The 209,637-nt window shown below is 43.4% G+C and overlaps 2 protein-coding genes across 2 annotated transcripts; both read right to left on the bottom strand.

The window, feature by feature from the left end:
* Positions 1 to 9,659: 9,659 nt before the first annotated feature.
* On the bottom strand, positions 9,660 to 152,612 carry LOC137432587 (diacylglycerol kinase zeta-like). Its single transcript, XM_078783388.1, has 32 exons — positions 152,464 to 152,612; positions 144,069 to 144,180; positions 141,659 to 141,754; positions 131,397 to 131,471; positions 124,324 to 124,377; positions 120,127 to 120,195; positions 116,512 to 116,583; positions 116,283 to 116,399; positions 115,054 to 115,128; positions 104,045 to 104,155; positions 103,837 to 103,919; positions 101,393 to 101,579; positions 101,146 to 101,259; positions 99,462 to 99,593; positions 99,087 to 99,165; positions 98,924 to 98,979; positions 94,575 to 94,637; positions 90,667 to 90,740; positions 88,087 to 88,198; positions 82,140 to 82,339; positions 74,795 to 74,895; positions 70,515 to 70,594; positions 62,289 to 62,333; positions 58,692 to 58,764; positions 58,534 to 58,574; positions 56,644 to 56,756; positions 56,346 to 56,426; positions 51,998 to 52,092; positions 46,868 to 46,895; positions 46,681 to 46,780; positions 14,256 to 15,164; positions 9,660 to 11,178 (listed from the first exon to the last, which is right to left on the bottom strand). Exons 1-32 carry the CDS (start codon positions 152,544 to 152,546, stop codon positions 10,513 to 10,515), a joined length of 4,296 nt encoding a protein of 1,431 aa, XP_078639514.1. The 5' UTR covers positions 152,547 to 152,612; the 3' UTR covers positions 9,660 to 10,512.
* Positions 152,613 to 184,350: 31,738 nt separating this feature from the next.
* Positions 184,351 to 199,700, bottom strand: TRAF6 (TNF receptor associated factor 6). The gene is made up of 7 exons (XM_068124633.2): positions 199,547 to 199,700; positions 192,777 to 193,044; positions 192,335 to 192,485; positions 189,695 to 189,853; positions 188,031 to 188,102; positions 187,798 to 187,875; positions 184,351 to 187,705 (listed from the first exon to the last, which is right to left on the bottom strand). The coding sequence occupies exons 2-7, from the start codon at positions 193,037 to 193,039 to the stop codon at positions 186,794 to 186,796; spliced, it is 1,635 nt and encodes a 544-aa protein (XP_067980734.2). The 5' UTR covers positions 193,040 to 193,044; positions 199,547 to 199,700; the 3' UTR covers positions 184,351 to 186,793.
* Positions 199,701 to 209,637: the final 9,937 nt, after the last annotated feature.

Below are 209,637 nucleotides of genomic sequence, written 5' to 3'. Positions count from 1 at the left end.
TCGGCTGCCCCCGAACGGATTCGGGGGCTGCAAACGAACACGGCAGTTTCGATCGCACTGCCGGAGTTTTGGACACGACGAGCGGCCATGTGGTTCGCACAACGCGCTCGGCTCCTCCTCTACGACCGGAGGGGCGAGCCCGCTCCAGGACCCTCCGAAGGAACGCAGTTACGGGATGTGGGTGGCACTGCTGCTCATCTCTTGCGCGCGCTCTGACGTGGCGGCATGGCTGCTTCGTTACCTTCGCGCGCGCTGCTGCTCATCTCTTGCGCGCGCACTGACGTTGGCGGCACGGCTGCTTCGTTACCTTCGCGCGCACTGCTGTTCGTCACCTTCGCACAACTTCACTCTACAACTACAGCTGCAACTCGCGCAACTACTTCTCCGACCCTGCACCCTCGGGAGGCCCGCGAGGAACCTCGGCAGCCTCCCCCGAGGCCTTGACCAGCCCCTCGGTCAACCGCTTTTCGCGTGCACCGAGGAGCCTTCTCGGCACTGCACCCGCGAACTGCAACCTCGGGAGGCCCGCGAGGAACCTCGGCAGCCTCCCCCGAGGACTTGACCAGCCCCTCAGTCGGCTCAACCCCACGGCTGCGTTTTTTCGCGCGTACCGAGGCCGGGCCCTGCTCGAGCCTTCTCGGCACTGCCGAGCATGCCTGCGAACTACGTACACGCCCGTGGAGTGCCTTCTGGGGGGGGGGGGGGGGGCGCATGTAGCGGTTACCTTATTCACATGTCGCGGTTAACTTATCCACATGTGACGGTTACCAATACCATATGTTTGGTCTAATTCACGTGCACGGGCTTTTGGTTTGTTGGACGTGACGCACGCGCGGTTGTGGGAGCCACGCCCTCCGAAGAGGGTTTTGGCTTTATAAAAGCTGTGACACTTCCGTTCGCGTTTAGAGTGTGTTGGGTTCTGTACGAATAAACAAGCTTTGAACTCAACCAAATGGCCTCGTTCTCTCGCCTTCCGCGACTCCTAAAAGTACTTTGTTAAAAACGGTATTTTTTGTTTTTGATTAATCAATCAATTACTAGATTATTATAGATTTATTAAGTACATATATATTTTCTTTCTCATCTGGACAATATCACCATATGTGATGCCTTCGTAAGATTCTTGTCATCACCTAGAACCGCCTTTAGAGGCCATTTTTCCCCACAGAGCGGGGATTGGCCTTTTTTGGGCACCGTGGTCCCCTTTTTGAAGCAATGTTTTTTTTTGGAATATACATCGAATATACATTTTTTTTGGAATGATTGAAGCCATCTAAGGGCCCCTTTTGGAAGCCAGATGCCCTTCCTGCCGCCAACCCTGTTAGCCGCCTCTTGCGACACACGGAATTACCAGGGAACTGGTACTCAATTTGCCGACCTCAGGAGGATGACAGGCTGAGTCAACCCCCCTGGCATTCATTCAGCAATCGACTGGGATTCGAACCCAGGATCCTATAATCCCAAGCTGGCACCCTAACCGCTCATCCAATACCAGGCTCTCTTGGCATCACCTGGCCAAACAGAATACTTTACACCTCAATCCTAGACTATTGTCACATCCAAGGAATTGAGTATTTCCTGATGCAAGCCGAACTTCGCTGGTCAGGACACCTCACACGCATGGAGGACCACAGAATCCCAAGAGCGCTTTTCTATGGACAACTTAAATTTGGCAAACGGTCACGTGGTGGACAGAGAAAGCGCGAAAAGGACATCCTCAAGTTTACACTTCAGTTTTGTGCCATCCCCGTTGTCACCTGGGAACATCAGGCCACAAACAGGTCAGCTTGGCGTAACATTTGCCACAAAGGCCTTGGCCACTTTGAATGTGGGAGACTTGCTATCGAGAGACAGCGGAGGCAAGAAAGGAAAACCTGCCAACATCCATCTCCACAATGACCAGTCTATACCTACAATGTTTCGGTAGACGCTGTGGGTGGGTAGAAGAAGAGACATTCTTGGGTAAAATGCCAGGGGCATAGAAAAGGCCCCTTTATACAAGGGTACGTGCCATATGGAAAAGTAGAGAAAAGAAGAGACATTCCATAGCTTATAGAAATTGGCAAACAATAGAAAAGAAGGGACATTCAAATAAATCTTGTGTGCATGTGTGCCCTGTTTGGGAGTCTGATGCCTTATCCATTAGGCCATTAAGCCAGCACATTAGATTTGGGTAATAACATTTTGAAGAGTTATAAAGTATGTATATATTTTTATATATTTATTTATGTATATATTTTTGATATTTATTTATGTATATATACTTAATATTGTTGCGGTTTTGAGTTTTGTACAATAAAGGTTCAATTTCCCCCTCATAGTTAGTCACACAACAACACGTAGCCTCGCGATAGTTCAGTTATTTCATAGTATGTGTGAGCATAGTCCTTTTCCTGTGTTAGTTTTGCGGCGTTGAGTAGAATAATGAGAGTAGGTCCTTTTCATACTTCCATTGCCTTATGCCTTACGCCTTTGTGCTGCCTTTGGCTTTTTGGCGCGAATTGACACGAGGCGGGCCTAACAGGTCGGGTCGGGACCAAATGAGGGCGGCGAAGGAGCTGACGGTAAGCGTGAGCCGCCAATCAGGGCTCAAAGGGGGTGGCTGCAGCAATGCGTCACAAGGCGTGGTTGGAACGTTCGAGAAGGCTGATGGCGTGGCAAATATAACCCGTCGCGCAAAGCCCCCAGGAGGAGTCGAGCAGTGAGCGTTGAGGAGTTGAAGGAGCGCGGTCAGTAAGAGGACTCTCGAGTTGTTGGCATTTGGAGAGCATTGAGCAGTTGGCATTGAAGAGCGCGGCAGAGTATAGAGTTACGAGATCGGAGAAAGACGCGCATGAACCAAGATACGCGCTCATATTAAAGTGGACGCTCGGTTGAGCTTAAGGCCAAGCCTATATTGCATTGGGTTATGCGAGTGATAGCGCGCTGGTTACTAAACGTGCTGTGGAACCGCCCAGCCGCGCTGAGAGACGCGTACATTTCTTTCCTGCCTCATCTGCTGCCTTTTGTTCGGGAGACGCGCTGTGAGGACCCTTTTCCACCGCCTGTTTGCCATCTTCGTGGGACGTGCTGGGACCATTTAGAGCATGCCGGGCCACCGTTCCTGGACGACCAAGGCAGCACGTGGACACCATTCTGCCTGCAATTTCCCTGTGTGAGTGTGATCGGGCCCGACTCTGGGATTTTTAAATAAGACTGATTAAGTTCTGCTCTGTGTCTGCTTTCTACCGACTTGTACATCGTGTAAATAATAATAATAAAATCCTGTTATTTCTTTATTCGACCGCCTCGTGTTTTCCCGCATTGACTAAGCGTGGTACGAATAGAACCGCTCTAATCGGGGTCCAATATTAACGGTGACTGCACGTACCACGTGGTACGCAATCCGCTCGGTGTACTCAAATTACACATGGCTCGTGTGAGGCCTGGTTCCCCGCTTCCGTGGCGGCGCAGGTATTTAGGTACGAGCGAGACTTGGTCCCGAAACCCTACCTTGCGTTTGCCCGGAAGAGGCGTTTCAAGTCTCTTGGTTACGCCAGGCCCAGAAGTAACAAGGGGCTTAATCCCCCCCTTGGTAAGGGTAGGAAGGAAGGGCGGCGGAAAACCGTAACAATATTAAAGCAAAAACTATAGCACTTCGGTGGAATTTGTTTCGAAAGCCATTATCTAGACATATTCGCCAATGTATAGTCCAGGTTTCAGCTAGTTTCATTGTATAGCCCTTGAGATATGAGTGCCAACACCTTTTTGGCAGATGGACGGACAGACAGACAGACAGACAGACGGATGGAAACGTGATTTCAAGGGTTTTCTAAATAAAACTCAAGAATGTGGAAACAGACGTTGCTGAAATTTTGGAACATGTTACCTCAACTTACAAAGCATTTACTTCTGAAAGTTGCAGCCGATTTCGTCCAGTAGAAGCCGAGAAATGTATTTTCAGTCCCCATGTTAAAGCTGCCTACAGAGAAACGATCCCTTATATAAAGGGAGGTGCGCTTTGTGCCTCCCTTTGATAACTTGTGTTCGGGTTCATGACCGCGTGTGAGAAGGAGCAAGTTTTGAAGACATAAGGACAAGATTTTTGCAGAGTTTTGATAAGCCAACTCCGACGCAGGACACGATGTGGGCATGGGAGAAGAAGGCTTTTTCAACAAGGAGTGTCCTTGATTTAAAGCGTTCTGGTCGTCCAGTATCACGTCAACACCATGTGGACATTATTGAAGCGTCCTGCTCGAGATCACCACTGAAATAATCTCGAAAAAGATCTTCTGAGTTAAGCATTCCATGCTCAACAGTCCAAAAATAATGAAAAAGGATCTGGGATTGAAGTCATTTAAGCCTCGATGTGTTAATGAGCTTTCCAATAGAGACTTGGCCACAAGTGAGGTCGCTTGCAAGGCTCATTTGCAGCGATTTCCCACCATTAATTCAAGACAAAGCGTATTTTTTTCGGATGAGTGTGCTATTTACCTCAGCAATCGATCCAGGAATGTTTCCTTTTGGTGCAAAGAAAATTCTCATTTTTATGAGGGAATTGAACAGCATCCTCCTGTCATGATGTGGGCAGCAATTTCAGAACATCACTTGATAGGGCCATATTTTTTCGATACAAGTGCCAATCACACTGCTTATTTGAACATGCTTCAGACGTGGTTTGTTCCACAACTGTGTGAGAGAGATCTCAAGGCAACAGCTATCCTGCAACAAAATGGTGCACCAGCACATTATGCTCTCGCAGTTTGAGAATATCTCGACGACAAATTCAGTGGAAGATGGATTGGACGTGGATCTGAGATAGTGTGGCCTCCTCGAAGTCCGGACTTAACAACATGTGACAACTCGCTTTGGGGCATTGTGAAAGAGGAAATTTCTCATCTTAGCCTAACAACAGTTGAAGACCTCACAGCTGTCAGGGGCTGCTTTTATGACCTCCAACCCTCAACATGGAAGATGTCCAGAAGAACATGGAGAAAAATTCAAATTTGTGCGGAGAATGGAGGGGAGCACACAGATAAATTCTAACTGCGTGCATAGGGACTTTGTGGCCATTCTGTACATAAGATTGAATGAATTCTGCAGTCAGTTACTGAAGACGCACATTGATGGGGCGGCATAATTATCAATTTTGATCAACTTCCCCGGATTTTCCAGGCCGGGCCTTTTCTAGAATGTGGGACTTATCAGTGCTTCTGAAAATACAAGAAATGACAAGCACGACAAGTACCAGTTTTGTCTAATATCGTGTTTTTAAGCTTAAAAGGTCTTGCACTATCAGTGGCGGAGGTAAAAAAAATCCTTTCAAACTTTGATTTTGATTTTAGGAACCAGTCATGTTATAATAGTAAGGTGTCTGTGGGTAAGGCCCATCGAGGAATATTCATATTAGTTTACAACTTGATGGATGTCACTAGCAAGTTGAAGCATTTGTAAAATTTCATTTCCTATTGCAATGGAAACGACCACAGTAAATAGTTTTAATAATCTCAAACCTTTATGTAAAAAAAATCTTGAAAATGGTAACAATTGTTGGGAAGTGAAAATCAAGCCATTAATAAGATGCTATTCCTGTGTGGAAAATCACCATTGACATGAATTAGTTAATTGATGTAGGAGGTTTGAAGGAGACTGATGGCATGACTAGGTAATGTGCAGCAATGCAGGTATATAAGGCACACCAAATGTTTGGATAGCCCTTATTCCCAAGGTAAGGATAAAAAGCTATACATGTTTGTTACATTGCATCGATTCATTTATTCATTCTCTTATTACACATGTGACTTGGGCTGACAGAATAGCCAAAAGCATGCACATTTGCCTCTGAGATGCATCACCTGGGTTTTTGTATTTTTTGTGTATACAAAGACGAGGCTCGTGTAAGAGCTAACACATAAAACACATAAAAACAAACAGAAACACACATGAAACATATAATAAAGGGAGCGGGCGACAAGAGGCGGAGAGAGAGAGGTAAGCACGACAGTGGAGAACAGGGACATCGGGAGATCTGTGGAAGGGAGAGGACTGGGGCGGGGTACACGCGATAAACAAGATGGACACTACAAGGATTTTCAGGAAAGAAAACGCAATTTTAAAAAGGTGCATTTGAGGTGTATTAACGGGGGTAGAAAAGATCAAGTGTTTGGATGGGGGAAGATAAGAGATGGTGATGAACAGCTGTTTTAAAGACCTGGAGGGAGGAGTGGGAATGAAGAGAGTGAGGGAGTTTGTTCCAGAGGCGGGAGAAAAGAGGAATGAAAGAGTGAAGGTGAGCAGAGAGTCTTGATTTTGGCAGTTTTACCATAAGAGGTTTGCATGTCGGCCCAGCTATAAACCGTCATCCTGGTGTTTCGCAGGCAGGGCGAGGCATTAAATGTGCGTGCCGTCGCTCGGATGGACGTTAAACTAGGTATCCTATCTGCTGGGATTGGTTGGTGAATCTTAAAGATCTCAGAATCCCTCATGAGTAGGCAAGCTATCACTGGCACCCTGAATAAATTCCTGTCCCCTCAGTCAATTATCCTGTATTGAAGTGGTGACCTGTCCACTGACCAGATCGTAACCACCAATAAATGAAGCTGTCTCGGCAGCCATTTGCACCCAACATTGCAAGGAGGATAAGCAAACAAAAAAACTATATACTGCCTTGTTTTGCAAAATAAATATTTTGTTACGTGAAAAAGTGGGGGGGGGGGGGGGGAGGGGGGTTGGGGAGGGCATCTCAATTTATGACTGTGGTAAGTGTAGTATGGTGCATGTGTTTTGAGTAGCGGTTAGATTGCTATGTGGCAGAGACCTGTCAGATGAAGTTGTTTGTTGCACGCAACGCCGAGGAGGCAGCATATGTAATTAATATACAGGCTAGACATCAATTTTGTGGGTGTGAACATCTCATAGGTGGGGAAAGGTGAGGATTTCCCATGAGGCACACGTGTCATGTGTGTGAAAGGCCATTACGATCTGTCTGGCCAGTGTGTGTCATCCATGGCCACGTAATGTGCCGTGGAGCCGGAAGTGCCATCGTGCACTTATTTGTATAGGCATGCTGTGTGGGTGGGACAGCCAGAAGAGAGCTCTGCCCAGGAGGAGAAACAGAATGTGATATACCTCACTTAGAGGAGGAAGGAGAAGAGAGATCTGCACACAAGGAAGAAGTAGGGCTGGTGTGGTGTGTTCAGAGAACGAGGTCAGGAGGCCTTGTGAGGGGATGAGCAGAGCAAGCTGATCATGTATGAGTTTTGAAGGAGACTTTAATTATGGCATTGTCTCTTGGGATTGACCCAAGCTGGGATCACCCTGTGTTTTTGGAGGGCCTGGAGGAAGAGGACAGAGTGCAGCACAGGAAGCCTCGATCGCTTGGAGGACAAAGGGGTGCACGAGGCCTGGTGGAGGCTGATCGTCACTGCCCTTCCTCATGATTGATCTTCCTCATGCTTGTTTTGCCTTTCGGAATCTTGGACGCCACTTGTCATTGACTTGTCTCACGCCTGGTTTTCAAAGAGGGCTGCTTTTAAGTCCAGCATCCATGCTGTGCATCTGAGAAAAGGGAAGTCTCGCCTACATTATTGGCTTGTTGCACGAGTGTGATCTGTGGCACCCAGTGGGTTAGGAATTGTTTTATTTCCAATCATTGTACATACTTTATGTTTGAATATTTCCATTTACCTCTGTATCCATTTGACTCGCTTGGTTCGTTCCGTTTTTTGTTTTGAACTTCTTGTTTACCCTCTTCCCTGTTTACTTTACAAAATAAATCCTTTAAAGCTGGGGTGGGGAACCTCCGGCCTCCGGGCCGTATACGGCCCGCGAGACCGTTTGATACGGCCCGCGAGGCAATTCATCTATCTATAACAAAAAAAAAATTTTTTTTTTTTTGTATACAAGATCGAGGCTCGTGAAAGAGCGAACATTAATCACACAGAAAGACAAACCGACACATAAAACATATAACATCGGGAGCAGTAGACAAGATGGGGAGAGAGGGGGAAGGACACAAACACAACATTTGAGAGCAGGGACCGAGAGACATGGAGACATCGAGAGATCTGTGAGAGGGAAAGGGCTTTGGGGGGGAGGGCATGGGAAGGGGGCGGTGGGAGAGGTATAAAACATATGGACACTGTCAGGACTTCCAGGAAAGAAGTTGGAATTTCAAACAAGGTGGATCTGGGGTGAATTAGCGGGGGTAGAAAAGATCAAGGTTTTGGATGGGGGAAGATAAGAGATGGTGGTGAACAGCTGTTTTAAAGACCTGGAGGGAGGAGTGGGATTGAAGGGAGTGAGGGAGTTTGTTCCAGAGGCGGGGGAAAAGAGGAATGAAAGAGTGAAGGTGAGCAGACAGCCGAGATTTCGGCAGTTTAACCATCAGAGGGTTGCTGGCAGATCTTGTGCGACCTGTAGGAATATTTGGGGGACAGAGCACAGAGAGAGCTGGGGGTGCAAGGCCGGAGAGGAGTCGGAAGAAGACAGAAAGACCACCTACCTGCCTGCGGTGAGTGAGTGAAAGGCCCTCAGAGATAGCTTCATTGCGGGAGATTCCAATAATTCTGAAAGCTTTGGTTTCAACAGCGTGAAGCCGAGCTAGGTGTGAGGCAGGAGCACCGGCCCATAGGGGAGAACAGTATTCCATTGAGCTGCGGATGAAAGCCTTGTATGTGGTGAGGAGCTCAGGTGTGCCGAGGAAGGACTTCGCACGACGGAGGATGCCCAGTCGGCGACTGGCTTTGGAGGCCAGCTTGGAAATGTGGTTTTCCCAAGAAAGATCATGGCAGATAGTGAGACCCAAAAGCTTGAGCGACAGAACTTCTTGGAGAGGATTGTTGAGAAAGTAGATGGGAGGGTTGTCCAGTCGATCTTTTCGGAGAGACATAGTAAGAGTGTGAGATTTGTCCTCCCTTTGCTCGAGTTCTACAAACTGTATGTACGTGCTGAGGATTTTCCCATTCTGAGGAGACATGCACTGAAGTTTGCATCACTGTTTGGGACGACCTACAGCTGTGAGCAGTTCTTTTCAAAACTGACTCTTGCAAAGACTCGGTTCCGCTCAAGACTGACTGACCCAAACCTGCAAAACCAGCTGCGAGTAGCATCATCATCACTACCACCTGACACCAAACGCCTCGCCAAAGAGAAACAGTTCCAGCCATCGCATTAGGTGAGTCCGATATATGTATTCAATAATTTAGCATGGCCCTCGAAGGATGTTCTAAAAATCGAAATGGCCCTCGACAGGAAAAAGGTTCCCCACCCCTGCTTTAAAGGGTAAGAAAACGTGTTTGAGATATCTTTTCCATGCGCGTTTGCCGTCAATTTCGGCCCCAATTGAACGATCTTTGGGGATTGGTAAAGGTGTGTGAATTGATTGAACGCAGTGCAATAAAATATCGTTAGGTCCATCTTCTGAGACTAAAGATCTCAACACTGAGGCTTCTGGCTTAATGGGAGCTTCAGACATGACAATATAACTTGCACTTAAAAATAAACTTGCGTTCAACATTAATGGCATAATTTCATGGGATGCATCACAGGTAAACGAGGATGATCTCCCATTTAACTCAAAGTCCATATTAACCCAAACTCCCTTCAAGTGAAGATTACAACAATCATATCAAGTGCCTTCATGAACTGAAGCCTTGACAAACCAAAATGTACGGTTGATACAATGACACATTGTTTTTCTTTTAATTGACTTGCTCTGTGTGTATCTCAGGAAACTTACCAACATTCATCAGGATAACAAAAATGGCAGAATCGGATTAGCACAAACTTTCTTTTCTGGCAACTGAAGCAGCTTTGGTTGAATCGATCCAATGATCGGCAAGGCCTGGATTACCTCATTCTCATATACCCCATTCATATTCTGGCACGTTGAAAATATCAAACCTTTCCCCAACTCGTTAAGACTAACAGATATTGTTTGGCAACACGACAACTTCAGATACCAGAAATTGAGCTTTTATACATTCATGTGTGTAAAGATTTTCATAAATTACAGAAATTGCAACCCCATCTCCTTCCTACAAAATGGTCAAGTTACATACAATCTGGCAACGCATCATACATCTGAGTTAATTGAATACCAGTCGAGATCTTCACAATATTTGTATGAGATCATGAAGCCAGGAAGTCAATCCCGATTTAACAGAAGATGCCATGGCACAGTTCATTGTACCAGGAAGATTATTGGTGTTTGCGTGTTTCTGTAGACTTTCCACATATTTTCACCATATTGTTCATTTTACTCTTCAACTTTAATATCTTCCTGGCCATTGTGGATTTCATGGTTACACTATGGATAGATCTTCTGGGAAAGCAGTTTTAGACTGCTCCATCCGAATTTTTATTTATTTGCCAAAATTGTATCACACTCTGACTGTGACCTTGTCTGCATTCGGTTTAGAGCAGAACCTGTTTTTCCAGTGAAGGTACAAAAGCTAATGCCTTTTACTCTAGAAAAGCAATACCAGTTCCAGATCTTCAGGAAGTAGTACCTGATCTGAGCTTTCCAGGAGTCTAAGCCTGATCCTTTACTGATGGCATCAACTCCACGTCTTCAGTAGTTTGAACATAATCTCTTTCTTTGAGTAGCACTTCCACGTCTCTGGCAACCTGTGCCTTATCAGCAGTGTGCATCAACGCCAGACTTTCCATCTCTCCTGCTTGCCCAACTTCCAGCATTCTCGTATCTCCAGCCCAATCCTTCGTTCTCGTCATGCCTTGCATTTCTCTGTAAGTGTCTGCCTCATTTCTTACAGTTTGTATCAGCTCTGAGCTAACGAAAGATTCTGCCCAATCTTCTGCTGCCTCCACAAGGTGCAGGTCCTCATCAGTTTGTACCTGACTATGTGTCACCTGCATAATCTCTAGGTTTTTGGCAAGCTCTACGAGAAGTACTCTTGCTTGCACTATTTCGACATTTCCAGCATCTTCTGTGCAATGTCCTGTGTGCACCACATTGTAGTCCTCACCCGCTCTAACCTGACCTGCTTTAATCACCTCCAGCATGTTTTCAACAACTTGTGTTCCATCTGCTGTTTGCAGTATCTCCACATCTTCGGTGGCATCAGTAAGATTATCTATTTCCTGCACTAGATCTCGGTCTCGAAGCTTATCTCCTGTAGTCTCGCAAAGAAGCTCCAAGTCCATGGAAGTTCTTGCTTGATCCAATGCTGTTGCATCCTGCAGACAACGTGGTTGCACTGGATCACATTAACAGTTTACACAACGTTTATTCTAGTTTCCAATTAACTTTGGATATTATACAACAAAGAATGGTGCAAAAGACAGGTCAGAGTATGAATTTAAAAAGTTTGTTTTTAAGGCAATTTGAGGGATGAAAGATCCATTTAATTAATTTGAACAGCACCTGGCTGCTGTTTTACGTCATTCCAAGGAGCATGGCTGTACAGCTGATGCAGTGCTATTTATAGGTTAGAGCAGGAATTTGTAATTTGTTTCTTCAAGATGTTGGCGATAACTCACCTACAAGACTGTTGGATCTTTATTGTCCACCAACTAATGTTAGCAGACAGGACACCTGGCTTAACATCCATCCAAGGGATGGTGCAATTTGTGAAACAGCGCCCTGCCTGTGAAGCACCAATCCAACAGTTTATAATTGTGTCAGGAATTGAGCCAAAGCCAGAATGCTCATGAGGAGGTATGACATTATTGGTCCATATTGTAAGACATACGGATGAAAGATAAATAAATATTTGCCTCAAAAGCTTCACCTCAAATCCACACCAGTAAGGGCAATGCAAGAGACTATAAACACCATGTCAACGAGCCAAAAATAAACATGTGAGCATAGCAAAATAGCAAATTCTCTTGAAAAGATAGGGAAATATAAAGATCTAATCAGGAAGTGCATGATAATCAGTGTTCAGGCCAGGCCGCCCCGGCAAGTTCAGCCCGAGAGCAGACCGCAAGATGCTGAAAGAAGTCTCCAAGAACCCCAAAATGTCATCACGGGACCAACAGGTAGCTCTTGCCACTGTTGATGTCAAAGTGCACGAGTCTACCATTAGAAAGAGGCTGCACAAATTTGATCTACATGGGAGGTGTGCCAGGAGGAAACCTTTGCTCTCCAGAAAGAACATCAGGGCAAGACTAAAGTTTGCCAATGAACACCTAGGCAAAGACCAGCACTTCTGGAACAATGTGCTCTGGACAGATGAGTCAAAGGTAGAGCTATTTGGCCGGAGTACCAGAAGACATGTTTGGCGAAAACCAAAGACAGCATTTGACCACGAGAACCTGATACCAACTGTAAAGCATGGTGATGGAAATATTATGGTATGGGGCAGCTTTGCTGAATCAGGGCCTGGGCAGCTCACCATCATAGAATCCACTATGAATTCTTCATTGTAACGGAGGGTGCTTGAGGATAATGTGAGGCCATCTGTCGGAAAGTTGAAGCTCAACCAAAGGTGGACCTTGCAACATGACAATGGCCCTAAACATACCAGTAAATCCACCAAGGAATGGCTGAAAAGAAAGAAATGGAGGGTTCTGGAATGGCCAAGTCAAAGCCCGGATCTAAATCCCATCAAGATGTTGTGGGGGGATTTGAAATGAGCTGTGCATGCAAGAAACCCCTCAAACATCGCACAGCTGAAAGAATTCTGCATGGAGGAGTGGGCAAAAATTTCTCCCAGTCGATGTCAGAGACTGGTAGATAGTTATAAGAAACACCTACTTGATGTGGTTTCTGCCGAAGGGGGCAATGCCACCTATTAGAGCCAAGGGTGTACTTACTTTTTCCACAGGAGGAAATGGCATCTCTGTTAATTTTTTGTTGAATAAATTATTGCAAAGTCAATCTTTCATTGTTTTTTGTTCAATTAGATCACCTTTATCTATAGGGCCTGCAACCCTCTTATGGTTAAACTGCCAAAATCAAGACTCTCTGCTCACCTTCACTCCTTCATTCCTCTTTTCTCTCGCCTCTGGAACAAACTCCCTCACTCTCTTCAATCCCACTCCACCCTCCAGGTCTTTAAAACAGCTGTTCACCACAATCTCTTATCTTCCCCCATCCAAAACCTTGATATTTTCTATCCCCGATAATTTCACCCCAATTCCACTTTTTGAAATACCAACTTCTGTCCTGGAAGTCCTTGGTGTCCTTGTGTTTTATACTTCTCCCACCCCCCCCCCCCCCTTCCCACGCCTCCTCCCCCCAAGCCCTCTCCCTCCCACACATCTCCCACACATCTCCCTGCTCTTAAATGTTGTGTGCTCTCAAGTGTTTGTGTGCTTCCTATTCTCTTGTCTTCCGCTCCCTCTTTTTATATATTTTGTTTGTCTGGTTGATTTGTTTGTGAAGTAAATGTCAGCTCTTTCACGAGCCTCGATTCAGTATACAAAAATGAAGATCAAATATTGATATGTCTACATATGTTAAAAAGATTTTTTTTTTAAATTCATGGGGTGTACTTACTTTTTCTACATGCGAAATTTGCATTTATGTTTATTTAAATTATACAATGGACTACAAAATGTAAATGTTTCATGATATTTGTTGTATGATATCACCTTTATCTATCAATATTGTTGAAATGAAGATCAAATAGCTGTATGTTGAAATATGTTGAAAAAGTCAAAACTTTACATGGGGTGTACTTACTTTTTCACGTGATTGTACATCCTAAGACGTCCACTACCATCCTTTCCTCACATTTGTGTCCTCTCTTCTTTTGTCTCCCCCCCCCCCCCCCACCCCCTCCCAACCCCACATTCCCCCTCGCTCCCCTCCCCACTTCCCCCTTCCTCCCAAACCTCCCTCTGTTTGTCTCCATTCAACCCCTCTACATGTTTGTAAATAAATTAATTTAAAACAGCCCTTGTTGTGCTTCTCTCTAAATATCCTCCTCCTGTGTGGTGCATTCAAGTACGAACATGTCATGTTGTGTTGTGGATGTGGCACAAGCTGGATGGAGGATAAAAATCACTCTTTCCTGTGACTGCCTTTCCATGTAGAATTTAGCATGAACAACAGGAATACGCAACGCAACGAACTAATTACTCATATTAGCATTTGGGATTCAAGCCTGGGGTCACCGCATCGTAACGCATATTGGAATACCACATATAGCAATGTGAATTTTCCCCAATGATTTCAAGCATTAATGGGAGATAAATTACACCATTCACGTGACGTATTTCTTTAAAAAAAAAAATATATATATATATAGGAAAGATAAGAAAAATTATTATTAAATGATGGTGTGAGCAGATGGCTTAATTCGTACCTGCATTGTCCATTCTCCTTTTTGTAGATGCTCCAGGTATCCAGCACTTTGAGTGTTACTTTCCGATGGCCATAAAACCTCCAGGTTTTCAAAAGTACTTTCTTTGGTGTGTGCTGCCTGCATCAGCTCCAAGTCACTGGAATATCGTGCACAAACACTTACTGTCTGCAACGACTCCACCTTTGCAGCAACCATTGCATCATCTGAAGCTGTCTGTGCCAGTTGATGTTCTGCAGCATTTAATTCCCAGTCTCCTGCGGCATCAACTATTTCGCGATCTGTTGTAGTTTTTGCTTGGTCTTGGGATAAATTCAACAGATCAATTTCTCTAGCAGCTGTATGCTTGTGATCTAATCTTTGTACTGGTAGCAGTTTTCCAAGGTCTTGTACTTGTGCGTCAACAATTTGCACCGGCTCCAATTCTTCGGCAGAGAGTTCTCCAGAAACCTCCAGTTGTTCTCTTGCAGTCTGCTCCAATTCTCCAGAAATATGAACCAGCTCTGATTCTCCAGGAGCTTTTGTTTGTTCTCCTGCAGTCTGTTTCAGTTCCAGTTCTCCAAATGCTACTTCTTCTTCTTCTTCAGCAATTTGAACCAGCTCCAACAATCCAGCAGTTTGTTCCTGATGAACTAGCCTTAACTCACTCACAGTCAGTTGCAAATATCCTGCAACCTGCTCGTGCAGATATCCTTCCATGTCTCCAGCATTTGATGTCTCATCTTTTGCTGTCTGTATGGGCTTCGGATCAATGTTACCTTGCACCTGATATTTTTCTGTTTGTACCATTTCCAGTTTTCCAGAAGTTTCATTCGTCACAACCAGACTTCCATGATTTTGAATCTCATCCTCTGCAGGCTTCACCAGCTCCAAGGCAGTGCACGAACATGCACTATCTCCTGACGGTTTGCCCTAGGCACATTGTGATTGCATAAAATTACATTGAAGTTTACATTACAGTCTCATTTTTTAAAATTCCATTTAAAAATAGAGCTTTGGCTCATGCAACAAATTAGTGAATAGGGGGAAGCCAATATGCTGATCATGGAAGGTGAAGAACACAGAGGCTTTATAGGGGGAAAATATACAGTATATCTATATTTTTGTGTGTGTGTGTGTGTGTGTGTGTGTGTGTGTGTGTGTGTGTCTCCATTTTTCTCAGAAATGGTCAAACGGATCTTCGGCAAACCTTCGGAGGTTCATCAGTGAGTGCTTGGGAGTGTTTCAGGCAAAAACATGTTTAAATTTTTTTTTTGAAAGGACGTTGCATTTTTGTGCGGAATTTTTGCTCTATTGTGCCTTAGTCTTTGTAGCTATCTGAAAGGTAATATTAAATGATCCCCAACCCAATTTCTTACTCGGTTTTTAAGAGGTGTTTAGGCCCCCTACAAAAAACAATTGACATCTTCAAAATGCCAACAGGATTACAACAGCACTGGGCAACGCCATGTAACCCTCCAAGTACCAAATAATTGTGATAATATAAGCATGGTTAATGAGAGTTTAAATAAGAAAATAATGCAAGTTCTCAAAGAGGACACATCCCTCGCCCCTTAAAATGACACGTGGAGATTTTACAAATGAATAACAAAGCAACCAAAGACATAAAACAAGTACAGATACATTCAAAGTACACCGCCCCATGCCAAATAATTAAATATGCTGCAGCGCGGCATTGCCGGGGCGCCTCCGGCGCCCGGCAATACCGCAGTGCAGCTCATTGAGGCTGCATTGGGAGGGAGAGGTGTACACTAATTGATTGATTAATTGTATAATTAAAATCAATAAAAGATTATCACAAAATATTTTCATAATCAATTGGCTAATCGCATAACTAAACCACTAGTGCTTCATCCGAAGATGTATCTTTTAGAAATTTAATTAAATAAGTCATTTATAAAAAATTAAATAATTAATTGATTACTCAATAAATAATTAATCGATTAATCAATAAATAATTAATAGATGAAATGATTAATCAATAAATCAAAAATATCCTTGATAGCCACATCACTTGGTCACTCATGTCCAAATATTAGCTTCCCAGCTCAAAAGGTGCCTGAGATATTGGCCAAATGAGAAAGAAAATAAATAAATGATTAATAATGAAAATAAATAAATAATAATCATTAAAAAATTAAATTATTAATCAATTTGGTCAGAGAACACATAAACTACCACTATTTCATCAGAATCTGTAACTTTAAAAAAAGGATTTTTTTTGTCATTAATCGAATAATTAAATAATTAATCGATTAATTGATTAATTAATAAATCAAAAATATCCTTTGCAGCCAAATCACCTGGTCATTGGCATGTCCAAATATCAGCTTCCTAACTCAAAAGGTGCCTGAGTTAATGGTCAGAAGAGAAAGGAAATTTGATTAATTAAATAAGTACTTAATTAATCGCTAATAATTAAATAACTCCTCAATTTAATGATTATATCAAAAAAAAAAAATACCGTTTTTGACAAAGGACTTGCTCACTATTGTGCCGAAATTTCAGCTTCCGAGCTCAAAGGATGGCTGAGATATCGCCCGGACAACCAAACAAACAAGAAAGAAAACAAGTACACATACATTCAAAGTACACCGCCCCATGCCAAATAATTAAATATGCTGCAGCGCGGCATTGCCGGGGCGCCTCCGGCGCCCGGCAATACCGCAGTGCAGCTCATTGAGGCTGCATTGGGAGGGAGAGGTGTACACTAATTGATTGATTAATTGTATAATTAAAATCAATAAAAGATTATCACAAAATATTTTCATAATCAATTGGCTAATCGCATAACTAAACCACTAGTGCTTCATCCGAAGATGTATCTTTTAGAAATTTAATTAAATAAGTCATTTATAAAAAATTAAATAATTAATTGATTACTCAATAAATAATTAATCGATTAATCAATAAATACTTAATAGATGAAATGATTAATCAATAAATCAAAAATATCCTTGATAGCCACATCACTTGGTCACTCATGTCCAAATATTAGCTTCCCAGCTCAAAAGGTGCCTGAGATATTGGCCAAATGAGAAAGAAAATAAATAAATGATTAATAATGAAAATAAATAAATAATAATCATAAAAAAATTAAATTATTAATCAATTTGGTCAGAGAACACATAAACTACCACTATTTCATCAGAATCTGTAACTTAAAAAAAAAAAATTTTTTTGTCATTAATCGAATAATTAAATAATTAATCGATTAATTGATTAATTAATAAATCAAAAATATCCTTTGCAGCCAAATCACCTGGTCATTGGCATGTCCAAATATCAGCTTCCTAACTCAAAAGGTGCCTGAGTTAATAATGGTCAGAAGATAAATGAAATTTAATTAATTAAATAAGTACTTAATTAAACGCTAATAATTAAATAACTCCTCAATTAATTGATTATTCAAAAAACAAAAAATACCGTATTTGACAAAGGACTTGCTCACTACTGTGCCGAAATTTCAGCTTCCTAGCTCAAAGGATGGCTGAGATATCGTCCGGACAACCAAGAAAACAAACAAGAAACCAGAGTGAAAACTGAGTACTCTCTTTCAGCGTGCGTCACTGCCGAGCCCCCTTCGGTGCCCGGCAATGACGATTTGCAATGCCTGGAGGTGGCATAGGAAAGGAGCGGTGTACAACAAGTACAAATACATTCAAAGTACACCGCCCCATGCCAAATAATTAAATATGCTGCAGCGCGGCATTGCCGGGGCGCCTCCGGCGCCCGGCAATACCGCAGTGCAGCTCATTGAGGCTGCATTGGGAGGGAGAGGTGTACACTAATTGATTGATTAATTGTATAATTAAAATCAATAAAAGATTATCACAAAGTATTTTCATAATCAATTGGCTAATCGCATAACTAAACCAGTAGTGCTTCATCCGAAGATGTATCTTTTAGAAATTTAATTAAATAAGTCATTTATAAAAAATTAAATAATTAATTGATTACTCAATAAATAATTAATCGATTAATCAATAAATACTTAATAGATGAAATGATTAATCAATAAATCAAAAATATCCTTGATAGCCACATCACTTGGTCACTCATGTCCAAATATTAGCTTCCCAGCTCAAAAGGTGCCTGAGATATTGGCCAAATGAGAAAGAAAATAAATAAATGATTAATAATGAAAATAAATAAATAATAATCATAAAAAAATTAAATTATTAATCAATTTGGTCAGAGAACACATAAACTACCACTATTTCATCAGAATCTGTAACTTAAAAAAAAAAAATTTTTTTGTCATTAATCGAATAATTAAATAATTAATCGATTAATTGATTAATTAATAAATCAAAAATATCCTTTGCAGCCAAATCACCTGGTCATTGGCATGTCCAAATATCAGCTTCCTAACTCAAAAGGTGCCTGAGTTAATAATGGTCAGAAGATAAATGAAATTTAATTAATTAAATAAGTACTTAATTAAACGCTAATAATTAAATAACTCCTCAATTAATTGATTATTCAAAAAACAAAAAATACCGTATTTGACAAAGGACTTGCTCACTACTGTGCCGAAATTTCAGCTTCCTAGCTCAAAGGATGGCTGAGATATCGTCCGGACAACCAAGAAAGAAAACAAACAAGTACACATACATTCAAAGTACACCGCCCCATGCCAAATAATTAAATATGCTGCAGCGCGGCATTGCCGGGGCGCCTCCGGCGCCCGGCAATACCGCAGTGCAGCTCATTGAGGCTGCATTGGGAGGGAGAGGTGTACACTAATTGATTGATTAATTGTATAATTAAAATCAATAAAAGATTATCACAAAATATTTTCATAATCAATTGGCTAATCGCATAACTAAACCAGTAGTGCTTCATCCGAAGATGTATCTTTTAGAAATTTAATTAAATAAGTCATTTATAAAAAATTAAATAATTAATTGATTACTCAATAAATAATTAATCGATTAATCAATAAATACTTAATAGATGAAATGATTAATCAATAAATCAAAAATATCCTTGATAGCCACATCACTTGGTCACTCATGTCCAAATATTAGCTTCCCAGCTCAAAAGGTGCCTGAGATATTGGCCAAATGAGAAAGAAAATAAATAAATGATTAATAATGAAAATAAATAAATAATAATCATAAAAAAATTAAATTATTAATCAATTTGGTCAGAGAACACATAAACTACCACTATTTCATCAGAATCTGTAACTTAAAAAAAAAAAAAATTTTTGTCATTAATCGAATAATTAAATAATTAATCGATTAATTGATTAATTAATAAATCAAAAATATCCTTTGCAGCCAAATCACCTGGTCATTGGCATGTCCAAATATCAGCTTCCTAACTCAAAAGGTGCCTGAGTTAATAATGGTCAGAAGATAAATGAAATTTAATTAATTAAATAAGTACTTAATTAAACGCTAATAATTAAATAACTCCTCAATTAATTGATTATTCAAAAAACAAAAAATACCGTATTTGACAAAGGACTTGCTCACTACTGTGCCGAAATTTCAGCTTCCTAGCTCAAAGGATGGCTGAGATATCGTCCGGACAACCAAGAAAACAAACAAGAAACCAGAGTGAAAACTGAGTACTCTCTTTCAGCGTGCGTCACTGCCGAGCCCCCTTCGGTGCCCGGCAATGACGATTTGCAATGCCTGGAGGTGGCATAGGAAAGGAGCGGTGTACAACAAGTACACATACATTCAAAGTACACCACCCCATGCCAAATAATTAAATATGCTGCAGCGCGGCATTGCCGGGGCGCCTCAGGCGCCCGGCAATACCGCAGTGCAGCTCATTGAGGCTGCATTGGGAGGGAGAGGTGTACACTAATTGATTGATTAATTGTATAATTAAAATCAATAAAAGATTATCACAAAATATTTTCATAATCAATTGGCTAATCGCATAACTAAACCACTAGTGCTTCATCCGAAGATGTATCTTTTAGAAATTTAATTAAATAAGTCATTATAAAAAATTAAATAATTAATTGATTACTCAATAAATAATTAATCGATTAATCAATAAATAATTAATAGATGAAATGATTAATCAATAAATCAAAAATATCCTTGATAGCCACATCACTTGGTCACTCATGTCCAAATATTAGCTTCCCAGCTCAAAAGGTGCCTGAGATATTGGCCAAATGAGAAAGAAAATAAATAAATGATTAATAATGAAAATAAATAAATAATAATAATCATAAAAAAATTAAATTATTAATCAATTTGGTCAGAGAACACATAAACTACCACTATTTCATCAGAATCTGTAACTTTAAAAAAAAAAAGTTTTTGTCATTAATGGAATAATTAATCGATTAATTGATTAATTAATAAATCAAAAATATCCTTTGCAGCCAAATCACCTGGTCATTGGCATGTCCAAATATCAGCTTCCTAACTCAAAAGGTGCCTGAGTTAATGGTCAGAAGAGAAATGAAATTTAATTAATTAAATAAGTACTTAATTAAACGCCAATAATTAAATAACTCCTCAATTAATTGATTATTCAAAAAACAAAAAATACCGTATTTGACAAAGGACTTGCTCACTACTGTGCCGAAATTTCAGCTTCCTAGCTCAAAGGATGGCTGAGATATCGCCCGGACAACCAAGAAAACAAGAAACCAGAGTGAAAACTGAGTACTCTCTTTCAGCGTGCGTCACTGCCGAGCCCCCTTTGGTGCCCGGCAATGACGATTTGCAATGCCTGGAGATGGCATAGGAAAGGAGCGGTGTACAACAAGTAAACAACCAAGAAAACAAACAAACAAGAAACCAGAGTGAAAACTGAGTACTCTCTTTCAGCGCGCGTCACTGCCGAGCCCCCTTTGGTGCCCGGCAATGACGATTTGCAATGCCTGGAGATGGCATAGGAAAGGAGCGGTGTACAACAAGTACACATACATTCAAAGTACACCGCCCCATGCCAAATAATTAAATATGCCGCAGCGCGGCATTGCCAGGGCGCCTCCGGCGCCCGGCAATACCGCAGTGCAGCTCATTGAGGCTGCATTGGGAGGGAGAGGTGTACACTAATTGATTGATTAATTGTATAATTAAAATCAATAAAAGATTATCACAAAATATTTTCATAATCAATTGGCTAATCGCATAACTAAACCACTAGTGCTTCATCCGAAGATGTATCTTTTAGAAATTTAATTAAATAAGTCATTTATAAAAAATTAAATAATTAATTGATTACTCAATAAATAATTAATCGATTAATCAATAGATAATTAATAGATGAAATGATTAATCAATAAATCAAAAATATCCTTGATAGCCACATCACTTGGTCACTCATGTCCAAATATTAGCTTCCCAGCTCAAAAGGTGCCTGAGATATTGGCCAAATGAGCAAGAAAATAAATAAATGATTAATAATGAAAATAAATAAATAATAATCATAAAAAAATTAAATTATTAATCAATTTGGTCAGAGAACACATAAACTACCACTATTTCATCAGAATCTGTAACTTTAAAAAAAGAATTTTTTTTGTCATTAATCGAATAATTAAATAATTAATCGATTAATTGATTAATTAATAAATCAAAAATATCCTTTGCAGCCAAATCACCTGGTCATTGGCATGTCCAAATATCAGCTTCCTAACTCAAAAGGTGCCTGAGTTAATGGTCAGAAGAGAAAGGAAATTTGATTAATTAAATAAGTACTTAATTAATCGCTAATAATTAAATAACTCCTCAATTTAATGATTAATCAAAAAAAAAAATACCGTTTTTGACAAAGGACTTGCTCACTATTGTGCCGAAATTTCAGCTTCCGAGCTCAAAGGATGGCTGAGATATCGCCCGGACAACCAAGAAAGAAAACAAGAAAGAAAACAAACAAGTACACATACATTCAAAGTACACCGCCCCATGCCAAATAATTAAATATGCTGCAGCGCGGCATTGCCGGGGCGCCTCAGGCGCCCGGCAATACCGCAGTGCAGCTCATTGAGGCTGCATTGGGAGGGAGAGGTGTACACTAATTGATTGATTAATTGTATAATTAAAATCAATAAAAGATTATCACAAAATATTTTCATAATCAATTGGCTAATCGCATAACTAAACCACTAGTGCTTCATCCGAAGATGTATCTTTTAGAAATGTAATTAAATAAGTCATTTATAAAAAATTAAATAATTAATTGATTACTCAATAAATAATTAATCGATTAATAAATAAATAATTAATAGATGAAATGATTAATCAATAAATCAAAAATATCCTTGATAGCCACATCACTTGGTCACTCATGTCCAAATATTAGCTTCCCAGCTCAAAAGGTGCCTGAGATATTGGCCAAATGAGAAAGAAAATAAATAAATGATTAATAATGAAAATAAATAAATAATAATCATAAAAAAATTAAATTATTAATCAATTTGGTCAGAGAACACATAAACTACCACTATTTCATCAGAATCTGTAACTTAAAAAAAAAAAAAATTTTTGTCATTAATCGAATAATTAAATAATTAATCGATTAATTGATTAATTAATAAATCAAAAATATCCTTTGCAGCCAAATCACCTGGTCATTGGCATGTCCAAATATCAGCTTCCTAACTCAAAAGGTGCCTGAGTTAATAATGGTCAGAAGATAAATGAAATTTAATTAATTAAATAAGTACTTAATTAAACGCTAATAATTAAATAACTCCTCAATTAATTGATTATTCAAAAAACAAAAAATACCGTATTTGACAAAGGACTTGCTCACTACTGTGCCGAAATTTCAGCTTCCTAGCTCAAAGGATGGCTGAGATATCGTCCGGACAACCAAGAAAACAAACAAGAAACCAGAGTGAAAACTGAGTACTCTCTTTCAGCGTGCGTCACTGCCGAGCCCCCTTCGGTGCCCGGCAATGACGATTTGCAATGCCTGGAGGTGGCATAGGAAAGGAGCGGTGTACAACAAGTACACATACATTCAAAGTACACCACCCCATGCCAAATAATTAAATATGCTGCAGCGCGGCATTGCCGGGGCGCCTCAGGCGCCCGGCAATACCGCAGTGCAGCTCATTGAGGCTGCATTGGGAGGGAGAGGTGTACACTAATTGATTGATTAATTGTATAATTAAAATCAATAAAAGATTATCACAAAATATTTTCATAATCAATTGGCTAATCGCATAACTAAACCACTAGTGCTTCATCCGAAGATGTATCTTTTAGAAATTTAATTAAATAAGTCATTATAAAAAATTAAATAATTAATTGATTACTCAATAAATAATTAATCGATTAATCAATAAATAATTAATAGATGAAATGATTAATCAATAAATCAAAAATATCCTTGATAGCCACATCACTTGGTCACTCATGTCCAAATATTAGCTTCCCAGCTCAAAAGGTGCCTGAGATATTGGCCAAATGAGAAAGAAAATAAATAAATGATTAATAATGAAAATAAATAAATAATAATAATCATAAAAAAATTAAATTATTAATCAATTTGGTCAGAGAACACATAAACTACCACTATTTCATCAGAATCTGTAACTTTAAAAAAAAAAAGTTTTTGTCATTAATGGAATAATTAATCGATTAATTGATTAATTAATAAATCAAAAATATCCTTTGCAGCCAAATCACCTGGTCATTGGCATGTCCAAATATCAGCTTCCTAACTCAAAAGGTGCCTGAGTTAATGGTCAGAAGAGAAATGAAATTTAATTAATTAAATAAGTACTTAATTAAACGCCAATAATTAAATAACTCCTCAATTAATTGATTATTCAAAAAACAAAAAATACCGTATTTGACAAAGGACTTGCTCACTACTGTGCCGAAATTTCAGCTTCCTAGCTCAAAGGATGGCTGAGATATCGCCCGGACAACCAAGAAAACAAGAAACCAGAGTGAAAACTGAGTACTCTCTTTCAGCGTGCGTCACTGCCGAGCCCCCTTTGGTGCCCGGCAATGACGATTTGCAATGCCTGGAGATGGCATAGGAAAGGAGCGGTGTACAACAAGTAAACAACCAAGAAAACAAACAAACAAGAAACCAGAGTGAAAACTGAGTACTCTCTTTCAGCGCGCGTCACTGCCGAGCCCCCTTTGGTGCCCGGCAATGACGATTTGCAATGCCTGGAGATGGCATAGGAAAGGAGCGGTGTACAACAAGTACACATACATTCAAAGTACACCGCCCCATGCCAAATAATTAAATATGCCGCAGCGCGGCATTGCCAGGGCGCCTCCGGCGCCCGGCAATACCGCAGTGCAGCTCATTGAGGCTGCATTGGGAGGGAGAGGTGTACACTAATTGATTGATTAATTGTATAATTAAAATCAATAAAAGATTATCACAAAATATTTTCATAATCAATTGGCTAATCGCATAACTAAACCACTAGTGCTTCATCCGAAGATGTATCTTTTAGAAATTTAATTAAATAAGTCATTTATAAAAAATTAAATAATTAATTGATTACTCAATAAATAATTAATCGATTAATCAATAGATAATTAATAGATGAAATGATTAATCAATAAATCAAAAATATCCTTGATAGCCACATCACTTGGTCACTCATGTCCAAATATTAGCTTCCCAGCTCAAAAGGTGCCTGAGATATTGGCCAAATGAGCAAGAAAATAAATAAATGATTAATAATGAAAATAAATAAATAATAATCATAAAAAAATTAAATTATTAATCAATTTGGTCAGAGAACACATAAACTACCACTATTTCATCAGAATCTGTAACTTTAAAAAAAGAATTTTTTTTGTCATTAATCGAATAATTAAATAATTAATCGATTAATTGATTAATTAATAAATCAAAAATATCCTTTGCAGCCAAATCACCTGGTCATTGGCATGTCCAAATATCAGCTTCCTAACTCAAAAGGTGCCTGAGTTAATGGTCAGAAGAGAAAGGAAATTTGATTAATTAAATAAGTACTTAATTAATCGCTAATAATTAAATAACTCCTCAATTTAATGATTAATCAAAAAAAAAAAATACCGTTTTTGACAAAGGACTTGCTCACTATTGTGCCGAAATTTCAGCTTCCGAGCTCAAAGGATGGCTGAGATATCGCCCGGACAACCAAGAAAGAAAACAAGAAAGAAAACAAGTACAAATACATTCAAAGTACACCGCCCCATGCCAAATAATTAAATATGCTGCAGCGCGGCATTGCCGGGGCGCCTCTGGCGCCCGGCAATACCGCAGTGCAGCTCATTGAGGCTGCATTGGGAGGGAGAGGTGTACACTAATTGATTGATTAATTGTATAATTAAAATCAATAAAAGATTATCACAAAATATTTTCATAATCAATTGGCTAATCGCATAACTAAACCACTAGTGCTTCATCCGAAGATGTATCTTTTAGAAATTTAATTAAATAAGTCATTTATAAAAAATTAAATAATTAATTGATTACTCAATAAATAATTAATCGATTAATCAATAAATAATTAATAGATGAAATGATTAATCAATAAATCAAAAATATCCTTGATAGCCACATCACTTGGTCACTCATGTCCAAATATTAGCTTCCCAGCTCAAAAGGTGCCTGAGATATTGGCCAAATGAGAAAGAAAATAAATAAATGATTAATAATGAAAATAAATAAATAATAATCATAAAAAAATTAAATTGGTAATCAATTTGGTCAGAGAACACATAAACTACCACTATTTCATCAGAATCTGTAACTTAAAAAAAAAATTTTTTTGGGTCATTAATCGAATAATTAAATAATTAATCGATTAATTGATTAATTAATAAATCAAAAATATCCTTTGCAGCCAAATCACCTGGTCATTGGCATGTCCAAATATCAGCTTCCTAACTCAAAAGGTGCCTGAGTTAATAATGGTCAGAAGAGAAATGAAATTTAATTAATTAAATAAGTACTTAATTAAACGCTAATAATTAAATAACTCCTCAATTAATTGATTATTCAAAAAACAAAAAATACCGTATTTGACAAAGGACTTGCTCACGACTGTGCCGAAATTTCAGCTTCCTAGCTCAAAGGATGGCTGAGATATCGTCCGGACAACCAAGAAAGCAAGAAAACAAACAAACAAGAAACCAGAGTGAAAACTGAGTACTCTCTTTCAGCGTGCGTCACTGCCGAGCCCCCTTTGGTGCCCGGCAATGACGATTTGCAATGCCTGGAGACGGCACAGGAAAGGAGCGGTGTACAACAAACAAGTACACATACATTCAAAGTACACCGCCCCATGCCAAATAATTAAATATGCTGCAGCGCGGCATTGCCGGGGCGCCTTAGGCGCCCGGCAATACCGCAGTGCAGCTCATTGAGGCTGCATTGGGAGGGAGAGGTGTACACTAATTGATTGATTAATTGTATAATTAAAATCAATAAAAGATTATCACAAAATATTTTCATAATCAATTGGCTAATCGCATAACTAAACCACTAGTGCTTCATCCGAAGATGTATCTTTTAGAAATGTAATTAAATAAGTCATTTATAAAAAATTAAATAATTAATTGATTACTCAATAAATAATTAATCGATTAATAAATAAATAATTAATAGATGAAATGATTAATCAATAAATCAAAAATATCCTTGATAGCCACATCACTTGGTCACTCATGTCCAAATATTAGCTTCCCAGCTCAAAAGGTGCCTGAGATATTGGCCAAATGAGAAAGAAAATAAATAAATGATTAATAATGAAAATAAATAAATAATAATCATAAAAAAATTAAATTATTAATCAATTTGGTCAGAGAACACATAAACTACCACTATTTCATCAGAATCTGTAACTTAAAAAAAAAAAAAATTTTTGTCATTAATCGAATAATTAAATAATTAATCGATTAATTGATTAATTAATAAATCAAAAATATCCTTTGCAGCCAAATCACCTGGTCATTGGCATGTCCAAATATCAGCTTCCTAACTCAAAAGGTGCCTGAGTTAATAATGGTCAGAAGATAAATGAAATTTAATTAATTAAATAAGTACTTAATTAAACGCTAATAATTAAATAACTCCTCAATTAATTGATTATTCAAAAAACAAAAAATACCGTATTTGACAAAGGACTTGCTCACTACTGTGCCGAAATTTCAGCTTCCTAGCTCAAAGGATGGCTGAGATATCGTCCGGACAACCAAGAAAACAAACAAGAAACCAGAGTGAAAACTGAGTACTCTCTTTCAGCGTGCGTCACTGCCGAGCCCCCTTCGGTGCCCGGCAATGACGATTTGCAATGCCTGGAGGTGGCATAGGAAAGGAGCGGTGTACAACAAGTACACATACATTCAAAGTACACCACCCCATGCCAAATAATTAAATATGCTGCAGCGCGGCATTGCCGGGGCGCCTCAGGCGCCCGGCAATACCGCAGTGCAGCTCATTGAGGCTGCATTGGGAGGGAGAGGTGTACACTAATTGATTGATTAATTGTATAATTAAAATCAATAAAAGATTATCACAAAATATTTTCATAATCAATTGGCTAATCGCATAACTAAACCACTAGTGCTTCATCCGAAGATGTATCTTTTAGAAATTTAATTAAATAAGTCATTATAAAAAATTAAATAATTAATTGATTACTCAATAAATAATTAATCGATTAATCAATAAATAATTAATAGATGAAATGATTAATCAATAAATCAAAAATATCCTTGATAGCCACATCACTTGGTCACTCATGTCCAAATATTAGCTTCCCAGCTCAAAAGGTGCCTGAGATATTGGCCAAATGAGAAAGAAAATAAATAAATGATTAATAATGAAAATAAATAAATAATAATAATCATAAAAAAATTAAATTATTAATCAATTTGGTCAGAGAACACATAAACTACCACTATTTCATCAGAATCTGTAACTTTAAAAAAAAAAAGTTTTTGTCATTAATGGAATAATTAATCGATTAATTGATTAATTAATAAATCAAAAATATCCTTTGCAGCCAAATCACCTGGTCATTGGCATGTCCAAATATCAGCTTCCTAACTCAAAAGGTGCCTGAGTTAATGGTCAGAAGAGAAATGAAATTTAATTAATTAAATAAGTACTTAATTAAACGCCAATAATTAAATAACTCCTCAATTAATTGATTATTCAAAAAACAAAAAATACCGTATTTGACAAAGGACTTGCTCACTACTGTGCCGAAATTTCAGCTTCCTAGCTCAAAGGATGGCTGAGATATCGCCCGGACAACCAAGAAAACAAGAAACCAGAGTGAAAACTGAGTACTCTCTTTCAGCGTGCGTCACTGCCGAGCCCCCTTTGGTGCCCGGCAATGACGATTTGCAATGCCTGGAGATGGCATAGGAAAGGAGCGGTGTACAACAAGTAAACAACCAAGAAAACAAACAAACAAGAAACCAGAGTGAAAACTGAGTACTCTCTTTCAGCGCGCGTCACTGCCGAGCCCCCTTTGGTGCCCGGCAATGACGATTTGCAATGCCTGGAGATGGCATAGGAAAGGAGCGGTGTACAACAAGTACACATACATTCAAAGTACACCGCCCCATGCCAAATAATTAAATATGCCGCAGCGCGGCATTGCCAGGGCGCCTCCGGCGCCCGGCAATACCGCAGTGCAGCTCATTGAGGCTGCATTGGGAGGGAGAGGTGTACACTAATTGATTGATTAATTGTATAATTAAAATCAATAAAAGATTATCACAAAATATTTTCATAATCAATTGGCTAATCGCATAACTAAACCACTAGTGCTTCATCCGAAGATGTATCTTTTAGAAATTTAATTAAATAAGTCATTTATAAAAAATTAAATAATTAATTGATTACTCAATAAATAATTAATCGATTAATCAATAGATAATTAATAGATGAAATGATTAATCAATAAATCAAAAATATCCTTGATAGCCACATCACTTGGTCACTCATGTCCAAATATTAGCTTCCCAGCTCAAAAGGTGCCTGAGATATTGGCCAAATGAGCAAGAAAATAAATAAATGATTAATAATGAAAATAAATAAATAATAATCATAAAAAAATTAAATTATTAATCAATTTGGTCAGAGAACACATAAACTACCACTATTTCATCAGAATCTGTAACTTTAAAAAAAGAATTTTTTTTGTCATTAATCGAATAATTAAATAATTAATCGATTAATTGATTAATTAATAAATCAAAAATATCCTTTGCAGCCAAATCACCTGGTCATTGGCATGTCCAAATATCAGCTTCCTAACTCAAAAGGTGCCTGAGTTAATGGTCAGAAGAGAAAGGAAATTTGATTAATTAAATAAGTACTTAATTAATCGCTAATAATTAAATAACTCCTCAATTTAATGATTAATCAAAAAAAAAAAATACCGTTTTTGACAAAGGACTTGCTCACTATTGTGCCGAAATTTCAGCTTCCGAGCTCAAAGGATGGCTGAGATATCGCCCGGACAACCAAGAAAGAAAACAAGAAAGAAAACAAACAAGTACACATACATTCAAAGTACACCGCCCCATGCCAAATAATTAAATATGCTGCAGCGCGGCATTGCCGGGGCACCTCAGGCGCCCGGCAATACCGCAGTGCAGCTCATTGAGGCTGCATTGGGAGGGAGAGGTGTACACTAATTGATTGATTAATTGTATAATTAAAATCAATAAAAGATTATCACAAAATATTTTCATAATCAATTGGCTAATCGCATAACTAAACCACTAGTGCTTCATCCGAAGATGTATCTTTTAGAAATGTAATTAAATAAGTCATTTATAAAAAATTAAATAATTAATTGATTACTCAATAAATAATTAATCGATTAATAAATAAATAATTAATAGATGAAATGATTAATCAATAAATCAAAAATATCCTTGATAGCCACATCACTTGGTCACTCATGTCCAAATATTAGCTTCCCAGCTCAAAAGGTGCCTGAGATATTGGCCAAATGAGAAAGAAAATAAATAAATGATTAATAATGAAAATAAATAAATAATAATCATAAAAAAATTAAATTATTAATCAATTTGGTCAGAGAACACATAAACTACCACTATTTCATCAGAATCTGTAACTTTAAAAAAAAAAATTTTTTTGTCATTAATCGAATAATTAAATAATTAATCGATTAATTGATTAATTAATAAATCAAAAATATCCTTTGCAGCCAAATCACCTGGTCATTGGCATGTCCAAATATCAGCTTCCTAACTCAAAAGGTGCCTGAGTTAATAATGGTCAGAAGAGAAATGAAATTTAATTAATTAAATAAGTACTTAATTAAACGCTAATAATTAAATAACTCCTCAATTAATTGATTAATCAAAAAACAAAAAATACCGTTTTTGAAAAAGGACTTGCTCACTATTGTGCCGAAATTTCAGCTTCCTAGCTCAAAGGATGGCTGAGATATCGTCCGGACAACCAAGGAAACAAGAAAACAAACAAGTACACATACATTCAAAGTACACCGCCCCATGCCAAATAATTAAATATGCTGCAGCGCGGCATTGCCGGGGCGCCTCCGGCGCCCGGCAATACCGCAGTGCAGCTCATTGAGGCTGCATTGGGAGGGAGAGGTGTACACTAATTGATTGATTAATTGTATAATTAAAATCAATAAAAGATTATCACAAAATATTTTCATAATCAATTGGCTAATCGCATAACTAAACCAGTAGTGCTTCATCCGAAGATGTATCTTTTAGAAATTTAATTAAATAAGTCATTTATAAAAAATTAAATAATTAATTGATTACTCAATAAATAATTAATCGATTAATCAATAAATACTTAATAGATGAAATGATTAATCAATAAATCAAAAATATCCTTGATAGCCACATCACTTGGTCACTCATGTCCAAATATTAGCTTCCCAGCTCAAAAGGTGCCTGAGATATTGGCCAAATGAGAAAGAAAATAAATAAATGATTAATAATGAAAATAAATAAATAATAATCATAAAAAAATTAAATTATTAATCAATTTGGTCAGAGAACACATAAACTACCACTATTTCATCAGAATCTGTAACTTAAAAAAAAAAAATTTTTTTGTCATTAATCGAATAATTAAATAATTAATCGATTAATTGATTAATTAATAAATCAAAAATATCCTTTGCAGCCAAATCACCTGGTCATTGGCATGTCCAAATATCAGCTTCCTAACTCAAAAGGTGCCTGAGTTAATAATGGTCAGAAGAGAAATGAAATTTAATTAATTAAATAAGTACTTAATTAAACGCTAATAATTAAATAACTCCTCAATTAATTGATTATTCAAAAAACAAAAAATACCGTATTTGACAAAGGACTTGCTCACTACTGTGCCGAAATTTAAGCTTCCTAGCTCAAAGGATGGCTGAGATATCGTCCGGACAACCAAGAAAGCAAGAAAACAAACAAGAAACCAGAGTGAAAACTGAGTACTCTCTTTCAGCGTGCGTCACTGCCGAGCCCCCTTTGGTGCCCGGCAATGACGATTTGCAATGCCTGGAGATGGCATAGGAAAGGAGCGGTGTACAACAAGAAACCAGAGTGAAAACTGAGTACTCTCTTTCAGCGTGCGTCACTGCCGAGCCCCCTTCGGTGCCCGGCAATGACGATTTGCAATGCCTGGAGGTGGCATAGGAAAGGAGCGGTGTACAACAAACAAGAAACCAGAGTGAAAACTGAGTACTCTCTTTCAGCGTGCGTCACTGCCAAGCCCCCTTCGGTGCCCGGCAATGACGATTTGCAATGCCTGGAGGTGGCATAGGAAAGGAGCGGTGTACAACAAGAAAGAAACCAGAGTGAAAACTGAGTACTCTCTTTCAGCGTGCGTCACTGCCGAGCCCCCTTCGGTGCCCGGCAATGACGATTTGCAATGCCTGGAGATGGCATAGGAAAGGAGCGGTGTACAACAAACAAACAACCAGAGTGAAAACTGAGTACTCTCTTTCAGCGTGCGTCACTGCCGAGCCCCCTTCGGTGCCCGGCAATGACGATTTGCAATGCCTGGAGATGGCATAGGAATGGAGCGGTGTACAACAAACAAACAAACAACCAGAGTGAAAACTGAGTACTCTCTTTCAGCGCGCGTCACTGCCGAGCCCCCTTCGGTGCCCAGCAATGACGATTTGCAATGCCTGGAGATGGCATAGGAAAGGAGCGGTGTACAATAAGCGGAGAAAGGTAGAAGGCATGTAAATAATAAATAATTCTAAGTAGCATGTTGGCAGCAGATGGTGACGACATGATGAATGCGTCGTGAAATTGTGTCTAAGTTCAAAGCCCAGGTGTCATGCTACTTTCGGCCGCTGCGCGTTCGTTATAAAGATCTTGGACATTAAGCGCAGTGACCACTCCTGTGACATATATTGTGTGCATGTCTAGATTGGTACGTATAATCGCTTTGCTCAGCGCTTGCTTGTGATTGGATGTTATACCCATTATTGATTCAGATGCATGCCGAGTACTGATGTTATACTTGTTGCTTTCTTCCACAGGTATTGCAAGGGATTGATTTCGATTAAACTCATGATCTGAGACATTGTTGTATCTTTGATTTCTACAACACTTAATCGAAATCATCTCTCGTCTGATCGAGATCACCATGGCTCACACGATGTTACAACTACCTACCTTCGGAGGAGACCCTCAGGCGACGGACTCGTCTGGCCAGCTCAAACACTGGTTGCGTCTGCTGACAAGCTACCTGCAATCTCATGCGGACCTCACGGAAGAGATCAGGCTAGCGGTTCTTCATTCCCACGTGACCCACACCGTTTATGAGTATATTTCTCATTGTGATACCTATGACACCGCCGTAGCCGAGCTACGTCGAATCTACATCAAGATCCGGAGTGTGATCTACACTCGATACCAGCTCGCTTCCCGACGACAGGACCCGTCGAAATTTATCAACCACTTCGTTCAGGAACTTCGTCGCTTAGCCAAAGACTGTACTACTTCAGTTCGAACGCCCGAGCAGGTGAGCGACGATCTCATGCGTGATTCTTTTGTCTCGGAGATCTACTCACCCATAATATGACAAAGATTGCTGGAGACGCCGGATCTAACGCTGCAGACGGCCCATGATTTGGCACTCGTACTTCACGAGGCACAGACCCAATCTGAGGCATACATCGGCCGTACGTCATGGCAGCCGTAACCATGGAGAGACACCTGGAGAGTGATTCTACTGTGGAGCGCACGGTTGCCGATTCTCCGCTGATGTCGGAGATAGCGGAAGCTCCCGAAGCTTCAAGCACGAGCCTGACAGCCGCTGCTACTGCGGCCCCTTCTGCCGGGAGTAGCGCCAAGTGCTTTTTCTGCGGCAATAGGAATCATTTGAGGTCAGTTTGCCCGTCGCGGGAAGCGACGTGTCATTTGTGTGCTCGGAAAGGCCATTTTGGAAAGGTATGCCGTGCGTCACGAGGCCGGCGTACTCGCTCGACACTATCCATGATCCTCTCATCGCCCGGGGCACAATCGGCTCCATGCGCGGCGTTGACTGGGATCATCTCAATGCATGGGGCTCGATCGGCTCCACGCGCGGCGTTGACTCGGATCATCTCACCGCGCGGGCCTCAATTGGCTCCATGTGCGACGCTGGCTGACATTGGGCCCACGCGAGTGGCTCGATCGCCCCCACTAGATGTCTCGACGTCCTCCGGGCCACCCGGACTGTCCAGCGCTGTTGTTCCGGTGCTGATTGAAGGGCAGATGGCAAACGCCTTGATCAACATGGGCTCGACGGAAAGCTATGTCGACATAAGACTCGTCCAGCAGCACGGCTGGCTGATTCTCGGGACATCGCGCCGTATTTTCATGGCTTCCCAAGCACTTTGGATGCGTACTAAAGGCGAATGCCGGGTGAAGTTATTGAATAACGGCTAAATGTATCCGGATGTTCGTTTAATGGTCTTACCAACGCTATGTGCAGAAATATTGCTGCGATACGATTTCCTCCATCGTCATGGTCGGTTAGAAATGTCATTTGGCAGGGATAATACTCTTTCTGTGTGTGCTCTGGCCGGGATGGAAATAGAACCACTGTCGTTGTTTCCCAATCTGACTCCTGACTGTACCCCGGTAGCCATTAAATCACGGCGATACTCCCGGGCTGATACGCAATTTATTGCTGAGGAGACTAGTCGCCTTCTAAAAGAGGGTATAATCGAACCTAGTCGGTCGCCCTGGAGAGCTCAAGTTTTGGTTGTCCAGACCGAAAATCATCGCAAACGCTTGGTAATTGACTACTCGCAGATGATTAATCGGTTTACGGAATTGGACGCCTACCCGCTCCCGGGATTGGATTCCCTGGTCCAACAGGTGGCACAGTACCAGGTGTACAGCACGTTAGATCTTCGTAGTGCGTATCAAATTCCGATTGTTGCCGCCGATCGCATTTACACTGGCTTTGAATCCGGTCAGCGGTTGTACCAGTTCACACAACTTGCCTTTCGGAGTGACAAACAGGGTCACATGTTTCCAGAGGGCCATAGATGACATAATTGATAAGGAACACTTAACAGATGTCTTTGTCTACTTGGACAACCTAACGGTTTGTGGGTACGATCAAGCTCATCATGATGCTAATCTGCAGCGCTTCCTCAAGGTTGTGCGCGAGTACCATCTGAAGCTGAACGAGGCTAAATGTTGCTATTCGGCGCGGACAATAGACCTCCCGGGGTACACCGTGACCCAGGGCACCATCACCTCCAGACAAAGAGCGGCTGCGACCCTTGCTCGACATGGCCCCTCCACATGATCATGCTTCTTTGAAGCGTGCCCTCGGGCTGTTTGCATATTATTCAAAGTGGGTCCAAAATTTCTCCGAAAAGCTTCGTCCCCTTGTGGATTGCAAAGTGTTCCCCATGTGTCACGCCGCCAAGGGCGCCTTCCATGGCCTGAAGTCAGACATATCTGGCGCCACTGTGTCGTCTATAGATGAAAACATTCCCTTTGTTTTGGAAAGCGACGCGTCGGACCACGCGATAGCTGCCACACTCTCTCAAGGAGGGCAACCTGTGGCCTTCTTTTCAAGGACTCTCTCCCCCACGGAGAGACATCACTCATCGGTCGAAAAAGAGGCGTTCGCCATTGTTGAGTCTATTAGGCGTTGGAGACCGTACTTGCTTGGCAAGTGTTTTGAGGTCATCACTGATCAGCAAAGTGTCACTTTCATGTACGATACTTGCCATGCCCAGTGCATTAAGAACGAGAAAATCACTTGGTGGTGCATAAAATTAGCAGATTATTGCTTTCGCATCAAGTATCGCCCAGGGTGGGATAACCTCGCAGCGGATGCATTATCACGACCAGCGGTGTGCGCGAGTCTCACCTCCTTTGAGGATCTGCGTGTTCTTCATGAAACGTTGTGCCATCCCGGTGTGACTCGTCTAGCTCATTATGTGCGCTGTCGCAATTTGCCCTACTCTGTTGAAGACATTCGTCGTCGATGTCGCACTTGCCCCATTTGCGTTGAATTAAAACCACGTTTCTATAATCCTCAGATGGGTACACTGATCCAGGCTACTGGGCCGTGGGAGAAATTGTCTATGGACTTCAAAGGGCCCCTACCGTCTTCGAGTCTACCTGCTTCTGCTAGTCTACTGGCTTCGGGTAGCTCTCGCTACCTTCTCACGATAGTGGATGAATTCAGCAGATTCCCTTTTGCTTTTCCGTGCAATGACATGACCACTGGGACGGTCATCCGGTGTCTGCAGATTTTCTTTTCCATGTTCGGGAATCCGGGCTATGTACATACCGATTGAGGTGCTGTGTTTTTGTCCCAAGATGTACGAACCTTTTTGCGCCAGCGAAATATCGCTTCTAGTTATACCACTCCGTACAGGCCCCAGGTGAACGGTCAGTTGGAACGACTTCATGGCATTATATGGAAAGCCATCACTCTCGGCCTTAAGACCCACAGACTAGGAATAGACCGATGGACTTGGATGGTACATGGGGCGTTAAACTCGAATCGGACTTTATTGGGTACCGCTACAAATCAAACTCCTCACGTTCGTCTGTTTCGTTACTCGCGCAGTACAGGTGCCATTCGGCCTTTGCCTGGCTGGCTTGCCGAGCCCGGACCGGCTTTTCTCAAACGCACGGTTCGCCCGAGTAAGTATGACCCGCTTGTTGACAAGGTTCATATTCTCCAAGCCAATCCCGACCACGCTCGAGTGCTGCTGCCCGATGGACGCGAGCCTACTGTTTTGGTGCGTCATCTTGCTCCGTGCGGGGATGCCGCTTGGCCGGAGCTCAGTCCGGGGAATCCGATGATGGGGAATTCGCCGTCAACCCCGCCCCCTCATGCGCCCGATCCGATCGACATTGAGGTTCCGCCGCCATCACCCGAGATAGGCAGTTATCCCGGCGAGGGTGAATTCGGACATGCGGCTGAAGCCCCTGACGTGTATCGAACGCGCATCGGGAGAGAAATCCGCCGTCCCGATTGGAGTCCCGATCTCTTCGGCTGGGATTAACATGGCTCGCTGCTTTACGTAATCATCTGCTCTCTAAAGTATTTACCACACTGCTATATAGCTTGCTAGCTTGATTCTAACCTCTGGGAGAAGTGTAGTTTTACCGCTGGGGAGAATGTCGTGAAATTGTGTCTAAGTTCAAAGCCCAGGTGTCATGCTACTTTCGGCCACTGCACGTTCGTTATAAAGATCTTGGACATTAAGCGCAGCGACCATTCCTGTGACATATATTGTATGGCACAGATGGCACAGAAAAGTTCATCAAAACCGATTTTGGGAGGAAATCTTTTCGAATTTTCTAAGGGATTTAAAAAGTGTTTTTAGGGTCATAAAGGGGACTAAAGTATTTAAAGAATCAATGCCCTTAAAAGGGCCAAATGGGGTCTAAATGTGTCTATGGATGAAAGACCAAAAGGGGACGAAAGTGTCCAAATGGTCTTAAATTGTCCAAAGGGTCTTAAAAAGTCAATCGGTCTTAAAAGTGTCGAAGAAGGCGTACAGTGCATTCAGAAAGTATTCAGACCCCTTCACTTTTTCACATTTTGTTATGTTGCAGCCTTATGCTGAAATCGTTTAAATTCATTTTTTCCCTCATCAATCTACACTCAATACCCCATAATGACAAAGAGAAAACAGGATTTAGAAAGTTTTGCAAATTTATTAAAAAGAAAAAACTGAAATATCACATTGACATAAGTATTCATACCCTTTGCTATGACACTTGAAATTTAGCTCAGGTGCCTCGCATTTCTCTTTATCATCTTTGAGATGTTTCTACACCTTGATTGGAGTCCACCTGTGGTAAATTCAAATGATTGGACATGATTGGGAAAGGCACACACTTGTCTATATAAGGTCTCACAGCTGACAATGCATATCAGAGCAAAAACCAAGCCAGGAGGTCGAAGGAACTGCCTGCAGAGCTCAGAGACAGGATTGTGTCGAGGCACAGATCTGGGGAAGCCTACAAAAAAAATTCTGCTGCATTGAAGGTTCCGAAGAGCACAGTGGCCTCCATAATTCTTAAATGGAAGAAGTTTGGAACAACCAGGACTCTTCCTAGAGCTGGCCGCCCGGCCAAACTGAGCAATCGGGAGAGAAGGGCCTTGGTAAGAGAGGTGACCAAGAACCCGATGGTCAATCTGGCTGAGCTCCAGAGATCCTGTGTGGAGATGGGAGAAACTTCCAGAAGGACAACCATCACTGCAACTCTCCACCGTTCTGGGCTTTATGGCAGAGTGGCCAGACGGAAGCCTCTCCTCAGTGAAAGACAAATGAAAGCCCGCTTGGAGTTTGCAAAAAAGCACCTAAAGGACTCTCAGACTGTGAGAAACAAGATTCTGTTGTCTGATGAAACCAAGATTGAACTGTTTGGCTTCTGCCTGAATTAAGAGTTGTTTTTCACATCTGATAACGTATTCGACGATCAGAGGTCACAATCTCACGAATTATATCGGTATCCATGTTGAAATCCGATTAAAATTGGGCTTTTTATAAAGCTTTGTATATGTGGATCAACCCTTGGAGATCACGGCAACAACAACCCTTGCAACAATCTCACGAATTATATCGGTATCCATGTTGAAATCCGATTAAAATTGCGCTTTTTATAAAGCTTTGTATATGTGGATCAACCCTTGGAGATCACGGCAACAGTTGGCAGCTCGGATGTCTACAAATTGTGAATTGTGAGAAAATAACTGTTTTAAACTCCTATTTAGGTGCAGGGTGGTAAAAGATGTTATCCTATAAAGTTTTGTGGCGATTAACCTTGGGAGCTCAGAGGAGCAGGTTCACAAACAAAGGGACATTTCGCTTTTATATATATATATATATACTAGTGGGGTCACCCATGGGAATCCCACGGGCATGGACGTGTGTGACATTTGGACATCTTCATTTAGATGCTGCACATTCAGTTTTACAAAATGGTTACTGGCAATTTATCAGATCCACTGGGTCAGACATGGGGGAGTGGTTCACACACGGGGGAGTGGTTCACACACGGGGGAGTGGTTCACACACGGGGGAGTGGTTCACACACGGGGGAGTGGTTCAGACACGGGGGAGAGGTTCACACACGTGGGGGGGTGGATCACACACACACGGGGGAGTGTGTCACACACACACGGGAAAGTGGGTCACACACACACGGGGAAGTGGGCCACACACACACGAGGAAGTGGGTCACACACACACGGGGAAGTGGGTCACAGACACGGGGAAGTACGTCACACACACAGGGGAGTACGTCACACACACAGGGGAGTGCATCACACACACAGGGGAGTGCATCACACACACAGGGGAGTGCATCACACACACAGGGGAGTGCATCACACACACAGGGGAGTGCATCACACACACAGGGGAGTGCATCACACACACACAGGTGAGTGCATCACACACACAGGGGAGTGCATCACACACACAGGGGAGTGCATCACACACACACACTGGGGAGTGGATCACACACACGGGGGAGTGGGTCACACACACGGGTGAGTGGGTCACACACACGGAGGACTGGGTCACACACACATGGGGGATTGGGTCTCACACACACATTTTGGGTGGGGGGCGGGGGGTCACACACACAAGGAGGAGTGGGTTACACACACACACACAGGGGAGTGGGGTCACACATACACACACACACACACGGGAGTGGGTCACACACACACACACACACACACACACGGGAGTGGGTCACACACACACGGGGGGGGGGGGGGAGTAGGTCACACACACACACACAGTGGAGTGGGTCACACACAGACACACACAGGGGGGGTGGGTCACACACACACACGTGGGTCACACACACACGGGGGAGTGGGTCACACACACACATGGGGGAATGACTACCCACATGCCCCACATTACGTAACCTTGAGCTAAAGACAGGCCGGATACATGCGACGCATATGGAGCATATTCTGACGTTGAGAGCAAGTCACACCAAGAACCTGACAAAACAACGTCCGCAACACATGACAGCACGGGATCACGACAAATGGCAGCGGCCACTTCTGCAGCGATTATAATCGTAATTACTGGACCAGATTATTTCCCATCTGTGTTTATTTATTTATTTCACATCTGTGAATTGCATGTCCATGCACACGTGAAATGGAGTTTCTTTATTAATCCTGGATGTGAACACGATTGATTCACCCTTGAAAACTCGTGCGAAAACCCCAAAAAATTATTAAAGATTTCACGATTTGATTTCCTCTAGAAATGAAATGCATCTTCTTTGGGTGGTGTATAATCGCTCCAAACGAAACGGGCATTGCCTGGTTTCCTTTGCTCTAGTTGTCATCAAAATGTAACTTTGCTTCTTCAAAAGGTACTGTCTTACTTTGCTGGTACTGTCTTTCCCTCACGGTCCCCCTGTGCTGTCTTTCCCTCGCGGTCCCCCTGTACTGTCTTTCCCTCGCGGTCCCCCTGTGCTGTCTTTCCCTCGCGGTCCCCCTGTACTGTCTTTCCCTCGCGGCCCCCCTGTACTGTGTTCCTGGATGTCTTTTTGTTGAATGTGTTTTAATGAATGTTTCCCCCTGTACTGTCTTTCCCTCGCGGCCCCCCTGTACTGTCTTTCCCTCGCGGTCCCCCTGTACTGTCTTTCCCTCACGGTCCCCCTGTACTGTCTTTCCCTCGTGGTCCCCCTGTACTGTCTTTCCCTCGCGGTCCCCCTGTACTGTGTTCCTGGATGTCTTTTTGTTGAATGTGTTTTAATGAATGTTTCCCCCTGTACTGTCTTTCCCTCGCGGCCCCCCTGTACTGTCTTTCCCTCGCGGTCCCCCTGTACTGTCTTTCCCTCACGGTCCCCCTGTACTGTCTTTCCCTCACGGTCCCCCTGTACTGTCTTTCCCTCGCGGTCCCCCTGTACTGTCTTTCCCTCGCGGTCCCCCTGTACTGTGTTCCTGGATGTCTTTTTGTTACCTTCGCAAAAGCGGAAGGTTATGTTTTGATCGCTGTGTATTTATTTGTATGTCTGTGTGTGTGTGTGTATGTTATTCGCATAACTCAAAAAGTATTCAACCGAATTGCATGAAATTTGGTGGGATGATTGGTTATTATACGGGACACATTTGATTAGATTTTGGGAGCAATCGGGTCAAAGGTCAAGGTCAAGGTCACGAAAAGGTCAAAATCGTATTTTTGTTGTTCTGTTCCCTACACTCCCATGCCAAGTACAGAACAGTAGCTGCGGCGAAGGTATGCGCTCTACCGAGTGCCCGTTCTAGTTGAATGTGTTTTAATGAATGTTTCCCCCTGTACTGTCTTTCCCTCACGGTCCCCCTGTGCTGTCTTTCCCTCGCGGTCCCCCTGTACTGTCTTTCCCTCGCGGTCCCCCTGTGCTGTCTTTCCCTCGCGGTCCCCCTGTACTGTCTTTCCCTCGCGGCCCCCCTGTACTGTGTTCCTGGATGTCTTTTTGTTGAATGTGTTTTAATGAATGTTTCCCCCTGTACTGTCTTTCCCTCGCGGCCCCCCTGTACTGTCTTTCCCTCGCGGTCCCCCTGTACTGTCTTTCCCTCACGGTCCCCCTGTACTGTCTTTCCCTCGTGGTCCCCCTGTACTGTCTTTCCCTCGCGGTCCCCCTGTACTGTGTTCCTGGATGTCTTTTTGTTGAATGTGTTTTAATGAATGTTTCCCCCTGTACTGTCTTTCCCTCGCGGCCCCCCTGTACTGTCTTTCCCTTGCGGTCCCCCTGTACTGTCTTTCCCTCACGGTCCCCCTGTACTGTCTTTCCCTCACGGTCCCCCTGTACTGTCTTTCCCTCGCGGTCCCCCTGTACTGTCTTTCCCTCGCGGTCCCCCTGTACTGTGTTCCTGGATGTCTTTTTGTTACCTTCGCAAAAGCGGAAGGTTATGTTTTGATCGCTGTGTATTTATTTGTATGTCTGTGTGTGTGTGTGTATGTTATTCGCATAACTCAAAAAGTATTCAACCGAATTGCATGAAATTTGGTGGGATGATTGGTTATTATACGGGACACATTTGATTAGATTTTGGGAGCAATCGGGTCAAAGGTCAAGGTCAAGGTCACGAAAAGGTCAAAATCGTATTTTTGTTGTTCTGTTCCCTACACTCCCATGCCAAGTACAGAACAGTAGCTGCGGCGAAGGTATGCGCTCTACCGAGTGCCCGTTCTAGTTGAATGTGTTTTAATGAATGTTTCCCCCTGTACTGTCTTTCCCTCGCGGCCCCCCTGTACTGTCTTTCTCTCACGGTCCCCCTGTACTGTCTTTCCCTCGTGGTCCCCCTGTACTGTCTTTCCCTCGCGGTCCCCCTGTGCTGTCTTTCCCTCGTGGTCCCCTGTACTGTGTTCCTGGATGTCTTTTTGTTGAATGTGTTTTAATGAATGTTTCCCCCTGTGCTTTCTTTCCCTCGCGGTTGTCAGCTCTTTCACGAGCCTCGATTCAGTATACAATAATAAAAATAATAAAAAATAAAGTCATTTATGATCGAAGAGGTGTTGATTCCATCTTAAAATGCACATCAGTCACGGGTGACTTCATTTCTAAACTTGAATGTATCGAAATCTTTTCGCTTTACAAAGTAAAAAATAGATTAAAACCAAACGTTATTAATAAATATTGTATTCCATAGTTAGTTTACATTATACAGGCCTTCTCATTTAAAATGCATTTTGTTCTATAAACGTTAACTTTCATTTAATATTTCTCGTCTATTATTTGGGCGGTGTGTGATATACCGTGCCGATCTCGGCTATTTCCTGCCTGTGCGTTAACTTTCAACAAATCTCCTTCCCGTTTTCTTTCAACCGAGTCTAAAACCATGTTAGCGACTGTGAAAAATGAAATGAGATATCGAATTAGAGTTGAAATAAAACTGAGAGAGCAAGATACCACAGTCCTAACAAAAGAGGCCTCAAAGCTATGTGAGGAAACAAAATGGTGGATTTTTGTTTTTGAAGCACCTCCCAGACTGGGTGTAGCCACACCGCCGGACAGACGTTTCACAGACAGACAGATCCTGAAGCTACGTGCACGTCTGATTTAATCTCCCGATTATTTATTTAATGCAAATGAGACACCCTGCTCGTACTGTAGAGTTTCTACTATTTCTCACAGTTATATATATATATATATATATATATATATATATATATATATATATATATATATACATACAAAGCCTCCTCCTCCCCTCCCCCCAAGCCCTCTCCCTCCCACACATCTCCCTGCTCTCAAATGTTGTGTTTGTGTGCTTCCCCTTCTCTCCCCATCTTGTCTTCCGCTCCCTCTTTTTATATATTTTGTTTGTCTGGTTGATTTGTTTGTGAAGTAAATGTTAGCTCTTTCACGAGCCTCGATTCAGTATACAAAAATATATATATATATATATATATATAGTTGTGGTTTTGTGAATAAAGGAGGCCCCCCCCTCATAGGTAGTTGCACCACAACATGTAGCCTCACTGTAGTTCAGTTATTTCTTCGTAAATGTAAGCGTAGTCTCCTTTCCTGTGTTAGTTTTGCATTGAGCAGGCCAGTGAGTAGGCCGTAATTGGGCTAGGATGCAATGTGCTCGGCCTGGAACAAGTCTGGCAAGACCGAAGGGAGGAGCTGCAGGCGGAGTGGCCGGTAAGCAGCGAGCCGCCAATCAAAGCTCGAGGGGAGTGGCTCACAACGACGGCGAGAGGAGGGGCTTGGAACATTCGGGTAGGACCGGGGAGGGGCTATATAAAACCCTGCCCCGAGCCCCCCGCGTCAGAATCGGAGAGAGTCAGACACAGTGAGAACCCCCAAGCAGACGAATCGGTCAGAGTCGCCAGCCCCTGAGAAAGAATCGAGCAGAATCGGTCAGAGAGTCTCCCGGTCCGAGCTGTTGTCCCACCACGAGTGGATTGAATTGCTTGTTATAGCCTCTCTGTACACGAATTCCCCGTGCCCTGTGCCCTGCGCTCTGTGGCTGTATTAATCGCGCTTGTGGAGACGATCCATCCCGGAGCCACCTACGCCGACGACCCTCCTACCTGGGCTCCCTGCACGCGTGCCGTGAACACCAGAGGGCCACGCCCGGCGAGCTGTCCGGGAGCGACCGACGGCAAGGCACGTTTGGCGCGCAAACTTGCTCTTCCTCCTTTTCCCTGCGTGAGTGAGTGGGCCCTTTGCCTGGGATTAAGTTAAAACTGCTTAAGTGCCTGCTCTGTGTCTCTTCGTCCTGTACATTATAAATAAACCCATGTTCTTCCTCTTATTTGATCGTTCCCGTCCTTTCACTATTGGCTTAGCATCGCACGAACAGAACCGCTCGAATCGGGTTCAATAAAAGTAATGGCACGAGTCACGTGATACGCAAACCGCTCGGCGTACTCGATTTGCATGGCTTGTGCGAGGTCCGGTCCTCGCTTTCGTGGCAACGTGGGTACCAAAGGTACATGTGGAATCGACCCGATACCCTTTTCCACACTCGCTTCGGGAGTGGCGACTCGGCCTCGTGGACACGAAGACCAGAGGGGGAAAAGGGATTTAACCCCCCCCCCCCCCCCCCCCTCTCTGTACGTCGACGGGCTTCGGGAGATCCACAACCATATATATATATATATATATATATGTATAGTGTATACACACACACATACAGTGCCTTCATAAAGTATTCAAACCGCTTGACTTTTTTCACATTTTGTTGTGTTACAGCCTGGATTGAAAATTGATTAAATTGAAATATTTTGTCACTGATCTACACAAAATACCCCATAATGTCAAAGTGGAATTTATTTTGAGAAATTTTTACAAAATAATTAAAAATTGAAAGCTTTAATGTCTTGAGTCAATAGGTATTCAACCCTCGACTCTAACTGGACCAAACAGCATCAACTCCCGTGCCTTAAAAATCAGTCCTGCTGCATTAACACTTCCTCTCTGCCCTTGTCACCCTATCATTTACCCGAGGTCATCTTCGAGCTTCTTGGAAATCAGCCAACATCACTGCATTACATAAAATGGTGTGGAAAAACGGATCCTCTCAACTACAGACCAATTAGATTACTTCCAATCAACAGCAAGGTCATGGTATCCATCATCCCAGTTGACATAATGTCGTACCTTTTCTCCAACAGCCTCATCTTCGATCATCAATTCAGATTCAGACCTGGTCACGCTGCTTACACTCTCCCAACAATGGAAGGATGCCCTCAATATCAGACATGAAATCAGGGCCATCTCCTTGGACATATCTCGAGCTTTCAATACAGTCTGGCATCCTGCTTTGCTCTCCCAACACTCTGCCTATCAAATCCAAGGCCAAATCCACTCTTGGATTACTGACTTCCTCCACGTTTATAGCCAACATGTGGCTCTCAATGGAACACTTTCTTCTCCTCTCGCTGTCAAGGCTGGAATAAGCCAAGGTATTGTTCTAGGCCCCATCCTATTCCTTAATTTTCATTTATGATCTATCTGACTAGAAAATCCTCTTTATCTCTTTGCTGATGACTCTACTCTCTGCCGTGTCATCCTTCTGACAGACAGGCAGCAGCCTCGTCCCTCTCCTCAGACCTTGACAAAATTACAAACTCGTCAAACACCTGGAACATGTCTTTCAATCCTGATAAATCCTACGCACCCACTCTCTCTCTCTCCGAAAGGACCGTTTCGCAAATCCTCCAATCTACTTTCTCAACAAACGTCTCGAAGAGGTTCAGGCTCTCACACTCTTTGGTCTCACTTTCAGCCATTATCTCACTTGGGCAAGCCACCCATCCAAAACCATGATCTTTTCTACACCCATTAATCCACCCCTGCAGATCCCAAAATGTTGCTATGTATCCATCTGTCAATCCTTTGAGTTCTCCCCTACCCCTTATCATTTACCTGCATCCCTTGTTTGTCTGTCTCCAACTGCTTTCTCTTTCTCCCTCTGCCCTGCTATTGGTGTTTCTCCTGTCTCCTGCTGTTTTATTTGTTATGTTGTGTCCTGATATGTTCTGTGTCCTAGCTCTTGCACTAGCCTTGACTATGTATACATAAAAAGTTGGTGCATATTGTCTGAAAGAAAATGGAGTGGTCACTGTTTGGAGAACAGTACAGTACAACACAGAGCCAAATAACAGGTGGGAGAGGAGGGGAAGTCGCAGCCATAGGTACTCCTGGGGTTGGGAGGTGTAAGATTAGCATATGGACAGTGAGTGAGGTATATCAAATTAGAGGGGACTATACCCAGGAAGAGACACTAAGGATCATCAGGAACATTCTGCGAGTGGAAAGATTCGGTTAAACAGATGATGTCTGCAGTCCGCTTTACCAGCAGTGGCCTGGATTGAGAGATCTCAGTTATGAGCTGAGGCCTCGGAAGTTTGAGAGTACACAGAAGGGGAGGAACGAGGGTATGCAGAGGGGAGAGAGAGGGGAGGAACGTTGGGAAGATGCGAGCCAGTGGAGAGGTTGGGAGTGTGCTGACTGGGGTGGGGGAGGGTGGAGGTGAGGCTGAGATGGTGTGGGATGGGGGAGGAAAGATGGGGGGGAGTGGGACATTTTGGAAAATGGGAGGGAGTTGGATGAGGTGGAGGATGGGAGGGAGTGGGACCGGGGGGAAGAGGGGTGGGTAGGGTGGGAGAGGGGACTTTTTTGTTTGTGAGAAAATATATAAAGTTTTGTTGTTCCTTTTTTTTTTTTAGAAAGAGAGGAGGTGGAATTGGATAAAGTTGAGGAGGTGGAGAGGACAATACTTGGGAGGAAAGAAGCGAAAGAAGGAACGATTTAAATAAATCCCAACTGGTCTTTCCCAATAAACTATCCCACTAATCTAACTAACCAACTAAAAACTAAAAGGTTGCCGTAAGCAACTGAGCTATCCCACTAAGCAATCAAATTGCATAAGAATTGTGTGTTGCAGGTCATGGTGGAGCTGGTGTGTCGTTCTTATCATACATTGTCTCATAAAAAAGTAATTTATCGATTGTTCATCATTCAAAAGTGAGAAAAAAATAACTTGCCTCAGCACTCGAGAACAGCACAGCAGGTGCATCCTTCACCATAGAGTCACATGTTGAAGAGCTCCATTGAATGGCTGCTTCATGTAATCGTTTTTCGCTCCTGCACAGTGCATGAGAGTGGAATGTTTTGCAGGAGCCAAGCAGGTCAAGAACTATCTGTGGAGGACAGCTTTGTAAATAAACTCACCTTTCTTCTGGTGGCACATTGGAGAGATCTGTGAAAAGCGAAAGGTGCAAGGTATAATAATTCCAATATCAAACAAATAGACTGCTCCAAAGGTAAGAGATCAGTAAATACAATGATACTTGATATGTTCAGCTAGCTAAGTGCACTGGAAATTAGCAACTTATTCCAGTCAGAAGCAAAGGTTACAATAGACGAAGCAATGAGATTAGGAATGCTATTAAAATAAGTATATTGGGTTTTTGCATATTTTTTTCTGAAATATGGCTGCATCGATAATCAAATGGAAACATTGTTTAAGCATTATTCTTTCGTGAAATAAAAGTATAAGTTTTCTGCTTTATCTTACTATAATTCACCAAATGTCCGTCCGTCTGTCGAAGGTACTGCAAAAACGGCTGAACAGATCGCAACGATATTTTGGGTGGGTAATCCTGGGATCTCCTGGAGTAAAATAGGGTATATTGTTTTTTCAATTTCAGCTTTGGCCTCCAGCATTTTCAGGTTTGGACTCCCGCATAACGTTATTTTCCCAGGTGCCGCACAAACGGCTGCACCAATCGCTGCACGGCTGCACCGATCAGACTCGGTGACCTCAGACAAAGACCTTTTATAAGGACATGGGTTGAATCCCTGCTTGAGAGAATGCCAACCCCCTCCCCACCATCACGGTCGTCTCTCCAACTCACAATCCCACGAGATATGCGGAAAGGACGACCCAAAACCAATTATCTTCTTTTTGATTCGTATATAAACATCATTAAAAGTAAATAATGACCTCGGCCAAAGTTCAAACGACGTGAGTTTAATCTCTACATGAGAGAATTCCACATAGCTATTTGGGCGACGTATAAGCCAACATATCGCTGTCTCCATTGATCTTGCCAAGGCTGTAACACCTATCGGCTCAAAATCCTTTTAACTGTTGACTTGGTAGTTTTTACAATGAAGGAAACATTAACAATGTTAAAAGTTTATTTTGTGATTGGAGTTATGTTGTTTGGAATGAAAAAACAGAGATATCGAGTTCAAGTAAATGACGACATGCCGTGATAGTTTCTACATTCTAAATGTGAACTTCGCGGATCGCCATATGCAGATTCGCCACGGACCCACGATAGATGTTTCTATACGTGAACGTACCCATTTGTTTGCGAACAGGTACGTTTTTCATGGAAGTCCTTCACGAACTTGCTGTCCATTTTCATGGAAGTCCTTCACGAACGTGCGACTGAGGGTGCTACAGGAATGTGGAATTTATTGGTTTCATGCTTTAGCATTCGCCGTATCTGCATTGCTTGTTTGTTTCTGGCCTCCCACCCGTGCGTAGCACGGGTATCTCACTAGTAAACAAAATGCGAAAATGCATCTTCACGATCCAGAAGTGACCTTTAGAATGGCTAGTTACATCATCTTAGCACTTCCTTCACTCAATGTTGCAAGTCAGGTGCAGCACAATTCAATGAATAAGTAGCCGAGTTTAATATTGTATTGCAATATGTGATTATATGTGCTGTCTTTCGCTGTCACAGCCAATTGAGAAAGGGTCAGGACAGAAGATTTTTGAATTCTCTAGGTGACATCAGTGTGTGTGACAATAATATGTCGACAATTTTTGAATGAAATTTTTGAAATTCACACAAAGCAGTAAAACAGTAAAAACAAGACGGAGAATTGCTTTGCAATACATGTCCCTTACAGGTCCCAATTAATGTTCTTGTTCTGAGCACTCAGCAATTGGGAGACATATACAGTAGGGCAAATTGTTTTAGGTATGCAAAGCTACAGAATAAGTTGCAGTTTTTGTAACTCGTCATAATAAAGCCATGTACCAAATTTCAGTTCAATATGTTGTAGGGTAAAAGGACAAAGCCTGGAAAACTGACCCATGTATACACAAAGAATTAAGTTAAGCACCCCCCCCCCGTTTTTTTACAACCTCGCACATTACAAGTTTGTTGTCGTCAAAACAGTGTAATATACCCATGATATTGCTATATTTTCTGGAGAAGTGATATTATGGTCACATAAAAACATAACAATCATGCCGTTTTCAATATTTTATTCTGAATAATTTAAGGTGAAATTTTTTGGGAATTTTAGGCATATTTTCACCTCAATTTAAGTATGGAGCTATAGGTCCATCACGGACAGTGTGGATGACGTTTATGTTTTCTAACGTACAGTCATTGTTCTGAGAAGACCTCTAGCGATCTTTGCGTCAATAACGTGTGTAGGACCCACGTGATCGGATCACTGACTCAACCCTACGTCTCATAGACCCTGTAAGCCGTCGTATGCGTTGCTGTGGCAGGTTGAACCCCCTCGAGCACGTTTGGGACATGTTGGGACGACAAATTGCGAAGATGGTCCCTCCAATAGCCAATCTGGATGAATTGGAACGTGCATTACATCGGGAATGGAACAACCTGCCACAGCAACGCATACGACGGCTTACAGGGTCTATGAGACGTAGGGTTGAGTCAGTGATCCGATCACGTGGGTCCTACACACGTTATTGACGCAAAGATCGCTAGAGGTCTTCTCAGAACAATGACTGTACGTTAGAAAACATAAACGTCATCCACACTGTCCGTGATGGACCTATAGCTCCATACTTAAATTGAGGTGAAAATATGCCTAAAATTCCCAAAAAATTTCACCTTAAATTATTCAGAATAAAATATTGAAAACGGCATGATTGTTATGTTTTTATGTGACCATAATATCACTTCTCCAGAAAATATAGCAATATCATGGGTATATTACACTGTTTTGACGACAACAAACTTGTAATGTGCGAGATTGTAAAAAAACGGGGGGGGGTGCTTAACTTAATTCTTTGTGTATATAATATGTGATATTTTCTAATTCCATAAAGGACACAACTCGGTGGAAAATTGGTGAAATGCCCCGAAACGCAAACTGTTCTGTAAGTTATCAGAATAAAGCCATATACAAAGTTTCAGTTACATACGTTAAAGGGTATGGAAAAAAAAACGCTGGTGAAACTGGTAGGGGACTAATAAAAAGTTATAATATGTGCAGTCAAAGACCAGTTCGGAAGCCCGGAATATTTCCAAATAATTAGGCCGAGGTCGGACGAAGTGAGGTCGAGGCTGTTTATTCCCGATGAATGAACCACTGCAACCAATGCCTACAGATATCAGACTTTTTGGAAAGCCAGCCACATTTTCCATCCAATCATCATGGAACTTGGTTTAAAAGTTATCCATGGGTAAGTAGGTGCTCCCATGTTGAAAGTTTGTGTCAATCGCTCAAGCCGTTGCAGAGAAAACAAAATTTAGAGTGAATAAAGATGAAAAAGCAAGGGCATAAAAGAAATAAAGTGAGGTCCTTGGCCCACGTTCCACAACATAGTCAAGGATGGTTGTGGATGCCTAATACTAGTTTAATACAAAATCACTTAAGTTGCTTGTTCACCCAGCACTGCGTTGTCATGTATGAAGCTGCAAATATTCACCGTTGTATCCCTACACCGTGACCGCGGGTTTATTTCCGTTTTTCCGGAAGTTACGGCCCAGCTCGGATGGCGCTGTGGTGAATCGGGCCTGTATCGGAAGAGTCAATAAACGTGTGCTGCAATCGATCGTAGTCTGTCGAGATACCTTACATGCGTGTTCTCATCCTTTGATGTATAATCACAAGTCTAAGAAATAATTGCACAAAGGTTTCCAAACAGAGAACAAAAAAAGATTGAATTTCAAAATTCCACTTTATCCCCCAGGTCTTGGATTGCAAAGGTGGATTTCAAATGTGGACCAAATGAGTCTTTCTGGTATACAACTATATTAGTGTTTCTGGTGTATATCTACATCAGTGTGTCTGGTGTACAACTACATCAGTGTTTCTGGTGTATAACTACATCAGTGGTTCTGGTGTATAACTACATCAGTGTTTCTGGTGTATACCGACATCAGTGTTTCTGGTGTATAAATACATCAGTGTTTCTGGTGTATAAATACATCAGTGTTTCTGGTGTATAAATACATCAGCGTTTCTGGTGTATAAATACATCAGTGTTTCTGGTGTATAAATACATCAGTGTTTCTGGTGTATAAATACATCAGTGTTTCTGGTGTACAACTACATCAGTGTTTCTGGTGTATAAATACATCAGTGTTTCTGGTGTATAAATACATCAGTGTTTCTGGTGTATAAATACATCAGTGTTTCTGGTGTACAACTACATCAGTGTTTCTGGTGTATAAATACATCAGTGTTTCTGGTGTATAAATACATCAGTGTTTCTGGTGTATAAATACATCAGTGTTTCTGGTGTATAAATACATCAGTGTTTCTGGTGTATAAATACATCAGTGTTTCTGGTGTATAAATACATCAGTGTTTCTGGTGTATAAATACATCAGTGTTTCTGGTGTATAAATACATCAGTGTTTCTGGTGTACAACTACATCAGTGTTTCTGGTGTATAAATACATCAGTGTTTCTGGTGTATAAATACATCAGTGTTTCTGGTGTATAAATACATCAGTGTTTCTGGTGTATAAATACATCAGTGTTTCTGGTGTATAAATACATCAGTGTTTCTGGTGTATAAATACATCAGTGTTTCTGGTGTATAAATACATCAGTGTTTCTGGTGTATAAATACATCAGTGTTTCTGGTGTATAAATACATCAGTGTTTCTGGTGTATAAATACATCAGTGTTTCTGGTGTATAAATACATCAGTGTTTCTGGTGTATAACTATATCAGTGTTTCTGGTGTATAACTACATCAGTGTTTCTGGTGTATACCTACATCAGTGTTTCTGGTGTATAACTACATCAGTGTTTCTGGTGTATAACTACAGTGTTTCTAGTGTATAACGACATCAGTGTGTCTGGTATATAACCATATCAGCATTTCTGGTGTACAACCACATCAGTATTTCTGATGTATAACTCTGTCAGTGTTTCTTCAGGTGTATAAATATGACAGTGTTTCTGGTGTATAACTTTGTTAGTGTATCTGGTGTGTACCTATGATGGTGTTTCAGTACCAAATACTTATGTAATATCTATGTTCACTTTTCTAGTGTGTAAAGGCATGGCATTGTGGTTATAAACAGTCGCCTCAAGCACAGAAGATTTTTTTTAAATCCATACCTTTGTCATGTGGCCACAACTCTTTGACATTGACCCCGCACTGCGATACATCATCATCATTTGTGTCCTCATTCACCCCATTAGCTTGAGAACATCTGTAAAGACCCACACATTAACAAAGGAAAGGTAATGACATCTGGTAATGACACCCCGTAATGACATCAGACGTAACGACGTAGCGTAACAGACGGACACAAAACTGCCGCTACTTTAACATATAGAAGATGATATATTTTAACCTCCAGTAACTTTGCAGTCACTACGAAGGGATTAGTGTTACGATTGTATTCACTATAATATTAACGTTACATATCATTATTTCGAAAATGATATTACTATAAAAAAAACCAAGGCTAATTCCTTACTTCCACGGTTATTAGTATCGTACACCACTTATCATTGATTCATGAACCTTACACCGCTTATCATTGATTCATGAACCATACACCGCTTCAATACATTGACTTTGCATTCACGACATTTGGATTAAAATGTTATGGTTATATTTACTATATTATTATTATTATTATTATTATTACGGAAACGATACTACTGAAATGATACTACTGTATTAAGAAATGTGGTCTTAATTTGTCCAAAGCGGCCTGAAAGTGAGGCATGATGCCTAAGGCCTATATGTACGGTGTTGTTGAAAGAGCCGTAATGCCGATGCTCTCGATCTTTGATGGATATTTTAACAATCAGTTTGTTTGTATTTCACACTGAATGAAAAACGTAAAGGTAAAGCATGGCGATTGTGATATATGACAGGTTCGACGATATGTTCGGCCTGAATGAAATTGGAATCAAAATGGCGGTGTGTGGAGTCAACCGCCATACCGCCGTAATGACATCAGACTTGATCACATCACCCTGTCATGTGACCAGATCCTCAGCTCTGATTGGTATACGTTTGAGGAGACATACATATGGACGGACGGACGGACAAACACTGTTAAAGGCAGCTTTGCCCTATGGGCTACGCCGTAAAAAATGGAGTTAAAACTGAATACTCCCTTTCAGCTCTCATCATCGCCGGGCCCCCTTCGGTGCCCGGTGATGACGTCATGCAGTGCCTGTAGATGGAATAGGAAAGGAGCGGTGTACAACAAACAAACCGAGTGAAAACTGAGTACTCCCTTTCAATGTGCGTCAATGCCGTGCTTCCTTCGGTGCCCGGTGATGACATCATGCAGCGCCTGGAATGGAATAGGAAAGGAGCGGTGTACAATAATACTAGAGTGGACTTGGGGTGCGATAACAAGGGTAGAAAAGATCATGGTTTTGGATGGGGGGTGGAGGGGTGGTCTGAGACGGTGGTGAACAGCTGTCTTGAAGACTTGAGGAAAGAATGAGATTGCAGAGAATGTGGAAGTTTGTTTCACGGGCGGGGAAAAAGAGGAACAAATGAGTGGAGGTGAGCAGTGATGCTGGATTTTGGGAGTTTCACCAAAAGGAGGTTGATGGTGGACCACGTGCGCCCTGCAGAAACTTTGGGGTGGGGGTGGGGGACGGACAAATAACGGAAATAGCAGAGGGTGCAAGACCACAATGGAGATGCTAGAAGACAAAGAGACCACTGACCTGTCTGCGATGGGAAAGTGATTGGCCCATGGGCTCAGCTTCAGTGTGTGGGATTCGGAATTTCACAACTGTTATGTGAGTATGTCCACTTGTGGTAAGCAAGATGTTTAACATAAAATCCACAAGGTTCTGGGAAACAAGCAACCATTCCAAAATGATAATAGTGCCTTCTGGTTAATTTATGGTTTCTCTGTGTACAACTCCAGTGAATTTATTCAGTATCGTATTTCTGGTTCAGCTTTTCCTTCTTCAACCTCTCAGCAGTCTCTGACTAATGCTTTCTTTTTTCTGGTCTCCAGACGACAATAACAATATTAATGTTCCTGGAGTATAACGATGCCAGTGTTTCTGGTATATGGCAAAATTATATTTGAGGTTTCTCGTGTATATTTACATCAGCATTTCCGTTGTATATCTACATCAGTGTTTCTGGTGTATACCTACATCAGTGTTTCTGGTGTATAACTACATCAGTGTTTGTGGTGTATATCTACATCAGTGTTTCTGGTGTATATCTACATCAGTGTTTCTGGTGTATATCTCCATCAGTGTTTCTGGTGTATATCTACATCAGTGTTTCTGGTGTATATCTACATCAGTGTTTCTGGTGTATATCTACATCAGTGTTTCTGGTGTATATCTACATCAGTGTTTCTGGTGTATATCTACATCAGTGTTTCTGGTGTATATCTACATCAGTGTTTCTGGTGTATATCTACATCAGTGTTTCTGGTGTATATCTACATCAGTGTTTCTGGTGTATGTCTACATCAGTGTTTCTGGTGTATATCTACATCAGTGTTTCTGGTGTATATCTACATCAGTGTTTCTGGTGTATATCTACATCAGTGTTTCTGGTGTATATCTACATCAGTGTTTCTGGTGTATATCTACATCAGTGTTTCTGGTGTATATCTACATCAGTGTTTCTGGTGTATATCTCCATCAGTGTTTCTGGTGTATATCTACATCAGTGTTTCTGGTGTATAAGCACATCCATGTTTGTGGTGTGTATCTACATCAGTGTTTCTCATGTATATCTACATCAGTGTTTCTGGTGTATATCTACATCAGTGTTTCTCATGTATATCTACATCAGTGTTTCTGGTGTATAAGCACATCCGTGTTTGTGGTGTATAAGATACTATTTCAGGGATTCTGGTGTATAATTACATTATATTTCTGGCATATAACTATATTTGTGTTTCTGGTGTATAACTATTTCAGTTTTTATGACATATAACGATATCAGTTATTAAACTGGTTGAAACTGCTTTATGTCTCTATAGCCGAAGGCGTTAGAGGCATTATGTTTTGAGGTTGTACGTGTGGCTGTGCTTCCATCCGTCCGCCCGTCCTTCCGTATGTACATCGCTGATTTTCGTGACCACAATAAGTTGTGAGGTACTGAAGGAATGAAATGAATGAATGATCGTTTTAAGGCCATTTTCCCCGCTAGAGCAGGGTTAGCCTTGCGGGCCCCATGACAATCATGGTTCCCTGTTTGAGGCAATGTTTTTATGGCCGGATGCCCTTCCTGACGCCAACCCTTGGTCGCCTCTTACGATGCGCAGGGATACGGTGTACCTATTCTAAATCAGGGTACACACCGTGATCATTCATCCCAGCAAGCTGGTACTCAATTTGCCGACCTCGGAAGGATGACAGGCTGAGTCAACCCCCCTGGTGTTAATTCAGCGATCGATTGGGATTCGAACCCAGGATCCTAGGATCCCAAGCCGGCACCCTAACCGCTAAGCCAACACCAGGGAACTGAAGGGATTCCAACTAAATGTGGCTGTAATAAAAAGATGAAATTACTAGATTTTGGGATCAAAAACTCAAAGGTCTATGGTCATGTGACCTTTAAATGAAAATCTTTGTTAGCTGACAAAAACTTGTGAACTGGAAAAGGTATTTTCACCAAACTTGGAACAAGTATGGACTGCAACACAAAGATTCCATTTTTGGTTCAACAGGCCAACAAAAGTCACATGCCCTTTGAAAACCATTTAGCAGATCATGACTTAAGTTCGAAGATCTAATACTTTCTCTCTGTGTTTTTTTTTTCTTTCTTTTTTTCTCTTTCTCTTTTTCTTTCTTTCTTTCTTTCTTTCTTTCTCTTTCTCTTCTCTCTCTCTCTCTCTCTCTCTCTCTCTCTCTCTCTCTCTCTCTCTCTCTCTCTACGACTTTTAATTTAGATCAAATGTAACAGTGGGTTGGCATCTAACATGGGCAGAGTCCATTTAAGCATTCACCTCAAATTATAATTTTTTTTGGAAAAAGGTTGAAGCTGGTTTGGATTTGTGAAAAGGTCTCGAATTACTAATTAATGGTAGATTAGGGTAATTATGTTGATTTTAGATTACTAAGTGAACAGAGAGAGCAAATTTGTCCAGCAACAAAATGATAGAGCAGTATGAAAATTATAGACTCAGTAGAGTAGTATAATTATGTTAATCAGACTCAGTAGCATAATTGTTAGAGCATCTGCTCTCAGTCTGGGAGGTCAGTGGTTCAAACTCCATCCGAGTCCTACAAAGACCAAAATGGTATGTGCCGTTTCCTTGCTTGGCACTCAGCATTTGAAAGGATAGAGCACAGTCAAACAACACTGGGAAGGCAATGGCAAACAGCAAACCACCAAGTATAACCCTTGCCAAGAAACTGCATCAGCAGCACCAACACTCTTTAAAGAGTATGGTATAATTAAATAATCAAAAAATAATTACGTTGGTTCTGGATTACCAACCGAGTGGATTACCTGTATGAGTGAGCGAAGAAGATGGAGCGAGCAAAGTCATGGGAGCGAACGATATGAGGAGATTCTACAAGGTTGCCAAGACTGCGCAAGCAAGGTTAATGAGGAGAACAACCGTCAGGGAGTCACCCAAATGAGCTTGTGCATGCCCAGTTGGGGGTAATGAAGCAAAACCAACACTACTCATGCAACAGTTTGTTCAAGGTATTCTATGAACTTGTGTTGTAGAACAAGGTAAATTGCAATTGCAGTGTGACATTGTGGTTCCATAATGAATAAACCAGGCTCGGAGAACAAGCACCTGCGAGAGGATTCCTGAGAACTTGAGGGTTGTGGAATGGACGTAATGGCAAACTGAATATCCAGGATAAAGAGTTCTTCAGAGCCCAAGTCACTCACGAAATGCAAGGATTCCTGTTTGTAGCAAAATGCACAAGTCAAATATACAGCCATGGGCATCAACTTTCGCAGTGCTTACGCACTTGCTTTGTCCCCTTAACACACGTTCTTATATTAAACATGAACATCAAAAAGGGCCACAAGTTGTTACTAATGCATGGGATTCACACACACCTGATTAATGGTCATGATGTTGAGCAAGCAAAATTGTAACCGAGGTTGTTCTGTTCGATTAGTGGTGGAGAATACCAGATGGCACTTCATTTCATTTTTCATGTTTGGCTTGACCAAGCACCCAATTTTACAAAGCATGAACAGTGCAGAAGGTGCAAGACCAGAAAGGAGACGGAAGAAGACAAAGAGACCACCGACCTGTCAGGGATAGCAAAGCGATAGGCCCATCGATTGAGCTTCATCGTGAGAGATTCCAATGATCTTGAAGACCTTGGTTTCCACGGAATCAAGCAGAACAAGGTGAGAGGGGGGGGAGGGGTACCGGCCTGGAGTGGAGAGCAGTACTCCATCAAGCTGTGGATGAAAATGTTGTGGGTGGATCGGAGCTCAGGTGTGCCAAGGAAGGACTTTGCACGATGGAGGATACCCAGGTGGCATCTGGCTTTGGAAGTCAACTATTAAATGTGCCTTGCACAAGAGAGATCACAGCTGAGGGTGAGACGCAATATTTTGAGTGACTGAACCTCTTCGAGAAGATTGTTGAGAAAGTAGATGTGGGTTTGCCTGATGGTTCTTTCGTAAAGAGATAGTGAGAGCGTGGGATTTCTCAGGCTTGAAAGACATGTTCCAAGTGTTTTTACCAGTTTGTGATTTTTTTTCAAGGTCTGAAGAGTGGGAAGAGGCTTTTGCTTGTCTGTCAGAAGGATGATGGATGTCATGGCAGAGAGTGGAGTCATCAGCAAGTATATAAACAGGACTTTTCATAGAGTTAGAAAGATCGTTGATGAAGATTAGGAAAATCCTCTGAACAGATGTTGGTGAGATACGCACATGGAAGATCCAGAAAAAGTTGTTTAGGTTCCAACTCCGGATGAAAAATGGGTTAATCATGTTGATGTTTCATCCAAATGATAAAAACATCTGAGGTCTAGGAAGATTGTGTTGAAAAATAACATTGCTTCTCATCTTCCATGGGCATTTTCTTGTTTCGGCTCAAAACTGTTACCAATGCTTGTGTGCATATGATGAGCAATAATATATTGGTACTGGAAGAGATAAGTCTACATTACAATCACCATTACACCATTACTCAATCACTGTCATTTCATAAGGTCCTTTTAACTATCCAACATGATTACGTTTAATATAGAATCTTCTTCTTCTTCTTTTACGGTCACCATTATCCCAACTGTCTTTTGGGGTTGGCCAGGGAAAGCTTGGCCAGAGTCTTCATGAACCGGCTGGCCAGGTCTGATTTTTAGATAGCTCACCTACTTTTCGCGAAGGACACCATGGGTTGTTTAACGTCCAACATTGGATGCCGGCAGTCTGGTCGCCCATTTAACGTCCATCCGAGGGATGGCACACACATTGATGAATCACCGTGCTTGTGAAATACCAGACTGACATTTTATAGCTGGGCCGGGAATCGAACCTAGGCTAGACAGCAGAGACGCGAGTGTGCGCAACTCGAGGTCGTCCTGTCAATCCCTTTTAATATAGAATGTCCACATTAAATGTGGGCCAACTAACCTTCAGAGGCAAGGCTAATGTAGCAATTTTGAAGGTCCTCATGACAGGAAAACCCTTAACAACTGTAGCGCAAAAACGCATTTACCTGTGCTCGATCAATTCGGTAGAATCTGTCAGCTGATGTTGCTGGTGGAGAGAGGGGAAGAAAAGAACACCGGTTTTTAGTTACTGCAATGGTTACTTCATAAAAGACAATTTTTTATGAAAGACAAAACACCCCCAGTATGCAGTAAGCTGCCTCACAGTCAAGGAAGCACCATCTTGGAGAAAGCTTTTGTGATGAAAGCAGTTGGGAGGGAGGTTGCTCACTTGCTTCCTGCAATGGAAAAAAGCGACTGTGATGTGAGGCGTGAGTGGTGTTACATTGGAGGCGGTACGAATTAGTTACTACATTAAGTTAGCCTGGTCCGTGTGTTCATGTAGGTTAGAACATCTTTTGTAACCAGAGACCCATTACAGTGAAGTTGTCCTGTTTTTATGTATACCATTAGGGGAGGTATACAGACAGTATAGTTAGACATCGAGATTTTTGGGGTTTGTAGCATCAACGTGCAGTGAGCTCGCCTTATTGGTTGTCAGATGGCTGATTGTTGCCTCCCTGCAGTCTTTCCCCATACTTCATTCTGGATACCAGCCCACCCATATCCTTCAAGACCTTGTCTGGATTCTCCCCTTTGTGTGTGAGTGGATGAGTGTGATATGGCACCATAGGTTTAAATATATCTCTATTAAGTGCAATTCAGATTTCTGCCTCAGTGCCGGAGAGTCTGCCAGTTCATTCTGACAAACTGGCAGGGATTGCAAGCAGCCATCACACTTCAGCCATCACACACACTGATCTCCTGCTCTCTATATCTACTGCCCCCGATATTGATTCAGCCTGGGAATTCTTCCAGAGAAACCTGCTCTCTCATGCTCTCTTCTTACCTGCATCCTCCTGCTCCTGGTACAATTGCTTTAAAACAACTTGCATTCTCCTCCTGACAGGCAAATCCTTCAGAAGGCAACCTCGCATCGTTCCACAAGCCCAAAACAAGTGTGCTTACTCTAAGGAGAGCCAGAGAACACCATCTGTCCAACCTCAACAATGAGCTTTCAAATTCGTCTCCCTCCTTTAAAACCTGGTGGTGCCTTGTCATGTCTGTCTCTGGTGTATGCTCCCCTGACATCCCTTCCCTCACTTCTATGCCACCACAGACGGCTCCGCTCTTGAGATGGTCGAATGCCTAAATTCTGTGCTTGCTTCAAATGATTGTGTCCCTAAGCCCTTTCTCTCTATCTCTGTTTTTTTTTTTTGTTTTTTTTTCTGTACCCAGCAATTTCTGGATTCTGTCATTTGCACTTGACAAGGTGGAAAAGTTTCTGGCAACTCTAGGCTCTGAATCTGCAACTGGACCAGAATGCATCAGCTCATGTCCTTAAAACCTGCTCTGCTGCTCTTGCACTTCCTCTCTGTGCCCTTTTCACCATGTAATTTACCACAAATCATCTTCCATCTGCTTGGAAATCAGCCAACATCACAGCATCACATAAAAAAGTGCAAAAACCGATCCACTTAACTACAGACCAATTAGCTTACTTCCAATCATCAGCATGGTCATGGAATCCATCATCACAGTTGATATAAAATCATTCCTTTTCTCCAAAAACCTCATCTCTCATAAACTCGGATTAAGACCTGGTCACTCTACCTTGGACATGCTGCTTCTACTCTCGCAACAATCAATGGATGCCCTCAAAATCAGACAGGGCTATCTCTCTGGACATATCTCGAGCTTTCGATACAGAATTTCAGAATTCATAATTCAGATTTCAGATTCAGATTCAGATTTCAGAATTCAGAATTTCAGAATCATTGGAATCTCCTGCGATGAAGCTAACTCCGAGGGCCTTTCACTCACTCACCGCAGGCAGGTTGGTGGTCTTTCTGTCTTCTACCGACTCCTCTCCGGCCTTGCCCCCCCAGCTCTCTCTGTGCTCTGTCCCCCTAATATTCCTACAGGTCGCACAAGATCTGCCTGCAACCCTCTTATGGTTAAACTACCAAAATCAACACTCTCTGCTCACATTCACTCTTTCATTCCTCTTTTCTCCCACCTCTGGAACAAACTCCCCCACTCCCTTCAATCCCACTCCTCCCTCCAGGTCTTAAAAACAGCTGTTCACCACCATCTCTTATCTTCCCCCATCCAAAACCTTGATCTTTTCTACCCCCGCTAATTCACCCCAGATACACTTTTTTTGAAATTCCAACTTCTTTCCTGGAAGTCCTTGCAGTGTTGATATGTTTTATACCTCTCCCACCTCCCCCCAAGCCCTCCCCCTCCCACATTTCTCTCGATGTCCTTGCTCTCAAATGTTGTGTTTGTGTCCTTCCCCCTCTCTCCCCATCTTGTGTTCCGCTCCCCTTATTTTGTGTTTTATGTGTCGGTTTGACTTTTTGTATGATTAATGTTAGCTCTTTCACGAGCCTCGATCTTGTATACAAAAAAAGAAAAGAAAAAAAAAAGACTGGTATCCCACCTAACTCTCCAAACTGTCTGCCTATGGCACCCAAGGCCGACTCCACACATGGTATACTGACTTCCTCCACTCCCGTAGCCAATGTATAGTTCTCAATGGACCCCTTTCTTCTCCTCTTCCCTCTCAAAGCTGGAGTGAGAGTGGAGGAAGTCAGTCTCAAGGCCAAGGCAGTGTTCTATGCCCCCATCCTATTCCTAATATTAATCAATGATCTAACTGACTCTTTGAAAAGTCCTCTTTATCTCTTTGCTAAATACCCACCCTCTGCCAGGACATCCTTCTGTCAGATAGGCTGCAACCTCCTCTCTCTCTTCAGACCTTGACAAAATCACAAACTGGTCAATCACTTTGAATATGTTTGTCAATCCTGAGAAATCCCACACTCACTCTCTATCTCCGAAATCACCGTTCTGCAAACCCGCCCATCTACATTATCAACAACCGTCTTGAAGAGGTCCAGTCATTCAAACTCTTGAGTCTCACCATAAACCATGGTCTCGCTTGGGCAAGCCACATTTCAAAGTTGGCCTCCAAAGCCAGACACCAACTGGGTGGTTCCGGCGATAGCGATAACCTCCATCATACAGAATCCTTCCTTGGTACACATGAGTTCCTATACACCCACACAAATTACATCTGCATCTTGATGGAGTACTGCTCTCCCCTCTGGGCTGGGGCCCTCCTCGCTCATTGTTCAGCTTCACTCCATGGAAACCAAGGGCTTCAATAGCCTATCACTTCACCATCGCCATGTGTGAGGGGAGAAACTGTGTTTCCACTCAAATGTGGTATAATTTGATTCGGCCATTCGTGAAGCATATTGCTTCAATGTGGTGGAACTATATATTAGAGAACCAAACGAGGCGACGAGACTACCAATAGGCAAACCTTGAGACATTTGTAAAAGTATTTTTTCACAGTGTTAACTTCTTCCAAAATGATGCAGCAGTTGTGAATGTCACCATTCAGTGCACACACCAGAGAGATACAGTAGATGCACATATTCATCACTCATTCAGCCGGGACTATTTCAAAGAAAAGGAAACACAACTTAAACATCATACATTAATAAATGTGTACATTTGTCGAGTTCCAATGGAGCAAACACATGGACTAAGCTAACTTATCGTGGTTTGACCAGGTAGGTAGGCTAATATCATATATGGAATAAACAGGTTTAGCCCCTCAAAGAGGGGACAGTTGTGTTTAGGCCATGGTTCTGTTTAGGCCATAGATAGGTTTTAGCCAGCACAAATCAAGGATGTAGCTTTTAACCTGAAGAAATGGGTGTGTTTGATAAGCCAATGGTCATCTTACCTGGTAAAGTAGCATGTGCAAGGTGACATGGGCAGGTGGTAAATCCTAAGGGTTATAGCTAAATCAATACATTTAGGTTTCCATGAGGCTTCCATTTTAAATAAATCACATGACTATATCAAAACAAATCCACCACATATTCCATAAACAGCTGTGCCTGCCCCACAGTTCCCCTCCTCCCTCTCACCACCTTCCCCCCATCCCAACCCCATCCCCAGTGCAATCATCATAATAATCATCTATCATGCTTCAAACAGAGCCATTGGTGCTGCCTAAGCAGTTTCTTGGGAAGGGTGAAAATCCTGGATGGGTCGCCATTCCGATGCAGGATACACAGTTAACTGAGGTTGCAGTAATCTGTAATTTGTTCAGGCTGCCGGCGATAGCTTGCCTACTCTTCGAGAAGGACACCGTGGAATCTTTAACGTCCACAAACTACAGACTTGGCATTTAATATGGAATATTTTTTTTTTCTTGACTTGGGTTTACTTTCTGAACTCGGTATATCAATCTGGGGAGTTTCCTTTACGCTTTGGTGATTTCTTTGTTAAAAGAACCATGTCACTGATTGTCTGTCACAGCAAGAAGTAAATAGCAGGATTATATCACAGGTGGCGTGACAAAATGTACGGACAGGTACATTTGACGATTGGCTTCACAATCGGGTATATAAGGGTTGTTGCGTTCTGTGTTAGTGGAAAACAACTGCTGCACGTCTAGAAAAGTTATTGCCGCTTCCCCTGGAGATGGTCCGTCAACTCGACAATGCTGTTTGTCATTTAGTGGTGGCTTTACGAAATTCCGGCATGAAACAGCGTGCTGTTGCTCGGCAGTATGGCATCACTCAAGGTCAGGTGTCAAAGATCCTGAAACGAAATGCTCAGAGGGGTGTCCCTACTCCAATACCGAGGTCAGGAAGTCCCCGCAGAACCACAAGGAGGGATGATCGCCAGCGGCACCGGTTAGTCCGCAATGGCCGTACCAAGTCAGCTAATTGGCTTAGGGCTGAGTGGCAGCAACTGACAAATGTGCCTGTATCCAGAAGGCTAGTCAACCAAAGACTGGTTCAAGCAGGCTATCGTGCCAGGCGTCCCCTGAGAAAGCCATGTCTGACCAGACAACACTGCCAGCGCCGATTGCAGTGGGTCAGAGAGCACCGTCAATGGCAGCCAGGACACTGGAATCACGCGATCTTTAGTGACAAGTCTAGATTTCTGGTCTATCGTCAATATGGCCGCGTCCGAGTGCGCAGACAAGTGCATGAAGCCTACAACGGAGATTGTATAGTGCCAAGAGTCCAAGCTGGAGGTGGTGGGGTGACCGTTTGGGCTGCTTTTCATGCAGGGGGAAAAACTGACCTGGTTGTTCTGAATGGAAACCTGAACCAGTTCAATCACAGCGCCATTCTGGAAGAAACATTGCTTCCATTTGTTCGTGCAGCCTTTCGAGGAAACTTTGTCTTCCAAGATGACAATGCACGGCCTCATCGTGCTCGCATGATCCAACACTTTCTTGCTGACCGTGGTGTAGAGCATATGGAGTGGCCTGGCATGTCCCCGGATGTGAATCCGATAGAGAACTTGTGGGCAGAATTAACGCGTCAAATCGACAACTTGGACCAGCAGCCGACCTCTGTGCGTGAATTGCAGCAGGCTGTTGTCACTGCATGGCAAGCGATTCCTATCCAAACCTTGGCAAATCTCGTGAACAGCATGCCTCAACGTGTACGTGCTCTCCTGAATGCTCGTGGGGGTTACACGAAGTACTGAACTGTAATTTTACTGTCCGTAATCCCAGTCGTAATTTAACTTTTGTTTTTGTTAAAAAAAAAATTTGGCTAATGTGCAAAATAAAGAGATACTTCTGGAAAACGTACAGAAGTTTAACACAGTACTGCAAGCATGATGGACGTGAATTGAGTTTGATATCAGTTTACATCACTTTCAAGGATCAATTTTTTTGCTTCGAAATGTCAAATGTGGTTTTTTTTTCTTTTAAAGGTCACATTAACAAAATCTAGAATAATTTCAACATAATTCCAATAAACTTTTGGTTCTAAGTCATCTTGAAAAGTAAGTTCACCCCCACAAAAAAAATATTCCATATTAAATGCCAAGTCTAATTCTGGCAGACGGGGCACCCAGTTAAACATCCAACTGAGCGAGACCCCTGCGTGCTAAATACCAGGATGACAGTTTACAGCTGGTTCGAAATTAAAACCCTTGGCTAGATAGCTGAGGCGAGTGTGGCAGTGACCGTAACATTAATAAACTGAATTAACATGGTGTTGATATAGTGCAAGCATGATGGACGTTTTTTTTTTAAGTAAAAATAGGAGAACATTTATGGACAAGTGGCAAAGTGACCATTACATCACACATGCAAGGATTCTGTTAGGAATTAGAGTTTGGGATATTAGAGGAATACTATTTGATGTCATGAAGGCAAACTTTGAGGGGATATGGAGAGAGTTAGGTGCGAAAGATTGACAAAGCTACAGGAGGGCAATCAGCACCAGAGAAATGGGCAACCTTCAAGGAGGAAGGAATATGCAAGGTACCAGGTATTGTCGCATTTACGGCCGCTTCCCACCACCACCAATTACACGACCAGGCGCGTGAGGTTGCAGATGACCGAGATCTACTTTACTAATTGCTGTCCGATATGCTCGATTGACTACAGGGCACCCGAGCAGTGTTGGATGCTCCACATTTTTACAAGCGTGTCTAAACACTCTCGTTATGAGGATTGCAATTAACGTGATTGAACTCCGATATAAAAGCCAACAGTGCCGCACCTTTTTTGATAGCGTAGCACGAGGACGAACTAAGCCGCCGCATCATCTTTAGAACTGCAAATAATTTATTAAAACATATGTGACGACACGAGCAGGATAGACCTGTTCAACCCAAACTACTCTTATAAAACCTGAACAGGTTCTTGAAGCATAAAGTTCTGGAAGGTCAGCAATGAGGAAGCCCTTGACATGCAGCCCAAGGTCTTTGCCGTGGCTCCGGCAGGGCTAGCATGCAGCAAAATAACGAGCGGGGATGATGCCGTCGGTCTCCATGCCAGAGGAATACAGCCACCAGCGTGAGAGGAAGCACAAGAAGATGGGATCAAGTGTCCTCACTTTTATAAGCTTGCCTCGGCCCCATTCAGCCTCCATGCTTCTCAGGAGGGGCCAGTGCTGCCCGTGGCTGCAAGCCAATGACGAGGTGCCACGACTGCAATATTGACTGTTCACCGAGTTGCTGGATTTCCAATGCTTGAGGACCCAGCCAAACACACTGGGTGCCCAGGAAGCCATCACAAAGCCAATGACTGGCCCCATTGTAGAGCCATGATAAAAGAAGGCTCCTTGCCGCCACCATGACACCAGTCACCTGGCCCGAACCTGATCCGGTCTTAGGGAGTGGGGGCATGGTGAAACACCAGACAAGCCAATGGTACTAACCGTTGACGACTCGCTAATAAGCAATGGAATCATCAGTGCCGGAGAGTGGAGAGTGGCTGAGTGGCTGCAATGGAATCATCCAGTGGCTGATGGGGGTGTGTAGTATTGGGATTCTCATGTATGTGCTACTTGTGAATGTCTGCAACTGTAGAGGATTCCAGGTCTGGTTTCAAACAGTAAAGGGCATACCTTACTAAGCTTTCTTGGTTGCTTTATGCAGCTTTCTTTGGCTGGAAGAGCAGGTGGTTAATTAAAGAAAACCCTAGCCGCAGCTGGGTAAAATTAATTTGGTAAGAGCTGATTGGTTCTGAAAATGTGTTGACTGCATTTGCCAAGAGACTTCAAAAGGTACCTGTGCGATGTCATACAAAATGGGCATCAGCCAAAGCAGCATTGTGTGGATCCTGCACCACCATAAGTGGAACCCGTACAAAATTCAACTCCAACAGCAGCTATGAGAGGCCGATCTGACTGCCAAGTGCATTTCTGTGAATTGGCGACTCAGAAGATTGCAGAAGACCACACATTTCCCTCACAAATCTGGCCTGTTCAGTAGCAAAGCCAACTTTTACGTGAATGGTGAAATGAACCGTCAGAACCACCACGATTAGCAACCGCACTGGATGGACACCAGCAAGATGCAAGGTACTGGGAGAGCCGTGGTGTGGATTATGGGGCCCATAATCATCTTTGTTTGTGAATTTCCCCAGTGTGCATGATGGTTGGCGAGTGGACAGATAAGTTAAACAGCTAAGCCGAATGGGTTATCGTGGGCAAAGGGTTAATCATAACTGTATCACTATGATCTGTATATGATTGTTATAGTACAGTACTGCACATCGATTTTGTAATTGCAGTTGATACGTGTTTTTCTCTCCTTAAATCCCCTCCACCCCCATTTATTAAATCTGATTACTTCAAATAACTTGTGTTGGCTGGTTCACAGTTTATCATTTGGCTATTAATCCTAGCGTGGTTGAAAAGCACAATTGTGGAAAATTTGTGCCATTACCTCACAGGAGGCTTTATAAACTACTGCTGGATTGTCACAGTCACCGCTCGGGCTTCCATCTTGTTTTGTGAGCGATCAGGACAGAGCGTCAGATTCTCGTTAGAGCTATCTGTACACTGAAAACTGAAGTCAAGATCAATTCAGCTTTCCCGGCGGACCGCATGTGGCATGACCCGTCGTTAAATTGATGATCATGAGAGTGGAGGATTTCACCTCGAGTCCACCGAGCGGTCTACCTAACATTGGTTCGTCAGGATTGGGACACTGGTCCAAATCCGGTGACCGTAACAATATATTTGATACAGAGGTCTAGCCGCAGTAGAGGTCAGTAGAGGTCAGTCTGTATATATGAACATGCAATCTCAAATAATTTCAAGTTTTTTTTGTGATTGTGCGTTTGTTTGTTACTCTTTCAGGCTGAACCGGAGCACTGATAGGCCCTAAAATTTAGATGTCGGTACTTCAGAATCTCCGAAAAGTTTTAAGCTGCCACACATTGGCATTGATGGCCGTTTTTAGACAACTATAAAGTGTATATTGGGATTTGGGAAAGATTTGGGGTCAGCAATGCTGCCGCAGACCTGCAGGAAAAAAGTAACCACCATGAGGCCGATAACGCCAGAGCTTTGTCCCAAAACCAACGCCGGGAAAGGCCACAGCCAAGCAGCACCGGATACTCACCCACTACCCTCACCCCTTCCCAAGTACTTCATATATGCACTGTAACACTTATGTTTCTTTTCGACTTCCTACCACTCACTGTACATTCTCCGTAAATGACAAAAACACACACATTTATCGAATCAAATTGCCATAAAATCGAGAAAGAAAGATAAAATCGAATCGCCATGAAAAATCTGATGCTCTTCATCTGCTCCAATCGGTTCTCCTGATCATGTGCTTGTTAAAGTGGACATCTCTCTGGCCATTCTCAGAGAGCCTCCTCAGCGTCAACGAGTCTGGCATTTCACTCCGGTCGACTGGCACGGTCTTCAAGCAGCCATCAATCATCTGGACTGGTCTCCCATCTCTAATGCCTCCGACATAAATTCTTCCTGGGAATTCTTCCAAAGTAAACTGCTCTCTCTCATGCACAGATTTATCCCATCTCGTCTTCAGTTGTCATACCCTTCCCCCCGTCCATGGTACACTGAATCTTGTGGTGAGGCAGTTGCCCTGAAACAACTTGCCTTTGCCTCTTGGAAGGCAAATCCAACTGAAGGCAATCTCAGTTCCTTCCACCAAGCTCTGAACAAGTGTGTGTCTACCCACAGGGGAGCCAGGAAGCACTATCTCTCTACTTTCAAGACTGAACTCTCAAACCTGTCTCCTTCCTCCAAATCCTGGTGGCATCTGATCAAATCCGTTTCTGGTGTTTGTTCCCCCTCCATCCCCTCCCTTACCTCAAATGACTACACAGTTGACACCGCACATGACAAAGCCGAATGCCTCAACTCTGTGGTTGCCTCAAAATTTTGTGTCCCAAACCAATCTCTCTCTGTACCCACCTTACCCAATCGAACCCAACTGCTCCTGGACTCTGTGTCTTTCTCTCCTGACAAGGTGGAGAAGTTTTTGTCAAACCTTGACTTTGATTCTGCAACTGGACCAGACGGCATCCGCCCACGGGTCCTAAAATCCTGCTGTACCACTCTATCTCACCCTCAATCTGTTCTCTTCACCCTCTCTTTTGCTCAAGGTCATCTGCCATCAGTTTCGAAATCAACATTACCATTTTACACAAAAAAAGTGCAAAAACAGATCCTTGAAACTACAGACCAATCCGCCTGCTCCCAATTATCAGCAAAGTCATGGAATCCATCATTGCTTCAGGTATCAAATCCTTCCTCTTCTCCAATGGCTTGATCTCTGATCATCAATTTGGATTCTAATCAAGCCACTCTACTCTGGACATGCTGCTTCTGCTGTCTCAACAATGGATGGAGGTCCTCAATGCCAAACAGGAAATCAGAGCCGTCTCCCTTGACATATCACGTGCCTTCGATATGGTCTAGCACCCCGCCCTGCTCACAAAACCCTCCTCCTATGGTATCCATGGAAATCTCCATGCAAGGCTTGTGGACTTCCTCTCTGGTCATAGTCAACGTGTGGCCCTTAATGGGTTTCTCTCATTTCCCCTTCCTGTTCAGGCTGGATTTCCAAGGCAGTGTTCTGGGCCTTGTGCTTTTTCTGGTCTTCATCAATGATCTCTCTGACTCTCTGGAAAATCCTCTCTATCTCTTTGCTGATGACTCCACTCTCTGCCGCTCCATTCCTCATCCCTCAGATCGGCAGTCTGCAGCCTCCTCACTCTCTGCAGACCTGGACAAAATCACAGACTGGTCAAATAAGTGGAACATGTCTTTCAATCCTGACAAATCTCACACTCTTACTATGTCTCTCCAAAAAGGCCAACTGGACAACCCTCCCATCAACTTTCTTAACAATCCTCTCCAAGAAGTTCTGTCACTTAAGCTTTTGGGTCTCACTATCTGCCATGATCTTTCCTGGGAAAACCACATTTCCAAGCTGGCCTCCAAAGCCAGTCGCTGACTGGGCATCCTCCATCGTGTGAAGTCCTTCCTTGGCATACCTGAGCTCATCACCACATACAAGGCTTTCATCCGCAGCTCAATGAAATACTGCTCTCCCGTCTGGGCTGGTGCTCCTGCCTCACACCTAGCTCGGCTTCACGCTGTTGAAACAAAAGCTTTCAGAATCATTGGAATCTCCCGCAATGAAGCTGATTCTGAGGGCCTTTCACTCACTCACCGCAGGCAGGTAGGTGGTCTTTTTTTCTTCTACCGACTCATCTCCGGCGTTGCTCTCCCAGCTCTATCTGTGCCCCCCCCCCCCCTTCCCATGCCTCCTCCACCCAAGCCCTCTCCCTCCCACAGATCTCCCGATGTCCCTGTTCTCTGCTGTTGTACTTATGTGCTTCCCTCTCTCTCCATCTTGTCTCCCGCTCCCTTTATTGTATGTTTTGTGTGTCCGTTTTATTTTACGTTTTGTGATTAATGTTAGCTCTTACACGAGCCTTAATATTGTATACAAAAAAAAACTTTACAAAACCAAAAAAAAAAAACCACCAGGTCCCCTGGGGAGCGATCTGCACGTGCCATTGTCCTCAGTCATGTGACCCTCCGTGAGCAGGAATGATGCAACACGGGCCGACTTTTGCTTGCAGATTTTATTGTTGCATCAAAATGCAAAATGTCAGCTTTTCCACCTGTAAATTACTAAACATTTAATAAGTGAGTTATTGAGTGAATCAGCAGTTAGAAACATGTATATATTATCCTGGTGATGTTCCTGGTCCTGTCCTTACCCCACTATTCTCCTCCCCTCTTCCTCCCCCTCCTCCCCACACCCTTTAGAGAAATGAAGTACATAAATTGTGATGTTGATAAAGCACAGGCATGATGGGCCAAATGGCCTACTCCTGTGTCAATGTTCCTTGCATGTCCTTGTATTGCAGCAAAATGAAATTTCAAATAATGCGTGCCGACTCAGGTGGTCACACTTGGCATGACGTACTATATTTTTAGATGCGCTGTCACACTATATACATGCAAATAAGTCTTTACCATGATGGATTTTAAATGATGGTTTCAAACCATTGATCCAGGAGGTTTGAAATTTGTGCACAGTTTTCCATCAGTGCCCTCGCAGATAAAACAAGCACTCATTCAACCATGAATCAAGCCCCCATTACTTTGTGAACATCCCACCTTCAACGTTGGCCGGTTGTCCTTACCTCCTGTAACTGATTAATGTGTGTCCGACAAACTTCAAGGTCACAAATTCCAGGCACCACGATGACACCCAACGGCACCGCTATTAAAAACAAGCAATACAGCAAGGTCACATAATTTACTTGTAAATTTTTTTTTTTAAAGCAAGGCAAGATAGTTATAAAGGAAAAGGGCCATTTAAACAATTAGACCTGTGCTACAGCCCAATGACAGCATTCAAGCACAAAGACAATCAAATAATTCCTCGTGATGATTCGGTCAGAAATACCAAAGGATGCATAATATAAGGACCTTTAATGCAGCAGGAAGCCATTTGGCCGATCAAGTCTGCGGTACCACAACACCACATTCGTTCAATTGATTAGTTTCTAAACTTAACCATTGGATGTGCTGAGTTAATAAATCACATTAACACATTCATGGGTCAATTTGACCTGGGACTAGTATGATTGTTTGTTTCACTCGAACAAAACGTCTTTATGCATGACCTTTCATATATGCTTCGAATAAAGAGTAATACATGTTTCTGTGATTTCTTTTTTTTGTTTTTGTTCAGGATCGCAGGAAAAATTATTTTAAAATCGAATACTCCCATGAATGCATTCATTTTGGCCCGGCAGGCCAACAGTGGGTAGATGTTAGAAGGGAGGCTGGCCCAACGCTGGCCCAACGCCCATCCTCTCCAAGATGTTCCGTCACTCAAGCTTTTGGGTCTCACTATCTGCCATGATCTTTCCTGGGAAAACCACATTTCAAATCTGGCCTCCAAGGCCAGTCGCCGACTGGGCATTCTCCATCGTGCGAAGTCCTTCCTTGGCACACCTGAGCTCCTCACCACATACAAGGCTTTCATCCGCAGCTCAATGGAATACTGCTCTCCCTTCTGGGCTGGTGCTCCTGCCTCACACCTAGCTCGTCTTCACGCTGTTGAAACCAAACCGTTCAGAATCATTGGAATCTCCCGCGATGAAGCTAACTCCAAGGGTCTCTCACTCACTCACCGCAGGCAGGTTGGTGGTCTTTCCGTCTTCTACCGACTCCTCTCTGGCCTTGCCCCCCCCCCCCCCCCCATCTCTCTCTCTGGGCTCTGTCCCCCAAATATTCCTACAGGTCGCACAAGATCTGCCTGCAAACCTTTTATGGTTAAACTGCCAAAATCAAGACTCTCTGCTCACCTTCACTCCTTCATTCCTCTTTTCTCCCGCCTCTGGAACAAACTCCCTCACTCTCTTCAATCCCACTACACCCTCCAGGTCTTTAAAACGGCTGTTCACCACCATCTCTTATCTTCCCCCATCCAAAACCTTGATCTTTTCTACCCCCGCTAATTTCACCCCAAATCCACTTTTTTGAAATACCAACTTCTGCCCTGGAAGTCCTTGGTGTCCTTGTGTTTTATACTTCTCCCACCCACCCCCCCCCCCCCCTTCCCACGCCTCCTCCCCCCAAGCCCTCTCCCTCCCACACATCTCCCTGCTCTCAAATGTTATGTTTGTGTGCTTCCCCTTCTCTCCCCATCTTGTCTTCCGCTCCCTCTTTTTATATATTTTGTTTGTGTGGTTGATTTGTTTGTGAAATAAATGTTAGCTCTTTCACGAGCCTCGATTCAATATACAAAAAAAAACAAAAAAAACCTTAGTATGACGTTGGTCAGACGTTGGTTTTTGACGTTTGCCCAACGTTGTTTTGTTAGCTGGGCTGAAAGGTCATGCATAAAAACGTTGTTATAACAATGTTGTAGTGAAACAAAAATCATGCCAGATCAATGACCCATGAATGCATTCATGGGAGTATTACATTTTAATATAATTTTTCCTGTGATCCTGAACATAAACAAACAAAAAAATCACAGAAACATGGATTACTCTTTATTCGAAGCATATATGAAAGGTCATGCATGAACACGTTTTGTTCGAGTGAAACAAACAATCATACTGGTCCCAGGTCAAATTGACCCATGAATGCATTAATGTGACTTTTTTTGGTGAACAAAATTACCAAAATCCGAAAGACAGAAAAAAATAAAAACACACAAGAACATTTATTTCATTTTATTTGAAAACTTCATGAAAGGATTTGCATACAAACCTTTGTATAATAAAGTTATCGCAAAACAAAAATCATCCCGGGTCAATATGACCAATGAATGCATCTAAGGGTTAAATTCACTGGGGATAAGGGAAGGGGGTTGCAGGTGTGTGGATGAGAGCAATGTGTTGAGGCACAAATATCTCCAGTGTGATTGACATATATATATATATATATATATATATATATACATACAACAACAACAACAACATGCATTTTAAAGGCCATTTTCCCTGCTAGAGCGGGGGTTAGCCTTGCTGTCCCCATGACAATCTTCTCCATTTTGCCCTATTTTCTGCATCTCCCCTTGTTAACCCCCTTGCCCGCATTTCTTCTTCCACCATCTTTAGCCAAGTCTTTCTCGGTCTTCCCCGTCCTCTACTTCCTTCTACATTCATTTCCATCACTCTTCTCAACCAGTCACTTTCATCCTTCCTCAACACATGACCAAACCATCTCAACCTGTTCCTCTTCACAGCATCAATCTCAGGCTCTATTCCCATCATTTTTCGCAATTCATCATTTGTCTTCCTCTCTCTCAACGATACTCCGCACATCCATCGAACCATTCGCATTTCCACCCTTTCCAACTTTCGTTGCTGCTCTACGTTCATTACCCATGTCTCGCTCATATATATATATATATATATATATATATATATATATATATATATATATATATATATATATATATATATATATATATATATATACGTATATATATATATATATATATATATATATATATATATATATATATATATATATATATATATATATATATATATATATATATATATATATATACACACATCTCTTTCTAACCACTGACTGACTTACTTACTGACGATAGTGTGCGGTACCGTCCGGGTGTCGTAGAAAGCTGAAATTTGGCGTGCCGGCGGACATCAAAGCCAGTACACTGGGAAAAATCACAGAACCGTAGAAAAGTGTCCGTAAATAAAAATTTACATGAAAAAATGTAAACGCATATGTAAAAAAGGAGATAAAACCCAATCAATGGGGAAATCAATGGCCCCACCTTCTAGCATTTGAAAAATTACCCCCCCCCCCTCCCTCCAGACCCTCTGCTCCCCTTCCTCATCCCACCCTCTCCCCTGCCTCCACCAACCCACTTTCCTGCATCTAGACTCCCACCCCACTTCCCCTCCCTCCTCCCACCTCCTCCCAACTCCGCTCTGGACTCCCAACTAAAACATCCACCAAGTCCCCAAAACACCCAAATCCCAGGCGGTGTTTAATTTGACTGGGCATATCTTAAATGCCATTTCAGTCACGCGATTACTTAAAGAGCAGAGATGATACACACACAGCACTTACCTCAATCTTCTCAGTAAACACTCTCCAACTGATGCAGACAAATGATCCCAGGTCCCTGTTAGTGGGTTAACAATCCAACGATTGGCAAATACACTTCGTCATAAGAATCGGTAATTTCTTTAAAATTTTCGGATTTCACTCCAGATTCCAGCACTTATTTAGTCCACGAGATCTGATCCTCAAACCCAAGCACAGATTTTGATTATAAACTTTAATTAATCCGTGAGAGTCGATAATGTTTCCAAGGCAAGTCACGTGTGAATAGGCTGAAACAAAATGGCGGCTAAGACCCCTGCGAGGTGAAGTTGGGCTGACCAAGGATAAAGCCTTTCATGAAGGTAAGCAGTTAATTGACATATTGCCACGACACATTGGAAGAAATGAAACCATTTTTGCTCGATTGATTTTGATTGAGAAAGCATATGCACATGAGGGAACTTAATGACTGAGGTAACGTGGCGTTACCTGGTTCACTGGCAGAATGGCTCGATGGTGCGTCCTACCCCTAACTAACAGGTCCTTACAAAAGCCATTTTCCCTATGTATGTTCTCTCCAGCAGCTATAGACATTTAGTAGTGTGAAAGGGAAGTATTCTGACTCTGACATAGCATTTTCTGTAATATAAGAATATGGACAAATGATCGGTCGCTCCTCATTTTAATGTCCTCAGGCTCAGACCTTGTCAGAGGGACGGGGGACATTGCAATAGATACTTTCTTTTCCTTGAAGAATGAAGTGTTAGAATGCAAATGTAATCTGATAAAGAGGATCCCGTGAGTGTGTGCAAGTGCTCCTTTTAACTCAAGGAATCACAAGTCAGTACGAAGGGTGGAAGCTTGCTCCGTTACTTACAGGCATCACACAGCTCATCTTTGTGATAGCGTAGAGTCTCGTAGTCATGCAAGCTGATCCAACTGATACGCAGACGTACATAGGATGGTGCAATCTGCGGACTGTTGGACACCACACACATAGAAACAACGACACATAGTCATGTTCTCGTGATATATAGAAATACATGAAATTCACCCCAGTCACACACAGTTTACCATGAGCGCGGTGGTACATGCACATACCCTGGGCCACTAAAAAGCTGTCGCTTAACAGGTGTATTTCACAAAAGGTATGCATGGCCTGAAGATGCTAACTTCTCAACTTATGCATGTTGCAGACATTTTACAATTTCTTTTTCTCAAGATTTATTGAGGTAGAACATTCATGATGAAAGCGGAATTTGCCAGTGCAGTTTGCATTGCTTCAAAACAAAACGTTACCACACAAATCATGTGTTAATGTAACCACGAACATTGCATACTGTCTGCTGGAAAGACATTCTCAACTACAGCTACACACATACAGCACTACCATGAAAGTGTCATATTGTTAGTAACTGTAAATCATTTAAAGAGCCGGGATTATCGTCAGGGACAACACAAAAGTATGTTCCGGCATACCTGCAGCAAAAGCAGAACAAAAAGCCCTGCAGCTTAACTCGCCAGTCATATAGCTCATGTTTGCAAGCCATGCACATATGGCAAGGCAAGGAGGGGGCAGGGTGTAGGATGCAGGTTGCGGATGCGGGTTGGAGGATGCAGGTACTTACACATAGGAAGCGACAGGGGGTGCAGAGGTACGACGAAGTTCCCCCTGCCGCAGGAAACTGACACTTTGTGCATCACGTTGTATAAGAAGCAGGGCAGGACAAAGATGAGCAGGTGTAAAGCAGGAAATATTCAGGAAAGACAGGATCAGAAGAATGCAGAGAAGGGAAAATTTGGGAATCAACAAAAGGATTAGTATTGCTTCGAACAAGGAATATTCAGGGTGTAAAGGATGAGCATTGTGTCGATGAAGACCACCAAATATGATGTTGTTATTTAGTGTGCCCTGTGGTCTACATATATTAGAGCTACAGTGTATAATACTTAGAAATCTCATTGCAATGGCTGCAGTTACCGGTGAAATGAAACTTACCTTCCCTGAGAATGCTCAACAAAGATGATAGAGAAACCTTGGGTATATTAATTAACATATCAAATGTTGGCAACAATTGTAATTGGCCAACCGGAATGACATTATTACTCTCGCCAGATGAGAGGGTGTTGCATTTGAGTCCGTTTGTTTCTTTGCCTGTCTGTTTGTTACTTGGCAAAAAAACAAAAAAATTTGCAAGTATGTTGCTCACTCCGGTTTGTGTGTGTGTTTGTGTGTTTGTCTGTCCGCACACTTATACTTGCCTAGAGGTCACAATTTTAAACTGATCTTCAGGAAACTTCACCAAATGGTAGAGTTCGTGGTCTGACGAAATTCTATATATTTTTGGGGTCAAAAGGTCAAAAGGTCAACATAGGCCAAATGTCAACCACTTTTTAGTAATTTCTAAGATCCTCAATTTTCATCCCTTTCACTTGAAATTTGAATGGAATTTACATATCGGCTAACTGAATTCAACCACCAACTATTTTTGAGATCAGCATTGGCCAAAAGGTCAACATGGGCCAAAGGTCAACTACATTTTTCGGATTTCTAAAATCCTCAATTTTCATCCCATTCACTTGAAATTTGAATGGGATTTACATATCGGCTAACTGAATTCAACCACCAACTATTTTTTAGATCACCATAGGCCAAAAGATCAACATAGGCCAATGGTCAACAACAATTTCAAATTTCTAAAATCTTCAATTTTCATCCCATTCACTTGAAATTTGAATGGGATTTACATATCAGCAAACTGATTTCAACCACCAACTATTTTTTAGATCACCATAGGCCAAAAGATCAACATAGGCCAATGGTCAACAACAATTCCAAATTTCTAAAATCTTCAATTTTCATCCCATTCACTTGAAATTTGAATGGGATTTACATATCAGCAAACTGATTTCAACCACCAACTATTTTTTAGATCACCATAGGCCAAAAGATCAACAACAATTTCAAATTTCTAAAATCCTCAATTTTCATCCGATTCACTTGAAATTTGAATGGGATTTACATATCATTTAACTGAATTCAACCAACAACTATATTTGAGATCAGCATAGGCCAAAAGCTCAACAGCCCAAGGTCAACCACTTTTTCAGGTTTCTAAAATCCTCAATTTTCATCCGATTAAGTTGAAATTTGAATATGACTTTTATATCAGCTAACTGAATTCAACCAACAACTATTTTTGAGATCAACATAGGTCATAAGGTCAACATAGGCCTAAGGTCAACAACCATTTCAAATTTCTAAAATCCTCAATTTTCATCCGAATAACTTTAACTTTGAAGACGATTTGCATATCATGTCACTGAATTCAACCACTTATTATTTTTAAGATCAAAATGATGCTCGACTGAGTGCCATTCTCCTTTGTTCTGTTTTGCCAAGTGTCACTCTATGAGTGATTTTTCATCTGTTTGTTTATTTGTCCGCACAGAAGAAATATGATTTTCTCTGCAACCGTTGGTCTGATTGACAAGAACTTTTCACCATAGGTGCACCTACTCCTGTATAATTTTTTTAATGAGAATAATGATGTCATAGGTCACGTGGTATGGGCGCCATCTTTGAAAAAACTAAAAACTTTGCACCTCTATATCGCCGAAAGTGCTGCATAGAAAAACTTGAAACATGGCTCATTGTAAACAACTCTCCAATCTCTCCATGCGGAATAACTAATATGTTAATGATGATGTCTTTGGTGCCTCCATTATGACGTCATAATTCGACAAGTACAAAACTTCATCAAGATGAAGATGAAATTTTTTGAGCGTCATCTAGGGATAAATTGGTGGATAAAAAATGATGACGTCATCGGTCACGTGGTTCAGCCGCCATATTTGTTTTAAAACAAAAGCCTTAAAAAACCACTAAAAACATGTCCTGGTCAGGGTCTGCAATCTCTGATTGCTCTTTCCTGTTATAACTGTCGAGAGCACAAGCAATCTACTCCAATAATGGAGAGGTTTTTTTTTTATTCTTCCCTATATTTAAAAAATTCGAACAATATCTCTTTTACATATCCGTGAACATCATTCTCCAAGTTCTCAATCTGCAGGAACCTCAGTAATTTATAACAGGGACAGCCAATTGTAAGTTGTATTCTAATGTCGTCAAGCTGAGAATGCAAACATCCACCTGCTACCAGTAACGTGTATCCGGTACTGCCTATTCATGGTCGGGTCGTTGGTGACTAAACCGGCAACCCACCTGAGTCAGTATCCTCTGCCTTGGCAAGGAGGGTAGCTCAACACCCAGTGAAAATAAAAGCAAAACCTACTAAAGGGCAGCTCCCGGGATGGGAGAACTGGCCATCTCGACCATAATCACCATAATCATTGACCCTTGTTCACTTTACCTCTATGAAATAATCCATAAATCATGTGAACAGCAAAATGCTACACGCTGATGCAAGTGGAAAATGGCGTCGCTTCTCTCTACTCAAGCCTGCCAGAAGTCCTACATCAAATTTGTATTTTACCAATATATATTTAGAATCAAGCAGCTTACACTGTGAGAACAACTGCGCAAAGCCAATAAATGGTTGATATCAACACTACACATGTATTATGTAAAAACATCACAGCAACATGCATGAAAAAAAACTTATATCACTTGACCGAGTCACGGCTGCAACAAGTGAGAATGGTATTTGATCATTACAGCCAAGCTCACATCTTAGACTCCATCTTGCAAGACCTGGTGGAAACCTGTCAAGTTACTCTCTTTAGTGTGCTCCACCTCTGTTCCTTTATTCAGCAAGACCAAGCCCATAATGGACACCTTGCTTTAAAAAAAAAAAAAGTCCAAACTCAGTAGTTTTGGCTCAAGATTCATTAACCCAATTCTATTTCTTGCAGATTCTTCACTACCTCCTTCCTCTTCTACCTTCCTTTGCTTTCCTTTTCTTAAAGCATGAACCTTTTACAACATGAACTTTTCCCTTGTCAAGATTGCCACAATGGAGAAGCCACAGTTTGGCCTCAATATCTCATCTACAACTGCACCTTAGAATACCAGACACTGAGAAACTAACACGGATACTTAAGCAATCCCAAAACATCTTCATTCTTCTGTGCACATACTCCACATGCACATCACAAAGAGGTTGCCCAACCTATAGAACTAAGGGCTTTGCTATGCCCCAACCATCTTGGCAAAAAGCAATTGGTCCAGCAATGGTGTCCAAATACAGCTTGCATGCAGATGAATCGTCAAAAATATCTGATAAAATTTTACCAAGCTTCTTCCAAAAGTTGTGTGTGGCACTGAAGTCAAAACGTTCTGAATTATTACACTGAAGGGATTTAGTTAAGGAATTAAGTGATCAATGTTGTACATTTCAACATAACCACAAAGGGAGCATGGCATATTATCATGGGAGTCATGCCTGATAGCACAGGGTGACGAAGGCTAAATACATGAAAACTAAATACGAATACTAAAGGTATGTTCTGTCTCTGAAAATACCAAACCAAATCACTAATTAGTGCTGATTTTAACAACACAGATATTACGTACATGTCGTGACTGAGCTTGTACTGGTGATGGCAGAACTAAAACATAGGGGCAGTACCCCTGGTGCTCACCTGGTACAATAAACAGTATACTGCTCTGACTAAGGGTATTTTAAACCAATTTCAATGGTTGCTAGAGGACAGGGCAGCATGTAGAATCATACTAACATAATCATAAGACTAAACAAAGAAACAAAAAAATACCTATTTTGGGGGGCAACCAAACTCCCTCTCCCCTCAATTCTCAGACCTCAAAATTCAATACCACCTCAGGCCCCAATTCTTCTAATGCCGTGAACAAACATTGGTACATCACGGGTGATGAAGGTTGTGGTGAAGTTTCATCGAAATTGCGTGTGTAGATCTGAGAAGACAGCAAATACCTATTTTGGGGGGCAACCCCATCGTAAACCCCCAAAGGAGCAGATTTTTTAATGCCGTGAACAAACTTTAGTACAGCATGGGTGGTGAAGGTTGTGGTCAAGTTTCATCAAAATCGTGTGTGTAGTTTCACAGAAGAAAGCAAATACCTATTTTGGGGAGGAGGGGGGGTCAAACCTGGACCCACTTTGATTCACCGTAAACCACCTTAGACTTCCGATTTTCTTAGTATCGTGAACAAACTTCAGTACATCACGAGTGATAAAGGTTGTGGTCAAGCTTCATCTAAATAGTGTGTGTAGTTTCAGAGGAAAAAGCAAATTCCTATTTTGGGGGGTTAAACCTGGATCCAGATTGAACCTAGTAAACCCACTTAGACCCCGATTTTTTAAATGTCAATGAACAAACTTTAGTTACAACACAACAAATATCATTTGTGCCAAGTTTGGTCACAATCCCTTCAGCGGTTTCAGAGAAAAGCTGCAAGTGTTTACGGATGGATGGACTGACGGACGGACGACGCGCCATCACATAAGCTCCCCTGAACTACATTCCAGGTGAGCTAAAACTGGAAATTTGGAAAGATGTCGGCTTAGAGTTCTTGCTCTATTTGCGATATTGGCTTTTAACAACTCTGCCATTATTCCATCTTGTCCTCCTGCTTTATTAATCTTCATCTTTTGAAAAGACCATTTAATTCATTCTTCCGTTAAGAATGATATGCCTATCGCTTTTGATGCTGTATCATTTATTTGCAATTCAAGTGGGTTGACAGGATCTTCGGGTCTATTCAGAATTTCCTCAAAATGTTCTGCCCATCGCCCGAGTTGTTCCTTTTTCAGTTTTGGAAGAGTCCTTCCATATTTGGCCTTTACAGCTGACGTTCCTCAATACTGTTTACCTCCCCGAGTCTTTGCAATGTGGTAAAGTTTCCTGGTTTCACCCTCTTGTGCTGCTTCTTCTGCTTTATCTTCAATCAACCTATTTTTTAAATCATTCTTTATACTTTTCTTAATGTCATTGTCTTTTTTATTGTACAGTTTCTGACATTGTTTCTTCTTGTCTTGATTTCATATCAAGTTTATATTTTTTTGTTTTATAAATTTTTGTTCATCAGTAATTTCCCAGGATTCATATGATATCCATTCTTTCATTTTATTTCTTTCCAATCCTAAGATTTATTCTGCTGTATCACAGATTGCATTTATAAACTTGGTGTTCTTCAATGTCCTCTTCCTCCTTCAGTATCTCAAATCTGTTATTCACCTTTCAAGTTCAACTAATTATCTAACTATTTCGTTTTCCTTAAGCTTTCTATTTGATAATTTTCCCATTTCACGGCCATATAGTTTCACTTATTCCGAGAATACTTGAGATATCTTTGTAGTTCATTCACATCATCGTCACGTTTCAGCTTCCTATAGCTATGGTCTTTTTGGGACCAGTCAGAGAAGTCTCCAGTCTTACGGCTTCCAAGTGGCTTTTACTACCAGGCATCATCCCAGACTCGATGGTGTAATGGTTGGAGCGTCTGCTCATTGTCTGTGAGGTCGGCAGTTTGAACCCCAACTGAGTCATGCCAAAGACTAACAAGAGTGCTTGCTGCTTCCTTGCTTGCTCAGCATTTAATAAGAATAGAGCATGAACAAAACAAACCCATAGGTTCGCCACCATAACACAAGCTTTGATAGGCTGAATGGCCTCCTCCTGCATTGAAGTTCCTTGCAAGGGAACTCATTTATGTGCTTCTTCAGACTAACCTCCACCTTCTGACCCCAGATGTCAATTTATTTTGGATATTTGTTGCAGTTTCTGGAAGAGCAGTGGCAAAATATATATATATTTAAATAGCTGCATGCCCTCGTCATCGCAAAGCCAGAGCTATAGGCAGTGGGCCTCGCATTTGATCGACAAAGACCATGCTTGCAAGTAGATATGGAGGCCAATGATCAAATAGATCAATCAATTTGCCTGCCTTCTGATGGCATTTCCTCCCTGGAGGGTTACACCGCCCTCCAAGGTGCTCATATGCCCAAAGCCATTGGCACCTCCTGGCGTTGCTGAGTTTTTAACTGCCGCTGAAAATTCAGCAATGTTCTGATAAGATAAATAAAAGCAGGGCCACCCCGAGCAGGTTTCAGATCACCAGCCTTTCGTTGCTCATGCTCAGCATTATTTATGTTAAAATTTATGGTGGTATCCAATCCTAGTCCTAGCATCCAATATTGGTAGTATTTTGGTATCAATAGTTGTGATCATGTCCAAAATCAATTGTGCTGCTTATGTGTGTTGTCTGCAGCATTACTCACTCTGGTAGCAGTGGCACAGAAGCACGGCGTTTGGCCTTCTTCACCACCCTGGCTTGGCTATGGAGGGAGATGTGTATGATGGAAGGTTCTAGACAGCAGGGTTCTCCATCGACCTGCATTGGAAGAGCTTTGTACGATGTCAAAATTGCCTCTCGGCATTGGTACAGTCGCTCCCCATGTCCACCAACTTGAAGTGCAGCCTGAAAAAGGCAATGTATGCTTGACATTAAAGTTAAAATATCATTCACAAATTTCAAAATCTTTAATGTGTTAATGTGTTTTACTCATTTTAGAGTCCTGACATGGTGGTGCAGCAGAGGTAGCGCATTTACCTTTGAGCTGTCTGGTCTGGATTCAATTCTCAACCAGTCAATAAACTGTGACATTGGTGTTTTGCAGGCACAGTATTACATCACTAAGTGTGCTGTACCTTGGCTGGACGTTAAGTTGGGTGTACCGTTTGTGAGCATTAGTTTGTTAACCCTATTGTATATTTTTACAAAGCGTAGGTCAGTTATCACCAGGGCCCTGAACACATTCCACATTTCTGCCCTAACCTCCAGGGGGCATCAGCCGATTGATTGCTCTCCCTTGAAAAGATGATACCTGTAGGCCCCAAACATTCTCATTATTCACATCAATATTTATAAATGCCAAAATTATGTGTATGCATTTTATAGATGAGTATGCAAAATGTAGGCGTCCACCAGGAATGCTGGTATAAGGCACCTCGGATGGCTGGGTGTATACTCTCCAGGCTTTAAGCATAGTCGTATGTATTAAACTTCAAACTTCGATGCAGGAGAAGGACATTTGGCCCATCAAACCTGTTAGTACTACATCAATTCCATTTCAATCAAATAGTTTATCAGCATAAATTCGCTGGGGGTGGATATGTGGGTGTGGAGGATTGGGGAAAAGACCAGTGAGGCAAGCACAGACATCACCAAAGTGTTTTATCAATATAATAAGATCTAGCATCTCCTCCCAACCTACTGGTTGCACCAAGTTTGAAAATGGTACCACATTAAATCGTCAAGGATCAAGAATAAAAATTTGACCAAGACAAAAACATTTTCATCCTAATATATAATACGAGATGCAGAAAGGTTAACACGGTTAACAAGTGGAGATGCAGAAAATATGGCAAAATGGAGAAGATTGTCATGGGGCCCGCAAGGCTAACCCCCGCTCTAGCAGGGAAAATGGCCTTAAAATGCCTGTTGTTGTGTTGTTGTATATTAAATACGAGCAGAGGTGTTACAAGTTTGTGTGGAAAGAATTTTGAGATAAGAAAAAGAGAGCCAGGTACGAGCCACGTACGATGTATAATTCCAATCAATTCATCCCATATAATTGAGCAGGCAATACTATAATAATAATAATAATAATAATAATAAAATGATTAATACAATATATACAATGTACTATCTTCTATATATACATAAAAGAAAGTTTTTGTTTGTTTGTCTGCACGCGCTAATCTTCTGAACGGTGAAAGATAGGAGGAAACCTCTAAAACAAAAAATGTTGGGACGGGCCCCGGGAAGGTTATAGGCTAGATGGTGAGGCTAAGCTGAATGGCGAGGTTAGATAGCGAGGCTGACATATATATATATATATATATATATATATATATATATATATATATATATATATATATATATATATATATATATATTTACAATTTTATAAACAGGAATAAAATAATTCCTGCGAGGGGCTAAGTGTGAAAAAATTCTGACAATGCGGGGCTCGAACCACGGACCTCCGTTGATAACGCGTCAGCAGCCCACTGCGCTATTGAGCCAGCCGCAATGATTGTGGTTTGCGGCTGAGATTCTGAGGAGATTAATCTTCAATGATTGATTCAATGATTAATCAATGATCAATGATCAATCAATTAATCAATGAGTAATTAATCAATGATTAATCTTCAATCTTCAGATTAATCTTCAATGCATTTCTACTTATTCACACATACATACGCATGCATATACTTACGCTAACATTCGGGGTCTGCCTAGCAGGCACGTAAGACATCTGCCATGATAACGCTCGCAGTGTTAAGTGTGGAAAAGTTCTGAGGAGATTGCGGCTGGCTCAATAGCGCAGTGGGCTGTTGACGCGTTATCAACTGAGGTCCGTGGTTCGAGCCCCGCATTGAGTCAGAATTTTTTCACACTTAGCCCCTCGCAGGAATTTGATTCCTGTTTATAAAATTGCAATATATATATATATATATATATATATATATATTGCTGCGGTTTTGAGATTTGTACATTTGACTTCAATAAATGCTTAAGGTTTGCCCCTCATAGTTAGTTCCACGACCAACACGTAGGCCTAGTTATGTCTTGGTATGTGTAAGTATAGGCCATTTCCCCTCTTAGTATCTGCGTTGTGTAAAGACATGAGATTAGGTCCCATTCATTTTGCGTCCACCCTCCAATTCCACCTTGATGGGCGGAATCCATCCCGCGCTCCATTTGGCTGTCCCTAGTCGAGTTAACACGAGGCAGGGCCTTGAAAGGTGAAGGAGGGTTGAGCTCGGGGCGGCAGCAGTGGGGGGCGGTAGGGGTCACCAACCAATCAGGGCTCGAGCGGCATGGCGTGAGAGGGCGTGGCAGAGAACGTCTGGTGAGTTCGGGAAGGTTCGCGGGGCGGGGCTATATAAGCCCACGCGAAAAGCCCTCGAAAGGACTTACAAGGAGGACTTGCTTGCACGATTGGCGCGATAAGGACTTACAAGCACTTCGTTGTACAAGGAGGACTTTGCAGGAGTGGCTTGACAAGCAGGACTTTGAGGATTTGAGGACTCGCTCGCTTTGAGGCTTTGAACTGTAACTCGCCATATTACGTACGTGCCAGAGGGAAAGAAGGAGAGGCGTTGGCGGTACGAGTACGCGGCTGCAGCCAGACGTGCCGGTGGCGAATAGCGCCTATTTCAGCCACGCGAGTAAACGCGGATAAACCTGCGAGTGATTAACTGCCAGCCGCACCAGAGCCCGCCCCCTACCGTTCGCCCCGTAATAACCCTGTGCATCCAAACAGCACGCTACGAGCTCCTGCCTTTCTCCTGGATCCATCTGCGCGGGACGGGCCGGGGACCGGAGGGAGCTGCACGAGAGTCATCCATGGACGTGCTGACCATCATCCTTCATCTGCAATCCCCGTATGAGTGTGAGTGAAACGGGCCCGTTGTCCTGGGATATTAAGTATAAGACTGTTTAAGGATTGCTCTGTGTCTCTGCTTCTGAATCATTGTGAATAGTGTAAATAAATCTTGTTCTTTCTTTTCCAATTCGATCGTCTTTGTGATTTCGCCATTGACTGAGCGTGGCACGAATAAAACTGCTGGAATTGGGTTCATCATCTAAACGGATCGTGTGTACGCACCGCTCGGCGTATCAACACACGTGGTTCGCGCAAGGCTTATCTCCTCGTTTCAGGGCTGCAAGAGTATTTAGGTAATAGCGAATTCTGTCCTAATACCCTATTTCGCGCTGTACGGAAGGGACGTCATAGGTCTCGGGTCGCGCCTGGTCAGTCAAAGACAAGGGGACTAATCCCCCCTTGGTAAGGGGAGAAGGCCGGCGACAGATCCGCAACAATATATATACTGTATATATCTTACTATAATTCACCAAATGTCCGTCCGTCCGTCCATTCGAAGGTACCGCAAAAACGGCTCAACCGTTCACATCAATATTTTGGGTGGGTATTCCTGGGACCCCTGGGAGTAAAATAGGCTATATTGTTTTTCCAAGTTTTCCAAGTTTTCCGATTTTCCAATTTTCCAGTTTTTCCAAACACGGTGAAATAATGTTTACCGATATGAACAGTGATGTGGCTTTTGTTGAAATTCTACAAATACTGTTTATTCTACTTAACAGGAGAGAGTAGATCGACTCCTGACAAACTCTTTCTACATAAACGTGTGGGTCCGAAGTAACATGGCAGCGTGTGCAATGCGACTGAGAAACAAGTGTAGCGGCCACTTCCGTGTTACAGATTCGGCGTGCACTCTTCACACATAAACGTGCGACTGAGAAAGACGTGTAGCGCCGCTTCCGTTTTGCAGAATTCAATCTTTTTTCAAAATGGGCGCCATGTACTATTTAGATTTTGATGATTTGCATGTGATATGATTCAACGGATGTTTATATGCATCATTTAAAATGAAATAAAAAAGCATTCAATTTCTGATATTTTGCCATTTCATTTGGGCCTCCCAATTTAAGCCCCGCCCATAGGGCGGGTACCGTTGCTAGTATATATGAAGTTGTTTTTCTTCTATACAACGCTATATGATACACATTTACATCGAGAGAATTAGGGTCTTCCCCACACCCTGAACCCCCTACCCTGTAGGTTTGAAAATGTTTTCTTGCATCTCCATTTGCCAAGAGATTCATGCAATATGATGGGGTTACTGGCAATGGGGCCGATTCTATGAATGGACAGACAGACAGACAGACAGACAGAAAATACAACTTTGATATACTGTCAGAACTTGACATTCATGGATTCGCTATTCACGGACCCCTCTTATTTGCGATTGACAAAATGCGACCTGCTTCAACATTTGCGGGCCTGTGCTTCACGCATTTGAGGTTTTTCGCGAGTGCACAACATTTTTTTGGCCACCCTATAGGCGAGCTGCATGGCCTGTCTCACCATTTGCGCCATAAACCTAGCTGTGTGGCATGTCCCACCATTCGCACAATAAAGACTCTCCCCCATATCTACCAGAAGCTGCCCAAGACGTCATCCCCTACGAGTTACACAATTAAAAAGCTTCACTGCATCTACCACCTGCTGCGAAAGACGTTATCACCTGCCAACATCCCCCACAAACAATGGACAGACTACTTAGTACTCACCCCTCCTGCAGCTACCCACAATTCCCACATGACTACTTATGTGCAGCATGTCTTGGGTCTCAATAACTCTTCTCGTCCCACTGCCTTGACCTGTGTTTTGCCTCTCGCTCCGCTCTTTGATCAAACATGGCTCCCAAGTGCAAGACCAGTGCTGGAGATGTGTCAACTACCAAGAGGCAGAATAAAGTGATGAGCCTGATCAGCAAAGTGGAGCTGCTGGAGTGGCTTTCGAGAGGAGAGAGTGCAGTCTCTGTGGGCAGACTGCATGGAGTAAACAAATCGACAGCTTGCTGCATACAGATGAGAAGAAGGTGATCTGAGAAAGCGTTTTGGCGAGTGCTGTACCGAGCACTGAAGAGTTCAACATAGCCCACTGCATCAGCGCTATCAAAGAGTCGCTGTTAGTCAGGTTGGCACAGCAAGTGGGAGGGGAAGGCTTTGATGACATGGAGGCCGAGGAGTTGGATGATCTTATCGGCTCGCTTGATGAGGAGTTCACCGAGGAGGAGTTGGACCTCATTATCAAGGTTTCCAAGGAGGAGGAGGCGGGCAGTGATGAGGAGGAAGAGCGGCCGAGGTCCAAACTCATGGTCAAGTTTCTGGGTGAGGGGCTGTGGGACATGCGGGCAATTGCTGGCAGGTTGCAAGACGCCAACCTGGTCATGGAGCATTACCTCAAGTTCAAGAGGGGCTTGGATGACGTGATGCTCCCATACAAGGAGCTATTTCAAAACCTATGGCAATCTACCAGATAACTCTCGATCACGCATTTGTCGTATTTTCACCAACTTGTAGAAATACACCACACATAAAATGATACCACAACTTCCAAAAATACACCAGAACTTCCAACAATACACCAGCTGTAAAAAATATTTCAAAAGCCTTAAAATAAAGATCACCTTGATGGAAACAAATGACAGCAATGTAAATCTTTGGCAACAACTTACACCATGCGGTAATGCTGTCATGACAATTTCACTCTTTCGACATATTTTTTTACTCGATCTTTGTCGGAAACTCTAAAAAAACATTGCCACAGTGATACTAAAATTTCTCACCAGTGTTGCCATGGTGAAACCAACAACTTCCATGTAGCCATCATCATGACGCTGTGGTTCAAAGTCCAGTTGATTGCCAGGGTTACCCCACGGCATGGTACCCGCACAGTACCTGCCAAGCACCATATATACACACTGTGCACAATTAAAAGGCATGTGAGGAGCAAATTTACAGTGAATAAATATAGGAAACGATTTGACCTTTCAAAATCAAGCAATCACTTCACGTCACTTAGGCCTAAGAAGGTACTTCTGCAATCATATGAGAAAACAATGTAGGTGACAATGATTAAAATAGTTGAACTTATAGACAACAAATTTTCTCATCCAAATGTTGAGAAAGGTACGCTAACCACTGTGGGGAATAAGGAGACAATGCTTTGGCCATGAGCCCTTCTAGGGTGATCTTTTGCTTTGAGATAAAGAAGGATAACGCCCAAAACATCATCTCACCTTCTTTCCCATGGTGGTCTTTTCCTAAACATAAGGTTGAGAAAATTAGTTGTCCTTTTACTCCGATGCTGACCAACTAAATCCATTATAAAGACTAGTTTATCCGTGTATGTAAAACTTATACATATTCAACTAGAGAGTTTATAGAATACGTTACCCCACTCAGTGTTCAACTATACTTCAACTCAAATAAAATAATGATTTTATAGATCGTTACAAACAATTCCGGAATTTTAGCACTATTGAAGCAGTGTTATACACCACCATTATACACCACCCTATTACCATGTCCAAGTACAGCTAAACTGGAGGCTCTTAGAAGTGACAAGAAGGCGATTTGTGTTCTACAGTGTTCAAGCACACAATTCAATTTAAATAAAATAAAGATTGGAAACGTCATGTAAGTGAGACAAAATCCAATCCGGCCAAATTAAGAGACAAAGTACTGCTAAACGATAGGTTTGTTTTCTGATTCGTGTTCAAAATATAACATTCAATTTAAATTAAGTTGATCCTCGATCATAAACTGATGTTTATGGACAGCCGGAGAGACGGACAGACATCAAGCAATTGCTTAACCCCGCTATTTGCTTTGTGAGTGTGGGGTAATGATCTAAAATAGACATCATCAGTTCCATTCTTTCCTCAAGGTTTTAAAAAGATAATGTACAAGTGCGGCATCCTCCCCCCCCCCCCCCCCCTTCCCACGCCTCCTCCCCCCAATCCCTCTCCCTCCCACACATCTCCCTGCTCTCAAATGTTGTGTTTGTGTGCTTCCCCTTCTCTCCCCATCTTGTCTTCCGCTCCCTCTTTTTATATATTTTGTTTGTCTGGTTGATTTGTTTGTGAAATAAATGTAAGCTCTTTCACGAGCCTCGATTCAGTATACAAAAAAAAAAAAAAAAATCTGTTCTCAATGTATTAGGGGAAGATTGCTCATTTGCATTATTACCTCTGCCACTGAAGGTGGATGGAGGTTATGCTTTCACCCCTGTCTGTTTGTCTGTGAACAAGATATCTCAAACATTTGTGGACGTATTCAGAAGAAATTTGGCAGAGAGGTAGCGTATGTGACAAGGACGAAAGGATTAGATTTTGGTGAAGATCCGGATCCGGCTAGTAGAATTTTTAAGGTGATTTTTCACCATTGGGAGATAGGGCAAAAACGATACATAGCAGGATATCTCAAAAAGTTGTGGACGGATTTGGACTAAACTTGGTGGACCGGTTGGTTGTGTGACAATACCGAATTGATTCAATTTTGGTGAACATCCGGATTCGCATCCGGCTAGTATAATTTTTTAAGTGATTCTTCACCATCGAGAAATAGGGCCAAAAATGATACATAGCAGGATATCTCAAAATGTAATGGACGGATTTGGACGAAACTTGGTGGATAGGTTGGGTATGTGACTAGGACAAATCGATTCGATTTTGGTGAAGATCTGAATATGGATTCGGATACAAGCTTTATTTAATTTTCAAGTGATTCTTCACCATTGAGAGATCGGGTGAAAAGCGGTATATAATATGATATTTTAAAAGGTTATGGACAAGTTATGACTAAACTAGGTGGACGAGTTGGTTAGTTGACAAGAACGAGCCGATTAGATTTTGGTTCAGGTCCGAATCCAGATCCGGCCTATCAGTGGGACACAAAACAAACTGTTCAGCCTGGCAGAGGTATGTGCTCTACAGAGTGCCGTTCTAGTTAGAAGTTAAATTCTTACACCAGATGCTCAATTGATCAAAGGAGCCAACATACTGCAAGAACTTGAAAAAATATTTAACTACTGCAGCTGGTGCTATTTTTACAGCAATACTACCGTACGTCGGTATACTGAGTTTGCAATACAGACAAGAAGGCCAAGAAAGTACAAGTACAAATCCCTTCGTCTCAAATTTGTTCCGTCCGATGCAAAAGAATGCCCATGAAAGGACAGAGACACCCCTTTGTATCATAGAGAGTAAATCCAGGATATATGTAGCATCTAGAAAGTTCAGAGCTAGACTTTCTACAGTGAAATCATCCTCATGAAAACACATACAAAACCACTGCGTAAATGCACATCACAAAACATCTCACACCTGACACACATGCACATAAATCCATTCACCAAGACCCACCGAGGAATGTTGAGGAACACAATGCACTGCAGTTTTAGTTCCTGGATCTTGGCTGTGAGGTCTTTACCATCACACTATGGGAAGAGAATCACATCATACCTCGTCAACAACACGATCCATCCTTTTCATGACAACAGCACAAATTGCAAGCAACTAAGGAATCTAGAACAATGCTGCACAGGAATTGTACCAATACATCCCGGGCCTTACGAGGCAAGGTCATAATGTTTGGGCACTCCGTATCATGCCAACTTCCTAACACGATGATATGTTAACCCCAGCGCATCCCACTGACAGGAAATTAATGAATGATCCCTGATATATTGGTGGTTGTTCAAACCAAAGTAAGCCACACAATATGTTGAGCTGTATTCTGAGATCATCCCCAATCCAAAACCATGATAATTTCTACCCTCATAAACCCACTCCTTCCCGACACCCTGCATATCTCCATCCCCTCCTCCTTCCAAATTTCCAGTTTTTCCTTCCTGAGGGTTTCCTTCTCTATCCATCTTGTCCACCCCATGCATCCTTTCCTGCCCACCCCCGTTCCTCCTCACACGATTGCTTGTTAAAGTCTCCCTCTATTTTGTCCTTCAACTGTGCTGTTGGTATACCCCATCTCTCTAATATTCCTTTCATTCTCTTGCGTCCTGATATGTTCAGTGTTCTAGCTCTTCCATGAGCATTGACTCGATATACAAAAAAGGGCTGACAGATCAAATGGTCGACAGGTTCCTGGAAAAGAAGCTCATACCGTGAACTCGACCAACCCAGGCTCGACCAACCCAGAACCTCATCCCAAACTCATCAGTTCGGTTTGCTGACCTCCCTTACCTACATTGTTCCACCAAACCAGAAGATGGTCACCTTGTCCTCGAAGTCCTGTTACTCAACTACAGTGAGCACCACTGGAATTGCAAAATTATAGAACACTGATTGAGCTTTATTAAGATATTGTCGTGTCCCCAGGGTTAACACCCCAAGAGGACAAATGACCAGAACGAGGTTCAACTCAGAGGTGTATTTCGAACTTGGCAGGATTATTTCTGGCACGTGCGAGAAAGTTTGAAGTCTTAACTGGGATGGATGGCTGACACTGGGTTGATCCAAACCCACAAACAATGAAACGAACCAGGACAAGTAAAGTAAAATTCGACAAATAATGATTTAATGAAAATAAATGCAAAGACAATAAAAATGTTGAGGTCAAAAACGATTTCCTAAATCGAGACGTCTCCATTCAGACACGTATACAAACAAGGGGGAAACGAAAGTGGAAGAAAATAAATAATGGCATTTTGTATGGTGCCGGCACTTAGCTTTGCGTCCTCAAATGGCTGTTAAGGCTTACTGGTCGTTCGTCGCCTCAAAACCACCGCACGGGAGGCGCACAAAATGGAGCGGAGTCACGCTACTCGACGTCCCAACGTGAGGTCCGTCTTGCCTCTAACCTCTCTTGTTCAGTCTCTTTCCAGAAGCGCACATGAGCCAAAGAAGTGCCACCGCCCGTGACAAAGCCAGACAAAGAGGGAAATGCGACTGCCTCCAACAAGCGCCAGGACAAAGAGACCAAAAAATGGTGAGACAGTTTCTCTTTCCTTCAGCTCTGGAATGTTCCACACCAACGTCACACTATGTCCAATCATCGAGCGCTACTCAATCATCCCATCGCACCTCCACCAATCACAAAGGCCAGGGTGTGGCCTCCTCGTTATGAGTCGTCGTAACGTCGTCATTCGGGAATGTTCAGATGAAGTCAGGGTTTCCTTGCCGATTAGCAAATGCTGTCCCTCTCAGCCCTGATGGCGCCGTGAGCACATGAGTCTATTTGTTATAGTTGTTGTTGTTGTTTTACTGAGCCCTCAAATTCCTGGCTGGCCGAATGTAATAAGAACATTAGGGAAGAATCACAGGGAGGCAATCACGTACAGGGGAATTTAACCTTACAGACCCTATGATTAATTAGCACAAAACCACCCTCCTTATGGTGACATACAAATGCTCTTACCCGGACAGATAACCTACTTATGTACATCGAGATGGGTTTTTCTTCTTCGTGACACTCAGAGCATGCTAATCTATACGATTCTGACTTTCCTATGAGGTATTTCATACCTGCCCCCACAAACGTAACAATATGTTTCATTAAGAAGTGCATTTGTGTATTTAACTGGTTAATAACCAGCATACAACTGTTGAAATTCCTTTAATATTGTCAATAGTTTAGGATACAAAGAGGATCTGGCATCAAATTCTGATGCTGCTTCATGCTCAGACAATTTATATGGTTCAGAATACAAAGGAAGCAGCTTTTGTTTGAACTTTTCCTCATTGCTGATAATTTCCTCATCCACTCAGTGCCGAGTTTACTTTCAGAAGGAATGAAACTTCTAATAATGCAGATTACTAGGATCTATGTAAGGAATTTAAACATTAAGCATGGTCTGTAAAGGTATATGCAGTAGATGTTGGATGGTCCCAGAGTCCCAATCAACATTCCCAAAGGAATGATGCACCACAGTCCCGATGGTCCCAAATCCTTGCTGTGATCAACTCACAAGAAACAGCCGAGTGATAATCTCTTGCAATTGGAACTGAAAATTTAGTTACCATAAGCTCAACCATTTACCATTGACACATGCAGAAAAAGGCACAGAACCAGTTCATTTACAAAAAGAAACCAATTAATTTAAATCTTCCTCTAATCTCTTAGCCAATGCATGGCTCTCAACAGAATCCTCTCCCTGTCAAGGCTGGAGTGTCCCAAGGCAGTGTTCTGGGCCCAGTCTGATTCCTGATCTTCAACAATAATCTCTGGCTCTCTGGAAAATCCTCTTTATCTATTTGCTGACCACTCCACCCTCTGCCGTAACATCCCTTATTCTTCAACAATCAACACAATATTCAACACAATATTGTTCAATAATATTCAACACATCTTTCAATCTCCGATTTCATTCCTGAAATTCCTTGTAGTGTCAATTTGTTGAAGATATTATTGAAGATATTAAGTAATATTTGAAGATATTACACAATTAATGTCCAAGGGTCTTCACAATTTGTTCATGGGAGGTCCAATAGTTTATACATGACATTATTGACAATAATCCATCAGCAGCTAAAATATCAAACAGCAAATAACAGCTTTTGTCAAAAACTTGTGTTTGCTAAATGCTCAAAAAAATACAACAACCAAGCAAAAACCCAACAACCACGCAGCCCACACATAATACACTCCTTTTTATCTCTTGCTTTAACTGATGTCAGCACATGTTTACTGAGGCCACAAACAAGGTGCGTGGGAGGTTCAAAAATACCTGGAATTTTGTTTATAATGAATATTTACATAACCTCGATGGGCAATCATCACCATATTGTGCAGTCAGTCATCTGAATTGTTTAAGCCTCAATGTTTTGGTCAACCAGAAATTTCAGCATTGTTCGCCATTCCAACCTCGGCTTCATTACCTCACTCGCCAACACTTTAATTTTCAGTTTGTGTGCAAGTAGGAAACATATGATTATGAGTGTTACCATTACTAACACCTTAAATCATAATATGAGTTCCCTTACTTACTAATAACCTTCATGCGGGAGTGGTGATGGGATGGGACCATCAATGGGACCATCAATCCTGCGCAATGGTTGCCAACCAATGGCTGTTTGTCTGCGCTCCATCCTTTTTTAAATGCCGAGTATAAAGCAAGGAAGCAGCACGTGCCATTTTTTAAGTCTTTGGTTTCACACTCAAAGCGGACTATTCTAATCATCGCACCACCGAGTCTGGTTAAAAGAAAAGTTACTTTAAAAATATTCATGGAAATGTTTCTTTCGTAATCAAACCTCCAGGTCAAATTTGAACAACTATCGTGTTTGCAACTCGTGATTTCAGGTGCACCTTTTACCACAACTTTGATATGTTTTGACAAATCTTTGGAGCTCCTCTGGAGAACATCCGACAATGCCATCTGAAATGAAATTGAAAAAATATTTGCATCATGAAACAGGGACTATAATTACAAAGCAATGTATATTCCCTTTTCAACTTAAACTTCTTCATACAATAGAGATAATCAAATAAGAGACACAAAGTCACCTAAGACTTATTTTATTTAAGTTTTACCCAGCAGACCCCACAATCTCAGTCTCCAACAAAATGGACACAACAATCTCGAGCTCATCATTGACCTTGCTACTGTCAACTCTGCATATGCTGACTCATTGCTCTCGAGGTAAGCTTGCATCCACTGTTCAATAAAGAGGTTTCCTCAAATTGTACAAGAATCTTCCATGGGTATCGTTTATATTGCTCCTGTGTATTCATGTGAGCACCAATCTTGAAATTCAGTTTCTCAATCCCAAGAGCAGCATTGAGTGCTGAATCCGAAGTTACGTTGTTTTTTTGTTTCTTTGATGTCTGAAAGATGATGTCTGATGGAAGCATCACTAGGCCATAATTAATTAATAATCGATGGAGTTATACGAAGCTATCGGGAAAGTCAAGTAGAACATGACACCGAATGCCAATCATCCTACCTGCTTCCTGACCTTTCCTCAATATGTATCAATTTTAAGTGATACAATGTCTCTACATTATCGTTGCTGACAAAGCATGACATGTATAGCTCTTTTTGCTGTTTTTCCTTTATACAGTCGTGGCCAAAAATATTGACACCCTTGCACTTTTTCAAATAACTCACAATTTTCACGAAAAATAAGTTGAAATTGACAAAATTATTTGGTCTCCACAATTCTTTATTTCACTGTTAATATTACAGAATCTTTGTTTTTCATTCAGAACTTAATATGTCCTTTTAAATCAGAAAATAAAAAGAAATGGCATTTACAAAATTATTGACACCCTAAACTTAATATTTGGTATCACAGCCTTTGGACAAAAATAACTGCAGTCAAGCACTTCCTATAGCCATGAATGAGCTTCCTACACCTCTCTACTGGCAGTTTGGCCCACTCTTCTTGTGCAAACTGCTCCAGTTCTCCCAGATTTGAAGGGTGCCTTCTCCCAACTGCTCTTTTCAGATCTCCCCACAGGTGTTCAATGGGATTTAGATCTGGACTCATTGCTGGCCACTTCAGAACAGTCCAGCATTTTGTCTTGAACCATTCCTGGGTGCTTTTTGAAGTGTGTTGGGGTCATTGTCCTGCTGCAAGACCCATGACCTTCGACGGAGACCCAGCTTTCTGACACTGGGTTGAACATTGTGCTCCAAAATGCTTTGGTAATCTCCTGATTTAATCTCCTGACCCCCCCATAAAAATCACTGAACCTCCTCCATGTTTGACTGCAGGGAAGGAGTTCTTTTCTTTGAAGGCTTCATTTTGTTTTCTGTAAACATAGAGATGATGTGCTTTACAAAAAAGCTCTAATTTGATCTCATCTTTCCAAAGGACATTCTCCCAGGAGGATTTTGGCTTGTTCAGGTGTGTTTTGGCAAACTCCAGTCGGGCTTTCTTATGTCTCTCTCTCAGCAGTGGGGTCCTCCATAGAACCCCCTTTCATTGAATTGGTGACGGATGGTGTGAGTTGAAACTGTCGTACCTTGTGTCTGAAGCTCAGCTTGAATCTGTTTGGCAGTTGATCGAGGTGCTTTCTCCACGATTTGAACAATCCTTCGCTACAAATTCGATTTCTCTTGTGGCCACGTCCAGGGAGGTTGGCTACAGTGGTTAGCTACAGCAGAATGACTCCTTTTCTCTATTCAAACTGGTTGAATGAGTGATTTTATATTGCAGGCACCAGCAACTCACCAGAGGTGAGTTCCATTCCAAAGTAAAGGAGAATTACCTGGTTGAAATCTAATTATTTCTAACAACTTCTAAAAGGTGCGAATAATATTGTCCAGGCAATTTTAGGAATTCTGTATGGAATAAGCGAAGATTTCAGCTTTTTTTGTTTTGTTTCACTGCAAACCAAAGAAATACATTTGTGGATACCAAAATATATATATATATATATATATATATATATATATATATATATATATATATATATATATATATATATATATATATATATATATATATATATATATATATATATATATATGTATATATATATATATATATATGTATATATATGTATATATATATATATATGTATATGTATATGTATATATATATATATGTATATGTATATATATATATATATATATATATATATATATATATATATATATATATATATATATATATATATATATATATATACAGACTTGGCATTTAATATGGAATATTTTTTTTTTCTTGACTTGGGTTTACTTTCTTAACTCAGTATATCAATCTGGTCAGTTTATTTTACACTTTGGTGATTTATTTGTGAAGAGAACCATGTCACTGATTGTCTGTCGCAGCAAGAAGTCAACAACAGGATTATATCACAGGTGGCGTGGCAAAATGTACGGACAGGTGCATTTGATGATTGGCTTCACAGTCGTGTATACAAGGGTTGTTTCGTTCTGTATTAGTGGAAAACAACTGCTGCACGTCTCCAAAAGTTATTGCCGCTTCCTCTGGAGATGGTCCGTCAACTCGACAATGCTGTTTGTCATGGAGTGGTGGCTTTACGAAATTACGGCATGAGACAGCGTGCTGTTGCTCGGCAGTATGGCATCACTCAAGGTCAGGTGTCAAAGATCCTGAAACGAAATGCTCAGAGGGGTGTCCCTACTCCAATACCGAGGCCAGGACGTCTCCGCAGAACCACAAGGAGGGATGATCGCCAGCTGCACCGGTTAGTCCGCAATGGCCGTACCAAGTCCGATAATCGGCTTAGGGCTGAGTGGCAGCAACTGACAAATGTGCCTGTATCCAGAAGGCGAGTCAACCAACGAATGGTTCAAGCAGGCTATCGTGCCAGGCGTCCCCTGAGAAAACCACGCCTGACCAGACAACACCGCCAGCGCTGATTGAGGTGGGCCAGAGAGCACCGTCAATGGCAGCCAGGACACTGGAATCACGTGATTTCAGTGACGAGTCTAGATTTCTGGTCTATCGTCAAGATGGCCGAGTCCGAGTGCGCAGACAAGTGCATGAAGCCTACAACAAAGATTGTATAGTGCCAAGAGTCCAAGCTGGAGGTGGTGGGGTGACCGTTTGGGCTGCTTTTCATGCAGGGGCAGCAAAACTGACCTGGTTGTTCTGAATGTAAACCTGAACCAGTTCAAGTGCAGGGCCATTCTGGAAGAAACATTGCTTCCATTTGCTCGTGCAGCCTTTCGAGGAAACTTTGTCTTCCAAGATGACAATGCACGGCCTCATCGTGCTCGCATGATCCAACACTTTCTTGCTGACCGTGGTGTAGAGCATATGGAGTGGCCTGCCATGTCCCCGGATATGAATCCGATAGAGAACTTGTGGGCATAATTAACGCATCAAATGGACCCCTGGGACCAGCAGCTGACTTCTGTGCATGAATTGCAGCAGACTATTGTCACTGCATGGCAAGCGATTCCTGTCCAAACCTTGGCAAATCTCGTGAACAGCATGCCTCGACGTGTACGTGCTCTCCTGAATGCTCGTGGGGGTTACACGAAGTACTGAACTGTAATTTTACTGTCCGTAATCCCAGTCGTAATTTAACTTTTGTTTTTGTTAAAAAATTTTTTGGCTAATGTGCAAAATAAAGAGATACTTCTGGAAAACATACAGAAGTTCAACACAGTACTGTCCATGAATTGAGTTCGATATCAGTTTACATCACTTTCAAGGATCAATTTATTTGTTTCGAAATGTCAAATGTGGTTTTTGTTTCTTTTAAAGGTCACATTAACAAAATTTAGAATAATTTCAACATAATTCCAATGAACTTTTGGTTCTAAGACATCTTGAAAAGTAAGTTCACCCCCAAAAAAAAATATTCCATATTAAATGCCAAGTCTGTGTATATATATTTGTATTTATATATATATATATATATATATATATATATATATATATATATATATATATATATATATATATATATATATATATATATATATATATATACATATATATATATATATATATATATATATATATATATATATATATATATATATATATATATATATATATATATATATATCAGTGTACACACACACACACACACACACACACACAAACACACACAACTTTTTATCAAACAGAAAAACATTGATTCTTTGTTAACCCAGAAACTTGTGCAGAGGATTTGGCACTTCATAAGGGGTACGAGCACAAATGGCTTACGCTTTCATTCCAAAAAGGAACTCACCCCAGCGTAAAACATCTTGTTTCGAAACCTGCTGTTGAACTTTTTTGGGTTTGCTTCTGCACAAAAGGAGAACAGGTTAACGCACAATCAGTGAACTTGCCTTTGTACTGGACCAAAATACCTTACGTGGTAGCAATATGTTGTGCCAGTTCTGTGGATATACCTCGAGACACGTGAAACTCGAGTGTGACATGAGCATCAAAGCCAAGGCTGAAGTAGTTATTGAAGACATCGAAAGGGAGCTGAAAGAAATAAATACACATCAATGTTACCACAGCAGGTCACCAAGAGTGGGACATACGAGACTACTTTGCAGACTCAGAAGAGAACATCTAGATGAAAAGTCATCAAAGCAAGAAGGAGGTAAAAGAGACTATTTATGCGTTTTGGTGAACACAATTGGTTACCTGGATTAACTGCAGAGAACCAAGTCAACCTGTCTTACATTTGTAAACACACACCTCAACTCCTCCAATACAATCCTTCCTGCAGAGCATTGTTTCCACATCACCTTTTCCCCTCTCACCCAGCTTCTCACCTGCTCAGCCCCCTTCTCTCCATCTTCGGTATCTGGATTGCGCCGAGTGTGCAGGCGCCAGCGATCCAGCTGCACAACAATGCCACCCTCCACATGACTCAACACCTTTGTCACCGGTTCATCTCTGTACCCCTGCATGGATTATAACACACACTGGGTCATCCAATAATTATTACACCCATAAGCACAGTGACCATGCATCCTCTTTGCACGTGCAGGTCATAGCTGGAAAAAAACCTAACTGCAGTGACTCTATGCCAAAGGGGTCCATGTAGCAGAGAAACGAGAAAAGGGTGGACATTGATAAGTACGAAAAGAGGAATAACATAAAACCGAGTAAGATTAGCCCATAAAGGAACAGAATGGGAAGGAGTTCGTCAGTCGGTGTAAAAGCGATCATGAATATGCATAGCTGAGCACGTGAGGTCGTGATGGCAATACATTTGAAAGACTAAAATCAAGGGGATGAGAAAGAGGAGACTATTCCATAATCAGGAGAATAAGGGGGTGAATTAATGCAGGTGGTCAACCAGCCTGGACTTTGGGAAGGTGGGCAGAGCAGGGATTCTTGAGGAACACATGCAATCTGAAGTAGCTTCAGAAGAGCAGAAAGAGGGCAGGAGCAAGGCTAGAAGTAAGCTTGTATCGAGAGCCCACAAACTTTTTTTCTGGTGGGAGAGAGCGACAGTCCCTGGAAATTCACCCCGTCTTGAGATTCCAATGTTGCAGAAGGCCTCGTTTTTGACCGTCTCAATAAGAGCAAGGTGCGAAGCAGCAGCACCAGCTCAGAGAGTGGAACCATACTTCGTGGAGATATGTATGAAAACCCCTTTTTTGTTTGCAGAGTCGAAGCTCATGGAGGAGCCAAAATACACCCTGCCCAACCCCTTCTCCACATTCCACTTCCTGCCCCCTCTACACAACCCATCTCCACGTTTTATAGCCCCCATCGCTGCTCCATGCTCAATTACACTGCCAACTACGCCCCATCCCTGTCCCTCTCAGATTCCCCCTGCACTTCCCCTACAAGCAACCCGCCCCCTCACCCTGCCCCGTATTCTAGCTCCTTTCCACATTTCTGCCCCCTTCCAACAGTGCCTCCTCACTGTCCCTAGCTGTATTGACCTCCAAATATCCAAGTCTTCCTCTCTAATCTAATAGATAAGTCCATCTCGGCTTGCTCCTGCTAAGCCTGGAACTTTCTACTTAACAGAATGATTCCTTCAACAGGATATCTCCAATTTCTATGCATCTCTCCCCAACTATTGTTTCTGTTTTGAAAGGGTCGAGTCCGATCCTAGTGGCAGGGTTGTTATTTACACCAAGAACACCATTTGTCACTGTGTACTGTTATAACCCCTCCAAACCCTCAGGAGAACATTTGACTGTGATTTATCCCCTACAACCACCTCTTGTTTGCCTGCATGTTGTATAGAATGGTAATTGCACATCGCCTGACATACTCATTTTTCAATGTACTTTCAATTAGGTGTACCATTAGCGTCACGACAGCGCATCTGGATAAGTGAAGACTTGGGTCAGTTGGTAATAGATATATGTCCATGAGGCCACAGATGAGCGCACACCAGTCTGGGCCAAATTAAGAAAATGACATATATTACACTTTGGCAAGGCCACCATGTGAAGATGCAAAACTGAAGTTTTTTTTCAGTGCAACACTTACACCTCCCCAATTAAGCGTGCGTGCAAGGTCATTGCCGGTGCCCAGTGGTAACACAGCAACTGGAGGTGGCGGTGATATTTGCAGTTGATCCAAGATTGACAGAATCCATCCAACCTGCGTGCAACATAAATTTCAAAAAGCCTTGTTTAAGTGAAAGAATGATGTTGAAGTGAATTATGACATATTCAAGGACATTAATGAAAATGACATGACATGGTGAAGTACATCAAATTGAAATATAACCCACAGCATTACAAGGAGTTTCTTGGTGGAATGCAGGAAGGTACGTGCAGGAATGCATTGATGGAGGAAGGAACGTGCACGCTGGAATGCATTGATGGAGGAAGGAACGTGCACGCTGGAATGCATTGATGGAGGAAGGAACGTGCACGCTGGAATGCATTGATGGAGGAAGGAACGTGCACGCTGGAATACTATTGTGATGAGCACATGGAATGGCATAAAGTATTACTTACAGTACCATCACCTCCACAGGCCATAATCCTCAAATTAGGAACCGTTCGATACATGTCCAGTCTGAGGCACACCAAGGCAGCACGTAAAATGAAGGAGAGTCAGGTGTAAAAGTAACTGCTGTGACATTCTCAGAGACAGTTGCCCCATGACATGTTATCATGCAGTCACTTATTCGATGGTGTCACCAGTTTTGCATCTCCTCTTTTATAACATCGTCATTGGCTGTTTGTAAATATGCTGACACAATGATTAGGTGCAACATGGTAATACTGTGATGGTGAATATACCTCACTATGATTGTGTACTAGTAAGTGTATGCTGTGCCTCTACTCTGGGGATCTATCTGAATAGGGGTTCAATATTTCACAACAAAAATGATGAAACAAAAAAAAGATCTTGTCAAAGCTCATAGCTTTCCGGCGATGCCAAGAGAGCAACCACAATGATGCAGAATATCCTGTTTGCAAACTCCAACTGGCAGGGATTGAAATCTGTCCTGTCTCAAAGGGATTGGGCAATCTGTCCCTCCATCAATCCAAAAATTTCCTTGGAGTATCAGAGGTACTCACAGTCTCAAGGTCCTTGTTCATAGCTCCATCGGCTATGGACTACTGCCCAACCCGATGGGCATACGACTCAGCTGTTGTTTTCACATCACAGGCAAGTCGGTGGTCTATTCTTTTTTTAAACCGTCTCTTCTCTGATATTACTCCCTCTGCTTGCTCGGTTATCTGAGCATTCCCATCAACTTCAGGGTGCACTCGTTTTTCCAGTAAGCCCTGCTGGTTCAACTTCCAAAATACAGGCTGACGGCACACCTCAACTCCTTTGTTCCTCACTCCTCTCGTCTATGCAACCACCATCCCGAGGCAATTCTTTCCCACTCTTCCCTCCAGAGGCTGAAGCAGGCAGTGCATCGCCACGAAAAATCATCCCCAATCTCAATTCGTTATCTTTATTACCCCATTAACCCTTTCTAAACAAACTATCTTACTTGCTGGTTTCAGTGTTTGCTCCACTCCTCTCTTCTTTTCCTGGTTCATTCATTCCCTTGCGGATTGTGCCTACTTGTTACCTCATTACCCCCCACTGCCAGTTCAACCTTTCTCTTCCATGAACCACTCTTGTAGAGAGAAATGAATGATCGTTTTAAGGCCATTTTCCCCGCGAGAGCTGGGGTTAGCCTTGCGGGCCCCATGACAATCATGGTTCCCTGTTTTGAGGCAATGTTTGGCCGGATGCCCTTCCTGACGCCAACCCTTGGTCGCCTCTTACGATGCGCAGCGATGCGGTGTACCTATTCTAAATCGGGGTACACACCGGGATCATTCATGCCAGCAAGCTGGTACTCAATTTGCCGACCTCGGAAGGATGACAGGCCGAGTCAACCCCCCTGGCGTTAATTCAGCGATCGACCGGGATTCGAACCCAGGATCCTTGGATCCCAAGCCGGCACCCTAACCGCTAAGCCAACACCAGGCCAACACCACTCTTGTAGAGAGAGAGAGAGACAGAGACAGAGACAGAGAGAGAGAGAGAGAGAGAGAGAGAGAGCAACAAGGGTTACCTGAATGTCATGACAGGCAGAACAGAAGTTCATAACAGGTGAAATAAAAAAAAAGAACCACCCTTAGAGGCCATTTTTCCCTGCAGAGCACGGGTTGGCCTTTTTTGGGCACCGTGGTCCCATTTTTGAGGTGATGTTTTATGGCCCTTCCTTGCTCTTCCTGCCGCCAACCCTGTTAGTCGCCTCTTGCGACACACAGGGAATTACCAGTGAACTGGTACTCAATTTGCTGACCTCGGAAGGATGGCAGGCTGAGTCAGTGAGTCAACCCCCATGGCGTTAATTCAGCGATCGACCGGGATTTCGAACCCAGGATCCGAGGATCCCAAGCCGGCACCCTAACCGCTAAGCCAACACCAGGCTAAGTTCATAACAGGTGTGAGAAGAAAAATCACTGCTTATTACAGAAAAGATGCACCATGTAGGAAGTACTTATTTTGTACGCAGCATAAGGCTCTTTCATATATGCACGCATAACTCCGCAAGACTCAACCGTTTAAGTTTTGTATTCCACTGATATGCCAGATCTGGATTTGGACCTGAAACAAAATCGAATCGGCTTGTCATCCCTTTTGTACGCTGGGAGTTTGTCTTGGTGGCTTGTGCTGGATGTAAACTCTTTAAAAACAACATTAAAAGTTACTCACGCCTCCTCAGGTCCAGTTTTGCTAAGGTCAAATACTTGTCTAGGATTTAACAGCCACATGAGAGTTTGCATGACCTTGTGACCCTGGAGATAAAAGAGAGTGAAAGAGAAGGTAAAATGATGAAGCTCTGATGCAGTGAAATCTTTCAGTAAGAGTAGACAAAAAAAATCACAAAGTCTGTAAACCCAAATAAAGACAACAGCCTTACCTGGTTTCCTCCACTGCGAGGATTGATAAAGACAAGCAGTGGTTTCACCAGAGGAGATGTAATGGGCTTGATGAGGAAAGGTTTCCATTTGATTTCCTGCACAGGCCAAACCTGAAATGAATAAAGAATTTCAAAATCTTCAGCTCTCACCCAATTATCCCCTGCATGCACATCAGAGGTGAAGGCAATCGAAAACGATCCAACCGAACCACAACAAAAGAGTTGCTCATTTTGCCACCTCAGAGAAAGTCTTCATCAGAAGGAACAGCAGAGAGAGGGGGGGACACCAACAACAGAGTTGAAGGCCAAAATAGAAGCAGACATGGCAAACAATTGGTGTGGGGAGGAATGGGGAGCAGGAGATGATGCGTGGGGTGGACAAGATGGATACAGAAGGAAAGTCTCAGGAGGGAAAACTGTAATTTTGGAAGGAGGAGGGATTGAGGTGGGGATGTGGCGGTTAACGACAAACGAGATGGAAGAGAATGTGGCAGTTTGCTCCACGGGTGGGGAAAAAAGAGCAACGAATGAGTGGAGGTGAGCAGTGATCCTGGATTTAGGTAGTTTCACGAGAAAGGGGTTGATGGTGGACCGTGTTTGCCCTGCAGAAAAATGTGGGGGGTTGGGGGGGAGTAGGAACAATGCAATAAAAAAAGCGGAGGGTGCGAGGAGGCGGTAGAAGACAGAGACCACCAACCTGTCTGCGATGCAAAGAGATAGGCCCAATAAACTCAGCTTCAGCACGGGATATTCCAATAACCAATAACCACAGCGTCAAGCTGAGCAAGATGCGAGACAGGGGAGCTAGCCCAGAGGGGAGAGCAGTACTCCATAAAGTTGCAGATGAAGGCCCTGTAGGTGGATAGGAGTTCAGGTGTGCCAAGGAAGGACTTTGTACGATGCAAGACCTCCAGTCGGCGACTGACTTTGGAGGCCAACTTTGAAATGTTAGAAAGATCATGGCTGACAACGAGACCCAGGAATTTGAATGACTGAACTTCTTCAAGAAGATTGTTAATAAAGTAGATCGGAGGGTTTGCCGGACCATCCATTCGGAGAGAGATAATGAGAGTGAGATTTGTCAGGATTGAAAGACATATACCAAGTGTTTGACCAGTTTGTGATTTTGTTTTCAAGGTCTGAAGAGAGGGACGAGGTTGCAGCATGTGATGGCGGAGGGTTGAGTCATCAGGAAATACATAGAGGATTTCAGAGAGATCATATTGAACCAAATTGTGAAGACCCTCGGAGATTAATTGTACAATGCCTTCAAACGCAAGGATGAGGTAATTGAGTGGACAGAGGAGGTGAAAATATAAATTGTGTCACAGGTTGTGACCATAGTGCAGTCGTTGTTGTTGAAGATTGACGGATGGTGCAGCAGAGGGTGGAGTGATCAGAAAATAGATAGAGGATTTTCCAGAGAGTCAGAGAGATCATTGATGAAGATCAGGAATAGGACTGGGCCCAGAACACTACCTTGGGGAACTCCAGCCTTGACAGGGAGAGGAGATTGAAGGATTCCGTCACGTGCCACACATTGGCTATGAGAGTAGAGGAATTAAGTAAGCCATGTGTGGAGGTGACCTTGAATTCCATTGGCAGAGAGTTTGGAGAACAAGGCAGGATGCCAGACTGTATCGAAAGCTTGAGATTTGTCCAGAGAGACGTCCCTGGAAAAAAGAAAAAAAAAAACGTCCCTGATCTCACGTCTGACATTCAGGGCCTCCATCCATTGTTGGGTGAGTGGAAGCAGCATGTCCAAGGTGGAGTGACCTGGTCTGAAACCTATGGAAGCATCTGTTCAGTGCCCAACCATTGGGTGGGAGATGTTCATTACCTCATGGTGTCTTTCACAAAGAGTAGGCGAATCATCACCGGCATTCTAACCAAATTCACTTTTCTGCCCGAACCATTTCTAAGAAGGGCAAACCGCCAAGTGTAATCCTTTCTAAATAACTGTTTAAATTCCTATGAAGCAATGGCAAACCACTGATTGCAATCTTTTCCAACTAATTGTTTCATTCCTCACGAACTAGCTGTTTTCTGACTCTCCTGAGCGTGTGCACACACTTGTTGTGGACTTTGGGAATGCACTGAGATTGCGTTCGGTCAGATTAGCCTTCCAGGAAGAGAAAGAAAGTTGTTTCAGAGCAACTGCCTCACCACAGGATTCAGTGTACCATGGGTAGGGAGAAGGAAGAAGGGTAGGATAATTGAAGACGAGATGGGATGAATCTGTGCATGACGCAGAGAGCAAATTTCTTTGGAAGAATTCCCGGGATGATCAGACGAACCAAATGGAGCAGAGGAAGAGCAGGAGATATTTGCAGGGAAGTTGGTCATCACCAAGTCCAGAAGGGAGGATTTAGCATTTGGAGAAATCTGGGTTGGAAAGTTCACAGATTGGATCAGTCCCATGGAGTCACAGAAGTCCTTTGTTGAAATGCCATGGCTGGTGATAGAGGTACTAACACGCAGCCATCTTGCATGGTTACAATTAAAATCGCCACATGTGAGAAAGAGAGAGTTGGGATGAGTGGTTAGAAGTTTGTCCATGTTGTTTGAATGAAAGATGTAGATAGAGTCATGAACAGAGGAGAGACACGAAGGAGTTGAAGACATCCTGTGAGAGGAAGGATTCTGTTAAAAGATGAAGTCTGGTTTGTCGGCAGCGGCCTGGATTGAGAGATCTGTCAGGTTAGAGCAGAGACCTTGGATGTTTGAGATCCACACAGTTAGAGGTGGGGGGAGGAGATGTTGAAGGGTACATGATGGGGGAGAGGCTTTGTGGGTAAAGGTGAGGCTTTTGGGGGATGGAGTGAGGGGGGAAGTTTTGAATGCGAGGTGTGCGGGAGAAGGTTCGAGTATGTGGGGTGCAGGGTTATACACCACAGGTCAAACCATGTCCCATTAAAAAAAAAGCAGAGAGCACACAATGTATGGTTGAAAAACATGGAGCATCCAGTGTGTGGTTTTAAAAAACTAGAGCAATGCGACTGTGTCGCCAATATGCCTCCACGTAGTCCCTGCCCGTGACAACTCGTTGACTTCCTAAAAATAAACAAGTTTGATTTCAATCCCTTCAGCTCTTCTCAAGTATCATATTTTTAGCAGACATGACAGGTTTCACACATCTATCGGCGAAGCGGTTTCGGAGAAGGATTTTTTTAAAATTAATATTGGCTTTCAAGCTAATATAGCTGCCAAACCATGAGACACATGACATCAAAAATGTACACACTGTGTTGTGGAAAACCAATCAGGTCCACACAACTTTAGTCCAACGGGTTGGTTTAATTGCATTTAGATCATGACATCATCCTGTAAAGTAGGAAATACAATTCAGTATACGATGTGTCATCACATGGGACCATTCATAACATTCAATGCAAGCAAGCTGGATATTCTATGCATGCGTACCGTTAGCGAGTCTACTAGATGTAACGTGTCACAGGAGAAGTCCCGGAGCTCCGTCTGCAGCAGCGGGTCTTATAGTCACGCCCCTAGTGGTGTCAACGAGCAACGAGCATCACCCCGGGTTCAGTACGAATACGATTTCACTACATTCTCCCCCCCCCCCGTCAGAATTATACGGAAGCGCGGCTAAAAGCGAGTGAGCGTCAGCACGAATAGGGTGCGGAACATCAGCCGACCCAACCGTATCGGGCCGGGCGGCGAATTTCTCTGCCAGCACGCGTCCGAAATTCCCCGGGTACGGCATCACGTATCCCCGTGTCCCCGGCGTCGGAGGCGCCAACAGGGTCGGGTGACGAAGGGGGTAACTCCAAGTCGTCGGGCCCAGGTAGTCCCGGCGAGGGGAGGGTCGGTAGACTGTCGGCGATGGGAGCGTCGGGAGAGGCCATAGTCTCATAGATGGGTTCGATCGGTTCGTCCGATTCCCTACTTAGGTCGTCGACCCCGCAAGGGGCAAGGTGACGGACGGAGACAGTAGTCTCACGGCCATCAGTCGTCATCACACGAGCATGCTCAGGATTAGCCTGGAGAATCTGCACTTTGTCCACTAGGGGGTCGTACTTGCTCGCGCGAACCGCCCGTTTAAGGTAGGCTGGCCCGGGCCCAGCGAGCCAACTGGGCAAAGACCGTATACACCCCGAGCTCCTGGGGTGGTGGAAAAGTCGCTCGTGGGGAGTTTGGTTGGTTGCCGTACTCAGGAGAGCCCTGATCGAGTTCAACGCCGCAGGTAGCGACCAAGCCCATTTATCGAGGCCCCGGCCGAGGGTCCGGAGGTGGAGCATGACGGCCCTCCAGATAATCCCGTTGAAGCGTTCGATCTGCCCATTAGCCTGGGGTCTGTACGGCGTGGTGTAACTTGAAGCAATGTTATTTTGGAGCAGATAGCCGCGCACCTCCTGAGACAAGAAGACCGCACCCCGGTCGGTATGGACATAAGCCGGGTAACCGAACATTGAGAACAAGTTCTGTAAGCATCGCATCACCGTGGCAGCAGTCATGTCCGCGCACGTATAAGCAAAGGGGAATCGCGAGTACTCATCAACGATAGTGAGCAGGTAGCGAGAGCCGCTCGACACCGGCAATGGGCCCTTGAAATCCATCGCCAAGCGTTCCCACGGGCGTGTAGCCTTCACCAGAGTCCCCATGGGAGGGTTATAGAAACGCGGTTTGATTTCCGCGCAGATAGCGCAGTCGCGACAGATACGGCGGATGATCGTCTTTTAGATGCCTTCATTGCAGGGGTCTCCTCCCAGGAACTAAGGCTCAAACTCTTAGAGAAGACCGACCTGACCTTCGCTACGGCACTCGAGCAAGGGACAGTATACACTGAGGCGCGGATGCAATCGAACACCTATGATCGCACGCGCCTCTTGGCGGGCACCACGCTACACGCCCGGCCAGAGAGTGCTACCGCCGAGGACGCGGATCCGCTCGCAGAACTCCAGGATGCTCCGGAGGAAGACCCAGCCCTAACGGCTGCCGTTACGACCAGACCCAAGGCCTTACGCGGGGCCGCATGCTTTTTCTGTGGGGGGCCACGCCATGCCCGGGTCGTGTGTCTGGCACGAGACGCTATATGCCATTTGTGCTCGCAAAAGGGACATTACGCGAGAGTATGCAGGAAAACGGCACGCGGCTCGCAGCTCATTGACTCGCGCGGTCGCGGTCGCGCGGGCGCGGCGACCTTGAATGGGCTCATTGCGGAGCCCGAGAGCCGAGCCCAAAACCCGGTGCCTTACCCGAATTCGAAGGGGAGGGCCCCTCTCTGCGGGCCCCTGGGCGCTCAGACGTCCTTGGCGGGCGTCACCGGACAGCCACCACCGTCTCATCCTCCATCGGGCACGAAGTCCGTGTCCTTGACCAAACTCCGGGCCACGCAAGGGGCTTTGAAGCCTCGCCAAGCCCCAGCGGAACGTTCTCCTCATGTCGTCCACGAGCTAATGGTGGCCCACGCGCCGACAAAAGCGATTCCAAATACTACGGAAGCCTTTTGCTGCCAAAAGTGTCAAAAGGCGATTTCGAATACTACGGAGGCCTTTTTCTGCCAAAAGTGTCAAAAGGCGATTTCAAATACTACGGAGGCCTTTTCCCGTCAGAATTGTCAGATTTTGAATCGCGAAACACTGGAATGCTTGGGAAAGCCCTCTGATGGCGTTAATGGATTCCCCATGGTCAACGCAGACTCCGGCCATGACCGCAAAACTGCTGCTGGCGTAGGATCCACCCGCGAGGCTGGTCCGACCCATTCGGGGGGCTCAGTCCCGCTCCCAGCAGCCTCGTCTGGCCTGGCTCAAGCCCTTATTCCCCTTATGGTCGAAGGCCATTGTGTTCGAGCTTTGGTGGATACAGGGTCTACGGATAGTTTCATCGACCAGCGACTTGTGCTCAGGCATGGATGGCGGATCTGGAGGTCTACGAGACGGATCTTCATGGCTTCCCAGGGGCTTCGACTCAGCACGAAGGGGGAATGCCGATTGAAACTCGTGCTAAAGGGACGGGTTTTCCCTGATGTACACCTTATGGTTTTACCCGCTTTATGTGCTGATATTCTGTTAGGACATGATTTTCTTAAGCTGCATGGACGTCTGGTAATGGAGTTTGGTGGGCCTGACACGCTTGTTGTGGGGGCGGACGACGCGCTTGCGGTGTGCGCCCTAGCGCAAATGGACGTCCAGCCGCTTTCGCTGTTCCCCAATCTAACCTCCGACTGCACCCCTGTCGCGGTGAAATCACGGCGCTACTCTCGCGCAGACATGCAATTCATTGCGGACGAAACGGCTCAGCTCTTGAAAGATGGCATCATAGAACCTAATGGGTCGCCGTGGCGCGCCCAGGTCTTGGTGGTGCGCAGCGAGGCCCATCGCAGACGCATGGTAATCGACTATTCCCAAACGATTAACCGCTTTACACAGCTGGATGCCTACCCCCTTCCGGGGATGGACGCGCTAGTGCAACAGGTGTCCCAGTATTCGGTCTATAGCACTCTCGATCTCCGTAGTGCGTACCACCAGATCCCTATCTCTAGGGCGGATCGTATCTATACCGCCTTTGAGTCGGGGCAGCGGTTGTACCAATTTACGCGATTGCCTTTTGGGGTAACGAACGGGGTCTCTTGTTTCCAGAGGGCCATGGATGACCTCGTTGCGCGGGAGCACCTAACCGATGTTTTCGTCTACCTCGATAATCTTACGGTTTGTGGATATGACCAAGGGCACCATGATGCTAATCTGAAGCGCTTCCTTGAGGTCGCGCAGCGGTATCACTTAACTATGAACGAAGATAAGTGCCAATACTCCCTACGCACGATAGATCTTCTGGGGTACACCGTGACCCATGGCTCTGTCGCTCCGGATAAGGAGCGTCTGCGACCTTTGCTCGACATGGCCCCTCCCTGTGATCGGGCGTCCCTGAAGCGCGTTCTTGGGCTGTTCGCCCATTACTCCAAATGGGTGCAAAGTTTCTCCGCGAAACTTCGCCCCCTCGTGGCCTGCGACACCTTCCCCCTGAATCCGGCCGCTTTGGCGGCCTTTGAAGGCCTTAAGGCCGACATCCTGAACCTGCACGGGTGTCCGTGGCTCCCTGACGCTGTCCAGCAAGAGCTGCCGGAGCTCCTGGGCATAGTGGTCCATCGCCTCGTTGGGTTGCTGACGTCACATTTGCAGCAAATATCGTGCATACACCGGGCTTTTTTCCTTTATGTACAGCCGTTTGAGCTCCGCGATGGAGAGGTCATACGTCGCGCATTGAGCGATAGAGTTGTACACCCGGTAGTCGATTTTTGAATGTAGTGAAATCGTATTCGTACTGAACCCGGGGTGATGCTCGTTGCTCGTTGACACCACTAGGGGCGTGACTATAAGACCCGCTGCTGCAGACGGAGCTCCGCGACTTCTCCTGTGACACGTTACATCTAGTAGACTCGCTAACGGTACGCATGCATAGAATATCCAGCTTGCTTGCATTGAATGTTATGAATGGTCCCATGTGATGACACATCGTATACTGAATTGTATTTCCTACTTTACAGGATGATGTCATGATCTAAATGCAATTAAGTGTTGTGGAAAACCAATCAGGTCCACACAACTTTAGTCCAACGGGTTGGTTTAATTGCATTTAGATCATGACATCATCCTGTAAAGTAGGAAATACAATTCAGTATACGATGTGTCATCACATGGGACCATTCATCTATCTATAATTCCACTAATCTCTGTGTGTATGCGACCGCTGTTTCTCGACAACTACCGGTCCGATATACTTTAAACTTGCCAGGTATATTGCTGGGGACCCGAGGATGTGCCTTTTCAAGGTTTCATATTAATCGGACAATTACTTACCGAGCTATGTCCAAAAAACGATTCAACCAATCAGAGAGCAGCGAGCTATCGCGTGTGCCGAACGTGGCGAACACACTCTGCCTCGGACGGCACATTTGAGAGCGTATTCATTTATTTCACGTTGGCAAACTATGTTGGCGTTAAACTATGTTTTAAAACTAATTAAAACTACTTTGCGATTCATCGTAACTGCGATTCGTAACTGCCGTTCGCTTTGGCTTTGCGAATGGACCAAACCATTTCATGTAAATAGAGGGGGGGGGGATTGTCACCGGACTCGCAAGCCGTTCGCTTTGGACCAAACCATTTCATGTAAATAGAGGGGGGGGATATAATTTTAGATATAGATATAGTACGGGCATGCCCTAGTAACATTCAATGCAAGCAAGCTGGATATTCTATGCATGCGTACCGTTAGCGAGTCTACTAGATGTAACGTGTCACAGGAGAAGTCCCGGAGCTCCGTCTGCAGCAGCGGGTCTTATAGTCACGCCCCTAGTGGTGTCAACGAGCAACGAGCATCACCCCGGGTTCAGTACGAATACGATTTCACTACACACTGCATATGTATGGGTTGGGGATCATGTTTGTGAAGTTCCATGTTGATCCGATAAGGTTCGTTTTTCTATCCAAGATGGCTGCCAAACCACATGACCTACAACGTCATCTTTTTCAAACTATATGCAACAATGGTATTACATGACATTTGTAAAGTTTCGCAATGATGGGGTAAACGGTTTCTGAGACATAATTATTTAATATTTTCCTTCAATCTAATATGGCTGCCACACCATGTGAATGATGACGTTTTGTGATCAACTTTTAATCGTCATGCCTGGTCGATGACATGTAAAGTTTTGAGTCAATCGCTTCAGTGGTTTGGGAGAAGATGTTTTTTTAAGTTTGAGGTTAAATCTAATATGGCTGCCAAACCATGTGACCTATGATGTCACAAGTTTAATATTCCAATTCAAATGGGTCATAGATCATGTGCATGCAATTTCAGATTTTTAGGATAAGGCATTCGATTAAAACATTTACAGTCACGTGAAAAAGTAAGTACACCCCATGTAAAGTTTTGATTTTTTAAACATATTTCAACATACAGCTATTTGATCTTCATTTCAACAATATTCACAGATAAAGGTGATATAATATAACAAATATCATGAAACATTTACATTTTGTAGTCCATTGTATAATATAAATATACATAAATGCAAATTTCGCATGTGGAAAAAGTATCGCATGTGGAAAAAGTAAGTACACCCCTACATTTATCACTACTTCAAATACCTAAAATTAGAATCAGGTGCACCAGCTCAGGTGCAAATGATTAGAACATCGTTAGAGAGGATCTTGGAGGAACCTGTCTTATTTAAACCTCAGACATTTAGTTTGGTTTGCTCTTTGTTGTTGAAGTGTGCGGCGTCACCATGCAGGGATCAAAAGAGCTCTCTGAGGCCTTCAGAAAGAAGGTTATAGATGCCTACGAGTCTAGGAAGGGATTTAAAAAGATCTCCAAACAATTTGAAATCAATCTTTCGACTGTCCGGAAGATCATCGACAAGTGGAGAAGATTCCAAACAACTGCCAACTTGTTCAGGCCAGGCCGCCCCAGCAAGTTCAGCCCGAGAGCAGACCGCAAGATGCTGAAAGAAGTCTCTAAGAACCCCAGAATGTCATCACGGGACCTACAGGTATCTCTTGCCACTGTTGATGTCAAAGTGCACGAGACTACCATTAGAAAGAGGCTGCACAAATTTGATCTACATGGGAGGTGTGCCAGGAGGAAACCTTTGCTGTCCAGAAAGAACATCAGGGCAAGACTAAAGTTTCCCAATGAACACCTAGGCAAAGACCAGCACTTATGGAACAATGTGCTCTGGACAGATGCGTCAAAGGTAGAGCTATTTGGCCACAGTACCAGAAGACATCTTTGGCAAAAACCAAAGACAGCATTTGACCACAAGAACCTGATACCAGCTGTAAAGCATGGTGGTGGAAATATTATGGTTTGGGGCAGCTCTGCTGCATCAGGGCCTGGGCAGCTCACCATCATAGAATCCACTATGAATTCTTCATTGTACCAGAGGGTGCTTGAGGATAATGTGAGGCCATCTGTCGGAAAGTTGAAGCTCAACCGAAGGTGGACCTTGCAACATGACAATGACCCTAAACATACCAGTAAATCCACCAAGGAATGGCTGAAAAGAAAGAAATGGAGGGTTCTGGAATGGCCAAGTCAAAGCCTGGATCTAAATCCCATCGAGATGTTGTGGGGGGATTTGAAACGAGCTGTGCATGCAAGAAACCCCTCAAACATCGCACAGCTGAAATAATTATGCATGGAGGAGTGGGCAAAAATTTCTCCCAGTCGATGTCAGAGACTGGTAGACAGTTATAAGAAACACCTACTTGAGGTTGTTTCTGCCAAAGGGGGCAATACCACCTATTAGAGCCAAGGGTGTACTTACTTTTTCCACATGCGAAATTTGCATTTATGTATATTTAAATTATACAATGGACTACAAAATGTAAATGTTTCATGATATTTCTTATATTATATCACCTTTATCTATCAATATTGTTGAAATGAAGATCAAATAGCTGTATGTTGAAATATGTTGAAAAAGTCAAAACTTTACATGGGGTGTACTTACTTTTTCACGTGACTGTATAACTTCACCGATGATATCATTATGATGATTTTGTTCCCCATTGGGAGTACTTGACAATGTGCCAAGTTTCCAAATTTTCCATTCAGCAGTTTCCGAAAAATAATGGTTTCATTACTTGTTTCTAATCCAAGATGGCTGCCATCGGACCTGTCGTTGCGAAGAAAAACGAGGTTTAGCCCGTACGGATAGACGGACGGACAACCCGAAAACATAATGTCTCCGGCCACCTTTGTGGGCGGAAGCATGAAAGCATGCCATGTATGAATAGAAAAATCCATGGTGCACACCACATGAGGATTAACTGAATTTGATGAGTGTGCAATTTCCAGAGACATAGTTCAACATGGCTTCAGCAAATAATCCCAAACTTGAAACAACCATTCATATAGCAAGTACATCCAGCCCATATCAAATCTACAATCTGTACAACCCAAATACACAGAGACCATACTGGCTTAAACAAGTCCTTAATTAGCTGGATTTGCACATCACAACCCTGCAACAAACTTACATCGAGTCCTTTCCAGTTACACTTTCGCTTAAGTGAGGCTTTCTTCTTCTTCCTGCTTGAAGCACCAGCAGTGTTCTGCATGGAGGTGGAAGAACAAAACATTTTTAGAACTCTAGTCACTGCAGTGTTAGATTCAGACAGCAGATTTTTACCAAGAGCCAAAAACTTATGTCAACAGCAAAGTACTTGGTGCTGAGATATTGCTGCCGTGAGCCAAGTGCTTGGTGTGGAGTAATTTTTGCTGAGAGGAGAGTGGAGAGTGCTTGTAGCTGAAGGGCAAGTGCAGAGTGCTTGTGACTGAGAGGAGAGTGGAGAGTGCTCGTGGCTGAGAGGAGAGTGTAGAGTGCTCGTGGCTGAGAGGAGAGTGGAGAGTGCTCGTGGTTGAGAGGAGAGTGGACAGTGCTTGCAGCTGAGGGGAGTGCAGAGTGCTCGTGGCTGAGAGGAGAGTGCAGAGTGCTCGTGGCTGAGAGGAGAGTGTAGAGTGCTCGTGTCTGAGAGGAGAGTGGAGAGTGCTCGTGGTTGAGAGGAGAGTGGACAGTGCTTGCAGCTGAGGGGAGTGCAGAGTGCTCGTGGCTGAGAGGAGAGTGGAGAGTGCTTGCTGCTGAGAGGAGTGCAGAGTGCTTGTGGCTGAGAGGAGAGTGGAGAGTGCTTGCAGCTGAGGGGAGTGCAGAGTGCTCGTGGCTGAGAGGAGAGTGGAGAGTGCTTGTGACAGAGGAGAGTGGAGAGTGCTTGTAGCTGAGGGGGGTGCAGAGTGCTTGTAGCTGAGAGCAGATTGTAGAGTGGTTGTGACTGAAAGCTGAGGGTAGAGTGCTCTTTGCCAACAACTTGGTGCTTCAGCTAAGGGATTGGTGCCAAGAGCTTAATTCAGAGAGCCGGGAGCTCGGTGTTGAGAGCGGGTACCATGGTGCACACACCGTGTTCCATATTCCAGGTGGCACAATGCGTCCGTGTGTCAAGGTCAGGCATTTGGTGTCAATAACTGGGTGTTTCAGCTGCGCGATCGGTGTCAGGAGCCTAACGCAGGTAGCCGGGCACACGGCCCCAAGAGCTAGGTGCTCAGCGTCGATTACCGGGTGTTTAAGCTGCATGATTGCTGCCAAGACGTGATGACAGGAACAGAGTGCTTCTTACGGAGAGCTGGATGTTTGCAGCCGAGTGATTGGTGATGCCAACAGCATAAGCTGAGTGTCAAGTGCGTTGTGTCGAGAGCAGGAGAGTGCATTCAAAACCTGTGGCCGTTTAATGCGAATGATCCATGCTGGAGGAATTATGACAGCTGCATGAACTCCCAGCAGACAAGGTTCCTCAACTTGATGTAACATGAAACAATTAACTCTGTTGTGGTACTGTGGATCGGATTGACAAACACAAAGTAATCGTGCTGATATTGCACTATAGAGCAATTTGGCAAATGGGTAAAGAAACGCTTTATTGCCAGACAACCAATTTCAGACTCACTGCCTGTTTACACCAAGAACAACTGATGGAAATCACTTCTCTGCTGTACCAGGAGAACTTCTGCTGGAATCCCTGCACAACACGCAGCCATTGCTCCTCTTATTACCACATCACCACCACAAGCAGCTTAACATTTACACAGGAAAATGGCAAAAAAAAATTGATGTTATATCACTTTATATATTATTTATTTGTATTTGATGACATTACAGCGCATTTCGGCACAGTACCAATTTCAAATACAAGCTGCAACAAGTAAGAACAATCTGAGATGGCGGACCCTCACCGGGTCTTGTTTTGTGTGCGGTAAGTAAATGGAAGGATGTACTAAATGAAAGGTCGTTGATTGCAAATGAAATGTCCAAATGGTCCAGTTGTAAAAGTGTAAAGGTCAAAGGTCTGAAAAGTTGTAAAGCGTCTTCAGGTGTTTTAGGGTTCTAAGGGGTCTTTAAGGGTCGAATGTGTCATAACATACATTGACACATGTCGATATGCAAAATTTCTGTGTGTGCAACTATTGTCCTGGGAAAGAGTGTGTGTGTGTGTGTGTGTGTGTGTGTGTGTGTGTGTGTGTGTGTGTGTGTGTGTGTGTGTGTGTGTGTGTGTGTGTGTGTGTGTGTGTGTGTGTGTGTTGTGGTAAAACTATTCTCAATCACTGCTTGATGGAATGAAAGCAGAAGTCACAGTTGATGAAAATTATTTCAATCTGGTGATTCAGGGCTGGAGGAAATGCTGCCAACCCTTCGGCCATAGATGTGCTGCATAAATGTAGTGCTCGTGTCTGAGAGGCTGCTGCATGCAGTGGTGAAAGGACGAGAAGATCTGCAACACTGATCGTGCCTGAACTCTTGTTTGTTGATGATGGAATTGCAGTGGGAAAGAGTAGAGAAAGCAAGAAGTATGGGGAGAGCAGTGCATACACCTAATGATGTGACATCAGATTTGTGAGAATTATTGATGAGCATGCCAAGAAAGAGTAGAGAAAGTAATTATTGATGAGCATGCCAAGAACGAAGGTTCTGCTAGCAGAGGTGAAATGTGAGGATGAGGTGAAGCACAGAAATATACACCAGAGGGGAAGCCATTAAGGCAGTGACTGACCAGGTACCTCAGGGAAATTGTTGAATTGTATGAAGGTATCAAAAAGGTCATACAAGTCAGGACAGCCTGTTCCTCGAGAAGGTTCGAGTTTGAAGCCCTATTCAGGGACAGTGATCTTTCCTCTGAGACAAGAAGAGTGCTTTACTGTGATGTAGTGCTTAGTGCACTGTTTAATGGGGGTTGAGAAATGGATCAACAAGAGATCGATGTCCAGGAAGAATGAGGCCTTCCACAACAGGTGCCTCCAAAAATATTACGCATCACCAAGGCTCAACAGTGGATTTGGCATATTAGTAGGACACAAGTGATGAGACAGTTTGGGATGGAGGACTTGTGATAAAATCGATTTTTGCAGCCAGATCTGGTTCATCTAGGTCAACTGACTCAGATGAAAGACAATCATATCTCTAAGAAGCCCTTATTTTGATGGTTATAATATATAATAACCACCTTTAGAGGCCATTTTTCCCCGCAAAGCGGGGGTTGGCCTTTTTCAGGAACCGTGGTTGTTGTTGTTTTTTGGTCCCCTTTTTGAAGCAATATTTTACGGCCGGATGCCCTTCCTGCCGCCAACCCTTTTTGTCGCCTTTAACGACAAACAGGGAATTACCAGTGAACTGGTCCTCAATTAGCCGACCTCGGAAGGATGACAGGCTGAGTCAACCCCCCTGGCGTTAATTCAGCGATCGACCGGGATTCGAACCCAGGATCGTAGGATCCTAAGCCGGCACCCTAGCCGCTAGCCCAACACCAGGGTTTAAAGCATATCTGCTACCTGGTTACACTGTGTATTTTCATATCTGCTACCTGGCAGACAGAACCAAGCGAAGATGGACAGAAAAACTGAGACAAGACCTGAACAATTTCAAAATCGAAGAAAACAGCAGGTTCCATGTCGCTCAGGAAAGGGATACTTGGAAAACGAAATGCAAATATGGATTAGATGCCTGCATCAAGAAGATATTGGAGATAATTATATAATACTAATTATAATTATATAATCCTAATTATAATTATATAATCCGAATTATAATTATATAATACTAATTATAATTATATAATCCGAATTATAATTATATAATACTAATTATAATTATATAATCCTAATTATAATTATATAATCCTAATTATAATTATATAATACTAATTATAATTATATAATACTAATTATAATTATATAATCCTAATTATAATTATATAATCCTAATTGCATTTGGAGATGATTGATTAGGGCAATTCAACATTCCACTGCAAATCAGGGATTTAACTACTCACATAATCCTTTTTATATTAGATCACGCCATTTGTGATACATGAAAGGGCAGAACACTTATTATGACGGCATGGCCTCATTCTTATTCGGTAGTAGTAAGTAGGTTGTGGACAGCAACCGCCTAGGGTAGTACTACTTCCCTGACTTAGGAGCGTTAAAGTGGTGCTCGGAAGCATCTTACACTCTCCGTGTCAGAATTACAGGTCTTACTTTCTGTCTCACTCAAACTATATCTATCGGGCTAGCTTTAATCTCTCTTATTCACAAACAAACATCATACACTTTTCTTCTCTTTTATTTAAGGCCTGGACTCGGTGAGGCCTATACAATCCGTGCCTGGTGCCTTCAACATAAATAAATATATATATACATAAATTCTGCCCCCCCCACCCCCCTCTTCCACCACACAAACAAAACACAAACACACACACACACACACACACACACACACACACACACACACACACACACACACACACACACACACACACACACACACACACACACACACACACACACACACTAAAGCTACCTATATGCACGTGCACCCCCAAACATGACTGTACGTGCATGCCTATATGTTTTCCTGAAAATTGTGTCATCAGAAGGGTGGATTTAAATTGACAAAAGGGTTTCCTGGGACTTTTGGAGCCTGGATTTCAGTGCTTGCTTTACCCTGGCCCATGTTGTGGGATAAGAAAAAGCTGAAGTGGTGCGACCTGTAAAGATCTCATGTTCGGGGTATCAGAGGACAAGTAGTGGGAAAAAGCAACTACATCAAGGGCAGGATGGCTCGCCACTGTACAGCTCTAAAGACGGAACTTGACGGACAGATGCAGCAGCAGCAACAACAACAACAACAACAACAACAACAACAACAAACAAATTATCAGCTATCAGGCCAGGTACTACACCAACAGTGGATGCTGTCCTTTAGGAAGGAAGGTGGCAGGAAAAGACAAGTGCATTTCAGAAGGTCAGAAACAGATCAGCGAATAAGGAGATTTCCAATGTCCAGCCTGCTGGAAACGGCTTGCAGCCATGAATAATTTGCAGTAAACAGTATAGACCGGCCCAATGGTCATTGCCAATGCCAACCTTACTGGAGCATCCTGCTGAGTTTTGTTCCCTCTTCGGGAACAGTATGACCATGTCAATTCAGCAACATAACTGGGCAGGACAGGTGTGTCTATCATGTATGAAGGCAGGTGCATGTGTGAACACAATTACAATAACAGCACCTTGCCACACTGCTTGCATTTTCCGTCTTGCTTCCTCCGATGCACCCAATGATGTCTTAAAAAATAGGGCTGTTATATGGGAACAACAATAGCTGCATTATTCAGGATTCCTTCAAAAACAGCATGATTTATATAATTGTCTTAATGTTAACCAAATACATTTCTCAAGAGGCAATCCATAAAAGGTTTATAAAAACATTTCTGTCTCAACAGAGTGCACTCTCAAAAATAATTGTTAAAGGTAATTACCTCCGCCACCAAAGGTGGATGGGTGTTGTGTTTTCACCCATGTCTGTCTGTTTGTTTGTTTGTTTGTCTGTTTGTCTGTTTGTCTGTCTGTGAACAGGATATCTCAAAAAGTTGTGGATGGATTCGGACGATGGCAGAGATGTAGTGTATGTGACAAGGACGAAATGATTAGATTTTGGTGAAGATCCGGATTCGGATCCGGCTAGAAGAATTTTTAAGTGATTCTTCACCATTGGGAGATTGGGCCAAAAACAATACATAGCAGGATATCTCAAAAAGTTATGGACGGATTTGGACGAAACTTGGTGAAGCGGTTGTGTGTGTAACAAGGAAGAATCGATTCGATTTTGGTGAAGATCTGAATATGGATTCAGATACGACAGTTATTTAATTTTTAAGTGATTCTTCACCATTGAGAGATCGGACGAAAAGCGATATATGACATGATATTTTAAAAGGTTATGGACGAGTTATGACTAAACTTGGTAGAGGAGTTGGTTAGTTGAGAAGAACAAGCACATTAGATTTTGGTTCAGGTCCAAATCCAGATCCGGCCCATCAGTGTGGGACACAAAACATAAACTGTTCACCCTGGTGGAGGTATGCGCTTTACAGAGTGCCGTTCTAGTGTTTTTTTGTTTGTACTGGTCAGAGTGACATCTGATAACTTTAGAGATACTTGTGTGAGAAGAGGGAGTTTGATTCACAATCAGAAGAATATTATAGGCTTGTATTATTGTTGTTTTTTATTTGATCCCAAAGAAGATTTTTTTAAGTGACATCATTGGTGTTAAAAAACTGAATATATATTAAAATAAATAGTTATAAGCTTCTGAGAATTTCTACTATATGCACAATCACAAACAAACAAAAACACACTATATTGTTACATCAACACCCGTCATGCCAGGGATTTGTACAACCACTGAAGATCACTGAACTTACCGAATTCACACTGCATTCAATAGATTGTAATACTTCCCCCAAGGCTCACTCAAATGCAAACTAAATTTTGTTGTTGCTCCGAGCGCAGACGCCAAGGCAGAAAGTGGGAGACGTTCTTACAAATAATAATGATTGACGAAAAGGAATATGGGGGATGAGGATAGACAAGGCATTATAAATAAACAAAACAGATCTGGCAGTCGTCAGTGAAATGAATAAGAGAATAAAGGAACAGTCAGACTTATAATACAAAGAAGCAATACTCCGATAATGGCCACGAAAATACTGGATTCTCTCCATAACAAGGGGGAAATGCAGCCAAGGACTTTAGTAGGCACAAGCTGGACTTGGCCTATAGCACAATGGCACGGTTATGGCTGATGCAGCAGAGGGCCAGAGGAGCGTCGGCCGATGGCGGGGAGATGCAATGGTGATGAGGAGGAGATGGCCTCCACGGTCTCTCAGCAGTCTGCATCAGGAGAGCGATAAAACAGAGAGAGATGGTATGCGATCTCTTCTTGATTTCAAACCAACGTGTGCGCATCTTTAGACATGGCTTTTAAGCCCCCAAAGACTGCCCATTGCTCTGCCATTGGCCATCCACTGCTAGTGGGTGGCAAATGACATCTTTCAGGAAGCTCTGCCCCTCTCTGAGGCTCCACAGCTCACCGCACCATCCTGGCCAGCACTTCTCTGGGCCAAACGGCCCTAAAGTCCATTTGAAGCACGGTTCTTGATGCCCACAAGTCCACCACCTGGCCTTGCCTGTAAATTTTTAGATGTGTGATGCAAGGATGTGTGGTATATATATATTTGCCTCCTATGTCTACTCAACTCCCCTCGTCCTTGCTGTTGAAGGTATTATACAATTAATCTCAGAGGGTCTTCACGGTTTGGTTCAAAATCAATTATGAGTCTGACGGACAGCTGGGTCTAATTACAGGTAACTTGTCTACCCACTCCGAACAAGAGCAGCAGGAATGTATTATACATGACAGGGTTATGTATTATCCTCTGCGGGGTATATACAGTGCCGTCTACATCTGTCACCCCAGTGAAAGCCCACAACCCCGTTTTAAAGTTTCACCTTTTGTTGCCTTATAGCCTGTAATTAAATTACATTAAATCAAACCTTTTCCACCTTTATTTACATCTCATAACCCCCAACTTACAAGTGAAAAACAAATTCTACAAATTTCAGAAAATTAATTAAAAATACAAAACTAGAATTTCTTGGTTGAATAAGTGTCCTCATAACAGCTTATTACAGAATTACAGAATTACAGAATTACAGAATAATTACATATTACAGAATAAGCCCCTCATAACAGCTTATGGAAATTAGCTCAGGTGTAACCAATCACCTTCAAAATCACACACCAAGTTAATTGGCCTCCACCTGTGTTAAATTGTAGTGATTCTGATTATTTCAGATTAAATCAGCTGTTCCTGTAGGTTTCCTCTGCTGGGTAGTGCACATCACAGCAAAGACTCAACCTCACCTTCCATACCCGAGGAGCTTTCAAAAGAGCTCTGGGATAAAGTTGTGGAAAGGCACAGATCAGGGAATGGGTAAAAAAATATTCCAAAGGCCTTGAATATCCCTTGGAGTACAGTCAAGACAATCATTAAGAAGTGGAAGGTGTATGGTCCCACCAAGATCCTGCCTTGATCAGGCCATCCCTCCAAACTGGATGACCAAGCAAGGAGGAGACTGATCAGAGAGGCCACCAAAGGCCAATGGCAACTTTGAAATAGCTACAGGTCTTTATGGCAAAGACTGGTCACTGTGTGCATGTGACAACAATATCCCAAGCACTCCACAAGTCAGGGCTGCACGGTAGGGTGGCAAGAAGGAAGCCATTACTCAAAAAAGCTCACCTTGAGTCCCGTTTGAGGTATGCAAAGAAACATTCTGGAGATTCTGAAGCCATGTGGAAAAACGTTTTGTGATCTGACGAAACCAAGAGGGAACATTTCGGCCTAAATGCAAAATGTTACGTTGGGATCAAACCCAACAGCACATCACCCAAAGAACCCCATCACTACTGTGAAGCATCATGTTATGAGGATGTTTCTCATCAGCAGGGACTGTGGCACTTGTCAGAATAGAAGGGAAAATGGATGGAGCGAAATGCAGAAAAATGCAGAAAATGCAAAAGAGGAAAACCTGCTGCCCTCTTCAAGGAAGCTGAAATTGGAACGCAAGTTCACCTTTCAGCAAGACAACGACTCGAAGCACACAGCCAAAGCTAAACTGAAGTGGATAAGGAACAAAAAGATAAATGTCCTTGAGTTGCCCAGTCAGAGCCCCGACCTAAATTCAATCGAAAATATGTGGCATGACGAAGATTGCTGTCCATCAACGCTCCCCACGCAACTTGACTGAGCTTGAACAGTTTTGTACAGAAAAATGGGCAAATATTGCCCAATCAAGGCCTCATGTGCTAGGCCCCAGAAACAAGAAGTTGGCCATATTTCCTCTCGACACTATGTTGGGTGGAGTCAGGTGACAGATGTGGGTGTGGTCTGGCAGCTGTCCGACCAATGGGTGCACATTTCAAAAATCGACCCCCAATAAGAAATCTTGTAGACATGCGACATGTTGTAGGTTGAAATACTAAGTTCTGGTCCCGTCACTCCCAGCTCAAAACTGTATTCAAGGTTTATGTCCTACATTTTTAGAAAGATAGGTGTAGTCAAGAGAATTACCATTATACAATCAAATTGCAAATAAACATCCAGCTGACCACTTCAGAGTATATTGGAGTATACAAGCACTTCCTGCCCCACATGCTCTGATCTATGTCTGATACCAACATACTGCGCTTCTTTTAGATTCACTCAGAGAAACAAGATAGGAACTAAAATTATATCTATGAAAATGTTGCACTGCCGAAACAGCCTCACCTTCCATACCCAAGCACATCCTCTCACCCCCAGCTGGCAAATCAAAAAGAAGAAACAAAGCAATGTTATTTTTTACCAGCGATGCTAATTTACCTGACTCCAACGAGAGGCTGCTTCTTGGAATGTGGGCTTGCATTGAAAATTGATCTGAAGAAGAGAAAAGCAAATTAGCATATCATAAGTACACACTTCTGAAGAAATCAAACATCATTCTGCACAATTCAAAAATTCATCTGCATAACCGAAACATAATTCATCACAATCTAAACATCATTCTGCAAAACCAAACAACAATATTAACAAGAAAGATGTCATGCAGAGCATGTTACTTGCAAAATCCAACCCCCCCCACCCCCTCCCCCCCAATAAAAAGTTGCCATAGGTATATCAAATTGTCCATTTCATTAAGATTTAAATTGACTTTCTTAATGAAAGCTCAATTCAATCGGTTGAAAAATTGACAATTTTTCAGATGAAAATTGTTGATTTTAGAAGTTTGACCTTGAGTTGACCTTTGCCCTTTTGACCTCAAAAATAGGTGCTTTCCCAATTGAGTGATGAATTTTGCAATTGCTGTTTAATTTTCAAGTTGAGGATGAAAAGTGATGATTTTCAGATGAAAATAGATTATTTTAGATATTTGACCTTGAGTTGATCTTTGACCTTTTGACCTCAAAAATAGTTGGTTTCCCAATTTAGTGACTAAATATGGAAATGCTGTTCAATTGTCAAGTCAATCGGATGAAAAATGACAATTTTAGAAATATGACCTCAAGATGACCTTTGACCTCAAAATCAACAGGCTTCTTCCTTATGACCAACTCTACCATTTGGTGAATGTTTGTGAAGATCGGTTTAAAATTGTAACCTGTAGATGATTGACAGATAAACAGGCAGACAGACAGACAGAAAATAACTCACAAGACCAACCAATATACTTGAAAAGTCTTCGATTTTGCAAATAATAACCAACACACCATTCTTCAATTAGCAAAACATCACGCTCCATTAATTCTTATTGATTCACACAATAGCTCTTTTTTTCCTTCTTTCTTTCTCTGCTTATTCCTGGATGTGTAAAACTTTCAAAAACCAATCACGTGGAATTTGTCTTACAAAGTACAGTGGTGAATAGCCATCAACAATAGAAATGTACCATGGTGAATAACTATATTGTTTCTCCATGAGAATCACCCATACATAATAGGGAAGGAATTTATTGGAGATGCGGAAAACACAAAACGAGTAAGGAACAGCTGCGTGTGCCACTCATGACTTACACCTTACACAGTTTTCATTGTATTGCAAATATCAACAATAGCATGAGAGTGCATATATTCCTGATACAGCAAAACATCACAATAACCTTCAACCTTTACAGATAAGTGAATAATCGAAGGTTATTTTCCCCTTCAGTAGAAACTATTTCTGATTGTCCAGCAATTTCACATGAATGACCATTACAGTTAAATCAATTGGAGCAATCTCACAAGCACCAACACAATTCCAGAATCGACTGCAAGGGAACACTGCCCTGCCCACAGGGGAATTATTATCTAATAAAACCACCGTTTACCACTTGCCATCAACAAATGTTGCGGAACCCAACGTCGGCCTCTGTTCCCCTTAGAGGGGGGACTAATCCCCTCTTTTATAACTGACCGACGTGGTCCCTGACACTGCCCAGCGACCTCCGGAAAGGCCGGTGCACAGCCCCGTTCGTACCGCGGACAGATGTTAATTGCCGAGCGGTTTTAGCAACCGCGGCACGAACTATTAACAGAAACTAGACCCGATCCTTGAACGTTGGCCAAATCGTGCCACGGGTATTCAATGAAGGAAATCACTAAGACGACACGGATGTGAAGAAGAAGAAGAAGAACAAAAGGGTTGGAAATACGAATATGATTTATTTACTACTATTTACACAATGAAAGAAACCAAGGAAGAAGGAAGGATAATAAAATAATGCAGAACGAGGGACGGACCAGAAGGACACAGTGCAATTTAACTTAACTAAATGTGATAAGAAATAGATGTGATAAGAAAAATGTTTGGGTGTTTCTTTGTGCTGTTTATTCGTTCATGCATTCGGATCCTGCAGGAACCAGCTCAAAAAAAAACAAAAAAAAACTGATAGCCTGCAAATTCACTCTTTGAACACTCAAGAATTCCCCCAAATTTGGAAACTAGGCACAATCATTACCCTCAAACCAAACAAAGAACCCACCAAAACATCCTACAGGCCTATCACATCACTTTGCACACCCTCCGGAGTTATAGAATGCCTGATACTTACACTCACACTTTCGCACACGCAGCACAGATTCAGACCAAACCACACCTAACAAATCTCACACAAACACCTTTGATGGCTTCAACAGGGGAAAACGACCAAAACACACTTTTCTCACTACAATAGGCATCAGCAAAGCATTTGACACCATCTCACAAGTCTTACAAACAAAATACTTAACACAAACATGCACAACATCACCAAATGCTGGCTTGCCAACTCCCTATCATGCAGACAGTAAAACGTGACTTTTAATGACAAGTCGTCACCCACATGATACTTTCCTAACGGAGTCCCTCAAGGCTCAGTCTTCTTCCCCACATTTTAATCTTTTAATGTATGACATTCCACAACCACCCGAGAACATACAATTAGCCTAATATGTGGGTGGATGACATAACCATTACCTCACCCCATAAGCAACATCACCACAACCACAACACAACTTGACTTGAACCTTTCCTCATCACCCTCAAAATCCGTCTCACCATCGACAGACTAAAAGTAGCCCCTAAAATTTTAATAAAAATTTAATAAGAAATTACACCAAGGAACATAGCACTGCACCATACTGAACAACATCGCTATTCCACACGCACCAAACAAAAAAAACTAGGTGTCAATTTTAACACATCTGTGCCATTCTCAGATCATATCACAAAGTTGTTTTTATTTGTTTTGTTTTTTTTGTTTGTGTATACAAGATGGAGCCTAGCCTCGTGTAAGAGCTAACATTAATCACACAAAAAGTCAAACCGACACATAAAACATATAATAAGGGGAGTGGTAGACAAGATGGGGAGAGAAGGCGAAGGACACAAACACAACATTTGAGAGCAGGGACATCGAGAGATCTGTGGGAGGGAGAGGGCTTGGGGAGAGGAGGCAGGGTGAGGGGGGCGGGGGGGTGGGAGAAGTATAAAACACATGGACACTGCAATGACTTCCAGGAAAGAAGTTGGCATTTCAAAAAAGTGGATCTGGGGTGAATTAGCGGAGGTAGAAAAGATCAAGGTTTTGGATGGGGGAAGATAAGAGATGGTGGTGAACAGCTGTTTTAAAGACCTGGAGGGAGGAGTGGGATTGAAGGGAGTGAGGGCGTTTGTTCCAGAGGCGGGAGAAAAGAGGAATGAAGGAGTGAAGGTGAATAGAGAATCTTGATTTTGGCAGTTTAACCATAAGAGGGTTGCTGGCAGATCTTGTGCGACCTGTAGGAATATTTAGGGGACAGAGCACAGAGATCTGGGGGGAGCAAGGCCGGAGAGGAGTCGGTAGAAGACAGAAAGACCACCAACCTGCCTGCGGTGAGTGAGTGAAAGGCCCTCGGAGTTAGCTTCATTGCGGGAGATTCCAATGATTCTGAAAGCTTTGGTTTCAACAGCGTGAAGCCGAGCTAGGTTTAGATCTGAGGGATCTCTGGGTCACTCTCGGGAGATTGATCGGCTATCTCCGTGCAACAGGCCTGTTCGAGCAGAACTGACCAGGGTTCATCAACAACAACCTTTAGAGATGTACCATGGTGAATAACCTTGAATAATGTACCCTAGTGCACAATCTTTACAGACGTACCTTAGTGAGTAACCTTTGCAGATCCACCATGGTGAATGACCTTTAGAGATATAGCATAGTGAGAAACCTTTACATATGTAGCGTGGCAAATAACCCTTGAAGATTCACCGTGGTGAATGACCTTTAAAATGTAGCAATAAGCATGGTGAATAAACTATTAAATGTAGCATGGTGAAAGAACTATTAAATGTAGCATGGTGAATAAACTATTAAATGTAGGATGGTGAATAAACTATTAAATGTAGCATGGTGAAAGAACTATTAAATGTAGCATGGTGAATAAACTATTAAATGTAGGATGGTGAATAAACTATTAAATGTAGCATGGTGAATCAACTATTAAATGTAGCATGGTGAAAGAACTATTAAATGTAGCATGGTGAATAAACTATTAAATGTAGCATGGTGAATAAACTATTAAATGTAGCATGGTGAATAAACTATTAAATGTAGCATGGTGAAAGAACTATTAAATGTAGCATGGTGAATAAACTATTAAATGTAGGATGGTGAATAAACTATTAAATGTAGCATGGTGAATAAACTATTAAATGTAGCATGGTGAAAGAACTATTAAATGTAGCATGGTGAATAAACTATTAAATGTAGGATGGTGAATAAACTATTAAATGTAGCATGGTGAATAAACTATTAAATGTAGCATGGTGAATAAACTATTAAATGTAGCATGGTGAATAAACTATTAAATGTAGCATGGTGAATAAACTATTAAATGTAGCATGGTGAATAAACTATTAAATGTAGCATGGTGAATAAACTATTAAATGTAGCATGGTGAATAAACTATTAAATGTAGCATGGTGAATAAACTAATATAGTATGGTGAATAAACTATTAAATGTAGCATGGTGAATAAACTATTAAATGTAGCATGGTGAATAAACTATTAAATGTAGCATGGTGAATAAGCTATTAAATGTAGCATGGTGAATAAACTATTAAATGTAGCATGGTGAATAAGCTATTAAATGTAGCATGGTGAATAAACTAATATAGCATGGTGAATAAACTATTAAATGTAGCATGGTGAATAAACTATTAAATGTAGCATGGTGAATAAACTATTAAATGTAGCATGGTGAATAAACTATTAAATGTAGCATGGTGAATAAACTATTAAATGTAGCCTGGTGAATAAACTATTAAATGTAGCATGGTGAATAAACTAATATAGCATGGTGAATAAACTATTAAATGTAGCATGGTGAATAAACTATTAAATGTAGCATGGTGAATAAACTATTAAATGTAGCATGGTGAATAAACTATTAAATGTAGCATGGTGAATAAACTATTAAATGTAGGATGGTGAATAAACTATTAAATGTAGCATGGTGAATAAACTATTAAATGTAGCATGGTGAATAAACTAATATAGCATGGTGAATAAACTATTACATGTAGCATGGTGAATAAACTATTAAATGTAGCATGGTGAATAAACTATTAAATGTAGCATCGTGAATAAACTATTAAATGTAGCATGGTGAATAAACTAATATAGCATGGTGAATAAACTATTACATGTAGCATGGTGAATAAACTATTAAATGTAGCATGGTGAATAAACTATTAAATGTAGCATGTTGAATAAACTATTAAATGTAGCATGGTGAATAAACGATTAAATGTAGCATGGTGAATAAACTATTAAATGTAGCATGGTGAATAAACTATTAAATGTAGGATGGTGAATAAACTTTTAAATGTAGCATGGTGAATAAACTATTAAATGTAGCATGGTGAATAAACTAATATAGCATGGTGAATAAACTATTACATGTAGCATGGTGAATAAACTATTAAATGTAGCATGGTGAATAAACTATTAAATGTAGCATGGTGAATAAACTAATATAGCATGGTGAATAAACTATTAAATGTAGCATGGTGAATAAACTAATATAGCATGGTGAATAAACTATTAAATGTAGCATGGTGAATAAACTATTAAATGTAGCATGGTGAATAAACTATTAAATGTAGCATGGTGAATAAACTATTAAATGTAGCATGGTGAATAAACTATTAAATGTAGCATGGTGAATAAACTAATATAGCATGGTGAATAAACTATTAAATGTAGCATGGTGAATAAACTATTAAATGTAGCATGGTGAATAAACTATTAAATGTAGCATGGTGAATAAACTATTAAATGTAGCATGGTGAATAAACTATTAAATGTAGCATGGTGAATAAACTAATATAGCATGGTGAATAAACTATTACATGTAGCATGGTGAATAAACTATTAAATGTAGCATGGTGAATAAACTATTAAATGTAGCATGGTGAATAAACTATTAAATGTAGCATGGTGAATAAACTATTAAATGTAGCATGGTGAATAAACTATTAAATGTAGCATGGTGAATAAACTATTAAATGTAGCATGGTGAATAAACTATTACATGTAGCATGGTGAATAAACTATTAAATGTAGCATGGTGAATAAACTATTACATGTAGCATGGTGAATAAACTATTAAATGTAGCATGGTGAATAAACTATTAAATGTAGCATGGTGAATAAACTATTAAATGTAGCATGGTGAATAAACTATTAAATGTAGCATGGTGAATAAACTATTAAATGTAGCATGGTGAATAAACTATTAAATGTAGCATGGTGAATAAACTAATATAGCATGGTGAATAAACTATTACATGTAGCATGGTGAATAAACTATTAAATGTAGCATGGTGAATAAACTATTAAATGTAGCATGGTGAATAAACTATTAAATGTAGCATGGTGAATAAACTATTAAATGTAGCATGGTGAATAAACTATTAAATGTAGCATGGTGAATAAACTATTAAATGTAGCATGGTGAATAAACTATTACATGTAGCATGGTGAATAAACTATTAAATGTAGCATGGTGAATAAACTATTACATGTAGCATGGTGAATAAACTATTAAATGTAGCATGGTGAATAAACTATTAAATGTAGCATGGTGAATAAACTAATATAGCATGTTGAATAAACTATTAAATGTAGCATGGTGAATAAACTAATATAGCATGGTGAATAAACTATTAAATGTAGCATGGTGAATAAACTATTAAATGTAGCATGGTGAATAGGATTAAACCTTTACCGATGCACCATGATGAATAATAAGCTATATTCTACAGATGCACTATTGCACCATGTGCAGTGAGTGGTGCTGGGTTCGTGTTCACAAAGGCACAGCCTTGAGCAAGCATGTGGAGTGATTACTTGTGTTGTTTATTATGCTGATTCATGAATCTCATGGGGGAGAGAAACCTTTTCCAGCTGAGAAATGCAAGCCGTGTGGATGATGATGTGACATGCTGCACATTTTTTCTTCGCCATCGATCTCTGGAAACAGCACAAAATTCAAAGTAATTATAATCAAACAACGTTTCCATGTGAGCAAACACAATTCACCAGGTTTACCTATCTGTATCGGTAAACCAGTTTTTTTTTTTCTTGTTTTTTTTTGTATACTGAATCGAGGCTCGTGAAAGAGCTGACATTTACTTCACAAACAAATCAACCAGACAAACAAAATATATAACAAGAGGGAGCGGAAGACAAGAGAATGGGAAGCACGCAAACACTTGAGAGCACACAACATTTAAGAGCAGGGAGATGTGTGGGAGGGAGAGGGCTTGGGGGGGAGGAGGCGTGGGAAGGGGGGGGGGGGTTCTCCAACAATTAATACAGTTAATTAAAGGTGTAATCAAAGCTGGAATATGTTGAATTTAAAAAATGATTTACCTCATAGGTGGTAAAAGCTGAATCTTGTGACAAGATTTGAAGCCGCTCAACAACCCAAATGGTACATACCTAGTTCGTTTTGCTTTAAAGTGGGAAGCACACTTTGTAATCCCGTTTGCAAACCTTGGTGACCACTAAATGAGAGCCTTTGGTCACAGCTGCCATCATGGGTAAGAGTCATGACTGCCATTGACTTTCTCACAAGAGGATTTGCTCTTTCTCCAACAAAGAGGAGCATGCGCTCTTTCTCCAACAAAGATGAAGATGAACTCTTTCTCCAACAAAGATGAAGATGAACTCTTTCTCCAACAAAGATGAAGATGAACTCTTTCTCCAACAAAGATGAAGATGAACTCTTTCTCCAACAAAGATGAAGATGAACTCTTTCTCCAACAAAGATGAGCATGAGCTCTTTCTCTAACAAAGAGAGCATGAGCTCTTTCTCCAACAAAGAGGAGCATGAGCTCATTCTCCAACAAAGACCATGAGCTCATTCTCCAACAAAGAGGAGCATGAGCTCATTCTCCAACAAAGACCATGAGCTCATTCTCCAACAAAGAGGAGCATGAGCTCTTTCTCTAACAAATAGGAGCATGAGCTCTTTCTCTAACAAAGAGAGCATGAGCTCTTTCTCCAACAAAGAGGAGCATGAGCTCATTCTTCAACAAAGAGGAGCATGAGCTCATTCTCCAACAAAGAGGAGCATGAGCTCTTTCTCTAACAAATAGGAGCATGAGCTCTTTCTCTAACAAAGAGAGCATGAGCTCTTTCTCCAACAAAGAGGAGCATGAGCTCATTCTTCAACAAAGAGCATGAGCTCATTCTCCAACAAAGAGGAGCATGAGCTCTTTCTCTAACAAATAGGAGCATGAGCCTCTTTCTCTAACAAAGATGAAGATGAACTCTTTCTCCAACAAAGATGAAGATGAACTCTTTCTCCAACAAAGATGAAGATGAACTCTTTCTCCAACAAAGATGAGCACGAGCTCTTTCTCCAACAAAGATGAAGATGAACTCTTTCTCCAACAAAGAGGAGCATGAGCTCTTTCTCTAACAAAGACCATGAGCTCATTCTCCAACAAAGAGGAGCATGAGCTCTTTCTATAACAAATAGGAGCATGAGCTCTTTCTCTAACAAAGAGGAGCATGAGCTCATTCTCCAACAAAGAGCATGAGCTCATTCTCCAACAAAGAGGAGCATGAGCTCTTTCTCTAACAAAGAGGAGCATGAGCTCTTTCTCTAACAAAGAGAGCATGAGCTCTTTCTCCAACAAAGAGGAGCATGAGCTCATTCTCCAACAAAGACCATGAGCTCATTCTCCAACAAAGAGGAGCATGAGCTCTTTCTCCAACAAAGAGGAGCATGAGCTCTTTCTCCAACAAAGAGGTTGATCCGGGCTTAGGCTGGAAAACAAATGTACGGTATCCGTGCAAATGAAGAATGCTGATTCACGATCATGTGAATCGAAGATTGGAGGTCACGTCTCTTCAAAGCTGTCCATGCGCGCACGCTTTCGAAGTTAAGTAACTTTTCACAATTGTGTTTTTGTCGAAACTGTATCATTCTTTCGGTGTGTGTAACTATTGGTGTGTCTTTAATAGTATTCTTGGTGTTGGTTTTTCATACCCCTGTAAAGAATCGTCGGTTAGTTCGTGTCGCGTATTCTGAGGCCTAGTGTAGTACTAGTAGGCTACCGTGTCTGACCTTGGCTTGAGGCTTTGTTTCTGTCTCAGCGGTTTCTGCGATTGCGCTCGCAATTACTTTCGGTCTCTATTTTTCACGTTTCACGTTCAGTCTCTGTCTCTGTTTTCATCTCAACTCAAAAAAAAAAAAAAAAAAAAAAATTCCCTTCTCTGTTCTTATCCGTTGTTCGTTCTTATTTGTTCGTTCGTTCTTCAACCACGTTGTTCGTGATCACGTGTTCACGTCGTTAAAAAATGTTTCAACTGTCCCCTGAAGAACTGTATTCTGTCATATACTATAACACCTTTTTCTTCTTCTTCTATAAAAGGATACTTCAGACTTGCTCACCAAATCTATTCATTCCAAAAAAAATTCCATCTCTTACAGTTACAGTGCCTCTTTCCTACATTCCCTAAACTCTCCAGAACTCCACCCCCCCCCCCCCCCCCCTCCAGCGTCCTCAAACGTATTTTTGACTCGAAGGTCTCAAGAAACTCATTTTGCAATAAATGTTCGTTTCCCATTAATCGTACATTTTTCAAAATCCAATCTCACCCCTCCCCTCCAAATCTTCCCCATCACCCCTTCCTTCCAAAACTTCCCCATCACCCCTTCCCTCAAAAACTTCCCCATCACCCCTCCCCTCCAAATCCACCCCCATGCCCCTCCCCTCCAAATATTCCCCATCACCCATCCCTTTCAAATCATCCCCCTTGCCCCTCCCCTCCAAATCTTCCCCATCACCCCTTCCCTCCAAAACTTCCGCATCACCCATCCCCTCCAAAACTTCCCCATCACCCCTCCCCTCTAAATCTACCCCCTTGCCCCTCCCCTCCAAATCATCCCCATCACCCATCTCTTTCAAATCTTCCCCCTTGCCCCTCCCCTCCAAATCTTCCCCATCACCCATCCCTTTCAGATCTCCCCCCTTGCCCCTTCCCTCCGAAACTCCCCCCACACCCCTCCACACCGAGACTCTCCCTCACTCCTCCCCTCCGAGACTCCCCTCTCACCCCTCCTCCTCAAAGCGTCCTCCCCGCTTCTTCCCCCTTCAAACTTTCACCTTCATCTTCCTCAACCTTCTGCCTCACTCTTCCCCCTCCTCAAATAACACCTCACTGCGCCTCACCAAATCACCATCAAACCTTTTGTCCGCCCCATTCTTCCCTTTCTCCAAGCTATTCTGAAATCTCTGACACACCTTCAACAGCTCTCCCTACCTCTTCCTCCTCTTCCACATCTTAACCTACCACTCCCCCCCACCCCCCTGTTCTGTATCCGATGCTCCCCCTTCCTCTTCTTTAACAGTATGGACTTCAAATATCCGGGGCCTTCGCTCAAACTTGACTGATCTCTCCATACAGGTTGCTTCTGACAAACCAGACGTGATCTGCTTAACAGAAACTTTCCTCCTTCATGATGTCTCTGATTCCTTGGTATCTCTCCCAGGTTACTCCCTCCTCCGGTATGATAGACCTGAGCCTCGTCCTGGAGGGGGGGTTGCTATCTTTATAAAAAACTCTCTTCCTCACTCGCCCTGCACTGCCCTCTCTCCACCTCACCCCTAGGAATACCTTTGGCTACGGCTTCCCCTTCGCTCCCACCTTTTGTTCATATGTGTGTTGTACCGTCCACCAAACAGTGATGACTCCATCTACATCTCGCTGTCTGATAATATGGATCAACTTCTATCTACCCATCCCAACTCTCTCTTCCTCATATGTGGTGATTTCAATTGTCACCATGCCAGTTGGCTGGGTGTGGGTACCTCTCTCACCAGCCATGGCTCTTCAGCAAAGGACTTCTGTGACTCACTGGGACTGACACAATCTGTCAATTTCCCGACCTGGATCTCAGTCAACGGAGCATCTTCTCTTCTGGACTTGGTTATGACGAACTTCCCTGAAAATGTCTGCTGCTCTTCTTCTGCTCCAATCGGCTCATCCGATCATGTACTTGTTCAAGTGGACATCTCTGTGACCATTCTCAGAGAGCCTCCTCAGCGTCGACGAGTCTGGCATTTCACTCAGGCCAACTGGCACGGTCTTCAAGCAGCCATCAATCATCTGGACTGGTCTCCCATCTCTACTGCCTCTGACATCAACTCATCCTGGGAATTCTTCCAAAGTAAATTGCTCTCTCTCATGCACAGATTTATCCCATCTCGTCTTCAGTTGTCATACCCTTTCTCCCGTCCATGGTACACGGAATCTTGTGGTGAGGCCATTGCCCAGAAACAACTTGCTTTCGTCTCTTGGAAAGCAAATCCAACGGAAGGAAATCTCATTTCCTTCCACAAAGCCCGAAACAAGTGTTTGTCCACCCTCAGGAGAGCCAGGAAACAATATCTCTCCGTTCTCAGGACAGAACTCTCTTATCTGTCTCCCTCTTCCAAATCCTGGTGGCATCTGGTCGAATCTGTTTCTGGTGTTTGTTCCCCCTCCATCCCCTCCCTCACCTCAAACGGCCACACGGCTGACTCCGCACGTGAAAAAGCTGAATGCCTCAACTCTGTGTTTGCCTCTAAATCTTGTGTCCAAAACCCATCCCTCTCTGTACCCACCATACCCAGTCTTACCCAGCTGCTCCTGGACTCTGTGTCCTTTCCTCCTGACAAGGTGGAAAAGTTTCTGTCAACCCTTTACTCTGATTCTGATTCTGCAACTGGACCTGACGGCATCAGCCCACGGGTCCTAAAATCCTGTTCTTCCGCTCTTTCACTCCCTCTCTCTGTTCTCTTCACCCTCTCTTTTGCTCAAGGTCATCTGCCATCTGCTTGGAAATCTGCCAACATCACCGCTTTGCACAAAAAAGGTGCAAAAACAGATCCCAGCAACTACAGACCAATCAGCCTTCTCCCAATTATCAGCAAAGTCATGGAATCCATCATTGCTTCAGATATGAAATCTTTCCGCTTCTCTAATGGCTTGATCTCTGATCATCAATTTGGTTTCAGACCTGGTCACTCTACTCTGGACATGCTGCTTCTGCTTTCTCAACAATGGATGGAGGTCCTCAATGCCAAAGAGGAAATTAGAGCTGTCTCCCTTGACATATCACGTGCCTTCAATACGGTCTGGCACCCCGCTCTGCTCACCAAACTCTCCTCTTTTGGTATCCATGGAAATCTCCATGCATGGCTGGCGGACTTCCTCTCTAGTCGTAGTCAACGTGTGGCCCTGAATGGGTTTCTCTCATCTCCTCTTCCTGTTCAGGCTGGAGTTCCCCAAGGCAGTGTTCTGGGCCTTGTGCCTTTTCTGGTCTTCATCAATGATCTCTCTGACTCTCTTGAAAATCCTCTCTATTTCTTTGCTGATGACTCTACTCTCTGTCGCTCCATTCTTCATCCCTCAGATCGGCAGTCTGCAGCCTCCTCACTCTCTGCAGACCTGGACAAAATCACAGACTGGGCAAACAAGTGGAACATGTCTTTCAATCCTGACAAATCTCACACTCTTACGATGTCTCTCCGAAAAGACCGACTGGACAACCCTCCCATCCACTTTCTGAATAATCCTCTCCAAGAAGTTCTGTCGCTCAAGCTTTTGGGTCTCACGATCTGCCATGATCTTTCCTGGGAAAACCACATTTCAAATCTGGCCTCCAAAGCCAGTCGCCGACTGGGCATCCTCCATCATGCAAAGTCCTTCCTTGGCACACCTGAGCTCCTCACCACATACAAGGCTTTCATCCACAGCTCAATGGAATACTGCTCTCCCCTCTGGGCTGGTGCTCCTGCCTCACACCTAGCTCGTCTTCACGCTGTTGAAACCAAAGCATTCAGAATCATTGGAATCTCCCGTGATGAAGCTAACTCCAAGGGCCTCTCACTCACTCACCGCAGGCAGGTTGGTGGTCTTTCCGTCTTCTAACTCCTCTCTGGCCTTGCCACCCCCCCCCCCCCCCCCCCAGCTCTCTCTGGGCTCTGTCCCGCAAATATTCCTACAGGTCGCACAAGATCTGCCTGTAACCCTCTTATGGTTAAACTGCCGAAATCAAGACTCTCTGCTCACCTTCACTCCTTCATTCCTCTTTTCTCCCGCCTCTGGAACAAACTCCCTCACTCTCTTCAATCGCACTCCACCCTCCAGGTCTTTAAAACAGCTGTTCACCACCATCTCTTATCTTCCCCCATCCAAAACCTTGATCTTTTCTACCCCCGCTAATTTCACCCCAATTCCACTTTTTTGCAATACCAACTTCTGTCCTGGAAGTCCTTGGTGTCCTTGTGTTTTATACTTCTCCCATTCCCCCCCCCCCTTCCCACGCCTCCTCCCCCAAGCCCTCTCCCTCCCACACATCTTCCTGCTCTCAAATGTTGTGTGCTCTCAAGTGTTTGTGTGCTTCCCCTTCTCTCCCCATCTTGTCTTCCGCTCCCTCCTTTTATATATTTTGTTTGTCTGGTTGATTTGTTTGTGACGTAATTGTCAGCTCTTTCACGAGCCTCGATTCTGTATACAAAAAAAAAAAAAAAAAAAAAAAAAGGAGCATGAGCTCTTTCTCCAACAAAGAGAGCATGAGCTCATTCTCCAACAAGAGGAGCATGAGCTCTTTCTCGAACAAAGAGAGCATGAGCTCTTTCTCCAACAAAGAGGAGCATGAGCTCTTTCTCCAACAAAGAGGGGCATGAGCTCTTTCTCCAACAAAGAGGAGCATGAGCTCTTTCTCCAACAAAGAGAGCATGAGCTCATTCTCCAACAAAGAGAGCATGAGCTATTTCTCCAACAAAGAGGAGCATGAGCCCTTTCTTCAACAAAGAGGAGCATGAGCTCTTTCTCCAACAAAGAGGAGCATGAGCTCTTTCTCCAACAAAGAGGGGCATGAGCTCTTTCTCCAACAAAGAGGAGCATGAGCTCTTTCTCCAACAAAGAGAGCATGAGCTCTTTCTCCAACAAAGAGGAGCATGAGCCCTTTCTCCAACAAAGAGGGGCATGAGCTCTTTCTCTAACAAAGAGAGCATGAGCCCTTTCTCCAACAAAGAGGAGCATGAGCTCTTTCTCCAACAAAGAGGAGCATGAGCTCTTTCTCCAACAAAGAGAGCATGAGCTCTTTCTCCAACAAAGAGGAGCATGAGCCCTTTCTCCAACAAAGAGGAGCATGAGCTCTTTCTCCAACAAAGAGGAGCATGAGCCCTTTCTCCAACAAAGAGAGCATTAGCCCTTTCTCCATCAAAGAGGGGCATGAGCCCTTTCTCCAACAAAGATGAGCACGAGCTCTTTCTCAAACAAAGAGGGGCATGAGCTCTTTCTCCAACAAAGAGGGGCATGAGCTCTTTCTCCAACAAAGAGGAGCATGAGCTCTTTCTCCAACAAAGAGAGCATGAGCTCATTCTCCAACAAAGAGAGCATGAGCTATTTCTCCAACAAAGAGGAGCATGAGCCCTTTCTTCAACAAAGAGGAGCATGAGCTCTTTCTCTAACAAAGAGAGCATGAGCTCTTTCTCTAACAAAGAGAGCATGAGCTCTTTCTCCAACAAAGAGGAGCATGAGCTCTTTCTCTAATAAAGAGGAGCATGAGCTCTTTCTCCAACAAAGAGAGCATGAGCTCTTTCTCCAACAAAGAGGAGCATGAGCTCTTTCTCCAACAAAGAGAGCATGAGCTCTTTCTCCAACAAAGAGGAGCATGAGCCCTTTCTCCAACAAAGAGGGGCATGAGCTCTTTCTCTAACAAAGAGAGCATGAGCCCTTTCTCCAACAAAGAGGAGCATGAGCTCTTTCTCCAACAAAGAGGAGCATGAGCTCTTTCTCCAACAAAGAGAGCATGAGCTCTTTCTCCAACAAAGAGGAGCATGAGCCCTTTCTCCAACAAAGAGGAGCATGAGCTCTTTCTCCAACAAAGAGGAGCATGAGCCCTTTCTCCAACAAAGAGAGCATTAGCCCTTTCTCCATCAAAGAGGGGCATGAGCCCTTTCTCCAACAAAGATGAGCACGAGCTCTTTCTCAAACAAAGATGAGCACAAGCTCTTTCTCAAAGAGGAGCACGAGCTCTTTCTCAAACAAAGATGAGCACGAGCTCTTTCTCAAACAAAGAGGAGCACGAGCCCTTTCTCCAACAAAGACAAAGATGAGCTTTCTGTATCCAAGATGGGGATGAGCTATTTCTCTGTCCAAGATGGGGATGAGCTATTTCTCTGTCCAAGATGGGGATGAGCTCTTTCTCCAACAAAGATGAGGCCGAGCTCTTTCTCAAACAAAGAGGGGCATGAGCTCTTTCTCCAACAAAGAGGGGCATGAGCTCTTTCTCCAACAAAGAGGAGCATGAGCTCTTTCTCCAACAAAGAGAGCATGAGCTCATTCTCCAACAAAGAGAGCATGAGCTATTTCTCCAACAAAGAGGAGCATGAGCCCTTTCTTCAACAAAGAGGAGCATGAGCTCTTTCTCTAACAAAGAGAGCATGAGCTCTTTCTCCAACAAAGAGGAGCATGAGCTCTTTCTCTAATAAAGAGGAGCATGAGCTCTTTCTCCAACAAAGAGAGCATGAGCTCTTTCTCCAACAAAGAGGAGCATGAGCTCTTTCTCCAACAAAGAGAGCATGAGCTCTTTCTCCAACAAAGAGAGCATGAGCTCATTCTCCAACAAAGAGAGCATGAGCTATTTCTCCAACAAAGAGGAGCATGAGCCCTTTCTTCAACAAAGAGGAGCATGAGCTCTTTCTCTAACAAAGAGAGCATGAGCTCTTTCTCTAACAAAGAGAGCATGAGCTCTTTCTCCAACAAAGAGGAGCATGAGCTCTTTCTCTAATAAAGAGGAGCATGAGCTCTTTCTCCAACAAAGAGAGCATGAGCTCTTTCTCCAACAAAGAGGAGCATGAGCTCTTTCTCCAACAAAGAGAGCATGAGCTCTTTCTCCAACAAAGAGGAGCATGAGCCCTTTCTCCAACAAAGAGGGGCATGAGCTCTTTCTCTAACAAAGAGAGCATGAGCCCTTTCTCCAACAAAGAGGAGCATGAGCTCTTTCTCCAACAAAGAGGAGCATGAGCTCTTTCTCCAACAAAGAGAGCATGAGCTCTTTCTCAAACAAAGAGGAGCACGAGCCCTTTCTCCAACAAAGACAAAGATGAGCTTTCTGTATCCAAGATGGGGATGAGCTATTTCTCTGTCCAAGATGGGGATGAGCTATTTCTCTGTCCAAGATGGGGATGAGCTCTTTCTCTGTCCAAGATGGGGATGAGCTTTCTCTGTCCAATATGGGGATAAGCTCTTTCTCCAACCAAGATGAGAATGAGCCCTTTCTTCAACAAAGAGGAGCATGAGCTCTTTCTCTAACAAAGAGAGCATGAGCTCTTTCTCTAACAAAGAGAGCATGAGCTCTTTCTCCAACAAAGAGGAGCATGAGCTCTTTCTCTAATAAAGAGGAGCATGAGCTCTTTCTCCAACAAAGAGAGCATGAGCTCTTTCTCCAACAAAGAGGAGCATGAGCTCTTTCTCCAACAAAGATAGCATGAGCTCTTTCTCCAACAAAGAGGAGCATGAGCCCTTTCTCCAACAAAGAGGGGCATGAGCTCTTTCTCTAACAAAGAGAGCATGAGCCCTTTCTCCAACAAAGAGGAGCATGAGCTCTTTCTCCAACAAAGAGGAGCATGAGCTCTTTCTCCAACAAAGAGAGCATGAGCTCTTTCTCAAACAAAGAGGAGCACGAGCCCTTTCTCCAACAAAGACAAAGATGAGCTTTCTGTATCCAAGATGGGGATGAGCTATTTCTCTGTCCAAGATGGGGATGAGCTATTTCTCTGTCCAAGATGGGGATGAGCTCTTTCTCTGTCCAAGATGGGGATGAGCTTTCTCTGTCCAATATGGGGATAAGCTCTTTCTCCAACCAAGATGAGGATGAGTTATTTTTCTAAACAAGATGAAAATGAGCTTTCTCTATCCAAGATAAGGATTAGCTCTTTCTCCAAAAAAAAGGAAGATTAGCTTCTTCTCAAACCAAAATTAGAGAAAGGGCTCATGCTTTTGTAAACCAAAATTAGGAAGAATATGCAGAATAAGAAGAGGAGAAAGAAGATGAGGATGAAGAACTAGAGTAGAGGAGAAGTAGTGGAGAAGAAGTAGTAAAAGAAGCAGAAGAAGTAAAAGGAGAAGACAGAGTTCAAAAGGCTCACCACTGTCCGAACTAAACAGTTTTCTTCCCCCAAGTAACATCCCTCGACAGATATTGCCGAGTCAAACCACAGATGTTGTCCAATTACTGCATTCTCCTGCATGGACACACGCACACACACACATACACAATTGTATCCATCTATCCTGCATCATATCTCCACATGAGCAATACCCTTTTTCTGCCAAAAATGGCAAACAAATTATGCACCCGAAAGACATTTTACGGCATCCATTTGGGAATGCAAAGGACAATTACACCACTCGAAGCAAAGAAATGGGTCCAGCACAAACACATTCGCCCCCTCCAACAATGAAAACTTCTACCTGTCCACTCACCCGAGGCAATTATGCACACTTTTCTTTTTCAACAACCTCTAAGTTTTTGTCAATTTCTCCTCTGTATCAGTGTGTTATCTTTACATCCACTACCAATCTTGGCAAACTACTCCACATATGACATAATCTCTGCATCAAAAAGTCCGTGCCTCAGTTCTGGTACAACCGCTTCTTTCACTTAAAGCCATGCTCTCTGATTCTAATACTCGACCTCCAAATTGAAAATCTTCCATCGCCTCTGCCAATCCCTTTTAATACCTTAAACACTCCATCATATCCCCAGCACAGTCTCTGTTTAAAAATATATATATTGTAAATGTTCTCTCGTAACCTCAAGCCTGAATCCAGGTATACATTCTAGTCACTTCATGTTGAACCCCCTCTGTTGCAGCTATACCCTCCTTACAACAACGTGACCAAAACCGAGCAAAGTACTCCAAATAAGACTTAACCGGACTTGTTGGTACGACCTCTTAAGACTCGTACACAATGCCTCTCGTAAAACATCCCAAAACACTACTGGCCTCAAATTTGTCTGACACTGTGCCGTGTTGTATGCCTGAGTGTTCAGTCTCCTTTTATGCCCAAATCTTTTCCCAGACCCACTTGCTCCAAAAAAAAAAAATCTGCATCAAGAACCATTTCTGTTATTTATGTTCCTCCCAATACCCAAAACCTTACATTTTTATACATTCAATTTAACCCTCAATTTGTTTGCTCATTCCCTAAAAACGTCCAAACTGTTCTGCAGCAGAAAACATTTTTCCTCACTATTCCCTTTGCCTCAAAGTTTTGTTACATCTGTCCATTTAACTCAATGCCATTCTGATGGCATCATCCAGAACTACATCAATGGAACAAATTCAAAACAACAACCGACCCACGACTGATCCTCACAGTCTTCTACTATTTACCCAATTCCACCTTGGCATATATACCCATTACCTGCTATGTCTTGTGTTATTGAGCCAATAATTATGTATCCAAATAGTGAACCTCCAACCCTACAGCTCATACCTTAGCCAAAAACAACACGGTACCTTGTCAAGAGCTTTCTGAAAACCAGGATAAGCAAAATCTGTTGCACCACCACTGTATAACCAGCTAGTTACCCCCTTAAAAAACCTCACTAAGCCAGTTCCACACAATCTACCATTCATAAATCAATGCTGACTGTCCACAAGTACAAACCGTTCTTGGTGCTGCCTCAGTCACACATTTTGGTCTTGAATAATTTTACTGTCATTAAAGTTAGTTATCTATGGGCCGTTCTAATCATTTACTGCTACCCCCTTCCCCCCAAACTCCTTCCCCCCTTTAAACCCCCACTTGAACGGTCCAAATATTGGTAACACACCAAGCACCAAGCTTTCTCCTTGTACAGTACAAAACCAGACATGCATCAAAAGGCATGAGACTAGAAAACATAACAACCTGCAGACATTCTACTTGAAGTTAAAATCAGCTTTTTCTTTGTACCTACCCAACTCAACCACCAGGTGTTGTCATAATCTGTCCACAACTTATTGAAATATCATGCGAAACATCGTTTTCGGCCCCACCTCTCTTTGGTTTAGAATCACTTTAAAATTTCAAATTATCGTATCTGGATTTGGATCCAGATCTTCACCAAAACAATCAATTTGTCCTTGTCAAACACCTAACCTGTCCACCAAATTTCCACCATCCACAACTGAGATATCCTGCTCACAGACAGGCACAGACAAACAGACAGGGGTGATACATAACCTCCGTCCACTTTTAATGGCGGAGGTAAATAAGTGAACAAAACCAACAATGATCTACCATTATAAAATACATTTGCTCGATTTTAAAATGTATTTTGTAACAACAATCATGTTTTCTAAACACTGACATAGGATTGAAGATCATAACGGTGCACAGTAGCCTTAGGTGTCACCGCATGACACCATGATGACCACTCGTCATCAAGCGGTTGCCATGCTGTTCAAACAAGCCAGCACTAATATGCCACTGGCAATTTTCATCCTTTGCCTCTTGCCACCCACCTGCAGATATAGGATCGGAGCAAGAGCTTTTGCATTTACTTACGCTCCAGTCAACCGCGCTGTGGATGGGTCTGTCACAGCTTTCTCGCAAAACAGACAGCACGTCTGTATGGGAACCAAGAAGGTGCTGCAAGCCCGAGCGAGACACGGCCTTCCTGTGGGTCACCACAAAGCCACTGTGAAGATTTGGGTTAACTGCATGACAAATAACTTTGAGGAAATTTGCTTCAATTTGACAAATAATCTCAGTATACATCCTTACTATATCAAGGTACTGTCACTTAGTGCCTCAACAAAAAACCTGGACCTCTCCAGACACCAGCAGTCACGCTCATTCAAATTACTTGCTCGAATCTAGAAAAGTTGTCAAGAGTCATAAAAAAGCATGGATTCAAACTCCAAGAATTGGTTGAGAGTTTCTCATGACAATGATCGTCATCTCTTCAATTCAATTAAATCTTCAATGATTGTCAATTGACAATCTCTTTCTGCAACTAAACTGTACACATAATTTCAAGCACAGCTTGTTGAGAGCACACATGATGTGCAGATTTCAATGTTTAAGCCTCTCTATGCCATGAAGTTACCTTCAGTTTCCAACAAAAAAAATAAGCCTGTTGCTGGATTCATGGTTAGGGTAGCAGGATAAGCAAAATCTGTTGCATCACCACTATATAACCAGCTAGTTACCCCCTTCAAAAACCTCACTTAGCCAGTTCCACACAATCTACCATTCATAAGGCTTAAGATATTAGGGTCTTGAGTTTGAGCCCCTGTCATGCTTTTAAATAACACCAGGTGGGTTGACTCGGCCTGTCATTCTTCCGAGGTCGGCAAAATGAGTACCAGCTGACTGGTAATAAGGGGGAAATGCAGCAGCGGCACGGCCGCGCTTCCAGAAAATGATGCAGCCAAGCAGCCACAAGCCACATACAAAATAATAATTTTAAAAACATATTTCTTCGAGAGAACAAAAGGACTTATTCTGTAAATATAAATATAATAATACTTGAAATTTTTTCTTCATGAAAAATTAGTTCATATTTGTTTTCATCATTAAATGTTATTTAATGGCCTAAGGAAAGGGGTAATTTAATAAGATAAGTTATCCATCTCCTCAATATGTATGTTTAGACTAGCTCTGTTCAATTACCCCAACTATCCTTGCCAGAGATCGAGTGTTCAGATGATATGTGTCATTCCCATAAGCCCTCTGTGTTGTTTCATTATTAAATACGCTAGCATTTCTCTAATTATCCCCTATTGAAACACCAGTTGTTGAATGACACATTCCACATGAAAGGATGTGTGGCTCGTGTCTGTCCAGACATATGTGCATTGGCTGTCTCGTGTGTGTCTCGGGTTTTGAAGTTTGAGGGCATTTCTGGATCGCGCTCCCATTGGTTGGTTCATGTAAATGAGATTTTGAGTTCTCAAGGTGTGGGGAATGGAGGAATGGAGCGAAGAGGGATTTACCTTGGTGGCTGAGAAGAGTGAGGGTCGACCGAGGGGAACTACAGAGGTGATATTGGCTGCAGACCTAAAACAATTCCTTTGCTGATGATGGCCATATCTCTCTCAATGGCAAAGAATCACTTTTTAAATTCTAGTATCCGGATCCGGATCCAGATCTTCACTGAAATCAAATCGATTTGGCCGTGTGAAAAACCCAAACCATCCAGCAAATTTTGTCCAAATCCGTCCGTAACTTTTTGAGATATTCTGCTCCCAGACAAACAAATAGACAGGCAGACAAACATCGGTGAACACATAACCTCAATGCACCTTTATTGGTCGAGGTAGCAATAGGTCGGTTTAAAGTGGAATTAGATAGGTAGCTAGAAGTAACGTTTGTTCCAAGAGCCCTCTTCAGGATTGCCACTGAATCTCAAACATCTTCCAGTCTACAGGACAATCTTTGGGATTCGGTTCATCGCTTTTACTGCACGGATGGAAACACACCTATTGCCAGGTTCCGCAGAGTTTAGAGCGGCCATTGTGATATGCAACGGAAGTCGTCCTGGCGTTGAATTTGAGATAACGTGCTAGCTGGGCGGGTTGATTCACTCCTTCCTGCATCTGGTGTTCTTAACACCTGTTAATCTGCATTTTAAAAAAAAATTCCACGTGTGTTCAAGAAAAGGTGTTCAACCTCCATCTTATTGGTGTTAGCGTTACATTTAGAGTTAGGGTTAGAGAAAACAGCTTGGTGTATTTTTCAGTTTGCACATGGCCAAACATACATCCTTTTTCCAACATCCTTGAAAATGGGTTCTCTGCACACGACACGTGCATCCTACACCCTTCCAGGACTCCCACACAATCAGTCATTAGTCATCAGGCACGAGGAAGCACTGGCAAAACGTGTGAGAGCGAGAAAGAGCACGGTGAGGGATGTGCGAACACAAATACGTCGCACGTGCTCACGGTAACGCAAGCACACATTGACTATTTATTCGTTATTTGTGCGTTACGTATCGTCCGACTACACTATCGATACGTGGGATACCGATTGCTTTGTCGAATGATACAAAATACATTTTGGCAAGGAGGGCATTTGGCTGCAACGTCTTTGCTACATCCATACCCCAGAGGTCTCATCTCATCGTCTATGCACCAAGTTCGATTGAACTTAATCCAATTTGGCATCAACATCTTTTTGGAATTTGCCTCACGTATCCAATTTAAACTCTAAAGAAGGAAATTAGCAAACATGCCAAAATACATGATGGCCTATTCCTTTTCAAAAGGAACTGTGGATTCTTCAACATCAACAACCTAATTGCAAATTGGACAGCGTGCTTTATGATCGCATCTGAAGGGTGTGATGGAGAAGGCAACACCCCCGACAACTGCAAAATGATGTAGTTTTTTGCTCCAAAAATGTAAATAAATGCATGCATGTATGATGCATGCATTTATGTTCAAGGTAAAGGTTCGTGGAAGAACTAGACCAGTGAACGGATCAGGAGGAAACAGAACAAAGGGAACAGTAGAGAGAGGGTGGATCACCAGAAGAGGGTTGATGGTAGACAGTGTGCACCCTGCAGAAACCTGATGGGGGTAGCAGATCACGGAAAGGGCAAAGGGTGAAAGACACGATATAAGGCAGTAGAAGACAGAGAGACCACCGACCTGTCTGCGTTTTAATTGGATTTAACTTCAAATGGAAACAAATCCGTGATCAGCTTGATCAGAGGAGGGTTCACACAAGAATAGTCTATCACGCCATCACTTTGCCAACTTGCAAAGGTCTACATCCAAGGTCTACACCCGAGGCTCAACTCGGGGATCCCGGGGCCGGTCTGGAGCACTCAGGCATCAGGAGTGTTCCGGCATGTGGGCAAGCATGCGTTTATGAGAGTTTGATGCGAGTGGGAGCAAGTCCAAGGGTTCTTCATCAGCCTGCATGGGGTTGTCACAACACCGTGCATCAGACCACCCTGCGTCAGAATCACACACTGACCAGCACCACTCATTAGTTACAGCACCGCGCGGCTTTAGAGAAGTGCCATGCATGAGAGCACCACTCATTTCAGAGCTGTGCATCGGAGCACGTAGCAATGCACCGCTGATTCAAACTTCACCAATTATAGCAGCGTGCATCAGAGCACCTTTCATTACTACAACCTGGCTCATTACAACACTGTCCACCAGAGCACCACACATCATCGGACTACCTGAATACAAGCACAACTCATTACTGAACCCTGCATCTTGAGAACACCATGCAGAGGACAGTACTTATTACTGATCATGTAATCAGCACTGCTCATTACAGTTTTTTATTATTATCATTATTATTATTGAAGTTCACCCTAAACAAGACTTAAAGCCACCAATTTGTAAAGGTTCTACAAAAAAAAAAGGAAAAACTGGAAAAACCTTGACCTAGTCCTGAAAGAAGGAAAACTCTTCACAGGACCACTGCGCAGGAGGGGGTAACTAGGCCAGGCAGAAAAATACATTTTCCTACCCCCATCGGGTGTTTTTTAGGAGACATCAACTCCGTACTGGATTGTCGTTGGCTCCCAAAGGGACCTGATCCACCCTTTGTCAGGTGTTATTTTTGATCCTGTCAGGGTGTCACAATCAAACTCTACACTTGCAACCCCAGTGAGGGGTGTCGGTTTAGTCACCAACAACCCGACCATGTGGCAGGTAGCACTGGGTTACACGTTACCCATGGAAGTCCCAAAAGACTGATGACCTGAATGATGTACGATGCATTTTGATGTATGATGCATTTTGATATATGATATATTTTGATGTACGATACATTACAGTATGATTGATGTATGATGAATTTTGATGTATGATGCATTACAGTACGATGTATAATGCATTTTGATGTATGATGCATTACAGTATGATGTATAATGCATTTTGATGTATAATGCATTACAGGATGATGTATGATGCATTTTGATGTATGATGCATTTTGATGTATGATGAATTTTGATGTATGATGCATTACAGTACGATGTGTAATGCATTTTGATGTATAATGCATTACAGGATGTATGATACATTTTGATGTATGATGCATTACAGTACGATGTATAATGCATTTTGATGTATAATGCATTACAGGATGCATGATGCATTTTGGTGTATGATACATTACAGTATGATGTATATTGTATAATGCATTTTGATGTATGATGCATTACAGTATGACTTATGATGAATTTTGATGTATGATGCATTACAGTACGATGTATAATGCATTTTGATGTATAATGCATTACAGGATGTATGATGCATTTTGATGTATGATGCATTTTGATGTATGATGCATTTTGATGTATAATACATTACAGTATGATGTATGATGCATTACAGTATGATGTATGATGCATTTTGATGCATGATACATTAAAGTATGATGTATATTGTATAATGCATTTTGATGTATGATGCATTACAGTATGATGTATAATGCATTTTGATGTATGATGCATTACAGGATGATGTATGATGCATTTTGATGTATGATGCATTACAGTATGATGTATAATGCATTTTGATGTATGATGCATTACAGGATGATGTATGATGCATTTTGATGAATGATGCATTACAGTATGATGCATAATGCATTTTGATGTATGATGCATTACAGTATGATGTATGATGCATTACAGTATTATGTATGATGCATTAAAGTATGATGTATGATACATTTTGATGTATGATGCATTACAGTATGATGTTTGATGCATTTTGATGTATGATGCATTACAGTATGATGTATAATGCATTTTGATGTATGATGCATTTTGATGTATGATGCATTACAGTATGATGTATAATGCATTTTGATGTATGATGCATTACACAATGATGTATGATGCATTACAGTATTATGTATGATGCATTACAGTATGATGTATGATACATTTTGATGTATGATGCATTACAGTATGATGTTTGATGCATTTTGATGCATGATGCATTACAGTATGATGTATGATGCATTACAGTATGATGTATGATGCATTACAGTATGATGTATGATGCATTTTGATGTATGATGGGTGTTGATGTATGATGCATTACAGTACGATCGATGTATGATGACTGTTGATGCATGATGCATTTTGATGTATGATGCATTAAAGTATGATGTATGATGCATTTTGATGTATGATGGGTGTTGATGTATGATGCATTTTGATATATGATGGGTGTTGATGTATGATGCATTACAGTACGATGTATGATGACTGTTGATGCATGATGCATTTTGATGTATGATGCATTTTGATGCATGATGCATTACAGTATGATGTATGATGCATGATGCATTTTGATGTATGATGCATTTTGATGTACTAGGGCATGCCCGTACTATATATAAGCTAGGACGTGCCCGTACGTGGGTGCCCGTTCCTTGCCCAAAAAAAAAAATAAAAAAAATTTGTGTAGAGGTGTGTGTGTGTAAACATCCTAGGGCGTGCCCGTACGTGGGTGCAAAAAAACATGCGTGCAAACAACAACAAAAAAAAACTTTGAAACCACGTGGCAGTAACGACCACAGAACCCCCCCCCCCCCCCTCTATTTACATGAATGGTTTGGTCCATTCGCAACGACCACAGAACCCCCCCCTCTATTTACATGCAATGGTTTGGTCCATTCGCAACGCCAAAGCGAACGGCGAACGGCTAAATCGCCATAGCTCGGTAAGTACTTGTCCGATTAATTTCAAACCTTGAAAAGGCACATCCTCGGGTCCCCAGCAATATACCTGGCAAGTTTCAAGTATATCGGACCCGTGGTTGTCGAGAAACAGCGGTCACAGACAAACAAACAAACGTACAAACAAACAAACGTACAAACAAACAAACACACAGAGATTACTGGAATTATAGATAGATGATGCATTACAGTACGATGTATGATGACCGTTGATGTATGATGCATTACAGTATGATGTTTGATGCATTTTGATGCATGATGCATTACAGTATGATTATAGCCTGGTGTTGGCTTAGCGGTTAGGGTGCCGGCTTGGGATCCTAGGATCCTGGGTTCAGAATCCTGGTCGATCGCTGAATTAACATCAGGTGGGTTGACTCAGCCTGTCATCCTTCCGAGATCGGCAAATTGAGTAACAGTTCACTAGTAATTTCCTGTTTGTCACAAGACGCGACTAACAGGGTTGACGGCAGGAAGGGCATCCGGCCATAAAACATTGCTTCAAAAAGGGGACCACGGTGTCCAAAAAAGGCCAACCCCTGCTCTGCAGGGAAAAATGGCCTTTAAAGTTGGTTCTTCTTCTTTTCATGCATTACAGTATGATGTATGATGCATTTTGATGTATGAAGGGTGTTGAGGTATTATGCATTACAATATGATGTATGATGCATTTTGATGCTTGATGCATTTTGATGTACTAGGGCATGCCCGTACTATATATATATCTAAAATTATATCCCCCCCCCCTATTTACATGAAATGGTTTGGTCCAAAGCGAACGGCTTGCGAGTGGTGACAATCCCCCCCCTCTATTTACATGCAATGGTTCGGTCCAAAGCGAACGGCTTCCGGAGTTTGGTAAAGAAATCGCCATCGCGTACACAAACGCGCAGGAAAGCGAATGAATCGCAAATTCGTTTTTATTAGTTGTAAAACATAATGCCCAATTATTCAATTATCGCCAACGTATTTTGGCTGTTTGCAATTTAATCGCAAGGCAAAGTAGAAAGAGAAGAGGGAAAAAAAGAAAAGCCTTGCCTTGCTGCAAACAGCTGCTGCAAACAACAACAACAGGGAAGGCTGCACTGTCCGGAAGTTGGCATATCGCAGTTACGATTATTTTAGTGTTAATGGCCAATTATTCAATTAGCGCCAACGTATTTTGGCTGTTTGCAATTTAATCGCAAGGAAAAGTAGAAAGAGAAGAGGGGAAAAAAGAAAAGCCTTGCATTAACGCATTAACGCTTGCATTGCATTAACGGTTCGGCACACGTGATAGCTCGCTGCTCTCTGATTGGTTGAAGCGTTTTTTGGACATAGCTCGGTAGGTACTTGTCCGATTAATTACAAACCTTGAAAAGGCACATCCTCGGGTCCCCAGCAATATACCTGGCAAGTTTCAAGTATATCGGACCCGTGGTTGTCGAGAAACAGCGGTCACAGACAAACACACAGACAGACACACAGAGATTACTGGCATTATAGATAGATGATGCATTTTGATGTATGATGTATGTTGAATGTTGATGTATGATGCATTTTGATGTATGATGTATGATGTATGTTGAATGTTGATGTATGATGCATTTTGATGTATGATGCATTTTGATGTATGATGTATGTTGAATGTTGATGTATGATGAATGTTGATGTATGATGGGTGTTAATGTAAGATGCATTACATTATGATGTATGATGCATGATGCATGATGCATGATGCATGATGCATGTTGAGATGACAGCTGAGCAACAAGATTCAGAGCACCGCTCATGACCGTCATTCCAGGGCCGTGTGCGTGCATCGGCATCGCTGTGTAATATATAATCAATGGTCATCGATCCACCGATCCTTTTACAGAACACTCGTGCCCAGAGTCCTTCGAAGAACCCTACAGGTCCCGGGCATTGCGAAAGCACCTTCAGAGCACCACTCGTACCAAGATCACCGTGCGTCACCGTCACCACCTCATTAACATTCACAACCACAACTCTGGTATTCAGCACCGAACGAACCCGCTTACCTCATATTATGTTGTTGATTGTAAATTTACCTCGTTTGCAATCAGCACCAAATGTAGCCCACCTCGTGTTTACATCACTAACGTACCATTCGTACGTCACCAAAAAAATTAACCACAACCTTCCAACTGCGGTAACGTAAATATCGCACATCTCACACGACCGCACAAAACACCACGCGAAACACAACGCACCACCACCGTCCATTTCGCACACCTGTAGGACACCTGCTTGCGCATAGCGACTTGCGGGAATCGGCCTTCGCTGCCCGGATGTGCGACGTTGCCACACTCGGCCATGTGGACCCAGGAGAGACATGCGGACGCTGAACGGAGAGCGAAGACCCAAACGGGACGAACGGGGGCGGCCGCAAGATATGGAAGGCGTGGTCTGGACAGGAGGGCGGAGCCTATTCGCACGGGCACCGTCACTGCAAAGAAAGGTGGCACGTGCAATCAAAAACAAAGCCATTGATACGTCATCAAACAACAATGGCGAAAGTGTCAGGGCATGCAGGCTCTGCAAGGCTTCAACATTTTCAGGTGTTCAAGCCTCAAGGTAAAGTGAAGCATCACCTCAAGGGTCAAGGTAAACATCACCCGACGGCGATGCGACATTTTGTACAGTGTATGGATTTATATTTTCATTTATAATTACCCTCGCCAAAGGAGAAGGTATTACATTTGGGTCCGTTTGTTTGCTTATTTGTTTATTTGTTTGTTTGTCTGCCCGTTTGTACAGAACGTGAGTATGTGAATTAATTACACTAGGGCGTGCCCGTACGTGGGTGCAAAAAAACATGCGTGCAAACAACAACAACAAAAAAAAACTTTGAAACCACGTGGCAGTAACGACCACAGAACCCCCCCTCTATTTACATGAAATGGTTTGGTCCATTCGCAAAGCCAAAGCGAACGGCTTGCGAGTACGGTAGAACCCCCCCCCCCCCCACCCCCTCTATTTACATGAAATGGTTTGGTCCATTCGCAAAGCCAAAGCGAACGGCGAACGGCTAAATCGCCATAGCTCGGTAACTACTTCTCCGATTAATATGAAACCTTGAAAAGGCACATCCTCAGGTCCCCAGCAATATACCTGGCAAGTTTCAAGTATATCGGACCGGTAGTTGTCGAGAAACAGCGGTCACAGACAAACACACACACACACACACAGACACACAGAGATTACTGGAATTATAGATAGACTAGGGCATGCCCGTACTATATCTATATCTAAAATTATATCCCCCCCCCTCTATTTACATGAAATGGTTTGGTCCAAAGCGAACGGCTTGCGAGTACGGTGACAATCCCCCCCCCCCTCTATTTACATGAAATGGTTTGGTCCAAAGCGAACGGCTTGCGGAGTTTGGTAAAGAAATCGCCATAGCGTGCACAAACGCGCAGGAAAGCGAAAGAATCGCAAATTAGTTTTAATTAGTTTTAAAACATAGTTTAACGCCAACATAGCGGCAACATAGTTTGCCAACGTGAAATAAATGAATACGCTCTCAAATGTGCCGTCCGAGGCAGAGTCTGTTCGCCACGTTCGGCACACGTGATAACTCGCTGCTCTCTGATTGGTTGAATCGTTTTTTGGACATAGCTCGGTAACTACTTCTCCGATTAATATGAAACCTTGAAAAGGCACATCCTCGGGTCCCCAGCAATATACCTGGCAAGTTTCAAGTATATCGGACCCGTGGTTGTCGAGAAACAGCGGTCACAGACAAACACACAGACATACACACATACACACACACACACACACACAGAGATTACTGGAATTATAGATAGATACACACAAACACACAAACACATACACACAGAGATTAATGGAATTATAGATAGATTAAACCCTATATACACTACCGGTCAAAAGTTTTAGAACACCTCAGTTTTTCCAGTTTTTATTGAAATTTACGCAGTTTAATGTCCAGTGAATAACCTGAAATGGTACAAAGGTAAGCAGTAAACTGCTTGAGGTTAAAAAAAAGTTTAGGTGGGCAAAAATGGGGAAATAATGTAAATTGCACAGTCATATTGTAAAAATAGGCCTTCTTCAGGGAACAAGTAATGGGTTAACAACTTACAGCTCTTCTGCAGCAATGTAAGTAAGCCTTGGAAGTTGATGCAAACAATTCCTACAGGTGTCGCAACCTCTGCTGATTACTTGATTACAAACCCCCTGTCTGTATAAAAGCAGTATTGGAACAGACTGTTATTACACCCTCTGAAGCATTATTTGGACAATATTGCACTGCAGGAAGTAGTATATTGGAAACTGGAGGAAACTCTGACAGGAAGAGGTCTGGCAGACCCAAAGCCACAACAGAATCAGAAGACAAGTTTCTGAGAGTCAACAGCTTGCGTGATAGGCGGCTCACAGGACAACAGCTTCACGCACAGCTTAACACTGGTCGAAGTAAGCAAGTCTCAGTTTCAACTGTGAAGAGAAGACTTCGAGCTGCAGGTTTGACAGGTCGAGTGGCAGTAAGAAAGCCATTGCTAAGATGGCAAAATAAGAAAAAGAGGCTTGCCTGGGCTATGAAGCACCGCCTGTGGATTAATGAAGACTGGAAGAAGGTCTTATGGATGGATGAATCAAAATTTGAAATCTTTGGTTCATCACGCAGGGTTTTTGTTCGCCGTCGAGTAGGCGAAAGGATGGTTCCTCAGTGTGTGACACCAACTGTCAAACATGGAGGAGGAAGCATGATGGTCTGGGGCTCTTTTGCTGGATCCAGAGTCGGCGACTTGCACAGAGTGACTGGCACCCTGAACCAAAAGGGCTACAACAGCATTTTGCAGCGCCATGCAATACCCTCTGGTATACGCCGAGTTGGTCAGGGGTTCATCCTACAGCAAGATAATGACCCTACACACACCTCCAGGCTATGTCAAAACTACCTTCGAGGAAAAGAACAAGACGGTAGTCTTCAAATGATGGAATTGCCAGCACAGTCTCCAGACTTAAACCCCATCGAGCTGGTTTGGGATGAACTGGACAGAAGGATTAAAGCAAAGCAAGCTACAAGTGCAACAGATTTGAGGGAACTGCTGCAACAGTGTTGGGAAGAACTTCCCGAACAATATTTGATTTCCATTGTAGAAAGAATGCCACGAGTGTGTTCGGTGGTTATATCTGCAAAAGGTGGCTACTTTGCCGAGTCAAAAATTTAAATTAAATTTTGTTAAACAAAATGATTCTATGATTTCTTTTTTTATCTCAAATTGTTTATTTGTTCTATGCTTAATTTCAGAGTACATTGAGACATTAAACTGCGTAAATTTCAATAAAAACTGGAATAATTGAGGTGTTCTAAAACTTTTGACCGGTAGTGTATATATACCTTTTGAGTCGAAACCCCTAAAAACCTTTTAGATTTTAGACCCTGTGGAAGTGTAACTCAGTGTAACTTATTGATTGGCACTGGTAACTCATTGATTAAAGACTGGTAACGATTTCGTAAATGGATGCCAAGAATGTGCACGAACATGGTAATCTCTTGTCCACCTGGTCACAGCCCCAGGCTGGAGCACCCCCCTATCGTTTGGTAAACGGAACTCGCAGCAGGAGGGGAGCGAGCTGATGCCAGGACTCGGTGCATGCATGACCTCGGGGCATTAGCGGAGAAAGGATTAGCGCGGCAAGGCCCATAAAAACCAGAGCAAACGATGAGTCAAGAGACTTGTGACCAGAAGCTCTGACCTACGGAACGGAACGGAACCCTATGAACAGCGCTGAGAGAGGACCGGCCGAAGAAGAAGAACCAACGACTTGAATTAACAATCCGTTTAGCTATTGTAGTCTTTATTGAATTGAAACAAGTGACATACCAAATGATAATAAATCCTTACTTTATAAAGCTGTTTCGGTCATATTGGAGTCTTGAGTCTCCGCCACCATTTCTCCTACAATTTGGAGGCACCGCTGAGATCAATTGGACACATACAAGACCTTTAAAGGTGAGTGTGTCTTGTTTTTGTCCAGTATGATTTACGAACTTGGGAATAGTTATGTTGTATATACATGGAGGATTTGGTGTGTGGGACTTGAGATTGTCCATAGGTAATCCAAGGATGAAACGTTTTAAATGATTCTATTTATTCGTGAGCTTGCGAGGACATTATACGCTGGGTATTAAAAGCCTTGCTCTGGTCTGCAGGCAAATCGGCTCATGAAGTGCACCATGAGGCGATTTGTTTGCCGGTTCGGTAAGGTTCGGTAAGGTCCGTACACGTGTACAATCGTGTACACCCGTTTTAAATAAATAATTTTTTTCAGTTTTCCCGCCATGTCTAAAACTCGTTCGATCAACAAATAAATTCATGACAGACAACGCCACCTCATGCCGGTCCAGAATTATTGTGAAAGATGGCGATTGGATGAAAATTGCATACCAACACTCCCTCACTGTCCCTCATTGTCCCTCATGTCCATTCCGGCACCCTGTCTCTTGCTCCCGCTCCTTCTCCCTCCCTTTAGTTCCCATTGGCGGACGCTTTGCGAGGAGCAAAGCGTTTGTGTGAACCCTCAACCTAGGTTGAAGTTGTTACTGCAGGGTTATTGTTTTTTTTGTGTATTTTCTCTGCGCCCCATGCTCGCAGATTTGGTTGGTACAAATATTTTATTGAAAGGTGAAAGATTTATCTGCGATTAAGCTTCAAAAAAAATTTAAAAAAATAAAAAGAACCCATCCCTACATCTAAGGATCAGGAAGGGAAGGAATGGAAAATTTGAAGTATTAAAGAGTTTTATGGGATTATAAGGTCATATCGCGACATCATGGGAAAGCTAATGTTAATTGTGGGATGCCAGAGGTAATGGTGTAGTTTAATGCTCACACTGTTTTGGAAAATAATGCTCGATGCAACATGATCCTAAAAAGAACCCATCCCTACATCTAAGGATCAGGAAGGGAAGGAATGGAAAATTTGAAGTATTAAAGATTTTAATGGGATTTTAATGGGATTTTAATGGGATTTTAATGGGATTTTAATGGGATAAATATAGAAGATGTTTGTTTTTGTCAAGAGAAAGTGACAATTGGCGGAGAAGTCACAGAGGCCGGGTTTTGGGCCTTTGACAGCAGAGAAATTGAGTTTTGACAGCAAAAGACTTCCAAATAATGGTTGTGGCAAACAGTGACTTCTGGGATGACAGGGGTGTGGGGTATTTGGCATCGCCAGACTAGCTTATTGGTTTAGGAATGTTTAGAGGTCATTGCAATGTGATAATTACTTGTGATCATTTGTTGTTGGAACGTTTTGGGAACATTCAAATGTTGTGGTTTGCTGACGTTTCCACAACGTCGCTACAACGTTTCACTTTCGTTGTTGCAACGTTTTGCTCCAACATTTTGGGAACATTTAAATGTTGGGTTTTGCTGACGTTTCCACAACGTCGCCACAACGTTTCACTTTCGTTGTTGCAACGTTTTGCTCCAACGTTTTGGGAACATTTAAATGTTGGGTTTTGCTGACGTTTCCACAACGTCGCCACAACGTTTCACTTTCGTTGTTGCAACGTTTTGCTCCAACGTTTTGGGAACATTTAAATGTTGGGTTTTGCTGACGTTGCCACAACGTTTCACTTTCGTTGTTGCAACGTTTTGCTCCAACGTTTTGGGAACATTTAAATGTTGGGTTTTGCTAACGTTTCCACAACGTCGCTACAACGTTTCACTTTCGTTGTTGCAACGTTTTGCTCCAACGTTTTGGGAACATTCAAATGTTGTGTTTTGCTGACGTTTCCACAACGTCGCTACAACGTTTCACTTTCGTTGTTGCAACGTTTTGCTCCAACGTTTTGGGGACACTCAAATGTTAAGTAAATCGGATAAGAATTCACGAGTTATTTAATTATTAGCGATTAATGAAGTACTTATTTAATTAATTACATTTCTTATTAAATTACAGTAATTACATTACAGTAATTACCTGAGGTAATTACAGTAATTACAGTTCCGGTAATTACAGTAATTACAGTAATCATTACAGTAATTGCAGTAATCTTATTACAGTAATTACATTACATTAACTCAGGCACCTTTTGAGTAAGGAAGCTGATATTTGGACATGACACTGACCGAGTGATGTGGCTGTCAAGGAAAATTTTGATTTATTGATTAATCATTTAATAAATTAACTCGTTGATTTATAAATGACTTATTTAATTAAAAGTCCTCAGAGATACATCTTCGGATGAAATACTTGCAGATTGGTTATGCTATGAGCCAATTGATTAAGGAAAATATTTTGTGATGGCCATATTGGCAATTTCGTGGCCATATTCGTGGCAACTCAGTTAGTGCCACTGCACCTTTAAAATGCATCCCTGCGTTCATTTTTCGATCGATTGAGTTGAAATTTTGAACAATCGGATCTGGACTGTCGTTGTTAACGACTCTAGCACGCACTCGTCCAATCAGGATGGTCCCCGGATCATCACTGCCCGCAGTTTTTTAATTAATTTTACTTTTTCTCTTGGTCATATAATTTTGAAGACATGCATGTCATGATATAGGAAATGTTTGTTCTGTTGAACGGAATAAATGTTGTTTATTTTTGTGGGTGTGTATTTTTGCGTATTTTGGATATATTTTCACGACTAATTCCAGTTAACATCCTGCAAAATTTGCTCGTTTTCTGGCCGAGTCGAAATTGCGTTGAGTTCCTATGGCATGCGCCATTAAAAGCGCTGTGTAATGGTTGAGCTCCCTTTATTTCGTTTTGGTCATGCGGATGAGCAGACAAAGTGACGAATGCTGCGGCTGGAGCAGTAGAAGCGATGTTTTGTTTTTTAATTGAAATGATGTAATTTAATTAAACGTGGTAGGTGGGCAAAACCGCAAAGCATACCTCTTTTAAGGTGTGTTCAAACCCATGAACATTTCAGCAATCAATACGATGCTGAAATGATGTAATTTAATTAAACGTGGTAGGTGGGCAACACCGCAAAGCATACCTCTTTTAAGGTGTGTTCAAACCCATGAACATTTCAGCAATCAATACGATGCTGAAATGGTGTAATTTAATGAGTAATTTAATGAGTAATTTAATGAATAATTTAATGTGTAATTTAATTGTGTAATATGGTCGACCTTGGTTTTGTTTGGGTTTTGTTGTTTATTTTTGTGGGTGGGTATTTTTGTGTATTTTGGATATATTTTCACGACTAATTCCAGTTAACATCCTGCAAAATTTGCTCGTTTTTCTGGCCGAGTCGAAATTGCGTTGAGTTCCTATGGCATGCGCCATTAAAAGCGCTGTGTAATGGTTGAGCTCCCTTTATTTCGTTTTGGTCACGCAGATGAGCAGACAAAATGACGAATGCTGCGGCTGGAGCAGTAGAAGCGATTTTTGAATTGTTCAATGATTATTCGATATTGTTATGACTTATTGTCAATAGGTATACTAAGTGGCCATGAGGTAGCCTGTTGCTATGTACAGTTTTATTCTATTGTTGATTATACCACATAGCTGTGGTGATAAAGGAAATGTTCGTTTTAAATAGATGATTATGATAGGACCATGACTATAAAATCATGATGATTATAATGAATGATATCATAGGGTTCAAATGTAGAATGATTGCACGAACTTGGAAAAGAACTTTCAAGCCCTATGGGATAAATTGGGTATTACAAGCGATGGAGTTTCAAAATTTAGCATGATTGAAGGAATTTTACAGTCTTATTTCAGGAGTTTTACGAAATTTATATTGCCAAGAGATTTTGGGTACTATTAAAAGAAAAATGATGAGATATTTTTCCCAATGAACTTTAATATCTGCCATCCATGTTGGCTGTCTCACGAATGAAGGATGAGTTGCCTTTAGTGGTTGCAAAGAAAATTTGTGGAGACCAGGCAAAATGGGGAAATATGTCAGATATGACCCGAGGACAGAACGGTGATTCATCAATTGACATGAGGTATGAACCAGAGGTGACGACCGATGAGATTCGATCTCAGTCAATGGATGGACCTGTCCTGACATCATTGGGGAAAGGGCTTATGCAAGGAGTCATCCAAAATGATTAATTTGATTTATTGATGAATATTGATGAATTAATTGAAATTGAATAATTGATTGAATTGTTGATTGATTGAATCTAATTGATTGAATTTAATTGAATAAATTTAACTGGATAAATTGAATTGAATAAATTAAATTGAATATATTGATCGTTTGATTGATGAAAATGCGGTCTCAAGAAAGAAGCTTTAATATCTTTGTGAGATATTATCAATGTGAAGACAACCTTGGAAAATTGAGCAAGGTGGTGAGTTTATATATAGATATATATGTGCGGTTACCATTGTATGATTTCCCCTTCAACAGAGCGGACACCTGAGGATTCACCCATTTCATACTGACCCTCTGGCTCATCTGCAAATACTGATCTGTGAGATTGGATTGTGCAAAAGCCACAGGTGAGAGAGATTCTCTGGAAATCACCGTTTGAACAGGTGGAGAGATCCTTCCTGGAGGTACGAGTGAAGCTTTAGAGGAACAAACTACAACACATCCAACGCTACTTTGATAAAAGGCAGAATGGGAAATGGAGCCTGCAAGAATACACAAGGACAACCAGAGATTCCACAAAAAGGTACTTGTACACATCATATGTACGACCGTTATGGTGCCAAAGCTATAAGGCAGGTCGAGAATTGGTATTTGTGGACAAAGGGACATGATGAGGAGTTTCCAAGAGATGGTACATTTGAGCGAAGTCGATTGGAAAGATTGGAACAAAGATTGAAAGCCAGGAAGAGACAGAATCTAACGGTAGACTGGCTTGCATTCCATCTTTGGGATGGTGAATCCAGACAACGGGAACAGCAAGAACGGATAACGGATCTAGAACTTAAAATAAAAAGGATACAGGATACAGTGGAGGAGACAAATGCACAACTGCCCTCGAAATTAGGAATGAAAGTGACAGTTGTCCCATCTGATTTCCAGTTGTCTCCCCAAAAAGGACGGTACAGAGAATTTTTTCGTGTTTCAGGAGATAACGAGAGATTGCAGTGGCAACTCAGGGATGTAGAGATGCAGCCCAGCAATACAAGTGCACAGGTGCACAGACCAGGCAACGACAGAAACCGGTGTTTCAAGTGTGGACGGATGGGACATTGGAAAAGAGGATGTCCGTATACCAAAAGGAAGACAAGTTCATAGGGTAAACCAAGATCAAGGGTACCAGTGCTGACCGATACCTCAGACAATGATTAGGCCTTCATTGCGACAAATCCCAAATGACGATTGGCCTCAACAAATTAGATTACTGGACAAACATGAATAACTGTCGATGATTCTTGGGTCTGAAAAGTTGTCGGAGCAAGAATTATTCATTTTTCTTTTGCTTGTAAGCAAATTGATAATTAATTGATCAAATGCCGAAATTGGATCTTTTATGTTGGGCACAAAATTTTAAATTTACAAAGTTTGGAACAATTGCTTTGCAATTTTTTTGGCAAACCAAGTGACAAGAGTCACATCATGATCAGGTGGGAATTTCCGACTATTGTTCCACACGAATGATAGGTCAGTGGTCGACTGACATACAAATGGGTGGGTAGTCAAATTTGGATAAATTATTGTGAGAACTGAAAGGGTAATGTCAATGTGACGTCATAGGGGTTTTCTAAGAATAAACTTTTTGGTCCATTTGTGTATTAGCGCTTATAAAATTGAAGGACAAATTTTGAGAAATTGAAATAAAGTTGACACCCATCCGGATCTGTAAATAAGGGTTCCAACGCAAACAAATACGCATAATGCATGTGTGTGTGGGTATTTTGTGTGTCAGTGTTTTTTGTTTTTGTGTATCAATCTTACAAGATTGTTGACACCGACAGTGTGCCTTGTCTGGAAAATAGATAGTTCCATGGGGATGGGATCGCATATCGAGAGAATTCGTAAAATAAAAAATAGAAATATAATTTGATTATAAAAATTATCACTTTTGTCAAGGGAGATGGAGAATAAAGATTTGATTTGCTGAGTTATGAGCAGCTATTCATTAATAGTAAAAATTGGGAGTAATCTTGGGATTCCATTGTGATCGAATTTATATGAGAATCAAAGCTATTTATGGATATGAGCTTCATAAAAATGTGGGAGTACAAAATTAGCCAAATTTTGGAGAGGTCTTACACTGACTTCCCAGAGTACTCTGCTCATGGATTTTTTATATATATAAACTTGAATTTTATCAGCATATAAATTGTGCTGTATGTATGGATGTGTTTTAGGCATAGATGATATGGGAAAATAGTAAAGAAAATTTTGCTGGTTTGAACTATTATGAGTTTTTCAGTTCTGGAATTCAAACAAAGTCACTGGTTAACAGATGAGAAAGGATAGTAAATAAATTATTCGATGATGGGTAAATTAAGTACGATATTACTAAGACTTATGAGAGCTATTGTTCTTCCTTACAGCAGTGGAAAATTATTGGAAAAAAATTTAGATCCAACATCATGAATCTATAAAAGAATGTGATAGGGATAATATCCTCAATTTGTACTAATTATTTGATTGTGGGTAAAGGAATTAATTTATCGTAGTGGATTGTTAACAGCAGCCTGAAAATGTCCTGAGAGTGTGCATCCATGTAATCAGAAATCCCAGATTTGTTTTTACAAACAACATTTTGGTAGAGGTCTTGTGTGGACGAACACTTCCTTGGTAGATAAAAAACGGTACTGCATGCTAGCAGCCACTTTTGCGGCCAGTTAGGCCAAACAAATTGAGAGGAAATTGTAGTTAAATACGTAAGTTACACATGGCTATTTGAAAAAAAGGAAATTTGTTGAGATGGGAAACATTTTTCGAAGGTTTATTAAAGTGTTATAATATGACATGTGGCAAGGCAAACTATTGGATGGGAAAATTAGATCTGGCTATAGAATAAATTTATTGACCCCTTGAAGTTAATTCTTCGAATCATTGTTTCACTGGCATTTTTTGTTCAAATTGGAAATAGTTTGGTAGAGCTTTGGTTAAAACCTTTGGTTGCGGTATCTTGGAACGAAATGACAAACCATATAGTGTAGCAGCATAGCAAACCTGTTGTGCATTTTGTGATACAAGCACCAAATTTGGCACAAATGTACATTAATATGTTGCGAACATTTTCAGATATTGGGCCACTTGAAATTCCGTAATTTTTTTTTTCAAATTTTTTCAAATTTCGTAATTTCAAATTTTTCGGGTGACACCGTCACAATTTCGGTCTTCGAGGCCGGCCGATATAGTGGGGCGGCTTAGCCCAAATATTCAAAAGAATTGTGCATTTTGTGATACAAGCACCAAATTTGGCACAAATGTACATTAATATGTTGCGAACATTGTGTGGTCAGCAATGAAGACGAGAGTCTGAATTACATGTATGCAAAAGACCTTGTGAACCAGTGAAGCAAATACACGGGTAAGCATGAATTAAATCTAGGGCATGATATAATTTCCATGATGTTTACCTCTACACTCAATGGTGGAAGGAGGTAATGTTTTGATCCCAGCTTGTCTGTATGTCTGTTTGTCTGTTAGTCCACAAAATTCCAGACAAAGCTTGTAGTAGTGGTAGTTGTAGTGGTAGTGGTGATAACAGAAATTGTTATATAGAACTGAACTTATATTATTATTATATGCAGAAAATAACTTCATTTCTATATGCCCTGCAGTGGACAGGTTAATTGGTTTATGCACTGAAGGGGTCACCCTGGTGTGCACTGCTGTGTTCTGCCTCACTGAGTTGTTCAGGTATGATGTACTCAGCACAAGCTTCCGGTCGGCCCGGAGGTGGGGGTGCGGGGCCTGTCACGGAACGTCAAAACAAACGGCCTGCCGGGGCCGCCCAAAAGTCGGGCGTGAGGGGCGCGTCCACTAATGGAACGCCTCTCGCTTCCCAGATCGAGGGCCACGTTGTCAGGAGAACCTCGTCCCTTCCGGTCACACTTTGCCTATCGGCCGGCCTCAAAGACCGAAATTGTGACGGTGTCACCCGAAAAATTTGAAATTACGAAATTTGAAAAAATTTGAAAAAAAAAATTACGGAATTTCAAGTGGCCCAATATCTGAAAATGGTCGCAACATATTAATGTACATTTGTGCCAAATTTGGTGCTTGTTTCACAAAATGCACAATTCTTTTGAATATTTGGGCTAAGCCGCCCCACTAATAGGAGATTGATAAGAATAGGAAAAAATATGGACCCAAAATAGAAAGTTGGATTCATGCCCCTCATTGCAAACAAGCACATGGGGCTAAGGTGGACGATCCCACAGAAAATGAGGCTGCACCTAGCAGCCCAGCAGAACATTCAGTGGCAGATAAATGATAGTCGTGATTTACAGTCATTTGAATTACATTTTAACACCCCTTGCATTGATAAACATTACATTTTCAAAATGTGATATTCCTACTTGGGATAGTGACATTTATTTGCCTACATGACATACAATTACCTGCTGATATTAATACAACATGAGTAAAAAAATGTATCACAACTACACTCATGATCAGGGGATTGAGTTCAACCCCGGGAGATAGGGGGATCAGGGTAAGACAAATAATCTGATTTATGTTACATATTAAGGGATTTTCTTTATTTACCTTTTAGGAAGCTTGTTAGTTTGGTATATAATGTTGAATGTCATCAACATATAATTATGTCATAGGTATGAATATATACAAGGAGTAGCAGACTTGTTTGTTGGTTTAGTAGTTATATTGGCAATTGTTTTAGTGGTGGCTTGCTTGAAAGCCTTAGTGACGGTGTGTCTGAATAAGGCAACCAACAACACGATGATAACGCATGAAGGGACAAATGAGGAAAGAAATGTGGAACCAGAAAAGGAAGACTTTTATGGCGACATAAATACTGAGATTAAAAGATTAAATCAAGTGATGTTGCAAATGAATACAGTAGAATTAAGATAATGGCATAACGACAATGTTATGAGTTGTGTCAATTACAATATCAGTGAACTCATATCACCACGAGTGACACACTGTTAGGAAAAAAAAGGAAAAAGAAAAGTGGAGAGGAATTATGGTAATAATACATTATGCTTAATTTGTTGGTTTGGGAAAATTGTTGTTGGGAATTAGATATTCCCGTTTGTGATTGTAATCATACAATTTATTTTCTTAGAGTAGTGCTAAAATACCTGCATGAGTTAATTTTTGAACTATATTAACCTGAAAGCAATTGTGGATGCTATTCTTAGTTTAGTAGTGAAATACATACCTGATTGAATATTATTTGTGTGACGCATATAAATGAATATAACTTTTTGAATGTGTTAAGGAAAAACAACAAATTGTTGAATGTGAAACTGTCGGAAGATATACATGATTATGCTGATTTCATGGTAAGATGTACCCTATCTGATTCAGTGTGTGCGGAAAGCAGATTCAGATGTGACTGAGCATAAGGATAAGACGAGATCACATTTTGAAGGAAGTGCTAACGGAATTGGGAAGAAGTTCGAGAAAGAAAATTTGTGGCTAAAAAATGAAGTTAATCATGGCATACACCCTCTTTCTCAAAGAATGATGAAGACATTCTCCCGTGTAACTTGGAGATGAATGCTTACCTTCACCAAGGAAATTTATGTGACCATTTGCCTGGATCACACTGCAACATATGAAAGAAAGGCGATCACTTACTCTTGTTCGAAGGCTTCGAACATTCATCACATCAGAAGTTGCAGGACAACGACATTTTACCCGCAACCTCTGTGAAATGCGGGGACATATGTTATTACTTCACCAACTTCCGGGGAGCCAGCATGGAGCTGCAAACCAATGGCTGTGCCTTTTCACAACAGCTGTGCGCGATTCTGCGGGCCACTCCTGGTATGGACCATGGATGACCTGAACACCATGGTCCCAACATCATTGTGGATGCATCCGGCATCCCTGTTCCACATCTTGCTGGCCAATCAACGTCACACCAATACTTGCTGCCCACTCACAATGAGGGAGGAGGCAAGTCGACTACAACTGGGTGAAGGCCTTGTTCAGGAATTACAATGGTTTACAGCAAAAAGTGGCAAGAATGCTACAAGGAGAGCAGGGTCAGTCTATGACTCCGCAATGTTACCACAACAGCGAAATCCTACACGAAGTAGTGCAGGAGCTATGAAGACATTAGGAGAAAATGTTTCATACCTGGATTCAAACACAAGTGATCAGCCCTTCCTTTCAAACAAAGTCAACATTTGTGTGGAGGCAAACGTTTTTGCCAGATGGTGCAGATGCTTTACAAAACTTGAAAATGAAGTGAAATTGTTGTATCTTGGTGATGGTGAAGTGTTGTTTTGAAAAGATATTTGTGATGCAAATGCAATAGATTGAACAATATGGAAGGAGTCAATGACCAACGAAATGTTTTGTGATTCTTGCAGGATGACGGTGTATGCCTAAGGGAATTTGATTACCAAAGTTATGATTATTTACTTATACTTGTAATGATGTTTACTTGTAGTGATTGACTGTTTACTTATATTGATGTTTAGATTAATGGTTAATATAAACAAAAACAAAAAGATGAGGGAATTGTGGAAGTGTAACTCAGTGTAACTTATTGATTGGCACTGGTAACTCATTGATTAAAGACTGGTAACGATTTCGTAAATGGATGCCAAGAATGTGCACGAACATGGTAATCTCTTGTCCACCTGGTCACAGCCCCAGGCTGGAGCACTCCCCTATCGTTTGGTAAACGGAACTCGCAGCAGGAGGGGAGCGAGCTGATGCCAGGACTCGGTGCATGCATGACCTCGGGGCATTAGCGGAGAAAGGATTAGCGCGGCAAGGCCCATAAAAACCAGAGCAAACGATGAGTCAAGAGACTTGTGACCAGAAGCTCTGACCTACGGAACGGAACGGAACCCTATGAACAGCGCTGAGAGAGGACCGGCCGAAGAAGAAGAACCAACGACTTGAATTAACAATCCGTTTAGCTATTGTAGTCTTTATTGAATTGAAACAAGTGACTTACCAAATGATAATAAATCCTTACTTTATAAAGCTGTTTCGGTCATATTGGAGTCTTGAGTCTCCGACACCATTTCTCCTACAACCCCTTAGTCCATTAAGACCCTTTAGACCATTAAGACACAATAAAACCCTTCAGAACCCTAAGACCCTTTAAGAATTCCATGCAAGACCCTTAAGGCCCCAAAGACCCTCCCAAAGACCCTTTAGAGCACTTAGAACCATATAAGACCCTTCAGACCCCTAAGACCCATTAGAACTCTAAGACCCTTTCAAACCCTAAGACCCTTCAATACCCCTCGGGCCCTTTAAGACCTCTCAGACCCTTTAAGACCTCTAATGCCCTTCAGAACCTTTAAGACCCCTCAGATCCTTTAAAACCCATAACGGCCACTAAGACCCTGTAGACCCCGTTACACCCTTTAGACCCTTAGACCTTTTAAACCATTTTGACCCTTTTAGACTTAAACCTTTGACCTTTACACATTTACAACTAGTCCATTTAGACCAGGGGTCGGCACAGGCCTGTAGAAAATTGTAGCATCTGGGGAATGGAATTCAAGAAACCACATATGTCGATTGATTTATTTACAATCCTGTTCATTTATATTTATATTAAAGCGCGGTGTTACGCGCGCTACTTGTAAGCAAGGAGGAAGCAGACAACGCGGCAATTTGTAAGAGTCTTTATTTCAAGAGCTCACTGCAACACTGAGCTGCTCAAGGCTGTGCGCCCCGTGTATATCGTGAGGCCACGCCTCTCTCCCTGGCGTGGCCCACCCCCACTTGGTGTGCGGGGTGATGTCATCACGTCAGTGCTTTCGTGTCCGCCACACGCGCCCCCCCAGAATCCCCGCGCACCGGAGGGTCAGTTTGCGGGGCAAACGGATGACCCGGCCGAAGCGCCTCCTGGCGACTGGCGGCGTCTGGGATGCAGGGATGCCATCTGGGATGCCTCCGGCTGCAGGACCGGGGGGCGGCGTGGCGGCGGGGCTGGGCGGCGTGGCGGCGGGGCTGGGCGGCGTGGCGGCGGGGCTGGGCGGTGCCGGGGGTCCGCCCGCAGGGGGGCGGCCCCGACGCGGGGGTCTGGCCACTGGCGGTGGATGGTCCACGTCAAGGTGGGCCGGCTTGAGGCGGTCCACAGAAACGCGGTCAGGAGTACCGCCGATGTCCAGGGTGAAATGCTTCACCCCGGTCTCCAGCACGCGGAAAGGCCCGTCGTACGGGGGCCGCAGTGGTGTCCGGTGGGCATCGTGGCGGCCGAAGACGTACTCCGCCGTGCGAAGCTCCGGGGCGACGTGCGTGGGTGGGTGCCCGTGGCGTGCCGTTGGCACCGGGGCGAACCTCTGGGTGGTCTCCTGCAGAGCGGAGCGCTGCTGTGCCGCGGACCATGGTGCCGTGGAGTCGGGGAGGAACTCGCCCGGCACCCGCAGCGGTTGCCCGAAGACCAACTCCGCCGCGGATGCGCGCAGGTCCTCCTTGGGCGCCGTCCGGAGGCCCAGCAGAACCCAGGGGAGCCTGTCGGCCCAGCCGCCGTCGCGGAGGGTGGCCCGGAGCGCGGCCTTCAACGAGCGGTGAAATCGCTCGCACAGGCCGTTAGCCTGGGGGTGGTAGGCCGTGGTTTGGTGCAGCCGGACCCCGAGCCCCAGCGCGACCGCCCCCCAGAGCTCCGAGGTGAACTGGGGGCCGCGGTCGGACGAGATGTCTGAGGGGGCACCGAACCGGGCGACCCAGGTGGCGATGAATGCCTGTGCGACGTCCGCCGCCGTCGTCGACGCCAAGGGCACGGCCTCCGGCCACCGGGTGGTGCGGCCCACCATGGTGAGGACGTGGGTGAAACCCCGCGAGGGGGGCAGAGGTCCCACCAGGTCCACGTGGACGTGGTCAAACCGGTGTTCCGGCACCGTAAACGGGGCCAATGGGGCCTGGGTGTGCCGGTGCACCTTGGCGCGCTGGCACGCGAGGCACGTCCTGGCCCAGCCGCGGACGGCCTTCCGGAGGCCATGCCAGACGAATTTGTCAGCGATCAACCTCTGGGAGGCCCTCGCGCCCGGGTGGGACAGGCCGTGGATGGTGTCAAACACCTGGCGCTGCCAGCCCGAGGGGCACGATGGGGCGAGGCCGCCCGAGGGAGACGTCGCACAAGAGGGCCGTGCCCGCGCCGTCGAACGGCACCTCGGTGATGCGGAGGCCCGTGACGGCGGTCCGCAAGGCCTGGACATCGGGGTCAGCGGCCTGGTCCGCTACCATCCGGGCATAGTCAATGCCGAGGTGGACTGCGTGGGCGACGGCCCGGGAAAGGCAATCCGCCACCGGGTTGTCCTTCCCCGCGACGTGCCGGATGTCCGTCGTGTACTCGGACACGGCCGAGAGGTGACGCTGCTGCCGGGCCGACCACGGCTCAGTGACCTTGCCCATCGCGAAGACCAGCGGCTTGTGGTCGACGAAGGCCGTGAACGCACGGCCCTCGAGCAGATGGCGGAAGTGCCTGACCGCCAAGTGAAGCCCGAGCAACTCGCGGTCGAAGGTACTGTAACGGCGTTCGGGCGGGCGAAGCTGCCAGCTAAAGAACGCCAGCGGTTGCCAAGCTCCACGCACCCATTGCTTGTGCACCGCGCCCACCGCGTAGTCCGAGGCGTCGGTGGTGAGGGCGATCGGTGCATCGGGTGCCGGGTGCGCGAGCATGGTGGCGTTAGCCAAGGCGAGCTTCGCGCCCGTGAACGCGACATCCATCTGCTCGGTCCAGGTAACGTCGCCTTTGCCCGGCTTACCTCGGAGAGCTTCGTACAGGGGGCTCAGGAGCTGGGCGATACGGGGCAGGAACCGATGGTAAAAGTTCACCATGCCCAGGAACTCCTGCAGCCCCCTGATCGTGCGGGGGCGCGGAAACCCCTTCACCGCCTCCACATTGGCCGGCAGGGGGACGGCTCCGTGCCTGGTGATGCGGTGCCCCAGAAAATCGAGTTCGGCGACGCCGAACTGGCACTTTGCGGGGTTCACAATCAGGCCATGCTGGCCCAGGCGTTCGAAGAGCGTGCAGAGGTGGTGTAGGTGCTCTTCGCGGGATGCGCTGGTGACGAGGATATCGTCCAGGTAGACGTATACAAAATCCAAGTCGCGCAGGACGTTGTCCATCAGCCGCTGGAACGCCTGAGCCGCATTCTTCAGACCGAAGGGCATCCGCAGGAATTCGAAGAGTCCGAACGGCGTGATGACCGCCGTCTTCGGGACGTCCTCCGGCCTGACGGGGACCTGATGGTAGCCGCGTATGAGGTCCACCTTCGAGAAGAAGGACATGCCCGCCAAGCGGGTGGAAAAGTCCTGAATGTGGGGGACGGGGAAGCGGTCGGGGGTGGTGGCGTCATTGAGACGGCGATAGTCCCCGCACGGTCGCCATCCCCCGCCGGGCTTCGGCACGATGTGCAGCGGAGACGCCCAAGCACTCTCCGAGCGCCGAACGATGCCGAGTCGCTCCAGGGTAGCGAACTCCGCTTTTGCTACCGCCAGCTTCGTCGGCTCGAGGCGGCGTGCCCGGGCGTAGACTGGTGGCCCGACGGTGGGGATGTGATGGGCCACCCCGTGCTTGACGGCCCCCGCCGAGAAGGTGGGCCGCGTGAGGGCCGGGAAGCCAGCGAGGAGGCGGGTGAATTCGTCCGCTGCCGGAAGCGTACAGATCAACGTGGCCGGAACCGAACCGTTCGGCAAGCCGCTTGGCAAGCCTCTCGGTGAGCCGCTCAGAGGGCTGCTCGACGAGCTGGGCAGCGCACAAGCGAGCGAGCTGAACGTCTCGGCCTGGACAAGACGTCTGTGCTTTACGTCGACCAGGAGCCCATTTGCGCACAGGAAGTCCGCACCAAGCAATGCCATGGGCACGTCGGCGGTGACGAATGACCATCGGAAAACCTGCCCTCCGAACCGCAGAGAGAGGCAGCGTTTTCCGTACGTACGGATGGGCGTCCCGTTCGCGGCAAGCAGCGCGGGGCCCCCGCCCGCGGCGTGCTTGTCCGACGTACCGGCAGGAACGACACTCACCTGCGCTCCTGTGTCGCACAGGTAACGGCGCCCGGATAAGGTGTCCGTGATGAACAGCAAGCTGTTCGAACGGCCGGCGCTCATTGCCACTATCGAGCGCCGGCCCGGGCGTTTCCCGACCTGTCGAAGGAGCATGGCGGATGACACTGTCGCGCCTCGTGGCCGAACTTGGCGTGGAACCAGCACCAGGTAGTGGAGCTGGAGGAGCGCGGCTGGCTCCGCCAGGCCGGTGGAGCCGGCAGTTTTCCCCTTGGTGGCGGTTTTCGCCGCGGCGGTGGGCGGGGCGGCGGCCACGAGGTGCGTATCAGCATGCTGTGTATGCTGTGTAAGCTGAAGCTGTGAATCAGCATCGGCCTCGGGATCCACGAGGTGGGCAGCAGCATCAGCCTCGAGATCCGCGACGGCCACACCGACTCTCGCCCGCGTGTCCGAAGCCGCGAAGTACCTGTCCGCCTCGGCGGCCAATGCTCGGGGTTCCGTTAGCACGGTCCCGGCCAACGCGAGGCGTACCTGTGCTGGAAGTTGGCGACAGAAAAGCGCCCGGAATAGAGAACCAGGGGCTTCGTCGCCCAACAGCGACAGCATATGGTCCATTCGGACCGACGGGCGCGTGTCGCCGAGCTCGGGGAGATCCAGGAGGCGGTCGGCCCGTGCGTCCTCCGTGAGGCCGAACGTGGCTAGGAGCAGCCGCTTGAGTGCCTCGTACATGTGGCCGTCCGGTGGGTGGCGAAGGACGGACACAACTCGAGCGGCCGTGCCAGGCCCGAGGGAGGCGACGACGTGGCAATAGCGCGTGTCGTCGCCGGTGAGGCACCGAAGCTGAAACTGGGCTTCGGCTTGGACGAACCAAACTTCGGCCTGGGCCTCCCAAAATTCGGGAAGTTTAACCGACATCGCGTTGTTGGCCATGGCAATGGCGTCGTGTTTGGAAGGATCGCTACGGCAGATCCAACGTCGAGGGTCACCAATAAAGCGCGGTGTTACGCGCGCTACTTGTAAGCAAGGAGGAAGCAGACAACGCGGCAATTTGTAAGAGTCTTTATTTCAAGAGCTCACTGTAACACTGAGCTGCTCAGGGCTGCGCGCCCCGTGTATATTGTGAGGCCACGCCTCTCTCCCTGGCGTGGCCCACCCCCACTTGGTGTGCGGGGTGATGTCACCACGTCAGTGCTTTCGTGTCCGCCACAATACATTGCTATTCCATTGATCTCCTACTGGTCCAATTAACCTATTTATATTATATTGGACTTTAATTACTGGTCCAATTGAACTATAGGTATCCTAATGGTCCCATTATAACCTACTGGTTTTTTATTGGTATTTTCTACTGGTCCAGTATTTCACTTTCCTTATTGAAACCAGTTGATCCTAGTCATTCAATTTCCTATGAGATTTTTTATGGGATTTGGCCCATTGGATTTATATGGGATCTTCGATCTGGGAGAACACATGAAAAACGAACCGGTCAAATAAATTTATACCCACTTATACCGGAGTTGATGTATTTAAATAGCCGATGTGGACTCCGATGATAAAAGGCAGAGACAAAATCCTCCCAAAAATTTTTTTTTGGTGACTCAACATCATCTTATTACTATAGTAGCGTATAAGGTGGTGTATAAGACTGCTATAGTAACGCTAAACTTCCGGATGTTTTTGTAAATGATCTTCAACACGTCGATTGCCAAATCTTATTGTACACACCTCTCCCATTTGTAAGGGAGGTTTGCATGCGCATAATACTTTATTTTCACATTTTACCCTTCTATGAGTAAATCCAAATCCATTTCTTACCCATTGCTGGGGAAACTCCACTTTATGAGAAAACTCGTTGCATGCAGTGGGCCAAGATTTTCAATTCCATATGCCAGGTTGGAGCTAGGACTATTTTTAGCACTGAATCAATGTTAGTATTTCATTGCTACTAGTAGATCGTGTGCTGAGTACCACGTGATTTTTCCTTTTGCTCCTTGTCATTGTAATGTCTGTTATAAAGGTGCGACATGCAGATAGGATCAAGCACCATTTTTATTCCAGGCAAAGGCAACACAGGCCTCAGTCGGCCCCACCCACAGCTGCCTCACTCGGCCCCACCCACAGCTGCCTCACTCGGCCCCACCCACCGCCCTACACTCCTCCCCCGTTAAGTCACACAGTCTTTCAAATATGCTGGTCGCACAATGCATCTAGAAGAAACACGCGGACATTTAGCCTTGGACACAACCGGCGATGGTGAGGCATTGGACACAGATGATGGCTCCCACCAGACAACAAACTAGGCTCAACCGAAACCAGAGGAACATCCACACTACTCTCACTGCCATGAACATCCGCTCCACAGATGGATAATGGGCAGCCAGCCGAAACGTGGTCACGGGCACCTCAATGGATGAGGACACATCGCATGGCGGAACGGAACTTACAATCGCATGGCGGAACATGGCGGAAGCCAACAATTGATTCACATGACGTTTCCAGATAAGCCCGGCCTAAGATCGAACAAGGTAGTTAGCCAGACCGAAAACTCGGACCACAACAGCCGGCACCCATTTCTGTCGGTGTACATAGTCCCGCCAAAACTGGCTGGTCCACCCTGAATGAACGAACATTCTTCGCCGTAACAACTTCAGGTGCACCAGGTCGAAGCAAATCCAGGCGCGACCGCAACTGTCCACCATACATGCGGAATGCAGGCGTTTCCTGTGTAATAGAATGCACTGAATTACGATCGTCATGCAAAAACACATCAACCCTACTCCGCACAGATCGAACCGCTTGGCCTCTACGCAAGGCATGTTTCAACGCTTTGACAAATGACTCAGCCTGGCCATTTGTAGCTGTGTGGTAACGTGCCTACCTGAGGTGTTTGATACCATTAGCACGTATGAATACAGCAAACAACTCAGATATAAACTGCGAACCATTATTCGAAACTAAAATCTCCGGAAACCCCTTGTTCGCAAAAAATACTTTGCAGATGCTCCACCGTGTTCTCTGCCGAAGTGGACTGGGTTATAGCTACTTCTGGCCACATTGGGTAAGTGTCGATCACCACCAGAAACATGCGACCCATGACTGGCCCTGCAAAATCTACATGAATGCGCAGCCACGTTCTATCAGCAGGCGGCCATAACAACGACACACGTGAGGGATTATCAGCATCAGTTTGACACGTATCACATGCTTTTACCATCCGCTCAATATCCGCATCAAGCCCGGGCCACAACAACAAAGTCCGGGCTTGAAACTCTATTTTGACCACACCCAAATGACCCTCATGCATCTCAATGAGACAGCGCTGATGTAAATCAGCAGGAGTGACCACCCTCATGCCCCACATTACACAACCTTGAGATAAAGACAGCTTGGACGCCCCTGATACATATGGAGCATATTCTGATGTTGAGGGAAACTCGTGCCAAGAACCTGACAAAATAACGTGCGCAACACGTGACAGCACAGGATCACGACGAATGGCAGCGGCCACTTCCACAGCGATTACCGGACCAGATTCAATCTGTTCCAACATGAACACCTCGACCTCATCCGCAGGTTCAGCACCGGCCTTTGTAGATGGCAATCGGGACAGGCCATCACTGTTAGCATGCCATTCAGAAGCACGAAGTTTGATTTCATAGTTGTACGCACTGAGGACAAGACACCATCTCTGTAGTCGAGCAGCGGTAGTGACTGGAATGCCTTAATGAGGATTAAACAAGAACTGAAGCAGCTGATTATCAGTTTGTAGGAGAAAATGCCGACCTATCAAGTACTGATGAAATTTCAACACGACCCATACCAAACTCAGCGCTTCATGCTCAATCTGAGCATAGTTCTGCTCTGTGGCTGTCAGAGCACGTGACGCAAAGCACACCGGATACTCAGCACCGTAAATCATGACCTGAGACAAGATGGCACCGATGCTGTACGACAAGCTGTCACACGCTAGACTGAGTGGATATGAAGGTTCGTAATGTGTGAGTACTGTGTCTGCAGTGAGGTGAGCTTTGACTCATTCAAATGCTGCTTGTTCCACCGAACTCCACCTCCAACCAACATCTCGATGCTGCATACGAGTCAGCGGAGCAAGCTCAGTGCTTAAGTTGCTGACATACCTCTGGTAATACTTAGCAAGCCCAATGAAGGAACGAAGCTGAACTTTGTCCCTTGGGCTGGGCAACACGGCTCTAGCATCGACTTTCTGAGGAGCTTTTGTTACGGTTTGTGACCTTTTTCTTCTTCCTTCCCCCACACCCCCATGTGAGTTAGACCAAGTGGTTTGGTCCATGTGTATAAAGCCTTTGATTGGCTGTGGGGCAGGAGAGTGGCCAGGAAGGTGATTCAGAGGAGTGAGTGGCCATTTTGGAGGAAAGCTTATGGCAGAGTGCTTTTTCGGGGGATGTAGTGTCCAGCTGCAATCTCTACATGAAGGGTGACGTTGATCGAACTCTTGCTGCCTACCACTGGGGCCTGCCTTGGGGCCTACTCGTGGACATGCCTACTCCTACCCTCTCGTGCTGGGCCTGCCCTGGGGCCTACTGTTGGGCCTGCCTTGGGGCCTACTGCTGGGCCTGCCATGGGGCCTACTACTGGGCCTGCCCTGGGACCTACTGTTGGGCCTGCCTTGGGGCCTACTACGGGGCCTACTGTTGGACCGGCCTACTCTTGGACCGAACCCCTCTCTCTTGGTCTCTTGGTCCCCTCTTGGACCTGCCTACTCTTGGACCGGCCTACTCTTGGACCGAACCCCTCTCTCTTGGTCTCTTGGTCCCCTCTTGGACCTGCCTACTCTTGGACCTGCCTACTCTTGGACCGGCCTACTCTTGGACCGGCCTACTCTTGGACCGGCCTACTCTTGGACCGGCCTACACTTGGACCGGCCTACTCTTGGACCGGCCTACTCTTGGACCGGCCTACTTGGACCGGCCTACTCTTGGATCGGCCTACTCTTGGATCGGCCTACTCTTGGATCGGCCTACTCTTGGACCTGCATACTCTTGGACTGGCCTATTCAGGTTTTTCCCTCTTTTCTCCCTCCTTGGTTTTATGTGTAGGAAGAGATTTTCATGTGATAATCCATAAATAAAGACAGTGTGATTGAAGGCTTGGCTTGGTGTGCTTCAGGCCGTAACAAATTGGGGGCTCATCTGGGATCTGGATTATATGATACCTGTCTTGGATTTTTTTTTTCCCACATTTGTAAGTTTTCTCATTGGCAGATAATTTGACTTTTGTTTATGGTGCTGGTACTTATACTGCAGTCGTACACCATGGCTGAGGAGATGGATTTTGAAGTGAAGGATTTTTTTGGAGAAGGGGCTATCAGTGCAAGATGTAGAACTGTTACGTAAGGTAGAGTTACGAGCTGTAGCTGATCATCTTGGGGTTAGTGGGACATCTAGCATGAAAAAGGCGGAGATTGTTTCAGATATTGTCAGTCGCATGGGTTTAGAACTGTGGGTAAGATTAAGGAGTGAAGCCTTGAAATTGGCCCGGATAGAATCAGAAGATAGACAGCTCAGACTAAAGTTATAAGACAAGGAACAGCAAAGAGAGTTTGAAAGAGAAAAGGAAGAAAAGCAAAGAGAGTTTGAAAGAGAAAAAGAAGAACGACAACGAGAGTTTGAGTTAAGAAAATTAGAAATGCAGGTGGGACCGGCCCAACCCGTTTCCATCGATTCAGGTGGGGGTCAAAATGATCTCCCCCGTTCCTTTGATGTGGCTCGAAACATTAGGCTTGTTCCCAAGTTTAACGAGGAGGAGGTGGAAACGTTTTTTCTGTCTTTTAAAAAGATAGCAAAACGTCTACATTGGCCCATACAATACTGGACCCTGCTACTACAAAATGGATTCATAGGTAGAGCCCAGGAAGTGTATTCAGCTCTGTCGGAGGATCAGTCAGAGAATTATGAGGCTGTTAAAAAGACTGTGTTGTCAGCCTATGAGCAAGTGCGTGCCAGAAGCGTACCGGCAGAAGTTCCGAACCCTGAAAAGACAGGCTGGGCAGACATTTGTTGAATTTGCGAGGGGGAAGGAAATGAGTTTTGATCGGTGGTATCGTTCTCTACAAGTGGATAGGACCTATGGTAATCTAAGGGAGGTTATCTTGATGGAAGAGTTTAGGAACAGTATCCCCTTGGACATTAGGACACACCTTACGGATCATAAGGTTGGTGAGTTGAAAAAAGCTGCTGTTGGTGCAGATGATTATGAACTTACCCATAATAGAGGCCTTGGTTTCCTCATTACGGTACTACCTGGGATAACAAGAAGGGGGTTAGTGAGGACCAGTCAGAGGGTGGAGTGGACCGACCATAGGGGTCCATTGGTGCAGCCGTCTGAGTAGACAGTTGGAGTGGTCGAGTCGGGCATCTCGCCGGGGAACGGCCCCAACGTGTTATTACTGTAAACAGAGGGGACATCTAAAGTCCAATTGTTGGAAATTGCAAAGGGAGGAGAAGCAGGGAGCTAGACTCTGATGCTAGACTGATCTGATGCTAGATGCTAGACTAGAATCTGATGCTAGACCTATTGCATTGGTTCGAACCAAAGTGGACAGTCACCATGATTGTGCCCTTTCAGTTAAAGCTGAGGATACTGCTGACTTTACGAGCCCCGTACAGGACCGTTATAAACCTTTTGTGTCCAAGGGCCAAGTGTCTTGGGATGGGGAAATCAAGTCCGTCCTTATTTTGAGGGATACTGGGGCACGGGGCAGCTCAGTCGTTGATGATGTCCAATATTTTACCATTGACTTTGAGTAGTTCGGTGAAAGCGAGTGCCTTAATCCAGGATATTGCAGGTCGTTATGTCCCAGTCCCCTTTCATAGGGTGAACTTGAAGTCCGATTTGGTCACAGGACCCGTGACAGTAGGAATAGTCCCCACTCTCCCCATATAAGGTATTAGTTTCCTATTGGGAAATGATTTGGCTGGGGATAGGGTTGGTGTTTCCCCAATAGTTTCCATACATCCGAAAGTTCAACAAGAGACTGAGGATTTGCAAGAGGAGTTCCCCGGTATTTTCCCTGCTTCTGTAGTGACGAGATCCCAAACGCAGAAAGAGAAGCAGACTGACATCGAGTTGACAACTGTACCAGATTCTGAGGTGTGGTTGGCGGAAACGTTTTTCAATGATTTAACCAGCGATGAAGGGATAGGGAATGGGGCTTCTTGTGTGCCCGTGTTGAATCATTCTTCACTAGTTAAGGACCAGCAGGCAGATCCTGTACTAAGAGACCTCAGACAAAAGGCTATGACGGAGTTGGAAGCTAAGGAAGTCTCAGACTGTTACTATGTGAAATCTGATGTGTTAATGAGAAAGTGGAGACCCCCTCGTGCTCCCGCCAGTGACGATTGGTCTGTGGTACACCAGGTAGTGGTACCACCCCGTTATCGTCTTGAAATTATACAGCTGGCCCATGAAATTCCCATGGCCGGACATGCGGAAATCAGGAAAACTCAGGCTAGGATCCTGGCGCATTTTTATTGGCCTAAGTTGCACCAGGACATATTGGCGCACTGTAAGACCTGCCATACCTGTCAAATGATAGGGAAACCCCAGCCCTCGATGAAACCAGCTCCCCTTGTACCCCTGCCCGTTTTTGAGGAGCCTTTCAGTAGAGTACTGATTGATTGTGTTGGTCCATTACCAAGAACTAAATCGGAGCATCGGTATTTATTAACCATACTGGACATGTCAACTGGATTCCCTGAGGCTGTCCCCTTAAAAAGGATTACTGCTAAGGTGGTGGTGATGGATGCCTTGGTTCAGTTTTTCACCAGATATGGTTTGCCAAAGGAGGTGCAGTCTGACCAAGGTTCGAAATTTATGTCTGGTCTATTTCAAGAAGTCATACACCAGCTCGGGATCAGGCAGTTAAAGTCGTCGGCCTACCACCCCCAGTCCCAGGGAGCTCTTGAGATATACCACCAGACCATGAAAACTATGAATGATCGTTTTTAAGGCCATTTTTCCCCGCCAGTGCAGGGGTTAGCCTTGCGGGCTCCATGACATTCATGGTTCCCTGTTTGAGGCAATATTTTTATGGCCGGATGCCCTTCCTGACGCCAACCCTTAGTCGCCTCTTACGATGCGCAGGGATACGGTGTACCTATTCTAAATCTGGGTACACACCGGGATCATTCATCCCAGCAAGCTGGTACTCAATTTGCCGACCTCGGAAGGATGACAGGCTGAGTCAACCCCCCAGGCGTTAATTCAGCGATCAACCGGGATTCGAACTCAGGATCCTCGGCTCCCAAGCCTGCGCCCCAACCGCTAAGCCAACACCAAACCATGAAAACTATGTTGAAGGCATATTGTATGGAGTATCCTGAAGAATGGGACAAAGGAATCTGTTTTGTGTCATTTGCCACCAGAGATACCCCGAATGAATCTATGGGTTTCAGCCCATTTGAGTTGGTGTACGTTCCATGAGTTTCGGGGCCCTCTAAAAGTAGTAAAAGAGAGATTCAACGAAGAGACTGAGAACCCTAACCTTCTGGACTACATATGTGCTTTCCGGGAAAGACTTACCACCGCCTGCAAGGTCGCCCAGGAGCATTTGAAAGTATCTCAGCGAGTGATGAAGGCCCGTTTTGACCAGAGGGTGATAGCTCGTAATTTTAGGCCTGGAGACAAGGTGCTAGTTTTACTACCTCTGCCTGGGGATCCACTATCGGCGAAGTTTAGCGGTCCCTAACGGTCGAAAGGAAAGGAATCTGAGTGAGGTGAACTACGTGGTGCGGACACATGACAGACGGAAACCACGCCGGGTGTGCCATGTTAATATGATTAAAAGGTACTATGAGCGTGAGGCCGACCTCGGTCGGCCAGTTGGGCTTGCTAAGTTGGTAGGTCATATAAACCATCCAGATATTGACTCCAGCGAATCCGACAGCATCGCTCTACAATAACCTGAGAGAACCCTTGGGGGCTAAGCTATCAAACTCGGTGGTGTTGACACATTTGGACTCTGAATTAGCTCATGTTCCTGAGGATAAACGATCTGATGTAATTGCTCTAATTGGGGAGTATGCCCATCTTTGTTCCGATGAGCCTGGGTGCACCTCATTGGCTTCCCATGATGTTGAGGTAGGGAATGCTAGACACATCAAACAACACCCCTATCGGTTAAATCCTGACAAGTTAGCTAGGGTTCATGAAGAGGTACAATATATGCCAAAGCATGACATCATCGAACCCAGTCGGAGCAGCTGGAGTTCGCCCATTGTACTCATACCAAAGCCCGATGGTTCCGCAAGATTCTGTATAGACTATCAAAAGGTGAATGTGGTAACCCGCACCGATTCGTATCCCATCCCAAGAATTGAAGATTGCATAGACAGGGTAGGTAAGGCTGCTTATGTTAGCAAAATAGACTTGCTTAAAGGTTATTGGCAAGTACCTCTGACTGACCGGGCAAAGGAAGTCTCGGCCTTTGTGACTCCAGATGGCTTATATCAGTGTAAGGTAATGCCGTTTGGGATGAAAAATGCACCTGCTACCTTCCAAAGGTTAATGAACCAGGTTACAAGGGGTCTTCCAAATTGTGTAGCTTACCTGGATGATGTCATACTGTACAGTGATACATGGCAAGACCACTTGAAACATCTCAGAGAACTGTTTGTTAGATTTACTGATGCCAACCTTGTTGTAAACCTCAAGAAAAGCGAATTTGCCAAAGCTAGGGTTACATATCTCGGTCACGTTGTTGGTCAGGGTCAAGTATCCCCTTGACAGGCCAAGACCCAAGCGATTGACGATTTTCCTGTCCCCAACAATAAGCGAGAATTGCTTCGGTATCTCGGTATGTCCGGGTTCTACAGGAAATTTTGTGCAAATTACAGCTCGCTCGTGGTACCCCTAACCAACTTGTTGAGGAAAAATGAAAAATTTGTGTGGTCTGAATCCTGTCAAAAGGCTTTTGACAAATTGAAAGCTATTCTGACCAATGAGCCAGTATTGGCCGCTCCCGATTTTGGGAAGCCATTCAAACTAGCTCTTGACGCAAGCGATGTTGGTGTGGGAGCTGTACTCTTTCAGGATGATGCGTCGGGTATTGAAAAGCCAGTAAGTTACTTCTCCAAAAAGCTGAACAAACATGAAAAGGCTTACTCTACGATCGAGAAAGAGGCCTTGAGTCTGATTTTGGCTCTACAGCATTTTGAAATATATGTAACAAATGGCTCAAGCGATGTTACCAAAAAAACTGATCACAATCCTCTGGTTTTTCTGGAAAAGTTCAAGATGACAAATCAACGCCTTTTCCGATGGGGGCTTTTAGTACAGCCGTACCCCTTGAAAATTGTACATATTTCGGGTCGAGATAATGTCATTGCAGATGCTCTATCTCGAGCTTGAGATTATTATTTTTTCTCGTGCCCCTGCATATGAGCTATGATGCCTGTAAATGTCACAAGGAGAGATGGCTTTTTGTTTATTGCACTGTTTATGCTGGGTTACGTTTATGTTTGCAATGTTTATCCTGCCTTTGTAAAAGAAAACGTTTCTTGGGGTAAAGTTTTCTTCTTTAAGGGGGGGGAGGTGTTATGGTTTGTGACCTTTTTCTTCTTCCTTCCTTCCCCCACACCCCCCTGTGATGGACGACGCAGGGACGGACGACGCAGAGAAGGACGGGCGATGCCGAAACGGGCAACACCAAGACAGACAATGACGATTGGGACACCGCAAAGACCGGCAACTAAAAGGGACGCCTCTTCACGGTGGAGAAAGCCACACCACACATTGACCTTTGGACTGTCGCGTATTAGTTAAATGACCACGTGGGGTGGTTTCACGGCCGCAGTTCCTCACATTGTGCTGGTTGAGCTTCCCCGATGCATGAAAACAAGCTTCGTCTGTGAACATATGACCTTTTTCAGGTAATCTTCGTCATCCTCCATGCAACTGAGCATTTCCAAGAAAACGCCATGCATTTGGGTCCATCATTTGGTTTGAGATCCTGCAGAATCCACACCTTATAGGAATAAAGCTTCAGTCTTTCATGTAACATACTGTGTACAGTGGTGGTTGGCAGTCCCAGTTCTCTGGACACGTGTCGGATTGAATTTCTGGGATTTTGTTGAAATGATTCATGCACTCGTTCAACGTCTGCTGCACTTGTGCCTGGTCGACCAATACTTTTCTGTTTATGACAACTTCCAGTCTCATTAATCCTCTAGTACCACTCTGATACTAGTCTGCGATGGCAGATTCCTTCCATACCTTGTACGGAAATTACGCTGAACTTGTGTGTCAGATCCCCCCCCCCCCCCCCCCCAAAGCCCTCGCCCTCTCTCAGATCTCTCGATGTCTCCATGTCTCTCGGTCCTTGCTCTCAAATGTTGTGTTTGTGTCCTTCACCCTCTCTCCCCATCTTGTCTACCGCTCCCGATGTTATATGTTTTATGTGTCGGTTTGTCTTTCTGTGTGATTAATGTTCGCTCTTTCACGAGCCTCGATCTTGTATACAAAAAAAAAAAAAAAAAAAAAAAAAAAAAGATCTCGTCTTGTGAACCATTCTATGCACTGAGCTTTCTCCTGTGGAGTCGCCATTTTCTTTTACATTAAACCACCAGACCTCTGAAAATAAAGAAAACGTTTAGTTTCTGTATCATATAAAACAAAGGGTATCATTGTATCATATGTGGTATTAAATATATTCATAACCAAAGTTGTCTAGGTCTTTTTGGAACACTCGTACAGTATTCCAATAAGTTGTGGATGGGTTATGACAAAACATGGTGGATGAGTTGGGCAGTTGACAGGAACAAGCCGATTAGATTTTCGTTGAGGTCCGGATGCAGATCCGGCATATCAGTGGGATACAAAAATGTAAACCGTTAAGCTTGGCGAAAGTATGCACTCTACATTTTCAGGTCATATTTTCAAGAGGAGGTTATGTTTTCACCCCTGTCTGTCTTTCCGTTTGTCTGTCCGTTTATGAACAAAATATCTCAAAAAGTTGTGGACGGATTCATACTAAATTTAGCAGAGATGTAGTATATGGGACAAGGACAAAATGATTAGATGTTGGTGAAGATCCGAGTATGGATTCAGATATGAGAATTTTTATCCTGCGCTCGCGAAGCGAAAATCAGGGTGAGGCATTCGGGTGTGTACATGTGGCGTACGTGTCTGCATTTTAAAAATTTATTTTCTCGGCAACCGTTGGTCCGATTGACACGAAATTTTACCATAGGAGTGCCTCCGCCTGTAGAATATTTTAATGATAATTATGACGTCATAGGTCACGTGGTACAGGCGCCATCTTGGAAAAACTTCACACCTCCATAACTCTGAAACCACTCAATGGAAAAAATTGGCACCTGGCTCATTGTCAACTAATCCCCTTGGGGAATAAGATATGTTAATGATATCGGTGCCTTCGTTATGTCATAATTCAACAAGTGCAACACTTATCCCGATCATTATAAATTGTTTTTCTCAGCAATTATTGGTCCGATTGACAGGAAATTTTCACCATAGGTGCACCTCCTCCTGTATAATTTTTTTAATGATAATTATGATGTCATAGGTCATGTGGTACAAGTGCAATCTTCGAAAAACCAAAAACATTTACACCTCCATATCTGAAAGCTATGCATAGAAAAAATTGAGACATGGCTCATTGTGAAGAACTCTCGATGGGGAATAAAATATATTAATGGTCATAGGTGCCTCAATTATGACGTCATAATTCGACAAGTAACAAACTTCATCCGATCAAGATGAAATTTATTGAGCATCATCGCAGGATAAATTGGTGGAGAGAAAAAATAATGCTGACGTCATCAGTCACGTGGTTCGGCCGCCATATTCGTTTTAACACAAGAGCCTTACAAAACACGAAAACACATCCTGGCGAGAGTCTGCAATCTCTGATTGCTCTTTGTTGTTGTATTTGTTTGTTTGAGTTAAGTGTGAAAAAAAATGGATATTAAAAATACAGAGCTGAATGATGGAAACTTTGTACAATTTTGATACGGCTCTCATACATGTATTACTCTTTTGAGTATCATATGTGCAAATGAATCAAATATTCAACCAAAATCCTTTGTTTTTTATTTTTATTTTAAAATATCTTTACAGAAAACAAGACTCATGGCTTGTACAGCACATCCGGCGGTGTATAGTATGGCAAGTGTCTACAGATGATTTATCAAGTCTTTCACAAGCACCTACGAATTACTACTTCAAAATGGGTGATCAAGCATAAGCAATGTGCACTTCAAACTGCGGTTTCTTCTTTATAGTCGAGGGATTACAAAGACTCATGTTCAGGGTACAGTTAAACATTCAGACAAACTGAATGCGCACTCAGCACCACCCAACCACACATTCACATACAAATAGAGTTTTTTGTACTTTTTCTTAACACCACTGTACTTCCTCGTTATCTTCTTGCACTCGTAGACGGTCAATACTTTGATATTATGTTCACAATGAATCAAAACATCCATATCTGCCACAATGGGAGAGTGGGAATCCCCTGCATTGTATACATGGTTTATAAAAGCAAAACGCCTAGTCTCCATGCTGTCTGTACTCTGGATATACACAAGGTGCACTATTGGACAAAATGCTGTGGAGTTCATCCTTGAGACCAGTTCCCCTCTACTACCTCCTTGCCCCTCCCCCAGATTATTGTTATTCCTCCCAATTATATGTCTGCGGTTCCCTGTGGTAAGGACCATTGGCCCAGAATGAGGGTGAACTATCAGAAACGCGTGGAGAAACATGCCATGCAGGGACAAAGCTTGCTGTGAACAATGGCAAAAAACTAACGTTCATAGAACACCTTACCCTGCAGTCTTGAGAAAAAGGACATTGGAAGGGTCTTTTCAAATTTTGCCTTGCGTTTCCACAGCGTCTTTTACAACACCTTACTTTAAAAAGTTAAGTTAGTTCTACGTGCCTGTTTGTGTGCTTGATGACGTCCCTATAAACAGCAAGTTTTCTGTTTGGAATGATTTTCAATTTTTGTTGACTGCGAGACAGGCAGAGCGACTAAAACAATTACCTTGCCCATTTGTATGCATGCATGCTTGGGATGAGATTCCATACAATTTACCAAATTCAGAGCCAAAGTATTACTAAACTGCAGCTTTGAGACATTAGCAATCATTCACAGTATCTTTGGTCCCCCATATTATACACCACACACAGACACCTCTATTAAACATCCGCACCTCACACGAACCACGCGCCAAAAGGATGTTCAAAATGTGCAATTCATTGAAAATTACGTAGTTCCTCGATCACGGACTGACATCCGTCAGACAGAGTAAACAAATTGCTTAACCCAGCTTTTGAGCTTCGCGTGCGGGGTAAGAAGCTCCCTCGAGCATATCTAGAAAAACTGCGAGGGAGAACAGTTCAGAACAGTCAGCAGCGTGCCCAGCTGAAGCAACAGAGTCGGCAGCCTGGCAACATGAAGGTAGTTTTCAGCCTAATCAGCTGAAGCAAGAGAGTCGGCAGCACGGAGAGTACGATTACAGTTAGTTGGCAATCGGTGCTGTTTGAGAGGAGGACAGTCAGTCAAGTTAGTGATTTGTTTGATGAAATAAGAGTTGGTCAGCATCGGCAGCTGCACAGGAGTGGCATGGCCATCATCCTCCCGCCGAGCTACGCTGTGTGGTGCAGCAAGAACCACGCCCCGCTGTTGTCCCGATCTGGATCCACGTGGCGCGACGGAACTTTGCCCAGATTATCTCCTACTTCTTCACCTATCATGCCTAAGGTTCGTTTATTTCTTTGCTATCCCATCTTGAAAATTAAACCTGTTCTGAAGACTCACAGCTTTGTGTAGTTCTTTATTACAAGTGGGTAGGCACATTGTTCTGTATCATCTCGGTGCTCCTTTGCAGTTTGTGGCTCCCATAGTCATATTGGTTTATCAAATTTAAAAATATAACCGTGTTTGTGAATCATCATTTCATTGGCATTAACTGTTGATTAATTAACCTGAGGATACATTTTCCAATCAGTCCTGTTCGGAGAGTGGAAGTCAGTAAATTAGCACTGGAGTAATTTTTATGCACACCGGTTCAAACCGGCAAATCGCCGTTTGACTATCCCATGGCCACGCCCCAAGTGCATTGAACGGTGGAAGTGATATTCACATCATAGCACATGTGCATACGTACATGCACACAAACTTTCATGGAAATTCATCTTTTTGCATTTCTACAAAGTTATTACTTCATGGTATTATATTTGCTGAGAATCAAAACATTCATATCTTCCAGACAAATGAGAGGGTATGTACAAAGGAAAAAAAAAAAAGGCACGATTCATAAACAGCAACAAAATGCTTTACCAGGCAAATGTACATTACCTGAAAGATAAACTGCATAGTGCGAGGCATATCTTGACCATGTCAGTTCACTTGAAGACGCATGGCTTATATAAGGCGGTGGAGCAGGACAGAACGAAGAACTGATTTGAGGTGAAAATGGCAGCTCGGTGAGCAATTTGTGCTTTCAGGCACAAGCTAACAATTTGATGGTCTACTTTGTCCATTCTCAATATTTGGTGCTTGCTGTCGAGCATCCCGAGCCCCAAAGCCCATTCCAATAGTCTCGACCTCACAGCGTACAATGAGCACGTCGTCCTTGAGGAAAGCCCGCTGCCCCAAGAGCGAGAGGGGCATAAACTGGAGGTAGCCATAGCCCTTGGGGTTTCTCATTGAAGTGGGCCGTTGAAAGGCGTGTCTGTGAGGTTCGGCCTCCATTATTTCTACCATGTCATGTCGCTCAGATCTTTCGCTCTGGTCCAATACACTCAACCTTATGCGGCCCTGAAATGGCCATGGCAGTAAATCATCAAAATCTCCCTGCATGAGGTGCGTGAAAAGCGAGAGATATGGCTCCGAATTTGCGGGAAGCTGCTCTGGTGAAGAGGATCCGACGTGCAGCCTCGGAGAAATCTGCAGCCTGAGGCACAGCCGATATCCTGGAACCCCGGTGTAAAAACCAGGACTATGTTGCACTGCAGGGCAATCGGGTGCATCGCCTGATGCTCCGACACCCCCACGCAAACGGCTGAACCTCTCCACTCGCCACAGATAGGTACCACCACAACAGCGGGCCTCTAGTTCACTTATCCTCCCCTCAGACTCTTTCAGCAGAACACTCTGCTCTCCCAACATCCGATGCTGTGTTTCACAGCGTGTCTGGACCTCTAACATCTTGTGTCCCTGCATCACGACCTTGGAATCAAAGGCACGCACCATTTCCCGCAGCTCCTGCATCTTGTCTGAACAACTACAGCAACTGGGCCTTGGCACAGCGTCAGAGCAGGGCACGCTGCTTGAAGTCCACAGGCTTATCAGGGTCGAGGCCATCATGTCCATATGTACTTGCATGCATTCATGCATGTGCGTACCCAGCTCTAAACGCAGCATCTACAAAGAGTGTGCATGATGTACTCAAACAAAAATATTCAACTTTAATGGGTACCGCAATCAAAGGAAAAATAATGAAATGGCACTCTTACCCTGGAGGTGCAGCCAAAGTAACTGAAAGTGCAGGATACAGGTGCTCGAGAGCACTCATCCTCCTGGTGAGACTTTAGCTGAATTGGGGAGAATGGGGGGTGCGGGAGGGCACAATTAGTGCAAACGGCAGCGTAGCAAAAGTGAATAATTTGTGGAAAAGAATGACTAATTGAAATAACCACCACCAACTCAGGATATTAACAAGGGTGACAAAGTCAAGGTCATGCCTCACATGTTCACGTAGCATTTCCTCAGTGCAGAACTCGCACTGCACACTGGCATAAGGACACAGGAGAGTATGACCCTGAGGGTGTAACGGCAATCAGCAAACAGGCATTGGGTGAAAATCGAAACATCTAAGACTGGGAAACTTTGCAGACCATCGAGTAGAAGGGCTGTATCAGGTTTCAGAGCAATCTGTTGATAAATAAGGAACAAGTATGGATCCAAAGCTTCAGGGGGTAACCCCCCTCTCTCTCTTCCTTCCCCCCTCACCCGTGTGTGTGTGTGTGTGTGTGTGTGTGTGTGTGTGTGTGTGTGTGTGTGTGTGTGTGTGTGTGTGTGTGTGTGTGTGTGTGTGTGTGTGTGTGTGTGTGTGTGTGTGTGTGTTAAACAAATGGGCCTTTTTGTGAATTTACTATTACCATACCTCTGTAATTTTTCAACATATCAAATTGAAAATTACACAGCTTTCTTGTTGTATGTATTTATGTGCAGTATATGTGAGTCCCTGGTGTTGGGCTAGCGGCTAGGGTGCCGGCTTAGGATCCTAGGATCCTGGGTTCGAATCCCGGTCAATCGCTGAATTAACACCAGGGTTGGCGTCAGGAAGGGCATCCGGCCGTAAAACATTGCTTCAAAAAGGGGACCGAAAAACAACAACAACCACGGTTCCCGAAAAAGGCCAACCCCCGCTTGCGGGGAAAAAATGGCCTCGAAAGGTGGTTTTTTTTTTTTTTAATATGTGAGGAAATTTTGTTCAAGCTTCATGAAAGATCGAGGTCAAGGCATTCCAAAACACATAAAAACCCCTATTAGGCCGCAATTAGAAAATGTATTAACCAAATTTGTTATGCATAACATACAATCATGTAAAACGCGATTTAGGTCAAATTTTCGAAATTACCAAATTACTTTATCCATGGAAACGATTGTTTATTTGGATTTCGCAAGCATTGTGCGATGCACAACATCTTTGTTAGTTTGTTTGTCCGTGAGCAGAATATCTCAAAAGGTTATGGACTGATTTGGACGACACTTGGCAGACAGGTTGGATTGAAGGACGAATCGATTAGATTTTGATGAAGATTTGGATCCGGATAATATCATTTTTTTTAAAGCAATTCTTCACCATTGAAAGATGGGGACAAAAACAATATATGGGACGATACCTCAAAATGTTTTGGACCGATTCGGACGAAACTTGCTGGACGAGTTGGGCAAGTGACAGAAACAAGTAGGTTATATTTTGGTTAAGGTCCGGATGCATATACAGCATATCAGTGGGATGCAAAACGTAAACAGTTCAGCCTGGCAGAGGTATGCGCTCTGGAGTGCGTTCTAGTTGTTGCTGAGATTCCCTGCTCACAAGTGTGCAAGACATGTGCAAACGCATGTATGTATGCACACTCCCACGTGCACAGCCAGAAAGGTTTCATCAGGTTTTCAGCCATATCTGCATTTAGCACCCCTCTAGTTCCTGGTTCCATCCACATCTCTACTTTGCACATTGTTCAGACCACAAATGTCCCCCTCCCCCAACACCCCCTTTCATTAACGTTTCCACATTATTTCCTCCCCTTTATCCATCATGCCATACTTTAATGTTCTGTCCTTTGTTCAACCTAAACAATCCACTCCTCCGTACCATCTGTACAAAGCAATAGCTTCACACACCTGCTCCTCATCGTAAGTCATTTTCTCACAGCACAGGCTGCACGTGACGACACGTTTTGGACATTCTGTTTGTTCATGTCTTCCGAAGTCTTTCCTCCACACATTCTCTTCACAGCGCAAGCAACAAACCGAAGAAAAATTGCAGCGAGAAAGATGCTCCTAAAAAAACATGTTGATGCAATCTTTACACAACTTGCATATCAGATGCGCAAAGAGATACCAAGAGATAATGATGTCACGACTCAGACACTAATTCATCAATCTTTGTTCAAAGCTACCAAAATAATAATAATGATAATAATAATAATAATAATAATAATAATAGGAAATGTATGAAAATTGCTACATGAAAGTGACTGAAGAATAAACAAAAAAAGAGGAATTGCAAGATAAATCAAGCTAAGGATTTAAGAGAAAGCTCCTGGAACCAAAAAACCTTTACTGGTTAGATTACGGATCATAGGTCACCTCTCACACTACATGAAGCAAATTTTTGGACTAATTCAGAAAAAACTTGGTGGACAGGTTGTGTGTGTGTGTCAATGACGAATTCATTAGATTTTGGTGAAGCCCCAGATCCTAGAATTTTTTTTTTTTTTTTTTTTTTTAAGTGATTCACCATTGACAAATAGGACCAAAGCAATATAGAGCAGGATATCTCAAAAAAAAAAAAAAAAGTCCTTGGCACTTCTGAGCTCCTAGCCACATACAAAGCTTTCATCCACAGTTTGATTGAGTACTGCTCTCCCCTCTGGGTTGGTGCACCAGCCTCACACCTAGCTTGGCTTCACGCTGTAGAAACCAAGGGTATTAGAATCACTGGTATCTCTAGCGATGAAGCCAATTCCGAGGGCCTTTCACTCGCTCACCGCAAGCAGGTTGGTGGAATTTCTGTCTTACACAGACTTCTCTCCGGCCTAGCTCCACCAGCTGTCCCCCAAATATATGCTCTGTCCTATAAAATGTCTGTGCTCTGCCCTGTCCTCTGTCGCCCCCCCCCCCCCCCTCCCATTGGAATACATTCCTTAAGGACGCACAAGATCTGCAAGCAACCCTTTTCTGGTTAAACTGCCAAAATAAAGACTCTCTGCTCACCTTCACTCTTTCATTCCTCTTTTCTCCCACCTCTGGAACAAACTCCCTCACTCTATTCAATCCCACTCCTCCTTCCAGTTCTTTAAAACAGCTGTTCACCACCATCTCTTATGACCACCACCATCCCCATCCAAAACTTCGATATTTTCTACCCTCGTTAAAACATCCCAAAACCACCTCTTTCAATCTCCAACTTCTTTCCTGAAATTCCTAGTAGTGTCCATTTGTTTTATACGTGTACCACCCCTCCCACCCAAGCCCTCTCCCTTCCACAGATCTCCCGATGTCCCTGTTCTCTACTGTTGTTGTGATTCCCTCTCTGCACTCAGAGAGCATACCTCCACCTGGTGAACAGTGTACGTTTTGTATCCCATTGATAGGCCGGCTCTGGATTCTGACCTCAACCAACATCTAATTGGCTTGTTCTCATCACCGAACCAACTTGTCCACCAAGGTTATTCATAACTCGTCCATAACTTTTTAAAATATCATGTTGTATATCGCTTTTCACCCCATCTCCCAATGGTGAAGAATCACTTTTTAAAAATTCTAGTAGCCGAATCCGAATCCGGATCTTCACCAAAATCTAATCATTTCGTCCTTGTCACATACGCTACATCTCTGCCAAATTTCGTCCGAAGACGTCCACAACTTTTTGAGATATTTTGTTCACAAACAGACAGACAGGGGTGAAAACATAACCTCCATCCACCTTTGGTGGCGGAGGTAAAAATTTGAGGACGAGTAATGACAAAACTAGGTGGTATAAGTTAGTTAGGTGAAAAGAACCAGCCCAATAGATTTTGGTTCAAGTCCAGATCCAGATCCGGCCAATCAATGGGATACAAAACGTAAACTGTTCAGCCAGATGGAGGTATGCGCTCTACCGAGTGTCGTCCTAGCTGTCACGTGTACACACAGAGAATTGCCTTGTTTTATATTGTAGGACTAACATATCCTAATATTAATTTGCAATTGGTCACCGGCTTTAAAAATCCTACAAATAGACATATATCCTACCTAGGCCTCAAAATCCTACATTTCATTGGAAAAAAAAAAGTTTCAAGTGGAGCAAATTGCTGCCATTAGAACATTTAAATTGCATCAGATGTGGCAATAAATGCAAATTGTTGCTCCCAGCTTGCCGACTCGATGACAGAAGACACCATCTGCATTTAGCCACCCCCATCCCTACACTGTTTAGAATACCGTGCTGGCATGGGCAACTTGCTGGTCCTGAAATTTTCCCAAAGATGCACAAAGGATGAGTGAAGATAGTCATTGAGCAACAAAAATCATTTCCACTTTACAGCAGATCAAATGAGGCTTTCAGAACAATGGTGGCAGCGACATTGCACACAGCGGTGAAAGAGACTTCTCCTGAGAATCCGCAGTTAGCATCGAAGTCTCTATTCAAACAAACATCGACTGACTGCACCATTATCAACTGGCACCCTGAATGAGACCCTCCACCATCTCCTCAAATATAGAGAAATACGAAAAGTATCATTTGTTGCACAAAATATAGAATTGTTGAGAGCTTACCTCGAGTGACCGCAACTCCACTTCGACCTTGCAAGGTTGGTTTCGACATCTCACAGTGAGCGACAGGATCTCCCGTTTGGCAAAGTTATCAGGAAATAGATGACATTCTTGCAGAACCTCATTATCCACAGGACACTTGTATCCCGCTTCTCTGAACGTGAACAAAAAAAGGGAAGGGAAGAACACTCACCATTACCAATAAGAACCAATAGCCCTACCAACAACTGCTTAGACATGATGGACAAGCCTTTTCTGGCTCCAGATGGTCCTGTGCTGCTCAACCAAAGCAAACTACACTGTTTTACAGCACACGACCCAGCTGACTCCTCAACAAACAATTCAGAAACCAAAAAGAAGTGTTTACACAATGGAAAGCAGATGCAAAGGATCTCTCCAAAGGGCATTTTGAAATCCCAAAGCCAAAGACAACCCGGTGTCACACCTCATAGATCGCAGGATGCACGCCTTGCAGAAACGATGACCACACGGTGTTTGCACCGGTTCCCTCAGTCCCATGAGACAAATGGGACACTCGTACTTGTTTTCCAGAGGAGGATCAAACTCTTCATCGAATCCTTGAATATCATCCTCACCAGACAACGACTGAAAGGACAGCGGCGGAGAGACGTCGGATGCTTCCACGGGCCCCGTACGTGAGGTTCCAACGCAACAAGCTCCATCATCTGACTTTGAACACGCACTCATGTCATCTGCAAAACATGCATGAATCGCACGGTGTGTTACGGTGAATGCGTTAAGTAGTGGTACGGTGAATACAATACTGGAACATGCACAGAGAGCCTGCATATAGCGGTACGGTGAATACAATACTGGAACATGCACAGAGAGCCTGCATATAGCGGTACGGTGAATACAATACTGGAACATGCACAGAGAGCCTGCATATAGCGGTACGGTGAATACAATACTGGAACATGTACAGAGAGCCTGCATATAGCGGTATGGTGAATACAATACTGGAACATGCACAGAGAGCCTGCATATAGCGGTATGGTGAATACATTACCGGAACATGCACAGAGAGCCTGCATATAGCGGTACGGTGAATACAATACTGGAACATGTACAGAGAGCCTGCATATAGCGGTACGGTGAATACAATACTGGAACATGTACAGAGAGCCTGCATATAGCGGTACGGTGAATACAATACTGGAACATGTACAGAGAGCCTGCATATAGCGGTACGGTGAATACAATACTGGAACATGTACAGAGAGCCTGCATATAGCGGTACGGTGAATACAATACTGGAACATGTACAGAGAGCCTGCATATAGCGGTACGGTGAATACAATACTGGACCATGTACAGAGAGCCTGCATATAGCGGTACGGTGAATACAATACTGGAACATGTACAGAGAGCCTGCATATAGCGGTACGGTGAATACAATACTGGAACATGTACAGAGCCTGCATATAGCGGTACGGTGAATACAATACTGGAACATGTACAGAGAGCCTGCATATAGCGGTACGGTGAATACAATACTGGAACATGTACAGAGAGCCTGCATATAGCGGTACGGTGAATACAATACTGGACCATGTACAGAGAGCCTGCATATAGCGGTACGGTGAATACAATACTGGACCATGTACAGAGAGCCTGCATATAGCGGTATGGTGAATACAATACTGGAACATGCACAGAGAGCCTGCATATAGCGGTACGGTGAATACAATACTGGAACATGTACAGAGAGCCTGCATATAGCGGTACGGTGAATACAGTACTGGAACATGCACAGAGAGCCTGCATATAGCGGTATGGTGAATACAATACTGGAACATGTACAGAGAGCCTGCATATAGCGGTACGGTGAATACAGTACTGGAACATGCACAGAGAGCCTGCATATAGCGGTACGGTGAATACAATACTGGAACATGTACAGAGAGCCTGCATATAGCGGTACGGTGAATACAGTACTGGAACATGTACAGAGAGCCTGCATATAGCGGTACGGTGAATACAATACTGGAACATGTACAGAGAGCCTGCATATAGCGGTACGGTGAATACAGTACTGGAACATGCACAGAGAGCCTGCATATAGCGGTATGGTGAATACAATACTGGAACATGTACAGAGAGCCTGCATATAGCGGTACGGTGAATACAATACTGGACCATGTACAGAGAGCCTGCATATAGCGGTATGGTGAATACAATACTGGAACATGCACAGAGAGCCTGCATATAGCGGTACGGTGAATACAATACTGGACCATGTACAGAGAGCCTGCATATAGCGGTACGGTGAATACAGTACTGGAACATGCACAGAGAGCCTGCATATAGTGGTATGGTGAATACAATACTGGAACATGTACAGAGCCTGCATATAGCGGTACGGTGAATACAATACTGGAACATGTACAGAGAGCCTGCATATAGCGGTACGGTGAATACAGTACTGGAACATGCACAGAGAGCCTGCATATAGTGGTATGGTGAATACAATACTGGAACATGTACAGAGCCTGCATATAGCGGTACGGTGAATACAATACTGGACCATGTACAGAGAGCCTGCATATAGCGGTATGGTGAATACAATACTGGAACATGCACAGAGAGCCTGCATATAGCGGTATGGTGAATACAATACTGGACCATGTACAGAGAGCCTGCATATAGCGGTACGGTGAATACAGTACTGGAACATGCACAGAGAGCCTGCATATAGCGGTATGGTGAATACAATACTGGAACATGTACAGAGCCTGCATATAGCGGTACGGTGAATACAATACTGGAACATGTACAGAGAGCCTGCATATAGCGGTACGGTGAATACAATACTGGAACATGTACAGAGAGCCTGCATATAGCGGTACGGTGAATACAATACTGGAACATGTACAGAGAGCCTGCATATAGCGGTACGGTGAATACAATACTGGAACATGTACAGAGAGCCTGCATATAGCGGTACGGTGAATACAGTACTGGAACATGTACAGAGAGCCTGCATATAGCGGTACGGTGAATACAATACTGGAACATGTACAGAGAGCCTGCATACAGCGGTACGGTGAATACAATACTGGACCATGTACAGAGAGCCTGCATATAGCGGTACGGTGAATACAGTACTGGAACATGTACAGAGAGCCTGCATATAGCGGTACGGTGAATACAATACTGGAACATGTACAGAGAGCCTGCATATAGCGGTACGGTGAATACAGTACTGGAACATGTACAGAGAGCCTGCATATAGCGGTACGGTGAATACAATACTGGAACATGTACAGAGAGCCTGCATATAGCGGTACGGTGAATACAGTACTGGAACATGTACAGAGAGCCTGCATATAGCGGTACGGTGAATACAATACTGGAACATGTACAGAGAGCCTGCATATAGCGGTACGGTGAATACAATACTGGACCATGTACAGAGAGCCTGCATATAGCGGTATGGTGAATACAATACTGGAACATGTACAGAGAGCCTGCATATAGCGGTATGGTGAATACAATACTGGAACATGTACAGAGAGCCTGCATATAGCGGTACGGTGAATACAGTACTGGAACATGCACAGAGAGCCTGCATATAGTGGTACGGTGAATACAGGACTGAAACATGTACAGAGAGCCTGCATATAGCGGTACGGTGAATACAATACTGGAACATGTACAGAGAGCCTGCATATAGCGGTACGGTGAATACAATACTGGAACATGTACAGAGAGCCTGCATATAGCGGTACGGTGAATACAGGACTGAAACATGTACAGAGAGCCTGCATATAGCGGTACGGTGAATACAATACTGGAACATGTACAGAGAGCCTGCATATAGCGGTACGGTGAATACAATACTGGACCATGTACAGAGAGCCTGCATATAGCGGTATGGTGAATACAATACTGGAACATGTACAGAGAGCCTGCATATAGCGGTACGGTGAATACAATACTGGAACATGTACAGAGAGCCTGCATATAGCGGTACGGTGAATACAATACTGGAACATGTACAGAGAGCCTGCATATAGCGGTACGGTGAATACAATACTGAAACATGTACAGAGAGCCTGCATATAGCGGTACGGTGAATACAGGACTGAAACATGTACAGAGAGCCTGCATATAGCGGTACGGTGAATACAATACTGGAACATGTACAGAGAGCCTGCATATAGCGGTACGGTGAATACAATACTGGACCATGTACAGAGAGCCTGCATATAGCGGTATGGTGAATACAATACTGGAACATGTACAGAGAGCCTGCATATAGCGGTACGGTGAATACAATACTGGAACATGTACAGAGAGCCTGCATATAGCGGTACGGTGAATACAATACTGGAACATGTACAGAGAGCCTGCATATAGCGGTACGGTGAATACAATACTGGAACATGTACAGAGAGCCTGCATATAGCGGTACGGTGAATACAGTACTGGAACATGTACAGAGAGCCTGCATATAGCGGTACGGTGAATACAATACTGGAACATGTACAGAGAGCCTGCATATAGCGGTACGGTGAATACAATACTGGAACATGTACAGAGAGCCTGCATATAGCGGTACGGTGAATACAATACTGGACCATGTACAGAGAGCCTGCATATAGCGGTATGGTGAATACAATACTGGAACATGTACAGAGAGCCTGCATATAGCGGTATGGTGAATACAATACTGGAACATGTACAGAGAGCCTGCATATAGCGGTACGGTGAATACAATACTGGAACATGTACAGAGAGCCTGCATATAGCGGTACGGTGAATACAATACTGGACCATGTACAGAGAGCCTGCATATAGCGGTATGGTGAATACAATACTGGAACATGTACAGAGAGCCTGCATATAGCGGTACGGTGAATACAATACTGGAACATGTACAGAGAGCCTGCATATAGCGGTACGGTGAATACAATACTGGAACATGTACAGAGAGCCTGCATATAGCGGTACGGTGAATACAATACTGGACCATGTACAGAGAGCCTGCATATAGCGGTACGGTGAATACAGTACTGGAACATGTACAGAGAGCCTGCATATAGCGGTACGGTGAATACAGTACTGGAACATGTACAGAGAGCCTGCATATAGCGGTACGGTGAATACAATACTGGAACATGTACAGAGAGCCTGCATATAGCGGTACGGTGAATACAGTACTGGAACATGTACAGAGAGCCTGCATATAGCGGTACGGTGAATACAGTACTGGAACATGTACAGAGAGCCTGCATATAGCGGTACGGTGAATACAGTACTGGAACATGTACAGAGAGCCTGCATATAGCGGTACGGTGAATACAATACTGGAACATGTACAGAGAGCCTGCATATAGCGGTACGGTGAATACAATACTGGAACATGTACAGAGAGCCTGCATATAGCGGTACGGTGAATACAATACTGGACCATGTACAGAGAGCCTGCATATAGCGGTATGGTGAATACAATACTGGAACATGTACAGAGAGCCTGCATATAGCGGTATGGTGAATACAATACTGGAACATGTACAGAGAGCCTGCATATAGCGGTACGGTGAATACAATACTGGAACATGTACAGAGAGCCTGCATATAGCGGTACGGTGAATACAATACTGGACCATGTACAGAGAGCCTGCATATAGCGGTATGGTGAATACAATACTGGAACATGTACAGAGAGCCTGCATATAGCGGTACGGTGAATACAATACTGGAACATGTACAGAGAGCCTGCATATAGCGGTACGGTGAATACAATACTGGAACATGTACAGAGAGCCTGCATATAGCGGTACGGTGAATACAATACTGGACCATGTACAGAGAGCCTGCATATAGCGGTACGGTGAATACAGTACTGGAACATGTACAGAGAGCCTGCATATAGCGGTACGGTGAATACAGTACTGGAACATGTACAGAGAGCCTGCATATAGCGGTACGGTGAATACAGTACTGGAACATGTACAGAGAGCCTGCATATAGCGGTACGGTGAATACAATACTGGAACATGTACAGAGAGCCTGCATATAGCGGTACGGTGAATACAATACTGGACCATGTACAGAGAGCCTGCATATAGCGGTATGGTGAATACAATACTGGACCATGTACAGAGCCTGCATATAGCGGTACGGTGAATACAATACTGGACCATGTACAGAGAGCCTGCATATAGCGGTACGGTGAATACAATACTGGACCATGTACAGAGAGCCTGCATATAGCGGTACGGTGAATACAATACTGGACCATGTACAGAGAGCCTGCATATAGCGGTACGGTGAATACAATACTGGACCATGTACAGAGAGCCTGCATATAGCGGTATGGTGAATACAATACTGGAACATGTACAGAGAGCCTGCATATAGCGGTACGGTGAATACAATACTGGACCATGTACAGAGAGCCTGCATATAGCGGTATGGTGAATACAATACTGAAACATGTACAGAGCCTGCATATAGTGGTATGGTGAATACAATACTGGAACATGTACAGAGCGTGCATATAGTGGTACGGTGAATACAGTACTGGAACATGTACAGAGCGTGCATATAGTGGTACGGTGAATACAGTACTGGAACATGTACAGAGCGTGCATATAGTGGTACGGTGAATACAGTACTGGAACATGTACAGAGCGTGCATATAGTGGTACGGTGAATACAGTACTGGAACATGTACAGAGCGTGCATATAGCGGTACGGTGAATACAATACTGGAACATGTACAGAGCGTGCATATAGCGGTACGGTGAATACAATACTGGAACATGTACAGAGCGTGCATATAGTGGTACGGTGAATACAATACTGGAACATGTACAGAGCGTGCATATAGTGGTACGGTGAATACAGTACTGGAACATGTACAGAGCGTGCATATAGCGGTACGGTGAATACAGTACTGAAACATGTACAGAGCGTGCATATAGTGGTACGGTGAATACAGTACTGAAACATGTACAGAGCGTGCATATAGTGGTACGGTGAATACAGTACTGAAACATGTAGAGCCTGCATATAGTGGTACGGTGAATACAGACAGTACTTTACCACACCCAGAGCCTAGGTATACAGTAGTACGGTGAATACAGTATGGTGTCTCGTACATAAAGCGTGAACCCACCTAAACAAATTAAGTGATAAAACTGCTTTATTATATACGTTAAACTTCCCTCCATCTACAACCACCTGAATGCAATGAGATGGTCGAGGTCAACGGCGAACCTGGTGAAGCATTACGAGTCGCCCGATGATCATTTCATGGCCTCATAAGGCGTTTCTTCCGTGAGAGCCCAGGAGCCCCGCCCACCTTAACGACAAATTTGATTCTCCTTCCGCACTTAATCTTCTTCTTCCTCCCCATCCTCCTCTTACCGACCCACGTACAGAAGCGAGAGTCTGGATTGCTTTTCATTGCACGAATCATTATTACTAGCCGAAACCCGTGGAACATCCACGGAAGGGAGGATGTGGTGTATGGATAGAGTGTACCATTATGGATGGCATAGGGGATTTGCTTGTCCGAGTAAGAGTTAGGAAGAAAGATGAGAATGAAGAGTGCGTATATGAACAACGATCGCCGACACCGGCACAAATGCATGCTCTGGATTGTCCACTCAGTGGACGGCTTTCTTTCGCCTTCGCCTGTCCAATCAGCGGACGGCTTGCTTCGCCTTCGCCCAGCAGACGCCAATACGATGGCGTCGTAAGATGGCGTCGTATCGGCAGTTAATTGGATGCTTTTGGGTCCCAACGTCGGCTAATTCAGATTTTTCGAGTATGTCTGTACGTGATAAACAAAGAGCGCGGTTCGTAGATCGTAAATCCATTAGTGCCGTGGGCATCGGGTCACTGGGTGCGGCGTAAAAGGGATAACAAAGTCGAGTCCTTACGCTATTATTATATAGATTGTCATTTGTTTACAATTTTGTTTTTTGCGCATATGTTTCACTATTGTATTATTATTATTCTCGGAAAATGACTATATTTATTTAAGAGAAAATTTTTTGAGGCACTTATAAAAATCCAAACAATTCGCGGTACTCGTTTAAGTGACGAAGGGAAGTGTGTTACCTTGGATACATCAAGTTGTGGTGCTGTACACACACAACTCGATTGCCAAGAAGGTAGGCCACCACTCGTTGTACAAACCAAAACACTTTATTCTAGGCTCACACGTGAGCACTGGGCGGGCTCGTCTTTCGAGCCCGCATATATGTCCCGAGGCCACGCCTTGCCCTCGGGCGTGGCGGGTCGGCCGAAAGGCGGGGCATGTATTTCAGTTCCACACTGCGCCTCGTGACGCCTTTGCTCCGGGCGTGGCCCGAGCCGTGCTTCCACGCCCGGTCGCTCGCGCCACCCACTGGTGCGCGGAATTGTTACCCGCTGGCATTGTGTCCGCCACACGCGCCCCCCCAGAATTCCCACGCACCTGAAGGGTGAGCTTGCGGGGAAGCAGGATGACCTGGCCGAAACGCCCTCTGGCGATGCGTGCAGGGCTGGGGGGTAGCGGGACGGCGGGGGTGGGGGGTGCCGGGGGTCTGCCCGCCGGGGGGCGGCCTCGACACGGAGGCAGAGCTGCTTGCGGGGGGTGGTCCAGGTCGAGGTGGGCCGGCTTGAGGCGGTCCACGGAGATACGATCTGGAGTACCGCCGATGTCCACGGTGAAATGCTTGTCCCCGGTCTCCAGCACACGGAAGGGCCCATCGTACAGGGGCCGCAGCGGTGCCCAGTGGGCATCATGCCGGACAAAAACGTACTCTGCCGTGCGAAGCTCCGGGGCGACGTGGGAGGACGGGCAACCGTGGTGTGCCGTCGGCACCGGGGCGAACATCCTGGCAGTCTCCTGAAGGGTGGAGCGCTGTTGCGCCGTGGATTAAGGTGCCGTGGAGTCGGGGATAAATTCGCCCGGTACCCGCAGTGGTTGTCCGAAGACCAGCTCCGCCGAGGACGCGCGCGGGTCGTCCTTGGGTGCCGTCCTGAGGCCCAGCAGGACCCAGGGGAGCCTGTCGGCCCAGCTGCCGTCGCGGAGGCTGGCCCGGAGCGCGGCCTTCATTGAGCGATGGAAGCGCTCGCACAGGCCGTTGGCCTGGGGGTGGTAGGCCGTGGTGCGGTGCAGCTTGACGCCGAGCCCTTGCGCCACTGCTCCCCAGAGCTCCGAGGTGAACTGGGGGCCGCGGTCGGACGAGATGTCCGAGGGGGCGCCGAACCGGCAACCCAAGTGGCGAAGAAAGCCTGCGCGACGTCAGCCACAGCCGCAGCCGTCGCCGCCAATGGCACGGCCTCCGGCCACCGGGTGGTGCGGTCCACCATGGTGAGGAGGTGGGTGAAACCCCGCGAGGGGGGCAGAGGTCCCACCAAGTCGACGTGCACATGGTCGAACCTACGTTCGGGCACCGTAAACGGGGCCAACGGAGCCTGCATGTGGCGGTGGACTTTCGCGCGCTGGCACGCGAAGCACGTCCTGGCCCAGTCGCGGACGTTCTTCCGGAGGCCATGCCAGACGAACTTCGCAGCGACAAGCTTCTGGGAGGCCTTCGTGCCCGGGTGGGACAGGCCGTGGATGGCGTCAAAAACCGGGCGCTGCCAGCCAGCCGGCACGATGGGGCGAGGCCGGCCGAGGGAGACGTCGCACAAGAGGGCAGTGCCCGCGATGTCGAATGGCACCTCGGTGACGCAGAGGCCCGTGACGGCGGTCCGCAAGGCCTGGACGTCGGGGTCGGCGGTCTGGTCCGCTGCCATCCGGGCATAGTCGATCCCGAGGTGGACCGCGTGTGCGACGAACCGGGAAAGGCAATCCGCCACCGGGTTGTCCTTACCCGCGACGTGTCGGATATCCGTTGTGTACTCGGACATGGCAGAGAGGTGACATTGCTGCCGGGCCGACCACGGCTCAGCGACCTTGGCCATCGCGAAAACAAGGGGCTTGTGATCGACGAAGGCTGTGAACGGGCGGCCCTCGAGAAGATGGCGGAAGTGTCGGACCGCCAGGTGGAGCCCAAGCAGCTCGCGGTCGAAGGTGCTGTACCGGCGTTCGTGCGGGCGGAGCTGCCGGCTAAAAAACGCCAGCGGCTGCCAAGCACCACTCACCCACTGCTCGTGCACCGTGCCCACCGCGTAGTCCGACGCGTCGGTGGTGAGGGCGATCGGTGCATCGGGCGCCGGGTGCGCGAGCATGGTGTCGTTAGCCAAGGCGAGCTTCGCGCCCACGAACGCCGCGTCCATCTGCTCGGTCCAGGTGACGTCACCTTTGCCCGGCTTCCCTCGGAGGGCCTCGTGCAAGGGGCGCAGGAGCTGGGCGATGCGGGGCAGGAAACGGTGGTAAAAGTTTACCATGCCCAGGAACTCCTGGAGCCCCCTGATCGTGCGGGGGCGCGGAAACCCCTTCAAAATCAAATGGGCTTGTTCTTGTCACCTGTCCAACACCTGCACCAAGTTTCGTCCGAATCCATCTGCAACGGTTAGAGATATCCTGTTCACGGACAGACTAGAAATAACTCATCGAGCGACACCAGAATCAAACTGTTGCTGTGAATCCTCCACTGTCAGGGCTGGGAAATAAGAGGCAAAGAGGGACTCAGGTTACCTGTGGATTGCCTGTTGAACAACATCAAACGAAAAATGGGTCTCCATTCCCTGCGATACGGTAAAAAAAATTGCACCCGTATTCGAAGAAAGCGGCTCAGCTTGACATTTTAAATATGAAATAGGAAAAGCCTATACATGAACGAAACCTATTACAATTACCCTTTAGAAGCCCATATAATTACCCTTTAGAACCCCTTAAAATTACCCTTTACAACCCTTTAAAATTACCGTTTAGAACCCCTTACAAATACCCTTTAGAACCCTTTAGAATTACCCTTTCGGAGTATGACCCATTAGAATTATCCTTTAGAACCCTTTAGAATTACCCTGTAGGAGTAGGACCCATTAGAATTATTCTTTAGAACCCTTTGCAACTTCACCTCTTTAGATCGCTTTGGTATTACCCTTCGGAACCCATCAGAATTACCCTTTAGAATTACCCTGGAAGTACGACACTTTAGAATAACCCTTTAGAACAGAATTACCCTTTAGAAACCTTCAGAATAACCCTTTAGAACAGAATTACCCATTAGAACCCTTTCGAATAACCCTTTAGAACAGAATTACCCTTTAGAAACTTTTAGAATTACCCTAGAAAGAGGACACTTTAGAATAACCCTTTAGAACAGAATTACCTTTTAGAAACCTTTAGAATTACCCTTCAGAACCCTTAAGAATTACCCTTTAGAATGAATTACCTTTTAGAACTCATTAGAATTACCTTTTACAATCGCCCTTTAGAACCCTTTAGAATTACCCTTTAGAATTACCCTATAGAATTACCCTTTAGAATTACCATTTGGAATGAATTACCTTTTAGAACTCATTAGAATTACCCTTTAGAATTACCCTTTAGAACCCTTTATAATTACCCTTTAGAATTACCCTTTTGAACCCTTCAGAATTACCCTTTAGAATTACCCTTTAGAACCCTTTAGAATTACCCTTTAGAATTACCCTTTTGAACCCTTCAGAATTACCTTTTATAATTACCCTTTAAAACCCTTTAGAATTACCCGTTAGAATTACCATTTAGAATTACTATTTGGAATGAATTACCTTTAAGAACTCATTAGAATTACCCTTTAGAATCGCCCTTTAGAATCACCCTTTAGAACAGAATTACCCTTCAGAATTACCCTTTAGAATCGCCCTTTAGAACAGAATTACCCTTCAGAATTACCCTTTAGAATTACCATTTAGAATTACCATTTAGAATTACCATTTGGAATGAATTACCTTTAAGAACTCATTAGAATTACCCTTTAAAATCGCCCTTTAGAATCACCCTTTAGAACAGAATTACCCTTCAGAATTACCCTTTAGAATCGCCCTTTAGAACAGAATTACCCTTCAGAATTACCCTTTAGAATTACCATTTAGAATTACCATTTAGAATTACCATTTGGAATGAATTACCTTTAAGAACTCATTAGAATTACCCTTTAAAATCGCCCTTTAGAACCCTTTAGAATTACCCTTTAGAATTACCATTTAGAATGAATTACCTTTTAGAACTCATTAGAATTACCTTTTAAAATCGCCCTTTAGAACCCTTTAGAATTACCCTTTAGAATTACCCTATAGAATTACCCTTTAGAATTACCATTTGGAATGAATTACCTTTTAGAACTCATTAGAATTACCCTTTAGAATTACCCTTTAGAACCCTTTAGAATTACCCTTTAGAATTACCCTTTTGAACCCTTCAGAATTACCCTTTAGAATTACCCTTTAGAACCCTTTAGAATTACCCTTTAGAATTACCCTTTTGAACCCTTCAGAATTACCCTTTATAATTACCCTTTAAAACCCTTTAGAATTACCATTTAGAATTACCATTTAGAATTACCATTTGGAATGAATTACCTTTAAGAACTCATTAGAATTACCCTTTAAAATCGCCCTTTAGAATCACCCTTTAGAACAGAATTACCCTTCAGAATTACCCTTTAGAATTGCCCTTTAGAACAGAATTACCCTTCAGAATTACCCTTTAGAATCCATCAGAATTGATGGGTTCCTTAGAACCCACCAAATATTGCAGTGGTTTCACAGCTTAAAAAATGACTGACTAAAGTCCTTTCACATCTGTGACTGATGTGTGTTTGGCTGATGTGTCCTGGACTAACCCCTCATGTCGAAAATCTCGTTATTTTTGCTCCAGCACCCTTCGTTTCCGAGATATCGGCCAAAATGTGTTTTAAACGTTATGACGTTGACAGGCAAACTTTCAAATCCATACGCGTAGGAAATCTGTTAGTTTTACGTCATAAGTTCAAATTAGAAATTTGTTGGTAATTGAATAGAGAGCATTTTGGTGTCAGCTGGTTCCAGAGTTATCGCCCAAAACGTGTTGCACTTTTTTCCCAACGTCCCATCATAACTCATCGACTGAGCTTTTTGCGGGCCGGACGGTGCTTACAATCTGCAAATGTTTCAGAACGATTAACTGTGCGGTTTGGGCTGTAGGCAAGTGGACAGACAAATAAACAAACTAACTAACCCAACCGATAATTTTGCCAAATAACAATCAGAGAGACAGACACCATGGTGGTTAGATGCTTCCTGGCAATCATCCGTCTCTGTTACGCTCGACGAACATGGCGAAATGGGAGTAAAAGTGGTAATTCCACCGAGATGCAGCCAATGCTCCCCAGAAGCTGGTCGAAAGTTTCGGCAGGTAACCCCGTCAGGAAATGTTGATTTTCAGGAGTAGAAAACACCAATGATTCGGGGTGACCAGAGCAGTGGTTAAACAAAATAAATATTCCACATCTGGCAAATAAATTACATTTACTTCTTCATGCAGCTGTATGAATTAAATTGACACATCCTTCTATGAACTTTTCTAGAGCATTACTTGGTTCCTCCTCAGAACACAAGGGTAGTCCAACATGCACACAAGATTTTTTGAATGCCCTTGTTTTGTATTGTTTGGCATTTCTTCTATTGAAGTTATGGAATGTCCCTTCTTTTCTATACTTTGCCAGATGGCACAAACCATATATAAAGAAGCCTTTTCTATGCCCCTGGCATTTTACCCAAGAATCTCCTAGAGAGTCAAACGTCCGCACAAAACAGCTTCTTCTTCACCCTCCTGCTTCCCTCACATACTCAGAGTTGATTGGTTGTTCCTGATTTTAAACCATCCCCGCTAGGAGCGTGTCAGTTTGTGGGGAACAAGCTTAGTGAATTGTTTCTGTCTGCACCATCTGTTCATGTAGAAAATGATGCATTTTGGTGTTGGGCTAGAGGTCACTAGAGGTCACATCGGGCTAGAGGTCACTACAAACATATTAGGGAAAAACGCCTGAGAACTGCCCAATCCATGTAAATCCTTTATTTTTCAATCCGAACAACTCTCGCTTGTCACTTCCGGCTGCCACTGGATCAGGAAAACTCAAGATGCAACACATTTCCATATTAAATACTAGATACTGAAGGCCAAAATGATGCCGCTACAGTACTTCCCCTCCCAATGCATTACACAAACTACAGGAAACAAAAAAGAATGGTTGTTGCTTGTCCATGTAAAATGCACCAAAAAAAGTCACAGCCAAAACAAGAAATGATTGACAGCAAATTGTACTCATAAATATTGTGCTGGGACATGTAAATCGTGCCCAAGGCAAGTTGTATGCAATGGTAAGGGCATTGATGTTGTCGGCGGCACATCACTGGTCGGTTGGAGGAGGAAGGGAGGAAGGGGAAGGGTTGGCTTTGGTGCTACATCAAGAAAAGCTGGCTTCAAGCGATCCATGGAGATCTCCCAAACGACCGTTAATATCAAGTATGAAGGATTTATTGGAGCATCGTAGAACCTTGTAAGGTCCTTCGTATGGTTGCTGCAAGGACTCCAGATAGTGTAGTGCCGCACGAATACGTAAGTGCATGTAGAAAACTCCTGGGGAAAAAAATCAGGGCGTGCCGAAGGCGTATGTGGTGGTATCGCCCGGAGACCCTGCATGGTCGGACGAAGTTGGTTGGCATAGTTGCTGGCATCGGGCAAGGTGTCATCGGATGCTTAGAATAAGAATAATTATCCCAGAAAAATAATTCTGGGAGATGAAGCGTTGCACTGTACACAACCTCTGCAGTGGAGCAACCAAGGTCATCTTTCAGAGCAGCTCACGAACCAAGCAAGACCATAGGTACGATGCCCGTCCAGTGAATGGAGTTGGTATGTGCTTTCAGGAAAGACTTGAGTTGGTGGTGGAAATGCTCCAACATGCCATTTGCTGTTGGATGGTAAGCGATGGTAGGTGCGGTGATGTCAGGTATGAGCTATCGGTGAGCCTCCGGCCAACGGGTGATGTAGTCAACACAAGTCAGCAAATAGCGGTGCCCGTTTGATGGTGGTAGTGGGCTAACAATATCCAGTATGGACTCTGCTGAAACGCCTTTCTGGTTTTGAAAAACTACCAAGTGGTGCGACCATATGGCGCTGGATCTTGGAGGATTGGCATTGAAGACATTGCTTGACCCAACGGTGCACGTCAGCGTTGATGCATGGCCAGATGTAGTGCATGGAGATGAGATGTTGGGCAAAATGGTGGCAGTTTCACCGAAACCGCTGCCACGGACAGAGCTGGTTGAGCGACCGGGAAAGGTTGGCTGTTTGGACCTCCTTGTCCGTCCATTGCCGGGGTCACCAATTTAGCACGTACAGTATATTAATTATATACTGTACATGCTAAATGAATGAATTTCATTCATTCATTCATTCAGTATATTAATTATAAAAGGAGCCGTGTCTGCCTGTTTGTCTGTTTGTTTGTTTTTGTTTGTTGTGTTATAACTTGAGAACGGATTAACGGATTTCATAGTGGGGCGGCTTAGCCCAAATATTCAAAAGAATTGTGCATTTTGTGATACAAGCACCAAATTTGGCACAAATGTACATTAATATGTTGCGAACATTTTCAGATATTGGGCCACTTGAAATTCCGTAATTTTTTTTTTCAAATTTTTTCAAATTTCGTAATTTCAAATTTTTCGGGTGACGCCGTCACAATTTCGGTCTTCGAGGCCGGCCGATAGGCAAAGTGTGACCGGAAGGGACGAGGTTCTCCTGACCACGTGGCCCTCGATCTGGGAAGCGAGAGGCGTTCCATTAGTGGACGCGCCCCTCACGCCCGACTTTTGGGCGGCCCCGGCAGGCCGTTTGTTTTGACGTTCCGTGACAGGCCCCGCACCCCCACCTCCGGGCCGACCGGAAGCTTGTGCTGAGTACATCATACCTGAACAACTCAGTGAGGCAGAACACAGCAGTGCACACCAGGGTGACCCCTTCAGTGCATAAACCAATTAACCTGTCCACTGCAGGGCATATAGAAATGAAGTTATTTTCTGCATATAATAATAATATAAGTTCAGTTCTATATAACAATTTCTGTTATCACCACTACCACTACAACTACCACTACTACAAGCTTTGTCTGGAATTTTGTGGACTAACAGACAAACAGACATACAGACAAGCTGGGATGAAAACATTACCTCCTTCCACCATTGAGTGTAGAGGTAAACATCATGGAAATTATATCATGCCCTAGATTTAATTCATGCTTACCCGTGTATTTGCTTCACTGGTTCACAAGGTCTTTTGCATACATGTAATTCAGACTCTCGTCTTCATTGCTGACCACACAATGTTCGCAACATATTAATGTACATTTGTGCCAAATTTGGTGCTTGTATCACAAAATGCACAATTCTTTTGAATATTTGGGCTAAGCCGCCCCACTATATCGGCCGGCCTCGAAGACCGAAATTGTGACGGTGTCACCCGAAAAATTTGAAATTACGAAATTTGAAAAAATTTGAAAAAAAAAATTACGGAATTTCAAGTGGCCCAATATCTGAAAATGTTCGCAACATATTAATGTACATTTGTGCCAAATTTGGTGCTTGTATCACAAAATGCACAACAGGTTTGCTATGCTGCTACACTATCAATAGATCCAACTATGGTGGATTCGGGTAACTCCCGGAAGTGTTTGTATAAGGTATCTCAACAGACTACGATCGATTGTTGCACATTTATTGACTCTGCAGATATAGGCCCGATTCACCCAAGCGCCGTCCAAGCTGAGCCATAACTTCCGGAAATGGAAATAAACCCGCGGTCACGGTGTCAGGATAAAACGGGGAATATTTGCACCTTCATACATGACATCCTCTGCTCTAAGTCCAAAATTACTAAAAGCAATACGTGCTAGATTTCCAAAATTGACATTCCAAAAGTAACATTTCCAAAAACATGTGAAAATATGTGTGCAAACAAAAGCAAGTGGACACGGGGATAATTCTGCCCCTGTGTGTGTCAACATGAAAATAGAACATGTGTCAACTTGAAAAAGAAACCTTCAAAGATTCAAACGGTTGGGTGCTTTTCTCTCACACATTGAGCGTCACGATGGACCAGTGGATACAGAGTCTGAGGTGATTCCTTTGGTCTCCACGAAGGGTGTAGCGTTCGCAGGGGTTTTCGGGGCATCCGAGCCGGCTGGAGCGGCTACGACGATCTCCGGCAGTGGCGGGTCGAACTATTGTTCTGACTGTGACAATGCTGCAGACTCTATCGACTGACAGTGGCGGTAGGTTATGTGGTCCTGATGTCGACGAATTTTGCGGCCGTCCTGCAGGAGAATCACGCAGGACAGTGGACCTGGCTTCTTGATGATGTC

This window comes from Myxine glutinosa, chromosome 8, assembly GCF_964187855.1.
Source record: "Myxine glutinosa chromosome 8, kmMyxGlut1.1, whole genome shotgun sequence".
NCBI classification, from domain to species: domain Eukaryota; kingdom Metazoa; phylum Chordata; class Myxini; order Myxiniformes; family Myxinidae; genus Myxine; species Myxine glutinosa.
This window is presented reverse-complemented; position numbering and strand designations above follow the sequence as displayed.

What these genes read in the sequence shown, in the direction of transcription:
- TRAF6 (XM_068124633.2), bottom strand. Translation starts at nt 193,039, where the DNA reads ATGAGTGCGTGTTCAAAGTCAGATGATGGAGCTTGTTGCGTTGGAACC. An exon ending in TGCATCCTGCGATCTATGAG is followed by an intron (nt 192,486 to 192,776) that starts GTGTGACACCGG and finishes GTTCACGTTCAG; the next exon opens with AGAAGCGGGATACAAGTGTC. An exon ending in ACTTTGGCTGCACCTCCAGG is followed by an intron (nt 187,706 to 187,797) that starts GTAAGAGTGCCA and finishes CACTCTTTGTAG; the next exon opens with ATGCTGCGTTTAGAGCTGGG.
- LOC137432587 (XM_078783388.1), bottom strand. Translation starts at nt 152,546, where the DNA reads ATGGCCGAGTGTGGCAACGTCGCACATCCGGGCAGCGAAGGCCGATTC. An exon ending in AATGCAAGCAGTGTGGCAAG is followed by an intron (nt 116,584 to 120,126) that starts GTGCTGTTATTG and finishes CGTGTTGTGCAG; the next exon opens with GGATTCCAGCAGAAGTTCTC. An exon ending in AAAACTGGACCTGAGGAGGC is followed by an intron (nt 101,580 to 103,836) that starts GTGAGTAACTTT and finishes TCATCACAATAG; the next exon opens with TATTCCAGCGTGCACGTTCC.